The 288,358-nt window shown below is 41.4% G+C and overlaps 1 protein-coding gene across 6 annotated transcripts; it reads right to left on the reverse strand.

Annotated features, from left to right (window-relative positions):
• Positions 1 to 5,805: 5,805 nt before the first annotated feature.
• nectin1b (nectin cell adhesion molecule 1b) lies at positions 5,806 to 242,750 on the reverse strand. Of its 6 annotated transcripts, XM_039818727.1 has the most exons (12): positions 241,506 to 242,750; positions 180,559 to 180,930; positions 178,590 to 178,889; positions 177,294 to 177,411; positions 170,208 to 170,359; positions 82,377 to 82,524; positions 79,976 to 80,044; positions 71,970 to 72,063; positions 58,492 to 58,593; positions 50,348 to 50,460; positions 14,556 to 14,603; positions 6,256 to 6,405 (listed from the first exon to the last, which is right to left on the reverse strand). In XM_039818727.1, the coding sequence occupies exons 1-12, from the start codon at positions 241,555 to 241,557 to the stop codon at positions 6,375 to 6,377; spliced, it is 1,599 nt and encodes a 532-aa protein (XP_039674661.1). In that variant the 5' UTR covers positions 241,558 to 242,750; the 3' UTR covers positions 6,256 to 6,374. The 6 variants fall into 6 exon arrangements, with proteins under 6 accessions (XP_039674654.1, XP_039674670.1, XP_039674661.1 ...); XM_039818754.1 differs by lacking the exon at positions 14,556 to 14,603; XM_039818744.1 differs by lacking the exon at positions 14,556 to 14,603 and having other exon boundaries at positions 6,299 to 6,405; positions 50,274 to 50,460.
• Positions 242,751 to 288,358: the final 45,608 nt, after the last annotated feature.

Genomic DNA, 288,358 nt, shown 5'->3' on the forward strand with positions numbered 1-288,358 from the left:
TTGTTACAAGTATGATATTCTGCAGTATTCGGTAGTTTTTACTGCCCACACAGACAGACTTACAACAACAGCACTGAATGGTTCTGACTGAATATGGGATATTTTGCATGCACAAAAAAGTACTAAATAATTTAACATGAACACCGTCAAATTTGCAATAAAGACTTACAATAGAAAACATATTTAAGTATTTATTAAGTATTTAGACATGGTTCCTAATACGTTTAATGCTATTCCATTGGCCATTTAGCCAGGAAACAAACACATATTGTCACATCTAGCTCCCGCTCTTATTTTGTTTTCTGTTGGTTTTCATGGACTTCATGGTTTTATTTGAAATTCACTGTTTGTCTGTAATCCTGGTCACTTGTCTTCCTGTGTTTTTTTTTATTTCCCGCATTTTGTGATTACCTGTCCCCGCCTTAATGTTATTCACCTGTGTGTAGTTGTCTTCCCATCCCCCGTGTATATATTCCCCCCTTGTTTTACTTGTTCCCTGCCAGATTGTTGTAGGACCTTGTGTCTCTCTTTCCAGCGTTAATTCCCAGTGTATGTTTCCATCGCACCAGACCTTTTGTTTGTACTCCTGACCATGTCTTCTGCCTGTCGATTTTGTACTTTTGCCTGCATTTGTTCATTGTACAATAACCGTACCTACCTTTACTCCAAGTTCCAAGTCATGCATTTGAGTCCGCCATTGTACCCTAACACTTATGGCATACAATAACAAAAACATTATTCCATATAGTATTATTAGATTGTGAGTTAAATATTTTTATGTGTCAATTGTCTCTTGATTGTCTTATAGGCTGTATTAATTTAAATGGTCTTTACAATGCTTTTTGCATGTTTAAGCTAATTTGCATGTTCTTCAAAACATTACTGTTGATAATCCAAAGCATCCTTTTTTCTCCCCAATTTACTCCTTCCAGTCAGCCATTGATTAATGCTAATGTAATGTAATATTATTGACTTAATTTGTATGGCTCAAAAAGGAAAGAAGGCTCAAATTCAAAATAATTATAATAGAGTTTACCCAATGCCCCTAAAAAACAGTGAGCTGGGATTCTGGTACTGTGGCCACAGAAAGACATGGGACCCAAAAAAAACGTTTTGTCTGACACACACAGAAATGGCTGTAAAAGTATTAAGACAATTATCTTGAGTGTGACACACGTTCAAATATTACCACAGTTTGAACCATGAGGTCTAAAAGCCACAACGATCCATATATATTATTTTAGTACCATTCATGTGTGCAGGGAGTCAGCCAGTGACAGACACTAATAACCAAAGGCAAGGAGCAGTAGAGTCTTTCGAAAACATATTTTTGGAATTCAGCTTTCAGTGGTATAAAAAGGCCAAAATGTTTGAAGGTGCAACCTTCTGCAATTTTTGTGAGAAAATGGCTAAATCTAAAAATAATTTTAACAGAGAGAGAGTGTGTGACCCACCCACACTAACACACACACTCTGAACATACACACACTCACACACACACACACACACACACACACACACACAACACACACACACACACACACACACACAAAAACATCCATAAAAATATCTGTACATATGTTTATCTAATGTACAATTCTGTCAACAAATAAAAAGTATTTCATATATTGCTTAATAACTTTTGTTTTCATATTTGCTATGTAAATTGATTTACATTAGTGTTGTGTTAATGTTCATATAACTGTTTATTGTGTTCTGTCCAATTATTTGGGCAAATTGTATATTGATGCTTTGGCAACACTGTTATTGAAACTTGTATGCCAATAAAGAACTGAATTGAATTGAGATATGAAGAGAGAGAGAGAGAGAGAGAGAGAGAGAGAGAGAGAGAGAGAGAGCGAGAGAGAGAGAGAGAGAGAGAGAGAGTTTTTCTTTGAACGTGTGTGTTGCTCAGGAAATATTCATTAACTTTTGTAATGGGATGTTTACGGTGTTTCTGGACATAAAATGTCTTCAGCATGCAGGTCTGACTTTGCCCGGCTCTGTTCCTGGGGGCTTGCTGCAGGCTACACACTCTCTGACAGCCAATCAGATCACCTCTGGCTTTGGCCAACAACTGGCTACAGATGATCACACTGTAATAGTGATGACTGATCATAGTGTGATTTATTAGCAATCTAACAGAAAGTAGTTTGTTGACATAGCTAACTCGTATTAATAGGGAATGTAGCTAGCAGCTAATTCTAAGCTAGCCAACTAAATGTTGACATGATTTCAATATATGCAATCCCCCAATGTTATAACGTAATTTTAATTTAGTTATGCACTAACTGCTCAGCACCAAACAGCACAGCATTATAGTTATTTAATAATTATAATAATTAATGTATATGGTAATACAACCAATACACTTAATTCATGAAAATACTCAAAACAACTATAAAACCTGTAAAAGTCCTGGCAGAAAGCAATGCATACGGTTGTTGTCTAATGAGGTCCAGTTCCAGGAATGCACTAATATTTTGTTGGTAGTACCAGTTTGCAACAATTATTAGGAGGTTCAAAAGGAAAACGAGCCATATTTCAGAAAATAACTTGTCCATGATTCTTCTTCCAGCTGACGGGGGTCTGTGAGCATGGCCGGCCAGCGAGCCGGCGATCCCGGCGATCCAGGCCGCCACCAGCCTGGAGCTTCTCAAGTCCGACAACATCGGAGCAAATGTGCAATTGGCCATACATTTTTGTAAAACTGCCCATATTCAAACTTGTTTTGAGATTTCTCGCATAAAAAAGTCTCAGAAGTGAATTTAGTGGTGAAACAGCAGACGAAAATTGTAAAAGGTTTCCAGATGCTGGCTGCTGCAAACTCCCAATCTAAATTCTAGAATCGATTGCTTTTTTACAATTTTCCCAGACCCCGCTGTCAGTCTCTCAATAGAATCATGGACAAGTTTATTTCCTGAAATATGGCTCATTTTCCGTTTGAACACATTGTCATCAATGGTTTAAAATGACCCATTTTTCAAATTTGGATATCATTTCAAAATTGGAAATCAAATGAACGAAAAAGTACGCGGGCCCAATTAGAGTAACTACATGAAAACTTCAATGTTGTTGCATGAAATATCGTTTGTGTTTAGCCTAACATTTGAAAAGATGAATCTTAAAATGTCAAGGCAATTGCCAAATTCAGTTTAAGCATTTATATTTAAGCTTTGCATTTTAAATTTGACTTTTTGCATTTCAACTTTGCTTTTTCAGTTTCCTTTTTCTTTTTTTAATTCAATTATGGCATGATTTTTCCTAGTAGCGTAGTAAAATAATAATATTTTTAATTTGATCTCGCTTCATTTTCTCTTTGGACTTTCAATTTGAATTATGAATAAATATATCTTCCATATTACTCAAGTATTGCATTCAAGTACTTTAAACAAGACTGATACTTACATACTTTTACTTAAGTAACATTTTCAATGCAGGTCTTTTTACTTGTAAAAGAGTATTTTTACAGTGTGGTATTAGTACTTTTACTTAAGTAAAGGATCTGAATACTTCCTTCACTACTGCTGATGAGATGCGGTGGACATAGAGGGGAGAGGAAGGGGTCTCACTCTACTTCAAATTCTACGTCCTGCAGCTTTAATGCAGCTTGAGACATGCATACATGTGTTGACAATAGAATTACAAGCACTATAACATGGGTAGTTTGTGAAGTTTAATGTTAAACTGCATGACTTTTTGTTCTTTTTTTCACACATTGGATATATTGTTAATATTTACATCAAACAGAAATCAAAATGTAATAATAAAAAAAACAGGTTACATTGTTTCATGTCTTTTCATTATTTCAGAAACAAAAAGAGCTCATAACCCCCTAATAATTATTCAGGTATTATCCTTTCACAAATATACAATACATGTCAAAAGAAAATGCTGTAGGTCTATATATATGTTTAAAAAAAATAAAAAAAATAAATGTGACAGTCTTACAAAACACAAAACAACAAGGTTGACAACAAACATGGCGATAATCTTCAGGACATTCAAAATAATGAAATGTGTCTGAAAACATAAGTATTTGACAGTGAAAAATGAATACATGTAAATGCCATTTTCAGCATGCTTTGCAGCAAGTAGCAGCACTTACACATAATAAAAATGATAAGAACAATAATAATAATAATTATGATAATAATAATAATAATAATAATAATGAAAAAGGAAGGATCTCATGAATAGTAAATGTGTCACAAAAAGACAAAGTAGTGTTTCAGTGTTTTTTCACACAGCAGTTACAGCAATATCAAACTCCGTCAGTGGTTTGAACCACGGACCACTGCCTAAACTAAACGCTAGCACATGTATTGAGCCAATGCGAGACAACAAGGTGAGCACGGGAGAAAGTCTCACACATTTTACTCGATCGCATTAACCATCATTAAGAGTAAACACTAAATTACCTTCAACACCTCAAGGATTTGTATTTTCACATTGAGCACTAACACAAGTATTTTCTTATCTTTATTTTTTTTTATTTTCTCCAAACATACATTAATCTGACATGTCAAAAAATGTGAACTTTCAATTGACGCACATTTGCTGTGTCTAGAGGGCTTGTGTGTAGGAGGCAGTATCCTGAAAATTGGCTCGTCAAGCACATTAGCTTATGTATGGTTTGAAATGAACAGTCATAGTGTAAAATGGACTCTGGAAATAAGCGGAGTGCTATCGCATATATAACTAAGCATTCTATAAAAAAATACAGTAGCAAGTTTTTTTTTCTCTTCAGTGTTCCTTAGACTGATTTGAAACTATTTAGGCTATATTAGTACAAATCATATATATAAAAAAAAAAAAATAGATATTTAAATATGTTAAATGTGTGGGCTGTCCTATGAAAAAGATTTCCCTTTTAGGTATGAGTAGAACTATTTGAACAGTTTTTCCCCCCAGGACAACCCAAGTATATGTGATTGTCTTCACCTAGTGCACCTGCATAAAGAACGACTCCTGTTGGTTTTAGAAATCCACAAAAGCACACAGGACCCACAATGAAATGGACCTCAAACCAACCTCCATGAGGAACTTAGGTTTTCACATACAGTTATGGAAAATACCCATATGGCAAGCCATGATGTAAACTGGGAAAGTGTTGCACATTGCCAATCAACTATGTTCACTTCCCATTAAACAAGGTAGTAGCAAATGGACACAAACGGAATGAAACTATATGTCTTTGGCAGCTACTGTTAATAAGATAATAATAATAATAATAATAATAATAATAATAATAATAATAATAATAATAATAACCTGGATGGATAGATAATTGTACATGGAGGAATATCAGAAAGTAAATACTGTTGGTTTTCCCCCCCTTTTTTTTTTTTTTTTTTTTTAAGATATTTTTTTTTTTTTTTATAGTCCGAAATATCCAGTCAAACTCCATAACAGCAAAGCTATTATGGAAAGTAATGAAGGATTCAGTTGAGAGACTGCCAATTCACATCTTCACATAACAACCCTGTCACTAACGGTCATTAAAGGGGTAGTTCATGTCATTATAGATAGATAATTAGCTTTACAAATGGCAAATTCTTTTTTTAGTTTTTTTTTCAACAGAACACAGCCGATCACACGCACAGAACAGTATATGACTTTCAAAGAAGCAAGCATTTGATTGACAGACAAACAGAAAACGAACATAAGAAGCACGTCGCTATAAAAGGTCACTACCATTGTAGGGAATGTAAAAAAAATGATAAAAATAAAAGAAGAAGAACAACAAAATAACATCTTCTTCCACGACATACTCTGTACACGGTTTAGGCGATTGGCAAAAAAAAAAAAAGCCATGTATTGAAAAGTGAGGGAATCAATCAAAAACAAACAGGAACAGTGGGCACGGGTGAGGGGTGAAGGGTGCTGGGGGAGGATAGTGTTGGCTACGCTAACATCACAGGGTGAGCAGGGCTCCCACATACAGCCTCAGTGGATCGAGCGGTGCACAAACACACAGGGGATTGAGGGCCACACATTATTTTCATCATGGCTGGGGGAAAGCCCACATGTGGTTTAAGCTTTTAGAACAAACAGAAGCAGAGTGGGAATGGATGAACATCTGTTCAGCAGAGCTTTGTTTTCCATGAAGCGTTTGCCGCACTATCATGTCGCCTCTTGCAGAGCTGAGAGTAATGCGGCGTGTCACACGGATTGCTCCTTGGGGAACGTGAACAGGGCTCGAGGGTCGGGGGCCGGGAAGCTGGTGTTGGAGTACGTGGGCTCATTGGGCGGTTGCTGCGTGTAGGCGTGCTGGGGCAGGAAAGTAACGGGAGGGTAGGCCGGAGCGGGCTGAGACTCGGGGAAGTGTTCCATGTTGCAGACGCGCTGGTAGCTCATGTATTCGGCCGGGTTCAACAGCTCTTCTGGAAGCCTCCCAGAGTCCTGCAAGGAGAAGACAGAAGAAGGGAAAAAAAAGAAGACAATACTGCAGGGTCAAAGGGTTTTCTCAGTCGGAGGAAGGTTGGCTGAAGCCGAAATGGAGCGTCATCACATCAGTACTTTACAGTGCACAGCAGAACAGTGAGTATTTTATACAAGACTCTGCCCAATTTTTACCAGTACATCACGTGCCCAACAAGACAACATAAAACGCTGGATCTCTGTTATGGGAATATAAAGGGGGCATACAAGTCTGTAACTTTGTCAGCACTGGTATCTGCTGATCATAATTGCGTACAGCTCCTTCCTATTTATAGACCATTATTTAAGAGAGAAAAACCTCAGATAAGAGAAGTTAAAATTTGGTCAGAAGATTCTACCGCCCGTTTGCAAGGGTGCTTTGATTGTACAGACTGGGAGGTCTTCAAAGACTCTTGTGAACATATTGATGAACTGACTGATGTTGTATGTTCATACATAACCTTTTGTGAGAATATGATTGTGCCTACACGTAAATTTAAGGTTTTCTCTAATACTAAACCATGGATGTCAAAATCAGTCAAATCAAGTTTGCTGTATAAACAATTAGCCTATAGGCAGGGGGATAGATTAGAGAGGGTAACAGCGAGGAAAGAGGTTAGAACAGAGATCTTTAAAGCTAAACAAGCATATAAAGTTAAGTTAGAAAAAAACTTGGCAGATAATAACTTAGGTTCAGCTTGGTCGGGTATGAAGAAAATTGCAGGAATACACCATAATGTAAATAAGAGCACGGCGTGTATTGACGGTTTTAGATCAAATGATGACTTTTCAAATGCTCTTAATATGTTTTATTCAAGGTTTGAGAGTTTTGATTTTAAAAATGAAGTAGAAGAACTAAGATGCCTATGTAAGGATGATTGCCATATAGTCTTAGAACAGGCAGCGGTGGAGAAAATGTTTCTCACCACTAAGGTGAACAAGAGTCCTGGTCCAGACCATATATGTGGGAGAATTTTAAAGCACTGTGCAAAGCAACTAACTTCAATATTTTCTGATATTTTTAATTGGTCACTACGGGTACAAAAGGTACCTAACCTGTGGAAAAAGTCTATTATTATTCCTGTTCCTAAATGCAATAAGCCTAAAGTATTTAATGACCTGAGACCGGTTGCCCTCACCTCCTTAGTGATGAAATCATTTGAGAAATTAGTGAAATCTGAGCTTTTAAGTAAGACTGGACAAGTCCTCGATCCTTTGCAATTCGCATATAGAGTGAATAGAAGTGTTGAGGATGCTTCACTTATGTTGTTAAACTTACTGACTAAGCATCTAGAGGGTAAAAATACTCACGCAAGATTGTTGTTCATTGACTTTGCGTCCGCTTTTAACACTATTCAACCCCACATATTAGCCAGAAGACTGCTAGAGTATTTTAAGTTGAACCACAATGTAGTGGGATGGTTACTAGACTTTTTAACTAATAGAACGCAGAGGGTAAAAGTAAATGGTAGCTTTTCTGATGTATTATGTTTATCCACAGGATCACCACAAGGCTGTGTTCTTTCACCCTTACTATACATTCTATACACCAACATGTGTCAAAGCTTACATGAAAATAGGATATTTATAAAGTTTGTGTGACGATACAGTGATAGTGAGCCTGCTACAGGGGGATGAGTCTGGGCCACGGTCCAGTTGTAGAGGATTTTGTAACCTGCGGCGATGATTCCTATTTAAAGTTAAATATTACTAAAACTAAAGATATGATAATTGATTTTAGAACACGCCCTGTTGATCATGTCACTACGATTATTAAAGGGGAGGCTGTGGATCAGGTAGAGAATTTTAAATATCTTGGTATTGTTATTGATTCAAAATTGTCTTTCGAGCTGAATTGTGAAATGGTTTGTAAAAAGGGTCACCAGCGTTTGAGTTGCCTTAGGAAACTTGCAAAATTTCACGTTGATGGACGCATGTTGACATTATTTTATTCTGCGTTTATTGAATCTGTTCTGTCATTCTCCATTGGGGTGTGGTATGGAAGTCTGTCAGTGAAGAACAAAAACTCTTTAAACCAAATTGTAAGGTGGGCGAGTAGAATAATAGGAGTAAATCAAAAGAATTTAGGAAGTATTTACACAAATCAGCTGTATCGGAAAGCAAGTACTGTCTTGAGTGATCTGTCGCATCCCTTACGAATTGATTTTAAGTTACTTCCGTCTGGTTGCCGGTTTGCAGCCTCAACATGGAAAACAAGACGGTACAGGAATACTTTTGTTCCGGCCGCAATTGAAGTTTTAAATAATATCAGTACGAGAGAAGTTTTAGTTTTTTCATAATTACCATGGATAGAGAACATCTATGTGTTGCGGTGCAGTTTGTCATGATGATTATTAATTATTACTTGTAAATTTGTATGTGAAATAATTGTACGTTGTTATGTCTATTATGTGTGGACGACTAAATTCTTTTTACTGCATAATGAATTTACCTACGGGTATGAAATAAAACGACCTTGACCTTGACCTTGACACAGGTTCACTAAGCGGTTTACTTAACAGACATCAGAAACACTATTTGGCAATGTCACATTTCAGTAGTATTTTCCTACTGATTAAAGGTGCTGTAGGTAGGATTGCAAAGATCCAGGACTTAGCCAAAGAATTTGAACATCGACAACTTCTCAGTCCCCCCTTTCTGTTAAAGCCCAAACGGTCTCCTAAGCCCCTCCCCCCACAAGGGAGAATGAATGCGTGTGCATGAGCAGTGATTGACACGCAGTTAGACACCCCCCATGGCCTTGATTGGTGCATCTGAACAGGGAGCAGCGGATTTTTGCAAATCGCATTACAGGCTGTAGGTGGTGCCAGAGGAGCCAGATTTTTTTTTTTTTAATTACATGCTTCATGTAGTTCTACTGGAACATAGGGTCAGTTTCAGCAAATATGACAGAAAGTTAGTTTTAAAAAGTCTTACCTACTGCATCTTTAACAGTATACTAACCATCATTTTAATACATATTTATGCATATGTTTCTGCGCCACAAAAAGGGTTGGATTAACTAATTACTAATATCTGTATTCATGTTTCCCATCCCAACGAGACTACTCAAAGAAGCATTACCTGTGGTTAACACCTCATTACTAGATATGATCAATATGTCTCTATTAACAGGTTATGTACCACAGTCATTTAAAGTAGCTGTGATAAAACCTCTTCTGAAAAAACCCACCCTGGATCCTGAGGTCTTAGCAAACTATAGACCTATATCTAACCTTCCTTTTCTATCCAAGATCCTTGTGAAGGTGTTTACTGTTTTTGCTAATCAGCAACCAGATTACTAAAAAATTTTATTTGATGACTTTCAATCAGGATTTAGAAAGAATCATAGCACAGAGACGGCACTGGTGAAAATTACTAACGACCTTTTAACTGCTGCAGACAAAGGGCTTGTCTCCATTCTTGTTTTACTAGATCTTAGTGCTGCATTTGACACAATTGACCATTCAATCCTGTTACAGAGATTGGAACACTTGGTTGGCATTAAAGGAATTGCTCTGAGTTGGTTTAGGTCCTATTTCTCTGATCGATCTCAATTTGTGAATGTTAATGATAAATCCTCCAAGTACGCTAAAGTTAGCCATGGGGTTCCTCAAGGCTCAGTGCTTGGACCAATTCTATTCTCCCTATATATGCTTCCTCTAGGCAATATTATTAGAAAACACTCAATTAACTTTCACTGTTATGCGGATGACACCCAATTATACTTGTCAATCAAACCAGACGAAACCAGTCAGCTAGCTAAATTTCAAGAGTGCATTAAGGATATAAAATCCTGGATGACCTATAATTTTCTGATGTTAAACCCTAACAAAACTGAAGTTATTGTGCTGGGCCCTAAACACCTCCGAACTTCATTATCTAGAGATATAGCTACTCTGGATGGTGTTGCCCTGGCGCCTCCAGCACCACTGTTAGAAATTTAGGAGTTATCTTTGATCAGGATATATCCTTTAATGCCAATCTAAAACAAACCTCAAGAACAGCATTTTTTCATCTTCGTAACATTGCCAAAATTAGGAATATCCTGTCTCAAAACGACGCTGAAAAACTAGTCCATGCATTTGTTACTTCCAGGCTGGACTATTGTAATTCCCTACTGTCAGGTTGCTCAAATAAGTCTCTTAAGACTCTCCAGCTGATCCAGAATGCTGCAGCGCGTGTTCTCACAAGAACTAAGAAAAGAGATCATATTTCTCCTGTATTAGCTTCTCTGCATTGGCTTCCTGTTGAATCCAGGATTGAGTTTAAAGTCCTTCTCTTGACCTACAAAGCTCTAAATGGTCTAGCACCATCATATCTAGAAGAGCTCCTAATACCCTATTGTCCCACTAGAACACTGCGCTCCCAGAATGCAGAGTTACTGGTGGTACCTAGAGTCTCTAAAAGTAGAATGGGAGCTAGAGCCTTCAGTTATCAGGCTCCTCTCCTATGGAACCAGCTCCCGATCTGGGTCTGGGGGCAGAAACTGTCACCTCATTCAAGAATGAACTTAAAACTCTCCTATTTGATAAAGCTTATAGTTAGGGAGTGAGGAGTTGCAGTGTTCACCTAACTGGCCCAACTGCTTCTCTTCATAATTGTTAGATTAATAATACATAACAAAGTAGAGGGAGGCAGGCCAGCCAAGCCAGATCCGGCAGGGGGAGAGTTCTAAGCCCGAAAAAGCTACCTCTCCTTATGACCTGTCTCTCTTAGTTACCTGTTATAGTTACGCTGTTATAGTCCTAGACTGCCGGGGGACTTCCTTCCTTTGACACACTGAGCTGCTCTCTCCTCTCCCTTTCTATTACTGTTTCTATTACTGTTACTATTACTATTACTATTTGTGTGCAGCCCGTCCCAGAAATGCTTGTTACTAATCCTAGCTTCTGGGGAGTTTACTCCCCGGAGTCCTTATGCTTTTTTTTCCCCCAGCGTATTTCCTTGGAGAACGTTGGCACCAAGACCCTGGTTGCAGCTGTCGCCGTGGTCCTGCTGCACTCCCTGCTGAGCTCAGCGATGCCCCGCAATGTCATGCTGCGTCCTGCTGAACCCTGCAGCTTCCCGCTACATCCAGTCACTGTTCCATTATTAATGTGACTACTATCGCCCTGTTCATCACACCCCCAACCGGCTCGTCAGACACCGCCTACCAAGAGCCTGGGTCTGTCCGAGGTTTCTTCCCAAGAGGGAGTTTTTCCTCGCCACTGTCGCACTGCTTGCTCTTGAGGGAATTACTGGAATTGTTGGAATTGTTGGGGCTTTGTAAATTATAGAGTGTGGTCTAGACCTACTCTATCTGTAAAGTGTCTCGAGATAACTTATGTTATGATTTGATACTATAAATAAAATTGAATTGAATTGAATTGTTTGTTTTTAGACTGCTTTGAGTTTTTAAAATAATATTGTTCGTGTGTAAACATCTGTATTAACTTGTTAAAAAATTGGGATTTATAGTCACACATTTCTACTTTTATATTCACAGTAAAGGAAAATTGTGGGAGCAGTCCATTCATTACAGGTGGTATTAAATATGCCTGATGTGCATTACTGGCCACTAACTCTTGCTCACTGGGGGCCCAATTTCCATGAATCAGAAAGGTGCAGATACAGATGGTGGTGCAGACTGGTTTAGGCCAGCTGGAGTTTTGGTAATGTGGCTCTGCAGTCGGGAGAGGGGTTGCATACAGAAAACAGTGGAGGTGTTTGGTTCAAGGCTTGTGTCAGTTCAAGCATTAAATCATCTGGATTTGAATCTGGATGTTCAACTGACGTCAGATAATGAAGATACAAAACATTCATCAGTTGCCTGTATTTGTTTGACTGAACAAATTTAAATGATTGCATTCACTTTAGCTTTCATGACTCAAATGATGCCAACTTTTAATACTTGGAGTAAAACTGTCTTTTTTTAAAAAGGCACTCCAGCAATTTAGCATTATTTGGACTCACAAAAGGAATGATCAAAATCGATGCAGCAGAGGCATTGACTTTACGTCCCTAATATGGATCAAGCTCCAAAAGCACTGGGTCCTACAATTCCCATAATGCAACTCAATGACATATTTTTATTTGACACTTTCTGATGTCCCACATCTATCACACCCCAAGTTTGTAACATAGGCTTTCTTATAATTGTAAAACACAAGCCCAATCCAAAATGACTCTGATGATGTCATCTGGGTCATTTTGTTATACTATAAAAAGCTCACACCAGAGCAGGGTTATTATAGTAAACTAAAACTAAAACAGATAATTATGAGAAAACTAAAACCTTCAAGAAAACTAAAGCTGAACTGAAACTATATAGCAAGGTTAAAAAGCTTGTAAAATGAAAAAATGAATCATTTCAGTTTTAGTTGTTTAGCTATAATATATCTCTACTGAAAAAAAGAAGGCAGCATGAATTTCTGTCAACTCTCGTGACGTTAAACCACAGAAAGCGAACGGACCTGACATGAGATGGGGCTGTGCTGTAACTGCTTTACATCAGACACTGAGAGTGCAAAGATTAAACGTTAAACATCATGGTTATTCTCCAACCATGTATTTTGTATATATGTGTAGCTCAGTGTACCCATGTATTTAATAAATTATGATGTTTTATTATGAATGAAACTAGCCAACCATATAACAGCCTACAAGTCCAGCTGAGATGATTGGACCATCAAACACACAACAGTTTGGATTGTTTCCAAAAACGTGTTTTTCTTAAAAAAAGGTTGATTTCAGCAGGACTTATAGCTTTTCCAGAAGCAGAAACTTTCATGCCTCGGATGGTTTAGACATTATGGCTAATAATCAAAATCCTTATGGAGAAAATCTATGGGATTTTTACTTCCAGAACCACACTGTTGAGCCCTACTATCTGACTGTTTATCTTTTAGAATTAAAAAGCAATGCTTCTAGTGCTTCGTGAAGGTTTATAATGGCTATAAGATCGTTCATGGAGCTGTGTACACTGTGTCCTCACGATGTCAGGCAGCATGCTGATGGCCTCGTATAAACTTGAAATGTAGTCACCCAGCTGTGACTTGGAATTCTGTGTTAGAGTCAACAAGTCTGTAGAAAAGTACCAAGGTTGTATTTGTTTTGCATCATTCAGTGCTAGCAGTGCAAGTTTTTAATCAAGGTACTGGCACTGGATGAGGATTGCTAAAACTGTGTTGTGCTTTGTAAGTGCACATCACACTCCTATTGCTACATTATTTGAATCCACTGAAAGAAAAGGCAATCATGCATTCCACCTGGGGTGACATTAGATTTGGCTTAACGAATGAATAATTACTGAGAATCCCTTTAATGAATTAAAAAGTATGCACCAACATGTGCTTTGGATGGGTGGAGAGTCAAGTTAGTTGTATTTTGCTATTCAATGTGTATTGACACTGCTATCCAGAATGCTCCCTGCTCATTCCAACAGAAAGGATATTATTCTGTAGCACAACCCAAACAAAATGCAGGGCAGAAACAAAAGGGCCTTTGTGGCAGTTTAAGGTCACTGATCTTGAGCTGCACAAACACGAATATAGTGCCTTCAGCCCTAAACTGTGTTATGTGTTGATTCCAGTGCTTGGCTGGTTGAAAACATGAAGAATCTGGCTTTTGAACAACATTAGGGCATTAGGGTTATTTCAAGATATTTGCAGGGTCTCCCAAAGAATATTTAGGGCCAAACTGGACCAGAATTAAATCTCCCATCTCCCCCAAATAAAAAAATCACTGCAAGAAAATAAATGAACCTGCTACATTCAATACGTTTTTTAGAAGTTTCCTTCTTATGGACATTTTGTGCACATAAAAAAAGATAAGACATGATAATAATAATGATAAATAGTATTTTAATTGTTGGCTCTCTGTAAATTATAGAGTGTGGTCTAGACCTACTCTATCTGTAAAGTGTCCTGAGATATATATATAAAATTGACATGAGTTGAATTTTCCATTGTTCGTGTGTCCCCTGGTGGCCCAAGGGCCCTAAGCAGCTCTTAACTCAGCATTTCTTTTGAAGGAATTCCTTGAATATGTTTGATGTTTTCAAAGGAAAAGCATTATGATTGAAACATGATTATGAAATAACAGCAGACATGCAAAAAGACAACATGGATGACAGTGAAAATGGAACTTACGAAAACTCTTCAAGCATCTCTACATCTACGAAAACGATGATCCCAACTCTGCAAGGGTTTCGGCGGGGCAACAAAACCACAAACAGACTTAAATCTGTCTCCATTTTCTTAAACAAAATATAAAAACCTGAACATTTACTTTACACAATAAAACTGCCATAGCACAAATATATACTTATTGGGTAAAACATGCAGAAGAAAACAAGGAATTTTATTAAGCAGGCCATAAGCACACCAAAGTTCATCTTATAAAAGCCCAACTTGTGTGTTGTAACTATTTTGTCTCAACTAAAATTGTATCTTCTTTCAAACTATGTGCCCTTAATTGTTTGTGTGTGTTGTAACAGGGATATTAAACAACATGTACTTTGAGAGATGCAAAGAATAATTAACCAAAGAAAAGGTTCTAATTTAAAATGACTGTGAGGGATGAATGGTTAGATAAGCACAGTGGATCTCAGGAAGACAAAGGGTGAACGGAGATGGTGTGTGAAGGTAAATTGGTGTTTTCACAGCAGCAGACATGCAAGTTAACCTCTCCTGACACGCATGCTGCAGACACAAGCGCCTGGAAAGCTTATTTGCTTCAGGTCGGTATCAAGGACCACTCAAGCAGCTGAAGAGAACTTTCAACTTTGTCAGGTTATTAATTTATTTGCTCGCTGAGAAGAACTTGGCAAATTCAAGCAAAATTAAAACCAACAGTCTGAGGCACAGTTTTTTTTTTCTTTTTCGGATGGGTCAAACAAGCACAGGACTCTCACCCAGGAGACTGGGGTTTGTGTCCCATGTGAAACCAAAAGCCAACTTTCACATTTTGAAAGTAACAGTTTTACGGACCTTAGTCCATAATGCAATGCCATCACATTACGCCCTCATTTTAGTAGTTTTACGTGACTTTAAGGCAATCCCTGATATTTTACTAACCATAACTAATTCTTGTTGCCTAAAATTAACAAGTTCCGTTTCACAACATTTACTACGGTACATTTTTCAAACTGCGCCCCTTACGTTTACAGTCTCATGATTGAATTTCCACCTTGGTCACATGTTACGGTCACATGTTACGGTCACGTGTTACGGTCACATGTTTAAAACAGCCACTGTGTGGCGGTAAATAGAACGGTCATATAACGTTGTGGAAGTCATTGACAATTAACCTATTCTGTCCCTTTAGGTATGAGGATGTGTTGTAGGTATATAGTGTCTTTTTGAAGAAAAATACACTACCGCTACCAGTGAGTAATGCTTCAACTTAAACCTTTCTCATACCAGTGAAAACTGGTGTGTTTGACATTTTGGGATGCTTATTTGCTTTCTTGCTGAGAGTATCTGTCTGTCATATATGAAGCTGGAGCCAGCAGCCAGTTAGCTTAGCACAGCACAAAGACTGGCAACAGAGGGAAACAGCTAACCCGGCTCTTATAACAGCAAAATAGTCTGCCTATACGAGGACCTTTAAATCTCAGTGTTTAACACATGATATGTTTTTAGTACACAAAACAAAAATGACATTATGTGGGTTCACGGGCATATGTGCCTGGCTATTTTTTTAAATGATCTTTAAATGTCCTGGTAGGCATATTTGGGGGATTTTCTACAATAAAAATATCCCTGTTTGTAGTCTTATGCTAAGCTAAGATAACCAGCTGCTGCTAGCTTTAGTATTTACCACACACATAAGAGAGGGCTGTCGCTTTTCTTATCTAACTCCTTAACACATTATCATATTTCCCAAAATGTCAAACTATTTAATAAAAAAAAAAAGTATGAACTAGTTCATAGTTCTTTTTTTCCATATGTTGCTTCAGTTCAATGTGCCATTTCAGGTTTGCTGTGGATGTGACTGAAGTGCGGATTTTCTTTTTGAAAGCCGGCAGGCAAAGTTTGCAGAGAAATGTAAGATTTTCCCATCCTCAACCGACCTTTTCATAAAACTTGTTTAAATGATCATACGCCTCCACGCTGCTTCGTCGCCTCCATACTGCTCTTTGTTTTGATGATGCATGCGGTGGTGAGACACTGGTGGCTGGTGTTGCCAGATTGGGTGTTTTTTCTGCTACATATTAAGGCCTGTTTACGGTGTGTTTTAGCTGTGGTTTTGGCCTTGAAGGCTCTATAGAAATCTGGCACCCTGTTGGACGAAGTTAAACTGAGTAGAGCGTGCCGTTCACAGACACCAGAATGAAGGAGTTCACAGTAACGCTCATCAGGCAGTAATACGGTACGTTCAGTTCACATTCGTCCAAAATATGAACGACTTCATGAACTATCGTTCAATGGACGCGTTCAGGCACAACACTGCATACACGTACATACAAACTGACCTTCCACAGAAAGTTTGTTTTGTTATCTGTTCACTTTATGATAATTAATTTGTTACATTACATCAAATCTGATGTAAGTGCCTCTTTTATTATTAACCCTCATGCCCTCTTCGGTCATTTTTGTACATTTTTCTCAAGTTTTTTTTTTCATTTTGTGATCATTTTTGCTGTGTTACTTCTTATGGCATGAAATTTTGTAGGAATCCTTTTCAGTCAAATTTTTGAAATCCAGTGTTTTTTACTCTTACATGTCTTTTATACTTAAATGATTCATTTTGTACCCTCTGGACACCTTCGAGGCAAAAATGTCCACGCACACAAAAACTGTTATTAAATCATCATATATCAATATTTTTTTCTGCTTTTTTTTCATAAATCACTTAAACAACTTCTTACCTAATCAAAAATGAAATACTTCAAATACATAAACTGGCATTTAAAGGGTTAAAATCCTGAAAATGATTGAATGTTTGGTAGTTTTGATTAGGTTACAAGTTGTTTAAGTGATTTAAAAAAAAAAAAAAAAAAAAAATATTGATATATATAATGATTTAATAACAGTCTTTTTGTGCGTTTACCAATAATCGAAAGGTCCGATTTTAAGGAGGGCATGAGGGTTAAATAAGGACGAGCACCTGCTATGTATGTATCAAACTTACGTGGATACAATGCAGGGCACTGCGGGCGTTTAGGATTATCAGGTGTGTTCCTTTGCATCAGAGAAGTACATTAGAAAAGGTCAAATACATTCCAGGAGGCATGACTCAGTGCAGTCTGAGCTGCACACAATTACAGATTTCTATGACTGCTGCAAGCAACAGATCTGCTACACTGACAGCACACCTACACTGAGCTTTACATTTACATGTGAGCATGTAGAAACCAAGTAGTTTCCACGATAAACAAAACCAACCCAGTCTCCCATCAGTTCGTGATGGCATTACGAAAATTAAATCTATTAGAACGTGATACCCTCACGTTATTTTGAAGATTTACGTGTTGGGGTCACGTTTTTTATACTAATGTATTTCAATGAGAAGCATCTTACGTAATCACAGCACGACTCTTTCTGCCAGTCGGGCTGCAGCAGAGAAGCTGGATACAGCTTTGATATTATTGGTATTTTTAGCCCAATAATCGCTGTTTTAATCAACATTTATTCACCAGATCTTATCACAGTTTATATGTATTTCTTTTAATGTTATTATTTCGGTCTATTTCGGCCAGGGAAGCTGGATTGCTTTGTTGTTTATTGATATTTTTAAAACTATAACGCTACATCTTTCAACATGTATTTAGCTGTTATCATGGTATGAATTTCTTTATTTTAATAATATTATTTCGGTCTTATTACCGGTGAAATATTACAGTAAATAAGACAGAACAGTAGGTTACGATATGAGCGAGCTGGGCGCATTCAAAGCCGATGTCCCACGATGCAATGCGGGCATTCATTCACAGAATCAGACAGCGATCAGCGGATCTTTAACGCCTGTATCACTTCAATGTACGTAAGGGATCATGTAGAGCGTTGCTATAGCGACTACAACAACGGCAGGGTGATCAGGACCCCGACGCCAATCTTCTTTCAGCGGATTTATTGATAGCTCTCCTCCAGAGGGAACAGAACTGCGTCCATGGCAACGCTCTGCTATGCATGGCAACGGTGTGTTATACTTAGCAACGGTCTGTTATCAAGAAAATAACAGACCGTATTCTACATTAGAATTCAAGCAAGCCATGTAACAAATATAATATATAAAATCAGTGGTTTTGTCAGCAGCAACAACATGTTGCTCAGTTTTGTTCCAGTAAGTTATGCACCGTTTAAAAAAATCAGCTGAAGACTCCGGAAGTGACGTCGTAATTACCGCTCGGCGGGTAGAAAAGATACAAATACATAATATTCGTAATATTGATGTTTTTGTCTAACGTTGTATTTGAGGAGTTAAAGAATAAACATAGCAATAATAATAAAATACAGTTTCATGTATTTGTCTCATGTATTGTGTTCTCGGCCGGCCAGCTGGCGGCATCAATCTGAAACAGAATGAAGCCCACTCACGGCAGACAGCAGAAACAGGAGCCCAACACGTCCTCCCACCCACCCCGGAAGAACTACAAGTGCTCAAGCTTTGTAACAGATTCTGGGCCGCGTCTATAGTGGGAGTTGTAGTTTTTAAATATATTGGTATATTTCTCTTAGAAGTTGGTAGTGTAGAATTTTGGATACACCCTGGGTTTTTTTGGGGATGGGGAACACACTGGTGTCATCAGATTTAAAAAATCGAATCGTTAAATAGGTGAAAATAGCTTATTACCATATTTGACAGTGCTTACAGTAGGTAAACTTTGGTGACCATCTCTACATGATAGCTAAGGTCCAGAGAGCTTTTTATGTGTGTTGCACCTTCTGTTGCTAAATGACATCAGCTGAAGACTCCTGAAGTGACGTAGTAATTACCGCCGAGGATAGAAAAGATTGGCGGCACGTAAAAAATAAAAACAAATTGCTGCACGTTGTATGTGAGAATTTATACAATAAAAATACCAATAATGAAAAAATTGTGTTTTATGCTAAGCACTTTGATTTGCTTGTTGCGGAAAAATACTAGGCCTATATAAACAAACTACAGTTGAGTGTTTAGAACTACAGCCTAATGGCTTGTTTGACTAATGGGCATTTGTTTTGACTTTGTAGGCTACTGTTGTGAAAAACAAAAATAAACTACTTACAAAGAGAAGCATTTTTCATTTTATTTTCCATGCATAGTTTTATTTAAAAACGCATTTTTTTTAAATTTGCAGTTGATGAATGTTAATAGCAAAGACTAAAGGAGAAAAAAAACATAAAGTATTTATATGTGGGACTTAATTTGATTTAAATCACACTGCATTATTAGTTGTTTTAAATAACTGACTTTTTTAAAATAACAATTAATGGTAGGCCTATCATTAATTATTATATTCAGAAGATGATCCTGATATCAATCAGCATGGTTACAGTACAGCTTAGCTATAACCTCTGTAGCCTTTACTGAGACTACCTTTTCAAAATTAAGAAGGGGCTAGTTTTAGGAAGCATTTTAAGCAGATTTTTGCTGAGGTTTTTGTTCACAGAGATATATATAGCTTTGTATGGGTATGTGTACACAAATGTGTTTTGGCATTTTTGGCACACTTCTACCTCAGCCTACTGCACACAGACACAAGTACTTTTGCATATTCTGCTAAAATAGAGACCAGAATGTGGTGCCAAACCAACAATCTCATTCAACCATTTCACAAAATGAGGAGTAGGTCGTGACATGGGTCAGAGGGTATGAGGTCATAAATGATGAACCAATCAATGGGCTCTGCTCCTACAGGCACCTTGGTGTGTACAGTGCCTTGCGAAAGTATTCGGCCCCCTTGAACGTTTCGACCTTTTGCCACATTTCAGGCCTCAAACATAAAGATATAAAACTGTAATTTTTTGTGAAGAATCAACAACAAGTGGGTCCCAATTATGAAGTGGAACGAAATTCATTGGCTATTTCAAACTTTTTTAACAAATAAAAAACTGAAAAAGTGGGCGCAAAATTATTCAGCCCCTTTACTTTCAGTGCAGCAAACTCTCTCCAGAAGTTCAGTGAGGATCTCTGAATGATCCAATGTTGACCTAAAATGACTTAATCTATGATAAATAGAATCCACCTGTGTGTAATCAAGTCTCCTTATAAATGCACCTGCTCTGTGATAGTCTCAGAGGTCCGTGTAAAGCGCGAGAGCACGAACGAAGAAAGGAACACACCAGGCAGGTCCGAGATACTGTTGTGGAGAAGTTTAAAGCCGGATTTGGATACAAAAAGATTTCCCAAGCTTTAAACATCCCAAGGAGCACTGTGCAGAGCGACATTATTGAAATGGAAGGAGTATCAGACCACTACAAATCTACGAAGACCCGGCCGTCCCTCTAAACTTTCAGCTCATACAATGAGAAGACTGATCAGAGATGCAGCCAAGAGGCCCATGATCACTCTGGATGAACTGCAGAGATCTACAGCTGAGGTGGGAGACTCTGTCCATAGGACAACAATCAGTCGTATACTGCACAAATCTGGCCTTTATGGAAGAGTGGCAAGAAGAAAGCCATTTCTTAAAGATATACCCACAAAAGTGTCGTTTAAAGTTTGCCAAAAGCCACCTGGGAGACACACCAAACATGTGGAAGAAGGTGCTCTGGTCAGATGAAACCAAAATCGAACTTTTTGGCAACAATGCAAAACGTTATGTTTTGGCGTAAAAGCAACACCGCTCATCACCCTGAACACACCATCCCCACTGTCAAACATGGTGGTGGCAGCATCATGGTTTGGGCCTGCTTTTCTTCAGCAGGGACAGGGAAGATGGTTAAAATTGATGGGAAGATGGATGGAGCCAAATACAGGACCATTCTGGAAGAAAACCTGATGGAGTCTGCAAAAGACCTGAGACTGGGGGCGGAGATTTGTCTTCCAACAAGACAATGATCCAAAACATAAAGCAAAATCTACAATGGAATGGTTCACAAATAAACATATCCAGGTGTTAGAATGGCCAAGTCAAAGTTCAGACCTGAATCTAATCGAGAATCTGTGGAAAGAACTGAAAACTGTTGCACTCAGCAAACGCTCTCCATCCAACCTCACTGAGCTCGAGCTGTTTTGCAAGGAGGAATGGGCAAAAAATGTCAGTCTCTCGATGTGCAAAACTGATAGAGACACAACCCAAGCGACTTACAGCTGTAATCGGCAGAAAAGGTGGCGCTACAAAGTATTAACTTAAGGGGGCTGAATAATTTTGCACGCCCAATATTTCAGTTTTTTATTTGTTTAAAAGGTTTGAAATATCCAATAAATTTCGTTCCACTTCATGATTGTGTCCCACTTGTTGTTGATTCTTCACAAAAAATTACAGTTTTATATCTTTATGTTTGAGGCCTGAAATGTGGCAAAAGGTCGAAAAGTTCAAGGGGGCCGAATACTTTCGCAAGGCACTGTATATGGACAACACCTTTGGCTGGAAGGCCCGTGTTGAAAGTGTGTCTTATCATTTAGAGCAGACACTCACAGTGAATCAGATGGTTTATGTTATACAAGGCTGCATTACAGAGCATTTTAATATGTCAGCAATATCTAAAAACATTTCATTTAAAGCTTACTTGTCAGGGGAGCACAGAGAATATGGTCTGATCAATCTTTATTCTCCATGCCAAGTAGCTCTTATCCTCTGACAGAAGAAATGGGTACCCTAATGTAAACTAAATAATTCTAAACTATAGCCCTAATTTGGACCTACCTCAATTAAAACTTAAAATAATGTTGCTTGAGGCTGCAGGGGAATAGCTTCATGATATGATGCATATGGTTGTGTGTTGCTCACTGTTTGTGAAACATGAGCAATAGATTGTGGCTGTGTGATGTGCTTCGATCTGACTCCATATCACTTTGTTTATTTTTTTTTATCGTAAGTATGTCATCTGTATGCTGATAAAACAATACGTCAAGTGTTATTTGTGAAGCATTTTAACTCAAGGCAAATATCCCTTTGGGGGACTATAGCAAACACATCGTTGGAAAGGTCTCAACCTGGAGAGTAACATATGTCAGTCTGGAGAGCATACATTACTCCTGCTTTGAAATATTGACCTCTGAACCTTGAACCCAGTACATCTTTGAAGGCTTGTCATTTAGCAACAGAAGGTGCTACACACATAAGACCAGCTGTTCTAGAAACCTCTGGACCTTAGCTATCATGTAGATATGGTCACCAAAGTTTACCTACTGTAAGCACTGTCAAATATGGTAATAAGCTATTTTCACCTATTTAACGATTCGATTTTTTAAATCTGATGACACCAGTGTGTTCCCCATCCCAAAAAAAACCCAGGGTGTATCCAAAATTCTACACTACCAACTTCTAAGAGAAATATACCAATATATTTAAAAACTACAACTCCCACTATAGACGCGGCCCAGAATCTGTTACAAAGCTTGAGCACTTGTAGTTCTTCCGGGGTGGGTGGGAGGACGTGTTGGGCTCCTGTTTCTGCTGTCTGCCGTGAGTGGGCTTCATTCTGTTTCAGATTGATGCCGCCCGCCGGCCGGCCGAGAACACAATACATGAGACAAATACATGAAACTGTATTTTATTATTATTGCTATGTTTATTCTTTAACTCCTCAAATACAACGTTAGACAAAAACATCAATATTACGAATATTATGTATTTGTATCTTTTCTACCCGCCGAGCGGTAATTACGACGTCACTTCCGGAGTCTTCAGCTGATTTTTTTAAACGGTGCATAACTTACTGGAACAAAACTGAGCAACATGTTGTTGCTGCTGACAAAACCACTGATTTTATATATTATATTTATTACATGGCTTGCTTGAATTCTAATGTAGAATACGGTCTTTTATTTTCTTGATAACAGACCGTTGCTAAGTATAACACACCGTTGCCATGCATAGCAGAGCGTTGCCATGGACGCAGTTCTGTTCCCTCTGGAGGAGAGCTATCAATAAATCCGCTGAAAGAAGATTGGCGTCGGGGTCCTGATCACCCTGCCGTTGTTGTAGTACGCTCGCTATAGCAACGCTCTACATGATCCCTTACGTACATTGAAGTGATACAGGCGTTAAAGATCCGCTGATCGCTGTCTGATTCTGTGAATGAATGCCCGCGTGTGTACGTGGGACATCGGCTTTGAATCGCGCTAGCTCGCTTATATCGTAACCTACTGTTCTGTCTTATTTACTGTAATATTTCACCGGTAATAAGACCGAAATAATATTATTAAAATAAAGAAATGCATACCATGATAACAGCTAAATACATGTACAAAGATGTAGCGTTATAGTTTTAAAAATATCAATAAACAACAAAGCAATCCAGCTTCCCTGGCCGAAATAGACCGAAATAATAACATTAAAAGAAATACATATAAACCGTGATAAGATCTGGTGAATAAATGTTGATTAAAACAGCGATTATTGGGCTACAAATACCAATAATATCAAAGCTGTATCCAGCTTCTCTGCTGCAGATTCGTGCTGTGATTACATAAGATGCTTCTCATTGAAATACATTAGTATAAAAAACGTGACCCCAACACGTAAATCTTCAAAATAACGTGAGGGTATCACGTTCTAATAAATTTAATTTCGTAATGCCATCACGAACTGACGTGAGACTGGGTTGAACAAAACTCACAAACAACTGCTGTCAGATTCAAAAACATTTCTGCATCGCTTTTAGCCATCTGTGTATTCTACCACTGAGGGCATCAGAGTTAGACCTTTTCAAATCATACACGTTGAGCCTTTACATTTCTCCAACCATGTCCTTAAATGGCCCCAAATTACAGTCTGTAACTTTAAGATTTGCCTTTTGGTTTTGGCTTCTTACACATTTTTTTTATCTGCTTTTATTCATGTATTTCATTTAAATTGGACGTCTCTGTATGCCTGTGTGCCAATTGGCAACTGCTGAAGTTTGATCTATAATATCTCTTAATACCTCTTTTTATGACTGCAGATTATTTCACTTTAGGGTGATCTACAGCAGAAGTCAAGCTGAATGTCTTTTTTCTGTTTCTAAGCATTTCCACAGCTTCAACACCAAACTCTGGGCAGTGGGCCAAGGATTTGGATGATTGAGAATAATGGCCTGAAGACATATACTTACTTCAAAAGGTAATTATGGGAAGAAACACAAAGAATATTTTAGGGGGCTTTCAAACCTAAAAATCCGAACCAAGGTACGGACCAAGGTTCATGTTTTGATCCGGTAAGTTTTGGTTTCACAGTGCAGTTATGCAAGCGCAATCAAGATCTATACGTGACGAAACTAGGTCCGGCTGTCATCACATATGTGAGCTGCATCTCCTGATACTTATAACGGATTGGTTTGTAGATGAGCTTCCCCCATCCTCTCGAGTATCTTTTTGTTTTGCTGCAATATTGAGAAGCAAGACACAGGAACTTTCTTTCTGCATCATTTATTCAGAGACAAACAGAATCCTACACTGTACATTTACTACCACTTAACAAGTAAACTGCTGATTTATTCTTTGCTCTGATAGCCGACAGCTGTCTGCTCTGAGTGCATTCACCGTCACCCACTCTCTGACGTACACGCTAAGCAATGAGCTGTTCCTTTGAAGGAGCTTTCCCGGTCTCATAACACGATGATAGCCTGCCAGAGCCTGCTGTATTTGGTCCAAAAGTCCGAACCATCCAAAAATGCTTTCACACTATAAACGAACCGAACCATGCTTCAGTTTGATCCGGACCAAGACTACCTCTTTTGGTTGGACCGAATTTCGGCCGTTTGGTCCAGACCGTGGTCCTGGGGAGGTTTTTTCTTGCTTCCTGCTTCTTACAGTGCAGACGCTCTATTGCTTGCTCCTGCTTCTGCTTGCATATTTCTGCTGATAATCTTGCTTTTCCTCTGAGAGAAACTACAGTGCCTTGCGAAAGTATTCGGCCCCCTTGAACGTTTCGACCTTTTGCCACATTTCAGGCCTCAAACATAAAGATATAAAACTGTAATTTTTTGTGAAGAATCAACAACAAGTGGGTCCCAATTATGAAGTGGAACGAAATTCATTGGCTATTTCAAACTTTTTTAACAAATAAAAAACTGAAAAATTGCGTGCAAAATTATTCCCGCCCCTTTACTTTCAGTGCAGCAAACTCTCTCCAGAAGTTCAGTGAGGATCTCTGAATGATCCAATGTTGACCTAAATGACTAATGATGATAAATAGAATCCAGCTGTGTGTAATCAAGTCTCTCGTATAAATGCACCTGCTCTGTGATAGTCTCAGAGGTCCGTTTAAAGCGCGAGAGCATCATGAAGAACAAGGAACACACCAGGCAGGTCCGAGATACTGGTGTGGAGAAGTTTAAAGCCGGATTTGGATACAAAAACATTTCCCAAGCTTTAAACATCCCAAGGAGCACTGTGCAAGCGATAATATTGAAATGGAAGGAGTATCAGACCACTACAAATCTACGAAGACCCGGCCCGTCCCTCTAAACTTTCAGCTCATACAATGAGAAGACTGATCAGAGATGCAGTCAAGAGGCCCATGATCACTCTGGATGAACTGCAGAGATCTACAGCTGAGGTGGGAGACTCTGTCCATAGGACAACAATCAGTCGTATACTGCACAAATCTGGCCTTTATGGAAGAGTGGCAAGAAGAAAGCCATTTCTTAAAGATATCCAAAAAAAGTGTCGTTTAAAGTTTGCCAAAAGCCACCTGGGAGAAACACCAAACATGTGGAAGAAGGTGCTGTGGTAAGATGAAACCAAAATCGAACTTTTGGCAACAATGCAAAACGTTATGTTTGGCGTAAAAAGCAACACAGCTCATCACCCTGAACACACCATCCCCACTGTCAAACATGGTGGTGGCAGCATCATGGTTTGGGCCTGCTTTTCTTCAGCAGGGACAGGGAAGATGGTTAAAATTGATGGGAAGATGGATGGAGCCAAATACAGGACCATTCTGGAAGAAAACCTGATGGAGTCTGCAAAAGACCTGAGACTGGGACGCCGATTTGTCTTCCAACAAGACAATGATCCAAAACATAAAGCAAAATCTACAATGGAATGGTTCACAAATAAACATATCCAGGTGTTAGAATGGCCAAGTCAAAGTCCAGACCTGAATCCAATCGAGAATCTGTGGAAAGAACTGAAAACTGCTGTTCACAAACCGTCTCCATCCAACCTCACTGAGCTCGAGCTGTTTTGCAAGGAGGAATGGGCAAAATGTCAGTCTCTCGATGTGCAAAACTGATAGAGACATACCGCGAGCGACTTACAGCTGTAATCGCAGCAAAAGGTGGCGCTACAAAGTATTAACTTAAGGGGGCTGAATAATTTTGCACGCCCAATATTTCAGTTTTTATTTGTTTAAAAGGTTTGAAATATCCAATGAATTTCGTTCCACTTCATGATTGTGTCCCACTTGTTGTTGATTCTTCACAAAAATTACAGTTTTATATCTTTATGTTTGAGGCCTGAAATGTGGCAAAAGGTCGAAAAGTTCAAGGGGCGCGGAAAACTTTATAAGGCACTTTCTTGAGCAGCGGCTCTTGGATACTTATAAATCACTGGACTATACATTTTTTGTAGACATAGTAGGCTATTGTCATATTTGAACATTTTTTCTGCGTGGCGTACTGCCTACCAATAGCTCAAGCCTGTCCTAAAGTGACTGTAGCTAAAGCTAATTAGCAGCAATACGCTCCCTTCTCCATAGAGGACTACTACAAACTCCTTCAGAAGATTGCAGTTCTGGAAACCAAAATTTACCGGTTAGAAGTAAACGTGGAAGTGAACAGATCATGTGTAAATGACACCACTTTACCAGTGACCCAAAACAATGGACAAAAGCATGCTAACACACGGCTAACTAGCACCAGCAAGACCACAAAGAAACAAGAGGGCTGTGGAACGGATAATAAATCAACAAGTGGCAGTCCTCCCTGGAACTCTTTTGGTGCAAAACCTAAGAGTAAATCATTTTCCTGGGAAAAGGGAGGACGACTAACGGGCAGGGCACAGCGCCCTGAGATTTGTGATACGACCGGCTGGCCTGCATTATCCTCCAGGCAGAGCGCCTCTTCAACCCCTGTACTTAGCAGGACACAGTCGTGGACAGCTGCAAAAGGGAAAATCAGCAACAAAATGCCTCCCCAACAACTGAGTGCGCAGGTGAAGAACAGATTTGCTCCACTGCTGCAGGGACCCTGGACATGACCTGGATTACGTCTCATCGTAACAGCAGGGTAATGACTGAGAGCAATTCTAAAAGTAAAAGCTACAGGAAAAGCAAGGCACGGGCCCCAAACTCTGATTGTGGGTGACTCTGCTGTGAAAGATATAAAAAGCAGTAAAAACACCAAAATACTCTGTTTTCCCAAAGATATGGTGTCTGACTTGGCCCAAAGAATCCAGGATATCATAGCAGCACACCCAACTGTGAAGAACATTATACTGCATATAGGGTCAAATGATGTTGTAAAGCAAGAGTCTGAAGTGCTGAATCGTGACTTTATGAATCTGCTGAACACAGTCAGCTCCCTAAACGCAAAGGTGTTTATCAGTGGCCCTATACCGCCAGTCAGAGGAGGAGCTGAGAGATTCGGCAGACTGTTGGCACTGAACAGATGGCTTTCAACTGCATGTACCAACAACCATTCTCTGCAGTTCATTGACAATTTTAACATTTTCTGCAGACACCTTTTTAAAGCAGATGGACTATTCCTTAACAAGCCAGGAGTAAAGCTGTTCACCTCTAGCCTACTTTCTGCGCCACACATCTGCTCCCTTGGCCAAGGACACGAGACAAGATGAACCAAAACAAGAGGAAGACACAACAAAGTGCGGCAGTGAGCCACCACAGCCCCCACCTGAGCAAAGATTTGACCATGGGAGACCAAAGAGCAGAGATGATAAATCTCAACACCCCTTCTCACCCGTCCAACACTCCTCAAACCCCTTGGACAACCACGACAGCTTTGAGGACCTCTTTAAGGATACGTCGCTCTCCCCTCTTTCCCCCATCCCCATGTTGGAGTTCACTGACCAGATGAAGCAGCTGGTAAATGCTGGAACCAAGTATGCCCCCCTTCCTTCTCCCATCGTAAAACGCCAGGCACCTCTGCCCCCTCAAGGACGGTAGTTAACTCCTTCTCCCCAAACTGATAAGGATGCTTGTGTGCAAAAGGCAACAAGCATTAACTGATATGGGCCGGGTCCAGGCTGCATGCCTAGTAGCACTCATGACTCTTTCCAAGACAAGCCTTGGCCCTGCGCGTGTAAATATTTTTTCCTACTACTATGGGCCAACAGTTAACATAGAAACGATTAGAGATACATTTAAATGCCCTCTGTAAATGGTGCCCTGCTGGTAGGTTTTACAACATGACCTACTTTCACTTAACTACAGTGCAGTAAAATCAATCAGATGTCCTGATCTGCGTAGCGACAGTACAGTGGGACGTCTGCCTTCAACAGAGCGACAGTAATAACCTAATATACCATCATTACTGAGTTTAAACTACATTCACGGTTATGTTTGCACTGAATAACGCATTCAATAAACAGAAACATAACTCTTGCAGCGCACATGAACAGATGCGCAATATTAGCTCACACATAAAATAGCACCCTCGTGAATTAGCCTGTTGCTAACGTACATTCATAAATCCTGCATAACATCGTCCCGTACCTACAGGACCTCAGACTTACTTATTGATGCACGCACACAGACAGTAGTGTCGGCAAACTTAGTCCAATGAGGGGAGAAAGGAAAGTGTGATAGCGCTCCACTTTTAACGCTTTTTTCTCTCTCACTCGAGACCGCTGTGTCCAACGTTAGAAGGTAGAGCGAGCTACAGCTGACAGGGAGAGAGAGAATGTATCACTACAGCCAATCTTGTCTTTGTGTCTTTGCTAGTTTAAGACCGACGCACTTGTCAATTTCCCGTCCAGCGCCCGCGACTAGGATTAGTGTGTTTGACCGGGGGGAGGGAAAGACACATCACAATGGTTGCTCTCCATCGTGATGTCGGGCAGCCATCGGCACAACCCTAGAGTGAATAAGAAAGGAGATGGAGTCGCCATTTTGTTTAATGACTCATTCCAATGTACGCAATTATCTTACGGAAATTTTGCTTCTTTTGAATATGTGGCTCTTCAGCTAAGATCCTCCCCTCAAGCTCTACTTCTAAATATCTACAGGCCACCTAAATACTGTGCATATAATAATATATAATCTGTATTAACTTTGACCGTGTAATTATTGCTGTACCCCACCGAGGGACCAAAGAACTGTGTTGTGTTTTTGAGAGCTATGGACTGACTCAGCATGTGACACAGCCCACGCACAATAAGGGGCACACTCTGGACTTGATTATCTCCAAGGGTCTGAACATTCCCAAGGTTGTGGTGACTGATGTTGCTCTCTCTGATCATTCCTGTGTTTTCTTTAACGGCACTATCTCTGTGCCCAAAAGTGTTCAAACAAAGTTAATCAGAAAACGGTATATCACTGAAAACACCAGTGAATCATTCATTCAGCTTTTCTCCTCTACACCCACCCTCATTGGGGCCTCAGTCACTGAGCTTGTAGATAATTTCAACTGTAAAATTACAAACGTTATTGATGCTATTGCTCCCACTAAGGTCAAAGCTGTCTCTGGTAAGAAAAGATCTCCATGGAGAAATTTTATAGTTGTGAGAACAGAAAAAAGAGAGTGTCGAAAAGCTGAACACAGTTGGCGAAAATCTAATCTCCAGGTCCATTATAACACTTATAAAGAGAGACTTCGCATTTATAATCTGGAACTAAGAAATGCAAGGTGGTCCTTTTTCTCTGACATTATTGCCAGAAACAATAATAATTCACGTGCTTTGTTTGCTACTGTTGATAGATTAACAAACCCTCCAGTACCAGTAGCATCTGAACTGTTGTCTACCAAGGCTTGCAATGACTTTGCCTCCTTCTTCACAGACAAAATTCTGAAAATTAGACAAACAGTCAGTGCTTCCATATCAAGTACACGATATGTGTTGTCACAGTGTGCACACAAAACAAATTCCAACATGACACAATTTTATACGATCAACCTTAAAAACCTGGAGGACATTATACAACATCTGAAAACCTCCTCCTGTTACCTTGATATTCTACCAACGGGTGTTTTCAAAAATGTTTCGAATTGTTTGGCTTCTGATCTTCTACAGATTGTAAACACATCTCTGCTGTCAGGTATCTTCCCACAGGCCCTGAAAACTGCAGTCATCAAGCCACTCCTAAAAAAGAACAATCTAGACACGACACTAATAAGCAACTATAAGCCAATATCAAACCTTCCATTTTTAAGTAAAATCATAGAAAAAGTGGTTTTTCAACAACTCAACCTTTTCTTATCGCTAAACAACAGTTTTGATGCCTTCCAGTCAGGTTTTCGACCACACCACAGCACTGAGACGGCTCTTGTTAAAGTCTTTAATGACATCCACTTAAACACAGAGAGTGGCAAAATTTCAGTCTTAGTATTACTTGATCTCAGTGCTGCATTTGATACGGTAGACCATGACATATTGCTTGACCGATTGGAAAACTGGGTTGGTCTTTCTGGCTCAGTACTAAAGTGGTTTGAATCCTATTTAAAGAATAGGGACTACTTTGTGTCTATAAGTAATTATACATCTGAGCAATAAATATATGCGTCGGTGAGTTCCCCAAGGCTCAGTTCTGGGGCCTCTTCTATTCAACATCTACATGCTTCCACTGGCTCAGATTATGGAAAACAACAAAATAAGTTACCATAGTTATGCGGATGACACCCAAATTTACATAACCTTATCGCCAGGGAACTGTAGCCCAATACAACAATTAAATATGTGCATTGAACAGATTAATGATTGGATGTGCCAGAACTTTCTTAAATTAAATGAAGAAAAAATGGAGGTGGTTGTTTTTGGAGCAAAAGAGGAACGATTGAAAGTCAGTGCTCAGCTTCAAACGACAATGTTGAAAACAACAGACAAAGCCAGAAATCTTGGTGTAGTCATGGACTCAGACCTGAATTTTAAAAGCCACATTAACATAATAAAAAAAAATCAGCCTATTATCACCTTAAAAATATATCAAGGGTTAAATTACTTATGTCTCAGCAGGATCTGGAAAAACTTGTCCATGCTTTTATCTTCAGTAGAATTGACTACTGTAACGGTGTCTTTACAGGTCTCCCCAAAAAATCAATCAGACAGCTGCAGCTGATTCAGAACGCTGCTGCTCAAGTCCTCACTAAGACCAAGAAAGTGGATCACATCACTCCAGTACTGAAGTCTCTACACTGGCTTCCAGTGCCTCAAAGAATTGATTTCAAAATACTTTTACTGGTTTATAAATCACTAAACGGTTTAGGGCCAAAATACATTTCTGATCTGCTACTACATTATGACCCACCCAGACCTCTCAGGTCGTCTGGGACAGGTCTACTTGTTGTCCCCAGAGTCAGAAGTAAACAGGGGGAAGCAGCGTTCAGTTTTTATGCTCCACATATTTGGAACAAACTCCCAGAAACCTGTAGGTCCGCTCCAACTCTGTTCTTTTAAATCTAAGCTAAAGACCTATCTTTTTGATGTTGCTTTTCTTTAAATAATCTATTTTATTAACTTTAATTTCTTATACTGCACTGTAACTTTTATTCTTATACTGCACTATCAATTTTATTATTGTCTTTTAATGTTTGTTGCTGAAATGTGCTATACAAATAAAGCTGCCTTGCCATGCCTTGCCTTCACACCTGTAATTTTGGTTTGGATCAAACTGAAAAGTCCGGAGGTCTGGACCAAACGAGGTAGGTCATGTAAAAATATACGCATCTTATCAGCCTAAGTCACAAAATTAGGGAAACGAAGATTCCGAAGCTTCCCATCCTTGACTGACTAAGCCCTCTGTTCAGAGAAACTTTAACCAGTGTCTTTCCAACAGCTCTTATACACATTGACTTGTGGCCACTGCCTGGTTCAAACGGGACTATCCTCCCCTGAAAAACACCCACATAGGTCGTTTGTTCAAGGAGCAAAGCAGGAAGTAATGTGACAAAGTTAAAATTTCCGTGTAAGGAGGGAAACAAATTGGACTTTCACCCAAGGGTTCGTGTCCCATTTAAAAAATACAAGTAAACAGAGTTTTTTTTTACTTTACGGAACAAACAGGAGCAACATTACGTTCCGCGTCACATGCGTAACTGCAAGTGAAGTAATGTCTGATGTAAACCCAAACCAAGATCTTTTTCTAAACTTATTGAAGTCGTTTTTGTGCCTAAACCTAACCAAAATTACCCGTTTGACAACGTTAACGACGTTTAAAACCTCGCCCGTTACACTCTCTGGTTTAGATATGAGGTCCTATTTCCTACCACCACTAGGGGTGCTAATTTATGAAACGCTCCTGTGGCTCATATTAAAGGAGAGGAATAAACAACTTACTGTATATTGCCGTATGATTTGGCGGACTTGTTGGTTAAATAACATTAAACTGAAACAACACTGACAACAGAAGTTAACTGAAAACATTAACTTTTAACTCTACTGCTCTCACTCTAATTTATTCCTGTTCTTTAACACTAGACACAACCATATGCCACATCTGCTGACACAGAGATGTTCAGTACCATCTGGAGCATGAATGTTGCTTTCCCTTTACAGTATGTTACAGGATGAACGGGGATTGTGTCCTCCTGATGCCCATGTCTGATGCCACCTCTTCTTTCCAAATGACTATCATAAGTCATTTTAACCTCACTACTTTTGCCCATCTTGTACTTCATTAGATGGACCTTGCACAGCATTAGCTGGGGCCCTTTAACGCATGATGACATAACATTCGTTTTTCCATTACATCACCATTCTGTAATAAAACAAATGTATTTCTATAGAGCAAAATGTATTGTTGACATATGATAGATCTACTCAGTTATGACGTTAAATTGTTCCATTGGATTATCATAGAAGAACCCAACAGTGCTGCATCCTCTCTCAAATCTACATGTGGTCATAATATATGCTTTTAGCTGACAGGAGATTTCTGTTTTGAATAATGTAAGGTTTTGTGGTATCTGAAAGTCAATATATTGTTTCTCTACATGCACCTGTGTTGCCTTTTACCTTGATCAAAATTCAGACTTCTCAACACCAAGGCATTGTTTTACCAAGGAGACATGTGTTTTGCTCTTTTTGCACTATTCTTAGGAAGCTATTTATCTGTATGTATATGGCGCCATTGATCACCATTGATCCAGTATATCTTACACTATGTGTGTTACTTGTTACAACATTTAGCTGGACGGTAATTGGACTTATTGACCCTGTTGATTTGATTTACAGTATGCCTGTGATGCTTAATGACAGCTACAAGTCACATTCTCCGAACACAGTTTCCTCTGTCATTTCTGTGCAGCTGTGGTTCTTTTGAGTGATTCCATGTCCTTAGTCGGCCTACGGTTGGGCCTAAGATACGGATGAAGTTGAGGTTCTGGTACTAGAAATGTTTTTAAGCATATAAAATTATTCTTATAAGAGCGCCAAATGTCCATGTAACGAGTCATGTTGGGGTGGTGGATGGGTCAAACAAAGACAGGACTTTCCCCCAGGTGAATTTTCATTTAATTTTAAGAACGTCACGTTCAGTGTTTAACCGGAAGTGAAGTAACTGATTATAACCCAAACCACTATCACTGGCTAAACGTACGTCGTTTTTGTGCCTAAACCTAACCAAATCGCCACTTTTACATACAAACCCGCAACAAGCCTGTTAATTAATCCTAAACCTAAACTAAATTATAACTCGTTTGAGAGTCTTGTTCTTAATCTTCAACATCCAAAATGGAAAACATTACAGCCAATTATATTCGTTGTTATTTACAGGGCTCCAGGTCCGTATTCTGAATTTTTATCTGAATTCTCCGAGTTTTTATCATGTTTAGTCCTTAAATCAGACAAAGTACTTATTGTAGGTGATTTTAATATCCATGTGGACGTTGACAATGATAGCCTTAGTACTGCTTTCAACTCATTGTTAGATTCAATCGGTTTCAGTCAGAGTGTGCACAAGGCGACGCACAGTTTTAACCACACCCTCGACCTTGTGCTGGCATATGGTATTGAAATTGAGGATATAATAATAATATTTCCGCAGAATTCGGTATTATCAGATCATTCTTTAATTACTTTCGAATTCTTAATACCTGACTATACTAAATTAGATAAAACCTTCTACACTACATGCCTATCTGACAGTGCTATAGCTAAATAGCATTTGACTCTATGTCATGCCTTAACATAACAGAGGACCTTTATGTTAACCTCAGTCCCTCCCAAATTGATACATTTGTAGACGGTGCTACGACCTGCCTACGGACGACCTTAGACTCTGTTGCTCCCCTCAAAAAGAAGATGATGAAGCGAAGGAAATTAGCACCTTGGTATAACTCCCAAACTCGCATAATAAATCTCGCGAAACCTCGAAAGTAAATGGCGTTCCACCAAAGTGGAAGAATCTCGTATGGATTGGCAAGAAAGTCTCAAAACCTATAAGAAGGTCCTAAGAAAGGCCAGATCAGACTATTACTCATCACTAATAGAAGAAAATAAGAACAACCCAAGGTTTCTTTTCAGCACTGTAGCCAGGCTGACAGATAGTCACAACTCTACTGAGCCATCTATTCCTCTAGCTCTGAGTAGTGATGACTTCATGAGCTTCTTTAATGATAAAATTATAACAATTAGAGATAAAATCCATCACCTCTTGCTCACAGCTTCTAACGGTTCACCTTTAAACACAGGACCACTAGAAAGAACGACTAGTCCCGACATATTTTTAGATTGCTTTTATCCTATAGACCTTCAACAATTAATGTTAAAGGTATCTTCAGCTAAGCCATCTACCTGTCACTTAGACCCTATCCCAACGAGGCTACTCAAAGAAGCGTTACCCGTGGTTAACACTTCATTACTAGATATGATCAATATGTCCTTATTAACAGGTTATGTACCGCAGTCATTTAAAGTAGCAGTGATAAAACCTCTTCTGAAAAAACCCACCCTTGATCCTGAGGTCTTAGCAAACTATAGACCTATATCTAACCTTCCCTTTTTATCCAAGATCCTTGAGAAGGTAGTTGCTAATCAGTTATGTGATTTTCTACATAGCAATAGTTTATTTGATGACTTTCAATCAGGATTTAGAAAGCATCATAGCACAGAGACGGCACTGGTGAAAATTACTAACGATCTTCTAACTGCTGCAGACAAAGGACTTGTCTCCATTCTTGTTCTACTAGATCTTAGTGCTGCATTTGACACTATTGACCATACAATCCTGTTACAGAGATTAGAACACTTAGTTGGCATTAAAGGAATCGTTCTAAGCTGGTTTAAGTCCTATTTCTCTGATCGATCTCAATTTGTTAATGTTAAAGATAAATCCTCCAAGTACGCTAAAGTTAGCCATGGCGTTCCACAAGGCTCAGTGCTTGGACCTATTCTATTCTCCTTATGCTTCCTCTTCGTAATATTATTAGGAAACACTCAATGAACTTTCACTGTTATGCGAATGACACCCAATTATACTTGTCAATCAAACCAGACAAAACCAGTCAGCTAGCTAAACTTCAAGCGCGCATTAACGATATAAAATCATGGATGACCTATAATTTTCTGATGTTAAACTCTAACAAAACTGAAGTTATTGTGCTGGGCCCTAAACACCTCCGAACCTCATTATCTAAAGACATAGCTACTCTGGATGGTATTGCCCTGGCCTCCAGCACTACGGTCAGAAATTTAGGAGTTATTTTCGATCAGGATATATCCTTCAACGCCCACTTAAAACAAACCTCAAGAACAGCCTTTTTCCATCTTCGTAACATTGCCAAAATTAGGAATATCCTGTCTCAAAACGATGCTGAAAAACTAGTCCATGCATTTGTTACTTCCAGGCTAGACTACTGTAATTCCTTACTATCAGGTTGCTCAAATAAGTCCCTTAAGACTCTCCAGCTGATCCAGAATGCTGCAGCACGTGTTCTGACGAGAACTAAGAGAAGAGATCATATTTCTCCTGTCTTAGCTTCTATGCACTGCTTCCTGTGAAATCTAGGATCAAATTTAAAATCCTCCTCCTGACCTACAAAGCTCTAAATGGTCAAGCACCATCATACCTAGAAGAGCTCTTAGTACCTTATTGTCCTAGTAGAGCACTACACTCCCAGAATGCAGAGCTACTTGTGGTTCCTAGAGTCTCTAAAAGTAGACTGGGGGCCAGAGCCTTCAACTATCAGGCTCCGCTCCTGTGGAACCAGCTCCAACTTTGGTTTCGAGGGGCAGACACCGTCACCACATTTAAGAGTAAACTGAAAACCCTCCTCTTTGATAAAGCTTATAGTTAAGGAGTGAGGAGTTGCAGCGTCCACCTAACCCGGCCCATCTGCTCCTCTTCGTAGTCCTCAGTTTTATTTATTATATAATCAATAATATAGTGAGAGTAGAGGGAGGCAGGCCAGTACAGCCCGATCCGGTTGGGGAGAGTTCTAGCCCGACCAGGCACCTCTCTTTAACCTGCCTCTCTTAGTTATGCTATTATAATTCTATACTGCCGGGGAAGTTCCTTCCTTCCTATGACACACTGAGCTTCTCTCTCATCTCTACTTGTTTCCTTTTGTATGCATCCTGTCCCAGAAATGCTTGTTACTAACCTAGCTCTGGCAAGTTTACTCCCCGGAGTCTTATGTTTCTTCTAGCTCTAGCTCTGCAAACGCCACACCCCGGGGGAGGACGCCTAACACGCCGGGAGACGGCCGCGGGTGACGCATGACAATAACGGGAAGGAGGAGGTTGGGTTTTATGGAGGAAATATTTATTCATAATTCAAATTGAAAGTCCAAAGAGAAATTGAAAGTCCAAAGAGAAAACAAAGCGAGATGAAATTAAAAATATAATTTTTTTCATTTGGCTTTGGCTTTTGAATTTAATATTTGGCTTTTGAATTTCAATTTATCATTGGCTTTTAATTTTCATTTAATATTTGGCTTTTGAATTTCAATTTAACATTGGCTTTTAATTTTCATTTAATATTTGGCTTTTGAATTTCAATTTAACATTGGCTTTTAATTTTCATTTAATATTTGGCTTTTGAATTTCCATTTAACATTGCCTTTTCATTTGGACTTGACACATGTCAATGTAAATGAGGAGGCGTGGCCCAAAGGCTGGTGGGAGGGTCTGAAATGAAAGGGGTGCAGAGGCACCTTATGAACAGCAGGGGGAGCTGACTGCTGAGGAGCATCTGTCTGCAGCTTCACAACCAGGCTGGTTTGGCCTCTTATTTCACATGATAGAAAATGAGGATGTAGGCTAAACACAAACGACATTTCATGCAACAACCGTGAAGTTTTCATGTAGTTACTATAATTGGGCCCATGTTAGTGAGGACTACATTAGGACTGTATTTAACGATGATTCTGGTTCCCAACTTCACCCCAGGTGTGTCTGTTTAAAACACGGACTCAGACAACTTCTCTCTTTTGATGTTTTATTTAATTAAGCAACAGTAGAAACATGGGTGTGGGTAGCTCTGCTACGTGTGTTTGTGTGTGGTCAGATCTCGAGGACGCACACAATCTCAACCGGATCGTCGTCGTCCGAACTGTGACCTCTCCTTTTTCTTTCTCTCACTTTTTTCTCCGGGTGGTCCGCGCTATTCTCCAACATGTACTCACAACAATCACTCCTGATTGACAGCCTTTTGTACAGCCCGTGTAGGCAGGGGCGGATTAAGGTGGTCAGGGGCCCCTAGGCTGCTCTTTGTGTGAGGCCCCCCTAATCATTGCGCTTTACTGGAAAAATGTATTTAGACACACACACACACACACACACACACACCAATTACCACCACACCACATACGTAAAATGAGAAAACTACATCATAAAACTAACATCAACAGAGATGTAAGTGGAAAGAATACCAGATATTATCCTCTGCCACCACAGCACCAAAACAATTACAATGGAAATGTAACTATAAACAGCAAAGCAGCAGAATTCCCTGGAATCACAGTTCAACAGGAAGCTGGTAATCACTTTTAGCTTTATAAGTCAACAGGTAGGCTACAGGATCTGCATCAGTGCAGAACAAAATCACAACATCACTACCAGTGGTGGAAGAAGTATTCAGATCTTTTACTTCAGTAAAAGTATTAATACCATACTGTCCTGCATTGAAAATGTTACTTAAGTAAAAGTATGTAAGTATCATCAGGAAAATGTACATGAAATAGTTACAGTGAAAGTACTGAATGTCGAAAAATCCTCATATTCTTTAAACAAACCAAACAGTTCTGTCAATCAACTAGTGTTTAATGGTCTCATCATCTCAGCTGGACTTGTAGCAGTTATATTGTCGGCTAGTTTACTTTAGAATCAAACATCAGATGTTATAAACTACGTGTGTTTTGTGTACAGAAATCTTAATGTGTAAAGTAACTAGTAACTAAAGCTGTAACAGATGTAAAGTACAAGTACCTCAACGTTTGGACTCAAGTACAGTACTAGAGTACATGTACTTAGTTACATTCCACCACTGATCATTACTGAGACACAAACCACTGTGCAATACACTAAACTGTGAATAAAATAAAAATAAAAAAACAGCAGCAGCAACACATAACACTGTTATTAACAACAATAATGAAACAGCAGCACAACACGTAGGCTACATATTGTTGCATAATCATCACACCTTTCGAATTTTTTTAGAATTCACATGCAGGATCCGAGCTATAGGTAGCAGCAGGGACGGACTGGGACCAAAAATTGGCCCTGGCATTTTGGCCCACCACGTAAGATCACAAATACCAGCCGTCCTTGCACTCCCCTGAATATGTATAGCAACTCCTACTACTTAAAACTACTAACGCCATGTAATGAGTAAGCAAGAATCAGTGAGAGTTGACACATTAAATACAAAAAAGTGCCATTTATTGATATAATAAAAACGGTATACTCCTCATGAATCATAAAACAAGATATATATATATATATATATATATATATATATATATCTCATTTCACGACTGAAGAGGCCCTGTGCTTTAATTTGAATTGGTCTATCATGAGTTTTTGTCTGCCAGTGCAGATAGAAAAGCTACAATTCTCGTTAAGAAAGTTTGCATGATGTGCAGCGTTTATCTAGGCTACTTTAAGGACACAAATGCACAAGCTTAAGGTTTGATGAACCTTAAGGTGGTGTTTTGCTTATTATTAAGATGTAGGCTACTTTGTTGAATGAAAGGCAGGCTAATATAGCCTAATAATAATAAAACGGTGAGAAAATGATCAGTCAAGACTCAGATACCCGCGCACTTAGCCAAACTAATGCAATGATACAGTATAGCATGCCTATTTCTTACATTATTGTAGTGTTATCATCAACAGTTTGTCCACCACTCAGTTTTATCAAACACCAAAGTGTTTTAAGGGGAGTTGTGTTTACCGCAGGTTGTAGCCTCACTCCCTCATCTCTGTCCCTCTCCTCCTGAGTCTCCTCCTCACTGTGCATGTCACTGTAGCCGACACCAGCACCGCTATCATCGGCCACGGGAGCTGATGAAGGTCCTGCTACTGCCCAAAACATGTCTGTCCATTTGGCACATTTGGCAGCGCTTCTGTTTCTCACGCAGCTTCTCAGCCCCTCCTTTGCGTTTCTTCTCCATGACCTCTATCACTATTCTAGCCTGGCAGATGCACACCCGAAACTGCATGCAGGCAGAAATCCCAAAGAGGGTGCTGTTTAAAGATATGACGTCCTCTGCATTGTCTTGGTTAACGTTATCCTCACCTAGCGCCACTCCACAGCTAGCTCCTCCTGTAGCGGCATGTTCATCGCTTTGGACTGTTGTTCATCATGTCTGTATCCCCAACAGTAGCCGTAAAAAAGTTTGTCATCTTTGGCAGCGTTGCCAAATACTTATCGGGACTTTTTTCTTTTATTTGAGCCGCTCGGGTAACTTAGTTTAATTTCGCTCTTAGACTCGTCTTGCTTCGTCTCTGTTTGTGTACTTCCCAGTTCTCCGGTCACTGTGTGTTTATCTTTCGCGCCGCGCACCGTTATGGACTAGTCCATTTCAATGTGAAACTAGGGGGTGTATGGAAAAAAATTGTCTATGTGATATTTTTGAATAAAGTGTTTTTTGGCCAGCCCAGAGTCAATTGAAAAAAGCAATGGGCCGCCGATCTAGGCCTAACACTTTTATGGGACGGACAAAAAAAAATCAACGTTTGTAAAACTGCCCATACTCTACACAGTTAATTTATCGCATAAAAAAGTCTCAGACGTGAATTTAGTGGTGAAAAAGCAGATCGCCTCCCTGCTGGCCGGCCAGTGATGCTTACAGACACCGCTGTTAGCTGGAAGTCTGAAAAAGTAGCCTACACGGGCTGTACAAAAGGCTGTCAATCAGGAGTGATTGTTGTGAGTACATGTTGGAGAATAGCGCGGACACGCACCTCACACCGCGCGCACCACCCGGAGAAAAAAGTGAGAGAAAGAAAAGGGAGAGGTTGCAGTTCGGACGATGACGATCCGGTTGAGATTGTGTGTGTGTGCGTCCTGGAGAAAACACACGTAGCAGAGCTACCCACACCCATGTTTCTACTGTTGCTTAATTAAATAAAACATCAAAAGAGAGAAGTTGTCTGAGTCGTGTTTTAAACAGACACGGACAGGGGCGAAGTTGGGAACCAGAATCAGCTTTAAATACAGTCCTAATGTAGTCCTCACTAACACGGGCCCATAGTAACTACATGAAAACTTCACGGTTGTTGCATGAAATGTCGTTTGTGTTTAGCCTACATTATCATTTTCTATCATGTGAAATAAGAGGCCAAACCAGCCTGGTTGTGAAGCTGCAGACAGATGCTCCTCAGCAGTCAGCTCCCCCTGCTGCTCATAAGGTGCCTCTGCACCCCTTTCGTTTAAGACCCTCCCACCAGCCTTTGGGCCACGCCTCCTCATTTACATTGACATGTGTCAAGTCCAAATGAAAAGGCAATGTTAAATGGAAATTCAAAAGCCAAATATTAAATGAAAATTAAAAGCCAATGTTAAATTGAAATTCAAAAGCCAAATATTAAATGAAAATTAAAAGCCAATGTTAAATTGAAATTCAAAAGCCAAAGCCAAATGAAAAAAATGATATTTTTAATTTCATCTCGCTTTGTTTTCTCTTTGGACTTTCAATTTCTCTTTGGACTTTCAATTTGAATTATGAATAAGTATTTCCTCCATAGGGTTTAGAAAAAAAACCCAACGGGGAAAGGACGCCTCACATGCCGGGAGAGGGCCGCAGGGAACACGCGACAATAACAGGACGGTTAACGGGGAAACAACACGCCACACGCGGGACGCGATCCCCGGCCTCAGGGGTGAAATCACTGCCGTAGTCGTGCTGTGACCACGACATATGCTTCCCATTTAAATACATTAGTTTACATTTTCGTGCTGCCCACCACGGAAAAAAACAACAAAAACGTTCCCGTGAATACGTATCAATAGATTAAATAACGTGACCATTTCACGTACTGCCATGAGACTGGGTTGGTATTTTAGGCTACTATTAGGTACGTATAAGATACACCTGCTGGATTGTGGGTAACTTTAGCTTCCGTTGTTGGTGTTAGCCATGCTGCTGTAAAGACATGCGTTTGGGCTAATAAAGGGTTAATATACCGTCGTAGTCCGGTTTAGCATTGTTATATCTAGTAACAAGAAAGAGTGAAGAATATAACAACAGGTTTTGTCACTTTATCCTCATGTTCACATCTCTGTCCGCTGAAAAAAAACACAATGTCTTTAAAACAATCAAATAAGACAGCATCTTGTGTTCTATCCAAGTCTGGATCCACCTAATAAACAAGAACTGTAAGAGGAAATGAAAAAAGGTGAAAAGAGAAAGGTCTAACTAAAATAGATGGATGACTTCACTTTGATACCGTTTCACTACCTTATTTCTGTCTGCAGTCATAGTGTTTATTCTGCCAAACGTCAAGAATCAAACGTGAGACAAAACATACTTCAACGTGCCCATTCAGCTTCCCCAGCATCTAACACTGAGAGATCAGAAAAGACAGCAGCTTCAGAACTGTTCTATGAAGATTCAACAATTAGTCAAACCGCAAAATGCAACAGGAGGCTGCAGGTGTTTGCTCGTGTGATCGGGAGAAGTTTATTGTTAACGCAACAGCACCTGTGGCTTTTCTACTACGTCGCTAGATTGTAAGTGGGCAAAAAAAAAATCAGGTCAAGATGTTAGATCCAACATCGGAGTTCAGCGACCCATTACAGATCTGATTCTAGGTCAGTCTTGCCACTGTTTCTCTTTCTGTCAGGTCAGAATTCTTCATCTTTACTGAAATAAAAGCTTTGGGATTTATTTCCAGCTTCGTACAAATGTAAAGCGAAAGAGGACAAGAAGAAGGACATTTTTAAAATGCATACATTTAAGATTTAGAGTTCATCTAAATGAAATCTGGCTCGCCTTGAAATATTTTTTTTAAGAAAGTAAGTATGTAAGAAGTATGGCCCAAATACGTTTCCATATCTGATGATGTAATAACTCTGCCAAAGCAAATATATGCTAGAAAAATACAATCAGGCTGTGATTAACACTTGGCTGATGTATTTCACTGATTGCCTTTAACCGACTGACCAAAGGTGAACTTGTATTACTCTTAAAGAATAAAATAAGGTGTTTTGTCACCCTGGATGTGAACTAGTAGTTCAGTCTTTGGCTCAGCAAACACAGATTTCATTGAATGGTGTAACCTCAGGAGTGGAGCCTGTCAAGGCCAGGCTAATACCTTATAACAAACAGGGAATTTCAACAGGCACTTCTCTCTGTGCTGCTACAGTCCTATTTTATCCATCACAGAGCTGCTAGTCTTGCATTGACAGACATTCCTCAACAGCGCTGTGGAGGAGGGTCTGGCTAGTCCACACAGCATTCCAGGATGGGAGAAAACATGCTGTGGTTTATTGGCATTTCTTTAAACCAATCACAATCGTCTTGGGCGGTGCTAAGCCCCGGACGGAGCCCCGGTGCCTCTGCAAAATATCCTCGGGAAGGAACTTGTTTTGGTGGAACGTGTACGTTCAAAAGTTGTTTTAGTCGTGCAACAGAAAACTCAGATTGGACAGATAGTCTAGCTAGCTCTCTGGATTTACCCTGCAGAGATCTGAGGAGAAGTTAACCATAGTCCTCATAAATCAACTGGAGTTTAGAATCAACACAAAGGAAGGGGAATGCACGGGAAATCCGCCCGAAATGAGGGACATCTGGCGGAATTTCCGAAGGCACCTGAACAATCCCGGAAGTGGAACGTCATGGATATAGACTACAGAGCTGCTAACTGGACACCTCCTTAAAGCTGACATAAGAATTAAATCTATTTGTCTCAGAACTGTCCAATCTATTGAACATGTTTTCAGATCAGATATTACATTTAAAACACTCTTTTGTGACCTGTCTTGGGGTAAAACCTGTATTTACAGTATAGACACGTTGAAGACGTGTATTATACAAATGTTTTTTTTTTATGTAGATTGACACGTCCACTGTATTAGATAAGTTAATGCCTTGGGTTCTTGATGAATACATATTACTATCAGTAGAAATGTTTAATATTCTTAAAACGGTTTAAAAAGCCAATAAATGTAGATAATATCTCTTGTTCTAATTCACTTCTACCTGATTTAATGATGAAACGAGGCTCTTCTTCGCTCCACTAAAGATAATATCTTTACCCCTGTTTCAAGAAAACTGAAGATATTGTAATGAATGTTTTCTTTTTAAACCCCAAAGCCAGAATAGATTATGTTTAACTATGGATATTTTTGGAAGACTGTGAGGGGCCTATTCCCACATGCAGCTCCTAAAGACTTAATATCAAAGATAAGTCTGGGATGTTAATAGGACGGTATGCACATGGTTTTGCAATAAAGCTACTTATGCGAGAATATTTACATCTGCTAATTTGCATGGCGGAGTTTATGTTCTATCAGGAGCAGGGCAGGTTAGACCATTGCTCTATTCATTAGTCAGAATACTGAATAGATTAACTAACTCCTATGGAATACTACATAAAGCTACAGATATAATGAGTGCAGGCTCTCACACTGAACTCACATGTGATGTCTGTTCCATGTCGATGCCCTAATGGTTTTATTATTTTGATGAAATCATTGTTGAAAACAAAAAGCAATGACTTTAATGTCGCTCCCCCAATCTCTGCTGTTTATTTACATTCTACATTCCCATTAACATCACAGGTTATTCATTTTTGCAATTACTGTGCCACTGTCCACTGCAAATATGTATTATTTTATATCTTATAAAAGTCATATTTTATCCCTATATTAGAGTGTCTGCACTTTTTCACGTCTTAGATTCTTAAAGGTCCCATGACATGGTGCTCTTTGGATGCTTTTATATAGACCTTAGTGGTCCCCTAATACTGTATCTGAAGTCTCTTTTATATAGACCTTAGTGGTCCCCTAATACTGTATCTGAAGTCTCTTTTATATAGACCTTAGTGGTCCCCTAATACTGTATCTGAAGTCTCTTTTATATAGACCTTAGTGGTGCCCTAATACTGTATCTGAAGTCTCTTTTATATAGACCTTAGTGGTCTCCTAATACTGTATCTGAAGTCTCTTTTATATAGACCTTAGTGGTCCCCTAATACTGTATCTGAAGTCTCTTTTATATAGACCTTAGTGGTCCCCTAATACTGTATCTGAAGTCTCTTTTATATAGACCTTAGTGGTGCCCTAATACTGTATCTGAAGTCTCTTTTATATAGACCTTAGTGGTCTCCTAATACTGTATCTGAAGTCTCTTTCCCGAAATTCAGCCTTGGTGCAGAATTACAGCCACTAGAGCCAGTCCCACAATGAGCTTTCCTTAGGATGTGCCATTTCTGTGTCTGTAGCTATTGAGTAGGAGAGAGGGAGGGGCAAGGTGGAGGGTGGGGGTGTGGCCTTGACCAACTGCCACTTTGCTCGTTTGAAAGCCATGATGTCTCTCTCTCATGGGTGGGCCAAATTCTCTGGGCGGGCAAAGCAGAGAAAGGGGAGGTAACCTTGCTCCTTATGACCTCATAAGGAGAAGATTCCAGATCGGCTCATCTGAGCTTTCATTTTCTCAAAGGCAGAGCAGGATACCCAGGGCTCGGTTTACACCTATCACCATTTCTAGCCACTGGGGGACCATAGGCAGGCTGGGGGAACGCATATTAATGTTAAAAAACCTCATAAAGTGAAATTTTCATGCCATGGGACCTTTAATGTGTGATTTTATTTTTTCATACACATTTGATGAATATTGTTGGATGGAATCTGACAACTATGATTTTGACTGCTTCTCTGTAATTGTTGATATAAATATGACAGTCTTGAAACTTGTGCTGTGCGCGAGTATGCTTGCAGGGAGCCACAATGCCTCATATAAATTATGTTACGTACTACTAATTTGCAACAGTAGCTATGTTTCCATCCACACGTTTTTATCCGATTTAAGTGATATTGAATGAAAAATGCCTTATGGAAACCGTAAAATTCGATAGAATTTCATGAGTATCGACTCAAACGAAATACGTTCGGTCTCATCGGATTTTCTCTTGATCGATATACGGCTTATGCGATAAACGCTGAAGGAAACGTTATTTGCCGAATAAATTAATGAATTGCGATTAAGTTTTAGGTCATTTTATGGTTGCAACCCACCACAAAACGAAGAAGAAGTTTCCGTTCATTTCCGCTCATGTTTGCACACATGACAGGTGTCAACAAAGACAGATGTAAGTGGATGAGCGAGGACACAAGAGACTTTTTGAATTTAATTTACGAGCAAAATATAACGGCTATTTTAGATAGCAAAAATCTAAGAAATGCCATAATTTATCAGGAACTCGCGAAGGAAATGACCAACAAAGGTTAGGACAAGCCGTGGGACGTCCTCCGGAGTAAATGGAAGGCGCTCTAACAGCGATACATGTCTCAAAAATGAGAGTTGTCTCGCAGCGGTGCCGGAGGGAAAATAAAAGGCAAGTTCCACCTTTTTCATGAGCTGGATCAGATCCTCGGCCAAAGGCCCATCGGAGCTTCCTTGGCTTCTAATATTAACAACTACTTTTGTCTAGCAAAACTTTGTTCGCAAATGTTTGCTTGAATGTTGTGCGATTCAGTGCGAAAATGAATGGAAACACCTTAAAATGTCTCAAATCAATTCGATATACCAATTTAATCGCAAAACAGCATGTGACGTCATTACGCACAGGTTTTTATTCACTTTAAAGCTGTTGGATGGAAACACACTTTCACCAGATTAATTCGCATGAGATTTTTTACCAAACTTCAGATAATTCGATTGACAAGTGGATGGAAACTTAGATACTGAACATATCTCCAAAACGATCACTGACTATGTATTTCATTCACAGCAACCAAGGATGATCACTTTTTTTTTTTTAAATGGTTATTTATGCACTTTTAGCATTGGGTAATGTTAGGTAAAGATTAAATATTGGAAAATTCAGCTGTGAAGCGTTTTTCTTTATTAACACTAAACCAGTCTTTCCCGAAACTGAACGTTGTGTGCACCGAACCACACGCAAGACTTTGTAGCCTACGTGTGAAAATGAATTAGTACTGTACATAGACGTAATATTTTAGCAGACAGGGTTGTGGGGAAAGTGTATTGTTGTCACGCCTCAATCCCTTCTGTGCCGAGCCTGGCGTGTGCTCGAAGGGAGTGGGGAAGTAAAACTGTACATACTAAAAATAAAATCCGTTTCATGTGAGTTGGCTGACTGAAACACATTTTCTGTGCTGCTCTGCTGTCGTGTTTACTCGTCAGCTCGTCAACGTGTTTACGAGCTGAATGAGTGACAGAGAAGCCGCGTGGCAAGAACAGATGTAATTATTCATCGTGCATGTCAAAGAATGTCTAATTGAACTGACTTATGTATAAGTCTATAAGGGTACATTGAGGAATTATTCATAATTGCATTCACATTGGGTAAACCAATCACCACAAAGCAAATAATTAAAACTAAGTAGGACAAAAACTGTCTCTTGGCAACCAGGCTCGTTTTCCAGAGAAAGCTGGACTCTGGTTCCTTGTCTCTTTCTCTCTCTCTAACCCTTAAGTCCAAATGTTGAAGTACTTCTACTTTACTTGAGTCTTTTCTTTTCATCCCACTTTCTACTTCTACTCCGCTACATTTCAGAGAGAAATATTGTACTTTTTACTCCACTACATTCATTTGACAGCTTTCGTTACTAGTTACTTTACAAACTATGATTTTTGCATGCAAAACACATGCATTCTATAAAATACAGTGTTCTATTATAAATTAAGGGGAGACACCCCAGGTGAATAGGAAAACAAATTACTAATAGATATCACCATGAAACAGTTGATGACTTACATTAAAGGAACACGCTGACTTATTGGGACTTTGTCTTACTCACTGTATCCCCCAGAGTTAGATAAGTCCATACATACCCTTCTCATCTCCGTGCGTGTCGTAACTCTGTCTGACGCACCCACCGCTAGCCTAGCTTAGCACAGATCCTGGAGGTAACCGGCTCCATCTAGCCTACTGCTCCCAATAAGTGACAAAATAATGCCAACATTTTCCTATTTACATGTTGTGATTTGTATAGTCACAGTGTGTACAAATAACAATGTCACATGATACACAGCCATCTTCTAACCGTATACAAAAAGGGAACTATATTCTCAGAGGGCGAAGCATTGCTACTTGGGCGCAACACCTGAAAAGCACCGTTGTTACTCTCTGCTCCTCACCACGGGGCCTCAGGTGCTGTGAGCAAATCACTCCGCCCAAGTAGCAGAAGTAGCAGTGCTTCGCCCTCTGAGAATATAGTTCCCAGTATGGATACGGTTAGAAGATTTATAACTGTGTGACTTTGATTATCTGTCCGCAAGCGCTATATACAAACAACATGTAAATAGGAAAAAGGTATATTTTGTCACTAATTGGCTGTGCAGTAGGCTAGATGGCCTCCGGATCTGTGCTAAGCTAGGTTACAATGGTTCCTTGGGTGTCTCCCCTTAAACTAGCCAACAATATAAGGGCCTACAAGTCCAGCTGAAATGATTAAACCATTAAACACACAACTGTTTGGATCCTTTACGCTTTCTAAAAGGGGAGGAGTTTTCTGCATTGAGTACTTTTACTTTTAATACTTTAAGTACATTTTCCTGATGATACTTAAATACTTTTACTTAAGTTACACTTTCAATGCAGGCCTTTTGCTTGTTATAGAGTATTTTTACTGTGTGGTATTAGTACTTTTAAGAAGTAAAGGATCTGAATACTTCTTCCACCGCTGCAGACAGACGAGTGAATACAGCTTCAAATTCTTGCTGCCTGGTGATGTCGAATCGCCTCAATAATGATTACCAATGTGCAGTTCAAGATGACAAACAGTAATAATGTGTTCTCCTGTCTGTTCTGTATACATTGGTGTACCACACTCGCAGATGCACAAACATACAAACAACTCATTCCAGTTATGAATTTGATTTGTTAAGGCTTTATGTGCAATAATGCATTTTACATCTACATTTACTCCCTGTAAGGAAATTGTTTCTAAATGAGAAGAGAATTGCTGCAACATTATTTCAATAAAATGCACTTTGCGGTGCGCCTCAGCACGTCTCAGAAATTGCTTCCAAAAACCCTCGTATACTGCTTGGAGAATTACCTGCCTTAGGAAATGCCATGGAAACCAATCCACAGGGCACAAATCGCGATGTTGTTAGACTTAGCAACTTGGCGATTTGTGCCCTATTATATCCCTTTTTGCTGTAGGTCTGTAATGAAGACTTCCAGTGGTGCAGGGGTCTGGATTGGTGTGTGATGGAAGGACTTTTCTCCAGATGAGATGGAAGCAGCAGCTTGTAGATGAGAGCGTGCTTCGCCCCACTACCAATCATGGTTTTCAAGTGTGGCGTAATCACTTGAGAAACACATTTTGTTTGTGACTGTTCATAAAAAAAAAAAAAAAAAAAAACATTTTACATGAGATACCTTCAATATTTTTACAATATTGATGTTGTTGAGAATCAGCATAACTTTAAAAAAAAAAACATCCTCAAGCACCGTCTTATTGTAAATGCAATTGAACGGAAAACACATTCATCTCAGTTCATGCAAAAGACTCATGTGGCTAAATTGCCAATATTATTGACATTAGTCAATTCAGGATTTTAAATGTTTGCATGGCAGAAACTATCTCTGCAGATTTCTCTACGTTCAGGATCCATGCATAAGAAGACTAAAAGACGAGAAGAGGATGACGTGTTCCCAAAAAAATAGTATTAAAATGTTTTTTCTGTTTGCCGGTGAGTCATATTGTACATGACATTTTGTGACAATAATAATGGACTTACTGTATATGGCTGATTTTATGATCGCTCGCAGTAGGCTTGATTTATGGGTTATTGTGTCTCTGTCGTGCCAAAGAACTGCACGACTCTGCCACGCGTACTATATTCCGTAGAAATAATAGCCCGAAAATAGCTCCACCTCGATCAAACTCTCTGCAGAGCTGCGAGGGGAAAATCAAAAGACGGCCAAGACTCAATAGGAAGGTTGACAGGGGAACCACATTGGGCAAATAAAGGGGGGTCAGTGCATGTGAGAGTGGGATGAACGAAAGGGAAGGAGTGCATCAGTCTGTGTACCTTGAGGCCAAAGTCTGAGGGGAAAGGCCTATAATGGCATGCGCTAGTGTGAGCTAGGCTGGATGGTTGCATACTCGACAAGATCCCCAGGGCCAGTGTGAGCAGAGCTTCGTGGGCTGGGAGAAGAGGCCAAGGCTGCAGTATCCAGCTCCGCATACTGGACATCACAGTCCCTGTGGCCAGAGTTCTGGAGACAAGAGAGGTGAAAGGTGTATAAAGGAGAGAGCAAAAGAGAAAAAGAAGAGAGAGAGAGATTGACAGAAGGACTAAGGTTGCTTTCACACCTGCCTCTTTTCGTTCAGTTGAATCGCACTAGAGTTGGTTTCCCCCCTTGGTGCGGTTCGTTTGGGCAGGTGTGAATGAGGAAATCACACTCGGGTGCACACCAAAAGCGGACCAAAAAGAGACCTGCTTGATGAGGTTGTCTCGGTATGCTTTCAATCAAACTCTGGAGCTAGTGTGGGATGAGTGATGCGACCTCGAACTGCACTAACTACTGTATGTGTACTCCGAAAAATCTGAGCTAATCTCTCCTGTAGTCAGGTGTGCTTAGCAAGCTGTGATACAGCAGAGCAGCAAACTGTAGCAGCCTGCAGTGTTTTTCTCACAGAAATAGACTGCGGTCAAGCTCGCCGTCCGTCACTCACATCTCCGTGTTCCAACCAGCCGCTGCTAAAGTTGGAGACAGTGCCAGCAGAGCAGAGCAAAGTCTTGGTGACAATGTCTGATTATTTAAATGAAATGAGCTGGTTTGACCGTGGAGATGCAAGAAATATGCACTAGTCCAGAACACAGGACCTTCTTCCTGTATTTATACATCCGACCAATAAAGGAGTGAATGTTCTTGCATAGTTTGTATTGACGGATTTTGCTACACTTGGAGTTTTCTGTGTGTGAAATGAAACCGAACCAAAGGGGAAATCGCTCCAAGTTTACAAACTCATCATCTGATTCGGACCAGAGAGAGAGAGAGAGAGAGAGAGAGAGAGAGAGAGAGAGAGAGAGAGAGAGAGAGAATGAAGATCTGATCGTCATGGTGACATTTTGAGTTCGTGAGCAGCGGTGTTACAGTGGAAGGCCAATGGGAGATGTCACACTGAAAACCATAACAGACAGAAATTAATATATGACGATAAATAAAAGGTTAGAGATGAGGAAGGACTCTGACTTTGTTTACATGCACATAATGACATTGTTTTATTATTATGATTTATTATGTGGTAGAATGGCTCGAATGGGCTTATTTCAAATTATTTTTTTATGATGCTGTTGCTCACGTATGCATTATTGAGGAATGATGCAGTGCTCCGAGTTAAGCCATCAGGCTTAAACAAAACCAATCGCTGCAACTAAACAGACATTGGGCATGTGTTGCAACTATGCTTGGAGTATGGTGAGTGCATGTCCAGACAATCCTTTGGAAAAAAAAAAATTATTTAGATTGTAATTTATGTGTCCTGATCACTGCATGAATGGACTGATTCTGGCTGTATCCGTGGTTACTGGGCTGCACACGGAGGTATTTACACAACCCGTGAGGACATTCATGGAGATGCTGGAACGCTCGCTTTAAAACTGGAACATCAGCGTGCATGTAAACACCGACAAATGCCTTTATTCAACCAGCATCTGACCACTGTGCACAAACACCAATGATTGACTCGGGGAGCAATTGTCCAAGTGAGTGATGGGTAAATGACCTTAATGTGGTAATCAATAAATAACAATGACAGCTTTCAGCGCTGTTTATCTAATTACAAAAATACTTCTCAGATTGTTGTCTTCTGCGCTAGAAAGACTCAAAGGCACTGGGTCAGTACTAATCTGAAAGATGGTGAATTTAATCACACCGACAAGACATTATATGCATATAAAACACATTGTAATGTATTTAATGTAGTAAGTAAACAGGAAATGTTGGCATGGGCTTGGAAGACAACATGAAATAGAAAGGTAACTTTGGAATGCCATTTTATTCAAAATTAAATAAATACAAGAACAAATAAATAAATAAACATGAAATGCATCCTAATAATATATAAATACATGTAAATATAAATATATGAAGGAGTAAATATAGTTTAATAAATAAATAAAAAGGTTTTTACTTGTATTTCTTTCAGGGAACTTTTATCTTCTCATTTATATATTTATAGTTACGTATGTATGTGTATTGTATCTAATTTTTTTAATATTTCATTACGTATTTTATAGGCATATCTGTGTATTTATTTATTTATTCAAAATTGAATAAAATGGCATTCCATACATAACAGGACATTAAGGCAAACACAGTTTTGATTTCCTTTGCTCCTGAAAGGTGATGCCTTTTCTTTCAATACAGAGGAGGAGTCCGACTGCACCGATGGTTGTATCACCACGGAACTGGAATTAGAGATGACAGGAATCGAAAGATAACAGACAAATCTTCCATTCCAACTGGCAACACGTTGAAAAGCTCCACAATCTACTTTGCTGTATTTTTCTATTGTGAGAGCAAAAACGAGTGTCTGAGAAAGACAGCGATTGTGTCTCTCCTTTTAGTCAGTCTGCTTGTTCTTGGTAATGAATTCAACGGAGCAAAACAGAGGGAGTTATGTGACTAGGTAAATGCAAAGCAGAGATGGCAGCTGTCTTTTATCTACCTAAACAACAGCTGCCATGGTGCAACGCAGTCGCACTCCCAGCGCCCCAAAAACCGGCCAGGTGCCTTTGGTGTTAGTTACTGACACAAAAAGTCTCTTGTAGCATCTAACCCTTATTTTCCACAGGGCGCTGGCCCCCACGAGCAATCGCTGTCATTCATGTCGATGCTTGATATTCCACCGGCCGCGCCACGCCGCGTCCCAGACGTGTGCGTGCAGCGGCTCTCCGCTCTGCTAAAGATACGCGCCAGGTCTATTTTCACACGAGATGCAGGGCGTTCAGACAGCAGGGCAGGAAGTGAGACATCGAGAGTATCCAGTCAGTTTACTTAAAGAAACCCTCCAATATGTCTCCCCTCCCCCAATATACGGATGACGAGAGATTCATCTTGAAGGTGGAACAACATAATAGACATCATAGATAATTTTTTATAAGGACAATGCCAGAAAAGAGAAGGCATGGAGTTTAACTGTAGGAGTGCTTGGAGTGGAAGGTAGATACTAGCTTAATAAAAATATGATTGCTCTGTAAAGTACTTGTAGAGACAATTTAATCTGCGAGTCGGGCAGCAAGACGCTCCGCTTCTGAGATGCTCCCGGTGTGGTATGGCGTGTGGCGGAAGACGGAACAAAACCGGAACACAGCAGGAACGCATCACAGACGGGCCCAGTGTAAAATCGGGGTTAGGGCCCATTCAGGCCAAAAAAACTGAAACAGCCCATTTGTCTGACATCCTGTTGTGTTTAGTGTTTTTATATTTCACAGTTACTGTTTTATGTCCGATCGTTTAAAGATCTCGACATTTCCGACTGTACTCGAAGGCAGTTTCATTTCACGGAGAAAGAGAGAAAGAAAAGAGACAGATGCTTTGTTGTCTGGCAAGCATTCAGCTGTTCCACAGACTCCTGGTCAGTCCAGTGCTTGTGTTAGGTATTTCAAAACTTCCTTGTGGCAGCGATAGAGGCAGTGATGTTTCCTGTTTCCTGTACTGGGTTCTCACAGCGCCTCAAAACAAGCTGACAAGTCTGATCAGGCCCGCTGCAGTTTATTACGGCTCCCCCCCTGTGGCAAACCCCGCCGCAGCCTAAACGCACTATCACCATTCAAAGTGGATGGAATGACCTGCGTTTTTGCCACACCGTCTGGCAGCCGACGCAGGCTTTGTGAATGCAGACTTAGCCAGACGCAGGAGCTTTCAATTAATAAAGGTTTCAATATTTGACGCTCTGGGTACCCCTTTGGCGCCACATTTCAACACTCTCGGTCGGGAATCTCTTTTCAAGGGTGACCTGGCCAAGACAGGTATCAGCATTTAAAAAACACATATTTACAGACAACGAGACACAAGAGGACAATGTTAACAGAACTAAAATAAAGCAAAGCAATTCATATTACATCAATTTAAAATAGCCATTTTTTTAACCAGGAAAAATAAGTGAAAACACTGACATCTTAAAGAGTGTGCCTCCATTTCTTAAATTTTGGATGTAAAAGCATTCACCAAGATTAGTCTCAAGTCATTCTGCAGCGTATTCCATGCAGAGGGGAGCAAAGTACACAAAAACCTTTTGTTCCCTGCTCTATGCGCGCATTAGGGACAGAAAGCAAAATGATGTCCTGAGAACGTAAGAAGTGCCGACCAGCATTTCTCCGCGTGGTAAGTGAACAAATGTAGGGAGTTAGCACACCAAGCATTGCCTTATAAATAAAGTTATACCAGTGACAGAGCCTACGGGTCACCAGAGCAGGCCATCCTACCCGAGAGCACAACAAACAAAACAACAACAAAAAATAGATGTGAGAGCCACTGACCAAGCGTCAGTATTTGACAAGTTGGGAGTGAGAACGGGTCGGATGGTGAGGTGGTGTAAGGGAGGAAATGCATCAGTGTACCTTATATCAATCTGAGAAAGAATTACATAGAAATGGTTGAAGCTTTTACAGAATCTCAAGTTAATAATTGAAATCTACTGTGCAACCTCTCAGCCAATCGGATATTTCCCCACACCGCCCTGCACTCAAGCTGGATATTTAAATATCTGGAATATTTGTCATGACCAGAGTGCAATCAGGGGGAAAATTACAGCCACATTGCATTCAAAATTGGCAGATAGTGTTTTACCCCGAGAGAATCGTCATTAGTAACACTCGGCGCTCAGCAGTCAATGCATGTCTCTCGCAAATAGTGTTTTGAAAACCTCGCCAATACCCTGTTCATCTTAAGAGCGGCCCTAAACTTCACTTTAAGTGGAATGTTATCAGAGATAAGAAATAAATCTAAGAGAAATCTACTCTCTGTGTCCAAGGATTATCAGAATTAAACATCCAGTTCCTTTGAGAATAGAATTGAAGATGATAGTTTGATATCCTTGAATGACTACACCGAAAATCTAGATCAATTCATCCGGGGGGTAAAGAGTGACAGTAATTGAGTTATCCCGGCTTTGAGTCAAGATGAGTCATTTAAAAACACAACATAAATGCAAAGCAGTCATTTTAAAAAGCTTGGCTGACAGGCTAATACACGAAAATGCAAAGCAAGTTGGTAATAAAGAGCATCAATGAAAGCACAACAGTTACAGATCATTTGGGTGTTGTTGAAGAGAAAGTTTAGCCAGAGTTGTCCATCAGTTTCATATGAAAGAAAAGTAACTTTTAGTAAACACAGCAGACAGCAATTACACTATTCACTGTAGTGTCCATCATCCACTGTAACAAAAGCCATTTCATTCAACTCAACCTGACTCAGGCTGACTTGTTAAGTAAGTTAAAGGCGCCTTGCCACACGTATTTCTGTACGTTCTATGTCTGAAGTTCTACCATGAACTCTGTAATATTTTTTGTGGAAAAAATGTCTTGGTTACCATGTTTCAAACCATTCTAGCGTGGTATAGAAAGCCTGCAGGAAGACTCAGCTCGATTTGTGCCAGTTCTCATTAATATTCAACGAGCTAAGCTGCTTGACTCTGATTGGCTAACAGCTAGCCAATGAGAGCCTGGCTATCAGCATCCTTTAACCAGCGCAACTGGGCGAGCTCATGAATAGTAATGAGCTCAGGCAACACCACGTCAGACTGACCAGCTTTTGTAATTGGCCTGATTTCTCCGCTTATTTCATTTCAGTGGCTAGAGCTGACAAAGTAGGTAGCAGTTCATTTTCACATTCACAACATAATGGACCTAACATATTTTGTGTGGCAGGGCACCTTAAAACGAAATAGTTGGTTCCATACAGGAACTCTGATGGCTTGTTCTAATGTAACATTTACACATAGCAGTCTTGTTGTCAACGAATCCCATGACAAGACCAGAGCTAAATGTGCGTCAGTCCATCTCTTGATGCTTTCTGACTTAGAGTCTGTGGCTCTCATACCCAAGCTCATTGGTTCCTACTGACAACATCAATCTTTGACCACGGTACATGGAAACAAATATCTGCTATACACATACAGTGGAGTGATGGTGTCCTGAGCACAAAATGAAGTAACGCTCCCTCTGTGTGTGTTGTAATCTGAGCTTCTCTGTTCTTGGTTTCGATTGCCTGTCCAGCCGTGCGTGCATGTTAGTATTCCACGTACGATCTGTGAGAGACGTTTTTTTTTTCCTTCCGGTATTTCGAATACAGCCCCTTTAAAGACTCTGTAGTTTATAGCTAATGTTACTGAAAGAGGAGGACTATTTTCCGCAGCGGATGAATACACATTTGGTTCTCTAGTGAGTATCCATGGCAGCATGACAGTGTTTCTGGGACAGACTCAATCAACTTCATGGTTATAAATAGGGCTGATATTCTTAGTCGACTAACACTCATTTGATTTTGTTGACTAATCGATTCGACGATTTAATCAACAGATCTGTAAAACTCAGAATCATGCAAAAGCACCACTTTAAATCTCTAAAGTGTCAGCACCAAAATGACCAATTAGGCGACTAATCGACTAAGAGGGGGCAGCCCTAGTAATAAAGGGACATATCAGTCAGTGCAACAGTGTGGCTCACTGATGTGTTATAATAGTTAACAATATGTCTTTTAGACAACAATGACACAGAGGAATGAGATATATCAGGTATTGGCTACACAGAATATACTGAACTTGTTAGTAGTAAGAAAAACATAGACGCCCTTGATGAAAGTAACCGTGTCTAATTACACTGACTCAACTCACTGATACCAAAATATGCTGATTTCACTGAACTGATTATGAGATTGTACGGTGCTGTTACTGTGTTGTACGGTACAAGGTGTTCAAAGCAAACTCTGTGATCAAAATGAACACCCACATGTTATTGTCATCAGTTTCTGCACATCAGCGTTCTGGAAGTTGCACTTTCCCATCTCCACCAACAGCAGGTGTTTGTCTGTTCCAAAACGTCTTCCCTTCGCCATGCAGGTAGCGCTGCTCATACTAATTTCAAGCACGCACGCACACACAACACATACAGCCTTACACATGCCAACACATTGTCTAAAAGTCCAAAAGAGTTTTATTTTCTTTAACTCAAAGCCGAGACCCCAGCCAAAGCAAATAAAGCCCCCCCGAAACACTCGAGCATCTGTGGCCCTGAGGGAGGCTCTGCACACTTAGCAGAGGCATCTGATACAACAAGGCAAACACTTCATAGTCAACAGCTTACACTCCGGGGCGATGATATACTGTAGAGCATCACACTGCAATTTATCTGCACACGGTTGCCATGAAAACACACACGTAATTACGAGGGATTAGAGGAAGTGGAGGGGAGGAGAGGCAATGGGCAGAGCGGGTGATGAACGCTGGGGTCAGAATGTAAAATAGTCCACACACACACACACACACACACACACACACACACACACACACACACACACACACACACACACACACACACACACACACACACACGCGTGTAGACATGAGTGTAGGTAGACAAAAAGTGTTGCACACTCTGGCTTCATATTCATATCTGTGTTTATTCTGACCGTGTTTATTCTGACCATTCACAGATACTATATATAGGCCACACCCTTGTTAGACATCTGATGTCGATTAAATAATCATCTAGCATCTTTGGGGTAAAAAAAAAAACATAAATATTATTACTACAACAACAATGTTTAACACTATGTAGAGAGATGTCAATTTCATATTAGTATGTTTGAAAATACAGAAAACTTCTAACAGACATATAGCAGAGGTTACAACATCAGTTCTGGATGAACATCATGAACAACTTTGTCTAGACATCCAATAAACAATCCAATAAATGAAGGTGCATTACATTTCATATTGAAGAAGGGCCGAAATGTGGTCAGAATAAACCGAGATATGCATATGGAGCCAGAGCGTGGATAGAAATGATGACATAAGGAGTTTAGTCAGTGGATTTACTGGTCAGCAACACCAGACGGCATTCAGGAAGCATCGCAGCACTGCATTTCACTTGTAAATCAATTCACAAATACCTCTAAGCATAATGGCACAGAAAGTTGGCCCTTTCACCAGCAATTACTGGTGGCCGGCGGCGGCGGAGGCTGTCGATGACCCCTGCATACAGAAGCTCCCGTGAACCCGCTTGTGGCAGAACTACTCACCGGTTTATCAGTGAAGGGGGTCGACTCAGAGGGCGCCATGTCGTAGTAGGGAGGCTGGAGAGGAAGCTTCTGCATTTCCTCCTCCTTGTCCAGATGAACCACCTGCAGGAATCACAGAGAGCTCAGCAAAAAGTCTACAAACCAGGCAGGTCGGATGATTTCTACTGGAGCTGCTCAGCAATACCTCTGCAACTATGCAACAATGCTGTTTGAGGCTGTAGAGATTGGGCAACAGTTTCATAATAATAATAATAATAATAATAATAATAATAATAATAATAATAATGTATTAATCCCCAGGGGAAATTACAATGTTTTCACTCTGTTGTTAGACAAACTAAGCCTAGAAATCTAGACGCACCCTAGCAGCAGCAAATGTAATTTGCAGCCAGGGTCAGTCTTTCAACTCTGTTGGCTTGCGGGCTGGAAAAACCAAACTCTAGTCAGGCCAATCACATCGTGTATAGAGTCGGTGGGCGGGCTTAACATAATGACGGCGGAGTTGCGACGCTTCCGTGTGAATTCCCTGCTACTTGAAAACAAAGAAGATGGCTGCTGCTGCTGGCGAACAGCAGCCTTTCGAATCGGCTTTGGCCTTGACTCTGGAAGACTTAGGGCCCTATCTTGCACTCAGCGCAATTGCCTTTGTACACCGACGCATGTATCATTCCTATTTTGCACCCGACGCACAGTGGACTTTTCCCTCCACAGACGCACGTCGGTAAATTAGGGAATGAACTTGCGCTCCTAGGGGGCCGTTCAGCGAAAAGAGGAGGCGTGTTCAGCAAACGCCCCGCTGCGCGTTCAATCCTGGTGTGCTATATTTTCAAAAAAAAAAAATAATTCAAGTTGCGTTGTATATCGTCGGTTGTTCTACATCGATTTCGTCAAGAATCCAATAAGGAAAAATCAATTATATGTATATGGTATCGTCTTGCAATCCTCACCGAGATTATCTTTTTAGTGCATCGCTGAAAACTGTTGCATGCACATTAGTTCCGGCAGCAGAACATAATGTGGAAAAGTAATTTTTTGACTTGATTTGCTCACACTTGTTTTTCAGTGCCAATAAGATGAAACACGATCTGAAATCTGACAAGGAATGCATCTTGACAGCAGTTTGAACTCTAGTCGCTCGGCTGAACTCTACATGTGCATCAAAGTTGTTTTGTCAAATTAATCGCTTTCATGTCACGCAAAAGACATGATGCAAACTTCTGAAATAGTGGAGCAGAAATGTAAAGCTCCAAGAGCTAGCTGTGCTACACAAACCACTGAAGGAAAGAATTGCAGGGAATTGAATTCCTACATGAAGGTGACATGCGATTACAAAAACAGATACGCTGCAGATTAATTACAGCTGGGCAAACACAGCTTGTCAATATATGGACGTGGCTCCTTGAAACCACCTTATAATATTAAAAATATTATCGTTCTTTTTACTGGAAAAACCAAAACATGAACATATGAAGAATGTTAAACAATATCACAAACTGGACATCCTGTCTCGATGTAAACTCCCAGTTAACTTCAGTTCAGAGGCATCAAACCATTAAAAGAAACCTGCAAAATATTTATATTTGGATTCATCCACCAGCAAATACGCCTTTGAATGGAGCTTTTCTACAACTGTGCCTTGGCTTTGTCATATTCCAGAGGAATATCTGCTGCTCTGTGTTTGAGGATTTAAAGCTGGACTGCAGATAGAACTTTTACATTCAATGTGCAGTAAGCGATATGCTCAGAAAGATACATACTGTAGGCTGCTATTTCAGTCGGAACATTTTCAAAGTGTTGAACATAACAACAAACAGGAAGTCTCACACCATGAACTTACACAATTTTTGCAACCCATGGCTCTTTTTTTGAAAGAGGAGTGGAAATAAAAGGGACGACAACATTCATGACAGGTTCCTTTTTTACCGTTCAGCAGAATAGTCGGGGCCTAAGCTAAGCCATATATCTAGGCTCCTCACTCTGAAATTCAAAGTGCAGCTGCAGTATTTGTTTTATTTTTTTTGGTGGGGGGGGGGTTCCTTCAACAGGTTGCCACCGGTTTTAAACTTTTCGCACAGCATGCCCCTAATTGATCTGTCAAACTCAACCATGCTAAAGTTTGACGACGCTGACAGCGTACCGTTCCAGGGCTTTTAAGGTGGATGTTCACAACAGGCTCTAGACACCTTTCACTACATGAAGGAATGACTTCATTATGTTGTAACGGCAAATGAACACCTTCATTGAACATTTGTCAGACCTGCGCATTGCACAATGAAAAGAAATAAAAGTGAGTGAAAGAAATCAACGTCGCCCAGAACAATGACGTTATGAACGTAATAAAGGTGAGATTCAGATAATAGATGGTGAACAATGAGTTTTCTTTCCGCGCCTCTGTGCTGTGTAATTTGAGGGATCAAAAGGCTGCCAAATGCTGTCCACATTTTTTTCTCACACTCAGAAATAGCTGTCCATATGGTTAGGTTGGGGTGAGCTTTTCCATTCATATTACATCAAAACGTGAAAAATTTAATAACCGAGTGTTCGAACGGTGAGCTGAGCACCAGACTTTATATGTAATTAGCTGGAGGAAAGGTTTGTTCGGAGCATAAAGACATCAGCCTCCTGGATGCTCGGCATGTGTTTGGCTCGGTTTGCGTCCATCTCAAAGCGACATACCCCAAGTGTTGTGATGCAGCGAACGCAGATGTTGATGCTTTGGCTGCGTGGCTGGTTTTGCTCTGTGCACTGGGCAATGATAAATTCAGGATGCTGCCAATTTCTCCAGGCCAGCCGAGTCACCTAGCAACCTATTCTGAATTAAAGCTGTAATAAGGATCCGGTATAGGGGACTGCACTACTCAGTATGACACGATGTGCCCTGCTATGACATGAACTTCCACGATGACCTCCGAAGTCACTGTGACCTTTAATGTGACTATTATTGGCACTGTTCATCACACCCCCAACCGGCCCGTCAGACACCGCCTACCAAGAGTATGGGTCTGCCGAGGTTTTTTCCTAAAAGGGAGTTTTTCCTTGCCACTGTCGCGATAGCCACTGCTAATGCTTGCTCTTGATGGAATTACTGTAATTGTTGGGGTTTTGGAAATTATAGAGTGTGGTCTAGACCTACTCTATCTGTAAAGTGTCTCGAGATAACTTTTGTTATGATTTGATACTATAAATAAAATTGAATTGAATTGAATTAATATCCAACTTTTTTTAACTCCAAATTTCAGTAATAGGGTATATAAATGCTGATATCTGGGTTTTCACTGATGTCCAGGATGTTTTGGTCAGAGCTGTGCTATAGCAGCCAAAGCAATAACTTAATTAAAATTTTAAATTTTTGAGGTTCGGTCGAATATCAAATCCACTAGTTAAGATTCTGCCGAATCCGAAACCGAATCCTACTCCCATCCTCAGTCCATTAACACAGTAAACACATCGTCAATGTCCACAGCCTCTAAAATACTTAAATGTAACAACTAGTGCTGTCAAACGATTAAAATATTTAATCGCGATTAATGTCATAGTTAACTCGCAATTAATCGCATTTTTATCTATTTTAAATGTTCCTTGATTTCTTTTTGTCCCATTATTTATTTCTCATTTTAATGCGAAATTTAATTTAATAATCTTGTCAACAGGATACGATACTTTTAAAACGGTGCCTGAACCGAAAGATATATATATTTAAAAAAGGAGCACCTTGTTCAATTGTATTTGTCTGTTCTGTACTACTCTTTGGCCGGCTCGCAAGCAATTGCAAACAAGTGTGTGCAGCGTGCATGTTGTTTTGTTTCCGGTCTAGCTAGATCCGGTGTGGTGTTGTAGTTTTTCTAACGTTACTAGTTGTTGCAACAGCATGTGAAAAAACTACAAAGTTTGCTGGGCCAAAAAGAATGTTAATCTCGCGATAAAAAAATTGACGGCGTTAAAATGGGTTTGCGTTAACGCCGTTAATAACGCGTTTAACTGACAGCACTAGTAACAACTTAATGTTGAATTCACACACTCTTTTCACATCATAGGAAAGCACATGGTTATCGCCAAATGAGTGACAATTTAGTTTGGCGAATTTTCGCTAACCAGTGTATTGTGAAGGCAAGTTGGGTGGGTGAAATTAGAAAGCTAACGCTCCCACTGTAGGGAGACTCATTTGCCGAGAGAACAGCTGACAGCCCGGGACAGGCACTGTCTGGTTAACACAAGTTTTTTATGGCTGCTGTCTGTAGATTCCTTCATGCACAACTCATATTCTTTTGGATGATTCATACGCAAATATTTTAACAGTGGCAATGTTGTGTATTGTTGAGGGTCCTTAGGGGCACCACGAGACAAATCGGCATTGCAAATTGAACATGTAGCTCGACTTGAATCGCCTTCTTTTGACTGAAAGTACTGCCAAACAACACTTTTCCTGCTCACGAGTTCCATTTTCACTTTCTCACAGCATATTGCATTGAACGGTCCACCTACGTAAACACTTTCCCGTGATGAACGGTGGCGTTATTACGTCGACCAGCATAGCGCGCGTAGTGCAAGCGTAGGGTTCAGTGGAAAAAAATTCTAAGGTTCACCAGAAACCAAACCCCGTCAAAAAGCCCAATATTCGGCCGAATCCTGGATTCGGTGCATCCCTAGCAATAACACATTTTTCAGAAAACAGGAAATAAGCAACAGTTTGGCCGCTCCATTTGAAATGGTCTAGAACCGTCAAGGTTATGATAAAGATTTGTCATGAAAGACATAGCTCACTCTCTTCAGTGATAGAGCAATGTATGGTAACCTTGTGTCTTCCACAAATCAGACCATTGTGAACAATTAATAGAACTGTGATTTTTTTCTTTTAGAGAAGCAGCTCATCAAGATGATTGGCAGGTTTTGGGACAGGACCTTGTCTGACCTTCGCTTATCCAATGTGAATGCGCCACAGGAAACTCAGATGTGTGGGGGAGTGGGTAATTTCTAAATCACACGAGGTCCCCAGATGATACTAATCCTGTGAGAATAGTGCTCAAGATAACTTGTTTTTATGTTGGGTGTATGGGTCACTTGGAAACTGTTCCACTGACGAATGAATGTTGAAGGTGCAGCCATTGGTGTGTCATAACCTGCTGAATGAATTACAGCCACAGATAGTACAAAAGTTTAACGCTTGAACCTTTAAAAAATCTTTTTGGTCATTTAATACATACAGTATATTTTGTTCTGCACATGTCTACTTGTATAACAGTAATGCTTATGGTGTATGCATCAGTGAGGATTATTTATTCATGCGTGCTTTACCCATCATGTCATGAACCTATATTTCTTTCTTTTGCTTACTTTTTTATGTTTTTTCAGATGCAAGCTTGCTGAGCATGCAGCTTCTTTTAAAGCAATTACATCCATAAAATGGAAGACATTAAATCCTGTAAAGTGTCTATTACAGCCTCATCTGTCCACTAATCACCAGTGAGCGTGGCATTAGGTGCCTTCCATCACCTTCTCTGCCCAGATGTCCGGGAGTTTGACCCTGGAGCGATAAAGAGTCTCAAAAAGTTGGATTTAAAATCTCAGCGGTGTTGATATGCAGTGGCCAACTCTGCGCTTAGGTGAATCTTCACTTATTCAGATTCTAATAAAAAAAATTCTCCACTTTATCTCCCCAATTTGGAACAGCCAATTGCTTAATACTACAGTCCTTGACAACACTAAAGGTCTGAGAAAAACTCTCTGCAGCCTCTGCTCACTCATGCACACTGTACCCAACCTTTAATGTGTACATACAGTACTATTACATATACTACTATTGCACTTGTTTGTGCTAAACTACAGCAGCCACACTGGGAAGGTTGATGCAAAACCAAGAACTTCTAGGAAATGCTTTATGCAGTACTGATTCTTTATTATTTAAGCTGCTTACAGTGTTTTTCCAAGGTGTGTGGAAGACTTAGATGCACGTTTTTGGCGAGGGGTTTAGGGGTAAAAATATGCAATTTCATATAATTTTGGACCATTAGTTTTACCATATCTGTGTCTAAAACGTTGGGAAAGCTAAAGCAGATGATGAATAAATAACTCTCAAAAAGCTCACAGAAAAAAAACTTGCTTAAGAAGTCAACTGGGGACCGACTTACAATCATTAGATCTGAGAAAATTAATGTACGTAGTTTTTATGCTCACATTGATTTTACATTCATTCAGCTCAGTTGGTGCCAAAAATGGCTTGGGTGCTGCGCCTAATTATTATATAGGTATGGAAAACCAGACTTTCCTCCAAAGCGCTTCTGGAGGAGGGTCTGGCTAGTCCACACAGCATTCCAGGATGGGAGAAAAACGTGCTCTGGTTTATTGGCATTTCTTTTTGGCATATTTTACCAATCGCAATCGTCTTGGGCCGCACGGAGCAACGGTGCCTCTGCAAAATAGCCTCGGGAAGTAACTTGTTTGGGTGGAACATGCGTACTTTTCAAAAGAGTGTTGTTCATGTAACTGCTCCAAACTTTGCATGTCTGTCCAACAAAACAGTCCCACTGCCCAGGACTTAACACAGGTCTTTGCGAAAGTGTGAGTGTTTTTCCTCTTCGCACCAGATCAGTGATCTGAGAATACTGCTATATCAGTCAAATTCTCCTCACTAATCCAATCGATGTTGACATTTCCATTTGTCTCTGACTAATTAAACTGATCATTGAAATTATCAAAACACATCTCGCCATTAAAAACAAATACTGCTGTGAAATTAAGACGTCAGATGTGAGTGATACTCAAACTATACCACTCATCTAATAAGGTCCAAATACAATAGAATGAATTAACACCATATAATGGATGAAGTGATCACGTCTCAAATAAATTAATATTAATGCTGCAGTGTGAGGTCAGTATTTATATGTCAAAGATGACCCACTTACCATTACTTTACTTATTAAGAGAGAAATTAATTAGCGTTAGACTGGTAATTACCATACATGTTACTGGCTTCACTCGGAGAATGAGACATTTCTATACTTAGATATTGAAGCTGTAACTTGGTTGTTAAAGGAAGTCTGTGACGAGAGGACGAGAAACACTTGGGCAGCTTTATGGGATGAGAAAGAATGAGAAAGAATAGCCCTTTCCCACTAAAACATTTCACTGGATTCCCATAATTACCTTTGGACCATAAAGTGATATAGACTAAAATCCCTTTTCAAGAAGAAAAAAAGATAAAGCTATGATACATATATTATGACAGCTGTGTTATGAACATAATTATGCATGTCCTGAGCATAAACTGAGTATAATGATGGATGGCTTGACAGCTCCCCAAAAGTGAAGCCAAAACATCTGGACTGTCCCCTGGTGGCTGGCTGCAGTATAGGTCATTAACCAGGTGACGTGCCGACGTGTAAGGTGAGCGTATTGTGTCACTTCCGGTGTTCCCGTGTTACAAACGCTAGTTTGCTGCTCCGGCAAAAACTTACTGAACTCTGCTTCACTGTTTAAATTAGCAGCTATTTGCCTGGATTGCATTTGAATTACAATTGTTTTACTCAAGCACTTATACTTAGCTTCACTTACAGCGACTGACTAGCTGAATTTACAATTGTTAAAACACTGTTAGCTACTTTAGCTTAGCCATTAGCAATGGCTAATTCCTCTCCCTCTCCTGCTCTCTCTTGCTCTGTGTGTCAAATGTTTAGCTATTCCCCTGCCTCCTTTAGTGATAACGATACATGTAATAAATGTAGTATATTCGCTGTTTTGGAGGCAAGGCTTAGTTAATTTGAGTCACGGCTCCGCCCATGGAATCAGAATCGTATGCTTCCGTAGCTAGCCAGCACCATGTAGTTAATGCGGGCCAACATACTGTAGCTTCTGTAGCTTCTGCTAGCTGTCCCCGGCAGACCCCGAGCAGCCGGGCGAGTGGGTGACTGTCCCGGAGGAAGCGTAGGGTTAGATCTAGACCAGGGAGTGCACATGATGAAGGTCGCTCTAAACCGGAGCGTCTTCGCCTCTCTAACAGGTTCTCCCTACTCAGCGATACACCCGCTGAGAAGCCAGTTCTGGTTATTGGGAGCTCTATACTGCGATATGTGAAGCCAGCGGCCCCGGCTACAGTAGGCCTACCTACGGTCATATGTGCCCCCGGGGCTGGAGCGGGCGATATAGAAACCCATCTAAAGCTGCTGGCAAAAAGAACCGTAAATACAGTAAGATCATACTTCACGTAGGTGGTAATGGTCGTAAATCGGAGATCACTAAAATGAATGTTGAGTCACTTTGTGCATACGCGCAAGACAATGTCGGACTCAGTAGTTTTCTCTGGACCCCAGCTAAACCTGACCAGTGATGAAATGTACAGCCGTACGTCATCCTTCCACCGCTGGTTGCGGGGTGGTGCCCACCTAATGATGTGGGCTATGTGAATAACTGGAGGGCGTTCTGGGGAAAGCCTGGTCTGATTGAGAGGACGGCATTCATCCCACCTGGGACGGTGCCGCTCTCATATCAAAAAATCTGAACGGAGTTTATCAGACATAAACCATGACAACCCAAGTTTGATATTAGTAATCAGAGGTGGCGTCGCTGCCGCGCCCTCTGTGCTTCCGTTGGAGCAGTCGCCCACTCATAGTCTAATAAGCACGGTGTCTGTCCCCCGACTCAGATCGGTTAAATCAAAGGTAAAACAAAGATGCGCTATACTTAACAACCTAATTGGAATTAAAACTACTGCAATAGAACAAAATAGGAAAATTAGATGTGGACTATTAAATATTAGATCTCTGTCTTCTAAAGCAGTACTGGTAAACGAGTTGATATCAGACAATAAAATTGATTTATTTTGTCTTACTGAAACCTGGCTGGGCCATGAAGACTATGTTAGTCTAAATGAAGCCACTCCTCCCAGCCATATTAATACTCAAATTCCCTAGAGGCTCAGGCCGGAGGGGGGAGTTGCAGCCATCTTTGATGCAAGCCTGCTAATTACTCCTAAACCTAAATTACATTATAACTCATTTGAAAGTCTTGTTCTTAATCTTCAACATCCAAAATGGGAAACATTACAGCCAATTATATTCGTTGTTATTTACAGGGCTCCAGGTCCGTATTCTGAATTTTTATCTGAATTCTCAGAGTTTTTATCATGTTTAGTCCTTAAATCAGACAAAGTACTTCTTGTAGGTGATTTTAATATCCACGTGGACCGACGTTGACAGCCTTAGTACTGCTTTCAACTCATTACTGGATTCAATCGGTTTCAGTCAGAGGTGTGCAGCAACGCGACACTGTTTTAACCACACCCTCGACCTTGTGCTGGCATATGGTATTGAAATTGAGGATTTAATAATATTTTCGCAGAATTCGGTATTATCAGATCATTCTTTAATCACTTTCGAATTCTTACTACCTGATTATATTAAATTAGATAAAAGCTCCTACACCAGATGCTTATCTGACAGTGCTATAGCTAAATTTAAAGAAGATATTCCAACAGCATTCGACTCTATGTCATGCCTTAACATAACAGAGGACCTGTATGTTAACCTCAGTCCCTCCTCAAATTGATGCATTTGGTAGACGGTGTTCACGCATAGCCTACGGACGACCTTAGACTCCGTCGCTCCCCTGAAAAAGAAGATGATGAAGCAAAGGAAACTAGCACCTTGGTATAACTCCCAAACTCGCCAAATTAAAACAAATCTCCGGAAACCTCGAATATGCTGGCGTTCCACCAAGGTGGAAGAATCTCGTTTGGATTGGCAAGAAAGTCTCAAAACCTATAGGAAGGCCCTAAGAAAGGCCAGATCAGACTATTACTCATCACTAATAGAAGAAAACAAGAACAACCCAAGGGTTCTTTTTCAGCACTGTCGCCAGGCTGACAGATAGCCACAGCTCTACTGAGCCATCTATTCCTCTAGCTCTGAGTAGTGATGACTTCATGAGCTTCTTCAATGATAAAATTACAACAATTAGAGATAAAATTCATCACCTTTTACACTCAACTTCTAACGGTTCACCTTTAAACGAGAGTCGTTAGAAATAAAGACTAGTCTCGACATATACTTAGACTGCTTTTATCCTATAGATCTTCAACAATTATTGTTAAAGATATCCTCAGCTAAGCCATCTACCTGTCTCTTGGACCCCATCCCAACGAGACTACTCAAAGAAGCATTACCTGTGGTTAACACCTCATTACTAGATATGATCAATATGTCTCTATTAACAGGTTATGTACCACAGTCATTTAAAGTAGCTGTGATAAAACCTCTTCTGAAAAAACCCACCCTGGATCCTGAGGTCTTAGCAAACTATAGACCTATATCTAACCTTCCTTTTCTATCCAAGATCCTTGAGAAGGTGGTTGCTAATCAGTTATGTGATTTTCTACATAGCAACAGTTTATTTGATGACTTTCAATCAGGATTTAGAAAGAATCATAGCACAGAGACGGCACTGGTGAAAATTACTAACGACCTTTAACTTGCTGCAGACAAAGGTCTTGTCTCCATTCTTGTTTTACTAGATCTTAGTGCTGCATTTGACACAATTGACCATTCAATCCTGTTACAGAGATTGGAACACTTGGTTGGCATTAAAGGAATTGCTCTGAGTTGGTTTAGGTCCTATTTCTCTGATCGATCTCAATTTGTGAATGTTAATGATAAATCCTCCAAGTACGCTAAAGTTAGCCATGGGGTTCCTCAAGGCTCAGTGCTTGGACCAATTCTATTCTCCTTATATATGCTTCCTCTAGGCAATATTATTAGAAAACACTCAATTAACTTTCACTGTTATGCGGATGACACCCAATTATACTTGTCAATCAAACCAGACGAAACCAGTCAGCTAGCAAAATTTCAAGAGTGCATTAAGGATATAAAATCCTGGATGACCTATAATTTTCTGATGTTAAACCCTAACAAAACTGAAGTTATTGTGCTGGGCCCTAAACACCTCCGAACTTCATTATCTAGAGATATAGCTACTCTGGATGGTGTTGCCCTGGCCTCCAGCACCACTGTTAGAAATTTAGGAGTTATCTTTGATCAGGATATATCCTTTAATGCCAATCTAAAACAAACCTCAAGAACAGCCTTTTTTCATCTTCGTAACATTGCCAAAATTAGGAATATCCTGTCTCAAAACGCACGCTGAAAAACTAGTCCATGCATTTGTTACTTCCAGGCTGGACTATTGTAATTCCCTACTGTCAGGTTGCTCAAATAAGTCTCTTAAGACTCTCCAGCTGATCCAGAATGCTGCAGCGCGTGTTCTCACAAGAACTAAGAAAAGAGATCATATTTCTCCTGTATTAGCTTCTCTGCATTGGCTTCCTGTTGAATCCAGGATTGAGTTTAAAGTCCTTCTCTTGACCTACAAAGCTCTAAATGGTCTAGCACCATCATATTTAGAAGAGCTCCTAATACCCTATTGTCCTACTAGAGCACTGCGGCCCCAGAATGCAGAGTTACTGGTGGTACCTAGAGTCTCTAAAAGTAGAATGGGAGCTAGAGCCTTCAGTTATCAGGCTCCTCTCCTATGGAACCAGCTCCCGATCTGGGTTCGGGGGCAGAAACTGTCACCTCATTCAAGAATGAACTTAAAACTCTCCTATTTGATAAAGCTTATAGTTAGGGAGTGAGGAGTTGCAGTGTTCACCTAACTGGCCCAACTGCTTCTCTTCATAATTGTTAGATTAATAATACATAACAAAGTAGAGGGAGGCAGGCCAGCCAAGCCAGATCCGGCAGGGGGAGAGTTCTAAGCCCGAAAAAGCTACCTCTCCTTATGACCTGTCTCTCTTAGTTACCTGTTATAGTTACGCTGTTATAGTCCTAGACTGCCGGGGGACTTCCTTCCTTTGACACACTGAGCTGCTCTCTCTTCTCCCTTTCTATTACTGTTTCTATTACTGTTACTATTACTATTACTATTTGTGTGCAGCCCGTCCCAGAAATGCTTGTTACTAATCCTAGCTTCTGGGGAGTTTACTCCCCGGAGTCCTTATGCTTTTTTTCCCCCAGCGTATTTCCTTGGAGAACGTTTGCACCAAGACCCTGGTTGCAGCTGTCGCCGTGGTCCTGCTGCACTCCCTGCTGAGCTCAGCGATGCCCTGCAATGTAATGCTGCGTCCTGCTGAACCCTGCAGCTTCCCGCTACATCCAGTCACTGTTCCATTATTAATGTGACTACTATCGCCACTGTTCATCACACCCCCAACTCGCTGCAGACACCGCCTACCAAGAGCCTGGGTCTGTCCGAGGTTTCTTCCCAAGAGGGAGTTTTTCCTCGCCACTGTCGCACTGCTTGCTCTTGAGGGAATTACTGGAATTGTTGGAATTGTTGGGGCTTTGTAAAATATAGAGTGTGGTCTAGACCTACTCTATCTGTAAAGTGTCTCGAGATAACTTATGTTATGATTTGATACTATAAATAAAATTGAATTGAATTGAATTAACCACGCCCCTTCCTTGTTAGCGGATGGGACATGGGCCAAACTGAAAAATCAAAGTACACGTCAAATACATTTTTCTCAAAGATGGTTTCTGTCATTTTAGGTGGTTCTTATCACGCCGATATTTGTTGAAGTGTTCATCTTCTAATACGTTTTTTTTTTATTAGAAACCTCATGATTGACAGGTGTGATTGACTTGTGATTGGTCGGGCGGGCGTATGGGCGGGACTTTGATACCGCTCGATCACTACTGCTCTAGTCTTGCATTGCCAGACCTTCCTCCAAAGCGCTGCAAAGGAAGGTCTGGCTAGTCCACACAGCATTCCTGGATGGGAGAAAAACGTGCTATAGTTTAATGGCATTTCTTTAAACCAATCACAATCATCCTGGGCGGCGCTAAGCGTTGGGCGGAGCCACAGTGCCTCTGCAAAATAGCCTCGGGAAGGAAATTGTTTTGGTGGAACATGTGTACGTTCAAAAGTAGTTTTAGTCGTGCAACAGAAAACTCAGATTGGACAGATAGTCTAGCTAGCTGTCTGGATTTACCCTGCAGAGATCTGAGGAGCAGTTAACCATAGTCCTCAGAAATCCACCGGAGATTAGAAAACCAACACAAAGAAAGCGGAAGGTAACGGGCATCTTGCCGAAATGAATGACATACAGCAAAATTTTCACCGGCAACTGAGCAATCCCGGAAGTTGAAGGTCATGGATATAGACTACTACTGCTCTGGTACTTCCGGTCTCTGGTTCCAAAATTATACAAGATGGCAGCGCCCGTATCTGGGATACTTTGGCTTCACTTTCATACAGTGGGAGGCAGTGGAGATGCGTCGTCCATCTTTATATACAGTCTATGGTTCTGACTTGTTTTACATAATTTTTTTTAAATACACTTGGGCTTAAATTGGCAATATTTCACTCAAAAGAGTGACAAAGTGGCAAGAACGTGAGACAGAAATCTGAAAAGTTCTCAGACTTTGTAACTCTTTGCCAGAGTGAACAAGATTAAGAAAAGAGGAGGAGATGCAGGAAGCTCTTACCTGGATGTCATCGGATGTCAGGTGTCCCTTCATGTCACTGTTCTTCTTTTTAGGCGGGGGAGGGGCTGGCTTGTGGGCAGGTGGGAGGTCGGTCCTGTTAAGAGAGCGAGAAGATAACATGACACTCAGCACAGTAAGGGATCGCCACTCTTCAACGTCCCTCACCTACTACAGCACTCTATAATGAGAAGTCCTGCCTGCACTTGCCTTTTTCACTCTTTCCTCGGATTTTGATAGATCTGGTGTTGGTGGCTTTGTTGCGGCGGCAGCCCTTCCCCCTGCCCTTTCAAAGGCTCTCGCTGGAGAGACACTGTGCTAATGAGAGTGGGCTGTAATTGGACACTGAGGTGAGGAGATAGGGATGGGGGGAGTATAGGGGGGCAGGGAGAAGGGCATGTGTGAGTCAAGTCCTCAGGGTGGATTGAGCCTCTTTCAGAGTACCACGCGGACACACAGCCCGCCCACTGTGCAGCCACTCTTTGATTGACGTGTTGTCCTGAGCTGTGGCTCAGAGAGCTCAGCAGGCGGCTTCTGCTCTCCACCTTTCCCTGGATCCCTGGCAATAACACCCCCTAATCCCAAAGTGCCTGCCCCACCCCTCTGTGGACACACCTGGGGAAGAACAAAGCCTCGACAGCTGAACACCTGTACTCATGTACATGCTGCCATTAACAGGAACAGCAAACAACTATTTCCTTCACACGGAGAATGAAGTTTTCACTGGAGATAAAAAGGCCAACCCGGCATACAGTCGTGGCTATGATAATAAAAAGGGGAAATTAAATTGGGAGCGGAGAAAAGACAGCAGTAATTGAAAGCTTGATGTTGGAATTGTTTGAAGTGCATCTGGATAATTATTTCAGACAAGGAAGCAGAGGGGCTGTTGCTTCCAAATCGTTACAAAGAAAACCCCTTCCCTGCAACACGCTGGCAGTCAGATGTCATCTGCTGCATTCTGACATGATATCAGGAGTGATCAAAGATAATGAAGTGGAGCACAGACACTGAGCTGTGTACCTACATGCATTATCTCCGGCTCCTCCCACATCCCATTCGCACTGGTTCACATCCTTATTGAATAACATGACCTTTCCGCAAGGCCAAGCCAGCGTTTTAATGTGCAGAAAATGTGTGCATGAGTGCACCTCTTAACTCTTCCTTTCACGCTCATTATTTCCAGTCCGTATCACCTTGTCTCCAGACAGTGCTGCCGTGCCACTGCCAGATTCATGTGGCACCCTCTTCAGCCTGCCTGCAGCACAGAGGCACAGCAAACACACAGAAAGACAGCACACAGTAACCTCTGCTGTCGCAGAGCCTTCAGACGCGAGAGCATCCATTTTCTCCGAGACGGATAATTATGAGTCTTGTGGAAACGTGGTTTCCGCAGCTACAGCAGCAGCGCCCTCATTATAAAAGTATTGTAATGCGTTGCCTATGATTGACTGGATTCTGATACAGGTGAGAGAAAGAAAAGCCGTGACAGCCGACAAGATCATTTGCTTTCAAGAAATGCATGAGACAAAGTGTGAGTGTCAGCCTCTGCCATCCCTGTGCATACACTGAGACACCGAATTACATTTCTTCAATTAGCTGAAACAAATAGCTGATGAAAACCTCATGCTCGGACCTAACTGTCATTTCATTAAAAGGAAATGCAGCATTATCCAACATTCAATACAATATTTACTGCGTTTCCAGCAGGGCTGTCAAAATGAACGCAATAATGATGAGTTATTAGATAATAATGCCACTAATTTGTGTTGACGCGCCATTAACACCCACACAATCTGTGATTCGGCAACACATTCTCACTATCCCATCACGTAAAATACGGATGCTTGGTCATGTGCCTTTTCACGCTAAATGTCTCCTTTAGCGTTGGGAATCTTGGCGTCACTTTTGACGCTCTGGGTGGGGACGTACTGACTGACATGCGGCACAAAAACGGGACAGTTAGGTTTAGGAAAAGATGGTGGGTGGGGTTACAAAATGTACGTTTCTGTGACACGCGGGACAAGAACGGGACACAAACCCCGGTCTCCTGGGTGAAAGTGCGGTTTTGTTTGACCCATCCACCCTCCTAACCAACATCTTTACGCGGCATTTCGGTCTTTCATACTACTCGTTACTGTTGGATATCATACGGCGGATGCAGAGAACCCCCCTCCCCCTGATCAAAGGCACACCATGCTGGATAGTTTACAACGGAGACGTCTGGACAACTCTACAAGAAACACAGTTTTAACAGTGATAGCTAAATGGGTGGCTACAGCTAGCAGGCCAATAAACACTGTAGAGAACGAAGGTCTGCTTGAAATAATTTGCATCGCATCCAACGCCTGCACGTATGAGTTGCCTTCGAGAGCCACCACTGACAGTATTTGTCATTGTTTTGGAGGATTGCAACAGAAATAAACATTTGCATGAAGCAAGCATTTTTTATTTGTATCTTCTCACATGTTGATTTGAAGAGCATTAAAACCTTTAAAAATATCCCTTTTGAAAGTACATTTCGAGCAGATAAAAAATGGGTGATTAATATGCGATTAATCGCGAGCTAAATATGGACAACCATGCGATTAAATATTTGAAATCGACTGATAGCCCTAGTTTTGAGGCAAATCAGTTGCACATCTTCACGTTGGAATCATTCAAGCGGGATGAAATCATACCATGTTTATATGTGATACAGCATTTGCATTCAGAGCCAGCCATTTTCATAGGACCTTCGATGATTGCATTTTGTTGCACATTATGTGAAGGAGGCCTGTTCAAATACGTAGTGTGTTGTGGGGCACCCATATGCAGAGTGGGTTTATCAAATCTGACCCGAAATGAAGAAACTCCCTCGTCTCATGACTACCACCCAGCAGCAACCATTTCCTCCCTGTCATAGCTCCCTTTTCTTGATTGAATTCAGCTACGTCTGTAATCACGTTACGCACAAACAGCAGCCTCAGGAGACCGCCAGTGTGTACGCCGTCACTACGGCTTGACACAGTAGCAGGAAAACCGAGCCAAAAGTACAATCTGTGTTTAATGGAGTGGCATGAGTGCAGAGCGCACAAACATACAGTATAGCTGTGTGCTCAAGCTGTGTCCCAATTCCAAAACTAACACTGTAAAGCACTCATCTTTAAAATACTCTGTGTCTGTTAGTGTGCAGGACATTAATGCCCTGTCTTTCACTAGCAGGAAGTAATACATGAAGAAACACTATTGCTAATTGAACTTTGTAAGATAAATGTTTTTTCCCAAGATTTGCTACTTGATTTTTTGTTTTCCGAGATGCTCCTGAAGCTGTCTCATCTCTATCTGCAATTCGTTTTCATCTCTCCGGCTGTGTGAACCTCCTTTCTTTGCTGGGAGCATTGCATGCTGACATCTTTGACTGTATCTAAAGGATAACTTCAGTTTATTATAAGGTGGGTATAATTTTCTTACTTCTGGACATAATTTCTATCAGTTATGATGCTGATGATCTCCCCAATGTAATTGCTGAGATCTACTAAAATGACATTGCCACAAGTACCAAGAAACAAGTGGTTTAGAGAATTTGGCCACATTCTCAAAACCACAGGAGATAGAAATGAAAGGGAACAGCTATGGCAATTACGGTAGGTCATAAGTAAACCCATAAACTGTGATGAATCTTTACAACGGACAGTTTGGTAAAGTATTCTACCATTAGCATGTAGCATTTGGAAATACATGTTTACTATTTATTCTCTTTACTTATATTTATTTGTTTATCTTTAGTGTATTGTACTTTCCCCCTATCACGTGCTGCTGCAGCAGTGTGAATTTCCCTGTAAAATAAATTTTATATATATATATATATATATATATATATAAAAATTATTTTATATATATAAAAAATAAAGGATTTTGAATCTTGGATCTTGCACACAGAATAAGCTACAAGTGCAAAACAGGTATCTAGTTGTATAGAATAAACTTAAATGCACGTGACAAACTAATTGAAAGTGGATTGAAATGCAGCAGTGTTTATGGTTTGAATAATTCATTATAAAAAAGATTCACAGTGTCAGCTGTGGAGTCACCCAGGAACCGTTTTGCAGCCTCGCAGGTGAATGCCTTTATTTCTTTACAATAATACTCTACGACGGCGAACTCCAGCTAAATAATTAAATAACTTTCCCATCCAAAGCTTGCTTTCAAGCTTAATAAGCTTAGCCTTTGATTTTAAGCATTTATTTCATTATTTCCATTTCTTCTTGCTTCTTGTGAATGTTATATATGGCTAATGCAGTCTCTCGTCTTAGCATTTGAGCATACAACTGTGGAGATGGAACCTTTTGACTAGCCAAAATTGCCATTGGGAATAAAAAGATCTAAAGTACAAGAGACTGTCAACCCAAATAAAGAGTAAGTAAGAGTTAAAATAAGGGTTGATAAGCTGTGCAACATTAAATATTTATTAAGGTGGCTGCTATGATATGTCATAGGGTAGGTAAGATATTCACTACTTGAAATGTGTGTGAAATATTCTCCCCCGTGATGCATTACAATCAAACTCATTCTGCGGTTTGAGCTTAAAGTTTGCTCGAGCAGTCATTAGTCAGATGCATCTCAGCTTGACCCCCCCCCCCATGTGCATCTATATCTCAGCTGTGTGCCTACACACCGACTTCCTCAGAGCTGAATGGGATGCAGGCAGCGTGTGGGCGTTGGTTCTCTGTGAGACTCAGACACTAATGAAAGCTGACAAGCACCACAGGCCTGTGGGGAGCAGAAAGCACCGGGCAGGGAACCATAAGCTACATTCAAGTTTGCAGCATTTCCCACTCAGACATCCACCTTGAAGACCTCGCTCCGCCTCGCTCTGTTGGCTACAAAAGGCTCAGGGCAGCTTAAGGGGAGATTTAAAGGGGATAGCGAGGAGAAAACATAACTAATCCTTAAACTGAGAAGAGTAATCTGCGAGGGAAGATTTACAGCAAAAGAAAATGACAATGCACTCATGAAAGAAAAGTGAGCTTTCTATTAGGAATGCTTGCAACGACGAAGGCAGTTTTTGAGCTGCAGATACTCAAGAGTTAGGACGACCCTCGGTACGATGGTTAGAAAACACTCTTGCTGTCCGCAGCATGTGGGAGAAAGTGAAGTGCTGCATCCCCAGAAGCGCTTGGATTAAAAGAGCCGCTGTATGACCGCACAGCCCCACTCGTGGAAAACAATGTGAAGCCAGTCCTCGGTGCTCTCATTGATTTCTGTTGATCACAATCTTATTTGGCAATTTAAATGCTAATGATACTTTTAATTGCAAGACGGGATAAATGTGATTTGATCTTTGGGAGGCAATTACTTTCATGCTTTGTCTCGCTCCGATCTTTTCAAAAGGCGGACAACAATTACCCCGCAGAGCTCAGGCATTTTTTATTTTTTTTTTATTTCTCTTCACTCCTTTTCTCGCAAGAGATGAAAGAACTAAACAAGAATAAAACAAAATGACTTCTGTTTTTGTTCTTTGACAAGTTTATCAAAAAAAAAAGTGATTTCTGTTGTTGGAAGGTTTTTGCTTTTTTTTTGTAGTTTTTTTTGGAACATTTAACTTTGCAATTACACACACACACACACACACACACACACACACACACACACACACACACACACAACACACACACACACACACACACGCGGGACAGTTTCCAAACCTTTTTCAACACCTCGGGCATTGATGCTAGATTACATACACTGCTATACAAACCAACATGAAATTAAAAAGGTGATTGATATAGACAGTTGCACTGCATAACATTATGTACAGAGGAAACCAAGTACCATTTTTTAAAAACAACAACAGTGAATGATTCCAGTTACCATTTATAACATTTGAAAAAGGTCTCCACACAGCAAAGGTGAAAAACACACTGGTGGCCGGTGTGTAAATCCAAGGGGCACAAAAAATACAAATAATATCTCTAGCAATCATCTTTCAAATTGTGCTTCACTTTGACTTCACTGTAGAGTCTTATCAGTAATTTCAAGTGTCCTCCAAAGTCACAATGGGTCTACATTTCAGTCCTGGAAAATCCTTTCCAACCACTACGGTGGAAGGGTTTGTACCTACGTTGAGAAAACACAGTTGATGTTGTTTGATGACATCCCGCTCCAAATCCATCATCCATTTTTTAACGTTCCGCATGGGATTCTTTTTTAGATATTGTCGTAAATAGGGGCCAGGCAGTTGGCACCAGAGTGATTTATTCCGGCGAGTGTTTGCAACTGTGTCAACGACAGCAGCTGCACGTCAGGAACACAAGCGAGTAGATTTATTTTGCCCGGGGAATGGCGCCACGATTGGCAGCGCTTTTCCACCGTTTTTGGAGGTCATGCATCACGCTCGCGGCAAAAGACAGAGCGATGAACACATTATTCTGCTTTTTTGACAATGCCCATCTATTTTGATAATCCGTTCACTGTTGTGCCAGTGCAGCCTCTGAAGGGCCAGTGATTTATCAGGATTGACCAATTTCGAGTCACATCGTGTGCTGCTTGGTGAGGGCAAACAAGAGACGTGACTGGCGGTGCAGTCAGCCGTGTTATCAAATGGCCAGGCTTGATTAACGGCTCATCAACATGCAGAATTATACTGGCAAAATGCTTCCCCTTTTAACCCTGTCGTCATAAAACTATGAATTTCTCGCAGTGGTTCTCTGCATTAAAACAACCCACACACACACACACACACACACACACACACACACACATTCTGCATTCACATGATTAGACAAAAAAAATATATAAGTAAACAGTTTCTTCATAAGACACTGAACATGTTTGATGACACGCCACAGGAAAATGGACACAGATATTCATCTGGAAAGTTTAGGCTATGAGTAACATCTCACCACGTTGAGCATTACATGCCGAGCTACAGGTAGGGCACAACAACAACAGTTAAACAGCACTGACACGACTATGACTCATGTCATGCATATTTGACGACAATCATGCACACAAAGCAGGGGAGAGAGAGCAAGAGGCAGAGGGGGTGGAGGTTGCACAGTGTTGTCAACAAAGACGTTATCAGCGCGTCGGAGCTCATGTAAAACAAAGCCTCTATACGTTTACAGATTCCCCTCGGATTGACAATTTGAAATTTCCGTTCAAGCTCCCCGATCTGATAAATATGGTAGAGGAATAGGGCCACGTGAAAAAAAAAATAAAAAATAATAATTGTATTTGAGTTCTGAGTTTAAAGTCATTATTCTTTTTTCTTTTTTCCCCAGACTTCTGTCTGTTTACTCAGAATACTGAGTTTAAATTCCTCATTTTTACTTTTTCCTCAGAATTCTGACTTTAAACTCAGAACTCACATATATTTATTTTTTTAAATGTGGCCCTAATCCTCTTCCATATTATTTAGATCAGGGGAGCTTGGAGCTTTTTTCTCAGAAATGCTGAGGGGTTTTGTTTGTTTTTTTTAAGTCAGAATTCTGACTTTAAACTCAATATTCTTGGGAAAAAGTCAGAAGTCTGTGGAAAAAAACTTTTTATTTTCTGACTTTAAACTCAGAACTCAAATACATTTCTCATATGTGGCCTTAATCCTCTTCTGTAGCTAAACCCCAAATGGAGCTGGATGTTTTATTTTAAGACTTTTACTAAAGTTGGATTCATCTTGGCACTGTTTTCATCGAGTTTCATTTTAGTTGTTCATCGAGCTGAAAGGGTTTTGTTGTTGTCGTCACGCACCACATAGAGATGTCTGAAACTCACTTCAAACGTCTCACTTTGTTGAGCGTTATCAAAAGAAAAACAGAAATTCCTCAAACATCAAGATTTTTCAGATGTCAAGTCCGGTGTGAATGTGTAGTAAATAATCATGTCGGTGAACGCTTGGCGCTTTCGGCGCTCACAATGGTGTGCTCAAGTATGTGACTTGCAGGCCACCGTTACATGCAGGTAACAGAATAGAGGATCCAGGAGGACAGGGTTCAGCGGGGGATAGACTGGGGTCAGGTGCCTCTACTTTCCTTGTGGGGGACTCTGGCTTCTCTGGAGCCTGTGTCACACAACTATCAGCCACAGCAGCAACAGCAATGCTGAGGGAGGGGAGTGGGAAACAGAGAGCAGTTACTTTGACATCAGAGTGAGAAAGAAAGATAGATTAGCAGGGAAGGAGAAAGAGACAGAAAGCAATGGGAGAGGTAAGAGTCGGTGTGCTTCACTTGTCTTGAAAAACATTGCTGAGAGGTAGAAAAACCGTGCTACCTGGCTTCTGCTGCAGGCTACGAGGCCAGGTGCAGTACCGGTCACCAACAACTGTGTACGTATTGCCCCTTTCCCATTTTTTGATCAGAGTACTGTCACTTGGTTGCCTGTTCTGCCATTCTTCCAGCACTTGTCACATGACCAATTCATGTTTCCATGACGGCTATCCAAAATGTTGATACCATGGAACCAGCACTGGAATAGTTTTTTTAAAAAGTGGCAGACTTTTTCCTATATTTCTAAGCAGATTTTCTATGCTGTATTCTGATAATGTGTCCCCCCTCCCCTAGGACCCCCTCTGAGCGCCTGTGAGCGGCATGAGGAGTCGCCGAGGCCAGGAACCTGGCAGAGCGTCTCGCTGCTGCTTGATGTTAGCATCGCTGCTTTGAATATCGAATCAATTAGGAGATTCTGGAGGGGGGGGGACCTCTAAAATAAGCACTGTAATCTCATCATGTGAGTTGATTAAAGGCTCATGTGCACCCTCAGCCAGATTCTGCACACCCCCAACCTCAGATGTGTTGGTAATATTCCCAGGGAGGAAGATAGCCAACCCCTGCACACACAGCAGCACCATTCCCATGGGGATGTGGTTTGCATCTTGTATAGGTAGCATAGCCAAGGGCATCATGGGAACCCTGGCAACCAGGTGGTTTACACAAAGCCAATAAGCAATATTCAACTTGAATGCTTGCTTCCTTCTTTGTTGAAAACAGATTTCTTACACTTCTTCCGAAGCAAATGGCAGAGACTTTCATCACCTTCGGAATAACATGTGAAGATCGTTTAAATTCACAAAGCTCTGTTGCTTGTTGTTTCCCTCAGCTGCATCCTCTGCAACTTCTGTTTTCACCTCTGTGTACGGGCAGCAGCTGGCAATTGTTTAAAATTGCCATGGCCCCTGGTTTGTAGGCAGAACATAATTACCTGGTTGGCTGGAGGAAGGGCGGCAAGAGTAGAGAAAGTGGCAGAGGTACAGGGTCCTTAAATCTATCTTTTAACAGCACTTTGACTGGCTTAAGTGATTCAACGAAAGCAGTCACATTCATTCTAAAACACATTCGGAGTTCAATTTAAATGGCCTACAAATATTGCTTTTGCAAGGTTCAGACTTCTAACTTCTTTTAACTACCACCTCAGCGTCAGATCAATATTAGTATTATGGTTGCAGCATTCTTCCATGCTGAACTGCATGGGGTTTTAAGTTTAGCCCAATCATGCAATCTTTGATCTGCTGTTTCAAATCATATTAATTTGCATAATTCCACAACTTTTCTCCAAATAACATTTCGAGATAGCCCAACCTCTGGGCCTGCTGCATACTCAAAAATCTCCCGGTAAAAAAAAAAAAAATCTCCTTCACTTCCTGATGATGTCGTAAAACATCCAACAGAGGTGAAGCTTTCCCAAGAAGAGACTGCAGTACAAGCTCCTGCAATCAGTCCTGATTAAAAACAATCGTGTTTTAATGGGAAATGGGCTCACTACAGCCCACATTACAATCAGGCAGACTTAATAAGTGCCGCTTCAATGATAATCATTGATTGTATCAGCAATAGTAAACTTTTTTTAAGCCTCGGTGCTATTAGATTATTTTTCATATAGTGACCTATAGGAAAGGAGATTAGGGGCACGCGGTCCAAGTTTGGCCTGTGCTCCCTTTGTTTTTGGCCTGCCATGGCATTTGACATCTTCATGCTTATTCTCCTCTTATTTTGAAAGTGCTGCAACCGTAATGACTACGGAACGTACATTTTATGCAGCTCTAATCTGAGTTTTACGGCAATGTAGGCTAAACCATGGTGCTGGTTAACTTCACTACGCTAATTAAATACTTAAGTTGTATCTATGAAGAATTACAAGAATTGCATTATTCTTCAACATCAACATTTATTTTTGGCCCCTGGCCTTCCATCCAGATACATTTTGGCCCTTCATATGAAAGAATTTGGGCAACTCTGAACTATCGGAATGAATGACAAGGAAGCAGCGACATGTTTGCAGTGGGTTCTCCTGTCTCCGAACACTAACTCTCCCCAAAAAAAGTGTTATTTTTTCCTTTTTCAAAGGGTTTCTCTCCCATGGGCTGACAAGAGTGCACACCTAATCTTACCACCTGTCCAACCCCACTGCAATATTCTCTGGCAGAGGCTCGGTACTCACAGGTCATTATCTGTCTCAGTGCGGGGCTTCTGCTGCCGCCGATGGACCATGAAAACAGTAACAGCCACTCCGGCGATGAGTCCAATGGCAACGACACCTCCGAGGATCCCGATAACGCCTCCCGGGGGACCCTGCGGCTGCGGCTTCGCTGCAGACAAGAGGAGAAATAACAGTGTGAGGATCGGCGCCCTTTGAGTCATTGATGCTGCTGGGTTGAACTTGGGGGATCTAACAGCAGCGAGGACAAAGAAACACCAATGTCACAACTCCACGACACAACATTTTTCATGTCTATGGCAGCAAAAAAAGGATTTCAAAATGAATCACATTTCTGGACATAACTTCAACAGTTGGTCAAAATATATTTCAAAATGAAAGCAGTAATGCATCCAAAAAAAACTAACAATAGATGACTGTAAAAGGAAAAATCTTTACAAGCCATTTTACACAGCGTTTGTCAGGCTTGAGGCTTTCTGTCATAAAACGCTATTTTCAGAGACATATTTCAGGATGAGACCATTGTCCGGCTAAGCCTGGCACGGCGTGGATACCACACAGTCGTGGTCACTCAGCAGCTGCTGCTGCATTCCTAATGTGTACTAGCTGTTCAAAAGGAGCCTAAATTGGCTTGGAATTGACAGCGAACCCAAATGCACTCTTAAGAGCACGACAAAGCTATTATATTTTAAAGTCTTTGCCAGCAGGGGGTAATGAATGCAAAACATATTTCCAGCCTTGCAGAGAGGGAATGTGTGCGGTGGGTTTCCAAAGTACAACAATTTATCTAATTCCGCTGAGAGCAAAACATGGAAAAGTTAGTCTACAACTGTAAGCTCAAAAGACATGACGATCTAACCCAGTAAACATTTCAGATTGTTGATGTTACCCTCCCTGCTCTGTGTTCAATACTCCAGTCACCACTGTGTTGAGACAGCCAAGGCTATTAACTTATAAAAATAAAAAGGCACAGTTATAGCAGTGGAAAGCTACAAATTCAAGAGATTGATGTAACCTATTTTTCTGTAAAAGCTGCACTGGGCTATGATCTGCTAAACTTAATTTTTGCAAATGTCTTTGAGAGACAATCTCTGGAAGTGTATGAGTTTTTGAAGTGACTGTGCCAGAGAAAACATCTGAAGCGAGAGTAAATATTGGAAAATAAATACGTTTTGGATGCCAGTGCATAATTGTTTTAGCTCAATACATTGAAAAAAAATGAGACGTGCTTTGAAATCATTGCTTAAGGGCCTGCTGATTTTACGCTTTCATATGTGATATCAACAATGAATCATGCTGTATGAGATCAGAATACATCCAAAAGGAATTCATTCGTTGTTGCGTAGATAAAAGCTAAATTACTGCAGGTCCCATGTGAACCTCTTCTACTGTATCCCAACGGATGTCAGGTATTACTAAAACAGGACAGTCATCTCTTTTCTTTTCTTAAGCATAATGGAGCTTCTTTTCTGCGGGACAAAACAGACCTGGCATCTGTTTTCTTCGACAAAAGCCATTAAAGCTGTCCTTTTAAGATAGTCCAGGGACCAATCAATGGCTGTGAGCCTGTTGTGTTGGGACACTGCAAATTCTCCCCCATCTTCCACTGATAAAAGGGGAAAGCCTATCTCCTGCCCTCATGATGTCTCCATTATTATCTGGCGGTCCCTGCCGGTAGTGACAGGACAAGGCCTGGCTCCCAGGGGGCCTCTTCTCAACAGCCCCTGCCTGCTTGCTTGATTCACTGCCCATAATGATGGATACACAGAGGACTACTTCACATACAGCCACACACAATAGCAGGAACGTTGCTCCACCTTGTACCCAACACCTGCTGCCTCAAAGTCAGCGTTTAGATATCGTGTCCATTAGGTTGTTGTGTCACTCTGCAGTTGTTGCCGCTGCTTTCCTTTTTTCTTCTGGTACTTTAAAGTCACATCATGTCAAATCTACACACCAAAAGGAAGTATGTTTTTTTTATTGTAACCACACTTCTTTCTTAAAAAAAAAAGAAAAAAAAAGGACCGTGCAGCGGCTTTGAAGAGCGGGCGTGAATGTGATCTTGCTGTAGCATGGCAACAGATAAGCTATAACTCCTACTGTTGTCTCATTGCGCTGCATAGTGAAAGCCAGTGGGCTGAATTTCATGGCCCTAATGCAAATGCCAGACACAATAGTCTGTTGTATAACACGAACACACAGAGGAGTGGACTGATCAGAATGCAATTTCCCTGTTGTGGAGCCTTAGGCACTCTGCACACAGGATTTAGACTGTCACCTCCATACACATAAAGGTAGGGTGAGCCATCTGGCGAGCAGTCTGAGCGCTTTTTATATAGCTGGAGAATTTGCAAAAATGAAAGCTTTCGTTTTTTCAGTACGCAAGTTTTGCATCAAAGAATCTTAATCATCACCAATCTTCACATGTATGTATGCATTGTTTTGGCAAAGTGATTTGACAAAATGTTAGCGTCTCTCAGCGTCAGATAGCCACGCAGAGAACTCCCTTTAGCGTCTGTATGGAACGCACCGGGCATACCGTAGGGTGGCTTGTGGCTCGGAGGTAAAGTGGTCGCCCCTCAACCACAAGATTGGCGGTTCATATGCAGTAATTAAATTTCACTACATTGTACTGTGTGTATGTGACGAATTAAGAGTAAAGTTCCGTCCGTTTTGTAGCTTGATCGCAGCGCTGTAAGATGACGTAGTATTTACGACAACAGTAGTAGTATAAAAGACCATAGATTTTCGTAAAGAGGCAGGTTGGGGTGGTGAATGGGCCAAACACAGGAGCGGTTCATGTCCCGTACACTGAAATGTAAATTTCTTAACCAAAATTTTTTCCCAAACCCAACTGTAGTGCTCCTGTGCTGCATGTCCATTAAATGTACACTTTTTTTGAATGACCACAAATCGGTCCAGATCCAGAGCACCAAAAAGTGATACCAAGAGTCCCGACCAATCGCAAATGAGTTAAAAGCCGCACTCCGTCTGACTGAGACGCTGGAGGAGACTTTTTGCTTCAGTAACAAACGCCAAAGGCACCCGAGCAAGCATCGCTTTCTGACGCGCTGGGAGTGAGAATGTGTTGAGTGTGGACGGTGAAGCAAAATGCACCGTTACTGCAACCCTGTGCACGATGATGCCGCGCTGGGATCCTTTTATCACCAAAGGAAGAGCAACCCTCCACAGAAGCCAAGCCCTTCTACACTCTGCCTATGTGCAGCCAACAGCGCACCTTCAAATTGAGTACTAGTAAGATAGTACATCTGTAGCAGATAACTGGTGCCTGATGATTCAATTACTGCAGGCAATGTATTTTTAAGGACGAGTCGAGAAATTGCAAAAACCCTCAGACTACAAAGGTCACTTCTATTAAATAAAAGTTCCAGTTTTTTAACATCACGATAACCGACCGTACATGGATTTTTGGCATACATAAATCCAGCGTTTAACAGATTTCTTTTATTCTTGTTTTTATTTTTAAAGCAGCGGAGTGAACCCAAGTTCCTGCCGAATCCACCCAAGAATGGGAGCTTTTGAATAATGGGAAAACAAGCATGGAAATTCAGCTGTCCAGATGTCACAGGAGTTAAGAAAATGAAGCAATCTGGCGAGCATGACATTCAAATGTGTCAAATGAGTCACTGATAAATATTTATGCCTAACCTTGGATTGTGCTCAGCCTCTGTGCTGCAGTTGTAATCTTTAGCAGAGACTCAAATTACCATTGTGTTAGTATTCCCTGATGCACGTGACTTAGTCCTGTGAAAGTAATGCTTTGGAAATTCCCCCACGCTGCAAACAGGCCGTACTACATGAAGAGGGCTTTGTCCTTGTTGTAGAACAAACAGTCGATTGCCAACAGTAATAGGCATGGGGACTGAGTTACTGTATGCAGCATGTCTCTGCTTCCTGCTTGCACAACCACCAACAGTGCCAGGACCAACACCAGCAGCATTTTTATCTACACCTCCAGCGCTGTCAAACAGAAGAAAGAAATGAGCACCGCGCTGTTAGCAAGAAGCTGTTTGGAAACAGCTCTATTGTAGTCCAGCCTTTACTTCCGTGATGAACGTGCGTCACTTTGTAAAACACGTTATAATGCTCGCCTAGCTGCTAGCGTAGCACGCCCTCATACTCTACGCTTCTGACTGGCTAGTAGTCCTTACTTAGCTACTGCACATGTGCAACTCCTAACAAAGATGGAACTGAAGTGCGATGCCTCACTCTGTAGCTAAAACAGAGAGCTCAACACACAAGAGGATGTGCAGTACAACAAAAATATGGTGTTTTTTGAAAATTAAACCATGTAAACCTATTCTGATATAACCTCTGATATAACCTCTAAATACAATTATGAACCTGAAAATGACCATAATATGAGCACTGTAATGTTACAAGAGACTTTTCCAGTGCTATTTTTAGTTGGAAAAATGGTAGAGCAACAGTTACTTTGCACACAAGCAAATCAAGAACAAAAACCACAAGATTACAATTTGACATATGCTGTGTCATAAATGTATAAATATGTGGCAAGGGTCACCAATAAGAGGGAGAATTTGAATGAAAGAACCGGCAACGCCACCTAGGGAATTGCACCCTAGGAAATACTATGTGAACATTGATGAATTGAAGAAACTGGAGAGAAAGGCACACAGATCCGTTACTGATGAGGCAGAGGCTCGTTTCAAAGTAAGGGTTAATAAACAAAGTTCCTAAATTGGTGGGATAAAATTATTCTTTTACACAGTCTTAAAAACTAAACCCAAAATAACCTATAACCAAACCAAGCAGATACCACTGAGGAGTGTTGCAGTGTGCCACCGCTACTCACCTAAGTGCAACACAGCAAATCAGAGCAATCCTCACAGCAAACTAAAGTCTATATCGTATCCCTGTGCAATTACCCACATGCTAAAACAGTGAAGGAACCTCACCACGGGCGCCTAGCCTCCAAACAAGATTCCATTCAATTCAATTTTATTTATAGTATCAAATCATAACAGAGTTATCTCGAGACACTTTACAGATAGAGTAGGTCTAGACCACACTCTATAAATTCCAAAACCCCAACAATTACAGTAATTCCCTCAAGAGCAAGCATTAGCAGTGGCTATTGCGACAGTGGCAAGGAAAAACTCCCTTTTAGGAAGAAACCTCGGCAGACCCAGACTCTTGCTAGGCGGTGTCTGACGGGGCCGGTTGGGGGTGTGATGAACAGTGGCAAATAATAGTCACATTAAAGATAATGGAACAGTGACTTCAAAGGTCATTGTGGAAGTTCATGTCATAGCAGGGCACATTGTGTCATACTGAGTAGTGCAGTCTCCTATACCGGATCCTGACTACTCTGTGCATACGAACATCACAGCAGGGCGTTGCGGGATGTAACGTGGCGCTGCAGAGCATGGGTGGATGCGGCGGACGCAGCAGAACGCGGCCGGGCGTTGCAGGGAATCGCAGAGCATAGCTCTGCGAAGAAGAAACATAAGGACTCCGTGGAGTAAACTCCCCAGAGCTAGGTTAGTAAAAACCATTTCTGGGACAGGATGCATACAAAAGGAAACAAGTGAAAACAGAGATGAGAGCGCAGCTCAGTGTGTCATAGGAAGGAAGGAACTTCCCCAGCAGTCTAGAATTATAATAGCATAACTAAGAGAGGAAGGTTAAAGAGAGGTGCCTGGTCGGGCTAGAACTCTCCCCAACCGGATCGGGCTGTACTGGCCTGCCTCCCTCTACTCTCACTATATTATTGATTATATGATAAATAAAACTGATGACTATGAAGAGGAGCAGATGGGCCGGTTAGGTGGACGCTGCAACTCCTCACTCCTTAACTATAAGCTTTATCAAAGAAGAGGGTTTTCAGTTTACTCTTAAATGTGGTGACGGTGTCTGCCCCTCGAACCCAAAGTGGGAGCTGGTTCCACAGGAGCGGAGCCTGATAGTTGAAGGCTCTGGCCCCCAGTCTACTTTTAGAGACTCTAGGAACCACAAGTAGCTCTGCATTCTGGGAGCGCAGTGCTCTACTAGGACAATAAAGGTACTAAGAGCTCTTCTGCAGCCATCTTTGATGCAAGCCTGTTAATTACTCCTAAACCTAAATTACATTATAACTCATTTGAAAGTCTTGTTCTTAATCTTCAACATCCAAAATGGAAAACATTACAGCCAATTATATTCGTTGTTATTTACAGGGCTCCAGGTCCGTATTCTGAATTTTTATCTGAATTCTCAGAAATTATCAAGTTTAGTCCTTAAATCAGACCAAGTACTTCTTGTAGGTGATTTTAATATCCATGTGGACATTGACAATGACAGCCTTAGTACTGCTTTCAACTCATTACTGGATTCAATCGGTTTCAGTCAGAGTGTGCACAAGGCGACGCACTGTTTTAACCACACCCTCGACCTTGTGCTGGCATATGGTATTGAAATTGAGGATTTAATAATATTTTCGCAGAATTCGGTATTATCAGATCATTCTTTAATCACTTTCGAATTCTTACTACCTGATTATATTAAATTAGATAAAATTTCCTACACCAGATGCTTATCTGACAGTGCTATAGCTAAATTTAAAGAAGATATTCCAACAGCATTCGACTCTATGTCATGCCTTAACATAACAGAGGACCTGTATGTTAACCTCAGTCCCTCTCAAATTGATGCATTTGTAGACGGTGTTACGACATGCCTACGGACGACCTTAGACTCCGGTCGCTCCCCTGAAAAAGAAGATGATGAAGCAAAGGGAAACTAGCACCTTGGTATAACTCCCAAACTTCCAAGAATTAAAACAAATTCGCGAAACCTCGAGATGTAAGTGGCGTTCTCCACAAGGTGGAAGAATCTCGTTTGGATTGGCAAGAAAGTCTCAAAACCTATAGGAACGCGCCCTAAGACGGGCCAGATCAGACTATTACTCATCACTAATAGAAGAAAACAAGAACAACCCAAGGTTTCTTTTCAGCACTGTAGCCAGGCTGACAGACAGTCACAGCTCTACTGAGCCATCTATTCCTCTAGCTCTGAGTAGTGATGACTTCATGAGCTTCTTCAATGATAAAATTACAACAATTAGAGATAAAATTCATCACCTTTCACACTCAACTTCTAACGGTTCACCTTTACGCAGCAGTCGTTAGAAATAAAGACTAGTCTCGACATATACTTAGACTGCTTTTATCCTATAGACCTTCAACAATTAATGTTAAAGATATCCTCAGCTAAGCCATCTACCTGTCTCTTGGACCCCATCCCAACGAGACTACTCAAAGAAGCATTACCTGTGGTTAACACTTCATTACTAGATATGATCAATATGTCTTTATTAACAGGTTATGTACCACAGTCATTTAAAGTAGCTGTGATAAAACCTCTTCTGGAAAAAACCCACCCCTGGATCCTGAGGTCTTAGCAAACTATAGACCTATATCTAACCTTCCCTTTCTATCCAAGATCCTTGAGAACGTGGTTGCTAATCAGTTATGTGATTTTCTACATCGCAATAGTTTATTTGATGACTTTCAATCAGGATTTAGAAAGAATCATAGCACAGAGACGCGCACGGGTGAAAATTACTAACGACCTTTTAACTGCGCAGACTAAGGTCTTGTCTCCATTCTTGTTTTACTAGATCTTAGTGCTGCATTTGACACTATTGACCATTCAATCCTGTTACAGAGATTGGAACACTTGGTTGGCATTAAAGGAATTGCTCTGAGTTGGTTTAGGTCCTATTTCTCTGATCGATCTCAATTTGTGTATGTTAATGATAAATCCTCCAAGTACGCTAAAGTTAGCCATGGGGTTCCTCAAGGCTCAGTGCTTGGACCAATTCTATTCTCCTTATATATGCTTCCTCTAGGCAATATTATTAGAAAACACTCAATTAACTTTCACTGTTATGCGGATGACACTCAATTATACTTGTCAATCAAACCAGACGAAACCAGTCAGCTAGCTAAATTTCAAGCGTGCATTAAGGATATAAAATCCTGGATGACCTATAATTTTCTGATGTTAAACCCTAACAAAACTGAAGTTATTGTGCTGGGCCCTAAACACCTCCGAACTTCATTATCTAGAGATATAGCTACTCTGGATGGTGTTGCCCTGGCCTCCAGCACCACTGTTAGAAATTTAGGAGTTATCTTTGATCAGGATATATCCTTTAATGCCAATCTAAAAACAAACCTCAAGAACAGCCTTTTTTCATCTTCGTAACATTGCCAAAATTAGGAATATCCTGTCTCAAAACGACGGCTGAAAAACTAGTCCATGCATTTGTTACTTCCAGGCTGGACTATTGTAATTCCCTACTGTCAGGTTGCTCAAATAAGTCTCTTAAGACTCTCCAGCTGATCCAGAATGCTGCAGCGTGTTCTCACAAGAACTAAGAAAAGAGATCATATTTCTCCTGTATTAGCTTCTCTGCATTGGCTTCCTGTTGAATCCAGGATTGAGTTTAAAGTCCTTCTCTTGACCTACAAAGCTCTAAATGGTCTAGCACCATCATATCTAGAAGAGCTCCTAATACCCTATTGTCCCACTAGAGCACTGCGCTCCCCAGAATGCAGAGTTACTGGTGGTACCTAGAGTCTCTAAAAGTAGAATGGGAGCTAGAGCCTTCAGTTATCAGGCTCCTCTCCTATGGAACCAGCTCCGATCTGGGTTCGGGGGCAGAAACTGTCACCTCATTCAAGAATGAACTTAAAACTCTCCTATTTGATAAAGCTTATAGTTGGGAGTGAGGGAGTTGCAGTGTTCACCTAACTGGCCCAACTGCTTCTCTTCATAATTGTTAGATTAATAATACATAACAAAGTAGAGGGAGGCAGGCCAACCAAGCCAGATCCGGCAGGGGGAGAGTTCTAAGCCCGAAAAAGCTACCTCTCCTTATGACCTGTCTCTCTTAGTTACCTGTTATAGTTACGCTGTTATAGTTCTAGACTGCCGGGGGACTTCCTTCCTTTGACACACTGAGCTGCTCTCTCCTCTCCCTTTCTATTACTGTTACTATTACTATTACTATTTGTGTGCAGCCCGTCCCAGAAATGCTTGTTACTAATCCTAGCTTCTGGGGAGTTTACTCCCCGGAGTCCTTATGCTTTTTCCCCCCAGCGTATTTCCTTGGAGACCGTTGGCACCAAGATCCTGGTTGCAGCTGTCGCCGTGGTCCTGCTGCACTCCCTGCTGAGCTCAGCGATGCCCTGCAATGTCATGCTGCGTCCTGCTGAACCCTGCAGCTTCCCGCTACATCCAGTCACTGTTCCATTATTAATGTGACTACTATCGCCACTGTTCATCACACCCCCAACCGGCTCGTCAGACACCGCCTACCAAGAGCCTGGGTCTGTCCGAGGTTTCTTCCCAAGAGGGAGTTTTTCCTGGCCACTGTCGCACTGCTTGCTCTTGAGGGAATTACTGGAATTGTTGGAATTGTTGGGGCTTTGTAAATTATAGAGTGTGGTCTAGACCTACTCTATCTGTAAAGTGTCTCGAGATAACTTATGTTATGATTTGATACTATAAATAAAATTGAAATTGAATTGAATTGAATTGAATTCTAGGTATGATGGTGCTTGACCATTTAGAGCTTTGTAGGTCAAGAGGAGGATTTTAAATTCGATCCTAGATTTCACAGGAAGCCAACGCAGAGAAGCTAATAGAGGAGAAATATGATCTCTTCTCTTAGTTCTCGTCAGAACACGCGCTGCAGCATTCTGGATCAGCTGGAGAGTCTTAAGAGACTTATTTGAGCAACCTAAATGGCAACCTGCTCTGAGAGAAGTAAACTAAAGTCACACAAATATATATGGTAAACTAGTGAGTTAAATAAAGAAAACTCACAAAAAGCCAACAATAAAGGGGCAGTACAATTAATGAAAGTCAAACCTAAACTAAATTAACACAAGCTAAAAACAAAAAAAAATGAGATAACCAAAAGGGCAAAACTAGATAAGGGCAAAACAGAACTAAACCAAACGTTGAAATTAAGAAATAGGCAAAACTAGACCAAACAAATAGACAATCATGGCAAAACAGCAGTAATATAAGGGCAAGAGGAACTTGGAAAGGAGGGGATAATACAATTAATCAGGTTCAACATCTATATTAAAATTCCATTGACTTACTCACCACCACTGAGATGGGACATTAAAAGGGAAGAAAATCAACTCCCAGGGCAGGGGGGAAAATGAGAGTCTCCTAGTAGCGCTTTAAACAAAAAAGGTGATTAACTACCAACTGTTTGACTTGGAAATACATGAAATGTGTCTTTCACATACCTGAGGGCAACAACCACTAGCCTACAGCCACAGCAGTGACAGATCAGGAAGCAGATACAGGACAAAGGAGCACAGGTGACTTATGTAGCCTAGCCCTGATTAGGGGGTTGGCCATGGGAGGGGTCAGGTCCACTACACATTTACCTGCACTAAGGGAAGTCTTCCCCACTACAAATAAATAAATACAATTTAAACAATGTATAAATACTGCATTACAGGTGAGGCCAGAATTTAAATAATAACTTACGTAAAACACACGTAAGCTATTATCGGTCTATTTGACCTTCTGCATGACTCTTTTGCAAATATGAGCTACTGTATGAGAGCTGTGATGAGGATTGTGTAAAGCCGGCCTGTTGGCTGGTATTTGAAATGCGTGCGGTCGGCTGCAGAGATTTAATGGTTGTGTTGTTTCGGTAAAAAAACAAAAACAAAACTTTGTAGAAAAACAGATTAAGTCCTGACAGAAAATGACCAGTACCTTTTACGTTAAGTTTACGGACACTTCTGTTAAAGCTATAGTGGGTAGTTTCTGTCGCCCCCATGATACAAGCCTTCCGTGACCGCCCCACACCGCTCCTCCACGCAGTTGCTAGCAGCCAAGGAGGACATGGTGCACAGTGCACTCTCTTGCTCGCTCGGTGAGTAGTAGACTATTCACGCGTGCATGTGGGAACCTACCGGCAGGTGGGCGGGCAGTCCTTGTGCGTACTACGAAAAAGAATCCTGCCAGCGCCCCTGATATCAGCAATTGACATTACATTGTAGATTAATTGATAAATAACAGCAGCAACCGAGGATTTTATTTCATGCATTTAAGCTGTGGCAGGCAATACAATTTTTGTATTAGGAAGCAAAGCATTCAAGTAAGCGCCATAGGGCATAATTATCATATCATGTTAATCATTTCCATAGTAACCTTTCAGAATATTCAAATTTGAGTGGTCTGAGACAAAACTAGCTTCTCAATCTCCTCTTGGCTCTGTTTTCAGGCTTTAGAAAATCTAGCCTGTGATGGGAGACTTTGGCCAATCACAGGTCACTTCAGAGAGAGAGCATTCCTATTGGCTGTTCTGCGCTTGCAGACAGAGGGAGTGCTGTCTCATTCTACTTGAAATTCTGGCATTGTTTTGCTTTCTACCTACTGCAGCTTTAATCCAGCATTGTAATTTACTCAGTACTACTAAAACCACACTTTTTATGTTGTCAGCAGGTGAGGCTTTGCCATTGCCTCTAAAAACAATAAACCACAACTTTTAATGAAATACCAGATCTATACTGTACGTCATTTTACATATAGCATAACTAAAAGGAACACACCGACTTACTGGGACTTTGTCTTACTCACCGTATCCCCCAGAGTTAGATAAGTCCTACATACACTTCTCATTTTCCTATTTACATGTTGTGATTTGTATAGTCACAGCATGTACAAATAACAAGGTCACATGAGACACAGCCATCTTCTAACCGTATACAAACTGGGAACTATATTCTGCTACTTCTGCTACTTGGGTGGAGTGACTTGCTCGCAGCACCTGAGAAGCCCCTTGGTGAGGAGCAGAGAATTCGCCTGGAGTTCGTTCAGAGTTTGAGTTATAATCACTCCGCCCAAGTAGCAGTGCTTTGCCTTCTGAGAATAGTTCCCAGTATGTAAGTATGTATGGTTACTTCATAGTTACATGCACGGAGATGAGAAGGGTATGTATGGACGTATATAACTCTGGGGGATACGGTGAATAAGCTCCCAATAAGTGTGCCTGTTCCTTTAATGTTAGGAGAGAGAGAATATGCTCTTTTCCAGGAAAGAGTTCCTGTTCCATAAGAAATTATGCTTTTTTCTGTTCACGAAAGCAGCACCTGCAGTTTGTTTCCAATATGTGATGTACAGTGCTGTATTGTTAATGTCTAAGAGGCAGTGTACTGAATTTAAGCAGAATGTAGCTGTGCTTTTACTTTGCTGTAGTATTTCAGTGTACTGCTAGGCTAATCACTGTGACTTCTGCAACACTACATTTTAAAACAGAATAATGAAAAAACTTTTTTTTTTAGCAGGCCTACATTGTGCTGTTAAAAGCCTACCTGTGTGTTTTACAAAAGTAAACATTTAGATGCTGGCCTCAGCTGTAATAGAGTATGTATACATTGTGCTATTGCTTCTGAAAGCTACATGTATTGCCTTTGACCACTAGTGGGCACAGAAACATAAAAACTACCTGAAGACAATAAGCCCTGAAATTCCTTAGAAAGAACTTCTTCCACCACTGATAAGAAGGCAAAACAAAGAGTAGTAAAAAGCCACAAAGAGCATTGTCTAACATTTAAAGCGAAACATGACCTCTTTTTACAAAGATGTCACATGGGAACAAAATCAAAGAAAGAAAGAACAGAATATCTGTAAAGTATAAAACCCTTTGAACCACTCTGATTTTTCAACAGTGGAAAACCTGCATAAAACCTGACCAAACTCTATTGTCGTAGCTGCCACTGAAATATTGCTATTGATTTTCAATAAATGTAATGCAGCCATCCATGCGGCAGCTCTCTCTGTGCTGTCAGTCCACCACTGTGGCCGACAGACTTGACCTTGGCGTTTTGTGGCTGCACCTCCCTCCGTGGTGGTGGCAATCTTCAGTCTTGTCACATCTACTCCCCAGAGTTCATTGAGCTGCGCCAGATGTATGAGCTGTTGTTGTTTTTCTCTGCTGCACAGTACATCCAAACACAGAGCACAGTCACAGGCCTGCGCACAGTCCTCCGTCAGCTTTCGTAGAGCTTTGTGGTATTACGTTTGTGTCAGCTGGTAGTCCACGGAGAATCACATTTCCCTGACAATCCATCAAGACAGCAATCATTGACTGAGTGCAACTTCTACCCAGCAGGTTCTTCTGCTTGCTGCAGAGATCAGACGTGCAGCCAGCCAGCGGTCTCACTGGATTCGGGGGACACAGTGAATAAGTGCTTTGCGTGTGATTATTACATATTCATTCCTCAGGCAGAGCCTACAGATTTATATGCATGCACCCAACAGGGGTTGGTTACTACTTAGGGAAAGATCTGGCAACATTTTTATGGAGCAAAAAGCAACTGATCAGCTGAAGCCGTGGCCTGAAAATTGATTACTTTCCATATTCTGCTTATTATTTGAGTAAATGCGACCTACATGCAGAGTGACACAGAAATTCAGCGTCTGGACCATCTAAAACAGTGTAATCTCAAACGCCAGCTGTACTCAAGAGCCAGAACATGTGGGCTCTAGTGTTACCAGACTCCCATAGAACATGTTAGTCACACATACCAGGACAGGAAGAGTTCAGGTGAGAGGCCAAAGGGTGAGCAGTCTCCAGCTGGAGCGGGCTGTGCCCACCAAATCCAATCTGTCACAGAATGCGGCAATGCAGGATTTAAGTGGAAGCAGTTTTTTTTTTTTGTAAGCAGACCGCTGCCATGTACCTGCTGAGGCCTGGTGTGGCTCATCAGACACTGGCACAGGGAAGACAATTACCAGCTTAATGATGTCTTTCAATGTACAGTCACCGCCCCTGGTAATCTGACAGTAGACACTAAAAAGGAAGGGTATAGAAAAGTATAAGATATCTCACTGATGATATTAAGAGGACATTTGTGTAGGGACGCATTGTAAAAATGTTCCAGTCATAAGTCTGATCACATTCCAAGACTGGATGTGGCTCCTGGCGCTCTCCCTCTCTCCCATCAGAAATTGTAATTGCTATCGCCTCCACAGGGGCCATGCTATTTTCCAGCAATACTGGGGAGTTTTCAAGTGGACAGATTGAGAGTCTGGCTACTAACCCACGCCAGCTCCACACCACCGATGCCAGTCTGAGACGGCCACCTGTTCCAAAGACCACAGTGACTGGTTTTCTAGCTGGGCTTGAACAAGTAGCCAGTCGCCTAGCCGAGTGAAACATTCAAGGTGTCTAGGTGCTTTTATCTCTCTATTCATGAGTTGTACAGCTACCTTATGTGGAAGTAAATGCCCAGGCTGTTAGTCGTTTTTCTGGAGGAGATTTTTTTTAATTTATTTTTGTCTAGTCTTTTTCCACATTGGGTAAGTGCTGCAGGCCCCAATAAAGAGAAAGAAATGTGGTTTAATGGAGTTCATAAATCTGTGTTTCTGGCTGCCAACTCCAAGTGGCACATGCTGTTTTGTCTCCTTCTCCCACCCCTCCCCGAGTTGGTAATCTTGTTAAAGTTCAATGTTTCCAGAGCTGTCTCCTCTGGGAGTTTGGGGTTCCTGATGTCATCCTCTTTTCCACAGTAGAGGCCTGCACCTAGATTCACACTGATGGTCTGTCTCTGCACCACCTCTCAGAGCCCATGTGTCCAAACTGAGATAGGGGCCCGAGGCGATGGGGGCAGGGGGCTTGTTATGATTTGTGATTGCTGTTCTAAATCACTCCACAAAGGGCAGCACTTCATTAAAAGCAAATTGTTAACACATGGGATGTGTTTACTAGGATGAAACCAAGCCCATTATGAACATAACTGTCGTGGACCTGCTGGGCCACCATGAGAAACACCTGAGGCCAGAGTGTAACATCATATTATAATAGTATTTTTGGGTTTTGTTTTATCATATATTCCATGTTTTATTTTCTCAGACAGCCACTTCAGGATCAAATCTAGACTAATAGATGGATGCCGCTGCATGGTTGAATAAATGCCTGCTGAGCCATTCTGTTTGACTTTATAGCTTCTCCATCTTCTGTGTAAACATTTTGTGACTCAATGGTACGTTGAGGCAATCTGGGGATGTAATCACGAGCCTTCAGTAATATGAAAAACACATAGCATGTTTCCAGGTTTAACACAGACGACTCTCAACGTCAGCAAGGAAAGCTGGAGATCTCCATGTGAGCAGGCTGACATCAGCGGTGGCTGGTGCACCGCTGCGTCCGGCGGGGTAGATGAAGCGACGACAAGCGCCACCAAAGCCCCTGTCAATCAATATGAGATTGCAGGCTGCCAAACTGATGCTGATGCTGTCATGAAGTATTACCTTCTGTGACAGCCTAAATAACAACCGTTCTAATTAAAGAATGATTGGAATGGGTGGACCACTTCCTCCTAATGGGGGAATAAACCGCAACATCGCTCCAGGAAGTGAATTGCACTCATTTATTAACTCCAGGAAGCCGGTAGCTGCTGTCAAGATGCAATAGCTTACTTTAAAAGCTACATAACTTTCCTTTCATTCTGCCCACTGACCTGTTCAACGCACTTTAATTAGAAAATATATACATATAGTATCATATACTGGTCCAATGGGCTGCTGTTTTCCTGTTTTAAGGTGGGGAGATTTGAAGTGAACAGTAACTTTGCTGCAGTTTCCCCTGCCGTGCGTCAACACTAATCTGAAAACTAGCTTTGGCCTAACACATCCTCATACCAAACCACATTATAGGTCGATTTCCAAAGAATCCTAATACGACACATATGACCATTTACTGCCGCACGGTGCCAGTTTAATCATGTAACCGTAATCATGTGGCCTTGCTATCTAACGTAATGGCCGCAGTTTTAAACACGTAGTAACGGCTGTGAAACGGAACTATTTAAGTTAAGGCAACACAAGTACTTAGTGTTAGTAAAACATCAGGGATGGGCTTAAAATGAGTCATGTAAAACTACTAAAATAAGGACGTAATGTGACGTCACAGAAGTCATTGCATCACAGACCGTCAAACTTTGGTTAATTAAAAAAAAAAAACAGTCTGGCTCAACGGATGTACATTGCTGGGATAAAGCCTGACATCCGGCGCAATGTTCCTCCCTCTCGCTATCTCTGCATTCGGGGCTTAGCGCCGCCCAGGACGGCTGTGATTGGTTTAAAGAAACACAAACAAGCCAAATCATTTTCTTCCCCTATCCCAGAATAGATAGGTGGTGTATCCAGACTATTCTCCAGTGCTAACGAGATTCAAAATGACAGTTGATTTTTGGTTTCACAAAGGAAATGAACCCCAGTCTCCTGACTGGAAGTCCTGTGCTTGTTTGTCCAACTCACCACCCCAACCTGCCTCTTTACAAGGAATTTGGCGCTCTTATACTTTGTCAGCTCACTTCCTCATTTGCTCTTGCGATAATTACCACAGCTACGAGTGGCCGGTGCCAAACAAGAAACATAATTGTGGGTGGTAATGAGCTGCTTGTATCATCCACCTCTCTGGTGATTTTCTGGGTGAGGACTGCACAAGTTCTACTTGCGGAATGAATCCTCTGTGACACGTTCATACAACTCGAGAGCCTTCTCGTTTATTTGTCTCCTGACATGTGAACAGTATGGGCCGCAGCATACAGAATTACATCCTAGGACATTTTTACAACTGCCTTAAGTAACGTGTATCACACCCCCTTGTGGTAGCCTCATCACTAAACAAAGTAACCCTACGCTGTTAACTAGATCCAGCATGTGAATAGTTACATGACAAGGACAGTTAGCTTTGGCCCCTTAAAAAGAGCTGGCCATGCAGCATTGGTGATAGGGCTCCCAGTCTGCTTAAGCAGGCACTCTCTCGCTCTCGGGCCCTTTCATGCCCGAGTTGAACTCCTCTATGTGTTGAATGTTAATTTAATGGCTGCTCTCCACTCTGAACTGGAGGAACGGCAGGGCTTATACAGATCTGTACCTTCGCCTCCATCTCGTCCTCCCTCTACTACCTTCTCCTGCGTGTAAGCAAAATTACTTCTCAGTGTCTCTACCTGGCAGGCGCCACCAGGTCACGGCTGTAATTTCCTTTGCTCGGTTAAAAGCTGACAGAGTAACAGACCCAGTCCGTCTGGATATGTTCAAGAGAAGGTTTTCAATTTAGCAACACTTGGGCTGGTGAGTCTGCAGATCCCATCCCACTTCTACTGCCCCCGCTGCTAAGCAAGTGTGTCATCTCAAGCAGCATACACACTCAAATGTAGGCTTTTTAAATAACCTCTGTTGGATTGAGTATTGGATCTGAAATACAATATATTTATATCCCTGGACTAGACTGTTTGTGTTCTCTCTGGAAAATCACCATTAATTCCTTTATACACACTGGCAGACCGCTGCATTTAAGCACAAGAATATTAATTCACTATTCAATATTCATTTCACTAACCTCTCTCCTGTCTGACTTTCAGATTTCATATTTCCCCTCCACTGAGTCTTTGTCTCAGGGTATCTTTCTATCATTTTTTGCAAGCTCTATTTTGGGGATTACCAATCCGTTAACCCAATTACCAAGGAATCCATTCCGGCAGCACCTGAACAATCCTGGAAATGAAACGTCTTGATTTAGACTACACCAACAATAACTGAGATGACCTGTAAACCATGGCTTTATGAAGAATGTATCAGCTGTCCTATAATGATGTGAAGACATCTACATCATTTCCAGGTTCTGTCTAAACTCTGCTCTGTGAGATTTCACATTTGAGGCCTCACTCTATCTCTCTGGGTATGACATTTTCAGATTAGTATGCCAAAAGGTGAATTGAATAAAATGTATGATTTACATACATATGGTCACTGTAGCTATGTGTTTGCCCCCAGAGATGACACAAATAATTCTGAGAATCTGGAAATTTGCTAAAATAAGCTACAATTAAAAAATATTTGCTGAAAAAGATTGTTACACAAATGTGTGGCGTGGTGTTCAGTTTATTCTATCCGAATGTCTAATAATGATTCAGAATCTCTTGATGGAGATTGTATCCTAACAACATCTGGTGATTAAGAATACTTTGTCATACAGCTGACATTACTCTGACACTCTTTATAACACTGCTAGATGAACATGGGTATTCTCCTCTACACAGACGCATAAAGTCATCAAGTTCATCACTCAAAATTATCATCCAAGTTTTAATTAGAAAGCACCTAAATGTTCAGCCTGTTCTCATTAAGCATTCGTTCAAAAAGACATGAAAAGTTAAGCACTGTAATTCATAAGCATTCCACGTTTTTTTGTTGTTGTTGCCGTATTCACTACATTGAGTATTAGAATGCAGCTGGCTGCGAAGGGAGGAGGTCGGTGTGTATGGGTGTGCGTTAACATACAGGAGTTTCAAGCCAGAGAGAGGAGTTCACAAAGCTTAAGCCTTTCACCCAGGAAATGCGTGCTCTTTAGGAGTATTTTAATCCAAACCACCATCTTTTTCCTAATCTTAACTAGTCGTTTTGGTGCCTAATCTTTACTTCCGTTCTGGCAAAACGCTCATACTTTGTGGACTACATTTAACTGTAATGTCCGCCGAAACGACTGGTAGCTCGCAGTGCTCTGTACCCGGCTCAAAGTCACCTATTTACGGGTAACTGAACCACCAACTACCGCTGATACAACGGAGGTCTGTAGCCTGTGTCACAAAGATCTTTAACTCTCATCTTAAAGCTGTTAATTAATGTTGCTATTTTCCATCTTCAACACCGTACACTATATGCCATAGGTAATGTAACATAACTGCTTTAACAGAAAGCTACCTAAGTTAGGGTTGATGAAGAGACGATCTAACCCTCAAAATCACTAGTAAAATGTCGCTAAATGACATCCATAATTAACAACCTGCAACCTGTCAACAAAACATGTCCTGAGGTAATGGCCTCTTCCTACTTTTTAGGAAAATATGACAAACCAGACAAAGCTCCTTGGAAAAAGACTCAAGAGATGGCATTCTCAGAGATAGCCATCTTGTCTGTCCTCATCATCGTTTAGAGCAGAGACAGTAAACAAACATATCCTCCAACATAGTAAGACCTGTCTGCTGACAGTCCTTCAAGTTTGGTTTGGAAGTTGGGAAATCTTTAAATAATGAAATAAATACATAAAAGTAATGAGTATGTAACTGTGAACCCTTCATGTTTTCTGACATCATGTTTTCCCCAAGCCACTCAAAGCTACTCAAGCTACACAAAGAAGCCTTACTTCACCCCATTTATAGTTTTTTATAATTTCACATTATCTGTTCAGAAGCTTATTTCAATTCAGAGAAGAAAAAAAATAAAGATGCAGAGTTTTTCAGAGGACATATTGCACTCTCAGAAACAGGACAATATGTTCAGATATCCATTTATCAGCTAAGCTAACTAACATGTAAAGTAACCATTACTGGTTTCAGTTGCACAGCTAGCATATCTAGTAGACGTTAACATTTGTAGTAGCTTTAGTAAATACATGTAGATTGGTGTTTTTACTGCTGGCTAGTTAGCCATAGACCCAGAGTTGTACTGCTTTGGAGTCAACAGTAATTGTGTCACATTAGCCTAAATGTGGAAACAGAGTTACAGACTGCTTAGTGGAAACACAATAGATAAACTGAGTAGATCAAGACTAATACCACAACAGCTTACATATCTAAGCCTCTATTTGTTGGGCGATAACTACTTAAAAATATTATGATTTAGTAATAACTTAACTCCAGGGATTTCACAGTGAATAGCCTACTTGATTCAAATTATCCATTATGACTTGCAAAACAGATTTTATGTCTGTGTTTGCCTGATACATGATTGATGTTACAGCTCCAATTGTTAAGTAATGTTCTGTTTCCAAAATAAAAGTGGATTACAAGAACAACACTCTGGATGATGTTCTAGGCATAAAGGAAACACTGTATAGATCATGAGTAATAAATATAACTCAACTCTGTGTGAGTTACAGACAAAAGAATATAGAAAAATGAGCACTCCGCCAATTAAATCAATATGTTTTTCACAGTGGATGAATTCCAGCAGGCTGTTAGATGACATCACATGTTGGAGTTTCCCGTTTACAGTCGGTAAAGTAGATGTGTTCATGATCACACACTGTGCATTGATCCAAATTAATGTAAGGGGGGGAGGTGACTTCTCATCTGGTATTTTTTTTTTTCAAAAAGCTTGAAACCTCTTATCTATATACATATACACCTGTACATGGAAAAACAATCAATATGCAGTGACTATAATGTCTGTAAGTGAGCCAGAAGCATTACACTGGCAGCTACAGCCTCCCTACTGCTTGACTGGAATGCAGATCCCACAGACTGGCACTAATGTGCACTTCATTGTGGTTTATGGAAAGCCAGGTTGCTATAAGAACACCACAATTGGCTGTTTCCATAGGGCTTGAGATTTCAGGCAAACACTCCAGTGATAACTTGATGCAGTACTCATGGTAGAGGGAGCAATCGATGGATGGGTGAAATGCTTTCATCCTGGATCCCTTGCTCCCACAGAAGAGGAAGGTAAAGAGAATAACACAGTATGGGTGCATACTGAATTGCACAGGTGGAAGTAAAAACCCTTAAAATTCACACAGGGGATTCTCTGGATATCGACAATCTCCACCTCCACTGCAAAGAAAACATATTAGTGTCGCCAATCTGTTAATGTCTCAAGCATCAAATCCCCACATGAAGCAGAAATCTGTGTCTAATCTGAAAAAAGGAACACAAGTGTATCTGACAGGTTATAATACTCGTGCAGTCAGATACAGTCATTTAAAACTAGGCCTCCAGGAAGTGCGCCAGGCTTTAAAGCCAATTTTATATACCGGTCAAACAGTGGGCTTACAACTTCTATGTCCTACACGTGATGCCATGGGGCCCAAAAAGACTTTTTCCCAAAGAATTAGATGGAGAACAAGACATCTATAAATTAGTGTGGATAAATTTTTTCAAGCGTCACAACCCCAAAATTTCTTTAAACCAATCACAATCGTCTTGGGCGGCGCTAAACACTGGACGGAGCCACGGTGCCTCTGCAAAATAGCTTCGGGAAGGAACTTGTTTTGGTGGAACATTTGTACGTTCAAAGGTTGTTTTAGTCGTGCAACAGAAAACTCAGATTGGACAGATAGTCTAGCTAGCTGTTACCCTGCAGAGATCTGAAGAGCAGTTAACCATAGTCCTCATATATCCACTGGACTTTAAAATTACAACACAAAGAAAGAGGAAGGTAACGGACATCCGGCAGTAAAGAGTGACATCCGAAGGAATTTCCGGTAGCAACGGGGCAATCCTGGAAGTTGAACATCGTGTATATAGATTAGTCTGTCGATAAGACCTTCAATTTCTCATCTTAAAGCTGCTAATTACTGTTGTTATTTTCTGTACTATTCCATCTGCATCACTGTACAGTATATGCCATAGGTAATGTAACGTGACTGCTTCAAGAGAAAGCTACCTAAGTTAGGGTTGGTGAAGAGATGATCCAACCCTCAAAATGTCTCCAAAATAAAATGTCACTGTCAACAAAACATATATCAAACATACATACTGTACATTTTAAGGCCATGACCTCCTCCTACTTTTTTAGGAAAATACGACAAAGCTCCTTGGAACAAGACTATAGAAATGACCATCTCAGAGATAACTATCTTGTCTGTCCTCATCAGTTTAGAGCAGAGACACTCCTCCAAGTTTGGTTTGGAAGTTGGGAAATATTTAAATAATGAAAATCTTTAGACATGAATACATTAAAGTAATGAGTATGTAACTGTAATCTGACATAGCGGCCAAATAGTACAAATACATGGAGTGGAATTACATGATATGTCATTTTACACACGGAAGTTTAGAACTTTTTCTGGCTTTATGTGCCACTGAGCAACTCTCATAGTATCCGTCTCCAGGTGTTATTATACCTCCATGGTGTCACTGGGACAAATATGACCCATCACCTCAAACCGCAATTTGAAGCCTATTACAGTCAATGAGGAGCAGAGCTATTTGAGATTTCTGCCATGAAGTTCAGCCAAAGAAATGTTTTAGCAATCTCACCAGTGGATTCAAGTCTCTGTGTGTTTATATTGGAATTGAGATGGTATTTAAAAGAAAGATGAGTCCACAAGTTTGTGTTTTGGAATATGTTTTATTTCACTCTGATGGCACTGGTATGCTATGCATATTTTCCACTGACAGACAGCGGTGGGCGAATATAAACCTGACCTGCCCTCTGAAGTCTGGCTCAGGGTTTAAAGTAAAAAAAGAGGAGGTATGTCCTCTTTACGACAGACAAGAGAAAAATCTCTCTTCTCACTCTGAGAAGCTGCCTGAACTCAGATCTGCTTCACACCACGTAACAGGGGTGACTATTGTGATTCTGCACGCATACCATCACCCCCTCACCCCAACTGAGCGCCGCTCTGCATCGAGCATACACTGCTTAGAAAGACACCGGAGTTTCAAAGGCATTTCACAGAGCTGCTGAAGCTATTTACTTCCACCACTAAATACTGCCAGGGAATCTCAAGACTCTGCTGCGGTCACTGACAATTATCTGTGGTGGGAAATCTGTGAGGGGAAAGAGCACGGGGGAGAAGAAGGAGATAAAAAAAGACCCTCCACAGAAATTTAAGTTGTGCAAGTCCTTGGAAACAAAATCAGTGCAGACCAAGAAAAATTCAATTTTCTTTGAACGGCATTGTTACTTCTAGCCGAGGATACATTTTTGTGCATTATAGAGGATGGATTTGTCCTTGTGTTGACTCAAATAGAAAAATGTGCCTTAACATGCACACAGAGCTAGAAAAAAATCTCTCCCATTGTACAGGACACTGTAAAGCTACCAGGTTTCATAATTTACACACTTGACATCTTTGGGCTCAATTTGTTACTTTTGGAAACCGCTCGGGTTGTGGCAAAAGAAAAAGAAAGAGAAGAAAAGAAAAGAAAGAAATGTCAATATGACGCAGTAAAAACATACTTTATTTTTTTCCAAAAGCCCAGGGAACACACACAGTTCCTTCCAGAGTCCAAAGCAAACACAGCTAACCTTAACCCTACCTTGACAGCAGCAATCCAGTACAGTTAAGTCCATCAAGACTGTATGAAGATTTAGCTGTCACCTCACAGCTTTATATTTAATTTCAAAGACAAAGAATCATTGTATCCCTACTGCTTGCTCAGATTGACAAATGTGCCACTTGGATAAGCAAGATTTGATGATGCTGTATGGAGTCTGCATTTGAAATTCATGCCGCATTTCAAATCACAACATCATTGACAGCTGAAAACAATGGTTAGTCGTATTTGAAAAACGACATCTATTATTGAATTATATGCATTGAAACACCTCAGAGACTGACGACAAAGGCTGAACTCAAAGCTGAAAACCCCTGTTTTGTGTGCTGGTTTGTAAAGTCTGGGCTCTTACACGTCTCATGGCTTGTTATGCCTCAACACTGTATTAATTGCAGATCAGAGTATCGCCGCCAACCATCACACTATAAACTGTGAGAGTAGATGATAAACTAAGTAACCGTGTGGGAATCAGGGGGACTGCTCTGAAGACAAGTCGCTAAATGGTCCCATCCACAGAGTGCTACCATGTGGAGGCTCGCAGCACCATTTACAACCACATGTTTCATTGTTCATTTTAACTGGAGCAGCAACGGTGTAATTCTGACTGGAAGTGAGGACCCCGGTGGGCAACTTGTTTCAAACCCCAGATGCACAGATGATCCATTCAGTCTAGATTAATATTTGCTTTTTTGAAGTTGAGGTTTTTCTCATTTTTAGTGTGACTTCCATCACCACCTTTTCACCAGCTTTAACAAACCACAATGTCATATTGATGCAATGAAAGCAGTGATGAGAGGCAACCACATGGAACGGCTGACTGAAGTCTCTGGAGTTTGATGTTGACTGTGGCATGTGCTGTACATCATGTTTTTGTAGTTTTTTTTTAGAGTGTTGTACATCTTATTTTACTGCATTTAAGGCACTTATGTAGAACATATGAATGGTTTAAGTGGACGGCTGTTTGTGTGTGGGTATAAATGTATAGGTGCGCATGTGTAATTATCTATTGATTCTTATAGGGCTAAACCTTCAATTTCAACAACGTAAATTCGGCTTTTTATTCAGTTGTTTAACTGTGAGCATGAATTCAATAAACTCAAACTCAACAATGCCTCTCGACATGTTGCACTAATCACCAACAATTTAAAACCAATGGAAATCACGTATGGACACACAAATTGGGAAGAGGCATTACTCATGGCCGACTGGCTGCTGTTACATTAACTTCTACTATGCGTGAGTGTGTATTGGCAGTAGTTTGTTTGGATTGATGATCTTGTGTGGTGGATAGTTGATCTGTTGTGCCACAAAAGCCACATCTGAGAATGTCTTCAACAAGTCCATGTGAGAGACGTCTGAAATCACTTCCTTCTCTTTGAAGGTTCAACTCAACCAAAGCACACAAAAGATTATTTTTTCAAAGTGAGGTCTGATTGCAAATTGTCATCATTTGTGCCAATTTTACCTTTATAGTACCCCCCACCCTCCCCTAAAACAGCCAACGTACCAGTTATACGGTTGTTGTAGTTAGCTTGCACTGTGCTCAGACTGATCTCTTTTTACTGTTATTTGCGTCCAGCCTCTCCTCTATTTCCTCTTATCTCACTTTGTTCATGGAGTGCAGTCAAACTACATCATGTTAAGGATGTCAGAAAGGCCTTCTGTTTTTCGTTTGCATTATATGCAATTCTACTGTCTCTAAAATTTGCTGAACGTAAAGCCTGAACGCACCTTCTTCTTCACCCCTTCACTTACCCCTTAAGGTATCTAACAAGAGCCATGCAGTTATACATAAATCTCTGCTGCCACCCTAAAAAAAAAAAAATTACACATCAAAAAAGTATTTCTCTAAATAATTATCTGTATACTCTCCTGACATTACAGTGGACGGTTTTCACGTTTGGTTTTACAAACATTTAAAGCTTCTTTGGACTGAATCACTGGGACAGTCTTACAAAAAAACACAAAAATCACTTCTGGGTAGACAAATGGCAATTGATTTGATTTTCGAGATATGTGAAATCGGCAAACTTGTTTATATGTGTTGTCCTTTTCAGCCGTAACTGTAACATTTAAAGATATATAGTTAAACACGGAGGTCTGACCTATCTGTCATCTCTGATGTGATTATTTTCTGTCCTGTGTTGCTTTGCTAGCATCTTTGATAAACCAAATCTAATGTTAGGAACTGCAACATGTCACCGCCGGTCAGACTGCTAGTTTGGGTGCTGTCATTTTCTTTAGTGTGTGGCCCAACAGGTAAATTAGTTAGTGACAGTGTTGAGCTATAAAAGCATCAAACATGCATATTAGTTGGAGATGAGAGTATATTCAGTTGTTTCTTGTCCCCGTTGGCTCAGCGCCGTTAAATTGTATGTGCGGAACGCAGGAGTTTTCTACCCAAAGTTATTTTAAACAAACAATGTGACTGGGTCTATTCAATTCCATTGGATTGGATTAGCATCAGCAATCATGAAAACATCAAATACCCCACGGTATCCTCTCGGAAAGATACCAGTTGGAGTAAGTGAGATGTTTTTGTGTGTTTTGGGGTGAACTGACCCTTTAAATGATCCCCACTACACCTCTGTGTTTTACGACTCAAAGGACCATTGACTTTCAGAGTTTACCTCGCTGATTAATCTTAACAACATTGGGGGCGGATAGAGAAGCTTCAGTATGTTCCAGTTAAGCTCAGCGCTCACTGTCTACTGATCTCTTTTCAAACTACTTGATTGCTCCTGTTGGATTATCTGGTGGACGTGCGACCGCATGAGCGCGACTGTGTGAACCCGTGTGTGCAATGTGCATGCAAGTGTGTGTTTTAATTAAAGTTTGAGGGGGGAATGGGAAAAGTTTAATTTAGCAAAGGCAGGGTGAAAAATTTTCTCGTTTTCTTGTCTTCATTTCTGTGTCGTTTCTTATCTTCCTCCAAGCTCGGCCACTGCGCAGGTTATCTCCAAATTACCAACAGAACTCATTTATTCTTCAATTGAATTAGGTCCTGGAGAGGAGGCCTGCACAACCATCTCTCCTTTATAAAACAAGCCGCCGACAGTGGCTATCCACAGCTCCAATGATTAGACTGCAGCATGACCTGGATCAAACACCTCAATCAAACAACACAGCTTGTTCTCTCTTCCTCTCTCTTTGTCTCTCTCGCAATCCTCTCAGTCTTTCTCCTCCACCAACTCAGTGACATCACATTTCTGCCCAATACTCTAGGTCACACAATACCCAGAATAACAGAAATGTTCAGTGTAAAAACTGTAGACTGTAGATGTAGACACATTTAACCAAAACAGATTTTTGATTACAATTTTTCCTCTCATTGTTCTCATGAATTTATGGAAATAAACATGTAATTTTGTTCTCCAAACCATCACGAGTTACAGTAAGAGTTAAAAGGCACAAAAAAAAATACTAAAGGCAGCAAAGAATTGAAAAGTACGCTCTTTATTTCCAAAATCTGAACAGCAAACCTCAAGTTCACCAGCAGGTCTGCAGTTCCTTTTTACAGATGTTCATGCACATACATCTTGGTTAAAAAGAATAATGTGTGACCAATCCAAGCTCTTACTGAGAGCCATGAGATTTATGTTTGCGTTCTAGAGGCCAAATATAATCTTCCATTGCATTAAAGGTAAGCAGAGTGAAAGATGAATCACTGTTAATCCTTTGAAACCTCTACAGTAGTACAGAGTCTCGTATAGTCCTACCATACAGCAGCAGATTAAAGATGGATGAGTTTTGCCCCGCCACAACTTCTCCCACCTTAACATTCCAACCTGATCTCACAGAATTCCGTGAAATGAACACGGCCCCTTAACTCAAAATCTGTGGCAGCGTCACGGAATCGCAAAAAAATCCGTGATGGGCCCAAGGAAGAATTCCGTGAAATGAAAACGGATCACCGAAAATTCCGTAATGGGCCCACGGAAGAATTCCGTGAAATAAACACAGCCCCTTAAGTTAAGGAAAAGGTCGTGGGCGGGCTTATGTTTCCATGACACACGGGGCAACAACGGGACGGTTAGGTTTAGGAAACGAAGAACGGGACGGTTGGGTTTAGTAAAAGAAGAACGGGACGGTTGGGTTTAGTAAAAGAAGAAAGCAACGGTTGGGTTTAGGAAACGTGACACACAGGACACGATCCCTGGTCTCCTGGGTGAAAGTCCTGTGTTGTTTGACCCATCCACCACCCCAACCAACCTCCCTATGCGGATTTTCGGGCTTTCATATTACTTGCTACCGTAGTCGCTCTTAATGCTACGTCATCTTCTCGTTGACTTTACATTGGTATTTGTTTTCCGTGGTGGCCACATGGAATTTTCACACATTCCGTGCCGCCACCACCACGTAATGCGGTGTTAACAGTTCGCAATCATTTCACGGAATTCTGTGAGTTCAGGCTGTAACATTCACACTCCCCTGCTCCCATTTATGTATTTATATTTTGGACCAAAGCGATCAACCTGGCGCTGCCTTCACATTTGACTTCATACAGCTTATCAAGTTTTCTTTTTTTTTTATCTCTCAGTGTTTACACACAGTGAATGAGCCAACACGAGAAGCTCGAGTGAACTTTTCCAACCGTACTTTCATGTGATAGTTACCTCAAAAGTAAAGAAAATAGTGTGAGGAGAGAATTGAAGTGAGAATTCGGTGAATATAGTTTAAATTGTACTTTTCTAGTTCAGAAAAGGATACCAAATGTCACCAAACAAACAGTGGGAGCCGAGGTAGACAGACAGAGAGCGGCTGACTGACACTGCAGTGTAGTGGGTAGTCCGACCACGTGAGATCAATATCCCCTAACGACCCTCAGCTCCACCCTCCAGGCTTCTGCAGCTCTCCTTAGCTTATCGGAGCCGTGTTTTGTGTCAGTAAGTAGCAACTAGCAAGAGCATAATAGTATCTTCTCTTAGCTCTGGAATGTTTTCTGCTGAAGTACAGTATAATGATGCTTAATTGATTTATTTTGGCTTCTAGACGGCCAGCCAAAATGGATGAATAAGTCTGCGTAAATAATTGCTGCGTTTTTTGCTTTTTTAAAGATTTTTTTTTTGTTCTTTTGGCCTTTAATTGATAGGACAGCTGTAGACAGGAAAGGAGGGAGAGAGAGAGGGGGGACGGCATGCAGCACAGGACCGCGGGTCAGAATCAAACACAGGCCGCTGCGGCAAGGTCCGATCCCCTGCACATTGGGCGTACGCTCCACCAGGTGAGCTACCAGGGTCATGTCCAACAGCTAGCATAATACAGCGCTAACTTTGCCCGGGAAGGTGGTGTAGGCTAGCCTAGAAATCTAGATGCGCCCTAGTGGCAGCAAATTTATTTTGCAGCCAGGGGGGTCTAGGCACTCTCCGTTGACTTGCAAGCTGGAAAAAACAAATTTTGGTCAGGCCAATCACATCGTGTATATAGTCGGTGGGCGGGGCTTATGGCTGCTGCTGCTGGGAACAGCGGTCTTCTGGAAGACTTGGAGTTCAGCTTTTCTTTGAGAAAAGAACAAAGAACGGCACAGAAATCATTCTTGAAAAAGGAAAATGTGTTCGGAGTTTTGTTTTCTATCAACTAGCTTCGCTAGCTTCGCTAGCTTTGCTAGCTTCTTCATTGCTCTGCCTGGTTGTAGCACTATCCTATTACGTGCAGAGGGAATTTGAAAGACAACCATTTATCCCACCCCTCGGATGGAGCTCCGTCAATGGTGAGTTCCCAGACCCAACATCTAGATGTGGGTCTGGCTTGTCAGGCTAGGTGTAGGCTACCTGGTGCTGGAAACTGGGGCTTGTGTGACCATAAAATAGAATGAGAGTAGAATGGACATTCCCATCCCAAGGATGGTCAGAGCAGCGCCCATTTTTATGTGTAGTGTTGAACTGTAACCGACTTAAGGTAGGCTACGTCACGGAGTCGCTCAGCTGATGTTTTGTGACAAGCGAGCAGTGGAGAGGGGGTGCAAAGCATGGAGAGGCGTCTTTTCTGCAGCATTCCGTTGCCTTGCTGCTCGAAAAGAATTGAGGACTGATTTGATTGCTTCAACAAGACCCAGACAAAAGGAAAACGCAGGCTTGGTGGAGGTGGCAAAACAGAGTTCTCAAACTAGTGAGCGTGACACACTTTACACCACTGACGTGTGTTGTCACCATAGGCGTAGATTTCAGGGGTTGCAGGCAATATATCGTCCCCACCCCCTAATATTTATGAAGATGTCGATTTATCGTTGCATAACAAGTCACCAGAATGCAGGAAATGAAGTGTTTGTTGTAAAACAATTCTGGGGGACGACCCTCAGACCCCCCCTGTTTATAATGTGTTCCTCCCAATGTTGAAACAAAACCTACGCCCCTGGTTGTCACCACAACAACTAACAGCGCCATTTTCTCTTGAACTGGTCAAATGACCATTGCGAACAGTTCAATGTCTGTTCTACTCTCATTCTATTTCTATAGGTGAGACAAAAGCAATGAGCTAAAAGAGGGTAAAAAAAAGTTGCATAGAGCTGCAACATTGAGAGATAATTCTCTGTGGGATCATAATGCAAGCAATCCTTCTCTCACTACCCACAGTCATTCATTGCTAATATAATAAATGATTGGTTCTTCTTCTTCCCATATAATTATAATATTAATGGAGCTTTAATGTATCTTAGCATGTTAGCCAGAAAAAACTGTGGTCATTTGGCTCCGCCCACTGTGGTTTAGCCCAGCCAATGACATATTTTGATCCTTGTGAGAAATGTTGGTATAATTAAACCCTCACTTGGCTGGTTGTTCTTTATACAGTATATATTGCTTTGCAAATATTGCTTTAGATTTATCCCTACAGTGTCTATTGCCTGAGAGACCTCTCGTCTTTGCTGGTTGCCTCGCTCCCTTCCTCTCCGCTCTCCCTCTGCTTCTACATCTGCTTTCATTTTTCTCCGTGTGTATGACAAACAGCGAAGAAATTCCAAACTGTGGTTGTTCTAAGCCAGCAGCCCCTCCTCCAGCTTTCTCTTGGCAGGATGGCTCGTGTCTCACATTTAATCATGAATGCTTTGCCAGGCAGCTGGGCCTGAGGGAGATTCAGTGGGGGAACAGTAGAAACCTGATCCGGCGAGGTAGGCAGCGTACAGTTAAACCTCTCCATGAAGACCCAGGAGCCAGGCCATAACAACACCATCATGATAGTTCGAACAGAAGACAAACAACATCGTCCGACTTGTTTTTGGTCAGTGGAATCGAATCAGAAGAAAGTGGCAGAAAAACAAGGAAAGTTTAGAGAAGCATCGGGAGCACTTTCATGGCAAATTAAATGAACAGATGGAAAAGGGAAACGTCATTCGCTCTACATTCTGTCCCCTTGTCCCTCCATTTTTTTCTCTGTAAAGAATATGACTCTTGTCTAGTGAATGAAAATACAAACATTGCCAAGACATGTGTGATCTATTAAGCCGACCAAATTTAAAGCTCCACCAGTGGCCAGCCCCACATCACAGTGTCCAACATTCTCATTCACATCCATCCTGTATAATTGCATCCTCCAAGAGAATGCTTCAAGGGAACAGATAATTGAGTGGCACATGAACCTAATCATTTCTGCAGAGTCTCTCGAGGCCATTGGGAGGGACGAACTCTTTATCTCACCAGTCTCAAAGGAGAACCTTTCCCTTAATCTCACTCTGGATTCAAAGAGAAGGGCATTATAATGGTGGCCACCAATCTTCGTCTTTTTAGCCCATCAAGTATTTCTCCTCGACTATCGAAAAGCATGGAAGTAGTGTCTCTGACGTCAACCACAGATTGATGAGGAAATGTTTTGAAGGTTGAATTTTACCCTTCTTTGACATCTTGGCAGTCACTGAAGCCGCTGACAAATCCAAATGTAGTCAATGGAAAGGGAAGCACAAATTGAGCTGAGGTGAGACAAACAAGCAGCTGGTTGTGATTGGCTGAGACACCTGTCAATCATGCTCAGAGCGTATTTTTCTTCAAGCCTTAATATCACCTTAATTCACCATGAGGCACACATCATGTCCTAACTTCTTGTGGCAAACATTGATTCACCTTGAAGTTTGGAGAAATAAGTTGCATTCATTTGAGAAATCAGTGGAGTCAGAGATGGTTCTTTTGGAAGCAGTATAGGTGAACTAGGGCACTTCCACTTCATGTTTTGACAGTTGGTTTCAGTCCAGCATTCTTTCTCGGCTGGGACCAGGCTGGTTGCCTGGCAACAGCTAAGGGTTAAGATATAGTCACATAACTTCCTCTAAAATTACAAATTGTGTAAACCTTTTTTTTTTTTTTTTTTTTACACATTAAATGAACAAGATATGAACGGGTTAAATAGTGAGCTGTAGAGGTGCTGGTAGGCAGATTCTCTTACCACTTGACTGCTGTTTCCCTGTTACTAGTCTTTGTGCTAAGCTAAGCTAACCAGCTGCTGCATATAGCCGTATAGCACGATCTGATATCACCAAGTAATTAACAGTCCAGGATCAATGACAAAGTTGTTTGCCCTGGATTAACATTATAACCAACCAATCAGTGGCACGTTTTGATTGTGATGTCATTAATAGTGCGACGTGATGGCAAATAAAAAAAATAAAAAAATCTTCTGCCAGTTTCACTATCGTAACGGCCGCCCGTTCCAGAGCTGCCGCCGATGCTTCACTATCGTGCTTAACAGGTAAGATTTTGCCTACTTCCAAGAGTTTGAACGTCTTCAAAAACATTATAGATTATAGATGATGTGTAGCTAGGCTAAACAAGTTAATAAGATAACTAGCATGACCAACTAGTGTGCTAGCAGTTATTAAATTGGAAAGGTCTGAGCTACCAAGTGTGATATTGATAAGAAATAAAATATCACTGTCCAGTTCTATCTCTTAACAAGATGGAATGTCTGTCATTAACCTAACCACTTTAATCCTATGAAAAACAGGCTACCTAGCATGACCAGCTAGTGTGCTAGCAGACTTGTGGTGGTATGAACTAGCCTAAAGGTAGCTTACTAGTAAAATGTTCATGCTAAGCCTGTGTGAGTCTGTAGACGTTTTTTGCATAACTAACATTACAGACAAAACACCTTAGCAATGTGTTTTAATCAAAGTTGATAGCATTAGCAACTTATTTGTGCAATGCTACAATTAGCTGCAAGTGATTAAGTGTTGATCCTGGACCACTACAGCATCACATTCATCCTGGACTGTTGTTTATCAATCACAGTCAGTTATTCTGTGCTGTCATTAAGTGTTGATCCAGGACCATTACAGCATCAAATACATCCTGGACCGACACAGAGTGACATTCATCCTTATCTTGTCCACACCTTTTTTAAATCACTCAAATCTATGTTTCAGAAAACTGTTGGAAACCTCCAAGGATGTCTGGTAAGTGTGAAAGGTTATGTAATGAAAAGTGTCATTAACCATTAGTGCATTTCAAAATATATCCTTAAAGATATCCTTTTACTTTTTTTTTTTTATCAGATTACCTTGTGGGAACGTGCGGACCTCACACAATTTTCCTCTCTCAAGACTCTATTCAAGGACTTGTAAATTTCAGATGAGGTTCCAACTAATTTTGCGGTTTTTTCCACAGACAAACTCCGTTGAAGATGTTGAAGAACAACAGTTTGATGTGGATTGTGAACACTTCCCACCTAATTGGGAAATTGGACCAATTACAGTTTTAGTTTATAAATAAAAACATTTAATAGACATTCTGAGTTTTTTTAATCATTTCATCCATTTTCATGTATGGGCAAATTAATACACACAAGAAGACTGTCTAATCAAGTTCAAGTACTTTATTGTCATGTACTCAAAAGGTTGGTGTTCCTGGAAGACAGCAATTGAGGTCAAGGTAAAATGCAGCAGCAGGTTAAAATAAGAGTCCAGGTTTTGCAGTTTTTCCATTAGAATACTGTGAACCTCTTTCTGCTGACGTGGCGTCACAAAAACATCAAGTTTGGCTTCCTTGGATCCACATTTTATTTTTTCTTCATTGATGACCGCTTTTTTAATAATATCCTCCATTTCTGAAAGAAAAGAGCACATGGTTTTACCTCCACAGACTTTACTCACAATACTTTCAATTATAGAGTTAATAAATAACTCAGCAGCTAAAGTTAACCTAACTGGGCATTTGAAACAAAACCAAAATGTGGGTAGCTGACCTTGAACAACAGGGCTATAGATCGCATAATGCCAGAGTTATGATTTAATAACAGATAATTACTCTGGGGCTGTAATGCTGTGATTGTCCTGGACTACCACCTAACAACAGTCCAGGATAAATGTCACTCTGTGGTGGTCCTGGACCAACACTTAATGACAGCACAGAATAACTGACTGTGATTTCCAGGACAAACAATAAACAACAGTCCAGGATGAATATGATGCTGTGGTGGTCCAGGATCAACACTTTATCACTTGCAGCTAATTGTAGCATTGCACAAAAAAGTTGCTAATGCTATCAACTTTGATTAAAACACACATTGCTAAGGTGTTTTGTCTGTAATGTTAGTTATGCAAAAAACGTCTACAGACTCACACAGGCTTAGCATTAACATGTTAGTAGTGAGCTACCTTTAGGCTAGTTCATACCACCACAAGTCTGCTAGCACACTAGCTGGTCATGCTAGGTAGCCTGTTTTTCATAGGATTAAAGTGGTTATGTTAATGACAGACATTCCATCTTGTTAAGAGATAGAACTGGACAGTGATATTTTATTTCTTATCAATATCACACTTGGTAGCTCAGCCCTTTCCAATTAAATAACTGCTAGCACACTAGCTGGTCATGCTAGGTAGCCTGTTTTTCATAGGATTAACGTGGTTAGTCTAATGACAGACATTCCATCTTGTTAAGAGATAGAACTGGACAGTGATATTTTATTTCTTATCAATATCACACTTGGTATCTCAGCCCTTTCCAATGGAATTACTGCTAGCACACTAGCTGGTCATGCTAGTTATCTGTATTAGCTTGTTTAGTCTACACGTTAGCTCTTTAGGCTAGCTAGTTCATACCACCACAAGTCTGCTAGCACACTAGCTGGTCATGCTAGGTAGTGTGTTTTCATAGGATTAAAGTGGTTAGCCTAATGACAGACATTCCATCTTGTTAAGAGATAGAACTGGACAGTGATATTTTATTTCTTATCAATATCACACTTGGCAGCTCAGCCCTTTCCAATTTAATAACTGCTAGCACACTAGCTGGTCATGCTAGTTATCTTATTAACTTGTTTAGCCTAGCTACACATCAACTCTATAATGTTTTTGAAGGCGTTCAAACTCTTGGAAGTAGGCTAAATCTTACCTGTTAAGCACGATAGTGAAGCATCGGTGGCAGCTCTGGAACGGGCGGCCGTTACGATTTTTTTTAAAACATTTTTTGAATTTGCCATCACGTCACACTATTAATGGCATCACAATCAAAACGTGCCACTGATTGGTTGGTTATAATGTTAATCCAGGGCAAACAACTTTGTCATTGATCCTGGACTGTTAATTACTTGGTCAATTTCCGCCATTAAGCATATTTCCAAAAAATATCTAACTATTCCTTTAAATATTGCAGAACATTACCATTGAACATTCTATTGTTTTGACTGATACTAAAAGTTACTATGTTGCAGCATTTTAGAGATTGTAAGAACATTCATGATATTTTCTGTTTAGATTCATGGTAAAAGGTGCAAGATTTCAAGAGCAACCAGAGAAGTAAAATCATGTTTCAGTAATGTGCTTCATTTCACAAAGTTTGAGCATCCTGCCCCGTTTTTCTGCAGGGATAGGGGTGAGGGACAGGGGATGTTTAGGGGGTGGTATCAGGTCAACAGCAGATTCCACATAGACATAGGTATACAGCATCTTAAAGCTGGGAACCTGAGGATTATTGTGTCATGCTGCTCAGTACTGTGCATAGTAATTGATCAGAAATAAAATTGATTAATTTATCAAAATAAATTGTGAGAATGTATACGGTCTTAGTACATTATGATATGAGTCTATGATGGCAATTCCCATGTTCACTTATGTCTCATAAATTGTTGCAGCAGTTTTCGGGTTGGAACCATTTGTTACACAGATTTGGTGCACACATTTTTTACCACTCGAAAATTAATGAAAATGGTCAAAAATCCCTCCAAAATAACAAAAGAACACGATGGAACAGCATAGAAAATTCTATGCTGTGAGTTGGTATAAAAAAAAACTTTTGACATTTGGAGATTTTCAGAAAGCCTACATCCTCTGAATGCCCCATGTCTCTTGTTTGTGGTCGTAAAATTTCATGAGGCTGTGATTATCCTAGACGTCACAACATCTCCTTTTATACAGTTCACACTCATTAAAACTAAAAGGCTACCATGGGCACTTACATCATCACACAGGAATACAATTGATCTCATTTATTCCACAAGAGTCTGAGCTTTAGCTAAGTCTAGCCTAACTTTGGAGCATTATTTAGCCACCTTCCTGACAACCTAGTCATGACATGGTTGGTACCATTGGATTCCTTAGATCTAGTTTTTATACCAGTATTTGTATCTCCAATCTGAGCCTGCTACAGCCTCTGAAAGACAGATTGGCACGGTTACGGCTCTGTGACAGCTTCCAAAAGGAAATACAGTAAAAGGGTTTGCTGTGGAAAATTCCCAAACACATATTTGCAAATAAATGCTTATTTTGTCAAATGCTGTCTGATTGTAAAGTCAAATGGAAGGTTTGTGTTGTCTGTTCTTACAACATGACATCATGACTTTGCGTAAACATACACGCCACTTTCTTATTCGTTATCTGTACGCATTTTGAGCTATCTGCGTGTATGTCTACGCTGTATACAGCGGACGGCAGTCTACGGCGTCACAGCGTAAACATACACGCCACTTTCTAAAGCCATGTGACGTGTTATCGCGAGGCTACGTGTTATCGCGAGACTACAGTTGGGTTTAGGAAAAGGAGAACCGGTTGGGTTTAGGAAAAGAAGAAAGCTACGAACGCGATTCCCGCTCTCCTGGGTGAAAGTCCTGTGTTTTACCCATGCTCCACCCAACCAACCTCCCTGCGTGGATTTTCGCCCTTTCATACTACTCGCTACGGCGTCAATTCACATGCAATCGCAAGGTAATGTATGTCAATGGAGGCGAAACGGCGTTGATAAACATGCTAAAAAGTGATAACACGCCAATAATGGCATACGAATTGACGTGTCATACATACGTCACTTCATGAGATCAGTTTGGTTCTTATGTGTTCTGAACACTCTGCCGATACCAGCCCCATTTTCTTCTATTATTATTATTTAAACCCATCACCATGTGATCCAGGGTACAGCTATTCAAATCAAGCCTTAACCAGTGACATTAAGAACCATTGCTGGGTTTCAGTGTTTGCCTGTCATGACTCATTAGAGACATCTGTAGTAGGCATGTGATTGCCCACTCCTACACCACACAGCTGACAAAACTGTTCCACAGCGGAGCTCAGAACAGACACTGTGTGGGAGCCATGTTGGTCCGGGCTGGCAGAGAGTTAGGAACACCACATCATTTTCTAATTTATTTTTTTAAATTTCACACAGCGACAACTGAAAGCTATGCCAAAGTATCCGAGAAAGACTGAGTCTGAACCATATTTTAATGTCACAAATGTAACAACTACCACTCTGGCGCTGGAGACACAGGCTGCCGTCATTATGAGGGCCGAGGGTTATTACGGTGAACACCATTAGACAGAGAACTTAAATTTAAAACTCAAATTTCAATTTTTTAAAAAGACCTGAGAAAGAGATAAGCATGTGTTTGATAAAACACGTCGATGCACAATGCAGAGGGAAGAATCAATAACTTCATGTAAGAAAGGCTATTAATTCACAGAGCATAAAAGCTGTTTACAATATATTCTGTAAAGTGCTACTCGGAGTGTTTTTCCCTGGCATCCCAAGAGCCACATCATACTGAAATATCTCTTTTAAAGGCATACTTGCAAATGAACATGTTTTGTACAATTCTGCAAAAATGACAAGGAGCCACTCTCAAGATAAGATTGTGCATAAAGTCGCAACAAAAACAGCTGTTCAAAGACAACTGAATAGCTACATTGTTGAGATAAGTGGAAAGTAATTCACAAAGTTCATTCTCTGTTTGGATCCATAATACATACAAAAAAAGTAGTTTCTGTTGCTGTGGGCATTTGCAAGTTTCAGAGATAAACTATTCAATATGAGTGTTTGAAAAGGCAGCATTACTGTAGCTCTGCTGGGTCCTGAAGTGCTGTTGCAAATGCTGAGAAGAACAAGCTCTGGCATCAGTGTGCTACTCAGAGAAATGGTAGAGGCTTGTTAGAATAATGTCATATATCTTTCTTAACCTAAAACAAACACGCACTGTTCCGAAAGTCCTCACCCACAAAAATGCTGCACACAATCAGAATTTCACCAGGATCCCTGTTTTGTTTCTGGTTCCCCTCCAGCCATGGCTCTCTAAACAGAGCCTATACTTTGTTTATCCTCCATCTGGGCAGTTCCAGCCTGAAGAACACAGGCATTGACTGACAATTCCAGCAAATTAAGACTTACAAAGTACTCCTTCCCCAGTTACTCGGCACTCTTTTAAACAAGAAGTAAATGTGTTCACGATAGCTCACCACGGACCGTCTCATCGATCAGCCGCGAGTGTCAGGCGGAATGAACAAATCCGAGCCAACTCATGTCCTCTGTTTTCTCTCTTTGTTCCAGCCAGCTGACATCAACACTCGGTTGCTGTATGAAAAAATATTGCAAATTTTTTCAACAATCTGTCCCGAAACAAACATATTCAAAAAAACCTTAATGTCATGCTGATTAAACAGCTGAAATCAAAAAGATTACCGTGCTGTTTTCAATGAAAAAAAGCCAATTGTAGAAGGAGTTCAAGTCAGTTTTTTATTGCGGTGCTTCATCACAATTTTGGCTTTATTTGCAACTACTAGAAAATGCCAAAATAATCCGAGCTGCCCCTTTGGTTTTGTGGGAATCACTGTACCAGAACATGGTCTGTGGAAGATAATCATGAGAGAATATCAATGGAATACAAATGCTGTCAAAGCCAAGGCGCCGTCCAGTGGGGTCACATCGTCCTGACATATAAACTAGCCGTGATATCATTACGAAACACTGCCCTCGCGTCAGATTATAATGTACCCTGCAAACTTTCAATACCTTTGTAGCATCTGCTTTCTGCAGCAAGTGATGAATCCAATAGAGAAAGGTCCCTTACTAACACAATAGATCACCTGATTGATGGCCATTCCTGAAAGAACTGCCTGAACAAAACAAGACCCTCTTCTCCAATTCCCTTAGAGGCGATGAGTTTTGTCGGGTGTCAAAATGAACAAAAAAGAGAGGAGAAGCTGATTAATTCTGGCCTGGAAAAAAGATGATAGGGGAGGACTGCTACAACACGAACTGCAGCTCAGCCCTGCAAACATAAAAGATATCAGCTGAAGGATGAACAGGCTCTTAATTACGAGGTACGCAAAATCATATCAAGCTGCTCTACAATGAAGTTGCTCAAAAACATTCTGAGAGCTGTCGTCATTCGAACAGGCACATCTGCTCTGCTTTAAATCTTTGTCTTTCAGAAAATAATAGCATATGATTACAGAGGATGGACACGTTAACAAACGTACTAAATGATGCAATCTAATACAACGAGACCGTAACAAATGACCTACAGCTTATGAAGCTCACATATTTTGTTGAGACAGGTGCGTGAGAGGTGTCGATCCAAATGCATTCACTTCTTGATCTCACCTTTTCTTAAGTAAGTTTTAAGTTTAACCAACCAGATATTTGCCACAATCTCCCTAAACCAATCATATCGTTGCTGTCAAACTTTAAAAAAAAAAAAAAGTTTTCCTCTCTGCTGCTGTCAGTTGTCATTAGATGCAGGGAACCCTGGCAGGGTTCAGGTTCTTCTCATTCACTGTTCGTACTTGTACCTGCGAGAAGTAAAGCGCTACAGTATAAAGCCTTAATATAAAGAAAGATATAAAAGAAGCACTTTATTTATCCCTCAATGGGGGAAATTCAATTCCTTCACTCTATTGTTGTACCAATAAACACATAGGGACTAGATACGTACACATGCACAAACAGGACCAATAGGCATGCATTAATGGAGAGGTGTATGAGGTGTCAGAGTGTAGGGGCTGCCACATAGTCAGCACTCCAAGCTGTTGGGAGTTCGGTGCCTTGCTCAAGGGCAGCTAACAGTCCAGACTCCTGTACTCTGGTCCGTGTGGGACTTACACCAGTCACACTCCCCTGGTGCCCAAGCCCACCGAACCCCCTACTGAGACTACTGTTTGTGTCCCGTGTGAAACAATTTACTTATTTTGACGTACTTTGGTTGTGTAACATACGTACTAACCCTTACCCACGTTTTAACCCAAACCTAACCCTAATGCAAGTTACATAACAAATGTTTAACCCAAACCACGATCTTTTCCTAATCCAATGTAGTTTTTTTTTTGCCTAAACCTAACCAAATACTGATTGCTCATGTTGCTAATGCACAAAGATTTGCAAATAACCTTTTCGTAAGATATCATGTGTTATACGAAGATACGCTGCAGGGTTTTATTGTGAAATGCATCTGCCAGTTTGAAATCCCCCTTTTTTCCTCCATTTCTGGTGATCTGTTCACTCCCAATAATCACAATCACAGCTCGGACACAAGAGCCACTTACCTCTTCTGAGACTGATGTCACTTTCCTAAGAAAACGCCAAGACCAGAAATAATTTCAAAACCAAAAACTGGAATAGTCTCCCAGATTGAATAGGAAATATGCCTCTGAAATCATACATCTAAGACATTTATGTGTGAGTACTGTTTCTTTCTTCCTGTCTTTCTGTTGTTTTTTGTTCATCTGGTGTGGAGCTTGTCTTTGTGAGCCCTGTAGGTATTAATAGCCTGCCCTGTAGCTCTGTTCATGAGCTGTCACTGTAGCCTGTCTTGTCATTGTTTTATTAACTTGAATAAAGCAGCATGCTTTTTAGTTTAATTAAAACATGTCACCAGACGTTAGTGAATATGTTTCAAGTGTTGAGGACTAAATTAGTTGCAGTCAGTTGTGGTCAGGTAGCCAGAAGCCCATTTTGGAAGAGCCGGGCGATCGGCCTAATATTACAACACGCACAACATAAGTAAAGATACATAACTCTGGTCGTCTCAAATTGTATTATTTTTGACTTGCTGTTCAGCAGAATATTACTAAAACCTATTCTGCAGCCACTATTGAGTATGTTTACATGCACACTAATATTCCACTATTATTCCTAATTATGACAATATTTTCAAATTTGATACAGGTCATGTAAACAGCATATTCTGTTTGGATATTCCGAATAAGGCCTTTTTTCCGAAGTCAGCATTTTCCGATTTAGACGTGGGGTATTCCGGTGTTATTCGGGTTTTCAAGGCCTTCAGAATCTGCGTCTCAATCAGGGTATTTACCGCAGTTTGTGACAGTTAACGGCCTCTTGCCTGTTGATTTATTTAATGACAAGCTAAGGCCTTAATTGAATGCTTTGCTTCCTAGTAAACATTTTTTATTACGGTCAGCTCTGTGCTTTGCTATGGTTGATGGACACAAACCAACCAACCAACAGTTTGCAGGGCTGTGGTAGAGATGCATGGCCAAAGGAAAAGAAGGAGAAACACACCTACCTAAATTATGAAAGACTTGGGTATCAACAGGTTTTCAGATATGCGCAAACATCGCAACGGCAAACTTTTCAAGATGGTGGAATCAAAGAGGGAGGCTGTGTTCGCGCGCTCCTTTTTAATAAAAATCCTATTTTGCACAGCTGCATCTAAACGGGAATATTAGTGGAATATTCACTTTCATAAGCGATGTCAACAGCTTAGTTGGAACATCGTCTTTTTTGGAATAAGGGAAAAAAACTGAATATTATGTGTGCTGTCATGTTGCTCACCCTGGTAATGCTGATATTGGCAGCTCTTTACTTTTGTTAGTTGACCTTCTGCTGGTTCACAGGCAAGACGCTCTATAGAGAAGGTACTTGGTTGAATTGCTTGACCTTTGAGCTAGTTAAAAGCTTGTGAAGTTTTTGGAGAAACAAGGCTAAGTACGCAGGTCTAAGGATGGGTTTGACTTGTGTCAATCATGACAGCTGAGGGATGGTGATGGTGTGTCCAAACAGCAGGTTACAGGCCTGTCTGTGGTCATCTGGACAGCATTAAACATGTTATTTGCTGTCTTAATAACAGTGGTGGAATGTAACTAAGTACATTCACTCAAGTACTGTACATAAGTACAATTTTGAGGGGCTTGTAATTTACTTTGTCATTTCTTTTCATGGCACTTTCTACTTCTACTCCGTTACATTTCAGAGAGAAATATTCTACTTTTTACTCCACTACATTCATCTGATAACTTTAGTTACTTTACACATTAAGATTTGTGCCCACAAAACACATGTATTAATAATGTAATTTAATGTTATAATAAAATGTGTTACTATAAATGAAACTAGCCAACAATATAAGGGCCTAAAAGTCCAGCTGAAATGATTAGACCATTAAACACACAACTGTTTGGATCCTTTACACTTTCTAAAATGGGAGGATTTTTCTGCATTGAGTACTTTTACTATTAATACTTTAAGTACATTTTCCTTGCTTAAGGAACATTTTCAATGCAGGACTTTTACTTGTAACAGAGTATTTTTACAGTGTGGTATTAGTACTTTTACTTAATTAAAGGATCTGAATACCTCTTCCACCACTGCTCAACACCAATCCCTTTGAGAAATCTTTAAAAAAATAAATAATTTAACAACTTATTATTAGACCTTGCCTTTTCTTCAGAGCACACACACACACACACACACACACACACACACACACACACACACACACACACACACACACACACACACACACACTTTCACTAACTCCAGTACTAAAACCGAAATGTGTCGTTCAATATAAAGGTAGAAAAGCAATACCCCTGTTTTTCTGCACTACAACATTTAACACAGCATCATTTAATCAGATTTTGCAATTCAACAAACACTAAAAAAAACCTTTGCCTCATGTATTGTAATAGAACATCGCTCCCAAGTGCTGAAACATCATTTAACAACAATAGATGTAACTGAACACTTTTCCTTAACATCCCAGAGCACCATGTTTATTGCTGCCCTGGAGGATATTGTTTTTATGTATCAGTATGTGGTGCATGGTATGTACAGCTGATGCAGCGTTGTATACTGTAGCACGTTTGTTGTTGTGCCTGTGGGGACGAATAAAGTTTATTGGACTCAACTGTTTTTACCCTATTCGCTGGCAGTTACAATCTAGACCACTTCACCCTGTTTTTCCTGTTTATCTAGTCAGTGGATCTCATACCTTGAACATAATGGGTAGTCTCAGCGATGGAATAAATAAAAAGTAGCTTTGAAGGAATAGTTTTTTGGGGAAATACACTTATTTGCCTTGTAGCCAAAAGAGTGGTATCAATCTTCTCATGTGAATATCGTCGAGAAAGCAAATAAGCATATTTACCCAAAATGCTGAACTATGACCTTCCTCCACAGTGCTGCGGAGGAGGGTCTGGCTAGTCCACACAGCATTCTGGGATGGGAGAAGAACGTGCTCTGGTTTATTGGCATTTCTTTAAACCAATCACAATCATCTTGGGCGGCGCTAAGCGCCGGACGGAGCCACGGTGCCTCTGCAAAATAGCCTCGGGAAGGAACTTGTTTTGGTGGAACATGTGTACGTTCAAAAGTAGATTTAGTCGTGCATCAGAAAACTCAGATTGGACAGATAGTCTAGCTAGCTGTCTGGATTTACCCTGCAGAGATCTGAGGAGCATATCATGGTCCTCATAAATCCACCGGAGTTTAGAACGCCAACACAAAGAAAGAGGAAGGTGGGGGCAATCATTTTAACTAAACTGTAGTTTTACTTCCATTTCCTTTGCTTATGTTTTATCCAAACCCTGTGATGGTACATTGTGTAATATTCCGCCAGCCACTCAGTCCCTGCAGGTAAAACACTGTGTTTAGAGAGATGTCCTCTGAGGACAGCACTCTGAGAGCGCTCGGCCTGCTCATCAGTCAACTGGGATTCGGACATCAAAAAAAAAAAAATCGAGGCCACGTGAATTGTGTTTCAAAGTACTTCTAATGCACTGCAGCCAGCTGATAGATGGGTTTTTTTGGGGCTGTACTTTAGATTTGTTTTTCCCGTGGCATGAGCACATGCTGCAGTTTGAAGCCCCAGGGTTGCTCCCAAGAAAACATCCTTCAACTCTTCTCCATTGCAGTGGTAGAGACAGCACACACACAGCTATGCACTGTGTACACCAAAAACTCTTTGTGAATAACTGAAGGTCGCACATACTCACAAATTCACATACAAATATTTACAGTGAGGGTATGAGCTGACTATATTTACTTTCTTCTGAAGAATATGTTTATTATTAGAGCCAGAACCAAAAAAAAAAATACGGGACAAATAAATGACGGCAGTGGTGTGAAGCAGCCGGATCCCCTGACTGTGTGCTATGCTTTGTGGCGGTGCTGTTTAATTTGAGGTTTAAAGTGGAGCTTTGTGTTCTTTTGTATTTTTTTGTCAAGAGCCACATTATGCCAAGTTACTCATGAAGCAATAAGCCAGGCATCCACTTGCCCGGGCTGAATACCTTCTCTTCAAACAGGAAACTTTTATCCCACAAGGCTAATAATTAGAAGAAAGGACACGGGATAAATCAACACCTGTGTATCAAGTTTCCTTTTGACAAGATGCGTCATGGTAGGAAGTCCCTCTGTTGATACCAGCGCATGTAATGTGTGAGTCATTCCTCGCAATGTATAAGTGAACACATTTCCAAACATGATTCTACTGAGAAATAGAGTTCAACAGTGACCGTCTGGTTTTTGAACGGCTCTGGTTCCAGAAGTGATTTTCCCCGTTCAATATCTCCATTGACGTTTCAGAAAATGCGTATATAAAGAGTTTTAAGCATGGGACCATGTCGCTGTTACGCTTAGTATTGTGGGTATTGTAGTACTTCTCTGTGAGATTACTTATCAAACATGTTTTTCTTAAAATGAGGTTGATATCACACAGACTTGTAGCTTCTGCAGGAAGTTTAGTGTTTAGAACAGGGGTCTTCAACTTTTTTACGCCAAGGACCCCTTAGCTGAAAGAGGGACAGAGCAGGGACTCCCCTACTACATATTTTAGAAAATGTAGTTATATATTAAACTGGGCCTACCATAATGTGTGGGGCGGCCTAAAGCCTTTATACATACCTTTTAGTGCGTAGAATACTAAGCTATTAAAATAGCCTAATAATTGTTGGCATTATTTTATAAATCAGGTTTTAATGTTAAACATACATGTGGCAGAGTGAATCCTTAGGATGAACTGTATATGTGGATGGCTACCTTACTTATAGGCCAGTAAGCCTATGATCAGTGGTGATTTTTATATATATATATATTTATTGATTTATTTTAAAAAAAAATTTTGGAAAAAACTTAACAATAATTTGGAGGCCCACCTCCATTGACTCTAAGGACCCCCTAGGGACCCCGGACCCCATGTTGAAGATCCCTGGTTTATAAATTATGGATAATTATCAAAATCCTAATGGAGATAATGAATAGGATTTTTTTTACTTCCGGAACTACGCTGTTGAGCTCTATGATGTATGTATGTACTACTGTAAAACTGCAACAATTATACAAGCTGTTGAGTATTATCTATGTCTATTATCAGGGAGAGACAGACATACATAAACATGTCATCATAGCGAGCATTAAATTATGCTAATACATTTCCAATTTTGATTAGCAAATTAAATTTCTAAAATATGTTAAAATCTCATGGCACATCAACCAGAAAACAACTCCTGCAATATAGATGATGAAGTTTGGCAAAAGCTGGTGGCAGAGTAAAAATCTTTTTCAAAAGCAAAGGCAGAAAAAAAAAATATTTCAAGTAAGCTTGGTCTGTGATAGGACCGTATGCTAATCTGTGATTCGGTCACAATCCCAAATACAACAGAAAAAAAAGAAAAAAGATGTATTTATTTATTATTTTTACCTGGTATCCCACAAAGGTGCTTCCATTATCTCACAGATTCGACAGTCTGCTCATAATGATAAGGGATGTTGCCTAGGGCACACAAGAAATAAATCCAATATTCCCACAGCCTCTGCTGGTTTTTCAGTGCTAATACAGACATGGCGTTGGGAACTGCTGATGGCAACGTGCACCGAGGGCTTCAGTCTCCAATGTCAAGGAAAAGACACCTGTGACCTGATTTCTAAATCAAAGCGGTGATGTAAACTAGTCTGGCACACATTACAGACCCCATACACCATACCAGGTGAGCATTTAATTAGACCATTAAACACACAACTGTTTGGATCCTCCTACACTTACACTAAAATGGGAGGATGTTTCTTCATCGAGTACTTTTACTTTTAATACTTTAAGTACATTTTCCTGATGATACTTACATACTTTTACTTAAGTAACATCTTCAATGCAGGACTTTCACTTGTGACAGAGTAATTTAACAGTGTGGGATTAATATTTTTACTAAGTAAAGGATCTGAATACTTCTTCCACCACTGTTTACTGCCTAAACTCAAGCAGACCTTAACCATGAGCTGGCACATTAGAAAATGTTAAATATAAGTTGTTTCTATAAAGGCATATGGGTTGATTTGGAAGATAAAGACAAGATAGCTCTTTTGTCAATTATGCATGAGGACTTGTTTCACCAAGAGTGATCGTCAGTGCACTGTGCACCAACTTTCTCTCTCTCTATTTAATACTGTATATAGCCTATTTACATGCATCTTAGCAAACCAGATCATTAAAAAAGAAATGAGGTTGTCTGATCACTTGGTTTATTATTTTGATGTTTTATGCAGAAATGCATCGTTCAGACATCTAAGATAGATCCGGTCCAGAGGCCTACTTTCTCAAATGGAGCATTAAATACCACTGACACACTCACAGAACAAAGAAATATCAGCTCTGCTGATGTGGGCTTGCTGACTGACCTGCAGGTTTGGGTATTGAAAACCTGCTGCTGGAGAAAGCCAATCCTCCCGAGGCAACTAATTGGTTGCGACTCATCATGGCAACCGGCCATGAGACTTACTGTAAGTGGAATTAGTCCCGACTGGCTGTGTTGTGGGGATCAGTTGGTTTATTTGCACTTTTGCATGGATCAGCTTTTCAAAGATGGAGTTGCAAATAGCAGCACTGTAATGTAATCAATGGCTGCCTCTGCATATGCATTTGTAGCCAATTAGTAGATTTATTTTTTGTTAGCAGTAATGCCGAACCTTCAAAGACTAGAGTTTGGGGGTCAAAGCCCAGAAGTCCGCAGATACATATTCCCTGAGATTTGAAGCGGTGTAAGAGGTAGAACTTTGGACTCAATTAAGTATTCTCTGATGACCTCTGGTGCCCAGAGATAATTGAGTGGTTAAGTCAGCGGCCGCTGCAACTACCTGTGTGTCCCTCCTGGCGTTTTATCAGATCCCACTGCTGCTTTTTCTCCACTGCCTCCACATCTCTGTCCGTCTACTCTAAAAACTGCTGCTCTTTTATTAAAAACTAATCACATTTAAATTTAAATTGGCACAGTTCACTTTTTTGGGAGGGTGCAAGTGCTGAAGTGTGAAACGCTGACGGCCAGAGGTGACTACATTCACTTTGCAAACATCAAAACCGAGAGATCTTGTGAAGTGCACATAGCATTCTGCGGTGCATTATAACAACGAATAACAGAAGTACAAGTGAGGCAAGACATCTTACACTGATGGGTTCAGTTCTTTTTACTGTATCTCTGCAGTTAAAGTCGACCATTTAGATTAGACTCTTTAGTTTTGACTCATCTCGCTCTCTCGTTATTATGTATATATAATATTTCTCCCCAATGTCCAGTTTCATTTGGATGTTAAGGTCAATTCTTTGGCATCTCAATTCGGGAGACAGGACACTTTTACATGAATTGGACAGATGACGCAGATGTGTTTAGACTTCTAGCTACAAATCCTGCGTAGAGCAGTTTTAAAGGTCCCATATTTTAAAAAGTAAGATTTCCATGTCTTCTTTTGATGATAAAGTTATAATTAAATTATAATAAAATAATATCAATCCACAGACAAATGCACATAGCCCGTATTCAGGAACTGTGACTTTAAACGAGCTGGCAGGATTTCCGGACGGTTGTGATGTCACAACTATACTGTATGTAGGTAGAAAGTGCCGATGCAGTGACGTTACAGTCATTCCCCAGCTGCAGGGCTGGACTGGCCATCTGGCATACCGGGCATTTTCCCGGTGGGCCGACGCACTTTTGGGCCAAGTCGCCGATAAATAGGCCTTTTTTTTTTGGCCGCGCCGGCCCACAAAGAACTCACAGAGGCCCATTGGTTAATTTTCTTTATTGACACTGGCCTGACCCAATCAAATCCAGGAATCCCCGTCCACACTCTGGGCCGCAAATTTACGAATTCCACTATGGCCACGCTCTCAGAAATGAGAGAGTGACTGAGAGTGTGGAGGGGGGGAGGCAGGTGTGGTGTTTGAAAGAGCAGGGGAGGTGGTCAGGTTGTTGTAAATGGTGTCATAGGCGCCGATTGATGTTTTCCTCCGAGGGTGCTCACAGGCGCACGTCGTTTAAAAAAAATAAAGTAGTCAAAAGTTGTTTGCATTTCAGAACCTTAGGAAATGGACAGTAGCCGACACGAGCACACGCGGCTATTAACTCGATAATAAAGCCGTAAAGTAGGCTTTCAACTCAGGACAGAGCCACTTCTCAGAAATACAGATAGGATTGGAGATGAGAAGTTTAACTGACACGTGACCGCGATCAACTTCGTGGGAAATTAAGAATCAATGCCACCGACATAACCAATCACACTTTGACAGACTCTCCACTTAGTACCAACTGCATGTTTAATTGCACGGTATCAGGGTGTATGAATGGTGTTGATTTTGGATTGAAAAAGTGGGAGAAAAGAGTAATATTTGTCCACTGTGAAGGTTGTAGAAACTTTGTCAGGTGGGTTAAGAAGTTTGTTTATTGTATTTAACACCAGGGGAGCACGCGAAACCAAAACATAACGGTAGGAGGTAAACATCAGTAAATATTGAGAAGTGTGACCTGCAAGGTCTTTGATACATTCCCATTGCAAATATTCCATTAACATTGATTAACAGGGCAAAACACCTTTATGTTGATTATAGCGCCCACTAATGGCCGATCTTTGCCAAATTTGGTAGAGCGCCTCAGAACGCCATCCCGAACGAGCACCATAAAGTTTGTGTTGATTGCTTTTACTGTGGCAGAGATATTGCAATTGCAAATTTCCCATTGAAATGCATTGAGAAAATTGGCGGGAAAACAAATAAACGTTGCTTATAGCGCCCCCTAAAGGCCGATCTTCGCCAAATTTGGAGTATCGTAGTGGAATGTTGAACAAGGATCTCAAGTCATTTGGTGATAACTTTAAATTTAACCGAGATATGATATGATACGTGTGTGGTAGCTAGCTAGGACAATTTGTTTGATTGTCAAATTGGCATACTTTAACGTAGCAAAATGATTTCCATAACTTTTTGTCAGGTCCATCTGGAGATGCTAACTACCAGGTTTCGTGCAGATCGGTCGCACGGCCTAGGACGAGTTCGAAAAAGTTGGTTTTGTACGTTGCGCGATACTGCGAAAAAACGTTTGCGCGGAAATGGGCGGGGCCTATATCAGGCAATTTAGCTTGATTCAAGGAACACGTGGATGTAAGAATTTCTAATGTGTGATGTGTATTGTGGAAGTTAATGACAAAAAAACATTATAGCGCCACCTAGTGGTCCACATGTGTAATTTTTGGTAGGTGTGATCCACGACCCATTGTCCATCTACCCTGTAAATTTAAAGTTGTTCACATTAGTGTAAGTGGTGAATCTAGAGTTGGGTCACATTGGGTCCCATAGGCCACGCCCACTTTGACCCCTCGGTACTCCATTCTAGGGTTGGCCTCAGGATTGGCCACAGATGGTAACGCATCAAATTTCATATAGATCGGATGAGCCGTTCATGAGATATAAACTTTTTGTACTTGTAGCGCCCCCTAGTGACCAATCTTCGTAAAACGCATGGGGTACCTCCAGAGGGTCATGGCAAAGAATAATCTAAAGTTTGGGGTTGATAGCATTTATTTTGGCTGAGATATGGCAAAGTTGGTGTTTTCATAGTTAGCTACACAAATTTGTTTGTGCGTTATATGCACAATTTTTATCGTATAAAAATTCTTTCCATATCTTTTAGTCAGGTCAGTCTGGAGATGCTACGGTCCAAGTTTCGTGCAGATCGGTTGCATGGTCTAGGAGGAGTTCGAAAAAGTAGGTTTTTGATAAATCATGATTTTTCACGCATAAAAGTCTAGGCGGAAATGGGCGTGGCCATTATCACGTGATTCGGTTGGATCCAGGGAACGCATACATGTATTGTTTTTGAATGTCGGGTGTACGGTGTGGGAGTTATAGGGCCAAACTCGTTTTTGTCTGCTATAGCGCCACCTAGTGGTGGAAATGGGTCAATTTTTGGACCCCTAATAATCAGTAGAAAAACAATAGGGTTCCACAGTCCTGCTGTGCGAACGGCGTAGCTATTGCTACCGCCGGTTCTTGCAGACTCGGGCTTGGACCCCTAATAAAAACAATCAGTAGAAAAACAATAGGGTTCCACGCTCCATTGGAGCTGTGAACCGCGATGCCTTGCATTACGCGGTTCCCATGCCCCCTCGGGTTTGGACCCCTAATAATCAGTAGAAAAACAATAGGGTTCCACGCTCCATTGGAGCTGTGAACCTCGATGCCTTGCATTACGCGGTTCCCATGCCCCCTCGGGCTTGGACCCCATATAATAAAAAATAACAAAAATACCATAAATATACAAATCATAACTCTAAGAATGAATTAATTATTTAAGTGTAAGATCAACAGATAAGTCGTGAGACTCCTCTTGAAGGATCCAAAACTATCACATTAACGCTGAACACTAGGCAACTCATATCATAGAATGCACGCATATTTTAAGAGGACTGTCTGCAGGGAATGTTTCTGACCAATCACGGTGGGTGTGGGCTGCCTGGGCCAAAAATGCCAGGGCCAATTTTTTGTTCCAGTCCAGCCCTGCCCAGCTGCATTGATGGTGCAGAGACTCCAAGAGTGCAGACGCATAAGACCAGGAAACACTAACCAATCAATGCAGACTGGGCTTTTTCGGGAGGGGGGACTTAAAGAGACAGGCACTAAAATGGAGTGTTTTGGACAGAGGGTGAATCCGGGTTTATTCAGGCAGACAGTATGATAAAAATTATGTATTTTTTGAACGTTAAAGGCTCTGAACACCCACACAGGTGTTTTCAGTTAATCTGGCTGTTTGGGCCTCTTCCCAGGACTGTGTGGGTGTGTATAAACTGAGTGATTGTCATCTTCCTGAGTCTCCTGTTAGCTCTGTTACACCTGTTAGGGCAGGACAAATGACACCTTTATCATTCTCATTGGTAGAAAAGATTTGTGACCCAATAAATTCCCATCTAAGCTCCGGCCCACCTTCAACCTGAGCAGAGGTCTAATCAGCCAGAATAACTGAAATGTGTGGCTGTTCAGATGCTGTGTGGCTGTTCATGAACCTAAAAATGAGCATGACATGGGACCTTTAAATTATATACTACCCTGTAGCATTATTTGTTTTGAGTTGAGGACAGTCTCGCTGCTGTAACGAGTGGCCAGTACAGCCTGGGCCTGGTGGCTCCTCTGATGAGGATCGTTTCTGACAAAGGGTCATTGGTTCTGCATGACGACAGGCGGGCCTGTATGTGCTGATGGGAAGCCTCCTCTGGCAGTGTTAGTCTAAATGTAGACTGGCACTGACACTAATGTACACTGATAAAGCTGTGAGAGTCAATAGTAGGGAGGAAGAGAGTGTGGGAGTGGGAGACAGTGGCTTCTTAATTTACCCTATTTGTTCCATTTGTCAGGCGCTGGAACTCACATTGTGAATGTGGACGGGAGAGCTCTCCTTACAGTCAGCAGCTTCAGTGAATCTTTATGGTGAAGGTACATTTCGTGGCAAGCTTAATATCTGAGGGCCAAGAACATTTAAATTTCATTTGACATAATGATTCTGAGTGAGATTTGACTAACCCTGTGATGCATTTTCTCTCCCAGTGAGAGCAGCGGATTCATGCATGATGATCGCCAAGGACGCTGGCTAAGATAAGATATGGGTTTAGCCCGAGGACAGTTTGTCTTCATAGAAACATGTCAATACAGGCCTAATTGGTCCTTCTGTTGAAGACGTAAATGAGGTGTTTGTAAAATTGTGTTCTATTTCGTATAGGCTTCGCCCTCTAAGCCACGCTATGGGTTTATCCCTTCGCGCATGCGCAGTCGTGAAGATTTTCTTTCCCGCCCTTGCGTGCCGCACGGGCTTCAACTACGTCCGCAATTACTGTATAAATCCAGGGCGGACCCGTTGCTCTGCTCCCACTTTTTCTTCAAGCAAGAGCAGTTATGAAGAAGGTACTCAAGACTACCAGCTCCAGCGGCGTCCGCCTCTGCCCCTTCTGCGAGGCCGGCTACATCTTCCCGCCGGACCTCCACCCCCGCTGCGAGACCTGCCTCGGCGCCTCTCACGCCGGCAAGGCTCTCACCTCCAACGCCTCCTGCCCGTTCTGCGCCCGCCTGCCTTCTAAAGAGCTTCAACGGCGGGCGGACGCTTTTCTGGCCTTTGAGGTCGACGGAGAGGGGGACGGCAGCTGGGTGGACCGACGCGACACCGTCGACGCCCTGGAACCGCTGGAAGAGGGCGTCTTCGACGGGCACGAGTCCGATGACTCGTCTCCCCCGAACGACGACTCTTTCACCGGGTTTCCTTCCTCCCCACTGGGAGGACTGGATCTGGAGATTGGGATCGATGCCTTTCCGCTACGGCACTCCCAGTCTCCAGAACGGCCAGGGGCACCGCCTCAGCGGTCTTCCCCTCTGCCGCAGGTGGCTCCACCCTCCACCACCAAGGCTCTTTTTATGGACCTGCCGGAGATCATAAAAAGGGCGGCGGACCAGAGGGGCATAGCACTTCCAGCGGAGCCTCCAGCCCCCTCTCGCGGCCTCCTGAGCGGTGACATCTACTCTCAGGAGCCGCCGTCCAAACGGGCCCCACTCTGGCCGCGCTTCACGGAGCTTCGGCCGTTCGTGGAGGAGGCTCTCTCTCAGCCAGGGAAACTGAGGGCGCCAGTCTCGCACTATGCCCCGTTCACACGGGTTCATGGCGACACAGAGGCAGGCTTTCCTTCGGTCCCCCCTCTGGAGCAGAGCCTGGCGTCGATCCTGCTTCCGAAGGCTACCTTCTTCGGCCACCGGAAGCCGACCCCCCCCACGACAGCGCCACCGCTCCACCAACCGCCATAAGAGGAAACGCCCCACAGCCTCTGCTGCGGCTGCGCCCTCCCAGGCTTCGACCTCCGCCCCTCCGCCTGCCCCACCGCAGCGACAGCCGGCCCCCGACCGGCAGGCTTCACGGGGTCGAAGGATCATGAAGGCGGCTCCCACCTGGTCTAACCGCCCCCGGAGCCACCCACCAAGCAGCGGCGACGGTGGCAATGACGGGGCGCGGGTAACGTCTGTCCCTCCACGGTTGAGAACCGGAAACACAATGGCCCTTTTAAGGGCCACTCAAGTCCTTCTAAAGAGCAGTTTCCCCTCAACCTAGCAGCCCTTGTTCCCACTGAACATTATGCTGATAATATGACAGATGTTCCCCACACAAGCACAAACACACACCAGGTCACCGCTGCTCGCGGAGCTGCACCGCTATCTCACTATGCAGACAGCGGGAGCAGACGCCACGCCGCTACTCTTAGCGCTGCTCACTTCCCTTCATCCCCCTGGCTATGCCAGCGGGATGAGGACGACTATGACCCACCACCCTTTCGACAGGGCCCTACCATGGGCTGGGCGACACGTTCTACCCACGTCTCGCCCAGCGGCGGGACGGTCTCTGCGCTTCCTGCTAGCTATGTCTGTGAACAACACACAGACATGCGCACGCCCGCTCTCGGAGCACAGCGCGGCATGGATCAGACTGACACACATGGACTCGTGGATGTCAAAACTGATATCACGGGGCTACACACTCCAGTTCGCCTCCCCCCCGCCTCGCTTTGCGGGCGTGTTGGAGACAACTGTGTCGTCCATTCCACATGTTGACTATCAAACATGTGTTGGAATGCGTGCGCCACCAAGAGTGGTTTACATCCGTGAATCTGAAAGACGCTTACTTTCACAACCAAGTCATCCCCAGACACAGGAAATTCCTGCGCTTCTTTTTCCAAGGGGCTCATTTCCAGTACAACCGACTGCCATTCGGTTACTCACTGGCCCCTCGCACTTTTTCCAAGTGCATGGAGACGGCACTTCAGCCGTTGCGGAAAAAAGGCGTCAGAGTCCTGTTTTATCTGGACGATTTGCTCATCCTGGCTCCCTCTCGGGAAACGGCGGCGCTACACACCGTGTCAGTCCTGCAGCACCTGCAGACACTCGGTTTCGCCATAAACTGGCAGAAAAGTGCTTTGGTTCCCTCACAATCGATAGTTTATCTGGGCGTAATGCTAAACTCGATTGTTATGAGGGCCAGGCTGTCAACGCCGAGGCAAGATGCGCTGCTTTCTCTCCTGTCGTGCACCACGCCCCGCGCAAAGGTGTCAGCACTGTCTATCATGCGCCTTCTGGGCATGATGTCCGCGGGCTACATGGTAGTACCCCTGGGGCTTCTCCACATGAGGAAAATCCAGAGATGGTTCCTTCAGCACATCGACCCCATACGCCACAAGTGGCGAATGCTGACTATCCCTCCCTCTCTGCAGTCAGACCTGTCATACTGGGGAAACCCCCAGACCCTGTCAGCTGGGGTTCCCCTGGGCAGAGTGACGTCATAACGCACAGTGTACACGGATGCGTCCCTTCACCGGGCTGGGGAGGAATTGCGAATCACAGGTGGTGGGAGGGGAATGGCCTCCTCCTCCCCTCCCACACATAAACTGCCTGGAGCTGTCCACGGTGCTGAAGGTCTTGAAGCACTTCGCCCGGCGGTAGGAGGGAGGCATGTTGTGGTGCAGACAGACAATGTCACAGCAGCGGCGTTCATAAATCGCCAGGGCGGGCGTAACGCCGCCCGCCTTGGGAATAGAGCCAGGAGCCTCCTGCTGTGGTCTCACAGTCATCTGCTGTCCCTCAGGGCCGTCCACATCCCCGGGATACTAAACCGGCGGGGCAGACCTAATGTCGGAGGGGGACCCCTCACAACGAGTGGAAATTGAATCCCACTATCATTCGGAAGCTGTGGAGCAGGTTCGGGGAAGCGGAGGTGGACCTGTTCGCCTCACGGGAAAACACACGCGCTCTGTGGTTTTCCTTGAGCTCACGGGACAACCCACCCCTGGGCGCGGACGCTTTCTCCCACCATCCCTGGCCCAGAACCCTCCTATACGCTTTCCCCCCGGTCCCTCTGATCCCTCGCCTCCTGGAACGCATCCAGGAGGAAGGCCTGTCGGTCATCCTGGTGGCACCGGAGCGCACGAACGCATCCTGGTTCCCGACGCTGGTCCAGCTGCTGGCGGCTCCCCCCTGGCAATTGCCGTGGCACGAGGACGCCCTGTCACAGCTGGACGGCGCGATAGCCCACCCCCCGGTGATAACCCAGCGACTGTGGGGCTGGCTGCTGAGCGGGAACGCTTGCAGAGGTTAGGCTTGCCACCTGCCGTGGTGCGCACCATTCAGAGCGGCGGCCCCTCTACAACAGCGTGTTACGCGGCGCGTTGGTCCGCTTTCCAGCGCTGCTGCACGGAGAGGGAGTCAGACCCCATATCGTGCCCCCTGCCCGTCGTACTGACTTATCTCCAAACACTGGTAGATAACGACTTGGCCCCATCCATGGTCAAAGCCTACGCGGCGGCCATTTCATCTTGCCACGAAGGCTATGGAGAGAGAACGGTTTTTGCACACCCCCTAGTTAAACGTTTTTTGAAAGGGGTCCGACGGCAGAAACCCGCCGTGCGTTCTCTCACGCCCCAATGGGATCTGACCCTGGTACTCCGAGCTCTGGGGAAGCCCCCTTTCGAGCCCCTGGCACAAGCCCCTCTCAGGTTGCTGTCTCTAAAAACGGTGCTCCTCCCTGCACTGACATCAGCCAAGCGAGTGAGCGACTTATGTGCGCTGTCAGTCTCGCCGTCCTGTCTCTCAATCAGAGGGGACGGGAGCGCAGCCACCCTACAGCCCAACCCTTCCTTCACACCCAAAATTTTAACAAATTCCTTTCGGTCGAGGGTTTTTTCCCTCCAGGGTTTTTTCCCCCCGCCTCATAACAACGACGCGGAGGAGGCTTCCCACAGATTGTGCCCGGTGCGTGCGTTATCACAGTATGTTTTACGCACGGCGGACATAAGGCGGACACAGCAGCTGTTTGTTCACTACAGGGAACACTCCCAAGGAGCGGCCCTGTCGAAGCAACGCCTGTCTCACTGGCTGTGCGAGGCTATCACCCAGGCCTATGACACGGAGGGGGCGGTGCCCCCCCAGGGCATTTGGGCACATTCTACACAGGCTCTGTCTGCATCGACAGCCCTGTTCAGAGGCATGTCAGTGGCCGAAATCTGTGCTGCGGCCTCTTGGGCATCTCCATGCCCTTTCATCCGCTTCTATTTGCGGGATGTGTCTGAGCCCTCCCTGACTCACTCGGTCCTCTCTTCTCACAACGACGAATGAGGCCCCGTCGTATGTATAATTGTATATATTATGTACATATGTATATGTTTTTGTCACTATTATACAATCACGACATGTGCCGCTTTATGTTTTCTCCTGTCCCCTCCCCTCCCCCCCCCACTCTGGGTGTCTGGGAGAACTGGGGCGTCCCATAATTATCAATCATGTATTTCCCTCATCAATCATGCACGCCTGTATTCTCGGCTTGGGCTTTAAGCCAGCTAACAGGTCGTTGCCATGGCGGCCCATGAGAGATAAAGTGACAGTAAGGGAAAATAGTTAGTCTATGTTCCACTTGTGGGATCTGTCGCAGGTGGCATTGACTACATCAGCTTCGCCCTAACCCATAGCGTGGCTTAGAGGGCGAAGCCTATACGAAATAGAACGATAGTTACGTTATTGTAACTCCAGATTCTATGAGTATAGGCGTAGCCCTCTAAGATTCGGGCCACCTGCTCCTATTGCATTAGCTGAAGAAAAAGCTGATGTTGGGAGCAGAGCAACGGGTCCGCCCTGTTTTTATACAGTAATTGCGGACGTAGTTGAAGCCCGTGCGGCACGCAAGGGCGGGAAAGAAAATCTTCACGACTGCGCATGCGCGAAGGGATAAACCCATAGCGTGGCTTAGAGGGCTACGCCTATACTCATAGAATCTGGAGTTACAATAACGTAACTATCGTTCTGGTGATGAGGAGCATGTCGATATGTTATTATATAACTCCATATTTTACCACAATTATAGCAGTAGTTAAAGTAAAAGTAAATCAATGAATACATGCAAATGTAAAACAAATTATCAAGCTAGTGAAATAAATAAGCAGGGAGCAACATTTTAAACTGTGTGCATGTTTATACTAACAGCAATGTTTTGAAATTGCACCAAAAATAGAAAAAAAAATGTTAAATGGTAATAGAAAAAGGAGCCATCTGTACCTGTGCTTTATTATTACAGGATATATATATATGCATTACCATACAGAAGGTTGATTCATGTCCTTGAAATCTATCTTTCTCTTCCTACAGCCACGCCCGGTTTCTGTTTAATTGAGGATCTCGGGGAGAATGTCAGTCACAATCTGTTTCATCATCCCACTCCTTCAGGAATTAATATTCAAAGAGTTTTTAATTTTAGCTTGTAACATCGGTCAAGAAAGGGATGAAGGGTATGTAATGTACACTAACTCCCTCACTGCCCATCTTAAACCACACACACACATACCCACACACCCACCCACACACACACACACACACATATACACACACACACACACACACACACACAACTTCTTTGACGCTGGGTAAATGGTCACAGGGACAGAGTATTCCCAGCAGGACTTTGTAGATGAGGGTTGTCAGCACTTTTCTCACCAGAGGGTTTAGGCCTTTCGTTCTGCTCTGGGATGGCGGAGTTTAATTGGAGAATGCTAATGCGCAGCTGGATAGCAGAGCTGCTCATGCCATGACTGGCTCTGAAAATGGGAGGGCGTGAAAGCAGGACTGGTATGTGTGTGTGCATGTGCCCTCAAGATTCCAACAAATTTATTCATGGGATCCGAGCAGTTTGTTTATGAGCCGTCTCATTTACAAAATAATAGGCAATAATAATTTCAGCAGATTGATCCTGGGTTAATCCAAATAATTGGCAATTCATTATAATTTCACATTTTTCTGGAAATAGAATTGACTTGTTCTGTCTATCAGTGGGGTGTAAACAGCATGCCCAATCGATCAGGTTATATGCCAAACATGTTTTATCAAACAAAGAAAAGGAAAAAAAAGAACTGAGCAAACAATGTCTGGAAATATTCGGCACAATGGAAAACAAATTGTAAAACGTGTGACTACTTCACTGAATGATTGTGTCACATTTGCATGCAGAGAGAGGTCTCAGAAAGAATTTGAACGGTATAAATAACAGCGTGTCAGGACGAATCGACATACAACATAAAAGCTTTATCTGGGAACAAATCATCTTTGGGTTGTTTTCATAAACAAGCTTCTTTCAGTTTGTAGATGATCAATCTGCTCAGTTTTAGATGTGTGCCTCATGACTGTTCTCACTATTATGGACCAAATATCAAAGAAATGAGGATGTGCTCAGTTCTGACAGATTCACAAAAGAGAAAAGTAGTTTATTGAGTTATGTTTATGTTACTCGACTCTTTATACGCATCACTTTTATTCTATAATTGCAAAAAGGTTTTGAAATACAAAGAATATGTGCCGGTCATGGATGCTGTTTGGCTAGAATGTTCTAAAAGGTGATTTGTGATGAAAAGCCAGCCTGCATTTCAGGGCAATTTTCATTGGAAAAATGCAAGTATTTTCATAGGCCTACTGTTGTAGATATTGTCAATAAAACATTGCATGTTTGGTTTACATACAGTAATACATATGTTTTTTGCTGACACGTAGAGCAGTGTGTTGTTCTGAAATCAATCTTTTGTTTCAGGTTGGTCATTATGATGATGGTGTTGGCACAACCCAAAGAGAGAGAGAGACAGTAATGTATGGTAAAGGTTAACACACTGAAGATCCTTTTTTTTAACAGCTTTCAATCCAGTTTTTATTCCAAGTCTGGAGAGGTTTTAAAAGCTGTGTGTACTGTTATTTTAAGATCCCGGGGATGGCGCATCACAGTGGAGACCATAGAGGTAAAACACTCCACTTCAGTCCCAGCAGAAGTGCCTTTAGATTCGGAGGAGGAGCAGGTCAAGCCTGCTGCTAGGTCAGTTTAGAAAGTCTGAACTTATGCATCATGTTGTCCTGTGAAAACACTTTTTAAGCAGCTATGGAGACTTCCTATAGAGCTACAGAGCCTCAGAACCACGTTTTAGTTTGGGTCCTCCATAAGGCCAACACAGGGTCAGCAAGGACACATGAAGCAGAAGTCTGTTAGAAATGTCTTGTGTGTGCATCATTACATTCATTATCTTCTGAGCAGTCTATAGGCTCAGGTGTACACAGCTGTATTCACAGGCTGTATGGAAAGCACACAGAAAGGCACTGAAAAAGGTCTAAATTGATAGCAAATAGAGCTGAACAATCAATTGAAATTTTAGCACACTCAAAAAATGGCCTACTGCAATTATCAAATTGCAGGAGTCGCAATATGTGTTAAAATAGAATTTGAAAGTAAATATTGCCATGCTGCAGACATAGGCTTGGTTTGGTACAGGTCCTCGTAAAAATCACACCATAATTATTTTCATTTTAATGTTTGTTGCAATATCAGTCAAAATAACTGCAAATAGATATTGTTTTCAAAACTGTTCAGCCCTAATGGCAAATACCTAATCGGCTCTAAAACCTGGCAACAACACTCGGCCAGGTGTCAGTATAAGTGTTCACACAACACTTGTGATCTATTCATTCACTATAGCGTTTGTTTGATTGTGAACATTCAGTCAGCTGCAGCATTTCGGAGCAAAAACAGCTGTTGAGAGCAGTTTGAGGGAGGTGAAAAGAACAGACCTCGGCCTGAGTTGTGAATGTGCCTTTTTTTTCTGAGTTCATTTCCCTGGTTTGGTCATGGCAGGAATATTCATCCAAATGATGTGCCTTGCGTTTCGGATGGCGCACCAAGTGAAACGTGTGTCAACTGTAGTCGCGCTAATCGTGAATAAAAAACAGTAAAAATGCAGAAAATTGAGTTTCAGGACATCTTTGATCAGACGACCAATGAAATTACCACAAGTGAGGGGGGGAAATATCTGCAGCTGAAGTAAGCAGCCTTTTTCCTGATCATTATCATGGAGCCGCAGTTTGATTTGGAGTAACATCAAGACTCAGGACAAAGTAGCAGTATGTAATGGCTCACATTACATTTTCAAAGTCAAGGGTCATAATGTGTTTTGCATAACCAATTAAATGGCGAAATTCGGCATGTTTCAGAATCACAGTTGCACTCTCCTGCGAAATGAAGTGTCATGTCATCATGTTAGTGACAGGTAGGCCACAAACACACAATTGTGTTCCAGCTGTGGCTGAAAACCTGACCATAAAACTATATTTAAAAGTCCTGTCTCGGCATCTGGGTAGCTCACGGGTGCCTGGGTAGCTCACCTGGTAGAGTGTGCGCCCATATACAGAGGTTTACTCTTCGACGCAGCAGCCGCTGGTTCGACTCTGACCCACGGCCCTTTGCTGCATGTCATTCCTCCTCTCTCTCTCCCCTTTCATGTCTTCAGCTGTCCTATAAATAAAGGCCTAAAATGCCCCAAAAATAGTCTTTAAAAAACAACAAAATGTATGTCTCACAACTCGGCAAGTATATAATAGGTTTGTGGTCAAACTACCATAAATTAACTCACATTAAAAAGAAAGTTTATGTGCATACAGTTGTGCTTCCATACAACCTCACAGAGCTGCTACCTAATCTTGTTATATAATGAGACACTTTGGGGCACATTATCTTTTACATTCTTCCTAAAAAACACATTTTATCTTTTAACATATCTACACTGCATTAACTTTTGAGACCACTTGTAACAAATGTAATTAGAAACCATTTTCCTGATGGGGTAGTTGATTAACCTGAGCTGATAAAATGCATCCTTCCTCTCTTTGCAGTGCTGAAAGCTGTGGGAGTGACTGTATTACTGTAGTCTACCATTTAAATCCCAGCCCGTCCTCACCCAGAAGACCACCGTACAGGTCCATTGTGCAAGCAGCTCAACACGACTCATATTTATGTTTGTCTGTAAGGTGTCGAACACTTGCGGCCAAATCACGAGAAGTGGAAGTGAGGTGACAAAGTGTAATAGCACCAGATTCTGCGTAAAAAGCAGGTCGGGCGTGGTGGATGGATCTGGGGTTCATGTCCCATGTGAAACCAAAAGGCCAACTGTCACTTTTTAAAATGAAACAAGTTTTTAGCATGACATAACGTTACGTCACATTACACCACATTATGTCACTCCTCATTTTAGTAGTAGTTACTAACTAACTACGTATTTGTATTGCCTAAACTTAACCAGTTCCATTTCACAGTGTTAACTACATGTTTAAAAGTGCAACCGTTACCTGTCTTGTGATAATAAAAAAAAACGGCCATTGCGTTCAGGTGTTACGGTCACAAGTTCAAAATGGCCACTGTAGAACGCTAATGCCGTTTTGTGAGTATTTGAAAATCCCCCTATTCTGTCATTAAGGTATGAGGAGCCCAAAAATGCCCACATAGGTCATTTGTTCAAGCAGCAATTACAACTTATGTTTACGTTTATAGTGGTGGCGCCCTCTAGTGGCCGTATAGTTATGACGGGAGCAAAGCAAGAAGTAACAAAGTGACAAAGTATAAGAGCGCCAAATTCCCCCATAAGGCCGGTTGGGCTGGTGGATGGGTCAAACAAACAAAGGACCTTCACCCAGGATACCGGGGTTTGTGTACACCTTCAAAAATAAAAGTCAACAGCAAGTTTTTTTATTAACTTACAGAACAAAAGGAGCTACGAAACATTCTGCGTTACGTACATAACCGGAAGTTAAAGGGGTGATAGAATGCAAAACCGATTTTACCCTGTCATAGTTGAATAACGACTGTTCGGTGGGTAAATAGGACATACATAGAAGCTCAAAATCCCATTGACACCCCTTTACTATGAAAATTTCATATTTTGAAACTGCCGCTGAAAACGGGCGAATCCCAACAAAGCTGGAAGTTGATGTCAACCTCCCAAAAACCGGAACCTTTGTCAGCCCATGGGTGTATTAAGAGAACGGTCACGCCCCAACATTTACATAGGCTACACAACTGACCTGAGATCAGTTAGTCTTCTGAATCTAGGTCGTGCAGATCTCAGAAAATGTATACATTGTTCATATGCTATTTTACCATTAAATTCACTTCTGAGACTTTTTTATGCGAGAAATCAACTACTTAGAGGTCAAATATGGGCCGTTTTACGAAAATTGATGTCTATTGCAAATTTTGTCCGACTGTGTGTCGGACTTCAGAGGCTGGTGCTGCCTGTGTTGCTGCCTCGCCGCCTGGCCTGCCTTCCTCCACAGACCCCGGCTTGCTGTGAGCCCGATTGAGCTCCGGCACGGCTGCTGCAACCCACAGCACCTCATACCCGCGCAAAGTCACCGTTTGGGCTGGTGGACTACTACCAACGCCGCTGCTCTGACAGAGCTCCAGGGCCTGCAACTCCCCTCTTACGCTAGCCGCTAAATGCCCGGTGTATGTGAGTGAAAGCGCGGTCAGCGAGCTTGTTACGCCAGCATTCTCTTACCACAGATTCTAGTTAATCTTATAATGTGTGTAATTATAATGTGTTGAGTTATTTAAACAAACGATTGGGAAAATAAACGCCGCTTGTCCATGAGTCTCATTGATAGAGCCTGCGGCTGGATGGAGCTCTATCAATGAGAGCTAGCTAGCCTCCTCTTAGAAGTCCTCTGGAATTCACAAATATTCATTAACTTGAAATCGGACACCGTTGTTAGCTTTATAAAACATATAGTTAGATGTTGTATAAGTGGCGTGACGAAATTCAAACTGTAAATATACTCGAATTACGACCAAAAATGAAGCTAACTAGCCGCAATCTGTACACATAGGATTGAAGGGACAGTCGCAGCTAACGAAACCCTTACAGCTCACAAATATTCATTAACTTGAAATCGGACACCGTTGTTAGCTTTATAAAACATATAGTTAGATGTTGTATAAGTGGCGTGACGAAATTCAAATTGTAAATATACTCGAATTACGACCAAAAATGAAGCTAAGTAGCCGCAATCTGTACACATAGGATTGCAGGGACAGTCGCAGCTAACGAAACCCTTACAGCTCACAAATATTAAACATTAACGGAAACCGACACCGTTGTTAGCGTTATAAAACATATAGTTAGATGTTGTATAAGTGGCGTGCGAAATTCAAACTGTAAATATACTCAAATACGACCAAAAATGAAGCTAAGTAGCCGCAATCTGTACACATAGGATTGCAGGGACGACCCGCGACTAACGAAACCCTTACAGCTCACAAATATTCATTAACTTGAAATCCGGACACCGTTGTTAGCTTTATAAAACATATAGTTAGATGTTGTATAGAAATTGGCGAAATTCAAACTGTAAATATACTCGAATTACGACCAAAAATGAAGGTAACTACCGCAATCTGTACACATAGGATTGAAGGGACAGTCGCGCGCTACGAAACCCTTACAGCTCACAAATATTCATTAACTTGAAATCGGACACCGTTGTTAGCTTTATAAAACATATAGTTAGATGTTGTATAAGTGGCGTGACAAAATTCAAATTGTAAATATACTCGAATTACGACCAAAAATGAAGCTAACTAGCCGCAATCTGTACACATAGGATTGCAGGGACAGTCGCAACTAACGAAACCCTTACAGCTCACAAATATTCATTAACTTGAAATCGGACACCGTTGTTAGCTTTATAAAACATATAGTTAGATGTTGTATAGCTAAGTGGCGTGACATGTGTGTAACATTTGGTAAGAGATTGCTGGTGTAACAAGCTCGCTGACCGCGCTCTCACACACGGGCCATTTAGCTAGCAGGAAGAGAGGAGATGCAGGCCCTGGAGCTTTGTCAGGGCAGCGGCGTTTGGTAGTAGTCCACCAGCCCAAACGGTGACTTTGCGCGGGTATGAGGTGCTGTGGGCTGCCGGAGCTCAATCGAGCTCACAGCAAGCCAGGGTCTGTGGAGGAAGGCAGGCCAGGCGGCGAGCCAGCAACACAGGCAGCTGAACTCCGACACACAGTTTTACCAAATTTGCAATTAGCCATCCATTTTCGTAAAACGGCCCATATTTGAGCGTTATATAGTTGATTTCTCGCATAAAAAAGTCTCAGAAGTGAATTTGGTAAGGAAACATTGCAGTGTCTGGAATATGAGATTCTGTCGCGTTTCTAATGTCTGTGTATTGGGGATTCGCTCAACCAATCAGCACACGACCTCTAATGCGTGTGTATGGCCGAGAAGTCGGCCACCAATCAGCGCGTCTCTATGTATGTATGTGTACGGGGCTAAGGCTCAACCAAGCAGGTCGCAGCTCATCTAAATATTCATGACCATACCATATTTGGAAGAAAAGCTCTTGTTACAAATAGGGCCAAAACACAGGGATGCATAAGGGCCAATAAAATATCAACCAGGCCATTTTCAGCCCAACTAATGTTACATACCCCATTAGGAGACCATAAGGAACAGTGTGAAATACCCTATATAATCATTCTATCACCCCTTTAAGTAACATCTGATTTAAACCCAAACCACAACCTTTTTCTAAACATAAGTAAGTAGTTTTTGTGCCTAAACCTAACCAAACTGCGACCGTTTCACGTTAACGACTTTAAAACCGTGACCATTACCTTCTCTGGTTTAGATGTGAGGACAGAAAACACTCCTGTGGGTCGGATTAGAGGGTAGAAATAATCAACCTATATCGTTGTATGTTTTGAAGGAATTGTTGGGTAGAAAGGTGTTGCTTAATCCTTGCCATTAAACCTTTGAGAATGTTTAACACAAGAGTAAGAGCATCATTTACAGTAACACATTTTTTTTATTATGGACAACCTCAAACTGTACACATTGAAAACAGAAAACTAAAGCAAAAAAAAAACATTAACAATGTGTTTATCGGAAAAAAATGAAGACTAGATTAGAAAGAACTGCATAAACATACATTACCATGGTGACAAAAAAAGCACTTTGTTATTTCTGCAGGCTGTGACACAGGTTAGGTCGCTGGGTGTCTTTTGACATCAACAATACTTACTGAAAAAAACATGTCATGATGAACATTCCATTGAATATAGATCTTAATTTGGAACACCAGTCATTTGAGGAAATCAAATGTTTTGAAGTAGTGCAGCTAAAAACCACCTCACGGATCAGTGAGTAAACCCCTCCTGTATCCAGCCCAATCAATTGTTTATGCATATACTGTAAAGCAGGGGTCAGCAACCTCAGGCACGCATGCCACCATTATCTCGCGGTAGCTCAACCAATGGCACACTAGCAATAAGTGTGATAGAGAGTTTTTCAGAAATGTTAAAATCCGCATGCCAAATGCAAATGGCCTCTTTCACAGCCACTGGTAGCATGTTATTTACGGTAGTTTGATTGACTTTTTCCCCATCCGCATTCGGTGAAAAACCGCCCTACTCTGTCTCTTATTGGCTAGTACTCGTTGCCTTCTTAACAGAATGCGGCAGGAAAAAAAATAACACTGCCTGAGCAGGCTAGGTAGATGATGGCAGGCTTAATGCTGATATGGCACACAGATTAGAGGGAAGATTTAGAAATGGCACTTTGTATTAAAAACGTTGCCGACCCCTGCTATACAGTATGCCCATTAACCATTTAATCACTCTAGTCCAATGACTATGGTAATGTCTGTGTGCTTTCCTGAAGCCATTGGGAATGATATATTTTTCCAATTCTTAGGGCATCCACAGCTCAACGATTCACAGAAGCAAAGAGGTTTCTTTCAACGCAAGCTACCAATCCAGTTTTAGATGAGCAATTTTGGTCTATAAAATCAAACCGACTGCTAAAACAAACTCCTATTTGAATAGCATTGTGATTCACAAGAAAGTGTTAAGAAACCCATCAACTCATGGGGCTGCATTGTGATTATTTGAGACTCAGATACAATGCAAATTTCTTAGCACTATAACATTTGAGAATAATAAGCCAAAAACCATTTAAAAATCATGGCAGGCACAGTCAGATCATTTTTCATTTTTCTCTACAGCAATTATGGTCTTTAATACTGCGTAGCTGTAATTTGTATTCTCTGATTTTACGCTGTGTTGAATGGCGTGGCATCACATACGGGGTGCTTTAACAAACTCGTTTTTTAATTTACGGCCCATGAGGAACATATTATAAAACAAAAATCCAGCCATATTTCATCATAAGAGTACTTTGATAGAGGAAATGTAAAATTCCACTCACGGCTCTGTTAGGAGAGGAAAAAAACAAAAAAAAACGGATGGCCATGCATGTTAAAAGCCTATGTGCCATCAAAGGCCCTTGGGCTACAAAGGGCTCTTTTAGTAAATGGATGGCAACAGCTGCAAACTCTGGGCTGTTCTTAATGTGCACGGTGCAGATGTCTGCACTTGAGTCCCACAGTCTGAGACAGATCTGTCTGGCTCTACACTGGGCCTCTCTCATCATATCACTGGAGCTTCATTAAGCACTGAACTCAATAACAACATCTGTTTTGCTCTCCAAATTAAGGAGAAAAAAACACTTAAATGTACAGTAATAGCTATTTTAAACCCTAGTTGTATACTGTATGCTTCTCTATATATCTTGTGTGAGCCTCACATAAGATGATTATCAGTGTAGAGCTCAACAGTGACTGGCCACGTTTTGAATGACTCTGGCTCCGGAAGTGATATTTCCCATTCAATATCTCCATTGACGTTTCAGAAAATGCTTAAATAAAGAGGTCTTAGGCGTGGAACCAATCCAAGCAGCTATGAGATGAACATCAATTAGAATTATCAAATCCTTATGGAGAAAATGAATGGGACTTTCAGTTCTGGAACCACACTGTTGAGCTCTAGACTACACTGTGACCCTTTCAGCTTCTTTAACATACTTTTTTCTCAGTGATGGAGGCTGTTTTGGCAACACAGCATGTTGTAAAGGTGTTAAAATACCTTCCACACCTGGAAGATATACTGTGTGGGAATTATTGGACATTCCCTAAGCATGTCTGATTGCGTTGCCTTCATTTCTACCATCCGATTCATCTTATGCTCAGGCATGAAGACTGGAGCGAACAATGGAGTGAAGTGTGGATGCATCTGAAAAGATATTAATTCTGCATTAGCACTGCAGCCGCCTATGTACAGTAAACTTTTAGTTTTAGATCTAAAAACTGGAACGGCATTGAAGAGCTGAATACTGCACTGTGGCTCTGTCTAAATCTGTGGCTCTGTCTAATGGCTGGCTGGGAGCAGAGCAACGTCTTTACATTACATCTTGGTTTAATGAATGTCTTAACAAGCTCTATAAGTGTTAAACTGGAAGGACAGTTTATTTTTAATACAAACCTTTTATGTCTTACACTCAAGGCTCACAGGAAGTGATGAAGCTTCAAAATAAATCCAAATAAGCACCTGCATGAGGTGACAGGGATACATTACTGATCAAAGCTATTGGGAAAGAGCAATTAGCAAAAAATCAATACACAGCGATATAATAAAATGTGTTGCAGACGTGAACCACATTCAATCAGATAACTATCCAATCAGTGAACTGGGACAGAGCATGGTTGACTATTGAACTCATTTAATGCGTAAAACAAATACAAGTTACTTCACTGGGTCATCACAATTGAACAAGAGATTTTTTTTTCATATTTGTAACACCCTCCGAAATATACATTCACATGGCTGCATACAGACAGCGTCTGTCTTTTTGATTTTCTTTCAATAACATTAAATTTGACAAACTGTATGCGTCACCCCTTTTGTATGACAGCGACACCTCTAAGGGCATATCAAAAACGTACCGGAGGAGCAATTCTAGGTGGGACTTTGGAAATAAGCTATGCATCGACTTTATCTAGCCATCATCGAGTCTCTATGTTTGCAGTCAAAATAGGTATATTTTACATGTACGGGGTTCCCTAAATACGCAGTTGTCCCTAAATAAATCCCAACTATAATCTCAACCGTATGTACAGTATTTACAGTGGAATGTTGAAACACACTGAATACAAAAAGTAGATTAGGATGGAATGAAGTTAAAGTCAGTATTACAAAAATAGGAACTCATAACACCTGACAACATGAAGACAATGTTCACATCTACCAGTATACAGAATGCCGACTCCAATCCGAAAGGTTTCTCTCTCTTTCTCCAACATGTCTGAGAAGCAAGTGTGGCAGTGGTTTCACAACGGATGCAGACCAAAAGGTGAAATGGTATCCTCAAACTTGTGCTTTAAAAAGGGGGTAGAGTTGATCTTTGCTTTGGGCCAAAGTTGCATTTTTTGAAATTGAAATCGCTTGTCACTAGATTAGCATTTCAATTGTTGTGCTTAGAAAAGTCAGCCATGTGTGACTATAGTTAGTTGCAAAAGTGTGATCTCTTTAAGGACTTAAACTATCCAGTACTGACTGGGGTGGGGGGGGGGGGAAGGACTGTGTCAGCATTAAACTTTAAAGGAACACGCCGACTTATTGGGAATTTGTCTTATTCACCGTAACCCCCAGAGTAAGACAAGTCCATACATACCCCTCTCATCTCCGTGCGTGCTGTAACACTGTCTGACGGCTCCAGCATTAGCTTAGCCCAGCACAGATCCTGCAGGTAACTGGTTCCAACTAGCCTACTGCTCCGAATTGTGACAAAAGTGACAAAATAACTCCAACATGTTCCTATTTACATGTTGTGATTTGTAGAGTCACAGCGTGTACAACAAACAACGTAACATGAGACACAGCCATCTTATATCTGTAAACAAACCAGGAACTATATTCTCAGACAGGCTTGCTGCGAGCATATCACTCCGCCCAAGTACTATATTCTTCCGCCTGAGAATATAGTTCCCGGTTTGTTTACAGATAGAAAATGGCTGTAGTTCATGCTACCTTTTTTCTTTGTACACGCTGTGACTCTACAAATCACAACATGGAAATAGGAACATGTTGCCGTATTTTTTTGTCCCTTATTTGAGCAGTAGGATTACTGGAACCAGTCACCTGCCTGTTCTGTTATGGGCTGATGCCGCTGGAGCTGTCAGACAGCTTTACAGCACGCACGGAGATGAGAAGGGTATGTATCGACTTGTCTAACTCTGGGGGTTACGGTGAATAAGCTAAATTCCCAATAAGTCAGCGTGTTCCTTTAAAATGGTAATGAATGCAGCTTTTCGAAGACCACTTGATTTAAATGTCAAGGACAGACACATTGTTAGTATTTAGCAGGGGCTGGGATAGTGTAGAATAACATACCCACTATACTACCTACAAGTCACTGCAAGTAAAGAACCAACACTTGTCTGACTCAAAGAGGTTTGCAGTCCATCCCATATTTCAATATTACTCATTATGTTTCCTGCGGCATGAATAACTCAAACGACGGAGCAGCAACTGTTCAGACTACCTCATGTCCCCTGACTTTGATAGGCACTGAATGCAAGAAGAAAAGATAAAAAAAAAAAAGAAAAAACGTTTTTTCTCTTTTATGCTGTAACACACAAACTATGTGGAATTAAGAAGTCACAGCAAAGCAGCTCACCTGCAGGCGAACCATAAAGTAAAGGCAATTCAATTGTGATTTTTGCTTTTGAACTTTAAAACGTAGCAACCCAGCGACTGTCATTATATTTTTCCCGCTCTGAAACTTTCTGTTGCAAATCCTCGCGTATGTTGTCAATGTGAAGTGGATACACTGAACAACAGAAACGAGGCCGTAGAGGAGAAAACTGAAGTAAACTGGAACCAACAGAAAATCTAACCAAACGGAAATCAACATACTTTTAGTCAGAACGTGATATTTCGCACTTTGTAATTTTAAATTGTGTTGAAAATACAATATATAAATTGAGGCTCATGATTAACATGCTCATCTAAAAACATACAGTAGACAAGCATGGGCTGTAAAACATTCATATCTCCAGCCGACAGAGAAGGCCACTCTCTGAGAGAGGTTGTTTTTTTTATCTGTATTTATTTATATATATATATATATATATATATATATATATATATATATATATATATATATATATATATATATATATATATATATATATATTTATTTATTTATTTATTTATTTATATACTTTTTTGTGTGTTAACTGCAATATTGTTCCTGGGTACTGTGTGCCCATGAACTCTTTACCTCCGTCAATACTGACGACACTGACAAAGTGTTGCCTTTTCAGCTGCAAACGAGGACAAACACACTGCAAATTGATACAAAAAAAATAGCAAAATAGGCACATCCACTCCAACACAAAAACATGCATAAAATAAGGCTTAATATAGTATTTATATTGTTCAGAGCCAGCCAGGTGTGTCGTTTATATCCACGGTTTTACTCCTTTGTTTCTGTTTTATCTGATATTTCACATTGAACTTATTTTTTGTTGTTGAAGCAAATACATTTTGCTAATTGTGTCATGGACCTCAATGTGGAGGAGAGAAACAAGTCATGTGCTATGCTAGCATCCACTGGCACTCGTTAACAGTGATATATATATATATATATATATATATATATATATATATATATACATATATATATATATATATACGTATAATGCCTTCTGACAGCCCTATTGACAAATTCAGATGCCAACATTAAGATAAGGACAGCCATTCATTCCTTTTATCCCCCAAACACCTACTGAAATTCATTTTAGAAAGAAAAAAAAAAAGATGAAAAAAAAACAAAATCATCATGAAAGCAGCAGGTGACTTATTATAATCCAGCATGGCCACCGTCATATTTTCGATTCCCTTTACATGTTCAAATGTTCTCTCTGCAGACGCAAACAAAAGCATCTGTTGACATTTTCCTCCCATCCGTGTCCTTTGTGTCCATGGACGACGACTCTTTATAGAAAAACAGCTGTTGGTGTAAGCTGGGGGGGGGGGGGGCTTAAGCCAATTCTTCAGCACACAGTCACATAATAATAATAATAATAATAAGAGACAGAGTCATTGTTGGGAAACTTCCCAGACACTTTTCTCTCACATCCATTTGATAAAAGAATGGTTAGAACAAATCATAGTTATGATAAATCATTTTACACGTTTCATTATAGTGGTAGGATCGAGAGCTTGCGTGCACAGGTCAAACCTGTTCAAGTCGAGTGACAATCGTGACATTTCAGAGCATTGTTGAAGGTTTCTGTGGACGCTGAGACACATCAAACCTGTTTTGGACGTGATTGGGATGCACCACTGAAAAAGTAGAAATTGTTGCAGGCTTTCTCTATTCCGATTCACTGATTTGGAAAATCAATTCAAATCAAATCAATTGAAATTTAGGGAAAAAACACTCAATATTCATCTGCCACATGGCTCAGTAGACTGACTCCCTCTCAGTGAAGAAACAACCCAAGCCTATTAACACAGGGGGTGGTGGGGGGTGTCAATTATTACTTAGCATGTCTTTGGAACACAGCAATAACACATCTGCTTTGAATGCTGCAAATATACAAAAATGAGTCATTTCATAGACGCTAACCCCAGTGACAAACAGGAGAAATGATACAGGTGCTGTTTGGTGGCGGCGGTGGCTGTTTTTTTTTTTTTTTTTTCTCTGAAACATTTGACCACAACATTACAAACACGTAGCACTCCACCTGTAATTATGTCAAACAGTTAAATCTCAATTCTCTGGTCACTTTAAAAAAAATCATACAAAAAGACATTATAAAAAATAACAATAAAAAAAAGGCAATGGTTATAAAAAAAATAATAATCGCACATCCAGTGTAGGACTTTCACAAATGTGCTCAGCAAAAGCAAACCTCAACCTGCAGTCTCTTTTTATACATTTAATACATTTAGAACATGGAAAAAGAAAACACACAAAAAGAATATTACACCAGTATGAAGTAACCAATCACCTCCCTGGACACCGAGTCCATTTACATACCTTAGTTTGTATTCTTTGCCTATTTACCTGATGGAACTGATACCAATGCTGAGAAGTTGATGTCGCTAGCACGTTAAATAGACGCTTGCTCTTCTAATTAAGATTAGTTGGATGGGGTTTGATGGGGGTGGGGGTCAGGGGGAAGGGGGGGTACTAGGTGGACCAAAAGAGGGAGTGGGACTGTGAAAGGGTTGCAGTGTGATGAATGGGAGGGCGGGGTCGTGATGGAGGTGAAGGGTGCAGTGGAATGCAGGTTGGTGGGGACAAAGGGTTTGGCTTGGCGGTTGCATGCCACTACACATACCACTCTTTCTTAGAAATGACAGAGCCATCGGTTTGAGAGACCATATCGTCGGCTATCTCAGGTTCAGGGTCATACTGGAAGGCCAGAGTCCGCTCGTCATAATCTCGGCTCTCTCCTTCGTCCACGGTGAAATAGGGCCTCTTCAGGTCCTCCTGCTCGCCGTCAAAATCGCGCTCACTCGCCTCAAACCCCCCGGGCCCACCGATCTGGGCGGGTTTCTTCTCGTCGTCCGAGTCGTCTGGGTACTGGAGGTTCTTGGGGATGGGGGGATGGGCAGGCAGGCCGCCGGCCTTGCTGTACCCGTTACCGAACACGTGTTTCTTTGTGCTGTAGTCTCCTTTGAAGGTGCGCTGGCGGCGGCGCAGGAATACGAAGAGCAGTATGGCCGCCACGCCCAACAGGGCCACTCCCCCCACGGCGCCCCCGATGGCGGCGCCTGCATTGTGCGGCTCCTGCGTGATCTCGCCCCCGCGTGGCATGTTGTTGTTAGGGAATTCTGGGTAGGAAAAGACAGATGGAAGGGAGTGTGTCAGTGCTCTGGTGGGAGGAGGTGCATTTGTGCAGGTGCAGATTGTTTTTCAGGAAAGATGAAGTAAGGGAAAGAAGGACGGAAAAGCAAAGGGAAAAGGAAGGACCCCCGGCCCCACGACAATCCCCCCCACCCCACCCCCCAAACCCCTGAGGAGCCCTTACCGAGTGTGGCAAGGCCCCGTCATTAACAGTCACATGCAGTTTCAGACATGGAGAGAAATAAACAGCCAGTCCAGGACACAACACCATCAATGAGTAAAATGATTGAAGAAATTAAAGTGAATGAAGTTTGTCAGCATGCATTAACCATCATATCTCTTCTCTGTTTGGAAGGCGGAATAAAATGAAACAATTTCACAAACAAACTGTGGAAGAATGAATTATCGTGGCCTTTCAGTCAATACATTCAACTCTGCAGGTTTCACACAAGTCAAAGTAAGCATATTGAATGAAACACTGTAGCACAGTCCAGCGTAAAACAGTCAAACATGACATATAGCCAACTTCATCATCAGTGTAGCGGTAATGAAATGAAAGAGCACTGCCAGAGATGATTAGCAGCAGCCAAGCAAACAGCCACGATGCATCCAGAGAGCCGAGAGACATGAAGCTCTTTCTATTCAGGCAGCACAGCAGATAGCCCAAAATGCTTTCCGAAAAAAAAAAAAAAATGTTGTTCAGTCAGGAGAAAAGTATCAAATGAGTCAAAGATGTGCTCTAGTTGAGTGACAGTGACTAATGGCCTGCTAGAGACAAACAATAAGTCAGCTGCAAGAGTCTGAAAGCTGGGATTTTGCCTTGCAAAAATACAACACAAAAAAATGAGCAGTTAGTCAAATATAAAAACCGCCATGATTAGACACCATATCTGGAGCTAAACTGAAACATCGCGTTCAATCCAGCATTTCAGAGAGCAACATAGCCCAGGAAGGCGACAATGCTCATGACAAGCACAGTTCTGTATAAAGCTATGGCCCTTACATACAAGCCTTCACTTCAAACCAAACAAATGGTGCAAAGCTCCTTGAAGCGAAGAGACAGAGGGGACGTCTATATGAAACATGATCAAAGCCTCGAGGCACACAGGTAGTGCTTGTCTAAACCCGCAGAGCAGAGGTACGTTTAGCTTCAATGGCAATCTCGGAGTCCTTAGCAGAGAGTTAAGGGGGTGGGGGGGGGGACGACAACAAAGAGTTAAACCATCCACTAAACAAATGGAGTGGGAGAGGTCTGAAAAAAAAGGAGACTGAAACAATGAGGAAGAAAGGAGGGAGCTTCCTGTTCACGCAGGGCAAACCACAGGCTACGGTATGCAACAAGGCATGACAAGTCAGACGAGATGCACAAAAGATTTACTGCTTTTAATATCATTTCTGCCTACTGTTGTACTGATTTACAACCATCCTGTTATGACACGAGTCAATAGTCTGGTAAGCATAGATCTTACCACTGTTCATCAGCTGTCTTCTCAGAGATAATATCTGGATCTGATAACCATAAATACTGGAACACTCAGGCAGCAGACTCTACTCTAAACTAGATTTATTTAGCTGAAACGCGCATGACGTTCTTCTTTTGATGCACTTCTTTCACATACGATTACATCAGCAAACATGTCACAGCTTAAATGAAACACAGTTGATATATGCACAAAGAATGTAGCCTTGCATGTTTTTTCAAAAACCCAGAATCTTTTAGGATCCAAATTCATACCCTACCTATGCTACATCACTTAAAATAGTAACATCAGACAACGTTGCCTCTTTTTAGGTGTCAGATGTGTTCTGGTTTCAGAATGATGAAGACAGTTGGAGATCAGTTAGATACTAAACCGGATCTACAGGATTACCTTTTTCCCCCCTTGGCAACTATCATGTTTTCCCAAATGATTTTTAGGCATTCTATTATTAAATGACATGAAAAATATTGCATATAGCTGCCGTAAATGGAGCATGATACCCCCGGTTTGGGCTGAGCCCCGAAGGTTAACAACTTCTGGCTCCGCCCCTGGTACGTGCAGAAAACATGGCTGTGTCAGTATAGGAAACTATTATATGCAATGCTGGTTAATCTTGATGGGGAAATGCTCATTCTGAAATCGCAAACTAATCATAATTGAGCCAAAATGAAGGTTTATGTTAAGCAATCCCACAAGTTCCTTAGAGATATTAAATTCTTTGTGCTGCCTCGGAGGAAGTCAGAGTGAAATCAGAACGTTACTGCAAGAACCAGCCAATCTGACAACCTCTGCCATCCTCGTCATGCAAAACTAAAAAGACAAATTTCCCACATAAGCAGAAAATGATTTTTAAATTATTGTCCTAAACTGTTGAATCAAAACCATTACACTCGATTAGAACTGCCTGTTAGTGGAAAAGATAAATCTCTGTAGAACTCTGGTCGAAGGAAGAGATGGTATTGGGCCAAGTAAAGACCAAATGCTCAAGCCTTTCCCCTCGCCTTTAATTACAATGGCACTCTATCAGCCCAAAGAGGCGACCTCCCAAACACAGTCACTCTCCTCCGCTGAGCTTCATCCACGCCCTCTCTCCCAGCAGCGACAGCAAAGCTCTCCAATTTCTAAAGCGGTGCCGGGCACAGTCTCAAATATCAGCTCAGGTTTTAATCTGAGCACCTAATGGGATTATTCAGACACAGGCCTTCATTACACACATGAATGAGAGAGCGGAGCCAGGTCACCTCTGCTCGAGAACACACCCTCCTACCAAGTCCAGAAATCCACAGGATTGAAGGAGTGGAGAGAGAAAGGGAAAACGTTCTCTTGTAATCCTCTCCTCTACCATTAACTGCCTTCCTCTGCTGGGATACGTCTTCCCTCTGACCAGCCCCGTTAATCAAGCTTAATTGGGGAGCCCTTTGCCTTGCATTTCTAAGGTTGCCAAGAGTCGATATTTACCACTAAGAGAGGTGAGAAACACAAGGCGAGGCCATTGAATCTACATAATAGCGGCAGTAAAAAAAAAGAAGATGCGGCGAGCCTTCAAAGCCACCTCCATTTCTATAAAGGATCAAGTGACACCACCTCTGACACCTGAAGAATGTGACTGCCGACGCTAGTGATTGAAGAATGTGTTATAGCTTACAAACTATAGACATGAAAGCAGCTCTAAACATTAATTTGCCTTTTACCTCTGAGGAAACCCCGGAAGTTGCCGTATGGAAAATGGAACTGGAGTATCTAAAGGAGTTATAAAGATGTTTTGCTCCAGGAATTGGAAGGGAAGAGCAGGGTTGTAGTCAAGAAGACCACCTAGCCCCAAGTCATAACCAAGACCAGAGTGTATCGAGAGCGAGACAAGACCGAGACTTTGAGGGCTTGAGACCGAGACAAGACCAAGACCAGACTAGCACGAGTGCTACACTGCATGACACGATAACATGTGGAAAATGCTAATCATAGGCACTCCTCAAATTAATCTGAAAGATAAACATTCCCATTAAAAAAAAAACATCCAAAAAAACCCCAAATAAGATTCTTCTTTATTCCCCTGTTATCGCCATAAGTGTATCATGAAAAATGCCTTGATAAAATAATCAAAAGGCACTTGTGGGGCGCCTGGGCAGATCACCTGGTAGAGCAGGCGCCCATATATAGAGGTTTACTCCTCGACGCAGAGGCCGCAGGTTCGACTCAGGTTCGACTCCGATGTCATTCCCCCTCTCTCTCCCCTTTCATGTCTTCAGCTGTCCTATATAAATAAAGGCCTCAAATGCCCAAAAAGTCATCTTAAAGAAAGAAAAAAAGGCAGTTGTGGTCTTGGCCAGTCTTGAAATAAAATCCTGAGACCAAGACAAGATCGAAAAAACAATGCGGTCGAGTCCGAGACGAGACCGAGACCTTCAGAAAGTAGTCTCGAGACCGAGATCGATCTCGAGTACTACGACACCGGTGAGGAATGTTGGAAGTATTCAGGTAGCACTTCCTCTGTAAGGTGGAGAAATAAGCTCAGAAGCACCAGGAGATGCTCATCAGATCCCTTCAGTGCAGAGGAGGAACGCATTGCTTTTATTTTGCAGCTCCAAGAGGAGTTCCTGTTCCCACAGCGTAATCACTTCCACGCCGTAGTACGCAAAGTCACACCCTAACACCACCTCCCATCAACCCACAGGCAATATGCATGCATGAAGATAACAAAAACGGCAGAAAAATTCTTCAACGCGGCGGCACTGCCTAGTCCATGTACACTGTGCGAGTGTGAAGAAATTAGAGTGTCTATATTGTTAAACTAATCACGTTACAGAAACATCAATAATAACACACATTTGAAATGGTCGGCGTACGCAGGGGTGTTTGACAGCACGGAGGAGAGAAAAAGTGTTCTACCAGCACGCCGTCGCTACCGGCAACACCTGCCAACAGATAAAAATAAATAAATAAAAGAGCTCAAAGTAGCACCACAGCCTTGACACTGTTCCAGGCAACAAAAGGCTGTGTCTATTAACACCATGCTGGAAATATGCAGATAGTGGGCTTACCTTGAGTTGCAACCACTATAATGTACTATTGAGATTAATAGGTGCCAAGATGGGCCATGGAAGGCTATAATTCAATCCAAAGGCACTGTAGATTTATAGAAGGTAACGGATAACGTGACATACTGCAACTACGCTGCAACTATTGCTGTTACTGTTGCATTAATCATACTATTTGGAACACTCACATCGGACTTGATCGAGCGGATGATTTACTACCTCCAAACATTTTACTGACAAAATCCGCTTCCCTCATAACCCGATGAGTGTTCTCCCTCTGAGTCATTTGTTTAAAACACAAGTGAGTCTTTAGGAGACACAAATGGTAAACAAATGCGGCACACTCCAAAAAAATGTAAATGCCTGACATCTTGTTGTGGGAATGACACATCAGGTCGGTGCCAGATTTGCGGCTTCAGAGAAAAACACATTCGGAGTAGGGTTTTGTATTTCGCTGGGAGCTCCAGTAGAAAACAACCAGCAGCGGCAAATGTTCAAAGATATGGAGAGGAGAGGGATGTCTGAAGCAGGGAAAGGGGGCTTTCAAAAGGGAATAGAAACTGTATCGCCACTCTGTCCTGCAGGTACAGTCTCTGGGTGTGCTCCAGTCATGTCGGCACATGAAGAAAGCAGGAAATAGACAGGTACAAACATTCCCGAGTCTTAGCGCAATCACTTGGACAAGTTGTTATGACAGAGGCTGAGAAAATGAGAGAAGATTTTCAAAGAGCGCCGCAGGGAGTGGCGTTTTTTTTAAATACGACAAAATGAGGAACAAGCTGCAGACAACGGGATGAAAAGAAAATAGAAGGCTACTCAAGAGTTTGAGGAGTGGCAACAAGGAAGGGGGAAAAAAAAGAAGATGGAGTGAGTGGCTTTGAAAGGCCGGGGAGTGACAATGGCAAATAAAGAATGGCGTAATGACTGAGTGAAGACGGGGGACGATCGGGGGGGGAGACGCATTAACTCAGCGATTCCGACGATCCTCATTACTCCCCTGTCTGAATTTGCCAGTGGTCGTGAAGTCATGGAAATGTAATGCTGCCACAAAGAATTAAAGCTCACCACTGACAGGAATTTACCACGCTGCACGGGGGAGCCTTTGCCGAGGAAAAAGTTCCCTTTTCAAGATTCTGGATTTCTATTTGCCATTTGTGCACACACCAAACAGTGCAGGCACATAGGGATTATTGTGCAGGCTCTTTGATTCAAGTAAAAAGAGTAAAAAGTGTTAAGGGCAAAGAAAAGCACACCGACTAAAATAGAAGAAGATTATACAAGGTAAATTAATTAAAATAAAATAAGACAAAAACACTTACTATACTATACAAAAGAGTGCAAAACATATAATTATTTATGAATACTGTAACTGGAGGATACAACTATGGGGGATATTGCACTTGTAACAAGCATAAATATTGCAAATATTGCACAGTGGTATTTTCCACCCTATCGCGCTCGCCCTCCAAGTCTTGCCATTTCCTTCCGTTTGTCGACACATTTTCTTTCTGTTATCGCTGATTTTACAGGCGCTCGCCTCACATGTTGGTAAATGCCACACGCGCCATTAAAACCTTCAGACCAGACCAGCGAAAATCATTTCCCTGGCAAAAAGCGGACAGATAAGAGGCTGAGATGTGCCGGAGGAGATGACGTTGTGAAATGCTGGCATCAGAGCGCTGGTGACATCATCTGTGGCGCATTGTGGACATGCATCTACTCGCGGGACGGTCCTGTCAGAGAAACAGAGAGCGCTTCATGTTTTCATCTCTCTAGAGCACATGCAGCACGTAATCCCTTTTTTTTATTTATTTATATTGGCCTCTACTGGTAACCGAGGCCAATACATTTACAGTCTTTGAATTATGTTTGGGGTGGTTTATAGTTGAAATAAACAATAAAGCCATATCAAAAAGAATAAGAATAAATGTTTTTTTCTTTTTATTGAAAGCAGTGGAAAATGCTTCTGTTCCCAAAAGATTTCAGAGCGTGTGTTTTAATGCCCTGCCCATATTGATACAACATGGTCATTTTGTGCTACAGTGGTTGTAATAATCATTCTAAATACGCCTTTAATGAGCAATGAATATTTACACCGGCATCTAAACACAGATGCTCTTTTTAAGAATCATGTTTGCTCATAGGGTAGCATTATTAATGCATCTCTACATTACCCTGCTAGCCTACGTGTGTCTGCAGTGCCAAGGACGCGTTATTGTGTCAGCAGACACGCAGCAAACAAATCTGCATGTTCGAAGGCGTTAGACCAGGAGACGTCGGGGGCAATGTTTGTTCTCCGCTAGCTAACCATTATTTCCATTGTCGATTCATCGGTGGATTATTTTCTCGGTTGATCGATACAAAACGTCAGAAAATGTGGACCCAAAGCCCAAGATGACGTCCTCAAATGTCTGGTTTTGTCCACAACTCAAAGATATTCAGTTACATGTCACAGTGGAGGGAAGAAACTAGAAAATATCCACATTTAACAAGCTGGAATCAGAGAATTTACACTTTTCGTTTCATAAGAAATTACTCAAACCGATTATCAAAATAGTTGCCAATTCATTTAAACTGCCCATATTATGCTTTTTGGCTTTTTCCCTTTCCTTTATTGTGTTATATATCTTTTTTGTGCACATTTTGTGTTACAGGTTTACAAATTGAAAAAGCCCAAAGTCCACCCCAAAGGGACTTACCATCTCCAACAGAAAACTGCTCCAAACAGCTCTACTGTAGTCCAGCCTTCCGAGACAAACGTGCGTCACTTTGTAACACACGTTATAATGCTCGCCTAGCTGCTAGCGTGGCACGCCCTTATACTCTGCTTCTGACTGGCTAGTAGTCCTTACCTAGCTACTGCGCATGTGCGACTCCCAACAAAGATAATACAGAAGTGAGATGCCTCACTCTGTAGCTAAAACAGAGAGCTCAACACACAGGGTGAAAAGAGGAGCTGCAGCAATGTGCAGAACAACAAATATATGGTGTTTGTTGAAAATGAAACCATGTTTCTATTCCACTATTCTGATATAACCTCTAAACACAATTATGAACCTGAAAATGAGCATAATATGAGCACTTTAATAGTTGACAACTTTATTGATTCATCCCCAGCTCTATTCTCCGCACCATCCTACCCTCAGCTTCTCCTCTGCCTGTTCCCCCCCCCCTGTTGTTGTTTTCCTGTCTCCCTGTTGTTATTTTGGAACTGTGTGTAGCGAGTGAATCACCACGCAGCAGCTCTGGAGCCAGCGGTCAGACCCTGGGACAGCGTCTGACCTACTTCATCAGGCTCTCAGGGAGGCGTGACACATCCGACACCACACGGCTGGACAGCCAATCCCACTGCTCCGTCTGCCCGCCACATCCCTCTCCTCTGCATATCCTCGGGAGAGCAGAAACAGCAAGCCATGCAGAAACAAATGTTGAGATAAATCACTACGATCTCAGCTGCTCTGCTCTCACATGCTCTCCCCTGGTGACATTTCCATTTCACTCCCACAGCCTGGCAAACTCTTCTTCTCCAAATGAATGTTTTTTTTAAAAGACCCCTTTACACAGTGAGCATCCCCCTCCTCCATTTTACGCAAAATGAGCTGCAGCCACAATGTCTTCCCCCTCAGTGCCCTCCCTGGCACAGCACAACACAGCCAAGGCTTTATGGGGCAGTCTATGGTGTGCAAGCAAAGGGAGCCGCTCATGCTAATGTCTCATTTGGATAATGAGGTGCATTATGGGCAGGATCTGAGCAGCCTCTCCTGTAGTGAGGATGTGGGGCTAAACAGTCACAGTCACAGCCTGCAACACCCAAACCTTTCTACATGTAGGTTTGTAGACTCCGGATCAGAAAGTTCAAGGGTGATGAAGAAGCTAGCAGAGAGCGCAGGGTAATGAAACGCTCCTCAACCTGCCTGACAGCATGTGTCTGCTTGAAGTGAGGGTGCAATGATATACAAGATATATACGCGTGTGGCCTTTGAATGTATGAATAATGCAGGCGGCGGCGTGACAAGGCGACACAGCGATGTGCTATAGGGCACAGATTGAGACAGACACCACCATGACAGGCGAAGACAAACAAATTCCACATTGCTAAGGGAGCCTGCGCAAAGCTCATAATGTCTCTTGTCTCTGTCAGAGGAAAAGAAAAGAGACAAATGGCTGCGTCGAGCCGCTCTGCTGTTAGATGTCAGCAATATATGGTGCGATACTTGTTTTTATTCAATGATGTACTCGTCGCGGTCTTGCAATCACACTTTATCACACGGAGCGATCACGTTGAGAAAAAACATGTCTGTTTCTCAGCTGATAAAAAAAAAAAAAAAAATTTTTTTTTTTTTTTTTTTAAATCGAAATTAGAAAAAAAAAAAAAAAAAAATTTCATGTGATCCGTTAAACCCTTTTCTGCGTTTCGCTTTTTTTTTTTGGGGAAAAAAAAAAAAAAAAAGGGGGGTTTAAAATAAAACTGTAAAAACTTACAATACCTGTCTAATAAACGATACATGTCTAATAAATGTCTAATTGTGGCTACAGATGTTCGATAACTATTACAGGACTACAGTAAAATGTGTGGTTTGCATCCAGTTCAAGTTGCAGTGCGTTTCTTTCGTGACAATTACAACATTTGATGTCATCTCAGAGTAACATCTCCTGCTCAGTCAGTCAAATTTATGCTGAGAACGCTCCCTTTGCCGCTGCCAACAACTCGCTGCTTCTTTTCCTGCCAACCCGGTGGCAAGCATTTGGAATCATTATATAGACATAGCTAATGTGTTTCTCGGCAATGGGCTCGTTTGCTTGCGTTGGTTATATGGAGCCAAAGAACTGTAAAGTGAGACTGGTAAATAAATGGTGAAAAAGTCAGCGTCGGTAGTTTTTATTTCTTTATAGAACGGCAGCCCTGTACACTACCACTGTGTCTCAGTGTCTTTTATCATCATCGTAATGTAGGACTTGGAGGATAGAGAAAGTGACAAGCAGTGAACACACAGGCCTTTACACAGAGTCATGCAAACAGCATCCTTTTCCGTTTTCCTGGGAGCCCATTTCTGCAATCCACTTTTACCTCTTCAATAAAATTCCAAAATATCAAGACCCACTGAAGCGTCTCCTTCTGTCACATGTACACCTTTTATTTATTTATATTTCCATTGGACTGTATGTTTTATTTGTCTAATATTCACCATGTGGGTACGATATTTTCCCCCTAAACCTCTTCTCTCTCAAAACTTCATTTTCTCACACGGGGAGCCAACTATTGCTTGTTCAGGAGAGCGTGAACACATGTCGACGGCGGCTGGCCTGTGCTTACAGAAGGCTCCATCCTCACGCTTCCTTGCTAAATTGATGAGAATGCTCTCACTCTATCCAGATTAACCCGAGTGGTAAAGCACTGTAGCAAAGCTGCCTGCACCTCGGCTCTCTAAAGCAACTCGCTGCCACAGCTCCGACAAAAGACGGGATGAAAGGTGGCGCGGCTGGGCCGTGAGTGGAATCACCCAAAAGGTTCACATGCTGGCCGACCCCAAGCTGATCTGATATTATCCTTCACAGCTGATCCTGCTAATGTGGCAGGAATTATGCACTGTCGTTGACGCAGTCCGGCCCCCATCTCACAAAGCGCTGTCGTGTGGGAGAGTCAAGGTTAAAAAATATCTAATCAAGTTTAAAAGATTACTCAAGAGAGTAAACAAATTCAATCCGTAGTGAATGTTCTGCTTCACTGAGAGAAATGTTCCCACAAGTCACACACACTTCTCCCTTCTCAGGGGTGATAATGACATAATTGTAAGGTCCTGACAAAACGGCCATTCATCACGTCTCCTTATGCGCTGGGAAGAAATTCAAGATGGCAGCGTCGATTTGTTTCGATTGCGATGGTGGGAAAGCTGATTATCTTAATGAAAGACTGATTTGGCTCTCTTAAATTGGGGAGGATCTTTGAGGTTTAACCACATTATTCAGCCCCCTTCCTGCGGCTTTCTCGGCTGCAACATTTCACCGAGTCACCGTTGGACTGGCATTCCTATTAGACAGCTAAAAGTAAGGCTGCACAATTTTTTTTAACGCCATCGCGACATCAACTGGCGCAATGAAAGACACGCCAAGATTTTTGGGTTAGTTGACAGAGAATATCAGCAGAAAACTGCACTTTAAAATGTAACTCATTCCTTTTTTAGCGCTGCCAATATTTATTTTAAAATTGACTTTCATAATTAAATGTTCAATAAAAGAATGTTCATTTTGCTTTCAATTCAGAAGCAATGTGTATTTTAGCAGAATACTGAATGCAGCAGAAATGCAGAACTGAGTACACTTTAATATCTGCTTATTAATCGCAAGTACAACATTATCGCATATTACATATTTTCGTCAGATCGTGCAGCCCTAGTTAAAAGCTGCAGAGAACGAATGGTCAACAATAACTTTCATTGTGAGGCCGTGTCATTGTCTCTACTTTTGAACACGGCCTCTGATGCCCATTAGAGATTTCTGAATGAGAGGTGTTTGCTAACAAGAAGTCCGTTCCATGAAGATCTATGTCGCCATATAGCCCCCCCCCCACATCCCCCACTCCCTCTGCCCCTGCCTACCTCTCTTCCCTTCCTTATTTTTTTCCCTCAGACTTCACCTGTTTGTTTCTGAGAGCGAGGATTGATTAAAACAGGAGAGTGGTTCATTAGATTCTGACAAGCGACCCCATATCCGCAGAACACATGTCCTTGGAGAAAGCCGCCTTGGCCCATGTGACTTACCGTAGTCGATGCCATCTCCACAGCAAACACTATCCCCAAACTAATTGAAACAAGGTGCTCCGTGGCCGCGCTATCTGCCCAGCTGACAGTTATGCAGCACCCACTAATCCGTCCACCGAAACGGAGGAGCTTGATTAAAACGTGCCTTCCTTAAGTGCTACAAACAAGTTGTCACGGATATTTTCATCTTCCTGACATTGGGAGCAGGGTTGTGTCCCTGGCAGGTGTATATTGCTGTGTCAATCTAAAAATCAACTTCAAAACGAAAACAAAAAGCGCTAATGCCAAACCCATGCATGATGCAGCGAGTAGCAGTGCATTTGGACTATGGATGTGCCTCAGATACTGCCTAAAATGTGGTATTGGTATGCAAGTCTGTGCAACGATCTGATACCATGTCATTTAAAAAAATAAAGTACTTTATTTATGTTCTTTTTCCGTACTGTCAAACTACATCATACAAGAAAGTGTAACAATGATAGCAATCATATCACATTCATGCATGGTTAGTATTGTACAACTGTTAAAAAATAATAATATATAAGGAGAAATGGTATCATGGTATCAAACTGAAGCAATGGTATCAGATCTGATACTCAAGTTCAAGTATCGGAATCATTATAGGGAAGCAAAAAATGGTTTAGTGCAGGCTAAAAAAGGCCAGAGTTATTGATTCTAGAAACACGGAACTCTTCGGAGTGCCTCAAAACTCCCAGAAGATTAAAATGTGCCCTTTAACAAAGGAAAACAAATAATCATTTCATGTTCAGCCCTAGTCAGCTCTGGTCTCCCAAATGCACTGCAGCTATGGGCTTGGTCACCTTCCTTTTGTGCAGGGAACACTTAGCTGGCATTACTGAGGCCCAATGCTGCAGCCTTGAACAGCAGCCAGCAGTGGGCCCTCTCACCTGCCATGTCTCTGCCGCCTCTGTCTGAGGCACAAAGATGCTCTTTGAAGTTAATGAAGCATCAGCATACTTCTTTACCTCCACCACCGGGTCATTACGCACAGCCAATGTCAAGGCTGCACAGAGCACTTCAAAGAATTAGAAGAAACGCCATGCCCACCCTCAAGTTCACCTCCAACAGTCTTTGATTTAAATCTCCATAACTGAGACAAAAGTCTACCACAAGCTTTTGTACATTTTAGGGCTGCAACTAACGGTAATTATCATTGCTGATTTAATCTGTTGGTTATTTTCTCGGTTAATGGATTAGTTGTTTGGTCTCTAAAATGTCAGACAATGGTGAAAAATGTTGTTCAGTGTTTCCCAAAGCCCGAGATGACATCCTCAAATGGCTTGTTTTGTCCACGACTCAAAGATATTCAGTTTACTCTCACAGAGGAGAGAAGAAACTAGAACATATTCACATTTAACAAGCTACAATCAGAGAATTTACACTTTTTGTTCTCCGAAAAAATTACTCAATCTGAATGATCGATAATCAAAATAGCGACTGCCAATTTATTTAATCCATTCATCTTTGCAGCTCTGCTACATTTACAGAAATGTCTTCTGAACAGAAACATTTCTTCTACACACATCCTCAAAGCTTAATGATGTTCCAGGGTAGTGCAGGAGATTATGCTGACACGCCTGCTTAAGACAGGAACAGGCTAGCATTTCACAGCATCAGCAAAGAGCACAAGCATTGTATGATCCCATGGTAACGTATCCATGTTGGACCTGCATGAGACACAAGGGCAGCTCACCTTTGTTCATACATGCTGCTGCTGCTGCTGCTGCACTCCCGTATCCTGGAGCACCAAACCACACAGTCAACTAAAGCTGTTCGGGACTGGGCGCCATGTTGGAGCTGAGGCTCTGAACTGCGCTTTAGGAGGGGAACTTGTCACTGTTACTATGGGAACTGGCAACATGCTTTTGAGGCTTGTATGGGACCCTTTGGGAATGTATCCTCAACAGAAAATAGACCTCCAAGTGCCTTGCACCATTTAATATTCAGGATATGTGTCAGCATGACGACACACAGCTAAAGGAAACGCGACGATCAAGTTGTCAAAATGTGAACACTTTTCTTAAATGCCTAATTGTGGGTCTCTGAATGACACGTAATAACTAAGTGTATTAATTACTGCAAACAAACAGAGGGATAGGAAGTAATGACTACCTTCTGCTGGGAGCCAGCTTTAAATTCAATCATCACATTATCTTTAACATGCTGCTAAACAACCTGCAAACATGTACAGGGCTTTAAATATATACTGTATATATGTTAAAAAAAGGTGCAGATTCAAATTTTGTATGCAGATAAATTGAAACTGAATGCGCTTAAATTATGTACCCATGCATTGTTCTCCTCACTCACTCAATAGAATTATACGAACAAATGAGGAGAATAAACAGAAAGTCTGGAGGGACAATAGCAATGTGGTTTGTTAATTTAAGCAATCAATGAAAAAGCAGAAATAGAAAATGACTTTGGTGCCTTTGTTTTGCCTTTCCAAAGGGATACAGTACTTTATGCAACAGTACAATCTCCTTGGAACACAATTACTCAATACAAGCTGGTGCAGGGTGATTTCCTGACAGTATTACTTCTTCACTTTCCTGGTTGATAAGTACGGGCTAGTCAAGATCCTCTGAGATTTCCATTATCGCACTAGTACACCAACCGCCTACTTTGGATTGGCAACTTCTCTCAATGCAGGTAACGACATCATATCCTACAAAGCTGCTTTGTCCTAGCCTTAGCCTTACCAGACGAGAATAACACACTGAAAGAGAGGAAACAGAAAAAGACGGTATGCAATGATACTGTAATACACAGCTGTTCACTTCGCACCAGGCACAACGCTCCCAGAGACACAACATGAGTCAACATGCAAAGCAATGCAAGTTAGAACACCCCCACTTCCCAGAAACCAAGCAGCACAACGAGTACAGGGGGAAAAAAAGTCTATCCAGTCGGACCAGAGCAAAACTGTGACAGTCTTCCAATACCACACACATAGCTGCTACCAATAGAAGAAGATTCCTACATTAGTCCTACGTATAGCAAAAGTCAGATCTGCTATATATATTGCAGCAAAGGCTATGAGTGCAAAATATGGTCTCCTATGGATGAGAACCCAGAGGAACCACAGTGCGTGTGTGCCAACGATTATGTGGAAGGCAAGAGAACTGAATCAGTTTTGTTCAGCACTTTTGTTTTCACCAGAAGACAGAAGAGACAAAAGAAGGAACGCAGAGCTCGACTATAAAGGAGGCACGGGCTTCTCGGAGAAATGTGAGCGTGATGCGAGCAAACTATGATCAATACAGTACCCTCACCTCAAAATCCTCATTCTCCTTGATGTTATTTTAGGCGCCGATAATAAGAACTGCTTTATATCGCTCCCACACATGCGCCTGGGTGCGTAACAGGGCAGGTGGGGGGGGGAAGTAAGGGGGCGGCTGTTGTGTTCTCACAGTGTTTGTGGAGACAGTTATTTATTTATTTATTTATTTTTCTCATCTAACCTGCCACACAGTGCAGCAGGGAGTAGCACAGCCCGGGCAGGTGAGAACAGCATCCACAACACACAGGCAATAAGGGCTGGGTACCAAATTCAATACTTTTTAGGCACCGACCAAATTGCCTCAATAGCATTGAGTATCTTATCAATAGTATGAGAAAAATGCCAAAGTCATTCAATACCAAAAGTTCAATACCTAAGGATTAAACCTCATCAGCGTCAGTGAGCCAGTAAGCATGCAGCATGCTTCTACCAAGATCTAGTAATGTCTGCGATTGGCTGTCTAACGTTACACGTCGTAGAGGCACGCAGGAAAAACTGAGACGTCTCACATAGTAGGAGCTGAAAAATTTTAAAAAACATTTGTGCCACAATGTGTAAAGTTGTTATTTATTTTTGTTAAAATAGATTTGATCAAATAGGTACCAACAAAAAGTACTCAGGAACAGGTATCGAAGTCGCAGTATTGGTGTCAGTACTGGTATGGAAAATGTTTGAATGATACCTAGGCCTACAGGCAATCTGCTCTGGTCTGTGCGTGTGCATGGACGGATATTTGTGTTGATTTGTGCGGACGGCGGTCTGACGGATCCCTGACTCCATCTTTTAGCGGGGTACTGTATTGATGCAAGCCATGCCAGAGTTACTGAAGAGAGAGAGAGAGAGCGGAAAGCAAGCGCCTTTATCAACCTACCTGTGATGTTGACGTCCACGATGCCAGTGCGAGTCCCGATGCTGTTGGTGGCGTCACAGACGTACGTGCCGGCCAGGTCGTAGGTCACCGGTCCCTTGAAGAATAGGGTGTTGTTCTTGATCTCCACATTACTGGGCAGGGAGCCGTTCAAGCTGAGGTGAGAGAGAGAGAGACAGGGAGAGAGGAAAGAATACAGACACCATGAAAAAGGCAGAATTACACCAGACCACGGCAGAAAAAATAAATAAAATCCTTCTCCCCGGAGCAGCAAAGCAATTCAAAGCGCATAAAAAATACAGTCTCTCGTGACAAACAAACCTGGATGTATGTGTGTGTGTGTCTGTGTGTGTGTGTGTGTGTGTGTCAGGGTGAGATAAATACCAGGAATATTTGACAGCGCTATATTTCAGCCATCATCCATCAAGTCCAAACTAAATTATGAGGACAGGGAATCCCAGCAGGTCCAAGCAGGTACATAGTTGATGCCTGAGGACACAGGCCTGTTTGGTATGTGGAATACAAAACAGACAGTGGCGGGAGGAGGGTTGGGGGCAGTGAAATGGGGGATTCTTTCCTCAACCACGGCACAGCTCACATGGCTGGACTCGAAACTCAGGGGAGCTGTCAGGGGAGGCAGCTGATCAAGTGATAAATGCAGAATCTACCAAAATGCTGGGCTGTCAATGTGAACTGGAGCCTGTTTTATCCTGCCTGAGATGTCTGTCTTCATGGCTGGCTGTCTCTACCGCGTTCAGACTCGCTCGTGTTCTTTGATCAGGTCAGCACACTTTAAAGGTCACAGATCATGAGCCCACCCACCCTCCGTTCTATCATCCGGGCCCCTTTTTTAACGGAGCCCGGAGGCTGAGAAAAGGCATCAGATTTCAGGACAATTAGCTGTTTCCTGTTGCCTTCCCCTGGATCGGCTTCATCAGCTGCTCTGAATGGATTTAGCTTAAGGCAAGCTACAAACGCGACTGTGATGACATCAAGTTGCTCTCCGGGCTGACTGTGGTGAGCTGCTGGGTGTGTGTGACATTGGTTTCTGTAAACAATGAGTATGTTTACATGCACACTAATGTTCCACTATTATTCTGAATATGACAATATTCCAAATTTGATAAAGGTCATGTAAAGGCATATTCCAATATTCCGAATAAGGCCTTTCTCCGAATTTAGCATTTTCCTATAAAAACGTGGGGTATGCTGGTATTAATTAGGTTTTAGAAGCATTCTTTGGGCATGTATACAGTGCATTCAGAATGCGTAGTTTGCCTGTTTATGGCTTGCGGTCAGCTCTGTGCGCTGCTATGTAAATGGACTGTTTTTATATAGCGCTTTTCTAGTCTTAACGACTACTCAAAGCTGTCGTACAAGGTGCCATCTGCTCATCAGATAAACATTCACACACATTTACACTCCGATGAGCAGCATCGGGGGTAACTCGGGGTTCAGTGTCTTGCCCAAGGACACTTCGACATGGGACTGCAGGGTCAGGGATCGAACCACCAACCTTCCAATTGGCAGGTGACCGCTCTACCAGCCGGCCCTATGGTTGCTGTACACAAACCAACCAGCCAACAGTTTGCAGGGATGTGGTAGAGATGCATGGCCAAAAGAAAAGACCACATCGCTGGTCGGAAGGAGAAACACAGCTACTTTTAACATTAAAAGACTTGAATATCAACAGGTTTTTTGATACGCGCACACGTCATTAATCATTCATTTTCAGGAAGGTGGTTGAAGGAATGAAAGAGTGAGGCGGTGTTCACAGACGGTCCATTACCAGAGGAAAACGTTGAAAAAAATCCTATTTTTGCACGGCTGCATGTAAACGTGAACATTAGTGGAATATTCACTTTCATTAGCGATGTAAACAGCTTAGTCGGAATATTGTCTTTTTCGGAAAACGGGCAAAAACCTGAATATTATGTGCATGTAAACGTAGTCAAAGAGCTCCTGCCTTCACTCGTGGGCTTGCTCTCTGGCGAAGAGACACTTTAAGATCTGCTGGTGTGCGAGAACATTAAAAACAATGTAATGCTCCATTTATTACAGCCGGGGAAAAACTAAATGAAATCACAGAGAGTCAACAAAATTAGGTCTCGCACTAACAATGGCCACACATCAGGCACTTGAGCTGCACTAAACAGGCTTTCAACAAGCTTCTTCAGTGAAGGGGAGGAACGACACAGTGATGAGCTATTGGCTAATTAATCCATCATAAAATGTCAATTATAAACAGCTGGTCCGTATGTGGTTAATGGCATGTTAGGGAGCAAATGTTTTTCAGGATAAAAAGCATGGCAATTTTTTCTCTCTACGATAATGTGTGCATAGTTCAGAACAAAAGTAATAGAGCTATGGTGGAGTTGTTTTTCATTGGCCACCTCGCAATGGAGCTGCAGACAAGCGTCAATGCAGTACCTCACGATTCAATAATCAGTTACCTTGTGAGCCTCTATCCAATGCTGAGCGCTGCAAAGCCCAATTGATTTGCTGCAGAAATGAAAGGCTGGTAAACTGCAATTCACCTCAGATTCTGAGGTGACCAGAGCATTTGTATGAGACATCTACAGTAAGTGTGTTTGTTGTGTGTGTGTGTGTGTGTGTGTGTGTGTGTGTGTGTGTGTGTGTGTGTGTGTGTGTGTGTGTGTGGTGCCTGAGGGGCAGTGAAATGAAAAGCATACCATACAGCTTGAAAGCGATGCAGATTGTGCAGTAATTCCCATGTGCATACATGTATGTGGCATGTGTGTACAGATGAGGTTGAGGGGACTGGAGGACACTATATCCATCAACACACCATGCCACTATAAACTGCATGATTGTGCGGAGGGGGCATTAAACTTGAATGCAGAACAAAAGACTGTACATTCTCCAAATCCACGATTCAACTTGAATTTCAATTTTAAGGTCACGATTCAATTTCATTTTGATTTTGAATAATATTTTTTTCAACAGTGATGGCAATGCCACAACAAGAGCCACCAGATGGCAGAAGGGTACTTTACAACAACAGTGAGTTTACAAGACACACTAGAATGCACCATGAGTTTATCGAGATGCACATTAACACACCATGGAGTCCAGTCGGAGCCCACATGCTTTACTGTTCGTTCATCACTCACTTACTCACTCACTCACTCACTCGGAAGGCAAAATATTGCCTAGGGAATTTTCCAGTTCTGTTGTTTCTCCGTTATCTCTGACTCCGACAGTGGCCATGGTTTGTGGAATAGTCAAGCTGCAGGCTACTGGTAAGCTAATGTCACCCTGTGTCTTTAGCTGCATGCTACCTGCCAGTAAGCTAATGTTACCCTGTGTCTTTAGCTGCCTGCTACGTGCCGGTAAGCTAATGTTATCCTGTGTCTTTAGCTGCATGCTACCAGCCGGTAAGCTAACATTACGCTGTGTCTTTAGCTGCCTGCTACCAGCCGGTAAGCTAAAGTTACGCTGTGTCTTTAGCTGCATGCTACCAGCCGGTAAGCTACGCTGTGCCTGCTCTTGACTTCGATATTTTGATTGAGATTGATTTTTGATTTAAAAAACGAAAGTGTGACACCCCTACTATACATGCTTCAAAGCTTTAATGTAAATATGATTGTTATTCATAATCAGGTTTAAAAAAGAAGATGAAGAGATCAAAATAGTCATTAAAAGAAGGAGTTGAGACTGCTTCCTGGACTTCAAACTAACACATATGTAGCATGAAAGGACAGAATCTTTAATCAAAGAGCCATCTATTTAGATGGCCTCAAAGTGTTCTTACATTAATGCGTAATGTTTATTGTAAGGTTTCAGTGTCTTTGAGGAGCCGCAGACAACTTTAGCAATACTTACTAACTGCTCATGTTAAATAAAAGAGGCAATAAACCTGACTTAAATATAATTGAAAGGGGCATTAAGTAATCTGTGAGTTTCAGCCACAGCTATGGGTAGATTGAAGCAACAGTTCCCTAAGGGTGGCCTTTAATCGACATGAATAATAGAATCACATTTTCACTACGGAGATAAGTCAGCTAGCTAATTAGAGTGGAGTTTGAGGTAATCACACTGCAAAATGCCGTGATAACAATAATACTGCTTTCTTTACTGCTTTCTTATTTATAGAAGCCCATATCTTTGAGCAACTGTCAATGCATCGTGGAGGGAGAGGATGTGTGTGCTGGAATGTTGCTTTCCAGGGAAAGCAAAATAATATTAAATCTGAAACAATAGCACATAAGTAATTGAGGTATTTGTGATCATTAACAATTCTTCCCCCCTCCCTTCCCCCACTTAGCATTCTAGATTATGCACTTAAAACATACTCAACAAATGTGTAAGGCGAGTGAAGAATGCCCTACAAGCAAACATTTAAAAAACAAAGTTCAAACAAGGTGTCCTTTCTTTAGTCGAGTCTCTGCTATTTCAGTGCAGCTCCCCATTAACCCATTTAGAGACATAGCTCTGGCATTGTGCTCTTAGAAAGAAAAAAAATTAAAAGATGCTCGGATTCTTTCTTCAAGGACTGTGTTTATGCCGAGGCGTCTGCACACTCCACACAATGCAGGGGAACAGAGAAAACGTGAGAAAAATGAATGCAGATAGTAGAAAAGTGAAAATGATTTCAATTATAGCTTCTACATTGAGCCAAATGAATTAGAAAACAAAGAAAACGATACGATCCTATTATCTCATGGATTAGATAAATACTAGATACAATAGATTGTCTATGTAATTAATGTGGATCTGTATCAGAGACTAGAGATGGTCCGATACCACTTTTTTGCTTCCCGATACCGATTCCGATACCTGAACTTGCGTATCGGCCGATACCGAGTACCGATCCGATACCAGTGAGTCATATATTTCATTATGTTTTAACATCTGTATACTACTATCTCTGTATGGATGTGATATGATTTCTTTCTTTGTTGTCGGTCTGGCTCAGGTTAAACTCTTTGTGAAACATGAACAAACGCAAACAAGGAATGCCCCAGAACTTTCTTTTATAGTTATAATGAAAAAGAACATAAATAAACTACTTTAACGTAGATTTTCTTTAGGGCTTCATTACGTGGTATCGGATCGGTGCATAAACTCCAGTACTTCCCGATACCGATACCAGCGTTTTAGGCAGTATCGGAGCCGATACCGATACTGGTATCGGTATCGGAACATCTCTATCAGAGACATTACTATTTTTTGGGATGTGGCTACTATTTTTTGGGATGTGGCTACACCTCTCGTGTTTGTTTGTGTGTGTGTGTGTGTGTGTGTGTGGGGGGGGGGGTCTGGGGGGTCCTCCGCCAGAAAAATCTTTTCGATTTAAAAATCCCATTTCCTGCATTTCTAAATACATTTATAGGGTTGAAGGTGATACAAAATTCAGGAAATAATTAAGTTGATCATAAGGATAAATTATACCAGAAAGAATAGTACTAAACTATTTACAAGAAAAATATGTGTTGCTTTCTTTATTGCTTAAAGTAGAGGTGATCGCCAAGACTTACAAATAAAATACTATCAGTGTTTGTGTGTGTGTGTGTGTGTGTGTGTGTGTGTGTGTGTGTGTGTGTGTGTGTGTGTGTTTGTGGTGACAAGTGTGACGCCATCCTGCCGGCCTGTTCCGGATCCTTCCGTCACAGCCTTGTGCCGACCTCCACACTAGAGCCCAGGGGAACCTTCACAACACATTTGGCATCTCATTTTCAGTGCAGCAATGGCCGTCCCCTCCTATCTGTCAGCACAGTGCCCTCGTCTTCCTAGATCACATCTCTTCACCCTCCTCCTCCATTCTCCCTATCTCCCTAAATCTCCCATTGCCTCTGATGAAAAAAAAAAAACTGAAAAAAAAAACCAAGCAGGTCAAATCTTCTCTATCTTGTCGTCTTCGTTGGCTGCTGCTGTGTGTATATCAGCGTCTCTGCCCTGAGAGCTAAATCTATGCATAAGAGAAAAGGGTAAAAAACTCCCCATGCCTCATTAAAATCCAACAGTGGTCCGTAGAGTAGATACAATGAGGGCACAATGGTCTATTAATCCACATCCACTCGTGTCAAGTGACATATTTCTCAGCCCAGTCTCTCCCGAGCAATTACACGACAAATTGCTACATTTATCTCTCAATTTTACTGTATAATGCTGTCATTTCAAACTGCGATACGCTCACAAACATTGCTTTATATTCAAAGAGCGGCACCGCCTTTCCTGTGTTTTATTATTGTTATTTTGAATCGGACATCAGAACCCAGTAAAGAGTTTGATCAGTGCAAATTACAACAAACGACTCTGCATTCGAGTTGCACTCCGTCCATGTCTCTGTGTATATTTGACCTACATCATTTCTGCATGACCGACTTTCATGCAATTACTCAAAGCAGATCAAACCCGGGGGTTATTTGGGCGAGCCCCCGAGGCCTTGAAAACATGTTTGTATCTCTTTCTTGCTCATGTATTTGCAGTGATAGTCTCAGAGGCAAAAACACTGATGTCAGCCCTGCGGTATGCTGGCCTAATCCACGGCTCCCATACTGCAGCCCTCTCCTCCGTGTGTGTCAGAGACAAACCGGCTGCCTTCTGCGCCCTCCAGAGAACACAACAGCACCAACAATGACGCTGTCTTTACCCCTCTATCTGCATGCTGGTCCTCCTGACTTCAAAAACCCAAAACGCAAAAAGCAAGGCAAAGCGTGCTCTGTTTGCATTTATCTCCCAGTATCTGTGACCATCAGGCAGATAACGGTGTGTGTGTGTTGCAACCATAATGGGAGCATTGTGCTCTGCCTGGGGCCCAAGTCTTATCTTCATTACACGTTTTATAAACAAACAAATACACACAGACACATTTCTGGACAGGATGAAGGTAGCTGGTGTGTTTTTCATTTTGAAGATTACTTTCTTGTACATATACATGTATGTCTTGAAACAAGTGTTGGAAAAAAAGAGCAGGCTATTTGACTGGGCCATTATATGAAACTGCCTGCCTGAGCTTGAGTAAGCCCCTGCACAAAATTTTTTTTTTCACTCAGAAACCCAAGGTGAGAACAACACGTAGCAATGCTGCCTTAAGGGGTTTTGTTAGGCTTTAGTCAAACTCACAGTTTCCACTGGTAGATGGTGACAGGGGGGTTGGCGTCAGCCCTGCAGGTCAGCTGAACATTCTGACGGTTCAGGAACCAGTTTCCATCAAAGTCCTCGATCTTCACCTCGGGTTCGTCTGCAAGGAAGGCACACTGGAGTCAGTTCATGCCCAAAAACACTGGTGTATTCCTGAAGAAACTTAAGTATTGCAAAAAAAAAAATTATGAACAATTTCTCCAGACTTTTAACACTTTCACATTGCTGTCGTTAGGGGGGAAATAAATATATGAGGATAAGTAGTATGATCCAACAGTGCGAGACTCATTCCACCAAGATGCACCACAGAGCGCCAATGGAAGTCATTCCTGCCTGTGGCCAAACAAACTCTTTAACTCCTCCCTCAAGAGTGTCAGTGACTGGCAGGCCCTGGGATAGTTTATAATTATTCCTATCTTCAACTGTGCGATATTGTGATCAATATTTTATGTTAATACTGCAAGAACAATTCAACTGCGCAATACTCCGGTTTATTTACATTAATACATTTATTTATACTGCAAACAGACCCAATTTCTCAGGACTATGATTATGTAGATTATTGTTAAACTGTTGTATATATTACAGTATTTGACATATTTTATGTCTCTATTTTCACATATATATTGATGCTATGCATTTTAGTAAAATTTTCTATATATCTTATATATTTTGTCTATTTTATTTCTTATTTCTAATTGTTCTTATTGTGTCTATATACAGTATTTCTACTCAAGAATGGAGTACATGTAATAAACCAAATTTCCCCTCTAGGATCAATTAAGTATTTTGATTGATTGATTGATTGATTGATTGATAGATAGATAACACACACACCTGTAAGATAGGTGCATAGGAGAATGAAATTAACTAAAAAGCAGTGAACTGTAACTCTAATATACTTTCTGCGCAAGACTGATTAAAGAGGCTATGTTGCAGTATTGCTTTTTTAAAGATAATTTAGTCAATTATTATTAAACCAAAAGTGAAAAAAAATACTGTATATTTTTTTTTGAAATAACATTTTCTTGGTGGGAGTGTGGTGCATACTCAGCAGCTATTTTGCTTTCTTTCTCTTGACTTTGTACAGCTGGAAAGGTTTAGGAGCTGTTTGCAAGAAGACCTTGTTTACTGTAAACTATGGCGATCGGTTCATGCTGGCGGCAGGAAATGAAAACATGATTCATGAGATCAGGACATCCAGGTGAGAATATTTTCCAACCAAAAAGAAAAGACAAGTGATTTTTAGTTCACATTTGTATAAAATTAGATTCTTACACTGCACGTTGAGCACCACGCTGTCTGTGATCCTTTCGCCTCGGTACGTCACAATACACGTCAGCTTCTGTTTGTGGGTCTCGCGGCTCGGCACCACCACGTAGTTGCTCCGTACCGTCACCGTCCCGTTTTGGTTGCGAGTCTCCTGGAATGTGGCTTCGCCCTTCAACCTGGTGTCCCATTTGATCACGCTCGGCGGCTTCCCGTTGGCTGACACGCAAGTGGCGACAGTCATCTTGCGTTTGCTGGCCCTGGCCACAATCGTGGGCGTTGTCAGAGTCATACGTGTCATAGGCCGAGCTATGCAGAAGACAGGATAAAGCAAACAAATTACATACAATGTAATTAAAGCTCGTTAAACAAAGATCTTGTGTTTTGGGTCTTCTTCACCTACAATCAGCTTTTCAAAGTAAATTAAACTAAGGGGATGAGAGACGTAAACATTGTTTTGGAACGCAAATCAGGCAGTTTTCCTTCTTTCCTTGCTCAAAGCCAAAGCAGTTGTCAAGGCTCATGCAGACGTAGAACCCACTATGCCTACCCAAATGCACAGTCATCCAATTTGAATCCTTTGCGAGTTGCCAATTAGCAATCTACTTTAAGAACATCTAAAGGCAGGCTCAAGCCTGAGCACTACTGAAAGAGATGAAGAGGCCTCTTTGAACGCTGCCGCTTGGTTATCTGCACACAGGTTCCTAACGTTCACTGAGCCGCAGGAAGCCTAAAAAGACCTGGGAGGCTCTGTGACACAAAATGGGGTCTAGGGTCTGAGAAGATACTCTGGCAACAGGGAGTACTTAAACCAAGTGCTTTTTTCTTTTACTGGGACTTAATGGAAAAACACACCAACATTTAATTTCTAATTAGATCTCTAATCAGAGTCAGCGCACAACCTTTTGAAACGCTGCCTCTTGCCAAGATAAACTACTTCTTAGGCGCTCATTATTTCATCCCGCAGAAAATGAGATTATACAAGCCAAATTACACACTCTGAAGTGGCCTTATTGATTTCTGTCCCACCTGCCATTTTTATTGACTGCTCTCTGCAGCGGCTTCCTATTTTATAAAAACCACATCTGGGACTGGTGTTAAACGACACATCACCCCAATCATCGTATCGTGAAAACGGACAAAAATGATTTTCAATTCAACTTTGATTGTGTACACATAACGAGGTCCTCAATGAAGTAAGGGAGACTCAACAATGGTGCAATGGTTGGCGGTGCTGTTCACCAATCACAGACTTTTTTTTCATTTTTTTTTATGTAAACCGTGATTTTGCAGCAGCTTTAGGAAACAGAGAAACAGCATCTGTTTTTTAAACATTCCAAAGAAACTCAAACTACTTTACAACAAAGCCTGTGGCAATGTAACCTTGAAGAGCTGTAAAGTGTGTTCTCTTAGCCTTTAATAAAGAAAAGGAAGATGTCGGTTTGACCCAGTGTTATCGGATTCAAAACAATTGTCTTTTGTCCGCCTAAAGTCGAGAATCCAAATCGGGGTGAAAGATTTACAACCTTCTGACTTCTCTTCAGGAATAACAGCAATAACATTCAATAACACTCCTTGGGACCTATTTTAACAAGCATAGTGTGCGCATGCTGTGCACGAACCTAGGCAAAGTTTTCGCTGGTCAATGGCGCGATCACTTTCTGCTGCCTCAAAATAGCAGTACGCCAAGAATGCACCTGAACACACCTCCTTGTAAGACCAGCACGCCCATGGGTGCACAGATGAGCGCAGGTGCATTTGCTATTTAAACGACGTGGGCGCTGGACGGGAAATTGACAACTGCGTCTTAAGATTTTTAAAATGTATATTCATACAGGGAGCCTTTGCTTTCGCTTAAATACAAGATTTTTGCCAGTTTAACCTTTCAAAATACAGCTGTTGTGGATTTAAACAGAATAAAACCTGACTGACAATCTCCAAAAGTGTAACATTTCAGTGTTTCTGTACAAGTTCTTACCAAATACAGTGAGGTTGACCGTGTTTTCCCGGTTTCCCGCAGGAAATGTGGTATACTCGCAGATGTAGGCCGCTTCGTCAGACAGCTGCAGCTCAGAGAACATGATGGTGGTGTCCTCCAGTGAGGGCGTGCGATGGCGAACCGCGGCCTGCTTGAAGGTGACTCGCTCCTTAAAGGGCGGCAGGACGGACACGCCCAGGGCCGGGTTGGCTATGGCCACGTTCTGTTTGCTACCGTTGAGGACCTTCTGCCAGGTGACTTGAGAGATCTTGACCGGCGGGTTACTGTTGACGAAAATGCAGCGCAGTTCCACTTGTGAGCCCACAAAGCCGGACTTAGTGGAGTCCATCTCTACCATCTGCCCGCTGCCAGCTACAAGTAACAGACAGAGAGAGAGAGAGAAAAAAAAACATTTAATTATGATTAACAATTGTCCAAGGCCAAGCAAAGCACTGGAGTCAATAACATGTACATGCACTGAAAGTCAAGGAGTCACTCAGCTTCCTAGGTTGTACATGCACGCACAACACTCCCAGTCAGACTCAAGGATTCAGCCATACTCTCACCATATGCTACAGATGCAACGTCTGCTCCTCACACTGGTGGAATGTAACCAAGTACATTTACTCCAGTATTGTACTTAAGAACAAATGTTGAGGTACTTATACTTTACTTGAGTCTTTTCTTTTCATGCCACTTTCTACTTCTACTCCGCTACATTTCAGAGTAATATTGTACTTTTTACTCCACTACATTCATCTGATAGCTTTAGTTACTAGTTATTTTATACATTAAAAGGTGCTGTAGGTAAGATTGTGAAGATTAGCCAAAAAATTTTAACATCGACAACTTCTCAGTCCCACCCCCATTTCCGCTAAAGCCCAAATCGGTCTCCTAAACCCCTCCCCCCACAAGGGAGAATGAAGGCGTGTGCATGAGCAGTGATTGACACGCAGTTAGACAACCCCCCTGGCCCTGAAAAAGCTGGGGGAGTTATTAACATAATGAGCACATCCACACAACCCTGTCTTTGTCCATGAAGGCAGCGTTTCTGCTGAGATGGAAGGGCTGAGCGAGAACCAATGCATCACTAATGAATGAGTACAAGGGCGGCGAGTTGGAGCCAAGTCATCATCGGCTGCGCTCCCCCCCCCAACTCCATCTACACACTGGCTAGCCCATTGTAATCTTAATTACTTTTTACTCACAAATACTTCAATGACTGCCTGGAGCTCCCATTAAGAAAACAATGTGGAAGAGAACACACAAACATTAGCTATATAAAAAACAGCAATCACGCCCCTCTCCTCTACTCTTTTAGTCTTTGGGGAGTACGGTACCAAAAAAATAAAATAGATCAATTAGGAAGGACGGACCTTCTGTAAACTCGCCTGTGGTTTAGTCTTTTAGCATATGCTGACCTCTTACTAAACTCAGTTGTAAAGCTCCCTTCTCCCTCATGGCCCCCTCAGCTTTCTCTGCGATGCGTCATACAGTATGTCTCCATCCTGCTCCTCTCAGCCTGCCTGCTTTTACCTAGTGCACACACGATTAACTGATTGGCAGATAATGAACCGAAAATAACTTTTATGATCAATTAATCAATAATCAAAGTCATTTATTAAGCAGATATGCCAACCATTTGTTATTGGTCGGCTGCTTTTCTCCATTTTGTATAGTTATAATAATTGGGGTTTGGTCTATTTTATGGCATGTTATGGCCTGAACAATGAATTGATTAATCAAAGTAAAAAGATCAACGGATTAATCAATATTGAAAATAATGGTTCTAGCTAGGGCTGCCTGATATGAGGAAAATATGCGATATGTGATTACATTGTTGAATATCGCTTGCGATAAATAAATAGATATTAAAGTGTACTCAGTTCTGCCCTTTGGCTGCTTTCAGTATTCCGCTAAAATACGTCAGATTGCTGAAACAATGAAAGGAAATCATTTCCAACATTTTTTTTTTTAATGAAATAAACACTGAATTGAATATAAAAAGGCACCACTAAAAAAAGAATGACAGTAACATCTTAAAGCGCAGTTTTCTACTGATATTTTCTGTCAACTAACAAAAAAATCTGAGTTTCTATCGCGACATGTTGCAGCCTTTCACAATGTGTATAGTGCGCCAGATGATATCGCAATGACATAAAAAACAATATATTGTGCAGCCCTAGTTGTAGCTCTTCTTCCTGCTCTCATTCTTCTTTGTCCATTCGATCTGAGTTTGAAGTGCAGAAAAAAAAATTTCCTTCACGCCTGATCCGGGGTCTGAACTGACTGCAGTCTGAACAGATGTGTCATTGAACCGCTGCAGGGCTCCAGCATCCAGTTGACTTCGACACACCTTTGTTATCTCAGGCTCTGATTCATGTTCCTTTCCAGGTGAAGTGTGATGATGCCCCATGATGAGGTCCGACTACCCCTGGCACGGCTTGTATTTACAACCAGCCCCAGCTATAATTATCACCCATGGATAGACGGGGACCCACAGGAAGAAAAGACTGAAACGTCTCCGTTAATCACACTGGACTCATAAAGACACCAGTGAATAAAGTCATAAACAGAGAGAAAATATGTTGCGACCTCAAGTGGACTGGGGCCTACACACGTGCCCCACAAACAGAGCGGCTCTTTAACATTGAGTAAACGGCATCACAATGATGGATAATCGCTGCGTTCAGAGATAAAGTTTCCACAGGGGGCTTTAAAATGTGAAAGAATATGTGCGAGAGATCCATTTATGTATACGCCCACTGAATACAATATCTGATGGAGTCTATCTTCAACTACACATGATTCAGAAGCAGCTGTGAGTGCAGTCTGTCAAACTGTCTAAGCAGCCACGGCGACTGTTGGGAAGATTTTTCTTAGAAAATCTGTACTGTAGGTAGTCAGCCGAAGGACACCACAGCACAAAACATGCACGGGGAGAGGAAATATTCGACGCAGACTCTGGCCTAGAAGACCATTAATGTGAACAATGTATTTCTTTCCATCTTTTCACGGCAAGGCGCACAGCTCTCAGCGTATGCTGGAAAGCAGCACATTACCAGTGAAAGGCAATTTCTATCCATTGTTGTAGACTTTCACTCAAGTACAGCCTCCGCTGCCTGCATCAAATCATATAAAGAAACAAAACAAAGTGACAACCTTTTGATGTTACTGAGTGCACATCATCTTTCATTTCCTTCGGACCACATCGGCGAGACCCTCTCTATAGAGATTTAAACTTGGGGGATTTGACAATGACAGATTGATTTACTAATACAGTTTGACAGGGAGGACTGGCAACCTTGTCATCTGTACCTTGAGAAACACCTGTGTCCTTGTGCACCTCAGGGCAATGCTTTACTCCATTTTATCACAGCTTAGATTACCAGTTGTGGCAGCTATAGTATGATATTTTTTGAAATAGCAAACACAATTTACTGTGTGACAACACCAGTTAAAGTTTAATCTTAAGTTGGAGCGAAGTGTGTGTGTGTGTGTGTGTGTGTGTGTGTGTGTGTGTGTGTGTGTGTGTGTGTGTGTGTGTGTGTGTGTGTGTGTGCAAGAGGGCTGTAAAAACTCTAAATATGTACCTGGCCAGACCTCGCCCCCTTGAATGCTAAAACAATCCTAGCAGGGGCTGGCTGTGTGAAAAGCTGCAGCCCCTCCCTCCCTTCCTCCCTCCCTCCTTTGAGTCTGATGCTCCCCACTCAGATTGAACCAAATAAACAGCAGCTCACACAAATGAAAACCAGAGGAGTCGGCATAATTACACAGCCACAGAGCCCAAATCCCCTCCGTGAAGGACCGGGGGCGCCCACGGGGACCCCTTTCACTCTAAGACTGGAGTCCTTGGCTGAGCTCTCACAATTACAGACTACAGCACAGAGCGGCAAAGCCAAAGAAGAGCAGAGCCACATACATGCAAGATGCATTAGGAAGGTAGATTGTGTGAGGGTTAAGAGAGCCAGTGGTGTGGAAACAGAGAGAGAAGGGGGGGGGGGGGATAGTAAAGGATAGTAGCAAAAGTGGTGGAGATGCAGAAGTGGCGAGAGGGGGGGGAAGAGGAAGGCGGAGCTTTTGAGAGATTTGTAGGTGCGCTGCAGGTTTGGGGCTGGCTTGTGTTGCTGCTGCTGCTTTGTTCTCACACTGACAAGAGGGTGACTGGGGGAGGCAGTCACGCTCTAATGCACCTGAGAGGCTACACACTGCCTTGAGAGTTGCCAGTGGAGAGAGAAGCCCTCTTTCTGGAAGGGAAAGCAATAGGACAAACAAATAAAGTCTATCCAAGCTGGCTGAATAGAAGAAGAAGAAAAAAAAAAAAAAGAGTGGTTTGACTCACACCAGGTGAGTGGAGTTGGATCAAGGGGGACATAAGGGGCACTACTAAAACAGCTGCGCTGCCGTCTGGCCCTGCACTGATAGCAAAAAGACTCCCAAGGCCTCGCCACAGAGCTGTGCACAGAACATTCTGTGCAAACTGTAATAAGACCTGGCCTGTCAGGCAGCAAGGAGAAGCATGTGCTTTGTGTTGTTTGCATATGGCACGTTGGAGAATGTCCTGCACCAAATAACAGCCTTCATAGGCTTCCTATGGTGTGTGGACAATATCCAGGACAATGCAGACCTGCAGGGCACTCTTCACTGCAAAGATTTTTTTTATATTTTTTTAAGCTGAGGGGTGAATGTGTTTGAATCAAACAGACATTTTATTGCCCATGAGGGAAAACAAATGTGGACAAGAAGAACAAGCTTTATTCCTTCCTGTAACAAATCAAAAATGAATGAGAAACATGACATTAACATTTCATATTTGCCTTTTATCTCCTGCAGAGACAAAAAAAGTTTACTTAACACTAACACTAGGGCTGGACCCGAATATTCGAATATTCTTTCGGTGGGTTGGTATTCGATTTGAAAATTTGACATTCGAATATTCGTTTTTTTTTTGGTTTATTTATTTTCTGCATTTATCTCTCGTTCACACTCCAGTCCAGTTGGTGGTGGTAATGCACATTTAAGTTGGTTTGCCAACCGCCAATAAACTACAAAGAAGAAGAAGAAGAAGATACTGTCGGTACACGGTGACGCCCACTTCGAGCATTTAGCAAGCTGGGCAGAGAAGCTAGCGGCGATAACAAGTGCAGAAATGGAAAACTGTTTCGCGTTTTTCCGTTGTGATTCGGCCAGAAACTTCAACATTGTGAGGCGAAGAGATCGTTTTGGAATATAAAGCTTGGATATTACATTTCCTTGGACTCTTGGGGATTTATGAAAATCAAGTTTTGGTCAAAATACCACTTTGTTGCTGAAAGGACAACGAAAACAGATTACGGCTGGAATGTTTTATTTTCTGTTACTTTGTAACAGTTGTGTACATGGCTGTATATTTTAAAGATTTAATGCTTTAAAGTTATAAAAACGCTCATGAGTGGACGTTTTATTGAGGTTACAGTGACGCCCCAGTCACAAAGTGTCCCATTGACGGGATGGTGATCCTTGAGAGGTTAAAAGTTTATTAATTCTGAACGCTTCTGGCCTGTCTATCTATATTGCACCAAATACGACACTGCAATCCCTTGTGAAGTCGTTTGGATGAAAGGTTCTCAAAATAATCAAAATGCAAACAGACCGACACATAGAGATTCCTGCCTTTATTAGAGATAATATGTTCAGCCCCCTCTCTCCGAGGCTTCGAATATTCGATGCTCATTACTACCGATGCTTCGACGCTCAAAAAATGGTATTCGGACCAGCCCTAACTAACACTATACTACATTTATCCATGCGTTTAATCCCAGATATTCTTCAGTACAATGGACTTGCTCTACATATAAAACAATAACAACACCATAACACCCTAAATTGAACATCAGGGTGCCTTCCCTAAAGCCAAGGAAGCTTCTTCTCCATAAAACTGCTACTTGGCAGCTCTTCTCGCAATTGATACGTAACACTATTGTCTTTTTTTTTCTTCTTAGCTGAACTGGCCCATAGCCAACAACATTTCAAAAGACAATTATTGGCTCATTTAACGTTACTTGAGCCAAGCTCATCCAAGAGAAATCCATTTGTGCCTGAGTCAAACAAAGTTCAGAATAATTCACCTCTAGCTGCTGCGATATGAGGAAGGCAAAGATTAAATAGGACTCAATGCATATTTTAGAAGAGGCGCTCATTACTGTCTTCTATTTAAAGCTGCACCAGGCACACTGTCAGTCCCAAAAGGCAGTGAGATGTTGCTGTTTGAAGTATGAAGACTTTAAAACCCAGAACATGTTTAATGTGATGGCATTAAACTGCACCCTTCTTGGGCCTAAATGTCGTCTTCTCAGTGGCTTTTAGGAGAGGATAGAGGGAAGAGTTTCCATTTACACTGAGCTGAGCGCTCTCTCGTGTCTTTCAGTAGACTGTCCAACCATGACACTAAAATGTAATTCAGGCAAATAGGTCCAATCTATGACATCTCTGTTTGTAGGGATGCGACAGTCTCGTCAACTGCAGCTCCACTTTGTGAATGAAGCAGATAAATCAGGCGTATTTTGCAGAGATGTGGACTTCAGACTTGGTGACTTGGACTTGAGTTGACTCACGTCACCGTTATGATGACTTGCGACTTGACTTGGACTTGAGTTAATGGCTCAAGACTTGACTTGAGGCATGATGACTCGGATGACTTGCATAATTCATAAGTTTGAAGGTTAGCGGTTAAATATAAAATAATATAAATGTAATGCTGTCATGTTTATGTAACTGTGATGTTGTAGTCTTTTCACTGTTTTAAACATGATTACATTAATTCCATCAATATTTATAACACAGATTAAATTCATTGTAATACTTTTTGTATTTTATAAGAGGAACTACTAATACCATGTCTTTTCTCTTCATAAAGGCTGGATACAACTGGTAGGAGAGCTTTATCTTGGGTGTAAAAAAAGTGACTTTATTTGGGACTTGACTTAACCAAGGACTCGACTTGACATAACCTGTCACTTGACTCGACTTGCCCCCCCCCCAAAAAAAAAACTCCATATTGCTTGAGACTTTGAGCAAATGACTTGAAACTTTTGCAAAGAGGACTACTTGGTCACAACAATGGTATTTTGGTATAAACTTTCTTCCAATTAAAGCACATAAAGACACATCATCTCCCTTATGCTTGATATGCTTTGGAAACTCCATTGTTACTTAAGTGGGATGCTGGTAGATAAAACATGGCTTGAGCCACTTGGGATAATGACTGTTTAATGTAGTCCCAGTTCCCACGGCAATGGCACAGGCCTCTGTACTCCCCTATTCATGTCCACACATGGGGTGTTCAAATGGGGGGAGTCAAAATCTTCTGTCTCATACATACACACACACACACACACACACACACACACACACACACACACACACACACACACACACACACACACACACACACACACACACACACACACACACACACACACACACACACACACACAACACTTGTTAGTTGCTGGTTTATTTCCCTGTTGGGAACATTTTTACTCTTTCTTTATCAGTCAGTATTTTGGAGCTCAACCAGTGGCATTTTGCTGATGTTATCAACAGACAGAAGTGCTTTTCAAACTGCATTATCCAATAACTGACGGTATTACCCTTAGGGATAACTGTGAGCTATATATCTCTGATGCAGCCTTTAATACAGCCAGATAGGGCACTTCATTTAGCAGGAGCAGCCATATTTGATGTTTAATGTTGCTTTTTGTTGAGCGTTGCCATTCAGCTTTTTTGAGATGGAGCATCAACCGGGTCTCTTGAGTAAACAATGGTGTACCTGCCAAAGCAGCTTGATTTACCCTCTGTCTCCCCAAGCAAACATTCAACTGCAGAGGCAAGCGAAACCTCACTGGAACAGATGGCTGGTAGACCTGTTCCTAATTTTCTACTATCTGGTTCAAAATTGAGACAGTGCTTTTGTACAATACACTCATTCATTAAGGCCAATGGAACGTGTGCTAAGCTGTAAATGGTAATGATTGTCAGGAATATTTATTATGTTAGAAAACGTCCCAAACTTGGATTGCTCCATGAAAGGCGCTGTGCTTTACGTAACTGTAATGGACATCTCTCTGGGGGAAAGAGAAGCGCAATGGCCGAGTGCCGCAGCACAGTAGTCGTGTGTTTTCCACATGGGTTATAAAATTACAACTTTCAGGTTGGCGGTGCGTACCATTGGCCAGTTAACCGTATGCATTAATTCCCACCTAATGCAGCCGCATCTATCGCTTCTGAGGAAACACGAGGTTCAGAGCACCCGCCCACACACACACGCCCCCTCGAGCAGCTTTAAGGCGTTTCAAATGTCAAGGGGATGCATCAGTTTGCCTGCAACGGAGCTTCTCATCTTATTTTAGCAAGATTATGATTCATCTATGAATCAAACACTGGAAAACACCACTACTCCATTTTGTTATCAGACTATTTCAAAGAACCAAACACAGATGGAACAGTGGGGTATATTACACCCTTTTTGGGTGCCTCTACTATGATCTTTGAATTTAATATATACAGTGCGTATATACGTATGTCTGTTAACTTCCTGTAATTAATGCTTTTTTTATTCTGGTCTAATAGGAAAACATGCTAGAAGTAATCTGGGAGTTCAGTTATCTTTGAGCACAGCAATGGCAAATAAAGTGAAAATAAAATAAGGCTTTTGCCCTAGGCGGGGGGAGCGACAGAGAGAGAGAGAGAGAGAGAGAGAGAGAGAGAGAGAGAGAGATAGAGAGAGAGACACACACACAGAGAGAGAGAGAGAGAGAGAGAGAGAGATAGAGAGAGAGACACACACACAGAGAGAGAGAGAGAGAGAGAGAGAGAGAGAGAGAGAGAGAGAGAGACAGAGACAGAGAGACAGAGTATGGCACGTATTGAGTGTAAACACAGTATCAGAGAGCTCTGACCCTCCCCCTGCAGCTTAACTAAACAAGGACACCGCGGTTTCGGTTCTACAACACAAAATAAACAGCCCTGACGTTACCTGACCAAATGGCGAGATGACATCACCCACTGATACCAGATAGCAAGCAACTGTCAGTAAACAAAAGGCTGGGTGCAAGTCAAGGGGAGGGAGAGTCCGCCTACCTGGTAAATGAATGACTGGAAGCGTTACAGTTGTGCTTGTTTGACTGAAACTGAAGGGGAAAAACAGGATCCAGCTCCAGGTACTGCCAGTGTCAAAGTATGGGATCAGAAATGAAATGTCGAGATGCGAGAGCAATAACAGCTAGATAATAACATGCTTTATGAGACAGATCTAATACCGAGACACTGGGGAGCACTCGCACAGACCAGACAATTAGTCAACAAAGCATCTCATCCACAGAATGGGCTGAGTGTGCACGACGGCGCGCACTTGTTACCTTTCAATAATGCAAAAGTTTTCCTGGGCTTTCAACTGAGGGCAGCTGTCGTCTTAATAGAAAAGAGCTGATCAATAAATAAAAAGGGGGCCACAGCTGCGTTGCAAAGGGATGCATTATGGTCTCAGACAGGCCGCGCCCCGGCGGCTGCAGGTACAGGCTACAAAGCACAGAAGAGTTAAGGGGTGGGGTGGGGGGTTACATAAATGTGATGGAGAGGATTTTGGGGAGTTACGGGGGAGGGTAAGCAGTGAGAGTGACACGCAGTGGGTCAGACGTGGTGAGCAGATTATAGCACTCAGGATATTAAAGTGGAGGAGAGAGGATGCTGCAGGCAACACACCTCCTGTGGAAATTTCAGTATTAGGGCTGGGTGACATTTCGTTTGACACAGTTGACATAACGCTACAATAACAACTTCTGCGGGAACATGCTCCACCTCATGCCCTAGGGTTCGTATTCAACCCTCGCGGGATAGGTCAGAGAGGAGCATTCTTAATGGAAGAAATTCTTTTATTAATTAATTTAGAACTGCATTCATTAGACATTTAATGGGGGACTAAGGTTCCTATTAGCGTATCTGACATGTCACCTAAAAGGAACAGAACAATACTTGTGTACTGTATTAAGTCTACATCTACACCATTACGTTTTCATTTTTAAGCAGCGTTTTGAGAGAAAACGATCTCCATCCTCACAAGAGTTTTAGCTCCAGCCGCAGAACTAATCTCTGTCCATATTAACAAGTCTGACAACACATATCACATGACCATCCACACACATTGGGCATGTGCGTGCCGGTGTAAACAGGAAGCATATTGTCTGACGTTACTCTGCAGTTGAACATCATGGATGTAGACTATATATATATTATAAGAAACTTATGAGCACATGTCTGGTAAACACAAGATTAAAGTGGTGCTTGTGCATAATTCTTTGTGTTTTACAGATGCTATGCGCTTGTCCAATCTTAACGACCAATCAACGCACACAGATCTGTCGAGTAAATCAACTAATGAATTAGTCAAGAAAATCATATCAGTGTTAGTCGACTAAGAATTTCTTCAGTCGAGGTCAGCCCTCCTATTTTTGCAGCCCTAATCCCTGCTGGTTTTGAAAGATGCTCCCTTTGCTTGCATGACTCAGTATTAATGCTGTATATCAAACTATGAACGACAAACATCTTCACTGAATATGCATTGGACAATGAAGCACATTGGATTATGTATAAGAATGGCTTTGGAGTGGGACGTATAGGATGGGGGTGGCTCAATCTGAGCCAGCACCACAGCAGAACCCTACACCTCTGTTAAGCACTCAGCAAATGCAGCACGAAGTGCATATAAAGTCCTGCCAAAAAGTGCTGAGAAAGACTCTGGCCCTGGACAATCATGCATGACAAATCCTTCTCTCACACCATCTGTTCCATTGTGCACAAGTAAAGATAAGTCTTGCATAGAGTCCAAACACGGAACACTTCCATGTGATAATGCCAAGCACTTGTGTTAGATACATAAAACATTAAGATTTAAAAAATCAAACAACTATTCATCTGAAACTGGATAATCAATTATTGGCTGTACATAAGGAAGGTAAAGGAAGTGATGTGGAGACCTTCTGCATGCTCAGGGAAAACACATCAGATGGGTGTAAATCCATACATCCCATGCAAGTGACCTTTAGAAAATACTCAGCCAGCGCATAAAATATCATTTTTGTGGAGTTTTTCTGCCTTTTTTTGTTTTGTTTTTTTCTTTACAAAGGCCAGCTGATATCTTACAGGCATGCAGGAGGGAGGAAGGCTTGGAGGGGTAAATAGGTCCTGTATTAGTATGATGAGAAGCACTGTTGCATGAACAATCAATATTTGATTAGAGTCACTTGTGATTTTTCAGAGATTTCCACTGTGCCTTATGTTGGAGTGGCCTCCAAAGATTTCTTGAAAGAAATTATTTGCTGTGCATGTCATACATTTTTAAAGATGTGTGGAAAAAAATAAAAGAGCTGGCTGTCATCAAAGTGCATCTCTAATTGTGGTTGGGACATAAACAGGACAGCAGGGGCAACGTGCACACAGCTCTGCTTGTCGGTGTGTTGCACAGAGCTATTTTTCTCCAGCATGGCTGGCGCAGGCCATTTATACAGCGGATCCATTAACATATCGGAGAGGGAATTCACACTTCAGCTGGAGTGGGCAGTGGGCTGAAGCCCCAGTCTGCTATCAATTAACAAGCACACTTAGTATGTGTCTGAGTCATGATCACCATGGGACTCTGACAAATGCCGCGCATTTGCTCAAAACAAGTGTTGTCACAATAGCAAATTTTTCAGCTGATTACCAGCCCTCGTATCACATACAACGCAAACTAGCCTGGATCAACGGAAGTACATTTCCAGCATAATTGCCTGACATGATGTCCCTCACCTTCTGCTCTATGTGTGTTGCCGTTCTCCAACTCCGTTCTCTTCCGGAAACAACAACCTTTGAGCTAGCGAGCTACACGCTGAAAACGGAAAGTTTTGAAGTCAATTTGGATGTTGCAACAAGGCAGGCCTGCTTGGTTCTTTTGGGGAATGATTGTAAAGCTTTACAAAGAATATGTTTACGGCATTTCCTCTCTAACTGGGACATTCTTTGGGAACGATCGGTGGGATTGCTGTGGACGACGTACACAAGGCGATACACTGGTAAGAGCAAATCAGGTTTACTGGGTATCCAGCTAATTTAAATAGCTCACGTTACTGTACTGTGTGAACAGTTAACTTCATTTAATATTGTATTTGGCGTTTTCTTTTGCGGGGTGCAAAACAAGTTCCTTCTCGAGACTATATTGCAGAGACACCGTCGCTGCATCCGGAGCTTAGCACCACTCAAGACGACTGTGATTGGTTTAAAGAAATGCAAAACAACCCAGAGCGTTTTTTTCTTACATCCCTGAATGTATGTGTGGTGTAGCATCACGCTAATACTGTAATGAAACCGTCATCTCTGTACACGTGTACAAGGAATTAAGTGAAAAATAAACACGATTATGAATTTTGCCCTGCAGTCACATCATTTAGGCATGGATTAGTATCTTGTTTCCACTGCTGGAGGAATGAATGTGCACAGTTACTTAAGCTGATAAAGTTAGATATGCTACACTCATTCTATCCCTGAACATGTCATCTTATCTTGTTATTTGAATCATTTTTCACATCGGTAATGCATTTACATTTTTAATAGCCATTCCTTGCTGCGGTTAAACAGACACATTTGTTGCACGGTCGGCAGGCTATTTGTTCAGGTTCTTTTTGCTTTCCGTTTGTAATTTTGCCCTGAATTTTCTGTACCCTTGACTCTAAACTGGCTTCTTGTAAAACCTGACTCAGAAATCACAGAAGTTACAGTACAAGCATCGACAGCAAGTATGACATGTAAACAAAATGACAAGATTGATGCTTACATGTGGCAGAGATGGCTACATGGAAACACGCAGCATTTACGCATAAATGTTGGCTTCTGGCCTTTGCCAAATTCCCCCTTTTTTTCATGTGTGTTTTGATCATAAACCTCTATGAAATCCAGCGGTTCTCGGCAGATCTCCGTGACCGGGATTGAACCATTTCCTAAACCATGACCACAGCCTATCTTTCCAAGGCGAGTAAGGCTCCATGTTCCACATACATATAACCGTTGGAATGCTCACCACATCTCAGGACCGTGTTCATATTCTGCTGCATGTGCTTTCCAGCTGTGATCGAGTATTGTCTTTCCCACCCTTCTCCGAGCCTCAACATATACACTACTTTCTCACAGCTCAGTCGGTTTCCATACGCTGTCTTTCAGTGCATCAGGCTCTACACTATGTGGAATATTATGACATCTCGAATCTCTGCTTGGACGTCATTCTGACACCACCTGCCTTTGTCTTGTATGCCTACTTGTCAGCATGGAACGAATAAACAATATTGGTAAATTGAGCTACTTTTAAAGACTTAATAATATTAGGAGAAGCAATTTTCTGGACGCTTATTTTTCGGGCATCTGTGCCTTTCATTCGTCCTATTGTGGCATTATTTTTGATGGAGAGCTTTAGAGGAACACATGAAATAACCGTACTTAAATGTCTGCACATTTTGCAACTGGCCTTTCAAGAGAAAAAGCAACTGGCATGGAGACATAAGTAGGGAACCACAAAGCCACAGCAAGGGGAAAGGAACAGCCTGAAAGCTGAGACGGCTGGTATGAGTTACTCCAGTCTGCACTGGTCGCTGGATGTCTAACACTGTGTATTGACACAGAGACTCTCAAGGATGTACACGGCTCAACAAAAAAAAAAGAGGACAGGGACTTCTAAAATGTGACTGGAAGGAGAAAGACTGGGAGCAGAAATCAATCTTAGGAATCAAAAATCACAAAAGAAACGACTCTGGGGTTCTCTCAGTTTCATCTGAAAACGTTGCAGTGGGTGGGCTGTGGGCACGAAAAAAGTCACAAGGACATGAACTCACAGCATTTTGTTTGTGTTCAAAGTGTAGCTGCTGCTGTTGAAAATCAAGGAGTGGGAGTCGACGCGTTTAGCCCCAGAGAGTGTTGAATAAAACTGAACCCAGACTACAAATAGCAGGATCAACAATCACTTAACTACTAATCTCAACATTTCAGTTTGAAACTTAATACTAAGAAGTATCCAGATAAGATGAACAATGGGGAGGAGAGCTGCCAGTGACTGGAGATAATTGTGCGGTTCAATGCAATTTCAGTGTGGCCAAAGATGTAACTGTGTGACTGCTCTGCTGACAGCTTGTGCTATTAACTGCAATCAAACCAGCACCGTAATTACCCTGCATGTTAAAAGACATTCTGTAGTTAAACTTCCCAGCGTGCCAACTTGGACAGGCATTGCAGAAGGAGGCAGTGAAACGAGCTTCTGGCTCATAGGGCTTTGATGAAACAAAGAAAAAAGCATAGCTGACAACCCTGATAGTGTATTACTATTGATCAGAAGCAGAGGAAGTAAAGCAGGCAGTCACAGGGAGATTCAACAACTCAATTAGGCCGTATAGAAATCCCTGTCACTCACTCAGCCAATGGAGCAGCGTACTGTTGGGAGCAGGCAAGGGAACCAATCTCCCATGATGCCAGTGTCTCAGATGGCATGCACGTTTGAAATGATGAATACCAACTTCTGCCTTCTAACGGACGATTTGGAGTCCCTTCGTTTAGATACAACAGGCTCAAGAACTGTTTTATACATCAGTGTATCCTGTTGCTAAACCAAAATCTGTGTGCTGCCAGTTAAGATCTGGATCAGAGGTTATCATGAAACGTGTTTCTTTGTCATGGCTTTTCATCTTTGCACTATTTCTGTAATTGTTGTCTTACTCTGTGTGTATTTTCTTTTCCTTATTTTTACTTTCAGTGTAAACTGACAATAAAGTTGCATCGTATCGTATCACATCGTATCACATCGCATCGTATCACATTGCATCGTATGAGAGTCAACCCAAAGCCTTTTGTAGCCTAGGGCTGGGCAATATATCAATATCATATCAATATCGATATATAGGAGACTAGATATTGTCTTAAATGGATATCTTATTACTGTAATATGACACAAGTGTTGTCTTTTCCTGGTTTTCAAGGCTGCATTACAGTAAAGTGATGTCATTTTCTGAACTTACAAAACTGTTTTAGCTGTTCTATTATTTGCCTTTACCCACTTAGACATTGTATCCACATTACTGATGATTATTTATCTAAAATCTCATTGTGTAAATATTTTGTGAAAGAACCAAAAGTCAACCCTACAATATTGACATGATGTATTTGTATTTGTCATAAGTATCGTAACATTTGATTTTCTCCATATTTCTCTTCTTTGTAGCCACAAACAAACTTCATCCCAGATGTAATCACTCGTGAACGCCTACACTTTGACATTAATAGCCTTTGAAATCTGCTGACATTGTTTAGACTACCGCTGTAGCTGGCTCAAAGACACCGGGGCTCATCCAGTGGGAGCCCCAACTAAATAGCTGTACACTGCACGTACCGGCGTTTTCCTCAGGGCTGCAGGAGCATTATTTGGAGCTCTTACCCTGGCACTGCCCTCCCTTACTGTGTCTACACTGTGGGCTTCTTAGTGTTTGACAGGATTGACAAGCTCCCTGGCAGAGCTGATTAAAAGCTTTAAGGTCAGAGAAGTGGGACAGATATTGAGCGAACACCTGTCACCTCGCTGTGAGCCAGTCCCCTACTGGGTGTGTCCTGCATTGGCGCAGGATCAATGGCTCCATTAAGACCTAACTTTTTTTTTTTTTTTTCTTACAGCGCTGCTTTGGCTTGCAAAGGACCTTTCACTTGGCTCTTCCTCTTTTTACTTCCCTCTGGTACTAGTTTTATCAAAAAGGGAAAATGTTGCTCCCTGGAGGAGGTGATCATGTTTTTATACAACCAAGGGCATGAGCTAGTCTTTGCTTTAGCACAAGCACACACTGCAATGGATTGTTTTGGATTTTTTTTTTCACTTTGTGACTTAATTTCATCATGGATTTCCACATCATGGTAAAAATAACTTTGAAAGCCCGGTTGCCCACTGAAGATTTGCCAAAGGATTATAGATCATTAAAGAGATGTTTGAAGTTCACTTGAAGTCTCTCCAAATAAGTTACTCGAATCACAGAGTTTATTGTGTCTTGGCCGCACGTTTTCTCTCTCTCTCTCTCTCTCTCTCTCTCTCTCTCTCTCTCTCTCTCTCTCTCTCTCTCTCTGGAACCACTTGCCTTTTAAAAAAAGAGGGTCTCACAAACTGTAACAGCTGGTCATGCTCTCTGGAGTCATAATCCAGAAATGGACATTTCAATTTCAAGTTTGGATGATAGTGAATTAAGATACCTGCAACTGTGGATATCTTAGCGATTTCATCCCCTCTGGTAGGCTTTCCACTCAGAGCTTCACAGAAGAGAAAATGTGACAATAATCTATAAAATGAAACCTAATACCATAGCTTTAGCCATGGGATGAGACTTCAAGGGATGGGTGACTTTCACCAAAAGATATCTCGAAGCGTCTCACGCACACACACACACACACACACACACACAACACACGCACACACACACACTTCATCAGAGTACTTCCAGTTTCACAGCTTTCTGGATCCCTGTGTCCCGCATAGTCACTTAACTGGTCTTTCTTGATATGGTTCAGTAGCTGAGCTCAGAGACACATTGTGCTGTAGTTTTTTTTTTATCACATTGATATAGTTTGTAATCTTGTTCCTGTTTGCTCTGTGAGGAAAAATAAAGCAGCTGACTAGACTAACTTGTATAACAAAGAGACTTTTTTAAGATATTTTCAAAGAAGTATTATCAAAGTTTTGGACCTGCTCATTTTTACACTCCTCATTCAATCACTTAAACAATTTGATGTCATGATGAAATTGTCATTGTTTCGCTAGTCTCGCATAGCCAGACCTTCCTCCACAGCACTGCGGAGAAGGGTCTGGTTAGTCCACACAGCATTCTGGGATGGGAGAAAAACGGTTGCTCTGGTTTACTGGCATTTCTTTAAACCAATCACAATCATTTTGGGCAGTGCTAAGTAGCAAAATAGCCTCGGGAAGGAACTTGTTTTGGTGGAACGTGTGTACGTTCCAAAGTTGTTTTAGTTGAGTAACAGAGAACTCAGATTGGACAGATAGTCTAGCTAGCTGTCTGGATTTACTCTGCAGAGATCTGAGGAGCAGTTAACCATAGTCCTCAGAAATCCACCGGAGTTTAGAATGCCAACACAAAGGAAGAGGAAGGAAACAGACATCGGCCGAAAAACATGCATCCGGCGGAATTTCCTGCGGCACCGGAGCATTCCCGGAAGTGGAACAGCGTGGATATAGACAATCGTTTCACTAATGTGTGCAAATGATTGATAAGAAACTGCTCTTTCATTCAATTCAAATAGATTCAATGTAAAAGCTTCAGTGTTTGCATACAAAGACTATAAAGAAGCCTTGCTGGTTGGGGTTATTTATGACTAATGGCCCTCTACACCACATAAGCAGTTACAATATACTACTAATGTGGGGAACCACACAAGTGCTTCATCACTTTGTGTTTCCACATTTATATATTTGATGAAGATGTAGCACAACAGTAAGGTGAAAGAAGCGAGTTCACACTTCTCCGGTGGTGTTGTCAAATAGGTGTGAAACTGGGTTTGCAGGAGGACAGGGTGAAAGTGTTGGTGGAGTGCTAGGTCACATCTCCATTTGCAGCTGCTCTTTGGCCCTCTGTCATGCACGCATCTTTTCCTTTTACGAGCCAGTTTCAAACAAGGTCAGAAGGAGGAAAGATGTGATGCAATGTCTTGAAGCTACACTGGGAAAGAAAACTCTCAAATCCATGGAATTTGTGGGAAATGTTTTAATGACATAATAGGACAAGTTTGGCTTATTTACGACTACTGAACCTCACTACCTTTTTGTTACCAAAATGTGTGGCATCAATTATTGCAAAACTCGCCTTGAATGTCTGGTCAGATATTTAGATATTCATTCTTTATTGAGGTATTTACTGATTTAAACCTCAATTTGGTCTTATTTTTTGCCGAATGAAAGCTTTTTTGAAGAAAAACATTTTATTAACACGTTAATATTCCTCAAAACAAGATATACTCTAGGTTGGAAATGAAACTGGGATATAGAGCTGATATGAATTGAGATTCAAATGATATCCAGCCTTAGACTTGAGCACATTTAAGCACAATTCTTCACAATCATTCTGTTGTCAAAAGATTGTGATTTTCTTTTGTGAAAAAATGTGAAAAAATGGTTAAAGCTTAAAGTTTTTTGACTCATAAAATTATGTGGCAATGCATCTTCTCTCTACCATTACTTTAAGCATTCAGTGCAATTAGAAAAACTAGTGCTGTGCCCGTTGAAAACGGGCTGATTGCTTGGCCTGCGGTGTTGCTGCTTGTAGAATTTATCAAAACCAAATTGTATCCCAAAATGACTTACAGAAGGACCCTGAACCACTTAATATGCAACTCCACTGTATGGCCTACTATCTATTGACTTAGTGTAGGCTACATCTAGCCTACATCAGAGGAAGACATAGGCGCCGATACCGTGGGTACCGTGGGTATGAGTTCGAGCACCCACGGAAAATACCGAGCACCCACTGAGCACCCACGTGTCCCAGACTGCCAGTAGGCTACATTCATTTTAAATTAAACATTGCAATTGGTGCTAAGTGGAGCGTCTGTCATAATGTGATTGGTTATGTTGCTGTCAGTCCCCTGCTCCATATCCTATCCACCAATCACAGCGTCTCTTGGATGAAAACGCCTCCGTCCCCCCCACAGTGCGTGCATGTGCATTAAGGTAATCAGAGTGAGAATTAAATGGACAAATTTGTTATTAAAAAAGCATAGCTAATGATGCAAGTGCATCGGCGACATCCACCACCAGTGCAGAGAGTTCTTCATTTCCCACGAAGCTGATCGCGGTGGATAGGCTACCCCAGAGCCCGGGCCGGACCCTTGATCAAGCGATTTTTTTAAAGCCTAATTGGGTGGGGAGAAAGCTATGCCATAATCAGAAACATTATAAATATATATAGGCTATATAAAAGTAACACATGTGTACAAAAGTTGGGCTGCATTTACAAAATGCAACACGTCATGCGCGGAGTCTCCCCTCTACTCGCACGCATCACCCCGGGCCTGCTGGGCTGAATAAACAAACAGTGCAGTTTACATGCTTCGTCCTTGTTGCATTATTCTAAACAGATTTCCGCAGTTCAAACAACTCAGAATTGTAGTTGAGAACGTCAGTTATAACGGCCCACGTGTTAAAAAAAGTGTCGGTTTAAATCGGGCTCATAATTACAGTTAACGTGTCGTGTCGGCTCGGACACAACGTGCTCTGGCTCGGGCTGGGTCGGGCTTGACTTTTTGGGCCAATCTAAGCTCTGGTGGTCAATTAAACTTATCCTCTCCAACCCTATCTGTATTTGTGAGAAGTGGCGCTGTCCTGAGTTGAAACTTTATGGCTTTATTATCGAGTTAATAGTGCGTTTGTATCGGCCGCTGTCCGTTTCCTAAGGTTCTGAAATGCAAAATTTTTTTCAGTACTTTTTTTTGTTTTAAAGGGCATGCGCCCGTGAGCACCCATGGAGGAAAACATAAATCGGCATTGTGCTTCTATATTTACCTGACGGAGAACATCGTAGAATCAGAATGTAATCACAAAATATCACAATTAAAATGCGAGCTAAAGAGCACATATCTGAGATCATCAACCACCAGAACCGGTGTGTGTGTGTGCAAGCACAGAGAAAGAGAGAGAGAGAGAGAGAGAGAGAGAGAGAGAGAGAGAGAGAGAGAGAGAGAGAGAGACGTCTCACTTTATAAGATAGATAGCTTGCCTATAAGTGCCTATAAGTGACATCACGCTCTGTCTGCACTTGTTGTGCTTTGCATATGTGGGATTGTGTAACGTCCTTAAATTCGGGAATTGTCGTTTGTTTATTTAAAGTCAAAGACAGTCCAAAGTAGTGCTACTTTGCACACATTTTAGCTGCCAAAGTTCCACTGCTCTCTCTCTCTGCTCCTGCTTACTGCTCACTCAGTGAGCAGAGGGGGAGGGGCCAGCGGCTAGAGTGGCAAAAGCCAATGTGTGCTTCTTTTACCTATATATTTAACAATATCTTTTGCATTGTTAATCCAAACAACGTCAAACTTGGCACTGCACTTACTCGTGCCCACATCAAGACACTTGTCAAGTTTGAAATCCATCGGACTAACGGTTCGAGAGATATGCGCTTAACATCCAGACGGACAGACAGACAGACGTTCCTGAAATTATAGATAGATTAGATTTAGATAGTATGTCGTTAGTTAAGGATCACACCTTTCCCCTGCAGCCTGGGTATTTTTTATAGACACTAGAGAGCACTTACTGCCAACAGGATTATGAATGGCATTGTTGCCTACAAATGACAGTAGCTTGGGCGAAAATGTCTCATCTTCTCTGTGCCCTTCACAGATTGCTAGTGTACCTTGTGCTCCCGCAATCCCAGCCCTGCAGAGCTGGTAGAAAATGTTTGAGCAGAAATGAGCCGAGTTTCTTGACAATTGACCAAACTTGTGCATTCAAAGTTATGCTCATACTGCAATATACACCTACTGTAAGTGATGTGAATGGATGCTGGAAAAAGGCTGGACATATGGGCCAGAGTAAAATAAAAGGCCAGTGAGCTGTGACAGGGGTATTCCTTCTGGGCATATTCTTGTGTTTAATCTTGTTTAAAAGTTATTTATAATTTTAGACTGTGTTGTGCGTTAATCTGTCAAGCATACCAGGGAGGTAATTACAGCTAGTAATAATTTCAGAATGATGGATATGTTTAGGATGAGAAAAGAAAACAGGACAAATAATCACATTAATCATTTTGTCTCTGGGTCGACTTGAGTTATTTGTGACAGCTATGCAGATACATACAACAGTTATAGAGGCTACTAAGATACAATAAATCAACTGACAGGAGTGTAGCTTTGCTATTCCAAGATAGATTAGCATGGGAACACCGTTAATACAAATACAGCTAGCTTTAACACAAAGGATTGTAGTAAAAAAAAAACGTTTACAGCTCCAAAATATATGCTAACCCATCACACACTGTCACTGTTGTGCAATAAAATCCAATAAATGGCTGACTGATGAAGGCGGGTGGTGGGCTGAAGGATTTCAACCGAAGTCGGGCTCTTGAAGCTGCTTTTATCTGTTCCAGCTTGGCTGCAATGTATGCTCACATGCTGTACAGGGCACAGCCGACCCTTCATACATAATAGATGTGTTGGTGTCCATGGAGCTGCACGAGCCAGAGGCAAAGGGTTGGTGCAGGGCAGAGACAATAAGATACATGTTTTTCAATGTTTTATCAGGCTAGAATGCTTTATACTATTCAGCAGCCTCTCCAGTGACTCAACAGTAAATGTGTTTCTTAACAAAAGCTGTAAATTCTGAACATTGTCGCTGATATAAAGCTTGCATTTCTAAACAACGGCGCCAACAAATGGAAAACTTATACTACGAAACAAACTTTCACACTTGAGTCACTGTGAGTCTTCAGAACAATAGCAGCTTATTAATATGTCAGCTTATTGTTCCTAATGAAGGTGGATTATCCAACAAACTAGCATTAATAGCAGACACATTTAGATTTTATTCCAGCAATGATCAAAGACATTAGTTTCCTGGGAGGTGGGAACATCGATGGTGCACAGCAATTAACAGTGTGTTGTATTCCTATTCCCCAAACAGTTAGTTATTTATCAATTATCATGCACACCATAATTTTGCTATAGTTTTGAAATGCAATTTACTACTATGAATACAAATGGCTTGTCCCCATTTTTTAATCTTGTTATTGTGGGGAGAGAAAGAAAAAAAAACATGGACAAAAAGAACTGTTTAATATTTATATAACCATTTTCTAGCTACGAGCAGATCTCGCTCGGCTGCACTAAAATGAAACTTGTTGTGACCTAGTTAGAAGAATGCCACATGACGACGCCGTGCTCGCCCTCTATCCGCCAGACTAGCCAAGCAGAAACGGTCATATCCAGCACGATATTTTGCACGGGGATCCTTATCGCCAGTTTGTTAGCAGGGTGTGGGGCAGCCAGGTCTGTGTCCTATTCCTTGGCTGATTAGCTGGGTGAAGGACAGATCCTGGCTCTCTGGTTGCAGGAGGCTGAGGCGCTTTGTTAATGTGCTGCCACTCCCCTGCAGGGTGAGCAGGCATGGACAGGCTGAGGTGACGCTCCCCTCTTTCCCACAGCTCAGCCAGCTTGCCTTTGCTTGGCTGATGAACTGTGACGGGACACAACTCCAAGGTTGTTTGTGCTCCTTTTTTTTATTTTTATTCAGGCTATCAGGCTAGCCAGTCAGAGCGGGAGTGTGAAACATTGTGGAACTCTGCTGATGGCTCTCAACCTTCGTATTAGCTGGCTCGGCTGCAGCCGCGACACGCTCCGGCGAACACCTGAAGGATCCCTGCTGTCAGGGTGTAAGAGTTGCAGCCCGTAGAGCCAGCTGCTCGTGTTTCAATACGGGAATGAAGAGCATAAACAACGCCACAAACCTGCCCAGACATGATTTACCTTGCACAACTTCAAATGAGTCAGTCCTGTTCCAGACAACGGAACACTCAAACTCCAGGGAACTTGCTTCACAAGTCAAAGGTTTCTGAGTGGGTGCATGTGAAGAGATTGCTACTCTTTTAGGATTATTATTTAGATCACTTCTACAGAGCCTATCAACATCATGTATGGGTCTCAACGCACACTGTAAAGCTTTCTGCCGGTAGGTTTGTGATAATTCTCCCCTTACAACTGAAAAACGTGTTACAGAAGGCCCTGTGTGCCTTGGAGGTTGTTATTTTGTTCTGCCCTTTCAACTCGCTGCAAGTCAGAAACATACAGTACCTCATGTCACTATACTTCAAGATCAACTTCAGGTTTGCTGAAATAGAATTCAACAACACAATAAATGCTCGCCCAGCCGGGGGTTATGAAGGGTCTGCTATAAAAGCAATAAGTGAGGCCATTGCACATTTTTGAAGGGAGCTTGACAAAAACCCATAGAGGGAAAGGCAGCCAATACCTCTGCATGCTTATTATACAAAGAACCCTTCTGAAATGGTGCGATGGATTCCCACAAGATGAATTTGCATTCATGTAAAGGCATGGAGAACATTTTTCTGTCTATGATGAACATTTTTATTAGGAGCAGTCTCTAGAAAAGTAAAATTCATGCAAACTACTCCCTTTGTTGTTCTTTTAATAGGGCTAACACACATAGTAGTTACTTCCAAGACCTTGTTCACACCCACTGTGTTATTACTGCAATCTAACACAACAGGTAAACTGCAGAAAGCCAACCGCTGAGACCATCTTAACACAGCATCCGTTCCCAATCTATAAGTAACCAATATCCATGGAACTAGAAGGCAAGTTGTTTCACACATTTCATTCAGCATACAGCCGCAGTTAATCCTAGTGATTACAGAGACAGCGTGCATGTTGAAGAATGAAAGAAAAGCAAATAACTAACATTATTGCTTACTCACTTCAAAGCAAAGAACATGACTAATTCCTGTGTCATGGTAGGTTGTTAAACTCAAACTAGGCAGACAGAGAGTAAGAAAAGCACCAAGTAAAGCAACTATGTTGCAATCTACCATTTTACTGTTTAATGGTTCTTCCAGCTTAGTACTTAGGGTCGAGTTTCCTTAAACTTTTCAGAATTTTTTTTTTGTTTATTTGTAAAGAGCTAATTTAGCAGACTCAGCATGTGTGTCTGTCAGCGGATTACTAGTCTAGATGTGCACTGTTTGTTGGTTTCACTGCATAAACCAATTACAGAACGAGGCGCCATGAGAGAATTAGAAGTTTGATTAGCCGTAGGGTGGGTGGCAGTATAATTGGATTGGACAACAGTTGGACGGCTGCTATTTGTGTACAAAAGAGGAGCCTATTCATGTGTGTGATAATGTCTGATAATGGTAAAGAGGTTGTAAATTAATCTGTGAAATGTTGAAATAAATACATTTAAAAAAAATTGTCTCACTGGTAAGTTGCACAAAAAGAAATAAATCAATAAACTGTGAGCCCATTTAAGAAAACTGCTTTTGAGCTTATCGAGGCGGGAATATGCAACTTTAAAAAGGTGCTACAGACTTATGATATTATGATTATGATAGCTAATGTTAGTAATCTTTAGACAGATGTTGCTGTGAAGCTGATGTTATTGAGTCAGTTCACTGGCTTTATGACTCTTCTGTACTTTTCTACTGTTACACTACATATTTTACCTTTTACCATTATCCGGTAATTGTCACTTGTGGCTACAGTGACCATCATTCAGCAAGAATTGCATAGCCCCGCTTTAACAATGGGAGTTGAGTAGCACCTTCCTGTACAAAATTACAGTCTATGTATATTACAAGGCCCTGTCTGTCGTATTGTTTGTTTCATGTTGGACCCCCTTGAAAACCACATGGTTCATCTCAAAGGGGCTATCCATCCATACACTTTCAACCCTGGTCTTGTAAAACATATCGTGCACGAGCAGTTTGTATGTATGTGCACACATATGTGGCTGGAATGCATTGCAAAGTGCAAGAGTAAGCACTAACTGTCATTTACTTTCTTTCGAAATCTAAAAGTATCACCCTTCCCATGCAGCATTAGTAAATCTAATTTGCTGTGAGATACATTCTGCATGTGGCTGGAAGACACAGCCGTGTCCTCTTGTTCTTTTTCTTGAGTGTTGCATTGCATTGATGTGACTGGCCAATCACAGCTCAGACTGTAACAGCATGTAATTTAGTACCAGGTGGAAGTGAGTGACGTTTGAAAGCTTTGACTTGCAGTCTGCATTGTGTTTTAGCTGCAAATGAGTGTGATGCATAGAAGAACTATGTAGCTGCCATTAGAAAGGACCACCACCTACTAAAAGTCCAAGTTCATCAATGGAAAATATGTTAGAAATAGTAATAGGTTTTTGAAGGATACAGGCACATACAAATAATTTGTCAATATAAAAAAATGGATGCATTTGTTTTGAAAAGCCGCATATTTCTGCAATCTAGGACAGTGGTTCTCAAAGTGGGGTCTGTGGAATAATTTACTGCCACTATAAGTCCATCCATAAGTAACACAATGACACAATGTATGACTATGTTGGTTATGGGTTTAAATTCTAATCATGTGGGGGACCATGAGACAAAATTGTATCAAATGGGGGTCCGTGGTCTAATTTGTGTCAGTTAAGGGGTCATTGATGTGAAGAAGTTTGAGAACCACTGATCTATGGGATCTTTCTAGAGACTCCAAATGCCAGAGAGATAAAGTAACTCACAAGCATATTATTTCAAACTCATGAAGTATGAAAGTTTTCTATATTGAATGCTATACTGGTTGGTTATGATGCTAAATAATTATGGCACTCTAATCAGCTGTGCCTTGGTCTGTCCCTACGTCCTTGGAAACCTGAGTTAGTGAGCCACGCCTGAAGAGTTTTCTAACGTGTGAGAAGCAGGGCAGTTACAGCAATGAGCTCTGTTTAGCTCAATACATGTCACTATAAGTAATAACAATCCTAAAACTGTGCCATGAATTACATAAAGCTGCAGCGTTTGGTGTTCACCCCGCATCTGAGGTAACACTTTGACACAGCTGACGTATCCACTTTAGCCATGCTGACGGTTAACGTAACCAGACATGTCGCTGTCTCTTCCTTGACACTTTAACTCTTGCCCATATCTCTTCCATCTCATTTCAGTAAGCCAAAAACTGAGAACTGATTATTATTTCCATTCTTTCTCGGAGAATTGCTGCAATCCGGCTTTGAAGATCTAGGAGCGATGTCCTTGAACCAGCCGCTAAAATAACAGCCCATTAATCCAGACTTTTCAAAAACAGGGTGTTCAGATTTACAGGAAATACTCTCAGTGCTGTTGTATAGTAAATGCAATTAATTCTGAAATTAGTTGAATATTTTACATGCAGTTCATGATTCAGTGAAAGAGTCATTTAGATTCAAACTCCTACAGACAGGATTAAAGTTGGGAAAATGAGGTTCTACTCTATTTACAATTCATTGACCTTGGGCCCCTAATGAATAAAAACAAGGGCAGGGGATACATTGCAATTTCATCTTGTCTAAATATTCAATATGTTCAACCCGGTGAGAGCATTTATAAAATAGCAGTTCAGCATTATTCGAGGTAGACTGACCACGAGCTACGAGGACGTGGAACAAGGGTTTATGCTCCTGTAGAAGCCACAAATCCGTAGGATATCAACCTTGTTTTAAGAAAAACACGAACAGCGACGTCTCGGATTGGTGGAGCTCGCTGTTACCATGAAAATGTTTACCCTGCCGGCGGAACCATTAACGCTTAGTGAGCTACTACCACTGAGGTCTATGAGCGTTTGTGTACCTTTGCCTTTTTGCCATTTTAGATTTAAGATTTAATTATTGTATTAGGACAATGCACATTAATCAACATTTCTGTAAATGTGCCAGTGTTAGCCAGTGTTTAACCATTTTCAACTGTAGCCCTAGTTATCTAGAATGCATGTCTTTATGGTGGGAGGAAACCAGAGCACCCGGAGGAAAGCCAAGCTAACTCAACACAGAAAGGCCCTGCCCAGACCGGGGATCAAACTCTGCCCAGACCGGGGATCGGCAGTGCCTGAGGCAGCAGTGCTAACCACTGAGCCCCTGTGCCGCCCTTTTCTGCCATTTTCAAAATCTTATTTTGCACTGAATCAAATGTTTTATGATCACGATTCATCTCGGAGATGGTTGGCTTGGTTTCAGGCTTAACACTCTTTACATAAGCATTTCATGAAACGTCAATGGAGATATAGAACGGGGGAAATCACTTCCGGAACCAGTGCCGTTCAGTTAAGTGGGCGGTTACTGTTGAGCTATATACTGTATGGCCTGCTCTGTATGTCTTACTGAGTCTGCTGACAGGAGAACCAGTGAACACAGAGACAATAAAAAAAAACATCTTCAGCAGTAAAAACCCTTCCGTTTTCTTTCCAAAAACTGACAGAGAATATCTTTAACATTTTTTGATTCATATGTCCAAAACACTGTCACATCCAAGTGTAAGAGTAACCTATTATTATACGGTACTTTGATAATGAAAGAAGGCAGGGGAGTTTTATAAAAAAAAGGCAGGGGGAGACACAAAAATAGACAAACGGTGGGATGAGGAAGGGAAAGAGAGAAATGAGCACTTTCATTCCTCAGAGATTCATTTTACCAGGCGGCGCTTCTATTTGCTGCGTCTCCTTTGTCTCCTTTTATGTGTTTAGCAAGACACTGCACTCTACCTTGTGATCGTGCAACGCCCACACTGTAAACAATAAGGTACCGGATGAAGGAATCACTGTTCGGCAGAGTGAAAGTGTGAAGCGCTTATTGTGGTTAAGACGACAAACTGGTTACAAAGAGACTTCACCGACCGTTTAGGTACATCAGGAATTTGTTTTACATGATTATGAAAGTTTGTTTTTTGGGGCGGGGGGGCATTTTTAGGCTTTTATTTTCACAGGACAGATGAAGACATGAACAGGGAGAGAGAGGGGGAATGACATGCAGCAAAGGGCCGCAGGTCGGAGTCAAACCTGCGACCGCTGCGCCGAGGAGCAAACCTCTACATACGTGCGCCTGCTCTACCAACTGAGCTAACCCGGCCACGCTTCACTCAATTTTGATTTCAATTTAGCTTTTTGTTTTCAATGGTTAATGTGGAAAATAGGGGCATTGGTGGGCAGTGGTTTTATGGTTAATGTGACTGAGGGCATTTTAGGACAGTGCTGCAGTTTTCTCTCAGGTCGTTTCTTAAAAGCACCCAGAAACCATGTTCCTGTTCTTCTACTAGTCCTGATGCCTCCAAGGTGAGCAAAGGCCAGTACATTTTTCATGAAGAGGAGACATAAGCTTCTCACTGGCAACTTTTTGTGCCAAACCAATCGTACAGAGGCATACATAAGCCTGAAATTGTGGATTTCTGCACATCTGAAGCGGCAAGGAGAGTGGAAAAGGAAACAGAATGAGGAGGTGGATGGAGAGGACAGGGAGCAGTGAATCAGCTGGCCTGCCAGATCAAATAGGAATGTGAGAGGGAGAGGCTTGTTTTGCCCCTGCGCAGCAATGAGAGAGAACCAAGCGTGTAGTGCATCAAATTTTCATATGAGCATCAGTGCACAGCTTAGAACTGCATTATGGAACCAAAGCGGCAGAAAATATCCTTGAGGAACAGCTGAATGAGAACGTGGCTTAGTTATAGACAGTGATCACAGCACAGTTGAATGATTTAATTAAGCTAATTAAAGGACAGCGAAGGGCCATCAAGCAAAAATACGCATTTATACTGTAATGTGCATGCAATTATTCTGGAATGGGCCACATTACATTCCAATCTATAACTACATCACTTTCACTTCTATGCCCATGTTAACAATCACTGAGCAGACGACAAATCAATATGTTCACGCACAGTTTTCAGTGAGAGCCTTTTTGCAGCATTTTATGTTGTTTATAGTTCTATGTTGAGCAAATACGTGCTGGAATGTGGCTGACTGGAAGTGTTGATTGTAAACAAGGCAACAAGGCCTGTATTCACAACCGTGTACGTGTGGTCCTGGGTCTTTGAGGATGTTTTCAATGTTAATGAAAGAAAAATATGGTGAAGACAGACTTGATATATTCTTTTTGCAGTGTGCAAGTCTGTCTTCACCATATTTTCCTTTCATAACATTGAAAACAAGATTATTATTTTTTTCTTCCTGAAGCAACCCAGGACCACACGTACACGGCTGTGAATGCAGGCCTTGTTGCCTTGTTTACAATCAACACTTCCAGTCCTGACGTGTTGGTTTGTGTGAGCATTTTTAAGGGTGGACATTCACGGTTCGGTTCATACCTCGGTTCAGACATCATGGTTCAGTACGAGTTCCGTACGATGGAGGGAAAAGCAAAACAAAAATGCAGAAGGCAATTTTTATTTTTTTTATTGTGCATGTCTCAGGCTGTATCACCTAGTGTCATACAGTCTCTGCCCTGAGCTAGCTGCAACAGCCTGAAGTGTGTAAAGTAAGATGTAAACCATAAACAATAAGTAACCCCACATCATCTCCAGACTCCATCTGGAACTTGTAAACAAAATAAGACAATCAGCTATAAAACTGAAAATACAGCCTCTCAGTTCTCTGCGAAGACAAACTAAAGTACCTGATTAATGCAACAATATCACGACGTCTCTCGGGCCATTTTTCACCGCAGAAAGCTGCTGCCTGCCTGGCTAAAGCTAATATAGTTAGCCTGAGGAAACAAGGCGTCCGTCCCAACTAATGTTACAGTTCGGAGCCGCGACGCTGGAAACGTAACACTAATCTACATCAGCAGTCTGTGTATAATATAACGTAATTTACACTGATTTAAGTGCGCCTAGTAGCAGAGCGCGTGGTGGATAAGACGATGTGAGTGGAAATACATCGAACATGCCGACGCATAGCGTAGATTTATTTATTTTTTTATACAGGTATAACCTTGTGGAATAATCTGCCGCTTTCCCTCAAAATTGTAAATACCAGGGGGGCTTTTAGGCACAAAGTAAAGGTATTTTTATGGAATAGAGTAGCCAATATTTTTTTGTTAGAGTAGACTGATTATTTTATGTGATTTATGATTCTCTGATTTTAGAATGCTTTCAAATGATGGATGATCTGTATTATATGTTATTGTCTTTGACCTGAAATAGGTCTTCGTTATGTGTTGCATGTTTTAACACCAAGGACCAAGTTGGAAATAAGTGTTTACACTTTAACATGCTATCCTTTGGATTATGTTGTTTGTCAAATCCAAAATAAATCAAATCAAAATCAAATCAAAAAATAGCCGACGCCACCACCAGAGAACAAGCAACAAACTGTGTATCCAAGAACGCAAAAGTCTCTCTTTTCGAGTCAAACATACCAAGAACATTGTTATCATGCTTTCCCTGGCATTGTGACTGCTTTCATTTACACGTGAGGCATCCGTTGTAGAAACTGTTGCAGATTCCCTTAAAAAAAAGAAATGCACCTAGTGGAGAGAGCACACTGGCAACAGGTGAAATAAACAAAGAGGCAGAAGGTTAAACTGACATTTGACGAGCTTAAGTCAGCCTTTTGGACAAGGATGTCTATGCTGGAGTTTGATAAAGACAGCCTTGTCAAAAAAGGAAAACGTCAAAACCTGTATGTACATGTATATCAGAAAAACGAAGCCAACATGTTAACCCTGGCACGGCATTTCCAGGTAGCATTGCACGTAGGGCTGGGTATCGCCGACGATCTCCTGAATCCATTTGATCGCGATTCAAATTCAATTTGATATCAATTAGGTTAGGGGAAGTTCAGTTACAATACCAATTTCGCTTGGATATAAAAGAGATACTCAGAGAATTCATGCTGTAAATTGTACAAGCAAGAAGCAACCCTTAAAATTTTTTTTTCAAATGCACCGGGTTGATGTTTACATTAGACGGACCCCCAAAAGGTGTGCGGTGGATTATACAAAATATCCACAGTGAAAAGGAATATATTAAAAGATCGATTTCAGGATTTAATTAACCGATATCAGATCACTCAAACAAAGATCGATTTTAATTGGAGAATGGATTATTTTAACCCGGTCCTAATTGCACATCTGAAGAGTCTCCCGTCATCAGTGAGGGAGGGAGGGACACTCTGCCTGAGAAATGAGGAGCCTCTGTGTAATACTCAGGTCTTGTTCGGCAGCACACCTGGTTTCCAGCCTCGGCTCCCGCTTCACAGATGCAGTTAGCAGATGTGCCATTGAAAAGAAATAGTGCTGTGTAACGTGGGTTTAAAAAAAAAAATTTGTAAACAGCCCACAGGATTACAATATTCACAAACACATTTATTAAATTGTAGGCAGGCTGCTTAATCATTTTGTCCAGTAAAATGTTTGAACAAGCAGCGCTCAGTGCAGAAACAACAAGGAGGCATGTCCACTCCTTTTTTTTTTTTTTCTTGCCTTCTAGTTCATTAACTCAGAGACGAGGCAGCCTTTGGTTCAGCGTAGGTCAATAAAGCAATACACTAAGGGTGTCTTGACAGAGAAAGAGGCTATAGAGCAAGACCTCAGGACATACGGTATAAAAAAATATATTTCATCAAATGTAAATAGTTTCTACTGAGGTCAATAAATTGGAAGTACAAAAATGATACTCGGACTACGAATGAGCCAGGAGAGAGCAGTGCGGCCGTGACAGCAGCAGACGCCAGGGCTCCTTGGTGTGATAAGGCTGTTTCATGGTGTGTAGTGTGAAATTGTGATATTTCAGAATGGTGAGGTAATTGTGTCAGAACTGATCCCGCTTTCAAAAGCCACGCGATCGTCACAGTGAAATTGCCATTTAAAGCATTTGAGTTCTGCGAACGTTTCATTTAATTTCATCTGTGAAGAAAAAAGAATCTATGTCTTTCAGGTTTGTAGAGTGGCATGATTAATACTAACAGTAATATTACACTAGCTTTAAAAAAAAACATGTCAACCCTGACATGAATACCCTTCAAAGCTGAGGGAAACTCATTGTGTTTTCTTGCCACATTTTCCAAATGAAGTAAAATGTTTCAGGTAAACATATCAGTATGACTGGAGTATAATGAAATTAATAAATGTGTCCATGTTGCCTTTGGCTCTACTTCAACGGTTACGGTTCTAATAATTTCTTTGTCCCTGATCCTCCTGCTCCCAAATTAAGACATGTTTGTTCACAGCAGTCAGCCTAGCACTGACACAACGCTGCAAGCATGAGAAAGAAATCCATTCATGTTATTGGTGTCACACAGCATGTAAGACATACAAAATAATTATTTTACTTCTTCTTAAACAAGATTGTAAATGGGTAATGTTTCCTGTTTAATCAATGTTGCACAACACAGCTTTGAACGTTGGCAGATTTCAAAAGGGAGTCAGGGGAAACCCAGAAATCCTCGGTCAAAAGATGTCTCTGTCTAGGTAAAAACTGCTAAATTTGGATGAAAGTGAGAAAATTTTAGACCTGTAGGGTACATATTAATGTCACTTTAATGGCATTTCACTGCCTTTATGCAGTTGGAATCAGGTAGTCACTGGAATTTGCACTTTTCAAATCACATTTTTAAAAATAGAAATTGAGAAAAGGCAAATCTTGTTCAGGTTATTATTGTATTCAATTTTTGTTTTCTTAAAAATTATCCACCTGGGATGATCTTAAGAACATACAATAGGCTTATATGTAAGAGCAGTTTAATGCTTTGATGCATGACAGTGAATCAGAAAAACATACATTACATGTATCACTACCCTGACATAATACTGTGTATGTGACCTTATTTAGCATTGGCAGGGTCCACTTGTGCAAACTCGACCATACTAATCCCCAGCTTTTGGCAGTGTCTAAATAACACACTCAGTACACTTCTCCCAAACTCAAACAAATCCCTAATGGAGATACACACTATTCAAACACTCCCTCTTTAACACACGTACACCTACACACACCAGTGAAAACCAACTGAGGGTGAGTTTAACGGCTTTTCTAGATGACGACTCCCAAACACAGACCGGTTAAACAGCTCGGTCCGCAGCTGATGTCACCCATGCAGGTTTTTTTCCCTTCTTTTTTTCAGTTTGGTGCAGACGTGTGGGTGAGCCGGGTGTGGCCGCCTCTGCCGCAGCTTACTCTCTGGCCAGAGTCACATATAATTTCTACACATTTCCCTAACCATGACATGGCCAATATGAGACGCTTGAAACCCCAGGGAACGCCGCTGCCATTCAAACACGCCTCAGTCTCTGCTCGGGTGCAAACACGCTTCAAGGTTTGACAGCCACTCAGTGCCCATCCCCTGCCATTGTCCATAAGGAGCTGTGTGTCTGAACATGAAAAAGCTCTAACCACACATGAAATCCCAACATCTGTACCAAGGACACTGGGCCTCTGGAGGAACACAGCACAGGCGATAATAGAGCCTTACTGTGGGGGAAGCAGCTTCCTCTTCCCTCACTCGCCCATCTGTTTGGACCTTTTCCTCCAAGCAAATGGCTTTTTGTACATTTTTCTTAGGGACTCCACAGGGTAACACTTTTGCTGGATAACACCTTCAGTATCTAAGAGCTGACAGTGAACCAATGTCAAGGTCCGTGTAAACTGTGCCAGTTCTGGAATAGCATGATTCATGTGAGGAACATTCACATGGCAACAGCTAAACAACGGCCCTATTCAGTCGGCTGAGCCCCTGGTATTATGAGTAATTGTTTCAACAGAGACAGTTGGTTTGGCTTTGTTGGTGCAGGCAGGGACTTGTCCTTCCTGTCACAGCTCAAACCTGAACTTCCAGGAGAAGTGCTGGTGCAGAGAATGCAGAGCTGTCATCTGATAAGTGCATATTGTGATTATTTATTTAAAACCCCCGTGACACTTTGGAAGCGCGGTATTCTTAAGGGGAGGGAAGGGCAAACAGAAAAAAGAAGAAAAAAAAGTGGAAGAGTACCCGAGAGACTGCTGAACCGATTGTTCTGGAGCAAAAGATCTCCCTATAGCTGCAAACTGACTCAGGGGTGGTGACATTATACAATCCCCTCTAACGCTGAGCATCTGCTACACTTACAGAAATCTCCCAATTTATCTGTGCCGCTTTGTTGTGATCTGTGATGTTTTGTGTCTTCTAATTGGTTCACTAACAGATGCCACTGAGCAAACCGAGACCCATTCCCCGACCCAACGACTGCTGAACCAGCACTGTTCCACTTCTGTCCCATGGTGCATCTTTATTTCTGCAACACCTGCTCTTTGCATGACTCCTTGTTGATAGACATGACATGAATAAAACATTGGAGGTTTAAGAATGTATCAACCTTGCACACAGGTATTACTTTGTATAATCAAGATGAAATATGGCTTTCCGTCTGCTTTCAGTTATTATCAGAATCCCCAGCTTGTGTCTTGAGGTTTATATTAGTGCTGAAGCTAATAGTCAATTGACAGGAAATTAATTGCAAATATTTTTGATAATCAATTTAGCGTTTATGTCATTTATCAAGCCAAAATGGCCAACATTTTATGGTTCTAGCTTCTCTAATGTGTGCTGTTAAATGTGCTGCTGTTTATGTTTTATATCACTGTAAACTGAATATATTTGAGTTTTGGACTGTTTGTTGGACAAAACAAGCGATTTGAAGGCTCTAAAACGTTTGTAATGGGTGTTTTTATTCTGACATTTTATAGACTAAAGGAATAATCCACTTATCGAACTAATTGTTGACAGATGAATCAATAATGACAATGGCCCTTTGTTGCAGCCCTTGTTTTTATCCTTTCAAATTTAGCTTAAAAGTTAACTCCAACATATAACAAAATGATCAGCCAGCAGACTCAACAGGGTGCCTTGTTAATGCTAAGGTACATAAACATGCCAAATTACTTGCATATGAGTATTTCTGCACTAATTTAACACAATCTGGAAACCTGCCAGGTCTCGTTAAGCCTCCTCCGTCTGAAGTACAACGTTAGCATACAGCCTGGCATCACTATTTTTGTGAAGCATATTCAAAACGTGACATTTAAAGCTTCCATAATAAATCCCCAAGTTCTGTTGTTCGGCTTTTCCCCCCCTCTGAGATGCTTTGTGTCAACACAAAAGGTCTCCTCCTCTCTGCTGTCACCAATCACATTTGGCCAAGAGTCTTGCGAAAGCATCAACACCGCGTTCGCCGTCAACACAAATTAGAGCTTAATTACCACAGAAACACCCATTCACGATTGTTTCCCTCAAGAGTGCTCCCATGCGCCTAACCATCTGCATTACTTCAATAATATTTATCATGTTATACTGAGCAGTCGCGCTTTCCCACAATGCATATCCTTAATAAGCCCCGGACCCAAAACCATGCTGTGTGTTGATCATTTCCCCCACTCTTCCATTCCAGTTTATTGTTTCATATAGGTCTACTCTTCCTCTAGGCAAATGTCCTCTTTTTTTTTTTTACTTCCCATGGCCCCAACAATCCCATCATAATGCTTTGCCAACACTTCTGTGTTCCATTAGCGTCTGGCATTCTTCCATTAATTGCATGAAACTAGGTCTGCAACCTCTTTTACACCAACAGGCGGGGGCGAAGGGTTCCCTCTCTTATATGCCACGGGAACCGGGTAACCGCATCAGTTGTAGACTAGATGTGCAGCTCAGGTGGGTGATAGGAGGTTGGGCTCCTCTTACCTCGCCGTGTCACTCCATTTGTCGCCACCGCAAGGAGTAAAACGGGAGGGGAGGTGGATGGGGCGGGTGGTGACGAAGCCAATTATTTTCACCTATCTGCTGCTCCCTGCCAGCAGGCATGTAATCTTTAACGGTCTCAGTGATCCCTGGGCAGGCTTTGAGCCCCTAGAGAATATGGTTTCACAGATGAAGCTGTCACAGGAAACAGCTTGCATTCAGCAGCAGGCTTTTCAGACGCTCCTCACCTGTCGCCTATTCGAGCGTTATGACAGGAATTTGCAAAATCCTCATTTCCTGAAACAAAAAGAAAAAAAAACTAGCTTGTTAGCATTTTATCTAAGGATGCCTTTGTAATCATCAATAGTTATGTTCTTAAAAAGAAAATGTCCTGCTTGCTCAGTGTCTTATTATGTAAATGAAGAAGTATGCAGTGGCATATAAAAAAGTGATCGCAGCAGTGAGCTCTCGGAGAGAACGCAGGGTGGAATTTCAGCTCTGCAGCAAAGAATGGAAAGGTGTACGGAGGGATGCTGTTACAGGATCAAGTGACGCAGACAGACAAAAAGCTGGACTACAAAGTCTCCCCGGGTTATTACTATAAATAAACGACAGAAGACCGGACGAACAATATTGTTAAATTCTACCCCAAGGAGAAAACTGAGCCATCTTTCAATGAGTCAGCCTTCCCTGTAATGAGCAGGATATGAATGCAGTCGGTTCAGTTTCTCAACATTTCTATAGCAAGTTTATGGGATAACCTGTGGCATCCAACTCGTCAGGTGCATCATTCCTATAGTCCATGAAGTTACACAGAAGTGGCTAATGCTGAAGCTAATGTCAGGCATTGAGGCTACTAAAAGCTAAAAATGAGACTTGCAATACCTGCACTTCTCTGGAGATACTGAGACGTTTTCCAAGAAAGGGATTTACTAGGCTGCACACTAAATCCATATATTTTCCTAATGGCAAGTGCAAAGTTGTTTTTTTTTTTAATGGAAATATGACCTGGACCTTCAAAGATTGTAAGATTGTATAAGTAGTCTGAAAATCGTCCAACCCAAGACTGAGTCTGCCTTTCAAGACATGGGTTAACCCATTCAAAACCAAACAAAAGACGTCCTTCTATCTCGGCTGAGTTTAAACCACATGTTTTGTGAATGCAGACCCCTCCCCTCCTCATGGTGTCCTTTTAACCCTTTAGATAATGACAGCTTTATAAGCCATCAGTGTCTCTGTGCTGTCGGACTCCAGCTTCAACAGCTCATTAGCTTTCCTTTACAAATGGGTTTTGCCACTGTGTCGTCATACAAGTGGTCACTCATAGAAACAGGTGGACAATTCATTTGAATCATTTTAACCCCCTTTCATCCGAAGCTTGGTCAATTCCCGACGATTCCATTACTGGTAATCAAGCCAGGGTATTGTTAAAAAATGTTCAATACCGATACAGATACCATGAAGACTATACCGGTTCCTGAATGATACCTTTTTTCGATGCAAATTTTATAAAATCCATTTTAACAAAAATAAATTACAACATTACACAATACAGTCCAAATCTTCTTTTTAGCTCCTTTCCACCAATGTGAATCACACTGTAGTCAAGCCTTTCATAATACAACAACACACGAGCCCCGTCTCTGTGCGTAATGGAGAGTTTTTCCTGCATGTCTCCAATCACAAGCAATATTAGATCTGATGCTTATTGGCTCATTGACGCTGATCAGATTTACTCCTTGGGTATTGAAGTTTAGTATTGAATGACAAGGCATTTTTTTGATACTCGATAATATGGAGGCAATTCACTCAGTGTCTTAAGTATCGAAGTTCGGTAACTAGACCTACAATCAAGACCACAAAATAAAGGGGAAAGCAGTACTGGTGCATGTCTTTTTTATCATACTTCCTTAGAATATGTTTTGGTTACAGTTCTTCAATTTGAAAGCGGGACTTGTGGGTTGTGAGAGTGAAGTGAGGAAGTTCCAGAGAAAACACGAGGTCTTTGGAACTTGATTCTGATCCAAACTAAAAACTAATAATTAGTTCTTAGCCCATGATCCAACCTTAAACTACATTTGTAACATGTATCCTGCTGACACACAATGTGACTTCAGCTTTGCAGCTTCCCAAGAACGACCACAACCATAAGTAACAACCACCTCTGAGTCTTAACACATGTATCAATGTGTTGGTTCCAGGTGGACAATCAATCATCTGAGTGTGTAACACAGCATGTCCTTTGCCTTTATCTGTATTCTCATCACTGTTGGGTTCAAAGAGGCACATCCTCGCAGAGCCACCTCAGATCTATAAATACCCTGCATTTATATTTAATTTATTTCACTACAGGCAAATCAAGGCCAGCTCTCCTTCGTCCTAATGGATCACACACAATAAAACTGACTGGACATCAAAGTTGCATAGAAAGAGCTTTGAAATAAGGCCATTAATATAATCATTCTCTGTCTGGTGCTGGATACCTATTTGCAACACATTGTGATGATAAATGTGTACATTGTTGATGATCCAAAATAACTTCACTTCATTAGCGTTCTACCTTTAATGTCCAAAAAGGTACGTTGTCCAAATATTAGTGACATTTTGCAATACATTTTGTAGACTTGAGAGTCAGTGTACAACTACAGTGAAAACAATATTGCAGGAGACAATAAAGCTTTTACAAGACAGTAATCCTGTAAGATTACAGCCCTCAGCTGATACAGTAACTGCACAAGCACAAACAAAACTGATGTGAATCCAAAACCAGCATTGACACACCTAAGCAAGAAAGACAGCTTTGCAAATGGCAAAAGTAATCTGACTACAGTGGGGAGACGTGTCCATGTGTATCCATATCCCACCAACAGATGTGACTGCAGATATGGATGCACTTTATATTCTACATTTTTCACAAAAGGTTTCAGAGCGGCAGTTCTCCTGCAGGTAAACTGAAACACCATATTGAATATTATCATTACATTTACTCTTGAGGCATTTGGCAAAATCCAGGGTGACTACAATAAGACAATAGACAATGGCGGAGTTTCTAGCTCCAGGACACACAGCTGATGTTACATGTTGGATAGTAGAATTGTGTCAAGTTAATGCTTCAACTCCAAAAACTGATATATATCTAATAACCCATTTCAATCAAGTATACACAAAGATACTTGATAAATATAATTTTCAAGCAACACAAAGGCAAAAAAAACAAACACTGAGAGCTTCAAAGGGAATTTCAATCTGACGCTCAGCAGTCACATGAAAAGTGTTTCCTATCGAGGGAAATTACAAAACATCAAAACAAGGCCAAAGAGGTGTCAAGAGCCGCGCTGTAATCAGATTTTGGGTTGGACCGTTAAGTCAAGTCAAGCCTCTTCTCTATGGAAAACAGCCCTGTCAGGACCTGCGTGGTGGGCCCCCTCTTTGTGTCACTGTCATTTAGCATCGGCACCGGCCTGTCAGATAGAATGCCACCCTCGCACTGGCTGCTAGCCCCGGTATGAGACAGGATGCTGAACAAAGGCCCCAGAATGATAGATGATGTTATACAACGGCCACTGTTTTTGTCAGCGAACGGGGGGGGGGGGGCACTCCCTGACATCTATTGATGGATATGATTCTGAGAATACGTCAGTGTGTGAGATGAAGCCATCAGAGGAAGCAGAAAGGCAGCCAAAGGGAAACAGGAAAAACAGGAACCTGACGATATCAGCAAACGTCTCAGGGACCCAACTTAAAGTAATTATCTGTGACATTTTCATTCATCTAAATGCTTAATTTTTTTTGCTGTTCTCTCTCATTAGATCCTAAAATACAAAAGCACTCCATCCGAGGTTGTGAATGCTTTTACATTTGCTGTGCTAAACGCCACGTCACTTCTGTGAACAAAGCAGAAAGTGATGTGATTTAAGTTTGTAGAAGCAGAAAACAATAGTTTGTTGGAAATAAACAGGAGAGCTGGGGGGTTAGAATGAGCAGCGCTGTGACGGCAGACAAAGAAAAGGCCAATGCCGAAACAGATCAACTAAATCAACAGAAAATCCAAGGAAGCAGATGCCACAGAGCTGGACACGCTGTTTGCTTGCAGAGGGAAATCAGGGAAATGCAGTGCGAAATCAGGATGCTTTTGCCGAGTTTGAGATGCTGGGAAAAAAGGAGCACCTGTAGTGTGAAAATACCTCTGCAGGCCCAGTTGTTATGATGAGAAAATATTCACTAACCCGTCCTCATCAGCACTGCTCCTCCCCAACACACCGACAAATGTATTTCCGGGCGCTGAACATTAAACTACTGTGTCTTTAGCACCCAGAGGGTTCATGTGTGAGTCATGGCCGCTGGCCGGCCTGATACGCCATGACAGACCAAGCCTTGGGCAGACAGAACAAATGCCATCACGCCACACTCGGCGCACAGCGCTGCAGCACAAAACACAGCCATTAGCTATCTAAGTAGGCAGCTGTGTCTTAGGAGAGGCATTCAAAAGAGGCAATTGGCATTGTACCACACAAATGCATCACTGGGAACTGAGAGACAAGATAACCATGTAACAGACTTAACAAGAATTCAACTGTGCCAACGCTAGCTTGGAAAATTCCAAATGATGTTTTGTGACAATACAAGGCCAAGACACAACCTTGATGTTCTTTACAAGGTATCAACTTCATTCTCAAATGAGTTGAATAGAGCAGGAACTAGTTGTTTACGACTCTTTTTAAAAAAACAAATAAAGAAATAAATCTTTTCCCTGCCGGTTACAAATGCAAACAAAGTCAATATGCTGCCAAAAGCTGAAAAATCTCACTGGCATATTGATGTGCAGCCCTGGCCCTTCTCGAATGCAATCTGTCACAAGCAATAGCATCTCATGAGTTACAATGTGAATGTCACAAATCAGTGAAGTAGAAGGAATAACTATCTTTACGTAGGCAGCCCCGGAGTATTGTGTAACAATCTAAGAAAGATAGAATGAACACATGCTGGTACAGTATGTGAAAATCAAATGTCATAAAGTTGAAACAGAAAACATAATCCCGAAAACTAACCACAACCTTTGCCACAAAAGAGACATACTATCTGAAACAAATTCAAGGTTTTTGGAAATTCTTCTGTGGTTACCGTGGTATTTAGTTGTTATGCGCTGGCAAAACTCGGCCCCTTTAGAGACATTGTGGAGAATTCAGGGGCCGTTTGATGACCTTCGGTCAAAGAAAAAACATAGTTGAAGTGTTTCCTGGCCACTCAACTATTTCACTTGCCAGCTAAGGCTGCTACTAACGATTATTTTCATTGTTGATTATTTTCTCGATTAAATCGGTCGGTCTCTAAAATGTCAGATAAAGGTGAAAATGGTGATCAGTGTTTTCCAAAGCCCAAGATGACGTTCTCAAATGTCTGGTTTTGTCCAATACAATTCTTCACTTTTTTTTCAAAAACATGACACCACGGAGAACTTTCAGCATTCTCTCATGACTCACTTCCTGCCCATTCTGCAGCACTTGCATATAAACTTGACATATAGACTGTAAAAAAATCCATCCGGCTCAGGATCTTGAATAGATCCTGTTTCTTGTTTGTTTCTTGTTGTTTTTTTACATGCACACAAACACATACTGCACTTGGTATGAAAGGCAGAGGTCAAAGAGAAGCGACAAAAGGAAGCCAAGTTTACAGTGTGACACACCTGGCAACAGCGCGACAGACCTCGAGATGAGTGTGATTAACCCCCTGGCTTGTCAGCTTTGTTTTCTTCTGGCTGCATCTGCTCCAGTGAAGCAACGCTGCAGGAGTTAATGTACCGGTGAAGAAAGCAAGCCAGCTGCAATCTTTGAAGGTCCAGGAAAGGGGGGATACGGGACTTCCGTAAGGCCAGGACTCTAAGAGGAGGACGACGGAAGATGGATCTGTCTGTCTTGGCCTGCGCTGTTTCAAAAAGACAGCGAGGCATTTGTGCCAACATGTCAACCATGGGGGCTGCAGCTTGTAAATAAGACATTAACCTCTGTGTTTACAATGGTGCAATGTGTTTTCTTCATTGCAAAGTGCTTTTCCATCGCAGTGCAGCACTGCTGTGGCACACAGCTCCCTATGAGGGATGAGCGGGGGTGGTGAGGCAAAGAGTAATAAAGTGTGTCAGTTCCTTTCTAGGGATAAAAATATTAAATCTTTCCGTTTTCAGTGAAGGGGTCCATTTTCATTTTTCACTGCTGCCTTTGCCCTGTCTCCCCCCGACTTAAGTTTGGAGGGTAAAAAAAAAACTGACTAGAATATTTGTGCCAGGGAAATCAATCTATTAGCTATAAGAGCTGAAAGTAGTCACTTTCTCATTATGTGGAGGGGAGTTACACACTGAGGCTGCAGAGTGCAGTTACTCGTGCACACAATGAGGTCAGCACGTGACCCCCCTCCAGTGCTGGGTACAAACACATCCCTTCTGCAGAGCTCGGGGCCAAGCGTTAAGGACCATCTGACTGAATCCTTAACATGATGCCGTCCTGACTCCTGACACATCGCGTTGGAACACAGAGCGCTGTGTGTGCATGTGTGTGTTACTAAAAATACCTCCACACATGCAAGAAAGCTCTGGGGGATTGGATAGTATAGTAGTACCTCATCACTCTGTGTGTGTGTGTGTGTGTGTGTGTGTGTGTGTGTGTGTGTGTGTGTGTGTGTGTGTGTGTGTGTGTGTCTGTGTATGTGTGTCTGTGTGTGTCTCAACTTTGCATGAAAGAAAAGCCTGCACACACTCCATTGTAATGCATGAGTTGTGGCCATGTTGCCTGAGCTAATTCAGTCTCATGGACATATTCATTTCCTCCAATATTATACTAACATACAATAGAAGGAGGAGGAGCAAACGGCTTTGTGCTAATAAATCACAGAGAAAGTCTCTCTGCAGAAAGGTTACACATTTCTGAATGGATCCTTTTTTCTTCTTGTTGGTGGGATTTTTCTCTGCTTAACCTTTGATTTACAGCACATCAGCTGGCTCTTGACTTCTGAAGCCTTGTTGATTCATAGGAGGCTGACAGCTCCTAACAGTCTCCTGTAAATATTAATCATGAATCTAAGGTTCAAGTCATGGTGGTGAGTAATCTGAAAGACCTAGCCAGTCAGGAATATTAACTACCTACAATTTATTAATCCTTTTGAATAAACTAGTACCGGAAGACATGTCAGCCGCCCATGCTTACATTACCTGAGTGAGAGAACTGGTATGATGATGTTTCAGGCCTGACTTTCAAAGTAATGTGAAAGTAACTGCATGACAACATGTGCATTAATTCCACCTGCAGCTTTTCATTTTTTATTAAACCTCAGTTTAAGCAGGGAAATCAGCTGAGAACTAAATCTAATTTACAATAATGCCTTGGCAATTTTGGCAAATGCAGACGAATATTCAAGCATCAAACCTGTGGGAGCAAGTTTTTTTGACTCCCGCATAGATTCGGAAATAATCGACAATTATGTGGATTCAAACAAACTTGCATTGTCATGAAACAGTAATGCCTGTAATCCTCTCGTTATTCTTTAAGTCTAATTTCTCATCCACTGCATGATAATCAGTCCACAACGAGACCAGCTAAACAAATGAGTCTGCACAAAGGACTTATTCATGCCTTGGAGATCCTCCTACCCATCCTTGAAATGCCTTTAATTCAAAATATAAGACAGTCCTTAATGGTAGTTTTCATTGGTTCTCTCTCTACGATTTCTGCAGGCCTTTCAAATAAAAACAGAAAAAAAGATGAGAACTCTGTTCAAGGTGTGTGGGAAGGCAAAACTCAAAAGGCACATAGATAAGCCTTTCATTCCTGGCTTTTGTTTATCTCGCAGGGAATTTTAAATGGATATCATTCATTATTCAAACAGTATTTGCAGAATACAGACTCTTAGCTGTGCTTAGTTTTGAAGATGCTCTTTGTGTAAATGTTAAATAAACCAGACCTTTGCTCCAGGGATTACCTTTTTAAATGCATGACTGTCACTCTCATACTCAATAGAGAGATCCTCCACAATAGATCTATACAATTTAGTATTTTGTACACTGCTCTTCGATAGAGTGCAAGAACTGCTAATCCAACCATCACTTCCCCATTTTTTTTATTTGCACATAATACCACTAGCCTTCTGTTATCTAACAGCCCACTTTCCTTCACACATAATACCGCTGTGGCCATTTTCTCAGCCGGCTGCACTTAACCAGTTCCTCGTGCTGTGACTGTTATGATTATTTTCATCTTGTGGCGATTGGGATTGAATATGCCTAATTGTGCTGCAAGATTTTCTGAAACATAAAGACATTTTCTGTGTTTATCCTTGGCAAAAGTAGGCTACAGCAACCAACCAGTCAATGGCCAATGTTTTGTTGATTTGATGTTGATGTACTACAGAGGAGATATGAAAATGACAGTTTCCATGCAGGCAACTGCTGCTGCTGCAAACCATTAGGATGTTTATAGGACTGGTGCAATATGGGATTTTTGTTTATTTATTTTTTGTTTCAAAATCATTGCCATAGACTCCTAGAGGGACTTAAATCTGCGATCCATCCAATTATTTTACAAATACATAATTGTAAAGAGAGTGTAACTTGGGGAATGGCCTGATTTTCACATTGCATGAGCATACGTCACTATTCATACGTGAGAGGAAACATTAACAAATGTACCAAGGCTAAGTAGGGCTGGGCTCAAATAATCGGTTCTTCAATTAAAAGTGATCTTTGTTTGAGTGACATGAAATCGATTAATAAAATCTTTAAATTGATCTTTTGATATGACTTTGGCTGAGTTAATTATCCCATACAGTCAAATAAAGCACACTACTTAGGTGCGTATGCCTGAACAAACCGCAATGTCTTAAAGGAGAACTCCGGGCAATTTTTACGTTAATCTTGATCGCTATATGTATATGAGTACTGTCGATAGCAAAAAAAACGAGCCGAATCGGTGCTAGCAACACGGAGCTGCTGCAGCTAATGCCGAGAGCTCCCACTCAGCTAGTCCGGGCATCCTTCTACTTCCTCCCCGCCTCCCTCGCCTGCCGCTGCCAACAACAATCCACAGGCGCCCGCTGGTCTGGTGGATGTCCTCCAGAGGACAGTTCATGCTTTCACGGCGAAATATTGAAGTTTATTCCCCCCTCAAAAATAGGTAATTGAGCACTGGTCGGGGCTGCTAGCCTGGCTAAGGAAACTACCACGCAATTCGCCACTGCAGAGACTCATATTAACCAACGACAGCACACAAAATGGATATATATGCTACAAATACACATGGAACTGCTGCGTGATGATTATTACCGGAGCCTGGCTGAACACACTCACTCATCCCAGACGGCAGCTAGCAGCTAAGAGGGTAGGTGAATTTAAACAATGGCTAAGTTGCTAAACGCATCTTGTTGTCATGTAAGGGCCCTGTTCATGTTGCACAGACATTTTAAATTGCATTTTGTGTCTGTTAAGAGGCACAAAGACACTCTTTATCTTATGCCCCCATAACTGCCGTTTTAGCTGAGTGGGAGCTCTCGGCATTAGCTGCTAGCACCGATTTGGCTCGTTTTTTTTGCTATCGACAGTACTCATATACATATAGCGATCAAGATTAACGTAAAAATTGCCCGGAGTTCTCCTTTAATCTATCTATGCGGTAAGTAGATGACACTGGATTTCTGCTCGATGGATTCTCCAAGCTCAAAGCGTGAAAAGCAGTTGTGGATGTGAAGATTCCCCTGACACTCATCCACCAAGGATCAATTTCCCATCCTCCATCCTCTGCCCTGCCCTGCCCTCACACATCAGCATCAATCCAACACACGTAAATACAGTGAGTGGCTTAATGCATTTTCCTCTCCAGGGATTCTGCAGACCAAAATGGCACCGGGAGGGTAAATAAATAAATATTGTGTTGAGTGGTGGAGTGGATTGCATTCTGTTGCAAAGTGAACAAGCTTTCTTCCCCCTGCTGTCCATAAAAAGGGAATCAAATTCTGTTTAGTATAGGCTTCTGAGCATAAACAGCCATGGACACGGTTGCAGAGGAGAGTCCGGACTTGGATGATACTAAAAGTAGCTATAAAGCTGAATTCAAATAAAGAGAGAGGAGGCAGGCGGCACATGTTAAACAAATCAAAAAGGCACCACTGCGTAGTCAGCATGTGCACTTGAGGAGGGGTAATTAGAGCCCTCCTTTAGTGTGGCCTCCATTCAAACTGCAATCAAGAGTTTGGCACAACAAGGACTCTGAAAATCACTCCAGCTAACTAGGTCCATCCACACTGCTCTGCCATGACATAATCCTTTAGAAAGATAGTTTAATTATCATCACTGCACCAGTTCATGCCAGGCTATAAATGTATTGCCCCTTTGGCAATGACAGGACAGACAAACAAAACAACATGCACCACAGCTTAAGGTGCAAATGTGAGCAAGACTGGCTGGATGAAACTTTACTTGGTCACTCTCTCATATAGCGTAACATCATACGATTTTGATTAATCTCTCAGAGTACATAATCTTGGCTGCTGCCCACCGAGCACCCCACCTCTGCACAGCAGCAGCTGGATAAGCTGTGATAGGACGAGAGGCGTGGTAACAAATAGAACACATCCAGAGCTTGACATCGTGCCCTTGACTGGAGAGCAGGCTGACTGGCTGGCTCTCTATCTCTTCGCACTGCTGAAAAAGGGGGCCCGGTCCAATTACAGGCACTGGGTACATTGTCTTGTTAACTCCAGCTCAGACTGTACATCTGGGCAGCTCAGAGATCAAGCGCTCGCTGGAGTTTAAATTGACAGAGCTACCTTTTCCGCTGTCACAGCCTCCTGTGTTACTCTGTCACTGGCAAGTGATGGAGGAGCAAAATAAGCTGTCGGAGCCATCTATGCATGCATATAGTGACGACATCAAAGTCTGCCGATTGTGACAGCCTTCATAGGGGGTCCGACTCTTATTAAGCAATCTGTTAGAAACACACTATAACTCAGACACCTCAATGTAGTGGAATTTCATGAAAGAGGCGTGCACTCGCCTCCGTAGCCATGACACTTTGATTCCAGACAAACACACATTAACGGTCACATAAACACCTACTAAAGCTATGTATCCTGCCGCAACAGCATTCCTGTAAGCCTCATTGTTGTAGTAGTGCTGGAACAATGTGTCAATTAATCCATTTGGATCATTGAAAATGAAGTGACAACAAACGGGATAAATTAGTGACTTTAAAAAAGAATATCAAACATTGGGTTTCCAGCTTCTGTGAAGGTTCTCAGTCTACTATCTACTACTACTACTACTAACTATTTTAATAATGAAATAATCGGTTGAAGTTAAAAATTCTCAGATTCCAGCTTCTTAAATGTGATCATGTTCTAGTTTCTTCACTCCTCTGTGACAGTAAACTGAATATCTATGAGTTGTGGACAAAACAAGACATTTGATGATGTCATCGTGGGCTTTGGGAAACACTGCTAGACATTTTTCACCCTTTTTCTGACATTTCAGAGACCAAACAAGTAATCCATTAATCAAGATAATAATCGACAGATTAATCGACGATTACAGCACTAAGCTGGACCTTTTTGAAAGCAGTCGTTCTTCACTAATTGATATTAAACATGTCAGTGTAACAGACCCCCTTGGCTTTGCTCTGAACTTGAAAGCGGAAATGGTTGCAGATAAGATGGAGCTGCATTTCATCCAAACTCCGCCAGATTACTAATGAGCTATTGACCTATAAATGCCACTTCAGAAATGACAGCCACCAATTTTGACCTTTAAAAGAGGAGTAAATATAAAGAGTGTCTCCCAAGGCTCAGCACTGTGCCAGAGGTCAATACTGAGACTCCATTATAGCCATTTAAGTAAAACATTCTCCTGGAATAAAATGCCACATTTAGCTAGTTGGCCAAATGATCCTGTAGAACAGGCATGGAATATCTGAATGTTAAACAACACACAGGGCAGACTTGATACAAGTGCAGCTGACAGTCTTAGGAGCAAGAGGCGACCTAGCCGTGCAGACCACGGCTCTGAAACACGCCTCGGTGTTAATTGGAAACACAGCCCAACTGCATCCTCACTGAGGCGTTTCATTGGAGAGGAAATAAGCAGGAGCAGCAAAATATACAAAGACACTCATGAGGATAAAGGAACACGGCTCAATATGATCGGAGCAGGCAGATGAGACGACACTAAATACACATCTGACTGAGGCAACACAGTAATCGTAACACAGACAAATAGCCCTTTGTTGAAAAATCCCCCTCGTAGCAAAAGTGAAATGGGTCATTTGTAATATTTAGGAACATTTGTTTCCCTCTGGACTCAAGAAATAGAAAGTAGTGAAAAAGTTACAGATAAAGTTTTTTTTTTTCATTTTTCCTGTTTCCTGGGACATTCATCCATACTATTTGTGTCAGATCAAATCCATGAAATTTATATTTTAATATAATATATATAATATTTTCAGGTTGCGAGCTAAATTGTGGGATGAACACACTCTATGCCCCTCAGTTTTAGGAGAACCTTTTCGGTCCCATCCTGGATCTAACCTCCTAAAAAAATATATATATATATCATTTTTTCATCATCTGTTTCAGATGTATCATACAGGTGTATTACTGCAGACAAGTATCTCATAACACAGTTCTGGTGCCCCTATGACTGTCCAACACCCTACCCCCATTCCCTGACCTCTATTTCCCTGTTGGTCAGTCCCCAGCAAATCCGAAAAGCCTCCCAGCATCTCTATGGCGACGGGCCTCAGTCGAGCAGATGGCCTCAGTGTGCCGCGCAGCAATTAAAGAGGGAGCGCCGAGCGGGGAAAAGAAAGTGGGTCAGGATCAGGGAGAGAGGGGAGGGGGGAACAGGGCCGGCAACGTGAAGCTGCCTCTGACTCTGCGACACACACACACACACACACACACACACACACACACACACACACACACACACACACACTTGTGTTCATGCCTCAGTAAACTCCTTCCTGGGTCATCCCAGCAAAAACAAATACCAACGCCAGTCACGAAGCGTCAGCGGTGTGAGAATGAAAAGAGGGGTTAGAGCGACGGGGGACTGCCCCCAAATCTCACACACCGATGAGAAGTGTGGTGAGAAGTCAGAAAAATTTCCCCCAGAATTACACGGGCAAATCCCACAACCAAATCAATAGGATTAACCCTTTAAATCCCACACAACGACATACAGAATCAGCCCTATGTTATTTGGATTACTTCCACTGGAGCGCCACAACTCTGGCAGGAATTGGTTCTTTTTTCTTCTTCTTTTTAAGCTTCACCAAAGTTTGAAACAAACAGCAGGGATGAAACCCACCCTGGCGATGTGGGGCAAATCCAATCAGTTCTATCCCCCAACTACTTTCATCGCAGTCTATTGAAACATGGGACTTCAAATTTTATCTCGACTTAAACCCACTTGTTCTAAAAGATCTGATTGAGCTTCTGAATCGCTCATTACTCACATTAAGAAAGGCTTTAATTAAACAGATTCAGAGGACAATATGATCTTTCAGCACATTATGGAGCTTTTAATTTAATTTCCTGTTTTATGTGTCATCGTCTTACAATTATGCAACAGGCAACGCGTTTGTTTGAAGATAGCTTTAATGGAGAATATGAGTTGGTGTAGGCGGGGTCCACTGACTTCCCGCACAGGAAAAAAATAAAAGGCCTAATGAGCTGGAAACAATTTAATGAACTTTTATTTGCACAAGGCTTTTCTTCCCGCGAGCAGCCCAAATTGTGCCTAAATAGAACTTCAGCCAAGAACACTATTTCAAGGCATACTAGAATTACCTTAGGAACATAGCCTCAGTCAGGAACAGCATGACCCTCACATCTCCCGCAGGGTCTACATGTAAATCCCCATGTCCCCCTTTTCCTCTTTACATTTAGGCTGACATTTTCCCTTGCAAATTTTCTGCCACAACTTAAAAGGTACGATCCTTAAACCCATTTTGCAGAGCAATTTGAAACTTGGCATCCTGCGAGGTATGAGTGTGCAGGCCAGAGGAGGGGAGGTATTTTAAGAGTTTTGCTGCGGTATTAAACAGCCCCTATATCAAATTCCTCATTCCAGTATTTGTTCCTCTGTTCCAGCATTTGTTCCTCTTTAGCTTGTATTTTCAGTTTCATAATGCTGACAAAGAAGGTACACCATGCCGGGAAAAACTGCAAGCCAAAGTATCTAAATAAATATGTTCAAGTGAGAGAAAAAAATCCAAGTCAGATACATCAATAAAAGCAGGGGACTGCACAGTTCACTCTCACTCTATGACTGTGAGCTATGTGGGTGCAGGGTCAGTGAGTGGGTGTTCTTGTGGCCACTTATATCTGCATAATTTTTCATCATAAAAACGTTAGAACTCATATGTACGGCACGTGGGCGGGAGAAACCCTTCACCCCACCGAGCCTTCTGTTTCTCTGGCCTGACATGACATTTGGCATCCTTATGGCTCAACTGACAATTGCTGTGAACTACAAAATGGCCCTGCATGATTCCTTTACTGTTAACAAAGCCCTCTCCAGATTCTTGACTGGTTAATTCCACTTGCAAACCCGCAGCCAAGCAAGACGTGTGCTGCCAGAGTGGAAGCTCCCAAGTGGAAACCCCTGGCAAAGTTATTCATCTGGAAGAGGCAGGAAGAAGTGAGCAGGAGAATAGAGGTGGGTGGGTGGGGTGAGGGATACAGCAGGCATTTTATATGCAACTATTCTGCATTATTAGAGAGGATTAGCTTTAGGGGAAATAGTAAAAAGTAACCCAGACAAAATGTCAACGCCAACTAGTAGTCAGATGGAGGTCAACTATGACCTGGATCGTTCTTTAACCTTAAGCAGAGGCCTCGTGATACGATGTTTTTGCAAAAAGAAACTTTGTCAACATCTGTTTTATTGAAAAAGATAAATTTCTCTGCTTGTTCATCTCACTTCCATTTTATTGCTGCAAAATGGGATTGTCAAGCAGACAAACTGACCATCACATATATAATAATAGATCGATACTTGGCATCGGTTATCGATACAGTATTGCCATGGAAAATATCGCGATACTATGCTGCATCGATTTTTTTCCCCCATCCCTAATATTTCATAATAACTCTTCAACTGTAAAATACCCTGCCTTAGACATATCTTTGTTGCATCTTAAAACTTATTTGATGTAACCTTGCCAAACTACTTGCCTGTCATTTGTTCATGTAAAAAAGGGGGCAAATGTCAGCTGATATATCACTTAAGAAAAGTATTATATATTTTCCTATATAAATATGAACATCATTGGATAGACTGGAAGATACAAAGGATGGAATAGGACAGACAGGTACGGCAGCAGGTCCTCATGGGGGAAACCTGCTTTCCAGCCTGTCAGTCCTTAAAATAATGCATTAGGGATACTGCAACGGCCCTGTGTGCACTCTGTGTGATGGAGACCTTAAGAGTAGAGGCTATGTGCACATCATCCATCTAAGTGTGTACGACTCCCTTTGGTCCATGTTCATATAAGCGTCTCATAATAAATGTCGGGCCTGAAAAGAACAGAACTGAATGTAGGGCTGCACAAAATACAGTATCTCTTTTTTTTTTAATCGTCATCGCGATATCAACTGGTGGAATAAACATAGTGCGAAAGACACTCAGAGATGTTTTGCCTTAGTTTGAAAACTGCACTTTTAAATCTAACTCTCATCTATTTTTAGTGGTGCATTTTATGTTCAATTCAATGTTCAATTTGTTTCCTTTCACTTGTTTTAAATCCAACAAGCAGTTTGTTGTAGAAGAACACTGAAAGCAGCAGAACTGAGTACACTTTAATATCTGTTGCTTTATCGTGTAATATCGGTACCAGGGCTCGACATTAAGGCTTGTCCGCTTGTTCGACCGTTATCTACCAGACCGAATTGCAACGCAGATTTCGGTGCCACTTAAATGGCTGCGCTTCTCTCTGATGCTCTGAAAACGGACGTTAGAGGCAACCTAAACATCGTCGCATGTCACGCTAGTTAACACTACACTTGGCAGCAGGTAACGTTAGCCTACCGTTAACTAGCAGCTAGAGTGAACACGGTTAAAATGCTGACAGCTAAACGGTGTAAAGGTTTGTCTGTCTGTATTTCACTGGAGAGGAACGTATGACAGCGTGCAGCTGCTGTTGTCGGAAAAACACAGATGTTGCGTTCACTTGAAATTGGCCTCGCCATCGTCGTGCATTCAAAGTTGTTGTAAAATACCCTTCTCCCATCTAGTGGTCGTTTTTGCCGTTCTATAATGTCATTTTTTTGTGCTCCTTTTTGAAACAAATAAATAATATGCGGATTAAATATCAGGTAATAATCAGCTATAAAGTAACTTCGCCCTTTAAAAGGAATTAGTGAAATTGTATAAAAAAATTAAATAAAAAAAGTTAGCTAACTTAGTATCTCAATATATTGACTTATCTCAAAATATTGACTTAGTATCTGAATATATTGACTTAGTAACTCAGAATATTGACTAAGAATCTCAAACCAATGAGAACATTTAAAATATTGACTTACAATCTCAATAAATTGACTCAACATCTCAAAGTATCGACTTAGTATCTCAATATATTGACTTAGTAACTTAGAATATTGACTAGGAATCTGAAAGTAACAAACTTCAATATATATATATATATATATATATATATATATATATATATATATATATATATATACACACATACATACATACATACATACATATATATATATATATATATATATATATATATATATATATATATATATATATATATATATATATATATATATATATATATATATACACACACACACACACACACACACACATACAGTACAGGCCAAAAGTTTGGACACACCTTCTCAATCAATGTGTTTCCTTTTTATTTTCATGACTATTTACATTGTAGATTCTCACTGAAGGCATCAAAACTATGAATGAACACATATGGAATTATGTACTTAAAAAAAAGAGTGAAATAACTGAAAACATGTCTTATATTTTAGATTCTTCAAAGTAGCCACCCTATGCTTTTTTTATTAATAAGGGAAAAAATTCCACTAATTAACCCTGACAAAGCACACCTGTGTATATATATATATATATATATATATATATATATATATATATATATATATATATATATATATACTTAAATATAAATCTCAATATATTAACTTCTGCACACCGACGTGCAACATATTACTTTGTATTATGGAATCTGGAGATCCTTTTTTCTTGTTTCTACTGTTTCAACAGAATTTTATTAATGCTGATAGTGTTTGGATGCTTTCAACGGTTTGTTCGAATTCTGCATTAGCAAAACATTTTTTTTTTTATAAAATGATGAATCTTTACCCAGACAAGTGACTTTTGTGCATGGACAAGTGAAACGTAAATGTAATTGTCCAAAGGACAAGTGCCTCAAAAAGTTAACGTCAAGCCCTGTCGTTATCGCGATATTCAACAACCTTATCGCATATTGCAAGTTTTCCTCATGTCGCGCCGCCCTAACTGAATGCATGTTCCACTTGTTTTTTTCTCTAGCCGGTATATGATATTGGCCTACTGTATATGTGAGAAAGTGAACTGCATTTAGAGGAGCAAATATAGTTTACACCCAGCACAACCGTACCCTACAGCTTTGCTGTTATGCATACAAGTCAATAGTTTAAATAGGTGCAGTGCTGGCTCAGACTCTGTCTGTTCCAGCTCGAGATAAAGGGATAAACACAACCCCTCTCCCCACAGGAGGGACTGCTGGTTAGATTACTCACTCGCACACCTCTTTTTCACACACATTTAAATACAAAATAGCCACATACTTTGCAATGGCATTTAAATAAAAAGAGGGCATACAGGAAGGAGGCGGAGGCCATTTGGTACACCTGACTTTCTGAAAACAATGCAACATTGGAGTCAAATTCAGTCAGGCTTGAAACTGGGGAATCAATAGCAGACTACATTAGTTGCTTTGGAATAGACCCTACTAACAAAACGGAAGGATCAATGGCAAACTGCAGGCCATTTCTGTGTTTATCTTCATCTCATTCACACATAAGTTGAACCGTGTGCGCTAACAAACTGAAACCAAATGAAGAATCTCTACCACTCACGTAGGGTTGACCTCAATCTCAGTATAATGCCAAGCACTGGGAGTATAGTGTCAGCTGTGGCGCGGGCGGAGGGAAGAATAATAGCTGAAATATTCTCAGACATGTTCACGTATAGGCAACTGAAATCCTTTTGAATTGAGCAATTATCTTTAAAGTCGATCACAGCAAGGGAAGGGTGCAAACACGAATGAAGGATGCACACTGGAGAGAGGGATATGACAGACACAGAGCTGACCTGTTATCAGTCATATTTCACTAGTCTGTCTGCACAGGACCAGGGCACTAAGGAGCTTTGCAGCAAGCTGCAGCACACAGGAAGCTTAGCTATATGTCAGGGAGAATAAATAAACCTGTGTTTGTGTTTTCTAAGCAGACCCCTCATAAAACCAACACCACTGCTGCCTGTGCAACACCCCCCCCCCCACACACTTCTTCACCCACACCCATTTACAACCACGCTGTTGCTTTGAAGCGCAGTCAGCTCCCGGAGAGATATCAGTGCGGAATATTAAATGAGCGAACACCATCACTCATTAAAAAGGGAAACATTTCGTGGAACAAACCCCCTTTTGTATCAAGTGCTAACCAAGCCAAACTCTCATCGAGTGCCATGCTCAAAGGCAGAGCGAGGAGACAGGAGAGGGAGGGGTGGATGGAGAGAAGACACAGATAGAGGGGGAGCGGGGGTAAAGCCGAGTTTGTAGAAAGTCAAAGGGAAATGTAAAGTTCTGGCAGGAGATCAGCTGTGAGCCTTGTGAAGCCCTGGCTGCTGTGTAACAATGACGGAAATTCTGATACCACTTTGACTCCGAACACTTCCGTCACGACAGTTTGAAACCCGCTGTTAAATTTTTAGAAATAGCTCGATATTTTCATTCAAGTGTGTACTGCAAGCTAATATTCCATTTCAGCTTCACCGCTGGAGGGCATTTATCAGTGGATGGCGTGTGCAGTGGGGGAGGAAGGCCTGTAATGGGATTGACGGATATGGTTTTTGAAGGCGGTATGGATGTTTTCAGTCAAAAGTTGAAGAGAGTTTGTGTAAATATTCAATGTCCTATAAGCTGACCTGTTTGAGGTCACAAATTCAGAAAAGTGTCAGAATTTTTCAGCAGAATATACTGTGCAGGATGGAAAAGCTACTTATTCAGCAGTCGAGTGTCAAAAGCACAAGAAGTCTCCAATGAAACGGAGAATGAACGGCTCTTTCAAACACTTAGGGCAGGAAGGAAGAAACTCTGAAATACATTACTGACTCAATTAAATAAACTAAATATAAGATATTTAGGGCTGCAACTAACGATTATTTTCATTGTTCATTCATCTGTTGATTATTTTCTCGGTTAATGGATTAGTTGTGTGGTCTCATAATGTCAGAAAATGGTTAAAAAGGTGGATCAGTGTCTTCCAAAGCTCAAGATGACATCCTCAAATGTCTTGTTTTCTCCACAACTCAAAGATATTCAGTTTACTGTCACAGAGGAGAGAAGAAACTAGAACATATTCACATTTAAGAAGCTGGAATCAGAGAACTTTTTTTTCATTAAAAAATGACTCCATCTTTGCAGCTCTAAAATTCCTAACAGTGGAATTATAAAATAGTAGCAAAAAAAACCCTGATCAACATTGTTGTCAAGGAGAAACTTTGACTAAATATTGAATGTATTGGCCTAATACAGCAGCCAGCTGATGGGGCTGAGCCAGGACAGTAAGAGGCAGAGCTGCAGGCCAGCTCTTGTCAACAACAGACTGCACAAGTCAGCACAAAATCCAACTGAGTCAAACAGCAGAAAACATGGCAACAGCATCAACCAGTCCATCAAGTTTGAAAATGACTCCCAGTCCACCTGAACTAGTTCACAAAGTAGAGCCACGAGTCAAACACAGAAGTGTGGACCAAGACAAGCACCAGCCAAAGTAACACAACCTCAACAGTTATTTAAGCCAATCTGTTTCCAGAAATCACAGTTTTTTTTTTCTGTGACACTGTTTGATGATTTTTCTGTAACACTTGCATCAGGTCAAAATGTGGCTACTGCCAGCGCCAGGCTTATATATTTCTACATTACAGGATCCCATTTCCCCCCTTCATCCTCAGACTGTTATTCAGACAGGTTGTTCACTGACTGCTGTGCTCCTTAATGGAGGCACATCAGCCCAGCTGCCTGTTGTAAATTGACTTGTTCAGGCACACGTCACACGGGGGAGCTGCACTGATCAGATCTGCTTTATTTTAAAGGCGTACAGCCTTAGTGGGAAGACCAGGAATGATCCACTCTCTCAATCCCATATCAGCCCGTGACTAAATGCCCCAGTTGTAAACCCAGACACAAAGCATAGCATTCCCAAATGATTTTTTTTTTTTTTTAAAGTGGCGCAGCAGAAAATACAAGGCGACTGCATAAAAACGTTAAAATGATGCGTTAAAAGGCAGCGCTCACTTCGCATAGCTACGGATGTAGTTCGTGTCAAAAATAAATAAATATGATTTGCCTTAAACTGAAATGTCTGACTGCAGGTAGTAACTATAGTAACTGAGCTCTAAGGGAGAAATAGAGCAAAGAAACTCCACAAGCTATTGGCAAGCCAAGACGCACTCACATAAAAACAGTGCAGACTGTCAGAACCTCTCCAACATGCGGAATTATTTACTTTTTCTTCAGGGAAGATTTACATCAACCCAGGAACCATAATAAGCTCATCCTCAGATGTTGGAACAGCTATCTGACAAACTGCAAGTAAACTATGGAACAAATGTAGTCAGTTAATGCCATTCTCATTCTCAAGAGCAGGAATATAACCATTTAATCCCTTGACAAGGATGGACTAAATAGAAGAAAATGACTGGACAGATTAATGCCAAATCTGAAAGGCTCAGGGCGAGATTTGATCCCCTTTATCGATTTCCTTTTTTTCCTTCCTTTGCTGATTCTGCGATTTGAGTTGAAACAGAGACGAATTTCAAGGATTTTAAAGCAGAACATTGCAGCTGCAGCTTCCTGATAAACGTGTTTTCCATCCTGATCCAACACTGACTGTCTGCTGTGAAGAGAGCATAGGAGCAGGAGAGAGGACACCAAACAGACACCACACACCTAAATAACAACCGAATGAAAACACTGCATATGATACTGAACTGCATGTTCTGACAGAACAAGCTATTTGGTAACCTTAGACACCCAGTGTCTGGGACAAACATTACTTGTGATATTTGACTATCCTTCCATATTCCCAAAAATCACTTCATTCACTGATCCAACCTATTTCATCATCACAGACACATGCAGACGAGCTCACTCGAGGCCCGGAAGCATTCATTTATTCCTTATCATGCCTAAAATTGCTGCATATAAACATATACAGACTCCAGATAATCGGAGGTGAACTTAATTTAACATTCATCCAGTCTTTAATACTATTTGTGCAGTCATCCGCATGCAGAGAACACTCCATTTTGTCCTAACCTTTCCATTATTTAGGTTCAGTGCTTATCGTCATGTTTTATTTATCTATTTTGGGATACGCAGCCATTATGTGGAGACCACGGTGGCTGGAAATGTGCACCATGAACTTACAAAGAAAACTGAGGATGTGCCTCTTTGGATAGACTGCTGTGATGTATTGCACAAAACTTAGCTTAGGTAATTCGAATATTTTGCCAAAGAAAAGAAAAATCTTTGGAATTAATGAAGGGCAAGTCCATTTCCGGAATCATAACAGAGGGAAGTACGCTTTACAGAGACATTTCACGCAGTGTTTGGAGAAGGATTTTCTAAAGAGCTGACAGCAAAACCACAATGAGCTCAATGCTCAAAGAGATGAAGTTTGAGTGGCCAAGTACCTCCATTAGTTTCTATGGCAAAAAGCAAAGCTTAATCTCCTGTCAGCTCCCCTCAAGCTAGTCTCCCAGGACTCGGTGCTCTCTCCCCCATCCATCACCTCAGCAGGGACCAAAGGGAGACTCCCCAAAGGAGTAAGGATCAGAGCAATTTGCATTCACACTCAAACCATCAAGGCCCAACAATCCCATAGTGACTCTCTCTCACAACTGTCATCCCAATGAAATGTGAAATGCCACGACCGGCAATTACAATTTTCCTTCAAAGAGAGAGAGAAAGTTAGAATGCTAATTACAATGTTCCAGCAGTATTCATTCCATTAACCATCTTAAGGAAACATTTGCCTGCCTGTTTCAGTGCTCAACATCAAGCTGGTAGTATTTCAACACTATTTATGAACATGCATGCAGGTGTCCTCAGACCCCCCTGACTGTCGGGTCAATCAATCCAACGGAAGTACGTGACATTTCAGGTAGACTTCGATGTGCTTCAAATGAGTCTGGAGAACAAATACGCACCGCTGCAGCACAGCATGTGAACGGTTGTCATGATTCAGAATGATCTGTTGTGCGTCAGGCTTCGGTGACAAGCTTGGGCATAGAAATCAGGCAGTTTGCTGCGCAATTAACCCTAAAGAGCCAAAACAATAAAGCTGTCTATCAAAAAGGAAACGGGAAACATCACCCGTGGTTCACTTCTCACACATCTCTCAGGGGACACCACACGTGAGAAGAATCAAACAGCAGATAAACACAGTTAAAGGACAGTGACACAAAACAATGCTGCTGTGTTGTGGCATTAGTAGCGAAACTTACTACTAGGGCTGCAAGTGAAATGGATCGTTTCGTTATCGATTCATCTGCCGATTATTTCTCAGATTAATCCATTAATAGTTATAAAAAGCTATATAAAATGTCAGAAAATGGTGACAAATGTCGATCCCAGTTTCTCAAAGTCCAAGGGGACGTCTTTAAATGTCTTTTTCTGTAAGTCCAAAACCCAAATATATTCAATTTACTATGGGAATCTCAATGTTTCAGAGGCTAAAAACAGCATTTTCTGTCATTTGTTCATGAAAGATTACTCGATCGTTTAATCGCTTATGAAAAAAAGTTAGCAATAATTTTTCTGTCGATCGATTAATCGATTGGGCGACTAATCGCTGCAGCTCTATACTTGCTACCAAACGTTGAGGAGAAACTCAGATGAGATGACTGACAGACGTGAACAACAGGGGTCTTCAGCAGAATGATTTCAGCCGGCATGCTGCCAAGTCATTACAAAGATTAGAATTCACAACTACACAATTTCCCTTCCTGAATAATAGTGCATTCAGAGTTGATGCTCGTCCGCCATTCAGCATTCATTTCCCCAATGTTTAATCCAACTAAGATGAGGAATTAGAGCTGGGAAATCTCTTTGTGCCCCCGCTGAGAGCGATATCTATATGGGCTCATACAGTACCCGAGGAGGGAGCCCAGCCATAAACAGCCACCTGGTTGCTAATTCAATTCACACTCAATTAAATATCAAACTGGAATACTGGAGAGAGTGAGTGCTAATACAAGAAAGCGCGAGCAGAGCTGCCATTATTATTCACAGATCCATTATTCTCAATGTTGCTTTTATTTGATAATCTGTTTGGCGAGCAGCTCGGAATATTTTCTGTTTATGAATTTGGCACTCTTGTGCTTTCTACAAAACGGTTATTACCGTGACAGGCCCACATGGCTTTCCCTGATGGATAACTGCGGCTTGCATTTGTTAGGGCCACTCTCCCACTTGTTTGTGCGTCTGTAATGAGGGAAGGGTCTGGAACATGTTGTATATCAATTAAGTCATCAAAGACAGTGGGCATTTATGGCAACGCCCTTTAACCTCAGGGTGAAAGACCAGATTCTTGTTTTTGCATGTCAAAAGAAACAGGTCCAAACAACTGCTGCAATAAAACATTTTCAGAGGCCTTCCCCTCATGAGGATGTCTGAAACGCACGAATTGTGCAGTCACTTTGGTTTTCAATTAAATACAGCAATAAAAAAAAAGAATAAAAGGGGGAAAAAAAGGCTATCCGCACAATGTCTAATTAGGCTTAGAAAACACCCCCTCTTTACTCAAATAAGACATTTCCAGGACACTTTAACTGCAATTTTTGAGACATTTTCCACTCCCCTTGACTGGACAGCTTCAAAAGATTTCCACCTTGAATCCCAAGGGAACCAGTTAATCCTGATCTTCTCCACAAGCAAAGGGATCATCTCAATGTAAATCAGACAGGGCTTTTTGATCAAAGTATTCAATCAGTCTTAAACACAGGACGCCACAAGGAGCCTCACTGCGAACAAGGTCAACATCGTGGTTGTTCTCGAGCTCGAAGAAGGGGGGGGAGGGGGGACGACAACAACCCAGATGTGACAAAAAGATTCGCCCAGAACATACTTTTTAGACTCATTAGACTAGGAAAGGGTCACCAGAGTAAAACATCAAGTAAACCTGTATAAGCTGCAGTCTGTCACAGAAAATGAGGATACCTGTGCCATTCAAAACATCATCTGACTGATCATTCTTGACCACACTTGACCCTTGGCCATTCCTTTCTTAAAATAGGGGTGCCAGACCGAATTTACTTGTCCACGATGTAAACAAGCCTGTGAACTTTCAGCTAAATCTTAAACCCCCTCTGGATAGTGCATCACACACACACACACACACACACACACACACACACACACACACACACACAAAGGCAGGTGTATATACATGATGGTATATTGTCGGCTTGTTTTGTTTTCCAATTAGAAGCTTGTCAATAGAACCAGAATAATGATGCTCTTTCCGATTAGAGTCCAATACAAATTAAGCATGTGCTTCAATAATTAGGCCCACTTGAGGCAGCTTAAATGCCAGGACGATCAATGTCAAATTATCACTCATTTATCAACCACCAGTGTCCTTCCTCAGCACCTCATCCTTTCGCCCAAACACACACATACAGGAAGCATACACACTCCATCTCTCTCCATCTCCTCAAATCTATTAGGTATTCAGTATGATTTGTCAAAGTGTGACTGGAGCCGGAGACAAATGTCACCACATCCTGAGTCACTCTTCCTCAGAAAATATCATGACTGCGTATGAAAACAACAAAAAGGCCTGTAGGTTTGATTCTCAGTTTAAAAGGGGGAAGGAGTTAGCCACCATGAGTGCTTCAATCCGAATCATTTGCAATATTCAACTAACAGGACACTATGGGATAACATGGCCACAGGTTTCAATTACCATTCAAGAGCACTCTGTGGCTCCGAGTTGCCATTCCAATGACATATTGGAAAACTTGGGGACTGCTGGCCTGCACGGTTCGCACACATCGCCATCTGCCTGCTGCCCGGGTAACTTCAGTACTTTGCAGCCAAATAGCCTTTTCAGCCGTTTTGAGCGGGTTGGATTCTATAAGACTGAACACACTTTCCAATTGTCTATCACTCATTTACACATCTTGTTGCAAAACACAAACCACACCATGGAATCGATCCACCCGTTCATGCATGAATCAAGTCTGTGTTTTATTGCAAAATAAAACACGCAGCAGACGCACACACACACACACACACACACACACACACACACACACACACACACACACACACAATGTGGAGCAGGGAGGTGATGATAGAATAGAATACACTGTGTTGGATGTTTCCCCGCTGAAGTCTGCGGCTTACCTTGGACGTGCAGCGCTAGCAGGAGTATCCACATCCCCACACACATCGCCATGGCACCTCAACTATCCGCCGGATCTCGTTTGATAACCTGAGGGGTGGATGAACTGGGGAGGCTCACTCGAGACGACAAAGACCAAGCATGCAACTTGTGCAAATCCCACTTTGGTCCAAAACTAGTCGATCTCCCTCACTGAGCAGTAGGAGACTTTCGCAAAACTAGAGGATCGGTGTTGCGCGTCTCCGTGCCAAAGCATCCAATTTCACGTCTGCGACGATTTCTTGGCTGGCAGGCTAGAGTTTGCTCTAAGTAGAAACCTGGCCCGGTGTCCGCCGAAATGAAAAATGAGATCCAGCGGCTGCAGATTTGACCGGTTTAGTGTGATGGGAGTCTTTTAGGAAACAGCAGGCGAGGAGAGAAGGACTGTTTGGTTCTTATCAAAGCAGCTATTGGAGTTTAGGCATGTAGCCTTTGTTGCTCCATGCATCCAGCGTCCGCAGCGGCTGCACGACTCTCCCCCTCCGCACAGTGCTCAGGGATCAGAGGTAAAGTGGGCGGGAGGTCCTCGATCGATGCTCGAAGCTGGGAAGTTTCCAACACTTGGAGACTTCCTTCTGGGAAATGTCGCCTTTTTTTTTTCTTCCGTATGCAAAAAAAAAATAATGGACAAGGCACCTAACAGATGATCTGCTGGCACCGTCCCTGTTTTGAGTTCCGTAAGTTCCCCGGTTCTCCCTGTGTGCAGCCGGAGAGATCAGCACACTACCAGGCCGGTGAAGTTGTTGGGACTCTGGGAATGGTGGGATGAATGCGCCCACCCCCCCTTTTCCTCGTTCTGTTTTTTTTTGTTGTTGTTGATGTAATACAGTGTAGCTTTATCCCGCTATGCGCACAGCCCCGCTGATCTGCCAGTGCCTCCACATACAGTGTGCTGTGTTGCCGACTATCGCTCAGGATTTGGGAGAGATCGGGTGACGTTGCGCAAGGGAGGAGCCTGCAGTGTCCTGCAAAAAGCAAAAGCATCGCCTGGAAAAACTCCAGCAGCAGCAGCCTGGTTGGTGGTATAGCCCCCTAGGAAGTGACTCTCAAACTTTTTCTTGAACGCCAAGCGTCTTTAAAATGACTCGTTTGGAGCAGGAGGTTGTGCAATTTTGCGCAAAGGAAAAACACATTTTAGGAGGATTGCGATACAGATCCGTCGAAGAGACAGGGTGGGGATGCGGTAGACGACATAACAGAGTGTACAGTCATGCTCTAGTGAAATGATGCACTCATATGTTGAAACCCCTACAAAGAACCCTTTGAGACTGACCAATGAGAATCGAGGACATTTTTCTTGTATTATGTAAATTGTCCCGTTTTCTCCCACAAAGAACTGCTCAAAATAGAATTTAATAAATCAATCTAAAAAAAAGAATGACATTGAACTAATCTCATTGATGTCCAATGACCAAAAGAGCAGCATATCACAGTTTGTGAACCACCTTACAGGCAGCAAAACACCTACTCTAATCCATTATCACAGCATTACTTTCAAATTAGGTAAATAAGTGAGAAAGTCTAGTAGGCTACTTTTCATACGCAGGGCGCCATCAGGGATCCCCTTAATGAACCCTGCTGCACCCCAGACCTCATGTGAACCACAAGTGTAACAAACATGTCAGGGTGGGGCAGTGACAGCTAAAATATGAGCCTTACGTGTTCTCATAGTGAGGTAACGTTTTGGCAATTAAAAAAAGGGGGAAGCTACACTGGATGATGATCTTAGGGAGAGGAAAATGACAAACATTTTCCTTACATCTTCAATATATGAGTTTGTGTGCATGTGGTCTGTTTTACCTCATGAACCAGCTGTGTGTAGCTTACTAGCCATACCCAGCCCTCTTTCATCTTCCTTCCTTCCTTCCTTACTTCTCACTCCTGAACCAGTTCATCCTTTTTCTCCAGGATCAGGCCTGTGGAGGAAATAAATGGGAGGATGAATGTGTTAACACTTCCCTCTTGTGGACAGTGGTTCTTTAGATAATTACAGTTGGGTTTTTTTGTCACTATGGTACTATTATCAATAGTATGGTGCAGTATTTTAAAACTCTTAAGTACAAGACTCCAAACTGATCATGCTTGTAAATCATTAAATCTTGCATTCAAAGCAACGGATTCTCCTTTCATTTGGCTCGTAAACACCTTTCACTACATGACCAATGTTTCAACCACTGAGTTTCTGGTGAAAGACAAATGAGTACATTTTAAGTCACCTGAACATATCATGCAATTCTTTCAGTTAAGTTATTGTAACAATCGCTTAGCCCAAGACCAAACAATCAAGATACATGTTTAAAACTGACCCTTTGAAGTGCTAAAGATGATTATTCTTCACTGTTTTCACATTACAGTAGGGGAAAATGTAACTGGTCATTACCCATCAAATTCAACATCAAACTATTTCCTTAATTCCTATCCCATAATCAGAAGTGTGATCAATGAAGACGTCTTCCCAAATCATCAATGCAAGAAACACATTTTTAATGCAACATTACTGTAAGGTTTTGACTAATTAAATACTTTGAAAAAACACTATAACAGAAACGAAAGAAAATTGTTTACGGTAAATACTGTAAAACGTTTTCTGTAGTACACATTTGGTCTTCTGGATTTGGCCATAAATTCTGGTCCACATCACAATGTATGTTTTCATAGTTCATAGTTTTCATATGCACCTTGGAAAAAATCTTCTTGAATGTCAAATCCAAGCCTGCCATTGGTCAGCAGTGATGTCATCACAAGCCTCATCCACACTATTGTATTGTACTGTAATCATTGCAGTGATCCTTTGTGGCCCTGATGGTTTGAGCACTACTGTAAGTTACCAACACTAAGGTTGAGAGTTCCAATCCCTCCGAGGTCACAAAAGATCTCCCACCTTAGGGTGGTGATTCTGAAGTTTTGCATTGAACTATAGCCTATCAGGCAAAATAAACAACCATGCATACAGTATCTTACGCAAATGTTTCATTGACTATCAGTTATGAACAATGAGCATAGTGTTAGTAAAAGTATTTTAACAATAGAGAAGAAAATCCTATCCAAAGTTATGCGTGTACTTTGTATGACCGTACTGTGTTTCAATGTGAAATTGGTCTTTCTAGATGTTTTTTGTACACAGTTAAAGTCTGATGTACTTAGAGTTGTGATAAGAGGTACTTCTTGATGATCTGTTGTTTTTTTTGTACTTAAGGTAGTGAAAAATGACCACATACTTGTGAGAATAGTACCATAACGTCAGAAAAAAAAAACTGTAAAATAGAACAGTAGTCAGAGATCTTTAGAGCCATTTTTGGCAAAACATAGTTGAGCCTTATAGTGAAGGTAACACAGTCTATTTGTAGTTCTAAATGAGCATTCATTAATATGGTGATGTTTGTTGCCATTTTTATTGCCCATGTCTTTGATTAGAGGGGCAAAGTTTAGAGGTGCCGGGCCGTAGAGGTAGGCTGCGAAAGGTCATTTTATTTGTATGAAATGTTATGTAAATGGCTTATGAAAGAATAACTTTAGGCTTACAACAATAATACATGAAAGTTGAAATGTTAACAAATAACCGTTATTAATTTCCATATAATTGTTTGTCAAAGCTATAGGGAGCCAATGGAGAGGGGCTAAGGAGCCGCAGGTTGCAGAACCCTGAAATAGGCAAAGACCATCATGCTTAATATCGCAAAGTCGATTGTGGCGTTGGAGCTTGCAGGCTTGCACATTGCCAAAATCCTGTCTTTGGTCATTATTCATTATCAGTACCACAGAATCATCTTCTGAACAGCAAGAGAAATCACTTGGCATGACAAAACAGCACCGGGCTAATTGATTATTAGGGTCAGTGTAGTGTTGGGCACGGCAACATAAACATGCTGTATAAAAAGGAAAACCACTAGGTGAAGGATGTGCAATTAATAAACATGCCTACAATCCTGTTAAATGCATTAAAACCAGACGAGTACATCCGTACTGGGAGCATTCAGATAAACTCTGTTAGACTTGACATTTTGTTTTGTCAAATACAAAGCTGCAAATGGCTACTGCTTGAAATCCTGCATGCTTATCCCAAAGTAGTCGTTTTAGCTAAAGGGAATCATGTCAACTGAATGTAGTCTGCAGCTGAAATGTACTGACAAGGCACACATGGGAAGAGGAAATTCATGGCTATCACGCAAGATAGCAGGAGTATTTCCAGGGTTATGAATAAAGTATACAGTATAAATTCATAATGTCAATTTTACACTACGTTTTACCATTCATAAGATAATCACTTTGCTTCATAAACCGTGAGAGGTCAGCGCAGCAGCAGCCTGCGGGTATTAAGAGATGGGTAGATTTGGAAAATTTGGACGGCAGGAAAGGAACGTGAAATCCTCTGTTTCAATGACAACTACCTTAAATTTACTTTCGAGCAAGGCACTTAACAAGTAGCTGTTCCAATGGCAGAAACTCATTGGTCAGAAGTGGTTTCACACATGATGTGTGTGAAGCTGTTTGAGTTAAGAACCCCTGACAAAAAGCTTCAGAGCTCAGCCAAACTTGTGTCAATCCTGTGACACATAATGGCTTAAAAACACACCAGGTCTGCCCATTACCTTTGGTGCATTTACTCCGATGCCCCCTTCTTTGAGTGGCCGAGGTCATGATTGATTTACAGACGAGCTGATGAAATCGGATACACTCGTAGTGAACTACAGCTTGTGCCAGAGCTCAAGGCCGGGTCTGAGCCACAGTGGAGATTTAGGAACTGTTCTGCATAAGGAATATTTGGAGGTGCATAAGATAAAGCAGCAATGGCTAAATGATAGGGTAGGCCCTATAAAGGTAACAGATTAAGGGTGTTCTGATTAATCCATCAATGTCAAATAAATGGCGATGATGCATTTCACTGCTGCGAGAAAGTAATTGATATTTTGCTGATGACAGTATTACTAATGTATAATGTAAGAAATATAGAGACAGTGATGCACAATAAGCTGCCTGCTTTATTTTAATTTCCACAACTAATACAGAAGTAGACTAAATGCTGAATCATACTTTGAACATTATATTACCTGTAAAGATTGTATTACATTAGTTATAAGCTTTGATTTGGTGATTTAGTGATCTTCTGTGATTAGTTTTTATGTATTCCTATTTTGGAGAAATGATCTCAGAGCAGATTTATGACTTCTTGTTCACAATGTAGGGGAAAAAATAATATAAGATCTAATTTATTACAACCCCGTAAAAGTCAAAAGGCATATTGTCTAAAGAAAAACCATGTAGAAAAACAACCTAATTGTTACATTATTTCATAAATCAATAGCTGTGACATAGGGCGTGAGTCTAATCTGCTTCGATCCCACATTCTGTCATCACCTCTGTCAGTGATGCAAACACTGATTTATAAAACACAGAATCTGTTGTATTGGTGACCTAATTTAATCTGTCACAAACTTGCAATTTTGAGCACAAAAATGATGGCAGTAGTTTGGCAAAGGGCTGATGAGCGAAACACAATCCAGGTTTTTAGGGGTCCAGAATAGCTTGAAATCTGCATTGGGCCAGACCCAAGTCTGCCTCCCCTGGAGAGCAGAGAACTCTTTTGATCCAAAACTGTTAGATTTCCTGGCCTGAAAAGCATGTGATGGAGAAATCTATGTCCTATATAAACTGTATTTGTTCTGAACAAAGACAGACCTACAATTTTCAATTATATCTATGATCTCTTACATTCTTAAATGACACCTTATATTGAACTGTATGTTACCAAAACATGATCCTCATATTAATGATCTTTATATCTGGAAACAACAAACACCCTTGTTGGGCTGCTGTTAACTGATTAACCTCAGAATTTTACCCCGGTGCAATTATACAGGCTGTTCTCATGAATCAGTTGTACATATAGCTACAAAATGCACTGTAATTAGTATTCTATGTGTTCCACGTATTTATTACTGTCAGCACCACATTGACTTCCGCTATAAAGAGCGTGAAGATCCTCGTAGGGTGGAGGCCGGGTGGCATGTTTGGCTCTTGCAACACAGGGGAGTAGAGTTTGTGTCCCGGAAGAAGATAAGGGGAAAATACAAGACTTTCACACAGGAAACGTGGGGCTTTGTAAATTATAGAGTGTGGTCTAGACCTACTCTATCTGTAAAGTGTCTCGAGATAACCTATGTTATGATTTGATACTATAAATAAAATTGAATTGAATTGAATTGAATTGAATTGAAACAGATGTTTGTGTCCTGGGAGTATTTAAGTGGACCTGTGTTTTAACCCAAACCACAATCTTTTTTTTCTAATCTTAACTAGTCGTTTTGGTGCATCGTCAGTGCAGGACAGTTACCTTTTATCTGCTAAACTTAACTGCAAGGGCCGCTGAAACGAATGTAACCTCAAGGTGCTCTGTACCCAGCTCACAGTAGAGTGCGGACCGGGCCGCATTTTTCTGTCCGAGCCCGGCCCGCGTCCGACAGAGCAGTAACTGAACCCGACCCGAGCCCGACAGGAATTAAGATATTTATGTCTGAGCCCCGACCCGAGCCCGACACAGTTAAAATCTTGTTTTTTTTCTCATACTAATGACACATGTACGTTTGTTTGTGTGGAAAGCCCGCTTTTATTAAGCAACTGTAGGAAGGCATTCAAATGTCAACAGATGAGCACATCAGCGCACACGGGGAAACAAGTGCACGTTAACACAACCGCGCACCTACATAACAAGCTGTTTTAAATTTAAAATGTTCAATGCCTTATCGCGCTGATGTGACCCGACCTGAACCCGAACATCATTTCTAAATATCTGTCCGAACCCGGCCCGGCCCTGTCGGGTACCGCCGGGTCCCGACAGGCTCGGTTCGGGTATCCATCCTCTAGCTCACAGTCACCATTTGTCTGCTAAATTGAATTGTAAAGAACGCTAAACTTAATAACTGTCATGTGACTGGTCATCACGTGACCGGCTGCTGTAATTTCGTAGGATATCATACCAACTGGTTCATGAGAATGTGTTGAGAATTATATTGTTGCAGGCAAATGACTGACAATTTTAGAGTTATGACTTGATACAGTGGATACTAATTGTTTCACCCAAGATAATTACAGTAGGCTGGTAATGTCTTCAATCATGTAGAAGCAAAAACGTGAATTACTGTAGGCTATGATTATTTGTTGTTCAATCTCCCAGCAGTTGATAGACAAGGAAACAGATGACATAAGTAATGTAACAGGACTAACATTGGAATAGCCAGTAGCTCCCACACCAACTGGACATTTATTTACACTGTACATACCATATATAAGATCTTTGGTGACGACATGTTACCCAAAACACACAAACACAGCAGTGAAGAGAAAGGCCAGCACTGAACTGTATGAGGCAGCTAATCTCCTTCAGAGCAAACGGAAAAGGTATTATCAAGCTTTTACAGTTTTTTATTGACAGAGTTTTTTTACCAATCAAAGGGACAGAAATTGTTTCTCTGGCATTAGCAGCATGTGCTCCAAAACCACTGGAATAAGAAAAGAGGAAGTCTCAGAGAGTTTAACTCTCAGTGAGTCCTATCTAGAAGAGCTCCTAATACCCTATTGTCCTACTAGAGCACTGCGCTCCCAGAATGCAGAGTTACTGGTGGTACCTAGAGTCTCTAAAAGTAGAATGGGAGCTAGAGCCTTCAGTTATCAGGCTCCTCTCCTATGGAACCAGCTCCCGATCTGGGTTCGGGGGGCAGAAACTGTCACCTCATTCAAGAATGAACTTAAAACTCTCCTATTTGATAAAGCTTATAGTTAGGGAGTGAGGAGTTGCAGTGTTCACCTAACTGGCCCAACTGCTTCTCTTCATAATTGTTAGATTAATAATACATAACAAAGTAGAGGGAGGCAGGCCAGCCAAGCCAGATCCGGCAGGGGGAGAGTTCTAAGCCCGAAAAAGCTACCTCTTCTTATGACCTGTCTCTCTTAGTTACCTGTTACAGTTACGCTGTTATAGTCCTAGACTGCCGGGGGGACTTCCCTTCCTTTGACACACTGAGCTGCTCTCTCCTCTCCCTTTCTATTACTGTTACTATTACTATTACTATTTGTGTGCAGCCCGTCCCAGAAATGCTTGTTACTAATCCTAGCTTCTGGGGAGTTTACTCCCCGGAGTCCTTATGCTTTTTTTCCCCAGCGTATTTCCTTGGAGAACGTTGGCACCAAGACCCTGGTTGCAGCTGTCGCCGTGGTCCTGCTGCACTCCCTGCTGAGCTCAGCGATGCCCTGCAATGTCATGCTGCGTCCTGCTGAACCCTGCAGCTTCCCGCTACATCCAGTCACTGTTCCATTATTAATGTGACTACTATTCGCCAGTGTTCATCCACACCCCACCCCCGACAAGTCAGGCCCACACCAAGAGCCTGGGTCTGTCCGAGGTTTCTTCCCAAGAGGGAGTTTTTCCTCGCCACTGTCGCACTGCTTGCTCTTGAGGGAATTACTGGAATTGTTGGAATTGTTGGGGCTTTGTAAATTATAGAGTGTGGTCTAGACCTACTCTATCTGTAAAGTGTCTCGAGATAACTTATGTTATGATTTGATACTATAAATAAAATTGAATTGAATTGAAATTGAATTGAATTGAATTAAGAAAAGCCAAGAGAAGAGAGAAGACATTAACTGGCGAGTCAGTCGTACCATACTCCTCCCACCTCTGGTGCCTCAGTTTTGGACAAATTGAGGGTACAATACTTCTGAGGACAAATACAAATGGTTTATGAGGATAACAGCAGTGGACAATGGAGTGTGTTTTTAAATATACATATATACATTTGACACCTGACCTCTGCCCATGGTCTGCACTTCAATGAGACAAATATGCAAATAGAACATCAGGACTCTGCTATCTGTCTGTAAGGGAAATGTACAATATATTCTGTTTTATGATTAATGTAGCAAATTCAATGGCATCTGTTGAAATTTCCTATATAGGATAGTCTAAAGTATGGTAAAGTGAAATAAATGGAAGTAAATTTCACCTTTAACAGCCAGGTCTGTGTGTGTTTGTGTGTTTTTGAAGCTGATATTTAACACCTTAAGTGTATGTGGCATCTGTGGTCTCTCACATGAATTCTTGACATTTTAGTATAATTTAAGCATCATATACTGGTTTCAACATGGTACAAAAATACATACACACATATTGGACTAGTGTTTCTGTCCAAAATTTCTTTAAGGATGGAACATCTACTAAGTGTACAGTATTAGCCTCTAGTTTTCAAACAAATCAGAGATCTAATACAATTTAACCAATGCAAACTTTAGCATACAACTAATCCTTTCCCTGTACATGATTTAACTGAGGTATGTGGTTAAATCTGAGGTGTGCACTGATTCATTTATAGGGTAAGACAAGGATCCTAATGGGTGCTTAACAATGACAAAACTTCGATAATATTAGATTGTTTTTCATAAGAATGGAAACAGATTTTGTAATAAAAAGAATATATCTCCTAATCATAAAAAAAGACATAGTTACTGCAAGAAAGTGCAGTGATTTTTCTTTGTCAAGCCAAATGCAATATGATTCCATAGTTAAGTGGGGTTTTTTTGTTTTATAAACACAAACATTATGGTTAACCAAGGAAATACACATGATGTACTGTAGCCTACAGCATTTCAAAGTGTGTGTACTGGGCAGGTATTCAGTCTGTGTTGCAGTTACAAGACAAGAAAGGATGATGTACTTGTGCATGTGGGTGTATGCGTGTATCCAGTGTGTGTATGTGAATGTGAGCGACAGACTTTGGATAATTCTTACCTTCAGGGAACGTTTAGGAAAATGCCAGTCCCAACTTAGAGAGGAGCTCAATCTCTAATAAAGTAGTCACATCATGTTAGTCACCTACTACAGTAGACAAGTTAACTAGGAAGCTGGCAAATGAATGAAGAGTAACTCACAGTATACTGCATCGCCACAGCTTTATCTGCAGGGATACAAATGACTGTTTGCTAGCTAGCTGCCACTAATGAGGGAGCCTTATGTGCTAGTAAACAAGGGCAGAGCTGTTTGTGGCAGAAAGCTGAGATGACAGAAAAGAGGCTCAAATAGATTTATTTTTGTTTATCTTGACATACTGTAGGCTGCTTCTCATGTCTGTCATTTGATATCTCCTCGCTCCTCGGTTGAACAGGAAGTCGTTCTGGCCCTTCTTTGTGAAGGCCGTCTCAAAGCTCGTATTCCTGCCCCAAAGAGCAAGGAGCGAGGACGGATCTCTGAGGAGCTATGAGCGAGGATACAGAGAGCAGCCTTCCCAGAAGCTGTGCAGCTAACTCCGCCCATACAGCTGACAAATTCACGTGATGCTTCAGAGGAAAGGACGTCTCATCCCTCTAACACACATTTCCTTGTTTCCTCTCTCCTCGCATGATTTCCTCCGTCTCTCCCATGCTTCCTCGGTGGGACGGACTAAGACGCGGGGAAGGGAAGCAAGTGAAGGAAACAGGGATGCAATTTAAGAACATGGGATGTACCCATGCTATCTATCAAAAAATGGATTGAATTAAAATGATTATTTTTCAAGTTGAATTTAGTTGAATTACTTTAGTAATTAAAACTTCAAATGATGAATCTGCCCTGTCCATTTCTTAAGTACAAATGTACCCCCTGACATTGTCAATAGTTTTCAATATTTTCCCATATTCAAAGCTATAGTCATCCGTTCACCCGTGATTTTTGCGGCTCTCAGCTCGAGTTGAAACGGAGCAGAAATATTGTGATTGCAATCTTTGCAAACTGGATCCAACAGCTACATCTCAGCACGGAGGCACTTTTGCAGTGGCAGCAGGATAAAATTTCTGCTCGGAGGATAATGAGATGGATTACATGCATGGCAGCACTTGCTAAGTTACATGGTTTTAACTATCTATCAACGGGCTCATTTTCCAGCCACTTCAACCTCCTAAAGCCTAGCTGGGCTGTCTCCACTTTGACTGGCTGCCTTGTTAAACTGTGGATGTTTCTGCTCTCATACAGAAGCGACCAGACATCACCCCCCATTATCATTTCTGAGGGTGCTATCAGCCATTCCTAAATCACTCGTGGTTTCATAATCACAGTATCTTCCTGATGGCAATAAAGCCACATTTATTTCACTCATCAGTGCTAAAAATAGTATAAATCTTACTTTCTAAAGCCGTGGAAGGCAGGTTACTGTCTCTGGTGTCCATGTGTGCCAGCCGGGGTTGATTCGCTTTCAATCCAATCAAATCAAATTGTAAATAGAAATGGCCTTATTTGCTAATGGTTGAGTATTCACTCTGATATCTCCTGGTTGGGTATGACAACCTTTTCATGACAAAAGCATTTCACTGTTGTGAATTTTGAAGAATATCAACTTTGCTGAATTGATTGCTGAATGGAAAATGAACTGAATCCAGCTTTTTTGCCAGCATTCAAAGCATAGACTGTATATTATGCCACTGTTTAGCACATGTGCTTCACAAATTTGCAGAAAATGTTCCAGGCCTGTCCTGTCTGATAAAATGCCTAGTATAACTGTCATCCTTCCCGGTCATATACAACAAGGATTTAGCATGATGGAAAAAAAACAAATAAAAAATAGTGGTGCTGCAAGACTCCTGGTGGAAAATAAAGACTCACCTTGGCTTCAGGACACCGCAGGAATATTTAAGGACAATTTAAAATCAGCTACGCCCACAAGCCACACCTCGAGACTCCTGTATCTAGGTAACAAAGAGTCGATGCAAATATCTACAAGGTCGAAAAATAGTGTGGAAATAACTTCCACAATGTTGTCAACATAAAGAGTACATCAGCAAGTAAGTAATACAGGGAAAAAATACTCCTTAAACTCCTTCTGTCAGACTCTGAGGAGGACACCCAAAGGTGACACAGCTGCTGCGCCACTATGTGACTATCAGAGTCTCAATACTCCAGTTGGGATGTCTGATGATTCATCATTAAGTTAACCAAATAGCTTCTTTATGATTATATTGTCTATCATCTGCTGTGTCACTGACGCCATGATCATTAAACCCAACCTCTTGTCGAGTGAATGTTTCCATCACACTGCACCCACAGTGTGTTGTTTGTAAGCAACAAATATCAGTTATTGCAACAGGAGTTTGTTTACAGTTATTTCTTTTTATCACAGATTGTCATTTCTGTGCTTTTGACTGCAAGTAATCCAAACCAACAAAGATTGGGCGATGACAGGAAAAGAAATGGATTAATAGGAAATGTTGTTCTGGGTGGACGCAAAGTAAATGTACAAAAACCTAGATTGGACATATTGAAATGCTGACTGCATCATGCTCAGGCTATTCCAGACTGTTGCCTGAGGCGGGTGATTTCATTTGTTTATTTCAAAGGAATACATCATTAAAAGTGTTTGCAGAGAGACATGCTTTCTGTTGGTGCCTATTAACTTCTATTTATATTTCATGATTTATTTACCAGCAGGCTTTAGCATAAATGTATCAGGAAGGAGTGACAAAAAAGGCCACTCTTGGTTCCACATTGATGCAAAACCCCCCAAAAAACAGTTTAATAAGCTGATGGGTTTAGACGGTGAAGAGCAAAGGATAAAACTAAACGTTTAACCAAAATTCAGTAGGATCATGTAACAGCTGACTCCCTGTATACCTGTATTTATTTTCTGTTTAAATGATTGAGTTAGATTTCACTTAAATTTGATGTTATGATGTTTGATAATATGCATTTATAGCTGCTTATCCAAACAAAGAACAATCTCCTTCGATTTGTCTCATTTTACAACAATAAGATCATCAGAGTAGGAAAAGGTTAGTCAATCATTGTGGAGGATAAGGAAAATACATGATTTGACTTTTTAGAGGAGACTGTCTGCTGATGCGTACACATAACAAGGAAGACAGAAAATGTCTGCACTCCATAAATTCACCGTAATGCTTTTAACAGCATAGCAGTAGACGGAAAGTAATTTCACTGCTTGTGTCCTTGCAAATTTCATGGTAATATTCCGCACCGCCATCAATATTAACAATTATAAAAGCCATCAGATCCAAATTTAATCAATACCTCTTATGTTAAGCTTTCAGGAAATGCACTGCAGGCAGGGGAGATATTTTATTCTGTCATTTGAGTGGAATTTTTACCTGTAGTTGGCGGTGACAAACTCAGCACAGCAAAATGTTTTAGCAACGGCAAAAAGTTACTTTTTGCTCAACTGGTCAAACCTTTAAAATTGTAAACCTTTCCTATAAAAAATTACCTATGATGGACAAAATATTTTAACATATATGTTCCATAGAAATACATTAGCCAGCATAAAGATTTAAAACGCAAACACTTACTTGGAACAATAATTCATCATTATATAGAACAAAATTCTAATTGCAAGGCTATGATTGCAATTACATTCTCTGAAGTGTTATTTGAAGCGATAAGCTGTTTGTGAAAATGTAGTCTCACATTGCCAGACCTATATCCACAGCGCTGTGGAGTAAATCTGGCTACACTGCACATACGTACATTTAGGGATATGAGGAACAACACTCTGGGTTGTTTGCATTTCTTTAAACCAATCACAATCGTTTTAGGACGGTGGCTCTGCAAAATAGTCTCGGGAAGAAACTTGTTTTGGTGGAACATGTGCACCGTACAAAAGAAAACGCCACATCCAATATTAAATGAAGTTAACTGTTGACACAATACAGTAACGTGAGCTATTTAAATTAGTGGATACATGGTTAAAACTCATTTGCTCTTCAGTGTATTGCTGTGTGGACTTTGTCCACAGCAATCCCACCAATTGGTCCTAAAGTTAGAGAGGAAATGCCTTAAATATGTTCTTTGTAAATCTTTACAATCATTCCCTGAAAGAACCAAGCAAGCCTGCCTTGTTGCACCATCCAAATTTACTTCAAAGCTTGCCATTTTCAGCGTGTAGCTTGCTACCTTAAAGCCTGTTGTTGTTTCCCATGCACAGGATTCCAGGCTTTATCCTGGAAATGTACTTCCGTTGATCCAGACTAGAGGAAAGGTAACCATCTGGTGTGGCACATTCATAGATTTATAGATTATGCATCTCCATGTATAGCATACAATACATTTAAGTTACAGCACTGAACAAAAATACATGTAATTGTGGGTCTGGGAGTTAAACTGCTGAGCAAGATGGAGAAAGAAGACCCAAGAGCTGCAAGGAAAGGATTATATCTGGAGATCTTTAATTTCAGTCTTGGGCTTCAAAGGTCTGCAGAGAGAAAATGAGAGAGTTGGTGAGTGACCAGTGGGCTATCAGCAAATGGGTGGGCAGTGACACAGGGCTCATCACAGAGACCATTCTGGAGGTGCATACAAGACAAAATGACTCAGTGTGTCTGAATAAATCCTAGCTGTGGGCAGCCGCCAGTTCCATCACATTTCATTATGGCTGAAACAAGTAATGGAATTTATAGGATTATCATTTCTTGTCTGTGATAAAACCTCAGAGAGATGTAACTGTACGTACACACCGCCGCCGACTTGAGCTTCTAAAGATACCGGAAGTCATTCATTTTCAATGGAAGCTGGCTTCTCTCAGCTGCAAGGAGCGTCAAATCTGTCGGCGTCGCGTTTTGGGCGTTTTGAGCGTCCAGAGCGTCAATCAGAAAGTTGAACTTTGGTCAACTTTATAGTAATGAGCTATGACGCGGTTCAGCGGCAAGCAGCGGCAAACAGCAGCAACCAATCGGAATATAGACGTCCTTCTCGCTCGCTGATTCCGGAGAAACATACGATGTAAACTTTATTCCTACCAAGACATTAGTTCCATGAAAATGGAGGAAAATCTCATAATCGCTGTTGCTGGGTTCCCCTATCATTTATGATATGACGTTGTTTGCGTATAGGGACCAGTTAACGTTACCTGCCATCACATGGTCTCTAAACAGTCCGCGCGTCGAAGTCCTGCACGGATCAACAGCAACAGCGGCTGCTCGTTCTGCCTGCATTCTGCTGTGCGGTTCAGCGGCTACGCAGCTAACGAGCAGACACCACTCGGGACCAACAAACAATACAAATTCTGTCCTTATATATGCAATTTATAAAAGGTTTCTAGTGTCAGTGTATTGGGTCGGCAGTGGCTGCTTGTGCTTTGTCTTCAATCATGTGCGTTGACATCGAAGAATGCTGCTACGGGCAGAGCGACGCCAGCGCCAAACAGCTTCCCGCTTTTTTTTGACAAGCGGCTCCCTTGACGGGGGGTAGAGCTTTTCGCGGCTCAAGTCGGCGGCGGTGTGTACGTACGGTTAAACATTTAGTTGTTTGGGTTTTTTAAAAGATTAGGAAAAATACAAGCTGTTTGTATCTGGAGTACTCCAGTTCATCTTGTTTATTTTCGTATTATCACAGTGGGAGCACGGAATCAGCTCCAGATCAATCCTCTTTAATGCTTATGTGAGAGAAACATCTGCTTTTCAATTAGATATTTAGCGAGCCCGACAACAGGGGGTTACCTCAAAGTAGCAGCAGTGTCACTGGGCCTGCAATAATGATGTGCCTAATGTGCCTATCGAGTGACACGTGGATCGAGAGCTCAGCCTGCTGCAGTATCTTAAGATAGCTCTGCACAGTCTGTTTCTTCTGATAAGGTGCAATCGGATTCAGAGGGAGCAAGCATGCTGCAGCAATAGAAGAGAAAATAAAACCCAGTCAACAGACACAGATTCATAAATCCACACCCTTAATCAGAAAAACGTGATCTTGTCATGTTGGTCTTGTGTTCCTGTTTGAAACCCCAGCAGTCCACCATCCTATCTCTGATGCTTTTTTGCCTGCATGATTTCGAATAATACCCTCCGAGCATTCCAGGGGGTTATCAGCATTCACCTCTGGGTAACATCCTGTCTTATAAAGTTGTTGTGAAAAAGTGTTTTTTTCAGCCGAGGTAGCAACATTTGGAAATACAGAGATAGCTGAAATAAATAAAGAAAACAGGATCTGCTAGAGGTGATAAGACTTCAGGATGGTAAAATTGATTGCAGCCTATTTTCCTCAGCATGTGAATGTTGCTGATCTAACCAAAATCGAATGAACATTACAGTAGAAAGCAATGGATTTTTACTCATAAGATCCTGTATCTGTGATAATCAAATAGCTGAGCTCAAGGGCCACTTTTGCGATGTGATGGGAGCTGAGGGCCAGTTGACAAAACGCAGTTATCACTGCAAGCCTTTTAACATTCACTCTAAATATTTATCTCTGCTGCTGCTGCTGCTGCTGCTGCTGCAAAAAGAGATAGTTACACAGTGTAACTAGAGTTCTACAACAAGAGCAAAGAGATCTGCAGATCTGGAGCCGGACCAGGAGAGTGGAGGTGCTTTCCCTGACTGATCCAACACTGTATTTCTCTCCATGCATGTGTCTGACATGCCCGGCTTCTAACCTCCTATGAGGAGTGTATAAGCTGGTGATGATCGGGACGCTGATGGTTTTCAGGCCCAAGGCTGACAAGATTTGGCAGCCAATCCAAACACACTGCTCACAGCTCTGGCAAGTTAAGGCTGGTATCTCTGCACAGAATGACCTAAGACCGACATCACAGCATCCCACCCTTGAAATAAAAGGCCATCAAAGTGAACTAACTCATCATATGCCTCATAATAGTCCATGGGATAATTCACCATTGCATTTAGCTTTTTCAGTTTCTCAGAACAGAGGTTCTCAATTATTTTGTTTTAGCCAAGGACCCCTTACAAGGTAGAGAATATTTTTTTACACTTCTATTAGTCTTAGTTATGTGGAAGAACAACAGAAGCAAAATGTATAAAAACTATATTAGACATTTATTAAACATTTTTACGGATTCTAAAAGTTATAGATTTATTAGATCAGAATGTAATCAATGAACTATTATAGATTTAAAAATAAAAATGTCATTGAACTATGTGTGTGTGTGTGTAGTGCCATGGACCCCTTGGTCGTCCCCAGACCATATTTTGAGAATCACTGTCTTAGAAGACAGTATAACCACAGTAAAAGTCAACAAACTGGTATGTGCAGGGTGATTAGGATGGAGAACCCTATGCAGTTAACCATTATGACTATTTCAGGTTAACCTGACGCAGCACATGGTTTGTTAACACAGAACCATCTGAGAAGCCGTCATTGGGCAAGCACTTTCAACACAAATACCTGACAGGTTATTGGATGAACAATCTGTCTATCATGTCCGCCAATGTTGTTTTTAACATTCGCACACACCTAAACCATGCCTCTAGCTGCCAGTGGCTCCTGACTGGATGCTGATTAATCAAACAGCTGGTAGTTCAGACACAAAGGCATTACTTGAAGAATGACAAGATGGATTTTTGCGTGATATGTAATTCTGGATTTTTGCAAGATCTTGTGAAATCGCGAGAATCCAGCTGCGGTGTAAGGCGAATTTCAGGTGGCTACTCTTTATGTTTAAGTTTAGTCGCACTCAGTGCAAAGAGTTTGAAATGATTCATGTAAAAATCCTGTTTATTTGGAAATAAACCAGAGTTCCCTTTAATTTTCAAAGTTCTTTAAAAAGTGGCAGTATAGTTAGACTACTTCAGCCCACTCCTCTTCCTCTGTAGGCCAGAAAGCTCCAGCTGTAGCCCAGCCTGCCTCAACAATCCACCAATGATTGGTGGCTTGCCACCAGGACTCCTCCCAATCAGCCAAGAGATGATCAAGGGGGTAAGGTTCTCCTCGGAACGCGCAGCTCCTATGGTGCCATTTTGATGCTAAAAAGCCATCACCTCCCGTTAGCATTCCATTGACTGCCATTCATTTTGCAGCCACTTTGAAAGCGAATAACGTTATATCTGAAGCGTTTAAAGGCTCTATTTGTCCATTGTTTTTTTCTAAAGAAACACAACAATGTATAAAAGGCTCTATTGCCTTGTACCTCACGTTATGGCTCTGTAGTAGACGTTTTTGTAAAAATAGGCTAACAATTGTGTCATAACCACGCGACTTACTGTCGCACAGTAGAAAAATTACCATACAGTACAGCCTGTGCCTATGTTATCTCCTTACATATACCTACGCTCGCTACGTCTCTGCAAGATTTGGAATGATTGAGATTTCTCTTGGCACAGCTACCAGAAGACTTACAACTTTCAGACAGGTTGCTCACGTCACATCTATGTCTTTGAGTTCAGTTGGAGGCTGCTCAGCCATCACCGGAAAAGTGCTTCTAACATCCTTCACTGGTGTCCGTCCAGAGCAATGGGATCTGTTGGTCCATTTTATATATGTCAATGGAGATGATGAGCGTGTTTATTATCTTGTTAAACAGAGTTTGCATATGCATATTGCAATGCACACGGATGCAGACATGGGTGACTCAAACCTATAAAGCCCTTAGAGGTTGAAATAAGTATGACTGCATAGATACACTCGATCGATACAGGCATCCTGCCACCACTGCAGCAACCATTGATTTGCAAAACATCATGCTGTGTTTCCAACTTGTTAAATGGAAATGTGCAATGAATGGCTGGTATTGGGATAATAGAATGAAACTGGGTCATTTAGCTGTAAACACACATAACTATGTCTCCTAATGGAAGTGAGGTGAACATATTGTCCTCGGGGTAAATTAGAAAAATAGCTGCATTTTGTCATCCTTTTAAAATACGCTGATATGTAATGAAATAGATCTAACGCGAGTTGACAAATAAAAGTGATTTCCAAAAAGTTAATTGTACTTTCGGAGTGTTGCCGTTTCAGTGCAGACGACTCTCACCCTTTGAAACAGGCTGAACTAATGGGCTTGAAATCAATGTTTTGTCTGAACATTACTCTTTGCAGCCTGTATACCAAGCAATATTAGTTATGTAACTCAAAGATGCAGCATGACAATGACCACAAAGCAAGCTCCCTTAACTAAACAACTCATAAAACACACCCAAACACACACACACACACACACATATATAAATAAATAAAATACATATAAATATATATTATTTTTGCTGACATGGAAACATAGCCAAATAGCCAGTCCCACAAGGCTGCTAGAGCTGATGGCTCTGTTTGATGATAAGCTGACCTGACAATATTTGTACTGTCCCCGTGGAAGTGGTTGGATCAAACAGGATCTCAAACATCAGATCACTCAGGAACAGTGTCCTCTTTGGAAATCTCACTCACATTTTGCATAAGGACCTTTCCAACCACAGAGAGCACTGTAAAAGGGCATGTGGTGTTACACATTTGTGATATCCTGTGCCTTTTTCAATAACTACAGTGAATTGTAAAAGCTCACCTTGGTGTTTGACACTATTTGTAATAATTCTGAATCCTATTTAAAAAAATAATTTGTTTAACTTATTTGCAGGTCCAATATTATTATTACTGGAACATGTTTAAATGCTTTAATGTAAAAAAAAAAAAAAAAACATTATTTTCCTTATACTGTCTGTCTGAATACATCTGTATTCACCCTCTGTCTGAAACGCTCCGTTTTAGTGCCTGTCTCTTTTAAAAAGCCCAGTCTGCTCTAATTGGTCAGTGTTTCCAGGTTGCCTGCATCTGAACCCTCTGGGTCTCTGCACCGCCATTGCAGCTGGGGAATGACTGCGACGGCACTGCAACCGCAGGAAGTCCTGATGGCTTGTTTAAAGGTTCAGTTTCTGAATACGGTCTGTAATAATAAATTGAATTTATATAGCGCTTTTCATGGACTCAAAGTCACTTTACAGGGCAGGGTAGATTATAAAAACATAAAACAAAACGAACAAAACAAAACAAGTAGAACAAAACAAAATTCAGATGAAAAAGGGAGTGGGGCGGGGGGGCTATGGGTAGGCAGAGTTGAAGAGATGGGTCTTGAGGCGGGACTGGAAGATGGTGAGGGACTCAGAGGTGCGGATCTCTTGGGGGAGGGAGTTCCAGAGCCTGGGAGCTGCTCTGGAGAAGGCTCTGTCCCCAAAACTGCGGAGTTTGGACTTTTGGATGGAGAGGAGACCGGCTGAGGTGGATCTGAGGGACTGTGAGGGTTGGTAGGGGGAGAGGAGGTCAGTGAGGTATGAGGGGGCCAGATGGTGGAGGGCTTTGTAGGTGAGGACTAGGATTTTGTAGGTGATCCGGTGGGAAATAGGAAGCCAGTGGAGTTGTTTTTGGACAGGAGTGATGTGGTGCCAGGATTTGGAGCGGGTAATGAGGCGGGCGGCTGAGTTCTGGACCAGTTGGAGTCGGTTCATGTTGGTAGAGCTGATGCCAAGGAGAAGTGAGTTGCAGTAGTCCAGTCGGGAGGAGATGAAGGCGTGAATGAGTCTTTCAGCAGCGGGGGGTGTGAGAGAGGGTCTGATTTTGGCAATGTTGCGGAGGTGAAAGAAGGAGGTTTTAATGACTTGACGGATGTGAGGCTCAACGGAGAGGGTGGAATCAAAGATCACGCCAGGTTGCGGGCCTGGGGAGATGGGGAGACAATGGTGCCGTCGATGGTGAGAGTGGGGTTATTGGTTTTGCTAAGTGTGGATTTGGAGCCGATCAGAAGGAATTCTGTTTTGTCGCTGTTGAGTTAGAGGAAGTTGTGTTGCATCCAGGTTTTAATAGCTGACAGACAGGAGTTGATGTGGGAGAGGGGAGGATTTTGGGGGGATTTGGTGCTGAGGTAGATCTGGGTGTCATCAGCATAGCAGTGGAAGTCCAGGTTGAAGTGGCGGAGTATCTGACCAAGAGGGAGGATGTAGATGATGAAGAGGGAGGGGGGCGGCACGGAGCCTTGGGGAACACCTTGAGTGACTGTGGCTGTGGCAGAGGTGTGGTTGTGGAGAGAGATGAAATGGGATCTGTTGGCTAGGTAGGACTGGAGCCAGCTGAGTGCAGTACCTTCGATACCGAGGTCTTTGAGTCTGGTGAGCAGGATGTTATGGCTCACAGTATCGAAGGCTGCACTCAGGTCGAGGAGGATGAGGATGTTGAGGGAACCGGTGTCAGCAGAGGTGAGGAGGTCGTTGAGGACTTTTAGGAGAGCGGTTTCTGTGCTGTGTAGGGGGCGAAAACCAGATTGGAGAGGTTCGAATAGGTTATTGGCATGAAGATGGGTTTGTAGTTGTGAGGCGACTATGCGTTCCAGGGTTTTAGACAGAAAGGGGGGGTTGGATATTGGGCGGTAGTTGTTGAGAGAGGAGGGATGCAGACCAGGTTTTTTAAGGATTGGGGTGACAGCAGCAGTTTTGAAAGCAGAGGGGACAGTTCCAAGGGACAGTGAGGAGTTGAAGAGGTTAGTGAGGTAGGGGCATAGGACCGGGAGGCAGGACTTCAGGAGTGGAGTAGGGAGGGGGTCAAGGGAGCAGGTAGTGGGTTTGGAAGAGCTGATGAGTTTGGAGATTTCAGGAGGAGTGACTGGGTCAAACTGGGAGAGGAGGAAGTGTGGAGGAGGGGTCGGGAGGTCTGGAGGGATGGGGAGAGGAGGGTCCAAGGTAGGTGCTGGAGTAGATCCTGGGAGGTCAGATACAGGGGATAGAGAGTCTGTGTGCATTTCTCTGTGTATTTAGCTATTTGATACTTTCAAACTATTTACATAGCATCCTGACCTGCTTTATAATAAAAAAGGACATGGAACTCTCACTTTTTAGAATATGGGACCTTTAATGTTCAGAACTGAACAAGACATCTATAGAATTTCTGTTTGGTGTTAATGTATTAGCAAAACTCCAAAAACTATACATTTAGCAAAATTTTAATGTAGAAGTCTTAAATCTGAAAATGCATGTGTTCCAAGTACTGTACAAATATCCATGTAAACACATACACACTTGCAAGAGATTGATTTTCAGTTTTCATTTGAATTGTTCGTGTATGAATAAAAGATGTAGTGAAATGTAACTTTTACAAGAGGTGTGTTGGGAGTATATGAAGTGTGTTGGGAGTATATGAAGTCTGTTAAAAAATGTATCTGAGGCGAAATGTTTCAGAGATAAACAATGGGCTCACTTTGTATAATAACCATCATGTTCATACCAGTTTACAGTGAAATATAATTCATTTTTAATTCATGCAATCAATGACTATTATCAAATTTTCATTTATTTGAAATGTCCATAAAATACTTTTCACAAGTTTCCAAGTGCATGTTTTGTCTGACCAACTATCCAAAAAGAATGAATTTGTAACATTGAGGGCCCTATTTTGCACTCAGCGCAATTGCCTTTGTACACCGACACATGTATCATTCCTATTTTGCACCCGACGCACAGCGGACTTTTCCCTCCACAGGCGCACGTCGGTAAATTAGGGAATGTATTTGCGCTCCCGGGGGCGGTTCAGCGAAAAGAGGAGGCGTGTTCCGGCGCAAACGTTCCCTGGTGCTATTTTGCAGTTTCAGAAAACATTTCCGCCACTGACCAGGAAAAACCTGGTCTAAAGTCAGTGGCGCGTTATTCAGATGCTATTTTAGGGGCGCATGCTTGACCATAATGTAGCGTGTGCACAACGCGCATACACTTCTCTCATCTAAACGGATGCAGCAGTTCCCATTTTTGCAAACCATACATAATTACAAAGAAAAATATTACTGAAAATGCGCTTCAGGTGTTTGGATAGATCAGGAGGCACTTTACAGTACAGTCCTCAAAGTCGCAGCATTCTTTGTGGCTTGTTGTGTTTTACACAACATTTCCATGAATCATGGATGTGTTGATGACATAAATTAGGAAATATTAGAGGACTTAAGGAGACGTGATGTTGAACTACGGTGGGATTGGACACTCCGGCGGAATCTGGTCCGGGAGTAATGCGCGATGCGGGGGAGGAGGAAGGGGCACAACAGATGCAGGTGGTGTGTTTGGAGGCCCACGCTGCATGGCTGCAGCAATCCTCTCCAGACTTGAGGAGACGCGCCCGAGAGGCCGCAGCAACATCACCACCCGGACAAGACGGGCATTTATTACTTTGCCGCATCTCGGACAGCTCCCGCTGGCGTGCGCCAGGCAAATCCGCCGTTATAATAGCAATCCGCCATGGAACAAGCGCGCCTGCTCTTAAACAGAATGAGAGATGACACTCTGATGACTGATTGGTTATTTTCACGTTACGCCCAAACCACACCTAGCTACTTCAGACCAACCCATTTTAGATTTGCGTCGGGTGCAAGAGTCATTTATCCCACCAGTATAATAGCACCAGCGGCCGAGATCCGCCCACAAAGCTACTTGCGTTTGGCGTTTCATACTTGCGTTTCAGATCGTTAAAATAGGGCCCTGAGTAATAAAAGCAGCAAATCCTCAAACTTGAGGAGCTTGAACCATGTTTAGCAATTCTGTTAGTTGAATTTGTTATTCAATTACCAATTGTTGTTGTCAATTACTTTTCTGTCGATCTACTAAAAATAAATCCATTATGGTTTCAGCACAGCATATTTATTATTCCTCAAGAATATATATTTAAATATGTGAATGGTAATATGAGCATATGAGTGTGATTCTGTTTGGTATAGCTTTGAAAAAGTTCACTGCTTTGATGGGTATATGTGTGTGTGTGTGTGTGTGTGTGTGTGTGTGTGTGTGTGTGTGTGTGTGTGTGTGTGTGTGTGTGTGTGTGTGATGCTGTTTAAAGGAGAGGGAACCTGAAGAATCGAGGAAGGTGATGAGCTGCTGTTTGAGTTAAAGCCAGCTTTGGGATGCGAAGGCAACGCTATCTGTTTGGCCGCCAGAGCACAGGGCTGTGCTAGCAGTGTGATAACACGGGACCCACGCATAAAATAGGCTTAGTCTCCTAGAAAAGTTCTTTAATCAGCCTGATGCGCTTAGTGAGCAAAGACTGTGGGAATTGAAGTGAAGAAACTCAGGTCAGATAATGAGACTTACATCTGTACACAGAGAATGTGATTTCCTTGAACCCAGCAGAGGAGGAAGAAAAGCTCATTATCCTTATCACGTGTCAGAGAGGCAAGATATCGATATTGTGCATATTTTGTGAGGCTCTTCTCGGAAATTAGCTAAATTCTTCTTTTTTTCTCCCCTATTTGCATTGTATGTGTTCATTTTCATATTTCATATTTTCAAAAACATGAGGCCACTGTTTCAATTTGTATTCTGACTTTATCAATGTACTTTATGTTTGCACCCTTTTCATTCATTTCTGAGAAAGCAGGCAATTAATTGAACAGATGGATGATAATCACGTCTGTTGCAAACTCTCCCTGAAGGCCGTCCTCTCCCTCTGGTAGGGAACAGCCCAGTTTTTATGTCCTCCAAACCAACAGACAAAATGAAATGTGATGGGTGTGGGGGGAGATAGGAAAACAGTTTATCAAGCCACGAAGCAACAGACATTGCAACATTCAGTTATTATGGCTGACATTGATTAGCACTTAGACTAATCATTGCAACAGTCGAGGGCAATTTCCACATTTTTACTGAAACCTTTTCTTAGCTAAGAAAGTTTATTTTCAATGAATTGAGTTGCAAACATTTCTGCTTATTTTGTACGTTATTTATGTAATGAAAGGAAGAGCTGTCACAGTCTGAATTTTCTTTCTGCCTGAGAGGCTACAGATACCTGAATGAGAAATTGTTTTCCCATTGAGGTCACAGTGTTGTTCCAGCTGCAGAACAGCATGATTGGAGCTGTTACAGTGTCTTGCTCAAGGGCACTTCAGTAGCTTGCATGCTTGCTGTCACTTGAGCCTATTTTAGGGATAGTTTTCCCAACTTACTACCATGGCAATCTGCAGAGAGCCAATATCATGGTCACTGGAGTCACAACGTTAATGCACTAATAGGGGGTAATTCAGCAAAATAAGATCACTTCAACTACCATAATTTAAGCCGCCTTCTTGTTTTGTATTACAGCAGTTGAGCACTGTGCAGTGTTTTTTTTAACAAGTTTTGGATTTAAAATTGCTATAAATGAGATTCAGAAAATGAATAGCAGCAAACAAATATTGCATGTAAAGATATAGAGGAGTAATGGTATCCTGAGCAGAGATTGAAGTCACATTTGCTGTGTGTGTTGTAATCTGAGTTCCTGTGTTCTTTGTTTTGGTAAACGGGCTGTCCATGCAACCCGTTGTCATTCGCAACTTGTAAAATACGAACGTTTGGGCAGTGGCTCTCAGCGTCAGATACGACGCAAAAAGCACCCTTCAGCGTCTGTATGGAACGCACCGGGTAGAGCAGCAGCACGACCGCGGCGCTGTGAGATGACGATAGCGAGTAGTATGAAAGACTCAGGAAAGAATCCGATGGGGTCAAACAACACAGGACTTTCACCCAGGAGACCGGGGTTATTGTCCTGTTCTTGTCCCGCGTGTCACTGAAAACGTACATTTTATAACCCCACCCACCATCTTTTCCTGAACCTAATTATCCTGTTCTTGGGGGACATTTGGCACTGTTAGCGTTGTAAGTGCTGTTAGCACAGTTAGCGCAGCTAGCACTGCTAACAGGCATTTTGGATCAGGTTCCAGGTGTTGATTAATTTCCAGATGTTGCTTGGTGTAATGCTACAAATAGGCATGGTTATAAAGTCTTGGAGTTCCAATAACAGCTTAACAGCTCTGAAAATAATATGTGGTAAACCCAACACATTTTAATTGTCTGTCTCACCTCTCTGTGAAGAAAGTCCTTTTTTATTAAATAAACCAAATCCTTAGATTTTCTTTCGGTTTTTCTTCAAATAAAAGCTTAGTTGGAGAAAATGAATTCCTCCGTCTGTCGCTTTGATTTTGTAAGATTCAAGCCAGTCAGGTTGAGAAGTGCAGCTGTAGGCTGTGCCTAATTTGACTTCTAAATGAATGCATTACATCCCACAAGCTAACGCTATGCACAGTGTTGATCCAGCCCACAGACAGACACTGCAGTGCTTAAAATAAAGACCCCGAATTAGACTTGATTTGTAAAACTGACAACGTTTTCTTCATTTTTAAAGTTTTAAAAATGATAATCACATTATCATTACAGTAATGTTCCTGCCCTGGAACTAAACCATTTAATCTTCAGCATGCTGGTCTGAGAAAATCAAAGCCTTATTTTCGTGCGAAATGTCACATCTGCTCCTGCTTTTATCAACTCCTGAAAGATATCATAATTAAACCTTTTAAGAAAGCTAGAAAACAAAGTGCTTAGTGTCAGCTTTAGCTGGAGTTTTGTTTGCCAGAAAAGCAGTTATTTCTCCAATACACCTAAGGCACACAATGCAAATGCAGCTTAAAATCAATGATGCATGTGTAACGGATTGAAATGACTGAGCAATGAGCACTATGTGCATCTGGTGTGAGCAAGGCAGTGCTTTTAAGTCCATTTGCGGCACACAGGTCATTCATTTTATTAATGAAAAAAAAAGAAGAATAAAAGAATTAAAGACGAGGCAGAATTACAGGGGAGTTGAAATGGAATATATTTTGTCAAAATAGCTGTGGTGGAATGGCCATGAGACAATCGTGCATCCCACCCAACGTTGCACTCCCTATTAGCATTATATAAGAGATGTCAAGGCTGGCTTAGCTAACACTCCCCATGATGCTATGAGCTACTCATGCATGTTTTACATCCTGTTATGCTGCTTTGAGATTGGGCTATAAAACCTCTGGAGGCTGAGAAGTGACTGCTCTTGTAGAGGTCAATGCCTTTGCTCTACTTCTTTAACACATATCCTGAATACAATTTATACAATAAGTTGCTTGTGAGCATGTGGGTGCGTGTGTGTCTGTGGATGTAAATGTAGCTTCACCAGCTTTTCATTAAATACACAGCACTCACTTAGTATGCTGCATAACACCGGAGCTTCACGATTAATATCAGAAATACTGAACTCTTATTCTTTTTGGAAATAGTGTAGTCGTGTTTTTCTTCCTACATCCACAACACAGGCTTCTTTCCTCTTGTACACTCTGCACAGTGTGCCAGCCTCAGTCATGCCCCGTGTACCGCCATTAAATACATCTGAAATGTGAGATTAAGATTACAGGTCTACATCATATTAGGCAGCAATGTATCATTTGTCATTGGGAATATAAGGCTGTCATTGTGCACTGTGTGTATACTGTGTGTGTGTGTGTGTGTGTGTGTGTGTGTGGTTGCATATGTATGTGTGGCTCGGTGAGTCTGTCTGTGAAAATACATCTCCCTTCAACTCTCCGCCAGCAGGCGGACTACTTTTCTTTATTTAGAAAATGAATTAGGCTTGCTGTTTTGTCCTTGGTACAGCTGGGGAAACACATTTTTGTATTGTCACCTTTATAACCTGCATTGCATCTTTAACACATCGGCATCAACATGTTGCTGCTTTTGGGTTTGCTATTTTTATTTGTTGTGAATGAAATGATGCAGACACAATGTAACATGTTTTCATGAGGAGCTCTGAGCTAAATATAGACTGTGTGCCATAGACTCTTCTTTATATACAAGCAATGTCAGGACTGCCTAAACTAATGCTTCTCGGGATCCTCCAAACTACTCATCCTCGGTGTACACTCACTGTTTTTAGATACTGTATGATCCCGAGCCAGAGTATGGTGGTCACAAGAACAGGGGTCTTCAACGTTTTTTAAGTCAAGGACCCCTTAACTGAGTGAGGGATGGAGCTGTATGTACTACATACAGTATATTCTATAAAATGAAGTTATATAAACTGGGACTACAATAATGTGTAGGGCGGTCTAAATCCTTTATACATTCTTGCACATTTCTTGCACAAAATACTAAGCTATTAATGTTTTTTTACAAATCATGTTTTAATGTTACACATACATGTGGCACAGGTATTCCTTAGGATGAACTGTATCTGTGGATGGTTACCTTAGTGACTACCTTACCTAAAAAAATATACAAATAAATTGGAGGCCCCCCTGCAGTAACTCTGAGGACTCCCTAGGGGTCCCGAACCCCCTTTTGAAGCACTAGAGGTCTTAGCTCTTAGTTTCAATTTTGAACCACCTTCTGATCAACAACATTATATTCTGGTGCACTGTAGAGTGTACACAGTATTTCAGTGCAACTGTATTATTGCTGTTAAATATTGAAGTTTTTGATTGTTGGTTTCAGGTTTTTATTTTGTTTTTGTAGTTGTGTGTGTGAGAATGAAAATAATCCAAATTAAAAATGACTTACAGATGCAGTTGATCTGGTTTTAGTTTTAAATTGATATAAATAATTCACTGGACAACTCAAAGTCTGCATATCATTTGATTTCTGTCACTTTAGGGTCAAGTAGTTGTCAGTTCAATTTAAAGGAACACGCCGACTTATTGGGAATTTAGCTTAGTCACCGTAACCCCCAGAGTAAGACAAGTCGATACATACCCTTCTCATCTCTGTGCGTGCTGTAACGCTGTCTGACGGCTCCAGCATTAGCTTAGCCCAGCACAGATCCTGCAGGTAACTGGTTCCAACTAGCCTACTGCTCCGAATTGAGAAAGTGACAAAATATCCAACATAGTTTCTATATTTACATGTTGTGATTTAGAAAGTCACAGCGTGTACAAATAACAACGTAACATGAGACACAGCCATCTTCTATCTGTAAACAAACCGGGAACTATATTCTCAGACAGGCTTGCGGCGAGCATATCACTCCGCCCAAGTACTATATTCTTCCGCCTGAGAATATAGTTCCCGGTTTGTTTACGGTTAGAAGATGGCTGTGTGTCATGTTACCTTGTTTTTTGCACACGCTGTGACTCTACAAATCACAACATGTAAATAGGAACATGTTGGCATTATTTTGTCACTTAATCGGAGCAGTAGGATTACTGGAACCATTCACCTGCCTGCATGTGCTGGCCTGATGCCGCTGGAGACGTCAGACAGCTTTAAAGCACGCACTGAGATGAGAAGGGTATGTATCGACTTGTCTTACTCTGGGGGTTACGGTGAATAAGCTAAATTCCCAATAAGTCGGCGTGTTCCTTTAAGATGCGATGGCAACATATACAAATTTGTCACAAAGTGTAGCATGAACAGCATTGTTTGTGTTCAAAGTCATATAATAAATAAATAATTCCACTTCTGCATTACAAATGACCTGAATGATAAATTTGATATTCCACAGTGAGTGTGAGCTACTCCATGTTTGGCAACATATTACATCTGAATTAATCAGGTTATTGTCATTCTGCAACATGTAATCCTTCACCCCCCAACTCTGTATGTTTAAGTTTGAATCTCAATGTGTTTGCATCTGTTGCTGCCAAATAGCTTAATACATGGAAGGGAACTGCCACATCTGCGTTAAGAAACTGGACTTTCATGATGTAAGCGAGGCTTTAAACTAAACAGTTTTAAATCCTGCTATAAAAGAAATATCTCTTTTGGTGGCATCAGCTCGAGGTGAGGAAAAGGATATTGTTTAATGTCATGTGTGTGTCCACTGCTCCTCCCCCTTAGAAAGCCAAATCATGTTATGCTCTAATTCCTTCCTTTAAATTAGGCAGGAGGCATAAAATATGAAAAAGGCAAGAGATATATAAGAGGTCATGTGATTTGTGGCATAAATGCTTAAATAAGCAACATTTTATTATGTCATGTCTGCAAATAATGTTCAGCTGTAACTTGATTCAATACGAGAGTAGTCTCTAATGTCTTCTTGATCCTTTTTTTTTACCAATGAAATAAGATGTGATGCAGTAATCTGCCAACCACTTTTGCATTAATCTGGGTGTAATGTAATATGCAATCCCCTGCTGCGACCGTTTCTGGAAAAACCAAATAGAACATAACACACACAATAAATAAGCATCACAACTAAAATGACAACACATTTCGGAGAAACCTTTGCTGAATAACAGGTCTTAATATGAATTTGAAGTGTTGCTGTTGTGAATTCCACACTTAAATTATTCAGCTGCTTTAAGGGCAGTAGAGCCACATTTAAAATGATTTGAAACTATAACTGCTGATTATCTTTTTTTCAGACTATATGAGGAACCCAGTTTGAGTTTCACCTTCCACTGACTTTAATATCTGCATTTACAGTTTGTGGTCTTTCGATCTGTAGGTAAACTATCCGACATCTGTCTTTGTTGTTTTTCTCTTTTGTTACAGTTTTGACATCATATACTTTGATTTAGGTGTGTGATGTCTCACACCTTCATTCTGAATTTAAAGCAGTTGAGTTGTCGGGAATGAATTAATCGCTGTCAAATCTATGCAGTCTCCCCCTTACCTACCAACATTTATGAGGTGTTATTTCTCCCATGTATTAGTAAATTGCATGCATGCAATCCATTGCCCCCCCCCCACCCAAGGCACCTTGTCGTTTTTCTCATCTGAACGGAGTGACTGGGGCAGCGAGCTATATAGGAGATATATTAGTGTCCAGGAGCACAGCACCGAGAGGGTAGGGCCTGTCTCGGTGATTTATTCCAAATCCAAAAGCCCTGCAGGAGCGTGTTGTCAATCCCACTGGCATCACCTTAGGGTCACATCAAAGCACTGAGTTGGAAAAAACCGAGACAGTTGTTTACACATTCAGCTGCCTGTTTTGTTCTTTGTTGGAGATGGGAATTAAAAAGTAAATTGAAGCTGCTGTTGTGGTATTAAGTATGAAGAGGAGGTGACGTGTCTGTGAAATCTGACTGCCATTTTCTTGGCCCCAACAACAAACAGCATTGCGTTGGTATCAATCAATTATGTTAGACTTTTCTGTTGTTTTGAAAGACATTTTGCAGATTTTCTCAAGCAGGCTTTACGGTGAGGAGTATCTTCACACATGTAAGGAATGATGTGGGCCAATTTAAGCAGGATACTGGATGAGGGTGAGCAATATACCAGATGTCACGAAGAAACACATATCATAAACTAACAATGCAAAAACAGGATATTCAGTTCATTGCTAGAGTCACAGTGTCGTCCTGAATCATGCTGCTTGCATGCTTGAGTCATCAGTTTTCTGCTACGGTGCTATCCAGAGCACTGGAGAGTGCTATCCTGGTGTTAATACACAGCCCTGGCTGTGTAAATGTAAAACAAACAGAAAGGAGTGCAGGAGCCACAAAACACTGTTTCAGCCAATCAGCAACAGGTGGCGTCAGTTGATGGTGGGGGGTGGGGGGGCAGCATGTGAATGTGCCAGTAGTTATCTGTTGTCTTTTTGCAGCATCGCTTACTGCACGTTTAATAAGCTACATAAAAGTGGAAATTGTTGCAATATATTTAAAGTAGGATTGAATTGTTCATGTTTAGGTTGTTCTGGTCAACTTTGCATTAGACCACCTGATGCTGGACGTTTAGCTAGATATTTCAAACTGTTCATTGTTTTTAGCTAACTATTTCACTGTTCATCCATTGCTTTTAGCTAGCTATTTCAAACTGTTAATGCAATAGCTTTTAACTAACTGTTTCAACTGTTTAACTACTATTTTATCCATTGCATTTGGCAAACATCATTTTAATTTCCCCTTTTCGGTTTATAACTTCTAGTTTTTAGCCTATTTGAGTTGAGTTTAGCTGAATTAATCAGTTCAGTTCTCAAAGTAACACCTACTGCCAAGTGCAGACGTACAAGTAGGCTACCTACCCCTGGTTGGTAATCATTGATTTAAATCATTAAATCCATGATACAACATTCATTTTCAATAAAATAAATAAGTAATTATTACAAACAACATTGTTCAGGTTAGAAACATTAACCCCTAAACCACTTCACAGAAGGTTGGGTTAATAGCCTTTTTGGTTATTGTTTATATACTTTTACTTTTGGTTTCTTTTGTTGTTTGGTTTGTTGCAAAATGAAGTAATGTACTGGAATTCTATTATTTGTATACATAACAGTTGTGTGCTTTTTCATAACTCACAATAGCATTTAGAGAGACTATCTCACAATAAATAGGCCTAAAATCCTGACAATATTCTCCACTTGTGATTGAATCTATTAATTTCCTACTTGCTGAAGTTGTTGATGTATTCTGTCTCGGTGTGATGGAAGTACGGACATTACCCTCTTATTCGCTCCCACTTTGTAGTCCCAGTGGGAAGCGTTCATCCCAGTAAGGCTTATTCATGAGGACAGGCGGGTGCCCCGTGCATTATAAATAGAACAGAGCTCTCAGCCGTGCTCAGGATCTGACTGCATCTCGCCAGTCGCTATAGTTTGAGCTCTGAAATGCAGCAATACTCTGAACAAAGGAACATAGTTTAATTAAAACATGATAGGTTGAGTTTTGTTTAATTTTAGTCTAAATCACAGGGGTATGTCACTTGATTTGACAATGTTATCCCTACATTCCCACAGTTTAGTCAATATTAGACATCAAGCTGTGAGATTCACAACCCTGAAATCGTGTTAGCTTTGCTCACGGTTAAATGCAGATTTATTGACTCTGAGTTTATGTTTGAACTACCTCGATTGGCAATATTTTCTCACAATGATGAGATGGAGACCATTCAAAAATAAAATGTCTCAGGATGCTGTTGGCAGTGTTGCAGACAACACTGCAACATCACAGCCTTGAGTATAAGTGACTGCCTTTGACGCATGTTATCTGCATCTCTCTAATTTTTTCTCCCGCGCTGAAAAAAAAAAAAAAGATTCAACTCCAATCTGAAGCAAACCACACTGCCATTCAAAGGAGCACCTTTTGATTATTGAAATTCCACCCTGTTTCCCTTTAAATGGCAAAAGCTGGTTTAATCTTCAGGGATATTTTTATTCAAAATGCTTGTGTCGCCAGAACCCTCATTCTCTATCAGACCTCTGAAAGACGTCTTTGTGCTGCGTTCTGCGATTCAAATTTTGATACAGAGTCAGACTGATTGCACCATGAGAAACCAAAGGTGATTATCCTGATGGACTAGATAGCAAAATGTAGCCCATTATGTGTGGTAAGAAAAGGTTGATTAAAATGAGTTTCCAGTTGACTCTTCGTCCTTCTTCCTAACCTCTCTTTGCCTGACCTCACACTGCCCCAGGCCTTCTCAGACTTGTGGGAGTAGCAAAAACACACTCTATAATTTTAGATTACTCACTAACCAGCACAATGATTGAAGTATGTACAACTCTATCGATCATATAAAACTCTTTACCGTTCCTTTTGGGATGTTATCGAAGACAATGTTGATTGATTTACAGATTAAATTTAACTGGAAATGACACTAACATTGTGAAATGTTAAAATAAAGTTGTAATGATTTTTTGACAATGTTTTGCTAAAATTGCTTAAAATCCAGAAGTGGTGCTCTCTCTGAGACTGAATGGCATACAATGTTTTCATATTACAAATATAAAATGCTTCAGTAGGCTGAGAGGGGAAATGCTTGTAATGCTATGCAAACAATGGACCTCTAGTATTGTTCAAGCACAGATCCTTGAACATGTAAAGCCTTGCTTCACAAAGCATCAATGTCCCTGTGTGTGTGCAACATACTGTATGTACGTAAACAAGCAAATCGTGGATCCTCCTTATGTAGCTGGTTGTGCTTATGAGACTCTTCTGTGATGATTATTTTCTCAGATACGGAATTGTTGCTCAATGTAAACCTGAAATATACAGTAGAACTGATTTTGTTAAGAGTGCTAGCTTTGTGGCTGTGCTCTTTAATTGAGTCCAACCGCTGCTGAATGCGAACAAAATGAATTAATGTCTGAGCTGCTTCCTGTTTAAAGCTTTCAGCAATGCAGACATATTTATACACATTATAATATCAGCTATGTTGGTCTGAAACACATTTTATTCCTTTTTACTTCTCAGAAATGGTTTTTATTTTTTGCCTGAGATAAATAACAGCCATACTATGTTAGTGAGATTTTATATTGTGAGTAATATGGAGAAAGTGCTGCCCCTAGCAATGTCAGAGTAAGTTACAGTCATCCAGAAAGAGGTACTGAGGATAGGAGGTGAACATGTCATCCTGACTTAGGTCAAGCCAACAGGAGCTTTGCAGAGAGAACAAAAGCAGCCAAACTGCTTCCCTCAGCCACAGAAAACCTTTGTTTCTTGCAGCGGGCTACAATTGCAGCTCATGTGCAGTCCAATCAGATCATGGTTTCAAATATGTTATCTCCCCAGACCACAATGAAGCAGCAGAGGCCATCGATAGTTCTTTGATGAGCAGAATGGGTGATATATTCAGACATTTCACAATTACTTTTGCTTATTGGAACAAAGGTGTTACAGAAATTTAAGGTAAATGATGTCCTCAGTGTTTACCAAACTCTTTTGTTTTTTTATAGAGGCTGTGCAATTGCATCATAAATCTCCAGGCAGCCACAACTGACAACATCATGGAGGTCCACTGGAAAACTGTCCGAAAAGCCAGATTAGGGAAAGAAAAGTCCATGAGAAAGACTGCTGTCATGTTGGATTTCTTTCTATCAACCGCCGAAAGATGAAAGACAGCTAGTGCTATGAGTACACAAAGAGACATGTGTGTGTTCCAAATCATTTAGTATGTGCACCATATAACCTATAATTTTTCAGAAAGCCATTTTTGCAGGTTTATAGGTATTTGAAAAGTGAAAAAAAATTAACTTTTATGGTATTATGTTATGTCTTCAAGTGTTTGACAAAAACTGGGCTATATGTTGTGTAGTCCCTTAGATTTCAGTATTTCAGTTCGTTTAACATTGTTGGCCATACAATACAAGTTATAAGTTAAGTACAAATTATCAAGTGTGGCATATCAGTGTTGTAACTCTCTCACATTCAAAAACATACACCTTTTGTGATAAAAAACATACCAACGCTAACACTAATATTGGTTTCTTTTGGTTCCAAAAGCATTTAGGTCAAAGTGAGGAGCCACTATAGCTGACAGACGCTGCAGGCTTTTCATATTATCATATATTTTTTCATTTTGTTTTAGTTTGTTTTGCTTTAATTATCCAAGACCCAAGAGGAGTGTTTAATTTAGGAATGTTTGAAATATAAAAAGTTACAAAGAATTTTTTTTGCAAGCTGGCTGACAAGCTTTTTAGCTAGCCATTATTGCTAACCTGCATGTTATCATTACTATTAAAATGCTAGCTGTATTAGCTGCTGTAGCTAGCATAGGGTCAATGGGATTTCAAATACAATGTTATTTCCATTATCTCTTTTTTTTGTCTATTGAGCCCTTGGTGCTTCTCTTGCAGTGAATGAATGAAAAATAAACATGTCATCTGCACTATTCTTGCCATCAGTAGAGTTTCCATAGGTTCAATATGCCAACAGGCTCTACAGCACACTTGACCATCGACATGGCCCATCACATGAAATGTCTCCCTTTCACACTGAAACACATGAGTTGTTTCTTTGAAATTATCCACTTATTGATTTTTTTTTTAAATAGATTCATACATCTCTCTCTATCTCATTATCTGGTGTCAAAATCAGATGTGTTAAGACTGAGATATGTGATGTTCGCAAGCAAACTGACATAATCCCAGACACAACTCCAATCAAATGTATTAGGAGCAAATCAATTTCCCAAGTTTAATAAATTCAAAAAAGTTGCTAAGTTCAGGAACACAATCAACTGTTAAAAAACACTGAAGCCAAGAGCTAAGTAACTCCAATATGGCTGCCAGCGGTGTGTTAAATCACCTGACAGACCTCTGCTGCAAAAGGAAGAAATGCCAAGATGGCTTATTCTCTCCGTATACTGTTGTCCAGTATAATCTTCTAGCTGTAAGTTATTCAGCAAGAGAATAACAGCCACATGACAACACAACCAGACCTCCCACCTCCCCTCTCTGCCTCTGACAGCACAGATGCTCAGAAAGGCTTGGACTGGTCATAGAGTGTCACTCACAATCAGTCTCTGAGTGCCAAAGTGCATTCATCCAGAAAATGGCAAATTCCACTATAATCATTTTTTTTTCTTATTCTATCTCCATCTCTTCATACCTTGGCTATCTCAGATTGTGAAGACAGGCTATTGGAAATCTTGACCTTCAGGATGACAGTTATCACTGCTCAGAGATTTGTTTATACTGTGAAATTGTGATGTACAGCTCTTGGAACACAGCGGGTTTTACTGACGCTTGTAACTGTGTTTTTGGCTAAATATCTGAACCATTAAAATGACAACTGGCACTATTCTTTAAAGCCTTTGTTGGGGCTTTCTTTATTTTACAATGCAAATGTTGTGCACTTATTATTTGGGAATGCGCTTGAACGAGGACCACAATGGAAATAAGTTTGTAACTTTCTTGTGTTATCCTTGACAGTTCTGATAAATGTACAATGTCACTGTGTTGGCATCTTGTTATGCATTTATTTCTGTTACTGTCTAATAAATCAATAAAAAAAAAACGATGCATTGTGAATCAGTTAAAAAAAAATTAATACGAATGTGTGAAGATTACAACCAGTTGAGATAAAAAATTAATCACGATTGCAATTTTGAAACGGCCTAAGGCGTAATCTACATTTGATTTAAATTTATTTTAACTTCAGATGTCACTATGTCTTCTTAGATAACTTATTTGAAGAGATTGTTTCCTTATTTAGTTATTTTGATGAGGGATTTGTTTTCAAAATCAAATTAAAAAAAATTTTAATTAAATTTTTGTTATTTAAGATAAAATACAATTGCAGTCGCACTTTTGATAGGCGGACACATCTGTTGTTTTGCTCGGTTTATATGAATGAATAGAATGTTTTCAGTCATTTCTATGCCTCAAATTGTCAGTTGAGTGTATCGTTACATGCTTTTTATATCATTAAAATATGTTTTTCAAATATAAAAGCAGATGAAGAGTAACTGCTCTTTGTGTTGGAGTGGACATCATATGTAAAACCGTTTTGGCTTTTCTTTTCACATAATTCTTAGGAAGAATGATAGCAGAGAGGACATTCTTTACTGCGATTATGGGTACGACAGTGATGCCGGAGGTATGATGTACTTGCTCTGACTGCATCTGCATCACCACAGGAGGTCCACAAATATATTGTCTTTCATGCAAAGCAATACATGGCTACTTAGTTAAGTTTTTTCAATGCTTCTTGAGAAAAATTAAGTGCGACAACAGAAAACCTACAGAAATGCGGATAACCAACTAGTTACCATTTGCACCATGGCGATGATCTCATAAACTATAGCTGTATTAAATGAACCGGTGGTCCCTGCTGCAGAGAGCCATTATCTTCCTTCCTACCTATTAAGGACATTATATGGTGTTTCATGTTTTGCAGGGAAAAATGAGGGACTGTGTTAAGCATTCTTCAGAGAAGGGTGATTTCTATCTGCAAAATGCATTTGGAATGCATAACACCCCCGACACAAACAGATTGTAGATGATGTCTGCAGCCAGGCGTAGCAACGAGAGCTGTCTCTTCATGCTTAAATGGGCAGTCAGGATGCACAATCCTCTGTGTGATGTCGGGAAGTAACCCTGTAGCGGGTACAGTGTGCCCAAAACTGCATTGATGATGCTCGTGCATATTTGATATTGAATATTTGATGGGAAATGTGGGGGCAGGACGGCCAGGATGAAAAGCCACGTCTATGCCTGCAACCCAGGATTTGATCAGCATATTAATGCAGAATAGTGATTATACTTTGTAGGCAATACCTCAAGGCCGGACATTTAATGAAAAAAAAAGAGGCTGACCTTCCAGGCGAGCAGAATCAAGTTTTACCAAAAAATGGAAAGTTCACTATCAGCATTCAATCTTAAAATAAAGTCTTGTTCATTTACATAATTAGAATTTGGATCTCCAAAGGAGTCTATCCATGCACTCCACTGTTTAGTAATATGTGCTGCAGGACATCGCAAACCTCCACAGAGGACAAGTGAAAGGTATTTTAAAAAGGGAGATGAGGCACCATGCTGCAAAGACTTATACACAAGTTCAAACCAAAGTTGAGGGAAGCTGATTTAATGTAGCTGCTGGGGAGAATTTACTGTCTGCCTCTTGCAGTATAACTGCTGTATAATTTACAAGTTTTTATCTATCCATGTAGCACATGCTGATCTGGGATAATGGCATTGTTTGATGAGGCAGCCAAGAGAGCAGACTGCAGAGTCGTAAGATAATGTACATCCTTCACACGTGTGCAGTGCTTTTCTTTTTCTAATCAGGGAACAATAAAGAAGAAAACAGCATTTATTATTTGTGTTCACTGATTGTTGAAAGGTGTATTCCTGAACTGTTGTTCAGATTATTCACTTATAAACTTGCACCAATCATAAAACGCACATTTGAGTGAAAAGGGATTCATATGGAAAATATCGCTTCTTCACCTCCAGGGTTTTGTGCAGCACAATTAACTGTGTATCAAACCCCAAGAAAGGCTGCTGGAATAGGGATTGTGTGTCTAACCTTAAAAAAAACATATGTAAATGTTTTTACACAGACAGAACCGTATAGCAAAGAAAGTATAGTTAACTTTAGTGAAATAAGAGCAGCAGGCTGATCTAAACAGTCTGTGTACGCTGTAATTTGATGTCAAATAATGTAATTGAGAGTAGGCCCACCTTTCCAAAGATATAAACAAAATTAATTCATTCCCAAGTGACAGCCATATGGCTGTTAAAATAACAACACAGTACAAAATTCATCATCATTAAAAGTGAGCAGAATTCAGGGCTGATGTTATAAAACAAAGTTTATATATATATATATATATATATATATATATATATGTGTATGTTAATCAATCCAGATTGATTTTATAAAACCCTATCTGTCTGGTATATAACTGGGTCAGCAACATTGCCATTTCTTTCCTTATGTTGATGATAACCTTTTTGCCATTTTCAACTGAATACTGACCATTAGGAAATCACTGAAGCAGATAAATTACAAATGTGATGAAAGGAAGCTTCTGAATATGGGAATCCTATGGCATATTAGCATAACATGCAGACTATTATTGATAGTTTCGGGAGATGAAACACAGATGATGTTACTCGTCTAATGCAGTGGTTCCCAACCTTTTGTCTGGGTTCCCCCCATAGCCCGGTCAGATGAACTCTCATCCCTTCAACGATTATATGTTCCAAATGGATAGCACTAATATTCATTATATAAAAGTGGATATTGTTAATTTTTCATAAAATTGAACTGTCAATATTTAGGTTGGTTTGGTCAGCGATCAAACTACTACTATTCTACTTGTAGTTGAATTGTTCAGTCATTCAGTTGAGTTGTTCAGTCATTTCTATTTATTACTTCTATTTATGCATTTGTTGGGGACCAAGAGTCTGGTTAAACCTGATTTTAACCAAAAGGCCTCAGATTAAACTGACCTCTGGATACAAGACACACATGTACTCAGAGACAAGGGGACATGTGGCCAAGACAAAGGAATCTTGGCCTGTATGTAAACCCCAAAGCCTGGTTAATTCACACCTCTATGTGAAAATGACAGCGAGAAGGGAAACGCCTCACAACTGGCAGGAAGTCAAAGGACTACAAGATTGTAGTCTTCACCCTTTCAAGAGTTTCGAGTCTTCCTATTGGTTCAGCGGGACCATAAACACAGCAGGGGGTCTGAACCTATAAATAACCTGACCCTAGGAAACTCCCTCGTCTTCACCTGCAACTCCCCGTTGATGACAGGAGGCGCGCAAGCGCTTGTGCTCAACTTCTATTTTCTGGAGAAAGTGGATTTAATTTCGGAGGATCCTATGAAAAACGCACCAGTGTTTTTCATAACTGCAGTGAGAAGGAAACAACGTTTTTCTTCTCAAAGTCGACCAAACTCTTCCCCTTACTGCCTTTTTGGAGGGGAGTTTCTCCGTGGCCCTGACGAGCGCCCGGGATTTGTTCTGTTTAATTTCTGTGGAAAACTATGGACAGACACAAACGGACTGAACACACCGTAAAAAGGCTGACGTCTGGGCAGAGATAAGTAGTGTGTTTACTAATGAGCAAAGGGTTCGCTACCATTGTTGCCATTAATGTGATCTGATTTAATCATGTACTGGTCCATATGTAATTATTAATCTGTTGTGAATGTATAATCGATCAATTATACCGTTGATTTATGTTATGTTAAGTAGTTGGGTATAACTGTAATCGCTACTTGCTAATTCATTCCTTTCATGGAGTTTAGTTACTGTCTGCGATAGAATCGCGAAAATCAGCTGTTAGCTACTGGAGTGGTTATAGTGACGTTTCCCTCAGCAAAACCAAAAGTCTCAGTCTGTAGGACAGAGTGGCTGAGGAGAACTAGGTCATTATCGATAAATAAGATCAAAGTGCCTCTTTTCTTTACTCTTCTTCTCTTTCTCCTCTTACTAACACACACACACACACACGACACAGGCTAGCCGCGTATCTCCCGAGCTAACGCGGTAGGCTAGCTTCACACGTGGAGTCGGCATCACCTTGTACAGAGCTAACACATGACCTAGCATACTAGGCTAAGCGTGCGCGTTGCCTAGCAACCCCCTCGGCTTCTTCAGCTCCTCCCCGTGCACGCAGCACCACTACCGCCCTCTTGAGGCTAAATAGTTTTGTGCAGCTCACAGGAGTAGCCAGTTTGTTTTTTTTGTGTTAGGAATACAATTTGACACCGCCCCTCCTCCTTCACACACACACACACACACACACACACACACACACACACACACACACACACACACACACACACACACACACACACACACACACACGTCCTGACACATGCTGCTTTGCTTTGGCTTTGTTTTGGTTGTGATATGGTAAAAGATATATAAGTTTATTATTGAAGGATTATTGATTAGCTACTGATAATTGTGACGTTAATAAATCTTATACTTAATTAGCAGTTGCTTGTGATTATTTGTGTACTTGTTGTAATAATCGCTGGTCGATCAGGTCCGTGCTTGGATTCACCCCTTCCTTTATTTCCTTTTTAAAGGATTCCCACAGAAATGAGACTGATCCACAGTTTGATTATTGGTCCCTGACTAGCAGGGTGGTGCCCCGTTTTGATTGTTTGTCGATTTGATAAAGTTATTAATAACCATATTCATAACTTTATTAATATTGATAAAACATCTTTGATAATTTGCCAATGATCAAATCTGTACCCTACGAGAATCCTACACATTACCTTTAGCTTAAACCGTTTAAACGTATGTGCTCACTTGCTAACTAGTTTTAACACTCTTACATAACTGCAACAGGTAGTGTTCAGGTGTTACAGTTGACTTAGTCTGGATCAACGGAAGTACATTTCCAGGATAACTGTATGATAATAATTCGCTCTCTGTGTGTTGTTGTTTTGAAAATACAAACTTCGAACTAGCGAGCTACACTCTGAAAATGGCAAGTTTTCAAAAAGGTTTGGATGTTGCAACAAGGCAGGCCTGCTTGGTTCTTTTGGGAAATGATTGTGAAGATTTACAAAGAATATGTTTACGGCATTTCCTCTCTAACTGGGACATTCTTTGGGAACGATTGGTGGGATTGCTGTGGACGAAGTACACATGGAGATACACTGGCAAGTATCCAGTTAATTTAAATAGCTCACATTACTGTATTGTGTCAACAGTTAACTTAATTTAATATTGTATGTGGCGTTTTCTTTTGCGCAGTGCAAATGTTCCACCAAAATGAGTTCCTTCCAGAGACTATTTTGCGGTGCCAGCGTCGCTGCGTGCGGAGCTTAACGTCGCCCAAGACGATTGTGATTGGTTTAAAGAAATGCAAATTACCCAGAACGTTTTATTTTCCTATCCCAGAAAGTATGTGTGGTGGAACCAGAGATAGGTCTGGCAATGTGAGACTACAGTTGACTTAAGTAATGTTATTATGTTAATATTATTTTAATTAAATCACAATTTCTATTTTTTTCAAATTAGTCTACTCTACAATCTTTTCCATGTACCCCCTGGCAACTGGAAATCACTGGTGTAATGAACCAAACTGGTAATAGCTGCATGTCATTGGTTATGGTGTGGTGATGAGGTGGAAACAGAGCTGTACCACTTGGATACCAGGACACAGACATTAGAACAATACTTGTTAAAAAGAAAAGAATAACAGCTCTTTTCTAATATTCCCCAGCAGAGCAAGAACTGAAAATATCACATTGGCAGCAGGGTGGGGATTGGTGCGATATAAAAGGAATCTTCTAAACTGGGTACAACATTTCCAATTCCATTCTGTCACTGTTATCACAAGTTTGTCATATTTGTGTATCATGTTCTAATACTATTTAATCCCTTGTGACAAGGTCTGAAAATGTACTTTTTTTACATTCCCTCTTGTTTCTTGAAAGAGGCACACAGTGAGAGCAAGGAGCACAAACTCTGACTCATGTATTGACATATGTGAGTTTTTTTCATTTATAGCTACAATATTCCTCTCCCTGTAGTGCAGCCAAGAGACTAAATACCTCAAAACAAACTTTGATGATTGTTTTCTTTTTAGGTTTGGTGTCAGAAATAAATAGAACTCTTAATGTTTAAATCTTTAGTTCTGGACTGTGTTGGGCAGATCTTCCCATTAGCATTCACAATTGTAATCCCGGTCCACTCCCCCTTTAGCTGACCTTTTTAAATGTTCCTCTCATAAAGGCTGGTACAACAGAAAGTTGATGGCTTAACTCACCTCAGGCATGCAAGCTATTGCCTATTCTATAACAATTTTCTCTGACACTGTTTTGAAAGAACATGGTCACCATGTTATAGGTTCTGCGCAGGTTATTCTGCACTGGTTAGGGTTGGACACTGAAACCCAATGCCAATATAGCACCGGTTGCTAAATGATCTGTATCTACTGGACCGAATGACAACGCAGATTTCGGTCCCTCACTTTGGTGCCACTTAAATGCCTGCGCTGCTCTCTGGTGCTCTGAAACGGACGTTACAGGCAACAGAAGCATTACTGCATGTGATGCTAGTTAACACTACACTTGGCAGCAGGTAACGTTACCTACTGTTAGCTTGTAGCTGGCTAATACACGGTTAAAATGCTGACAGCTAACCAGTTTAACCTCTGGCTGTATTTCACTGGAAAGGATTCCAACACCGGGATGTCCAAATGTCTGCAGCTAAAGACACAGAGTAGACTATAGCTGCACTTTGAGACACCATAGCCACTGGCAGAGTCAGAGGTGTTGGAGAAACAACACAGCACAATTTAATGCCATTAAGTCCCATCTGTGCTGCGTCCAATTGCTCCTCCTAAGCTCATGGTGGACCTTGAGAAACTCAAGCTGCTGTACCCTTCTGACATCTAGTAGTTCTTTTGTTGTTTAACAGCAATTAAGTAGTGAAAAGTTATGACATTTTAAATAAAATAAATGATAAAATTTGACAAATGACCTTAGCAATAAACAATGTTTAATGTTACTGTCATTTTGTGCTTTTATTTTACTAAAGGGGTGATAGATTTTACCTTGTCATAGTTGAAAAACTAAATAAATAAAATAAATAGGACATACATAGAAACTAAAAATCCCATTGACACCCCTTTCCTCCGCAAATTTCACAATTTGAAACTGTTGCTGAAAACGGGCGAATCTCAACAAAGCTAAAAGTTGACATCAACTTCTCAACTCCTAGTCTTTGTCACGCCTGAGGTTAGCTTAGTCTTCTGAATCTAGCTAGGTCACGCAGATCTTCAGATGTCTGCTATTTAATTACTAAATTCACTTCTGAGACATTTTTATGCGAGAAATCAACTATGTAGAGGTCAAATATGGGCCGTTTTATGAAAGTTGATGGCTAATTGCAAATTTTGTCCGACTGTGTGTCGCAGTTCAACAGAAGCTCAGCAGGCTAACGTGACAGTGGCCGGTGCTGCCTCGCCAACCGGCATGTCCTCAGTCATAGACCCCGGCTCGCTGTGAGCTAAATGGATCTCCGTCACGACGAGAAGCCCACGGCGCTCCATACCCACGCCAAGTCACCATTTCTGGGTTACTGGACTACTAAATGCCGAGGCCCTGACGGAGCTCCAGGGCCTGCAGCTAGCTGCGATCTTTACCCATAGGATTGAAGGGACACCAGCAGCTAACGAAACCCTTCAAATTCACAAAAATGCATTAAATTGAAATTGGACACAAGCATTAGCTTTGTAAGACCTTAGGGTAGATGTCATATAAGTGGCTTGACGAAATTCAAACTGTAAATATATTAGTTATGCCGAAAGTGTAGCTAGCTAGCTAGGTAGCCTCAATCTTTAAGTACCAATAGGATTGAATGGACTGTAGCAGCTAACGAAACTCACAAAAATGTGTGATGATGCAGGGACGACTAGGACCCAAATGCAAGGAGAGGGCAGGCAGGCAGGCAGGCAGAAGATTGGAGCTCAGGGATTTATTGAACAAAAACAAACCAAGGGAGACCTGAGGCTTCAACAGGCAAAAATCCAAAGTCCAGAAAAATCCAAAGAAATCTAAAAAAACCAAGGAAGTACAAAAAACAGGAAACACTGAAACTAAAGGTGTAGACACATATAGCCGACGGGCGACCGTTGACAGAAAACCCCGTCGATATGATCAGTCGCGTCCCCGAGTTCCAAAAAACTGCCACAGAACAGACCAAAAAGACGAGAGGAGACGAGACGTAATACATCTCTATAACAGCAGGCGGCGCTAATCTGTAATGTTGCCCAATAAATGAAAACCGGCAGCTGATTGGACAAACGCGTCATGTGGGTTTGTTTTCTCCGGAAATTCAGAGCCAGACTGTCATGGCGGCCGTTCAGAATACGATCTCATATTGTACTAAAATAGTTCACTGAAACGTGTTTCTGAAAACATTTTAATCGAGAAATAGGCCGTGCAGTTGCTGAATCTGTCTTCATTTCAGCTCAACAAAGGTCAGTTTAAAAGATTTTCATCAGATTTTGAGAGACTCTAGTCACCTCATTCCGCTCGTCATTTCCGGGTGAGTCCTGACTTCCCTGCCGCTGACCAAACATGTCAGGTCGGCCAAAATGAACCCCGACAGCCCCTCAGACGGACGATGGCACGGGATGCACCGAACAGATTTGAGTCACTGACCTCGTCAGACTGTCCCACGGCCGATAATCGGCCTGATGTGTCCCGGCCTTAACAGGAGCTGACGCAGACACATACAAACTGACACAGACCAGCAGGTCAAGGATGCAAAACGATCTGACAAGACACCAAGGGAAACACAGGGGCTAAATAAACTAGGTAACGAGCAAACACAGGACAGGTGACACCAGGGCTGGGGAACAGGTGGAGCACATTAGACAATCACACAGGTGGGAAAACACAGGAAGTAGAACTAGACATGACAGAAAACAGACTATCACAATAAAACCGCAAACCGAACATAATACAAAACAAGACCGAAAATAACTCAATGACAAGGAGAAAAAACCCACAGTACAGAAACAATCCATAGGGACATACATTAAACAGAAGTATACAAATAGGGAAACAGACCCTAATACAAAGAAAAGGAAAACAGGCTTACATATAACAGGGAACAGAAATACAAAGCAAAACACTGAAACCATGACAGTACCCCCTCTTCAAGGGATGACCCCAGTGTTGGAACCTAACAGTTATGATCAAGACTATTCTGTGAGGCCTGAAGCTTCCCCTGAGGCCAAAGAGCGGCCTGTAGGGAAGTCACCAGCCTGTGACCCCTCACTCCTAACAAAGGAGCCTCCAAAATGGAGATTGTCCCTCCAAAGACATGAGGAAAATGGCAGACTGGTGGAGGGCTTGAGAACTGCAACGACGAATTCTCACACCTTCGTTGAGTTCGGGATTTCTGATTGGCCGCGGCTCCTTGAACGCACCACTCGCCGCCAGCAGGCGGCGGAGGGGAGATAAAAGTGCACTGGTGCGCCTAACTTTTTTTATTTAGGTGCACCAGCACAAAATTTAGGTGCACCCAAATTTTTCCTCGCATCGCCGTAACGCTGAATGGCGATACACAATATATAGCTCTGTATTTTTTTACAAAGTGGGCTAAATGTTCAGTTTTAAGTCAAAGCCACTTTTCACAAGCTCTTTTATTAAAACAGATTGTGATTAAAATAAAATGCAAAGACAAGGTTTTCTTTACCAGTTTGAAAATATACAGCTGCAACACATGTAAATGAAAGTTATCTAAAATAAATAGCCTGAGAAAGCTCCTTCATAAGCTTTCAACAACAATAACAGACTGATTAAAAGAGAGAGAGGACGCCCGGATAGCTCAGTTGGTAAATATAGAGGTTTGAGTCCGACCTGCAGCCCTTTCCTATATGACAGGCATGAAAACGGGTCAGGGGTGAAAAAGGTGAGAAGGATATTACCCCTCTAGGGGGGTCCGGGGGCATGCCCCCCCAGAAGAAAATTTTAAATATTCCAAATTTTAAAGCATCAATCTGATGCATTTTGAGATGCATTTTTTGCCAACCAACAGTGTAATATTTCAATATGCATTCATTAAAGTTAATTTGACTGGCAAAACAGTTAAAGTCCTTCTGATATTACACAATAATAAAAGTCATAATTTTTAAAGACTAAAAAGTTTTGGATACATTTGTACTTCTTCCAACCATATATTAAATAAAGAGTCAATGTGGATTTACATATTGCAATAATATCATAATCCTAAAATGAATCATTGTGAAAACTAAAATTTACTACTTTGGCCAGGTCATCATCAAAAAAGCAAATTAGTACATTCATGATTTTGTCCATGCTGATATTAGCTGCTTTATTTACATTTATTAAAAACGTGGCATTATTTATCTTTTCATATAGCTAGAAGTCTAAACTCTGGGACAAGGCCGTTATGTTTAATACCTGCCATGCTGAGTCCAAACAGACAGCTTTGTCAAGGCAGTTTGGGCTTCACATAGCTTTTACAAATCATGATCCGCTATGAACGTGCACACACGTATTGTTTGTATCACGGTCGGTCAGTAAAGGAACAGTCGCAGTCTTAACGGTAGCGGTCGTTGCCGGTAAGGTACTCGTATTACAGAGTGCACGGACCGAAGCTTTGTGACTAGCATCTAATGACTAGCAAGCCCTGTCTTACCGCTGCCGGCGTCTT

The sequence above is a fragment of the Perca fluviatilis genome, chromosome 2 (assembly GCF_010015445.1).
Source record: "Perca fluviatilis chromosome 2, GENO_Pfluv_1.0, whole genome shotgun sequence".
In the NCBI taxonomy this organism is placed as follows: Eukaryota; Metazoa; Chordata; class Actinopteri; order Perciformes; family Percidae; genus Perca; species Perca fluviatilis.

Coding starts and splice junctions, on each gene's coding strand:
- nectin1b (XM_039818720.1), bottom strand. CDS start 241,557: ATGGCGATGTGTGTGGGGATGTGGATACTCCTGCTAGCGCTGCACGTC. Junction 178,890..180,558: donor GGTCAACCTCACTGTATTTG/GTAAGAACTTGT, acceptor TCTTCTGCATAG/CTCGGCCTATGACACGTATG. Junction 177,412..178,589: donor CGTGGTGCTCAACGTGCAGT/GTAAGAATCTAA, acceptor CCTTCCTTGCAG/ACGAACCCGAGGTGAAGATC.